This window comes from Bombina bombina, chromosome 3, assembly GCF_027579735.1.
Source record: "Bombina bombina isolate aBomBom1 chromosome 3, aBomBom1.pri, whole genome shotgun sequence".
NCBI classification, from domain to species: domain Eukaryota; kingdom Metazoa; phylum Chordata; class Amphibia; order Anura; family Bombinatoridae; genus Bombina; species Bombina bombina.
This window is the reverse complement of record NC_069501.1, coordinates 540784077-541072434: the sequence shown is the minus strand read 5'-3', so window position 1 is coordinate 541072434 and position 288358 is coordinate 540784077. Positions and strand designations below refer to the sequence as shown.

Sequence of the window (288358 nt, the reverse complement as noted above, 5' to 3'; positions counted from 1 at the left end):
CATATACCAGACAGACAAGTTCTCCCACAGTGAATGGAATTGTACGCACCATGATCGTTTTTATTTTCTCCTCTGAGTAAAACTATTATCTGCGACAGTACTGACACAAGTTTTGATCAATCGGATTGGTTATTTAGAGTAGAAAATATCTGATTTGCTGATTTTATTAATCATGTGATCATGACCATTTCTATGGCAACCATATTGTAAGTAATGTTAAACATATCATAAAATGCGTCACCAATGATGGCCAAATGAAAACGGTATTCTGTACGTAAATCATACCTTCGTCAATAATGCGCCAAGTATAAAGGATTGATTAAAATACTTCCATTACATTAATTATGTAAGATTATACAAAGTGCATGCTTATTTTCTGACAATATTCTCAGCGTCACCAATGACGCACAAATTATTTGCTTAATTTATATCTGCCTCTTCAACTCTCCAAGTATAGAGTAATATGATTGGTGATTGTTTAAAATACTAATATGACATCCCGATTTACTGATTTAAATGATCACATGATTGATTATTTGCCAATAAAAATTGATTGAAAATGCACTAGATTGTGGATATATACATATCTATCTATCTATCTATCTATCTATCTATCTATCTATCTATCTATATATATATATATATTATATGATGGTGTCTTCTGAGTCTGGTAAGACAAAATCTGGCCGCAATATACAATTTAATTTACATTAGAACTAGGTTCTTGTAACTCTGGTTCTGCAGCATTACGATTTTTTTGTATGGTGCTAAAGCCCAGAAGACCACTTCGTCCAGGAAGAACGAAATCTGGAGACAAATTGCTGACAATCACCTAGATTACGAGTTTTGCGGTAACAGGGGTGCGGTGATAACGCACAGTTTTTTCTCACTGCTCACTTAAGACAACACTGGTATTACAGGTTTTTTTAAAGCCGGAAAATAGTGAGCGTAGAGCATAATTTAGCTCCACATCTCACTGTAATACCAGCGCTGCTTACGTTAGCGGTAAGCAGGTAAAACGTGCTCGTGCACGATTTCTTCATAGGAATCAATGGGGCAGATTCGGCTGAAAAAAACCTAACACCTGCCAAATAGCAGCGTTCAGCTCCTAACGCAGCCTCATTAATTCCTATGGGGAAATGAAATTTATGTCTACACCTAACACGAACCCCGAGTCTAAACACCCCTAATCTTACACTTAACCCCTAATCTGCCGCCCCTGCATTATATTATTAACCCCTAATCTGCCGCTCTGGACACCACCGCTACCTACATTATATTATTAACCCCTAATCTGCCGCTCCGGACACAGCCGCCACCTACATTATACTTATGAACCCCTAATCTGATGCCCCCAACATTGCCGACACCTGCATTATATTATTATTAATTTTTTTTTATATATATTATTTTTATTGAAATTTTGTTTAAATACAATAGCAACAAGGCCACAAACAGGTCCATTTTCCTGAATAGGAAAAGAAAAGATAAGTTTTACAATACCATAATATATAAAACATTGATCCAGAGTCTTTTCCATGGTGCCTCAGGCTTAAAGTCTCTTCACAAAATCGCTGTATCTTTGGGAGGCTCAAAGTCTCTAAATTAGATTGTGGAACACTAGAGCTTTCCCAATTTTTAATAAAGGGAGGACATCAGGTGCCTACTTCTCAGTGAGTTTATGTTGTGGACCTGATATGGTTCATCCAATCAATGGTATTTTGTCATTTGCCGTATAAAAGGAGATTTATTAAGAAGAGGGAAAGGAAAGAGAAAAGAAAAGGGGACAAGAAAACAGTTATGAATGGCGTGGTTCAATATCTCTTTTGTTAATTTTTGTTGTCTCAGGAGTATGTTATATGTTCTGTTCGTTATTTTTGAAAGATTCCCACAGAAACACCATATCCAAGTATAATGACAGTTGGCCTAGTTTTAGGTAATATAGCCTTTCTAGTAATAGGTTTTTGTTAACTAGGTCTATCCATTCTGCTATGTTAGGTACCACCGTTGATTTCCATTTTCTCTGTATTATCTGGTTGGTTGCATTTAGCAAATGTGGTATACGTGTTTTCTTATTTTACATGTGATTGTCGGAGGTTGGCTTAGCAATATTAGTTTTGGATTAGGTGATATTTTAATATTTAAGGTTTTATTAATATTTGTGAAGATAGTAGACCAATATGGTTTAATATGGTCACATTCCCACCAAATGTGGGACAAGTGACCTTCTTTGGAGCAACCCCTCCAGCATGAACCTGATGTTTGTTTATATATATATTTAATTCTAGCTGGTGTTAGATACCACCTCATTATCATTAGTTTGATGTTAGTTTCTTTTGCATGGGCCGAATGTCCTGAATGTAAGGTTAGAGAATCTGTGTAGCCATCTCTCTGCTGATGTATTTAGGTGTAACTCGCTATCCCTTTGTCTAGTGTAGGCTTGTATAGCTTGGAAATTACTCCCTTTACTTCCTCTTTAGATATGCATAACAGTTCAAATGTTGTGAGTGGGCGTGTTAGTTCATTTCTCCTGCATTATATTATTAACCCCTAATCTGCCGCTCCAGACACCGCCGCCACCTACATTATATTATTAACCCCTAATCTGCCACTCCGGCCACCGCCACCACCTACATTATACTTATGGACCCCTAATCTGATGCCCCAACATCGCCGACACCTACATTATATTTATTAACCCCTAATCTGCCGTCCCCAATGTCGTCTCAACCTAACTACATTTATTAACCCCTAATCTGCCGCCCCAACGTCGCCGCCACTATAATAAATATATTAACCCCTAAACCTAAGTCTAACCCTAACCCTAACACCCCCCCCTAACTTAAATATACTTTAAAATAATATAAATAATATTACTATTATTAACTAAATAATTCCTATTTAAAACTAAATACTTACCTATAAAATAAACCCTAAGCTAGCTACAATATAACTAATAGTTAGATTGTAGCTATCTTAGGGTTTATTTTTATTTTACAGGCAAGTTTGTATTTATTTTAACTAGGTACGATAGTTATTAAATAGTTAATAACTATTTAATATCTACATAGTTAAAATAAATTCAAATTTACCTGTAAAATAAATCCTAACCTAAGTTACAATTACACCTAACACTACACTATAATTAAATTGATTACCTAAACTAACTACAATTAAATACAATTGAACAAAAATATCTAAAGTACGAAAAAAAAAACCCCACTAAATTACAGAAAATCATAAAATAATTACAATTTTTTTAAACTAATTACACCTAATCTAATCCCCCTAATAAAATAAAAAGCCCCCCAAAATAATAAAAAGCCCTACCCTATACTAAATTACAAATAGCCCTTAAAAGGGCCTTTTGCGGGGCATTGCCCCAAAGTAATCAGCTTTATTACCTGTAAAAAAAAATACAATAACCCGAACATTAAAACTCACCACCCACACACCCAACCCTACTCTAAAACCCACCAAATTCCCCCTTAATAAAACCTAACACTAACCCCTTGAAGATCACCCTACCTTGAGACGTCTTCACCCAGCTTCTCACTTTTAGGAAGACTCGTAATACCGGCGTTATGCAAGTCCCATTGAAAAGACAGATAAATACGCAATTTACGTAAGTGGATTTGCAGTATGCTCGAGTCACAGAAAAAAAGTGAGCGGTACACCTGTACCTGCCAGACTCGTAATACCAGCGGGCGTTAAAAAGCAGCGTTGGGACCTCTCAACGCTGCTTTTTAACCCTAACGCAAAACTCATAATCTAGGTGAATGTTTCTGCTGAGGGAAACCATGCAAAATCTGTGGAGCATTGGAAAAAACACTTCTCAGATATAACGAGGATTTTGAAGTCAAAGTTGGCCATGGAGAAGAAGTCTTCACGTGGTACAGGCGGTGGCACTGCATATGTCGCTGAGCTTTCCTTCTATGTAAATATGCTGATGGAGAGGTTGGGGGACAATCTTGTGCAGGGTCTGGACGAAGTCGAACATGATACCGATGCAATGGCAGGTATTAATTGTATATTACATGTGTTAATCATGACGCAGATATTTTGAAGTGTAATTTTTTTTTTATTACATTATTATATTGTTACATTACTTTTTCTCTTTAAACATATATGTATTACAGCATCTACTAGTGCTGCTGCTTCTGCTGCTGCCACACAGGCATTACCTGCAATAGTTGATCCTGTAATGCTAGTGACCGAGTCCAGTTACAGCTTCTCCTCAGCAGCAACACAGCCTGATATAATGTGTAGCACCCCTGAAGCAGGTGTTGGCCAAACATCAGGTATGTCAGTTAATGTTAGATGTTGTTTCATAAAAATACTATTATCCATATGATTTATATTTGATTTTTAATATTCATATTTAATTTAATATACCTTTTTATTTTAGTGGAAGTCACAAGGGCTATGGAGCCACCTCCAACCTCTTCCATATCCTCCTCAGGTAAAAAAATTAAGACCACACCTGAATGTTCTAAATGTGCTCCCTTAAAGGGACAGTGAATGCCATAATCATTCATTTGTCTTTCTCAAGAAAATCACAGTATTAACCAACACTGTTAAATTACATTTATTTGAGAATGTGTGATTGAATAGTAGCTTAAACTCTTCAAACATCCATGTTCTCAAAGATATATTTCTGTATTAATATTAACATTTTTGTTATGGGAATATGTTTAATGCTTAGTCAATGCTTTTAGATACCTTTTAATAAAACATCAAAAATTAGACTTGTCTGTCATGACAGCATACATGTAACATAAGATTTTGAGATTACTAAGAGGAGAAAACAATAGCAGCCACAGGCTAAGGCACTGTGGCTGAGCTCTGTAGCAACCCAAGGGTTGCTGGTTCAATCCCCGGCGAGGTCCACTCAGCCTTTTCATCCTTCCGAGGTCGATAAAATGAGCAGCGCCTTGAGACCCTTACGGGTGATTAGCTGCGCTTTACAAGTACACAATACATACATACAGATGTGACATAGTTAATCTTGGTTAATCAGTCTTAGGGCACAATGAAAGTGCTGTGTTTAAAATGCTGGTGCACAGTGCATATTTCTATACACGTTTGAAACAGTTATGTTTTTTATTAGAAGCATTTTTGCTAATACATGTATATTACAAAAATGGTTTTTAATTTTGGCTGGAATATCCCTTTAAAGGTACATATAACACATAGGATTTCTTGAACTATTTTGATTAGGGATAATATTTCAAAAAAATAAATACAGAATTCTATTATCAATTGTGCTTAAAGGTACATGTAACACAAAATGTTTCTTTCATGATTCAGATGGAGAATACAATTTTAAACAACATTAAAATGTACTTCTATGATCTTTTTGATTTAGATTTTAGAGTTCTTTTGTTGGATAAATAATAATGCACATGGGTGAGACAATCACACGAGGCATCTGTGTGCAGACACCAATCAACAGATTTTAATACTACCTAGTTATGCTTTTCAACTATTGCTATCAAGAGACTGAAGCAAAATAGATTTTTGAAGTAAATTTGAAAAATGATTAATATTGCATTCTCTTTATATATCAGAAAATAAGTGTGTGTTTAATGTCCCTTTATTAATAATCATTAACTTGTCATCCTTGGATGAATGAAAAGGATTGCAATACTGGTAGATAGCTGTACACTTTTACAATAGGTACAGAACGGTGTCATCAACTTTCTAAGGAGCTGACCATAGCGGTGAGAGAGACAGGAAAGTCTCTTTGAGGGAACAGAGGAATTCATTGGAGACATCCTGTATTAGGAAGCTGGTGAGCAGGGAAGCTCTCAGGAATCTTTAGCTCCATCTGCTCTTGGCCCTGCTGGCCATGACCTTGCTGCTCCTGCACCTGCTGCTCATGCCCCAGCTGCTGCCCCTGAACATCTGATTGTACCAGAGAAAGCAGCAATGCAGGAGATGGTCAATTTGGGGAGGCAGTACAGGGCTGATCAACAGGCGTTGATTGGGGCATTGGGAGTATATATACAGCAACAGGGGCATCATGTGGAGATGGCCATAGAATTAGATAGGGAGAGATTACGATTAGAAAGGGAGAGGGTAGCTATTGATGGTCGCAGGGTAGCCATAGAGCAGAGGGAGTTGGAGCGAAGGGAGAGGGCTGATGAGGAAATTAGAAATTTTAATAGAAATCTATTTCTATTGATCCAGGGAACCCTGAGTGAACTGAGGTCTGCAAGGGAGAGATCACCTCTGCAATCTCCCCCTGCCTCTAAAACAATAGTTCTTTTCTATTTTTATTATTTTCTTTTCTTGTAAATATATATATCTATAATATATATTTATTTATTTTGTATTATGCATGAAGAAATGCTTATATTTTCCTTTATTTTCATCATTTCATGAATTAAATGATTTTCTTGATTGATTGATTTTTTTTTGTTTTTATTTTATTTACATAATCCATTGTTTTAAAATGGTTTTTCAAATAGAATGCATTGGCCTGACAAACTTTGATTAGTTTATTAAAGACAATATACACCAGAGTCTTTTATTTTGAACAAAATAGATAATCCCCTTATTACACATGACCAGTTATGCATAACCAAAACAATTATATTAAAGGGACATAAATCCAAAATATTTAATTTCTAGATTAGAAAATAGCGTGCGATTTTAAAATATTTTATAATTTACTTCAATTATTTAATTTGTTTCATTCTCTTGTTCTCCTTTGATGAAAGCTTTATGTATGTAAGCTCAGGAGCAGCTAATAACCTATGTTATGGATGATTATTGGTGGCTGCATATACAGTAGATATATATATATATTTAAAAAATAAATACAATTATATATATATATATCTACTGTATATACAGTATATATATATATATATATATATATATACCGTATATACACACACCAAATTTAATTGGATTAAAGGGACAGTTTACTCAAAAATGTTCTCCCCTTTAATTTGTTCCCAATGATCCGCTTTACCTGCTGGAGTGTATTAAATTGTTTACAAGTATTTCCATTACTCTTATATTGGCATTTGAAATAGTTTATTCAGCCTGTGGTATCCCCACCCATCCTGAAAGTTGTTGGCCTCGAGGCCATGCTGTGTAAACCAGTGTTAATTTCGTCGACTAAAACTAGACTAAAATGACTATAAAACTAAAGAAATTCTGATGACTAAAATACGACTAAAACTAGACTAAAATGACTATAAAACTAAAGAAATTCTGATGACTAAAATACGACTAAAACTAAAATGGCATTTTAGTCAAAAGACTATGACTAAAACTAAATCAAAATAACATTTTAGTCAAAAGACTATGACTAAAACTAAATCAAAATTTGCTGACAAAAACATTTTATGCAAGGTGTTATAATCAATCCATATCCAATTACTGCTCTTTTGTAAAATTTACGAAACTTAATTTTATTAAATTTTAAGATAAATAAAGAGATGTTATATACCACAACAGTTAAATCTGTATTGCATGTTTAAACCTTAATACCATAAATAAAAACAGGTTAATAAACCTTTACTCCAGGAATATATAATGAGTTTGGAAGTTCTAGAGCAGTGCTAATATCGTAGCCAAATTTTTTTCGAATCTGTAAACAATCAATTGATTCTTCCTATAGAAATAAGCAAAATCTATGAATATGGGTTTAAGTTATGCTGTGCCTGTGCTAGCTGCAGAAACTTTTTGTTGTGTTGAGTTACTTGATACTTGTTTTAATTATTAACAGAGAACTGTTAAAGTTTTTATATTGTTTAAATAATGCATTACACTTTAACTACACCCCTTAGATTTTAGTCAACTAAAATCTACTGGAGATTTAGTCGACTAAAACTAGACTAAAACTAAAACAATTCAGATGACTAAAATACGACTAAAACTAAAATGGCATTTTAGTCAAAAGACTAAAACTAAGACTAAATTGAAACTTGCCGTCAAAATTAACACTGGTGTAAACACAGCCAGTAGAAGAAATTACACTCCCAGTGGGTTATAGAAAAGATAAGGTAATAAAATGTTAATTTTCTATTGTTCTCTCCAAGTATTGGTGATTGGTTTACAGACAGATATAAGATAAAGAAGCAGGTTTATGTACACAATGTGATAAAGTAATGAGATCTGATTATATCTACAAGATCAACCCATTTTATTAAGTTGTTGCTTCAAAAACACAAAATCAGCTAATTCTTATAAACAAATTAGCCTTAAAAAGCAAATCTCATACATTTTATACTCTGCAGCTGTAAAAAAAAGTAATTGGAAACACATTAAGGGAAATACAATTTTATAGTATACTGTCCCTTTAAGCATGTGTTCATTTAGAAAACAGTAGAGAATGAGGAAGAGTTGATAGTATAATAAAATATCAAAGTTGTTTAATATTTCACCTTCTACCTAAATCATGAAAGAACATGTTTGTGTTTCATGTCCCTTTAATAGACTTTTTAACTCTCATTACCTTGTATCTAAGCATTTTCTGAGAGCACTGTTATAAAATGAAATATCATTTATAATCTATTGACTATCAAATACACAATTTAGAATAAAAAAAAGAGTCAAGTGTGAAATGTGAAACATTTATTTTAATACATATTTTTAAAGATATTTAAAAAAAAAGTAAATAATAGTAAGACACCCGAAATAATTTTTGGATGAAATAAATAAATATATGATGAAATAAATGAACATATGTACAATATATTTACATGGTTAGTGGCCAAATACTGCATGAATATAATCTGATCTTGCTTGTACTTCTCTAGCATCAATTTGCTCTAAGGGTGCAACATTATCATCATACTCAACATCCAAGTTAGAAATAGCTACATCTGGCATGGTTTAGGCTATGTTGTGAAGCATGCAACATATAAGGAAAATCTGTGACACTTTTTTTTGGTACTCCACCAGAGCTTTCCAGACATCTGAATCGGCTCTTCAAAACCCCAAATGTGCACTCTATCACACATCTAGTAGATATGTGAGCCTCATTATATCGCACTTGTTCATGAGTTGTGGAGTTAATTACAGGTGTAAAAAGCCATGGGAGACATGAATAGCCTGATCCTCCTGTGTGCAAGAAATAGACAATATATTTTAGCAATATTAATTAAAAAATATTATAATATACATATATGAATAATTGTAATAGACATTTACCTAGTAGAATTCCCTCTGGCATTTGTCCATCATGAAAGTGGTCATAGATGGCCGAATTCCTCAGGATAAATGAGTCATGGGTGGAACCTGGGAATCCAGACCGGATGCTCATAATCCTTAATTTGGCATCACAGATCACCTGTATATTCAAAGAGTGATTCTATTTACAGTCACAATATGGCTCATCTCTTCCCTTGGGAGGCTACACTGATATATGAGTGCTATCAATTGCTCCTTATATGTTTGGTATCCTAGCAACCAAGTAGAACTCTATGTTTACACGATGTCAATCCTCTGGTGTTTGGGGAAAATGCACATGATGCACTAGCCTTTGGTGCAAGGCATTTAGAACAACTGACTCATTCCAACAGCTAGACTGGTTACTGCTTGAAATGATCTTGTTGCCAGGAAATAGAGGACAGACAGCACTTTTAGCATACCAGGGATTGCCCTTGTCCTCCCTGTTATCGGTTCCAGGGAGTCTTTTATTTCCAGATAGAGCTTCTCTATTGAAACCCTATTTAACCTGAATCTGTGGATAACCTACTTATCACTCAGGGCACGCAGGCCTATCCTGGGTAAGAATAACCTGGGTACTCTTCTGCGTCTTTCCTGACGCTCAGCTAGGTACAACAACCTCCTTCTCCTGCATCATCTCCATCTCACAAACCAAAATGCATACACCAACCTTTCTGTGTTGTTAGACACTCCCTTTTATAATGCAAGTAACATCCCTTTCTATAGTCAAGAATGAGGTTCACCAGCTGGAAATGCAGGTGGAAGCACCATTTTGATTGCTGCAATTAAAGTAATTACTTCAGCGTTAGAAATTACAATTAAAGTATAGAGATTTTATATACTTTTTATTATACTTCATGATTCTGATAGTTCATTAATATGGTCCTTCACTGACAAAAAAGTTGCGCTAATTTAAATTATTCAGTATGTTCATTGTTAACTGTCTGCGACGACAAAAAGCATTAGTGCAAAACTGTTTTCAGACTCCCATTGATCCCTATGGCATTCGCGGCCTCAGAGGTGGCGGTTTGAACGATAGGTACGCTGCGTCAGAATAGACGCAAGCGTACCTGTTGGATTTTTTATAAATTTGCAAGAGGTTCAAATAGAGTCGAATGTGAAGTCGGATCATCAGTATTATGCTTCAATAGAGGGGAATATGAAAGTGGATCATCAGTATTCCGCTGGAAGACCTCAAGCATCGATATGCGTCGGATTGATCTCATGGGAGTGCATATTACGTTGAACATTGCAACATTTGACAATGTTGAAGATTTCTTAAATACTGCTGATCAACTTTGTGTATAATTTGACGCAAAATTGAAGTGTATTATCAGTTGAAGCATTGATAAATAGATCCCCTTGCCTTTAAGGGAGCAGTTAGTTTGGGAATGCCACCACCTCTTGCGGTTTTGAGGTATCGCGTCTTCTGAATTGGATATATTGAGGAGGGGGAAGTTAACCCCCAACTATTAATTTGGTAAAAGCCAGCACTTAACTAGAAACAGACTAGAAACCAGACTTCTAACCCTTGTGCATTAGAAATAGAAAAAATATATAATATATTTCACTACTACCAGTTTAACGTTTATGGAAGCAGAGCCTCCAGCCTCCCTCCAAAATGTTCCAAGAGTGAGCATCTGGACAGATAACATCACTGGTCGTGTATGTCTATTACCATCACCAATGGGAAGACTCAAGGACTACAGTGGAAGTGCTGCGGTGCCCCGCCTGACCAGAGGCTCAAAAGCTGGAGTGTGGGATGCAACCCCCTCTGAAACACTACTTCAAAAGTACAGAAAGTCCCAGCACCCGAGAGCTGCTATGCAGTAATATCACAAGATGACATCTCACAAAGAGAGGCACTGGGTGTTTGGACCACAGAAAGGTGAATCAGTGAACTGGAACATTTCAGTGTGGTGGCTCTCAGAGCAAACCTCAGTTAAAGCTACCACACCTATGAAATAAAAAGTTAATGAACAAATTAGGAAATAAAATAGAAAAAGAGAATAAAAGAAAGTAAGAAAGAAAAAACTTACACAGTAGAGAATTTGTACTTCACCTGCTGTCTGGAAGGAAACAAAGAAGTGAGGATGTTGGGAACAGTTCCTGTCCTGATATAATGTTGACTTTGTTTTCAATGATTAATGTTTATAAAAAAAGTTGTTTTTTTTGTTGCTGTTTAAAAGACAGTAAAGGTTTGATGCAAAATATGAAGCCTCCTGCCTTGTTGTAGAATCAGTATAAACTTGCAGATTTCAAATCCTGAGTGATTACACAGGGAAACAGACCTCAAATAGTGTGCAACATTACCCCATAGTGTGACTTGGAACACTTATTTACTTTTTATAATCTAATATTCCATGTTCTGTACACAGGGCTGCCCGGTACTACTAATCAGAAATAGAAGAATGTACAGAATCGTCTAAAGCAGATATGTGTTTGAGGGCACATATTATTTGTGAAATCACCATACAAAAGTGGGTTGAAGAGTCCACCATTCCTGTGCGGTTAGCTTGCTGGCACCTTGTTTGCTTTTGAAGCAGCCTGTCCTGGCCTGTTTGCTCTCTATAGCCTTTCATCTTTATGACTGTAGCCCAGCTTTTCAACTTTATGACTGTAGCCCAATGTTCTGGTTTGCATACTCACCTCTGTGTAGATGCCGGTGTAAATACAGGATCAAGACAACTGTCCAGAACAAAATAACAATCTATTGGGGGCAGAGCTAGCTGTTGAACCAAGTTGACGTGCGGTCTGGCAGCTCCTTCAATTTTTGGTTGTTAAATTACTGACGGCCTGTTTCACAGAACTAAGGGGACTTCTGAAATCACTGTGATGTGTCCGATGCCTTAGTTGTGGAAGCTTGTGTCCTGGTCTCCCTTTCATATCTGGGCTAATAGCAAGCTGCATAGGAAGGCCAAGCGCTATCAGTTGTTGGGGTGCAGGGCACATCTCAGCTGAGCGGTACTGATCATGCTGTTTCTTCTGAGTTTCCTAGAGCTGGAAATCATCACGGCAGCTGTTACCCAAGTAATGTGTGACTCACAGGAGGAAATAAGGTGAGCTGTGTGTCTTCCCTTTTTATCTGGGAATTTAATTCTACATCCATTCTGGAGTTTTTTCATGCTCTTTTGCATGACCTTAGTTCTCAGGCCACTATTATAGGGATATGAAAACCATTTTTTTTTCTTTTATGATTCAGATAGAGCATGCAATTTTCAGCAACTTTCTAATTTACTCCTATTATCGATTACCTATTACCAAGTGCTACCCAGGTGCTGAACCAAAACCGGACTGGTTACATTCCTTCTTTTGAATAAAGATACCAAGAGAATGCAGAAAAATGAATAATAGGAGTGAATTAGAAAGTTGTTTAAAATGGCATGCTCTATCTGAATCAAGAAAAACTTTAGGTTTCATATCCCTGTAATGATTTGAGGCATTGGTTTGCTTGTTGTTGGAGAGCATGTCTGCTCCCTAGATACCCAGGCTAACAGGACACAAGACCCACTAATTTGAGGATTTTATACCTGTTGTTTGTGATACTTGCTCTGCGGCCTTAATTTTGAATATGGAGAGATAAGGTAATCAGTGGTTGTCTCTCACTGGTGGGAGCATCTTGTTTGTGATGTCTAGCCTACCAAATGTATTCCTCTCATATACTTATGGACTTTGAATCACACTGATGAGCAATTACTGCTGTAAGAGAGCTATACTTTTTGTCCTTTCCCTGTGGGCTTAGCTATCGTAATTTGATATACTAGCATTCTTAGTTCTACTGGAGATCAAACATGTTGCAGAATTCAAAGAAAAAAATGAAAAACAAATTGAAATGCTAAGCGGACTGTTATTGATCTTTTCCAGCCACATCCAGGGTCTGATGAGGAGAGGCCTGGCTCCCCAGCTCTGAATGGTAAGGGTCACAGCCCATGCCTCTGGTCATCTGATCAATATAGGGATGACTATTCTGTCCTCTCAAATAATAGTTGAAAAGTTAATACTATCAAACAGCTCTTTAATAAGCAACACAACTTCTTAAACAAAAAATTTGATATACTGGAGAGTTTGCAGACTTAAATATAGACATTTCATCTATTTGTGAATACACAAACACCCTGGAAAAGAAACAGTAAGATTTATCTGTTGATCATGCCAACTATACAAAAAATCTAACAGATCAGGTGGCTGTTTTGGAAGCTAAACAAGCTGATGTTGAACACTGCTCTCGGCAGAAAAACATTTGCATTTGGGGTATTCCTGCATTGGTCCCCCACAAGAATTAGAAAAAATTGCACTTTCACTTTTTCAGGCTCTTTTTGTCCAGCAACATGGAGATGAAGGCTGCATAGATAGCATCCACAGAATCACCAGACCTAGATATCTACCACCAGATAGACCAAGAAATTATTTTGCTTGCTTGCATTATTATTCCTAAAAAAGAGAAGCTTCTCCAAGAATAAATGTAAACCCAAGCCTTACAGGGAGAATTTGCAGATCTACAGCTGTCTCCAGACTTTTCTACCTATACTCTTATTCAGAGGAGATCCTTCACAGAAATTACTACTGAACTGAGGAACCTGGGCATCAGTTACCACTGGGGTTTCCCGACAAAACTACTCATTACAAAAGATGGGGCCAACATATTATTTCAAGCCCACAAAAGGATAGAGATCTTCTTCAGCAATGGCGCAGACCTTCCTCTCCATCTGCACCCGAAATGCCTCCCCTAAATCACCTGGAGGTCTTCGAGCTGCTGCTCCGGACTGGAACCCCAGCGGATCTCTTTCCAGTCCTGCTACAAGTTGATTTCTGCTGCTGCATTGCAGTACTATTTCTTTATTTTACAGGTCCCCTTCTTCTAATACTTTTATCATGACTACCCTGGAACTCTGGTGTATGATGCAGGACTTTGATTTGGTAATGTATGTTTTCTAGTGACCATAATTGCATTTCTTGTTACTATGAGATATTGTTTTCTATTGGATTGTCTCTGATTTGGATTTCCTTTGATTATTTAACTAAGCTGTGTTATAACATTATATATTAATAGTTAATGTTAACATTTTCACTGTGTTTGATTATCTCTGCAAAATCAATATTATTAGTATGTTGAACAATATATATATACAGTATATATTATTTTTTCGTATGCTCCCTTTCCCCTCAATTCTCTCTCCTCCCCACCTCTCCCCCTCTTTTTTTCACTAGGTTTTTATGAGCTCACATAAATACATACTTTGCACTTAAACTTATCCTAGGCTTCACCTTTAGTTGTATTACTTGATGCTACATAATGTTCCCATTGGTGGTGGGGCCATGCCTCTAGTCATCTCTTCCCCCATTACCAAATTTATCCCAATCAGCGCTAGAGTTTGCTGGCTCCCACCCAGTGCTACACTGCTTATTTGACCTTGGATACTAATCTTTATCAAGAAGGCGGAGTTTTGGCGAGGGTTTCTATTCACGGCTTCTATTTTTTCTTATCAAGTTCAACCTTTCTTCTTCTTTTTTTTCTCCTCTCCAATCCTCACAGGTGTTTGCTATGAGAGTTTGTACTTTAAATGCCCAGGGCTTGAATACACCCATCAAAAGAAGCTTATTGTATAGATATTTGATTTCCCACAGGGGTCGATCTAGCATTTTTTCCAGAGACTCATTTGTAAGAGGGCCTCCTGACCTCCTTATAGTCCCGCCAATTTCCAATATGTCAAGCATCATCCTTTTAGAGGAAAGTGAGAGCAGCATCTATAGTGATACACAAAAAAATAGCCTATGACCCAATATATACTGAGATTGACCGCTTAGGTTGTTAAGTTATTTGCGTTTGCCGTTTCAATCACATTATTTATACAGTGGTATCAATATATTCCTGAAATACCAATCAAGCTAATTTGTTTTAAAGAAACTGTTCATCCGTAACAAAAGTGAGAGAAGGACATTTACCATCTGGCAATGATTTCAATGCAGTGAGGGACCCCTCTGTGGATAAGAGGTCCCCAAAGTATATGATTTCATGGTATGGTCATCACTAAAAGCTTATCTGAAAGGTAACTTTTTGAAAGAGGCAGCAAAACTTAAACACCAGAAAGGTGCGTTTCTGGTACAGCTCTATAGTGAACTCGGATCTCTGAACTAAAAGTTGAAAGATTCGCATTCACCGACTCTTAACAGACAGTTAGTTGAGCTGAAAGCTAAAATTCCAGACACAGTTGGTATTTTACTTTCCTCTCGTTGCACCTTTCAACAAATACAGCCTTTCTCTTCCCTCACATTTTCTTCATTTGAAGCACACATTATTTGTTTATTCTCTCCCCTGTCTATACGTGTTGCAGTCATATATCGCCCCCCGGCTCCTCAACTCAATTTTTAGATCACTTTGCTGTCTGACTTCCTTATTTCCTTTCCTCAGACACCCCTGCCCTCATTCTTGGTGACTTCAACATCCCTCTTGACAATCCCTCCTCTGCAAAACAACTTCTGCAACTCACTTCGTCTTTCGGCCTGTCACAATGGACTGACTCTCCCACTCACAAAGATGGTCACTCCCTCGATCTGATTTTCAGCTATTGATGCACTATCTCAAATTTCACAAACCCCCTTTTTCCTCTTTCTGACCATCATTTCCTCACTTGCAACATAACATCCCTCCCTACAACTCCCCCTCCAGCTTCCCCTCACACCAAACTTCACAGAAGCACTAAGTCATTAGATCAACAACAGCTCGCTAGCTTTCTCGAACCTCTCCTCTCTTCCATCCGAACCTTTTCCTGCCCTGACCATTCTATCTGCCACTATAACTCCACCCTTACATCAGTCATTGACAATCTGGCCCCACCTACCATAGTTCATAAACCCTGCTCTCATGCTCTCATCCTCAGCTCTGGCATACTCCTCTGACACGGTACCTACACAGATGTTCCCATACTGCTGAGCGACACTGGAGAAAATCTCAGGGCTCAGCTGACTTTCTTCACTACAAGTTCATCTTGAACTCCTACTATTCTGCCCTTAATCTTTATAAGCAACAATACTTCTCTACTCTTTCCTCTAACCCAAAACGTCTGTTTTCCACGTTCAACACTCTTCTTCACCCCCACCCCACCTTCTAATACAACTTCTCTCTCAGCTCAAGATTTTGCCAGCCACTTCAGTAACAAAATTGACTCCATCAGATATGAAATCAGCTCTCAACATACTACCAATCTCCCATCCATTCAAAAGCTCACAATCATCCAAAACCCAAATAGCCATAAATTTAGCTCTTTTGCAGCTGTTACAGAGGAAGACGTTTCTACCCTTATAATGTCCTCTCACCTCACTACCTGTCCCCTCGACCCCATCCCCTCACAGCTACTACCCTCCCTATCTTCTACCCTTACCCCTATACTCACAAACATCTTCAACCTCTCCCTCAGCACTGGTATATTTCCCTTATCTCTAAAACATGCACTGGTCACACCTATCCTCAAAAAAACCTTCTCTCGATCCAACCTCCCCATCCAACTACCGTCCTTTTCCCCTACTCCCTCTTGCCTCAAAGCTCATTGAAAAGCTAGTATATGCACATCTAGTCCATTTCCTTAAACTAAATTCTCTTCTTGACCCACTTCAATCTGAATTTCATCCCCATCACTCCACAGAGACAGTAATGGTCAAGGTTACCAATGACCTACTTACAGCAAAATCCAAAGGTCACTTCTCTCTGCTTATCCTCCTTGATTTGTCTGCAGCCTTTGATACTGTTGACCACCCTCTTTTGCTCCAAACCCTCCAATCCTTTGGCATCAGCGACACTGCTCTCATGGTTCTCTTCCTATCTATCTAACCATACCTTTAGTGCAGCCTTCTCTGGAGCATCTTCTGCCCAGTTACCACTTTTTGTTGGGGTACCTCAAGGCTCTGTCTTCGGTCCCCTTCTCTTTTCAATCTACATATCATCATTAGGTTCCTTAATAAAGTCCCACAGGTTTCAATACCATTTGTATGCCGATGACACCCAAATCTATCTCTCTGCACCAGACCTACCTCCTTCCTTACTAACCGTGTCACTAACTGCCTTTCTCATATCTCATCTTGGATGTCCTCTCACTACCTTAAGCTAAATCTCTCCAAAACTGAACTCCTTATTTTTCCCCCTTCCTCCAAAATCTCCACCCCCCAATTTTATCTAACTGTTGATAATTCCATCATTACCCCTACACCGCACGCCCAATGTCTTGGAGTCACACTTGACTTAGACCTTTCTTTCACTCCTCACATTCAGTCATTGGCTAAAGCCTGCTGCTTCCACCTTAAAAACGTATCTAAAATTAAACATTTCCTTACACAAGACACAACTAAGATTTAAATCCACTCTCTCATCAGAAGCGTAACTAGAAACAACAGGGCCCAGGTGCAAGAATCTAAGAAGGGCCCCCCCACCGCCCCCCCCATTTTACATTTAACACAGAAAAGAAATGTGAATCAGATTACATGTCTGCAAAAGGAGGTACCCTGTGCCCACAGTCTGTGAGATGGTCTTACCCCCTATTACTGTATATAGTGACAATGTTTAACCCACCAGTACTGTATATAGTGAGTCAGTGACACAGTCTGTAATCTGCCGGTCAGATGGCTGGCCTGACCCTACTCGCCCAGTACTTTATAAAGTGACCACAGTAGTCTGTGACATAGTGCAGCCCCCCGTACTGTATATAGTGGTACTGTATAGACTGACACTGTTTACCCCCCGCCCCCCATGCTGTAGTAACAAGGTCTGTAATTTGCTGGTTCCACAAACATACACATACACATACGTCCATAAATACACACACAGTCACATACATACATACATGCATAAATACACACACACAGTCACATACATACATACACACACACACACACACACACACACACACACACACATGCATAAATACACACACAGTCACATACATACATACACACATAAACACCAATGGGTTAAACAGAAACACTAACCCCTGTAGCCAGAGACACTAGTGAAGCATCATGTCACACTCACATGATATCAGTGCAGGCAGTGGCAGGTCAACTTTTTTATTGTAAAAAAAAACAATAAAAAAAACAAATTGCACCCCCTGTAGTTTTGCCCCTGTCTCTCATCCTTTCCCGCCTTGATTACTGCAACTCCGTCCCCTCTGATCTCTATTAGCTGCCACTTAGCTCCTTTACAATCCATAATGAATGCCTCTGCCAGGCTCATCTTCCTTACACGTCGCTCTTCATCTGCTGCACCTCTCTGCCAATCCCACTAACTGGCTTCCTCTTGCCTCCAGGATTAAACACAAAATCCTCACTCTGACAGAGCCCTCAACTGCACTGCTCCCACGTACATTTCAGACCTTGTCTCCAGGTACTCTCCCTCCCGTCCCCTTCGCTCTGCTCACGATCTCCTACTCTCCCCCTCTCTTGCTACTTCCTCACATTCCCGTTTACAGTACTTTTCCAGGCTGGCTCCTATCTTGTGGAACTCCCTGCCTTGCTCCACAAGACTCTCCCATAGTTTTAACAGCTTCAAGCGCTCCCTAAAGACTCTACTATTCAGGGATGCATACAACCTACACTAACCTTTCCTAATTCCATTGCTTTCCCCTTGAACCCCTTAGAATGTAAGCCTATGAGCCCAGCTGTTTGTAGATCACCTTCATAAGAGCCGACTACAACAGTGCAACTCTCGGCAGGGCCCTCTACCCATTTGATCCCTGTAAATGGTATCTTCTATACAGCCTATGCTTATAGCGCTGCAGAATCTGTTGGCGCTCTACAAATACCTCATTATAATAATAATCATAATAATAATACAACCTAATTCTGAAAAAGTTGGGACAGTATTGAAAATGCTAAAAAATAAACAAAAATAGTCATTTGAAAATTCAATTCACTCTATACTATATTGAAAACACATTCGGCTAGATTACGAGTTTTGCGTTAAGCTGAAAAATCAGCGTTAACAGGTCCTAACGCTGCTTTTTCACTACCGCTGCTATTACAAGTCTTGCCGGTTTAGGGGCACCGCACACTTCTTTTACCTTACCGCAAACCGACTTACGTAAACTTCGTAAACCCTTTTTTCTATGGGACTTCCATAGTGCTGGTATTACGAGTCTGTCCTGGAAGGCCAAAAAGTGAGTGGTACACCCTCTACCTCCAAGATTCGTAACGCATTCTAAAGTCTGTAGTTATGAGTTTTACACTATAACGCTGTAGCATAAAACTCATAACTAAAGTGCTAAAAAGTACACTAACACCCATAAACTACCTATTAACCCCTAAACCGAGGCCCTTCAGCATCGCAAACACTATAATAAAAATATTAACCCCTAATCTGCCGCTCTGGACATCGCCACCACTAGAATAACCATATTAACCCCTAAACCGCCGCACTCCCGCCTCGCAAACACTAGTTAAATATTATTAACCCCTAATCTGCCGCCCCTAACATTGCCGCCACCTACATTATACTTATTAACCCCTAATCTGCCGTCCCCAACGTTGCCGCCACTATATTAAATGTATGAACCCCTAAATCTAAGTCTAACCCTAACCCTAACAGCCCCTAACTTAAATATAATTTAAATAAATCTAAAGAAAATTACTATAATTAACTAAATTATTCCTATTTAAAACTAAATACTTACCTATAAAATAAACCCTAAGCTAGCTACAATATAACTAATAGTTACAGTGTATCTAGCTTAGGGTTTATTTTACAGGCAAGTTTGTATTTATTTTAACTAGGTAGAATAGTTATTAAATAGTTCTTAACTATTTAATAACTACCTAGCTAAAATAAATACAAACTGACCTGTAAAAAAACCCTAACCTACGTTACAATAACACCTAACACTACACTACAATTAAATAAATTAACTAAATTAAATACAATTAAATAAATTAAATTAAATTAGCTAAATCACAAAATACAAACAAACACTAAATTACAGAAAATAAAAAACAAATTACATATCTTTAAACTAAAAAAGGGCCATTTGCGGGGCATTGCCCCAAAGTAATCAGTTCTTTTACCTGTAAAAAAAAATACAAACAACCCCCCAACAGTAAAACCCACCACCCATATAACCAACCCCCCAAATAAAAGCCTAACTAAAAAAAACCTAAGCTCCCCATTGCCCTGTAAAGGGCATTTGGATGGGCATTGCCCTTAAAAGGGCATTTAGCTCTATTGCAGGCACAAAGCCCTAACCTAAAAAATAAACTCACCCAATACACCCTTAAAAAAATCCTAACACTATCCCCCGAAGATTCACTTACCAGGAGAAGTCTTCATCCAAGTGGCAAGATGTCCTCAAGGAAGCCGGCAGAAGTGGTCCTCCAGATGGGCAGAAGTGGTCCTCCAGATGGGCAGAAGTCTTCATCTTCTATCTTCATCCTTCCAACATGGAGCGCTCCTTCTTCAAGACATCCAGCGCGGAGCATCCTCTTCAAACAACGGCTTCTTTTGAATGAATATCACTTTAAGTGACGTCATCCAAGATGGCATTCCTTAGATTCTGATTGGCTGATAGAATTCTATCAGCCAATCGGAATTAAGGTAGAAAAAATCCTATTGGCTGATGCAATCAGCCAATTGGATTGAGCTGGCATTCTATTGGCTGTTCCAATCAGCCAATAGAATGCGAGCTCAATCCTATTGGCTGATTGGATCAGCAAATAGGATTGAAGTTCAATCCTATTGGCTGATTGCAACCGCCAATAGGATTTTTTCAACCTTAATTCCGATTGGCTGATAGAATTCTATCAGCCAATCGGAATTTAGGGACGCCATCTAGGATGACGTCACTTAAAGTGATATTCATTCCGAAGAAGCCATCGTTTGAAGAGGATGCTCCACGCCAGATGTCTTGAAGATGTAGCCGCTCCGCGTCGGAAGGATGAAGATAGAAGATGCCATCTGGATGAAGACTTCTGCCCGTCTGGAGGACCACTTCTGCCCCTCTGGAGGACCACTTCTGCCGGCTTCATTGAGGACATCTTGCTACATGGATGAAGACTTCTCTCGGTAAGTGAATCTTCGGGGGTTAGTGTTAGGATTTTTTTAAGGGTGTATTGAGTGGTTTTTTTTTTTTAAAGTTAGGGCTTTGGGCCTGCAATAGAGATAAATGCCCTTTTAAGGGCAATGCCCATCCAAATTCCCTTTTCAGGGCAATGGGGAGCTTAGGTTTTTTTAGTTAGGCTTTTATTTGGGGGGTTGGTTGTGTGGGTGGTGGGTTTTACTGTTGGGGGGGGTTGTTTGTATTTTTTTTTTTAAAGGGAAAAGAGCTGATTACTTTCGGGCAATTCCCCTGCAAAAGGCCCTTTTAAGGGCTATTGATAGTTTATTTTAGGCTAGTTTTTTTTATTTTGGGGGGGCTTTTTTATTTTAATAGGGCTATTAGATTAGGTGTAATTAGTTTAAGGATCTGTAATTTGTTTTTTATTTTCTGTAATTTAGTGTGTGTTTGTTTTTTGATTTAGCTAATTTCATTTCATTTATTTAATTGTATTTAATGTAGGTAATTTATTTAATTGTAGTGTAGTAGTCAGGATCAGACTGATTTGCTCAGGAAAGTTCTTCTCTGTAAAAGGCACATGTTGAGCAAAAAGAGGCTGCTTCTTGGGTGGTAACTAGCCATAGAACAAGCTATTATGCTATTATTCGTTCCCAGGTTGAGCGCTTCTCTCTTTTTATTTATGCAAATTATGACACTTAGGGAATTCTCCCTAAGTGTGATGCGGGAATCCAGACGTGGACCCGTTGCTCAGTGTGCCTAGAGGGATATGGCTGCCCCTCACTGACGAGGCCCACAATAGGCTGAAACATATGTCTGGGGTTTTGCTGTTTCTCTCGTTCAGAGAGGGATTGCCTGGTATTTCGGGGCTGGATTGTACTGTACTGTGAAGTCAGGATCAGACTGATATGCTCAGGAAAGTTCTTCTCTGTAAAAAGCACATGTTGAGCAAAAAGAGGCTGCTTCTTGGGTGGTAACTAGCCATAGAACAAGCTATTATGCTATTGTTTGTTCCCAGGTTGAGGGCTTCTCTCTTTTTATTTATGCAAATGATGACACTTAGGGAAGTCTCCCTAAGTGTGATGCGGGAATCCAGATGTGGACCCGTTGCTCAGTGTGCCTAGAGGGATATGGCTGCACCTCACTGACGAGGCCCACAATAGGCCGAAACATACGTCTGGGGTTTTGCTGTTTCTCTCGTTCAGAGAGGGATTGCCTGGTATTTCGCGGCTGGACTGTACTGTGAAGTCAGGATCAGACTGATATGCTCAGGAAAGTTCTTCTCTGTAAAAGGGACATGTTGAGCAGAAAGAGGCTGCTTCTTGGGTGGTAACTAGCCATAGAACAAGCTATTATGCTATTGTTCGTTCCCAGGTTGAGCGCTTCTCTCTTTTTATTTATGCAAATGATGACACTTAGGGAAGTCTCCCTAAGTGTGATGCGGGAATCCAGACGTGGACACGTTGCTCAGTGTGCCTAGAGGGATATGGCTGCACCTCACTGACGAGGCCCACAATAGGCCGAAACATACGTCTGGGGTTTTGCTGTTTCTCTCGTTCAGAGAGGGATTGCCTGTTATTTCGTGGCTGGACTGTACTGTGAAGTCAGGATCAGACTGATATACTCAGGAAAGTTCTTCTCTGTAAAAGGCACATGTTGAGCATAAAGAGGCTGCTTCTTGGGTGGTAACTAGCCATAGAACAAGCTATTATGCTATTGTTCGTTCCCAGGTTGAGCGCTTCTCTCTTTTTATTTATGCAAATTATGACACTTAGGGAAGTCTCCCTAAGTCAGATGTGGGAATCCAGACGTGGACCCGTTGCTCAGTGTGCCTAGAGGGATATGGCTGCACCTCACTGACGAGGCCCACAATAGGCCGAAACATACGTCTGGGGTTTTGCTGTTTCTCTCGTTCAGAGAGGGATTGCCTGGTATTTCGGGGCTGGACTGTGAAGTCAGGATCAGACTGATATGCTCAGGAAAGTTCTTCTCTGTAAAAGGCACATGTTGAGCATAAAGAGGCTGCTTCTTGGGTGGTAACTAGCCATAGAACAAGCTATTATGCTATTGTTCGTTCCCAGGTTGAGCGCTTCTCTCTTTTTATTTAGGCAAATTATGACACTTATAGGGAAGTCTCCCTAAGTGTGATGCGGGATTCCAGACGTGGACCCCTTGCTCAGTGCGCCTAGAGGGATATGGCTGCACCTCACTGACGAAGCCCACAATAAGCCGAAACGTACGTCTGGGGTTTTGCTGTTTCTCTCGTTCAGAGAGGGATTGCCTGGTATTTAGGTGCTGAACTGTACTGTGAAGTCAGGATCAGACTGATATGCTCAGGAAATTTCTTCTCTGTAAAAGGCACATGTTGAGCAAAAAAAGGCTGCTTCTAGGGTGGTAACTAGCCATAGAACAAGCTATTATGCTATTGTTCTTCCCAGGTTGAGCGCTTCTCTCTTTTTATTTATGCAAAGTCTCCCTAAGTGTGATTCGGGAATCCAGACGTGGACTCGTTGCTCAGTGTACCTAGAGGGATATGGCTGCACCTCAATGATGAGGCCCACAATAGGCCGAAACATACGTCTGGGGTTTTGCTGTTTTTCTCATTCAGAGAGGGATTGCCTGGTATTTTGGGGCTGGACTGTACTGTGAAGTCAGAATCAGACTGATATGCTCAGGAAAGTTCTTCTCTGTAAAAGGCACATGTTGAGCAAAAAGAGGCTGCTTCTTGGGTGGTAACTAGCCATAGAACAAGCTATTATGCTGTTGTTCGTTCCCAGGTTGAGCGCTTCTCTCTTTTTATTTATGCAAATTATGACACTTAGGGAAGTCTCCCTAAGTGTGATGCGGGAATCCAGACGTGGACCCGTTGCTCAATGTGCCTAGAGGGATATGGATGCACCTCACTGACGAGGCCCACAATAGGCTGAAATGTACGTCTGGGGTTTTGCTGTTTCTCTCGTTCAGAGAGGGATTGCCTGGTATTTCGGGTCTGGACTGTACTGTGAAGTCAGGATCAGACTGACATGCTCAGGAAAGTTCTTCTCTGTAAAAGGCACATGTTGAGCAAAAAGAGGCTGCTTCTTGGGTGGTAACTAGCCATAGAACAAGCTATTATGCTATTGTTTGTTCCCAGGTTGAGCGCTTCTCTCTTTTTATTTAATTGTAGTGTAGTGTTATGTGTTAGTGTAACTTAGGTTAGGTTTTATTTTACAGGTCAATTTGTCTTTATTTTAGCTAGGTAGTTATTAAATAGTTAATAACTATTTAATAACTATTCTACCTAGTTAAATTAAATACAAACTTGCCTGTAAAATAAAAATAAACCCTAAGATAGATACAATGTAACTATTAGTTATATTGTAGCTAGCTTAGGGTTTATTTTACAGGTAAGTATTTAGTTTTAAATAGGAATTATTTAGTTAATGATAGTAATTTTATTTAGATTTATTTAAATTATATTTAAGTTAGGGGGTGTTAGGGTTAGACGTAGATTTAGGGGTTAATACATTTAATATAGTGGCGGCAACGTTGGGGGCAGCAGATTAGGGGTTAATAAGTGTAGATAGGTTGCAGCGACATTGGGGGCGGCAGATTAGGGGTTAATAAATATAATGTAGGTGACGGCGATGTTGGGGGCAGCAGATTAAGGGTTAATAAGTATAATGTAGGTTGCGGCGGTGTCCGGAGCGGCAGATTAGGGGTTAATAAGATCAATGTCGTGTTGGCGATGTCGGGGGTAGCAGACTAGGGGTTAATAAGTGTACAATTAAGGGTGTTTAGACTCGGGGTTCATGTTAGGGTGTTAGGTGTAAACATAAAATGTGTTTCCCCGTAGGAATCAATGGGGCTGCGTTACTGAGATTTACGCTGCTTTTTTGCAGGTGTTAGACTTTTTCTCAGCCGGCTCTACCCATTGATGTCTATGGGGAAATCGTGCACGAGCACGTACAACCAGCTCACCACTGACTTAAGCTCTATGCTCACTTCTTGCCTATTAACGCCGGGTTTAGGAAAACCTGTAATACCAGCACTGTAGGTAAGTGAGCGGTGAGAAAAAACTGCTCGTTAGCACCGCACCGCTCATAACGCAAAACTCGTAATCTGGCCGATTATTAACACATTATTTGATGTTTTACTTTGTGAATTTAATGTATTTTTTTTTTAAATATACACTCATTTCAAATTTGATGACTACAACACCCTCCAAAAAAGTTTGGACAGTCGACTGTTTACCACTGTCTAACATCACCTTTTCTTTTAAAGGGACAGTCAAGTCAAAATTAAACTTTCATGATTCAGATAGAGTATCAATTTTAAATAACTTTCCAATTTACATTAACAAAATGTGCACACTCTTTTTATATTTACACTTTTGGTGTCACCAGCTCCTACTGAGCATGTGCAAGAATTCACAGAATATACGTATATGCATTTGTGATTGGCTGATGGCTGTCACATTGCTTATTTGAAGTAAAGACTAAAGAAGTGCTATTGTATTTTCTTGTTATCATGTACTCGTTAATTACGCAAATCTACTGTATTTACTGGTCCTTTAATAACAATTGTTAAGTGTTGGGCACTGAAGACACCAGTTGGTTAAGTTTAGCAAGCAGAATTTTCCCCCATTAATCCATTATGCATGTCTTCAGCTGTGCAATTGTACAGGGCCTTCATTGTCTTATTTTGCGCTTCATAATGCGCCACACATTCTCAATCAGAGAGAGGTAAGGACTGCAGGCAGACCATGCTAGAACCTGCACTCTCTGCTTAAGCAACCATGCGCTTGTAATCTGGGCAGAATGTGGTTTGGCGTTGTCCTGCTGAAAAATGCAGGGACGTCCCTGGAAAAGATAACGTCTGGGTGGCAGCATATGTTGCTTCAAAATGTATACATATCTTTCTGCATTAATGGTATCTTTACAGATGTGCAAGTTACACATGCAATGGGCACGGACACCCCCCATACCATGACAGACGCTAGCTTTTGGACCTGATGCTGATAACATCTTGGCCCAGAGAACTCGACGACTGTTTTTTCTAAAAACTATTTAAAATGTTGACTTGTCGGTCAAAAAACACAATTCCACTGTGCTACTGTCCATCTCAGATGAGACCGAGCCAAGAGAAGTCAGCGGGGCTTATGGACAGTGTTGATGTATGTCTTCTGCTTTGCATAGTAAAGCCTTAACTTGCATCTGGGCATGCAGCGGTGAAATGGTGTTGACTGACAAAGGTTTACCAAGGTATTCCCAAGCCCATATCAGGATATCCATTACAGACTAATGACGGTTTTTGAGACAGTGACATTTAATGGATCGGAGAGAAGTGGTTTTCAACCTTGCCCTTTACGCACAGAGATTTGACCAGATCACTTTAATCGTTTAATAATATTGTGCACTGTAGAATGTGAAATGCCCAAAATCTTACTGATTTATCTTTGGGGAATGTTGTTCTCAAAGTGTTGAATTATTCGCTGACATATCTGTTGGCAGATTGGTGAGCCTCGACCCATCCATTCTCTTGAAGGACTAGGCCTTTTTTGGAGGCTCCTTATATACTATGATTAAACGATTGCCTCACCTGTTTCATATCACCTTCTTATTTCAACTTGACATATCGCTATTAGTACTAAATTGCCCCTGTCCCAACTTTTTTGGAACATGTTGCAGTCATCAGATTTGAAATGAGTGTATATTTTCAAAAATACATTAAATTCACAAAGTAAAACATCAAATAATGTGTTAATAATGGGTTTTCAATATAGTACAGAGTTAATTGAATTTTCAAATGACTCTTTTTGTTTGTTTTTTGCATTTCCATACTGTCCCAACTTTTTTGGAATTGGGGTTGTAGAACAAATACAGAAAACCTCCAATACCTGAATCCAAAGTTTTACCAAAAAGGTAATAAATCTTATAGGCTCCTAGCTGTGAAACTTTGACAGACAGCATATGCAGCTTAATTGAATAGGATCAATTAAAGAGAATGGTCAAGTCATCCACTCACCCAAGGACACAGGAACAGCCTTTGTCAGGTATAACTCTATGGTACCCATGAACCAGGACAAAATACTTCCATCAAATAGGTTTAAGCTCCCAGAGTGCTGTTTTTCTCATTCTCCTTACTAATTCATGTTTTGTAGTTGTTGAGAGACAACTAGAGAACACAGCATACCTATCCCTCAGCGCATAGCACGTTCTTCCTCAAAATACTTCTGTTACAGACAATAGGCCATATCTTCATTTGTTACACCTTCAAGATATTCTGAGTAAATTTACAGAGCTATTAACTACTCCTATACAACTAGAGGAAGTATTGGACAAAATTAAGAACTTAAAATTACATACATTCCCAAGGCCCTGATGAGTATTCAGCCTTGTTTTATAAGAAATTTGCACCGCTTCTTGGAGGCTCTTTAAACAAAGTGTATAATTTGGTATACATGGTAATTTCCTGAAAGAATATCTAGAAGCTACAATCATTACTATTCCTAAGCAGAGGAAGCATCCAACTCTTTATGCCAGCTACTGTCTCATAACATTAATCAATCTAGACATGAAGATTTATGCAAAGATCCCAGCGAATAGGTTGACGACAATCCTCCCCAAGATGGACTTTATGCCCAAGAGGCAGAGGTCAGACAACACCAGACAACTGCTCAATATTTTCTCAGAATCTGCGACTTATCAACCTGTCTTTGAATGCAGAGAAGGATTTCAACAGGGTGCGGTGGGACTATATGTGGAAAGCTCTGAGAGCCATTGGCTTCCCAGAAAGCTTTTTTTTTATGGCAGTCTCTGCCTTATATTCTAGTGCTTTTTCAATGGTAAGGGGTGTGGGATTTGCCTAAGAACCGTTATGTATAAAGAACAGTACAAGACAGGGTTGCCCCTCTCCCTCTTGTTGTTCACAATAGTTATTGAACCCTTGGCTGAATGAATCAGGCAAAATAAGGATATCCAAGGGCTACTACTTCATGATACCCACCCCAAACCCGCACTTTTTGCAGACAACTTGACAGCATTCCTAACAGAACCTTGGCACGCTTTGCCGGCACTGTTCAAAACTTTGAAGGTGTTTGGAGGGTTATCCGGTCATACAATTAATTATACTAAAACTGAGGCATATGCTGTAAGTCCATAGAAGTTGGAGAACTTCCTAAACTTTACCCTCTTAAGTGGTCCACTATAGGTCTGAAGGACTTAGGAGTATTCCTTGTGACATTGGAGTTACTTGCACCGCAAATTTTGATCTGTTATTAAAGGAATTCAGAACCCTAGTGTCAAAATGGAATTTTTCAGAAATTTCTTGGTATGGCAGAGTAATGGTGGTTAAAATAATGTTGTTACCCAAGCTCACTTACCTATTACATTGTCTGCCACTTGTGATCCCAGCTCTCTATCTTTATTAGTTTCAAATCATTTTAACAACATACATCTGTACACATTAACCTCTCAGAGCTTCTTTGGGACTCCAATAATTATCATTACGGTTGGGGGACTATCATTCACAAATGCTCACTACTATTATAAGGCAGCTATGCTTTGACACAAAGCTATTTGGGAATTTTAGAGACCTCTCAAAATGAAAACAAATTGAACAGAGGTTGCTTCCTGCTGGTGTCAAATTGGCTGACTTAATCTAAATCCTTAACCATGCACAAGTCTTTCTAGATGTTACTAATAAAATTATCTGGGCTTGCTTATGTTGTTGCAAAAATCTTAGACATAATAAACAATTGTTGTACAGCTTACTTCCCCGGCTTATAATATCTGAGCCCTCCTATTCTGATTGCCGGACTCTCCTGAAATGTTGGGAGGATTGTGGCTTCCTTCACATAAGAGAATTATATCATAAGTGGAGGCTAATGACATTACCGTAGGTGGTGAAAAAAACATCCACTTCCTAAAAGGACATGCTTTGAATATTTGTGGTTCTTGTTGCTAGTTAGATCCTGGTGGTTCCCTCTTCAAGATATTAGTAAACTGACACTATGAGAACAGTGATGGCTGGCTGGCCATCAGTCATGCAAGGTACTCTATTTCATTACAAAATAATTCTTAATTGCCCAGTTTTTGTTAAATCTAAACTAAATTTGAGGATCCTGAATGGGGCTTTGCTATTACATTCACTAAATCTGCTATCCCTTGTGCAACACTTTATGATCTCTGTTTAATGTTCCTCATTAGGTGGCATATGGTCCCCACCAACAGGGCCGCCATCAGGGGGTGACAGGGGTGACTCCAGTCAGGGGCCCAATGGGCCAGGGGGGCCCAATGAGGCAAGAACTAAAAAAAAATATAATAATAATAATAATTTTGGCAGCCACCAGTGGGTACTACAGCAGAGTGCTAATTGAGCATGGGCAATGTTATTACAAGGAGTAAAGTATTAGCATTTGAGAGGATTTCTGAGTCTGCACTAAACCACTATGCACAGTGTGAGACAGACTTGGCACTTTGTTTGTACAGTGTGTGCCTGAGTCAGACGGCAGATCATTTTCATTTGCAAAGGAGGTAGGACTTACTTAGCAAATGTTTTTTTATTTCTTTGTGCAATTTCGGATTGTAACTTCAGTGTGGTAGTAGTTGTATGGTGGGGCCAGGGGTCCATAAAAACAATTTTTTTAGCAGCAGTGTATTTATGATTATTTGACAATGCTGTAGAAATTCTATATTTAAAACCATGCAGAAATGTTTCCTCCTCAATACACAAATGGTAGGTGCCCTTTTGGGAGATATGCATTTTATATATATATATATATATATATATATATATATATATATATATATATATATATATATATATATATATATATATATATATATATATATATATATATATAACATTCCAGTTTACTGTCCCTTTATGCAAGGACTTTCCAGATGCAAGGAGGCATTTTATCTAAGATTTCTATATCTGCATAACATGTTATACTCAGACTAAGATTGCTCAGTGTTTGAAATGAGACAGGTTAACTTAAAACTGTTCAGTTTGCACTACAGCTGACTTAATTTTGAAATACATACCAACAAGCCTAAATCCTGCATTTAACCAGATCTAATGGTATGAGTACCACAGCTTATGGTTCCACCAAGACCATATAGAGTACAGCATTTTCAAAACCCATAAGTACAGCTGACAGATGGGAACATTTGTACACTATATTTGAAGTGGTGCTCTTGGTTGGGGAAAATGGGGAAAATCAAACAAACATATGTCAACCTTTAAAAGTAATTTTCTTCCTCTAGCCATCTACCCAGATCATTAATGTACAATTTTGAATTCACAGAATTATTTTTGTTTGAACATTTACAAATATGATTCTTTAAAAAGTGATCTCTTAATTTCTGCAATTTTTTATCATGTCACACACTGTTGATTTAGTGGATGCAATGTGCAGAAATGTTAACTCCTGTGAGTGTTTCTGTGGGTGTCTGTGTTTATGTCTTTGTGCTTTTGTTGGTGTCTCTATGAGTGTGAATGTATTTTTTTTCTGTGGGTCTCTCTGTGAGGGTGGGTGTGTATGTCTGTGCATTTTCTGTGGATGTCTGTGAGGGTGTGTGCATATGTCTTTTTTAGTGGTGTGTGTATGTTTGTCTTGTGTGTGTATTTTCTCTGGATGCCTCTGTGAGGGTGGGTGTGTATGTCTGTGTTTTCTGTGGATGTCTCTGTGAGGGTGTGTGTGTGTGTGTGTGTGTATGTATGTATGTCTGTGTTTTCTGTGGATGTCTCTGTGAGGGTGTGTGTTTTCTGTGGGTGTCTCTGTGAGGGTGTGTGTATGTCTTTGTGTGTTTTCTGTGGGTGTCTCTGTGTGTGTGTGTCTTTGTGTGTTTTCTGAGGCTGTCTCTGTCGGTGTTTCCTTGGGTGTATGTGCAAGTTTGAGTTTGTGTGTGTGTGTCCATTGTCTGTTCCTTTTTAGGACATTTTGACCTTACTACTGATTATTCACATCTTTCTACAGACTTTGAGACTAATAAGACCTTTCCGGAAGTCGCCAATCTACCATTTAACCTTTAAATTATTGTTTAGGCAGTTCAGGGCCCATCCTTTCAGCCACTGCATGCTGTTGTCATCATTTAGTTGGCATCTTCCTTTACAAAAAGATAATCAGAACTCCATATTTTGTTTTCTAAATCTCCTTTTTTTTTAAAACTGTAGTTTACCTCATTACTTGTCAGGTCAATGTAAACAAGTACTGAGTGTCTGTTTGGGTGTCTGTGTCTGAGTGTGTTTCTTTGCGTGTCTGCTAGAGTGTCTATATGTGAATCCTTATGTGTGAGTGTGTGTGTTTGTTTCAGTGTATGAGTGTGTCTGTGTGTGTGTTTGTATGTTACTACCTTTACAACATTTCCAAGTTTAAATAGACACTTAAGAATAAAGTGCATATACGTTTTAGTCACTTGGTCAAAAATTGCACGTCAAAGGAGGGGGGGGGGGCATGATCAATGGTTAAATCTGCACCAAAGACTGATACTGTATATTGGGTATATTGATACAGATCTTCATCAAAAACAATTTCCCTTTCCCACCAGCCCATAGATGGGTGCACATGATGAACCCATTGGAGTGCCCTGGGTCTGTAGTTTAAGTATCATTAAACACGAAAAAATATTGCTTTAACATGAAATTGAGTAGGGATAATATAAACTCATTTCATTTTTGTTTTCTTTGGCCTCCATATTGAGAAATTATTGTACTGCTCCACATCCCTTATCATGTTTAATTGATGTATATAGGGATTCTACATCACAAGTTATAAGTATAGCATCATCTTCCACCGATACATCATTCATTTTACTTAGAATGTCCATGGTGTCTCTAATAAAAGATGGTAAAGACCAAACTATATCACGTAAATATAGATCAAGAAATCTGCTCGCCTGCTCACATAAACTTCCAATACTTGAGACAATTGGTCTCCCAGGAGGTTTATTTTTATTTTTGTGAACTTTAGGTAGAAGATATAATGTGGACACTTTAGGACTTTTAACTTGTAAAAATTGCCACTATTTTTGACTTATGAGACCTTCAAGTTTCGCGTTGTTAATCATGGTGTTGTATTTCACCAAGTACTGAGAACTGGGATTGGAAAAAAGGGGTTTGTAGCATTTGTTATCCATCAATTGTCTTTTTGCTTCCAAAATGTATTGTTCATTCGCCAAGATTACAATATTCCCCCCCTTGTCCGATGGTTTGACCAGAACATCATCCCAATAATTAATTTAAATCAAGGCATCAGTATCATCTTTACTCATATTGGATACTTTGCTTTCCTTAATCTTTAAGAATTCTTCCATTATTGAGTTGTGGCATTTTTCTACAAAATAAATGTAGATCTTTTATTAGCTCAAATTTGTCCAAATGGGGGGTGGGGGAGAAAGACAGGCCTTTAGATAAAATATCGAGATGTTTAGGAGTGAGGGTTCTTTCTGAAAGATTGATAACTTGTAGTCTATTATCATTTATTACCACTTGTGTCTTTTCCCCCAATCTTCCCTCCTGTATCGATTGTCTGTCCTGTATCCCCACTTGGACCTGTCCCGCAGAACTTTTATTCCAAAACGACCTTGTATGTTTTTTTATTAGATATTCCAATGATTTAATGGTATTGAATTCTTAGTGGGGTTTAATTGAAAAACCTTTTTCCCTAACCATATTTAGTTTTGACTGTTTATGACAGCATTTCCTTGGGACACATTATACATATATATTCATTATGGCAATTTCTAGCCTATCACTAGATTTTAAAAACCGGCAAGATCAACGTTTGAAAGATATTGACAAAACTTTTGCATCCGTTTGTGACACTGACTCCTTATCAAACGAAGAAATAGATGATTGGGAGGAGGGTCTAAAATGATTGGGATATCTATTAAAAAAACATACAAGGTCGTTTTGGAATAAAAGTTCTTACGATAAATACTTAGCAAAACACATTATACCTAGAGGTTTACGAGTAAGATTATTCCCTACTTTCACTTTTCATATAGACTCCTGTAAAGACAGATGGGAACAAGCACTGATCAACTGCTCAGAGATCTTGGTCGCGATACTATCTGACTATGAAACTGAGGTTATGACAGAGCTAGATAAAGAGATAGCAGATTTTAACATCAAATTACAGAAATTTGAAAACTTAGAGAAATTTAAACAAGCTTACAAAGATCTGAGACAGGAGTTAGATAATAAAGAGAAAGAAATCATACAGACCAAATGTACAAAAATTAAACAAGGCTTATTGAAGATATTGATTCTGAAAATAGTAATAACAATCCAACAGGGAGCAATTTTTTAGGCAGAAGTTCAAACCAATTAAACAAGGATACAAAAGACCAACAAGAAGGGGTAAAGGGGGGGAGACCGGACTCTGCAGGACAGGTCCAAGTGGGGATACAGGACAGACAATCGATACAGGAGGGAAGATTGGGGGAAAGGACCCAAGTGGTAATAAATGATAATAGACTACAAGTTATCAATCTTTCAGAGAGAACCCTCAATCCTAAACATCTCGATATTTTATCTAAAGGCCTGTCTTTTTCCCCCATCCCCCATTTGGACGAATTTGAGCTAATAAAAGATCTACATTTATTTTGTAGAAAATTGGCACTTAAAAAGATATACAGTACACATGGGGACATTGCCACTGATGAATTGAAAATTCTTGATACTTTGAGTAGTGGAACGAAAGTAAGGAATGTGATTCCCCTAAGACTGAAATCATTTTAGATAAGAAACTTAAAATGAAATCTAAGTTCATGCCACAACTCAATAAAATTCCTCAATTAGAAGTTTTCCTTAAGATGGTAATGGAAGAATTCTTAAAGATTAATGAAAGCAAAGTATCCAATATGAGTAAAGATGATACTGATGCCTTGATTTAAATTAATTCTTGGGATGATATTCTGGTCAAACCATCGGACAAGGGGGGGGGGAATATTGTAATCTGGGAGAAAGAACAACACATTTTGGAAGCAAAAATACAATTGATGGATGACAAATGCTACAAACTTTTTTCCAATCCCACTTCTCAGTACTTGGTGAAATACAACACCATGATTAACAACGTGAAACTTGAAGGTCTCATAAGTCAAAAAGAGTGGCAATTTTTACAAGTTAAAAGTCCTAAAGTGTCCACAATATATCTTCTACCTAAAGTTCACAAAAATAAAAATAAACCTCCTGGGAGACCAATTGTCTCAAGTATTGGAAGTTTATGTGATTAGGCGAGCAGATTTCTCGACCTGTATTTACATGATATAGTTTGGTCTTTACCATCTTTTATTAGAGACACCATGGACATTCTAAGTAAAATGAATGATGTATCGGTGGAAGATGATGCTATACTTATAACTTGTGATGTAGAATCCCTATATACATCAATTAAACATGATAAGGAATGTGGAGCAGTACAATACTTTCTCAATATGGAGGCCACAGAAAAACAAAAAACAAAATGAGTTTATATTATCCCTACTCAATTTCATTTTAAAGCATAATTATTTCTTGTTTAATTATACTTTTTATCTACAGACCCAGGGCACTGCAATGGGTTCATCATGTGCCCCCACATATGCCAATATTTACCTGGGCTGGTGGGAATGGGAAATTGTTTTTGACGAAGATCTGTATCAATATACCCAATATATCAGTCTTTGGTGCAGATATATAGATAATCGTTTCATTATTTGGACAGGTAGTGAAACTTTGTTCAAAGAATTCATGACCATACTTAACACAAATTATATGAATTTGAGGCTTACATACAATAAAAGTACTGAAAAGGCTGAATTTTTGGACCTGAAAAAATATAAAGATGCCCTAAACAAACTGAAAACTGACTTATACAGAAAAGACACAGCTACCAATTCAATATTAAAGTTTGACAGCTGCCATATTAGGCAAACAAAAAGAGCAATCCCCATGGGGGAATTCCTAAGAATCAGGAGGAATTGTACAGATGATGCTGTCTTTTACGAAAGAGCTAAAGAACTTAAACTACATCTGAAGGAGAGAGGCTATACACGCCAAATAATTTGTAAAGCCTTTCAAAGAGCGAAAAGAACACCAAGGGACCAATTGTTGATTCCTAAAAAGAAAATCAACAATATTGATGAAAAAGTGAGATTTGTCAGTACGTTTTAAGCAGAGCATCAGATTATAAGTGAAATACTAAATTGTCATACTGGTATTCTTAAGTCTGAAAAGGACCTATCCCAATTTGTGGAAGATAAGATCTATACCAATTAGGGAAGAACTCCTATGATCGGTAATAAACTGGTTAGGAGTCATTTTGTCAGGAGAAAAAACAGTAACAGAAATGTTTGTGGTACGTATCCTTGAAAACTTGACTCCTGTGGCCAGACACTATCTTAAATCACATGGAATAAAACCAGATTTGAAAGTATCTGTCTTACAAGTTATCAGACCTAGAATAAGGGGTGAAAATATAGAATCCATGCTACTACAAGCAGAATGCAGGTGGATTTTTTAGTTAAAGGGACATGAAACCCACATTTTTTTCTTTCATGATTTAGAAAGAAAAGGCATTTTTAAACATCTTTCTAATTTAATTCTATTATCTTATTTGTTTTATTCTCTTGATATTCTTTGATGAAAGCATATCTAGATATGCTCACTAGCTGCTGATTGGTTGCTGCACATAGAAGCCTCATGTGATTGGCTCACCCATGTGCATTGCTTTTTCTTCAAATAAGGATATCTAAAAAATTAAGCAAAATAAATAATAGAAGTAAATTGTAATGTTGTTTAAATTTGTATTCTCTATCTGAATCATGAAAGAAAGATTTTGGGTTTAGTGGCCCTTTAAACACCCTTACACCAGCAGGTCTAAATGAATAGGATGGATATGGCTCTTTTCTATAATTGATTACACTATTTATTTACTACCAATAAGTAGACATGTTGGAATGTCCGGTCAAATCAATAACTTTAAGCTAACTGATTGAGAGCTGTATGGTTCTCATGCTATAATATTGGGTTATATATTATAACTGAAGAATACATTAGGTTCTCTGTGTGAAATATGCTTTACCATATGGTTATATTGTATAGGGTGTCACTACTGTTCTCATTTTGGTATATCCATCTGTATGGTTTATCTATTAATCATAATTCTTTGTTGTCCCCAATACACCTATTTTAGTAATATCAATTTGATATCTGTTCTTGTTACCATCTCAGCACTTCACATATGAATATGAATTTGTATTTCACTTATTGGAAGTGTATATCGTTGTTGTCTCCCATGCAATCCCAATGTATGGGAGATACATAGATATGCTGAAATATCCGGTCAAATGTATAGCCCTAAGTTCCCGGATTGTGAGAAACATGGCTGTTATGCCACAATACTGTGTCAAATATAAGCTTTAATTCTGGTAGATTAATTGATTTGGTTTATCTTCCAAGCGTTTTCTTATAGTCCCCAATATATTATCTCCAGTAACATCAATTGGATTTTGGTACTAGTTACCATTACAGAGCTAAATATCGGTTTGCACCTTTAATAAGTGTATATCTTTATTATCTCCCATCTTAATGTTCTATTCATATTAGTTAACACTAAGCGCTTTATTTATATATACCTTTCTATATATCAATGTTGTAACATGGATTGATATTGGCATTAGATTCTCTGATCTGGAATTATATTAGTATCTCGCACACTAAGCATCTCCCACTGAGGGGCAACCCTAACTTCCTCCCAGGCATGACTACGCGAATATTCGCCCAGTGGGAGTAGAAGGGACTAGGTGCAATCTCACATCTAATAAACCCACTCACCAACACAATATTTCCTTTGGCGCATCTACGAGATAAATTTGACCTCCCCAGACACAGTACATTTGCATACCTCCAAGCCGCTCACTACACACGTAAACTCCTCACTGAGGGTCTAGACGTCACGACGAGCTCCCCAATAGACTCCATTTGCTCTCTGACTAAGCAAGGATCACACTCTATTTCCTACATCTATAGCTTAATTATTGAAGGCAAATCTACTGAGATCATGCAACAGCTGAGTTCCAAATGGTCCTGCTGCACAGGCCTCGACATTAGTGAAGACACTATATCAAACAGCTTTAAGCTGCTTACTACTAGCACATTAGCAATGAGATATAGAGAGATGCACCTTAAATTCATTCACTTCAGCTACATCACCGCCCACCTTAGAGCCAAATGGGTTCCGGGCGCGGTAGATTCATGTCCTAAATGCTCCTTACCTGGTCCGGATATCATACATCTGTTCTGGGGCTGCCCTAAAATAACTCAATACTGGAATAAGATACAATTCTGGTTGAACAGGATACATAGCGAGACATTAGTCTTAACAATTCATGACGTCTTCTTTCTCAGGGGACACACACGGAGCGTCCCACAGGAACGCTTCATAAACACCGCCATCCTAATAGCTAGGAAACTAATCCTACGACACTGGGTTTCTAGTAAACCGCCACATATCACACATTTTACTAGCCTCTTGCATGCACAGCTTTTAATTGAACAGGCGGACGTTAAGGGAGACCTAGAGAGGAGAATTAAGACCTTTTACAGAAAATGGGAACCCTACCTATTGACCTTACCCGACAGCATCTACACACAGATAATATCACCTTTTGCCAATAGTATATTTATGATGACAGAGAGACTGAGAAGCCAGGACATATAGGAAGGCTAAATACCTCTTAAAAACACTAACCCCCCTCTCCCTCCCTCCCTCCCCCTCTCCTCTCCTCTTCTTTCTTTCCTCTCCCCTGCTCCTTCCTTCCTTTTCTTACTCCCTTCACTTTTCCGACTATCCTTACCTCTCCAATGAGACCCTGAAGCGTTGGAGCTAACCTGTGTAGGAAACCGCGACATATCGGGCGGGGCGGACCGGGTGCCTCCTCCCCAGCAAAACCCAGCGGACTTGGGGCTTTCGCCTCCTCTCACGGAACACAAAACTGAACCCTGCTGCTCTGGTGGAGGACTCTGTTGTTGTTGATGTTTTGACTATTTACGTTAACTGGAAATGTTTTGTCCCCCCCCCTCCCCGGAGACCACTTGTATTAGCACTAACCTCCCCGGGAACCTATTTAACTTGCACTGGCCATGAGATGTAAATGTAAATCTCCTCATATATATTAAGTTTTTATTATGTAAATTGGATTTTCGCCTTGCCAGGGTTACTGCTTTTCCATATGATGCCACCCGATCCAGGTTTTGTTATTTACATGGGAAACTTTGTTGTTGTTATTGTTGTTTTGTTGGTTTCCCTATCCCCCTCCCCTCCTCTCACCCTCCCCCTTTCCCCTTCCAATAGGCTTAACCCCTCTCCCCATCCCTCGCCTTTCCTTTCCCCTCTCCCTGTTGACCCTACCCCTTTCCCACCTCCCCTCCCTCCCCATCCTTCCCCCCCTCCCCTCCTCCTCCTCCCCCCCCCCCCTTTTTCCTTTCTTCCCGGTTTTAGGCAAAAATTTAAAATGCCAGGTTGGGTGACAATCGCTTCAAGATTGTTTCAGACCAATACATATACCATGAAGTGACGTGTCTGCTATGATGCCATTTTTGTGAATAATTGAGTTTCGCCTCTTCATGTATTTTACTACTACTTGTTGTATTGCGCCCCCTGGGGTTTTTTCACTAAATAAAGAAATATAAAATATTAGTATCTCGCCTGATGTAAATAGTTACGATCCTGCTAATAGCAGTTTTCACTATGATGTTTTTAGCAGCATCTGATTGGCTGATTCCTCCGTTCTCAATCACATGATGTTTTCTGCCACCCAGTAATATTGTGGTTAACGTGATAGGGGTGTGTTGCGATACTCACCCCTGATTGGCCATTCGATGATTTTTAGGTAGGGGGGGCTTTCCCAACTCTGGTTAGCCTTTGACAAAGCCGTGTAGTGGCGAAATGCGCATAAGGCGTATCTCCTGAGTCCAGTGGTCACACTTATTTTATTATAATTCTGTTTGTCATACAGCTCCTTATGAGCTACTTTATTCGTTGCTGCCAGCTGTGGTTATTACTCAGACCTTTGCTTACTTGCTCTTGTGACTGCATTTAAACAGTATAATATGTTGTGAGGTCAATCCTCTTTTTTAGACATTGATTCTCTATGCAGCACATTAGTGTGTTTGTTTGTATTGGTCTGTGTGGTGCCCTTTTTTGATCATTATTCTTATCAAGTTCTTTGTGATTACTGGTACTTAATACCTTTATTTTAATCTAAGTTTTAATACACACACTGGTTGATACACAATTTTTAATAATGACTATTAAATGTTAAGTTTTATATTTTTTCTCCATAGTTGGTGGTTTCCCCGCCATCATATTTTGCATGTATTATATATTCCTTTAAGTGCTCTAGATTTGTCCACCTTTCTTCTCTTTTCTTGTTTGCTTAGTTTAGGTAACTAACAGGTTAACACAGGCTTTGGAGCCATCAGGCTTGCCGGTAACAGCAGTTATTAAGTCCGCAGCCTCTGAGGCTGCAGTCTGCAATCCGCCCGATCCTATACAATCGGGCTAATTGACACCGCCTGCTAGTTGCCGTTTGTCCGCGAATCTGCAGGGGGCAGCATTGCACAATCATTTCTGGTGAACTGTTTGTGCAATGTTAAATGCCGACAGCATATGCTGTCGGCATTCAGCGATGTCTGTCGGACATGATACGCTACAGTGTATCATGTCGGACAGACATTGATAAATTGGCCCCTTTGACTGAATAGCTTGATACAGGTTAAATGCAGTGTTAAACACTTAAGGTTTTTTCAGGCAGCTTAGGCAAGTAGTAGGTTAACATTGGCTTTGACTGAATAGCTTGATACAGGTTAAATGGAGAGTTAAACACTTCAGATGTTTCAGGCAGCTTAAGCAAGTAGCAAGTTAACACAGGCTTTGACTGAATAGCTCGATACAGGTTAAATGCAGAGTTAAACACTTCAGGTAATTCAGGCAGTTTTAGGTAAGTAGCAGGTTAACACAGGCTTTGATTGAATAGCTTGATACAGGTTAAATGCAGAGTTAAACACTTCAGGTATTTCAGGCAGTTTTAGGTAAGTAGCAGGTTAACACAGACTTTGAATAGCTTGACACAGGTTAAATGCAGAGTTTAAACAGTTTGGGCATTTCAGGTAGCTTAGGCAAATAGCGTACTCACGATCAGATAGAGAGGTTAACAAGTAGCCACAAAGTTGAAAGCAACCACGAACAGGCACCAGAAATTCTACAGCTCAGGGCTAAATAGGTGTATGATGTCATCAGGAGGCCGACAGTTAAAGAGACACTAAACCCAAAAATGTTCTTTCATGATTCAGGTAGAGAATACAATTTGAAACAACATTCCAATTTACTTCTATTATCTAATTTTGCTTCATTTTATAGATATCCTTGGTTGAAGAAATAGCAATGCACATGGGTGAGCCAATCACATGAGGCACCTATGTGCAGCCACCAATCAGCAGCTACTTAGCCTATCTAGATATGCTTTTCAGCAAAGAATATCAAGAGAATGTAGCAAATTAATTTTTTAATTTTCACGCTTCATTGAAATCTATAGGGGAATATGTTAACACGTGTTTTTGCGTGCATCGGGTTAGCGGTTGTGCGAAAACTTTTTAGTTTCAACTTGTAATACACGCGCTACCTGATGTGTGCAAAAAGTTTACTTCTAGCAGAGTTAACATCTGATTCATGTTATCTTTCTATTTGCTATTATTCTCTTAGCTGGCATCAGTTTGCTTTGTTATTTTCAAAAAATTTTTTTTTATAACATTGGATATACCAATATTACATTATTATGGTTGTTTCCAATTTTGTTTAACTGTATTAAAGAATACATTAAACATTGTGACTCTATTGGGTTGCAAGTACTTTATTTTGAATGCTTGTAGTGCATATACATGCCTCAGCCAAGTTAATTCAGTCCTTTTTTCATTCTTCGTGCCTACTAATTGGGACTCATATAATGGCGTCTGAATAAAAGGCTATGATGGTCATTTCACAAGAGCTTTCAATATGATCTTTTGTTAAGTAACATATTTACTTGTCTCTTTGTAAGCTTATTTGTGAAATTAATGTAAAAAATAAATCAAAATAAATAAATAAATAACCATCTATCTATAGTATATATAGTTGCAAACCCATAAAATGTACTGTATATATTTGTATACTGTATTTACTAAGTGATAGTCTAATGAATTTTCTGGACTAAAAAATGAAGAAAAACATTTACATAATATTTATGTAGTAATTGTTAGAACCCATACAGGTTACAGTATTCATATTTGTATATTTACTAAGTAATAGTCTATTTTATATACTGGGCTCAGAGGGAAAAAAAACTTTCTATTTACCTACCAAACCAATGCCAAAGCCAATGTTGCAAATTAAATGTATGCATTTATTTAATGGACCTCCAATGAAGTTCTTAGGAAAATGATCAATAATGGTAAAAGAAAATAGTTTAAATGTTTGGCTACAGGTATTGTAGATGGCATGTTCTTTGATACTATCTATACTTGATATGTGTATCTACCTACATATTATCCCAGACTCAATAAAACTTATTTGTAAATCTTAAGTTTCATTTGTAACCCTGCAACATCACAATTCAAAAACGGAGAAATGAATAAAGATTTGCACCTGTTCCTCATCACATATGTGAGTTGTGATGGAGTAATATAAAAATTAACAGAGCAGCATTTATCGTGTAACAATGTACCTCTTGGTACGTAGAACAAGCTTCACTGTGAAGGGTACTGCCATTACAAAAATGCCTTTGGAACAAACAAATGAAAATGAAAAACCTCCCTTGATAAAACAATTTATACTAATAAAAAAATAAAAAAAAATAGAAAATAGTGAAAGAAAAAAGTCTAGTAATCATTTCTGATTTGTAAGCAACTCTGGTTTAAGGATAATCGGATGAACCATTAAACTTGTCAGAGGCAATCTCAGACCGGAGGAGATACTTCTAGATGGAGAAATAGCAGAAGTAGAATATGATGTAGATGTAGTAGTTCTAGGAATAATCTCTAAAGAGACTGCAGACAATTCAGCAAGATGATCCAATTTTGTGTCCAGGAGATGAGCAGCACGAGTTCCCAATAATTGACCCTGGTGGGCCACAGCCGTTACTGCTTTTTCCGGGTCCATGTGGCTCATTTGAAATGTCAACTTTGGCTACGTAGTAAGTGTATGTGCAGGTTGGGACTGGAGGTAGAGTAGTGGATATAGGCACACTTACCAGAAATAGTGGATAGAGTCCAGAAATCGACCCACTAATGGAATAGAATAATGATATGTTGTGTAGTCAGACAGGATAGGTCAGTGACAGATCTTGCAAAGACAATACTGAGAAAGATCCAGTAGAATAGTCAAGCAAGCAGAACTGGCAATAGATAAGGGAAAGACACTATAGGAGATAGACCAGGAGACTCATCAAAAGCCAGTCAAATGGTCAAGACACTATCAGAAAAGTCCAGGAGAATTAGCATCCAGAAGAGTTGTCTAAGAAAGTAAAATCAGCAATGATGATCCAGCAGCAAACAAACAGAAGTTCACCCTAGAAAGCTAGTCCAAGAAACAGGCGAAGATGGCAGTGACTTGCATGAATTTGTGGTGCCAGTGGCAGTAAACTGACTTACAAATAATGCAGCACCCAAGAATAATGCAAAAAGCAATGCAGGGTGGAGAAATTATGCAAAGTAAATAAAAGCTACCAGAAAATCCACAATGTGAAAACTAGTTATACCTATTCAAACTACAGCTCTACTTATGAATTGGAATGGCTTGTAAAAGAAGCAAAAATGAATGCAATCTTTTGTGCACAGGAATGCTGATGGACTGGAATTAGGGCCAAAGAGTATTAACTTATATACAATTATCACCAAAATGTTGTCCCAACATTTAGTTTTTATGCCCTATTCTCACTCTTATCCCATATAAATATTACCTATGTATAAACAGTATTCTATTGTCAGCCACAAGGTTATAAATATTTATAAAATCAATTGTTATGAAAAAATGTAATATAGAAAGTGCATTTTAATTTCCGACCACTAGATGGTGCTCCGTATATTCTGCTACTTGGGAATTAATTCTGTCTCTAATTCCATTGACTTTCTGGCATGCAAGGCAGATGTAGCTATAAACAGAATTTGGCAGCAGATGACAACCACATGGCATATCTAGTATGTGGTTATTCTGCAGCTCTGAGTGTGACCTCTTTTTCTGGCATTGGTTTCCTTAGAAATATGCTTCCCATTAAAGGACACTATCCTCAATCTATCATTTACACACTCTAGACAGATAATAGGCATTAAAACTGTAAAAAAGAGATACTTACCATAAGCTGCAAATATTATAATAAGAAATGTTTATCAGCTTATGTCAACAGTGTTATGTAATTTGGTGTGACAACTATATTGCATTACATATTTTTCACTTTCTTCTGTGACAACCATCTCATTCTAGAAAAATATATGGCAACTATTAATACATTGACCCTAATTATCAACTGTCCCTATTTTGTATATATATATTAAATTCATTGGACAGTTCAATCTTAAACCCATGTTTCAGGTGATTAGAATTTTGGATTCAGTAGCGGACATACTTAACAGAGGGCCCTTGTGCAAAAAAAAGTCCCCCCGAAGATAATGATTTTGAGTATATATATATATATATATATATATATATATATATATATATTTTAAAATCCTCCACTAAATACAAAATGTAGAGAAAATAACTAATTGTGTAAACCATTTACAAGTCTAGACAAGTCAGAAGACTTGCTTTTCCCACAGAAACTCTCCGATTACACTGTTTCCAATGCAGCAAAGGATTCTGGGTAAGGCATGCAAATGAGGTTCACAATGACTCACCTTTTTACTTTTAGCCTGCTTTTTAAGACAGACTTCCCTTTATGCCATAGCATCGCCGCATTACACAGCTTTTACGCTTAACTAGGGTTAGCACAGTGATTCAGAACCAATCCCAGGACAGTTGTTTCGTGGTTATTGCCACTCATCATCATGCTGCATTGGAAACAGTGTAATCGGAGGGGAGGAAACTCTGCTCTTTTTGCTTTCTCAGCCCCTTTCAGTGGGTGCACCAGCCTAACCTCATCAACAGTGCTAAATTGGGAGCTTCTAAGTAAGTTTTAAAAGGTTTTATATTGGATTTTAGATCAGTATCTGTGCATATTCTTCTTTATAGCATTGACCACTATAGGCAGTTATATGGAAATTGGTGTAGACTTTCCTTCAAAGAAAAACTGTTGCAGCTATTTTCATAAATTGTCATTTTGAAGATATAGGGTGTAGGAAATTGTTGTATTTTGCTGCATATAGTTAAAACATTGCTCAGTAAACAATTAATTGCTGTTGCAGTCATATTTCACTAGTACATTTTGGAATATTAGAAATGTCGGGCAGAGCTCACCTTCAAGCTGTGATAGCACAGGACAGTGGAGCATTTTTGAGAAAATAAAGGATTTTTTTATGTATATTTAAAGTGACAGACTCACACAGACTTTAAACAGACAAGTCACACTATACATACAGTACACAGCTTAAAAAAGAACAGCTCACCTCACACTCAGGGTTTTATGATCTAAAGGTCTCCTCTCTAGCGAGATGATTTAAAGGGACATTAAACACTAAATAAATGCTAGATAGAATGATACCTTCAAAGAAAAGATTAGTCTGAGAATAACATTTAGATCTATTTTTTAAAGTTTCATTAGTTTAGATAGTGACAAAATAAGTGTAAAGTTTTAGTGTCTATAAAACAATGGGTAACTTAGGTTACCTTCTCTGCTGTGGCCAATTAGAGAGAGTTATAAATAGGTCACTAGGTGTGCAGCCAATAGCCGTGTGGTATATAACAGTGTTCTGCACTTTCATTTCTAACAGGAACTGAAAAGCTCACAATATCTGAATGGAATTACAGGAAAAGGGGACACAATAAAATAATGAAAGTATATTGCAAAGATTTTTTTATATATACGATTTATATTACCATCTCAAAGTGTTTAGTGTCCCTTTAAGAAGTCTCATCAGAGAGACGGGGGGCGGAGCTGATAGCTGTTGCGGCAGGACGAGTTGGAAGAGAGCTCCTGAACTTACTTGATCCCATTATAGTTATTTTCCAACTTTATTTTATTTTTTTGTGATTTAATACTACCTTAAGTCAATTAAGTGGAGTCTGGGACTTTCTGACAGACAGCGGACCTGCCTATGTTCCTCAGCTAACTTCATAGTGTTTTGCCACAAGGTCAAGAGGCCTATTCAGTGATACTGCACATGTTGTTGAGGCTGCCGTGTATATACCCCCCCCCCCCGGGATCTATGATTCTGGGTTAACGAACCAGAGGGATTATCTCTGGCCATATCATTCACCTGCATATTATCCCATGTAAGATTATACCGTGCAGCAATTGCCTTACTTGGCAGAATAAGAGACGGATAAGTGCCTTTCCCGCTGTACAAGCACTTTCTAAAGATGGCGCCTATTGTTAACTTTCTGCTTGAAGCAGTGACAAACTTACTGATGGAACATCACGAGAAATTATTACAATCCTGGTCAGCTGAGTGGGGTAGCGTTTCTGAGCTAGCAAAACAAGTTGGTTCCCGATACTCAATGCCAAGAGCCCCTGTGGCGATGTCAGACACGGACCCGAGTGCCCAGATCTCCACCCTGAGCTCATCGGACACTTTGCCTCAAGCTCAAGTTCTGGCTGAGACTGACCGGATCTGTCACCTAAGGGGCCGGGAGAGCTCCACTGGGGATATGCACATCTCTTTAGACAGACTCATGGACCCCAGAGAGCAAAGGACCTTGTTCACTGAGAGACAACAATATGTAAAGGAGGCGACTAGGGCTACAACAACGTGTACCTTGCCTATCACATCGATGAGCGCACACCATTTCCAGGCCGTTGGTGTCTTGGTGAAGCCACCTCCAGTGTTGTTGGAGCACCGGGAATTAGAGGAGATAAACTGGGAGGAGCAGTTGCGAGCAAAACCGGCTCACCGTGTGGAACACACTCTCCACTCTGTTCATCAGTGTCACATTTTGCGCAGCATGAAATCGGCTGACAGAGACTTGGTTTTTATTGACCCAGAAGGTAACCGGTGCCAACTTTTTGATCCGGGAGGCCCAAGCCGGAGACAGGGGCGATCAGATCCCGGTACATAGATCTGAGGTAACTGCCCCACAGTTCTGGCTCACGGAACTGCAGCTGAGACTTTTTACCGGGACATTGTGTACAGTGTTAACTCCAAGATGCTTGCTACACTAATACCCCTTTTATTTTACCATATATGTGACTCTCACATCAGCTATCTTCCAATTGTGTTTTACTAGTTTGTAGGGCTATGGACAATGTGTGACAATAGGTGTGGTTGTATGTGGGGTTTTGTGTGACGCCCAGACCTGCAGATGTGAAACTGTACAAATCATTTTGGGATGAGATTGTATACAATTCATATATTTCTGCCATTACGGTCTGCCTAATTATAAGATGCAAAGATAAGCATTGGTTGATACATACCTAGGTGTCATAACTCTTCTAGGTACCTATCCTATATTACAAGGGAAGTATTAATTCATATTGTTAGCTTATGTCCCATAGAAGATTACCACTGCATTACTATCATAAAAATTATATAACTCCCCACCATTAGTCATATAGGTTATTTTCAAGCCATAAGGGTCTACATTTATATTTTGACATACACCTGCCTAATTTACTCTAACTGGGGCATTAGATGGCTCCAGGCCACATAATTGTGGTGAGACCGGTATTTTAGTTCCCCCGTAGAGTCTTATAGTCTAAGATGAGCAATCAAATGGCACCTTAATACTAGATTGGATTGTCTACCCCCTAACACAGAGCTTATCACTTGTGTTATCTATGTCCTAGTTTAGCCCTTATTTTGGAGCAACCTGGAAGTATTAATTGAGGTTTTAAAAGGTTATTCCTTGATAGCCAATCCTTAGACTCCATCTCAACTTATTTGCCCTAGCATAAGGCGGGAATAGGCACCTTAATACAGGTCTAGAAAGGCTTATAAAATTAATTGAGATAATGTTAAGAATGCTGTCACGGTTAAATATTCATTCTGTTCTTATAGTTAATTTATAATCCATATGGTTGATAAGATATTATGTTACTCCTCTCCTTAGGTCCAAGAGTGGCCTATTTATTATTTTGCTTTTCCCTGTGGGTAGTTTTCCCCTACATGCCCCCAGATATCTTCCTCTCTATAGTTTCAGCAGTCCAAGAGAGGCTGCTAGAGTTTAACTGGGGTAATATGGGTTACACTTTATGCAATTATGAGGGGAACCTCTCTATACAAAAAAAATGGGGCTCAGTTATCTAGCATTTGTTATATTTGTTTATAGTCTAATCTTTGCGACTTGCTGTTTGACTGTTATGATTATGATGTACTCACTTATGTATACAGTACATAGCGGTCATGATATTGTGTATTCTTTATTTTCCTTGACTATGGTTATTATTTTGTTCCTGAAGCAAATTATGCTTTCAATTGTATTTTCTTTATGCCTCAATAAAAAAATATTAAAAAAATAAAAAATAAAAAATAAAAGAAGTCTCATCAGAACTGTGATGTTTCTTTGAAATTTTTATAAAACCTTAAATTGAAAGCACACCAGCACACACACACACAGCCTTAAGAGGACAGGCACACTAATACAAGGAACAGAATCTTAAAGTACACACGGCATGTTCTAAGTGTAAGATCACAGTATGCTCAAACATACATAAAGCCTTAAAGGGACATCTAACATTACATTCACACAGTCTTAAAAGTGCAGGCACTTAGATAACACAAACAACATTTAAAGAGACATATCATTCCACATGCACACCCAAACATAAGCTTAAGGTGACATATGACAGTTCAAATAAACACACACAATGTGCACAGCCTTAAAGGGACAAGGACAGCTCACACCACATGCATAGAAAACACACAACACACAGACTTGAAAGGGACACTTCACAGCACATGCATAAAACCTTAAAGGGACAGTTCATTTTATACTCAAACATTCTCAAAGGTATAGGTACAAACACAGTACACACAGCCATTCCACATTCCCTTTTAAAAGGGACAACTCACACCACACTTACACAGTCTTAAAGGAACAGTTTATCCAAAATCTTTCTCTCCTTTAATTTGTTCCTGATGATCCATTTTACCTGCTGGAGTGTATTCAATTGTTTACATTAGGTCCTTAGCCTTTATATTGGCATGTGAAAAAGCTTATTTAGCCTTTAGTATGCCTACCTATACTGAAAGTTTCTATACCTAGGTATATGCTATTGAGAAACTATGTAAACAGAGCAGCAGAAGAAGAAATTACACACAGTGGGAAGAGGAAGAGATAAAGCTCTAAAATATACATGTTCAATTGCTCTTTCTATGTATTGTACAGAGACAGAGAAGCATTTGAGTGATAATATAACAAGATCTAATCACACTGCAAGCTTAGCATATAATGCTGGGCTGTGGTTTCAAAGAGCAAATCCAGTTATTTATTTTGCAAAAAGAAACATAAATGAGCAATTTCTCATACATTTTATACACTGCAGCTGGCATAACAAGTCATAGGGAACACATTCAGGAAAAAACAATTTTACAGTGAACTGTCCCTTTAATGGTACAGATGCACGCACACACAAACAATGCTCTAAGCTTTAAAGGAACAACTCACACAATGAGCACATAACCTTAAAGTGGCAGTCGCACTCACACAAAACACACAGCCTTAAAGGGACAGTCAACACCAGAATTTTTGTTGTTTAAAAAGAAAGATAATCCCTTTATTACCCATTCACCAGTTTTGCATAACCAACACAGTTATAATAATACACATTTTACCTCTGTAATTACCTTGTATCTAAGCTTCTGCTGACTGCTCCCTTATTTCAGTTCTTTTGACAGACATGCAGTTTAGCCAATCAGTGCTCACTCCTAGGTCACTTTTCGTGCATGAGCTCAATGTTATCTATATGAAACATGTGAACTAATGCCCTCTAGTGGTCAAAATGTATTCAGATTAGAGGCAGTCTTCAAGGTCTAAGAAATTAGCATATGAACCTCCTAGGTTTAGCTTTCAACTAAGAATACCAAGAGAACAAAGCATAATTGGTGATAAAAGTAAATTGGGAAGTTGTTTAAAATTGCATGTTCTATTTAAATCATGAAAGAAATTTTTGGACTTGACTGTCCCTTTAAAGGAACACTGAATCCAATTTTTTTCTTGTGTGATTCAGATAGAGCATGCAATTTTAACCAACTTTCTAACTGACTCCTATTATCAAATGTTCTTCATTCTCTTGGTATCTTTATTTGAAATGCAAGTATGTAAGTTTAGATGCCGGCCCATTTTTGGTGAACAAACTCAGTTGTTCTTGCTGATTGGTAGATAAATTCACCCACCAATAAACAAGTGCTTTCCATGGTTCTGAACCAAAAAAATAGCTTAGATGCATTCTTTTTCCAATAAAGAAAGCAAGAGAACGAAGAAAAATTGATAATAGGTGTAAATTAGAAAGTTGCTTAAAATTGCATGCTCTTTCTGAATCACGAAATAAATCTTGATGGGACAGATCATAGCACAAACACACACAGCCTTAAAGTAAAAGCACACCCAATATGCACACAGCCTTAAAGGGGCAAACACACTAATACAAGAAACACGGCCTTAAAGTACACACAAAAAGTCTTAAAGGAACAAATCACAATATGTACACTCACCCTACACTCACACAATCTTAAAGGGACAGACACATACATAATGCACACAGGCTTAAGTGAACAACTCAGAACACAGACAGGCACACGGATAACACAAACACAAGCTTAAAGGGACAGATCACACTACAAACAAACACACAATATACACAGCATTAAAGGGACGAGTGTAGCTCACACCACATGCTAAGGTAAGACACAAAACTGATGCATTATATGGAGTGCACAACATAACTTTCACCTGCTCTCACTCCAGGGACTAGTTTGCTGCCAAGGTAACCTAGGCTGTGAAGGAATTGTAATCAACTACAGATAATCAGGGCTATCTATCAGTATCTGCTTCATATTTTGGGCTAGATTACAAGTTGCATTCCAGCTGTTGCATGCCAGCGATATTGTGTTTATCGCGCATGTTTGCGCACGTCAGAGGTATCGTGTGTATTACAAGGGCAACTGAATTTAACGAGTGTCGTGTTAGTGAGACTTCAGAGCTCTGGTTAACTGTTACTAATACAAAGTTGTACAAAATACATCAAAAATACATTTACAAGTACAGTTGCACTCATAATAACACCATCTAATACAATTGTTAACAACAAAAAATTGCTATCAAAAGTTATAAGGGCTGAAAGATATGAGGTCTCAGGTGTTAGAAATAAAAGGAAAAAAGGGACTGCAAAGAGCTTTAACAAAGAGATGCATACGTATACATGTCTGTATGTATGTATATTCACATACATATGTACACACCTATAAATATATATACATATATATGTATATATGTTTATATGTGTGTACATATATATTTTTGCATTTATATGTGTGTATATGTATTTACAGAGATATATACACATATAAACACATATATATATATATATATATATATATATATATATATATATATATATGTGCATTAGAGCCCTTTGTAGTCATGTAGCTTAACATTTTTAAAAAACATATTTATGTAATATTCATATTTAATAAAGTGTTTAACTGTATTTACTGTAAATATTTCAAATTCAAATGTTCTTCACATAAGGAAAAAATTTTCATTGTATTTATAAATAAATATTCCTATATATATCTATAAATAGGTATAGATATATATTTCACCAAAATACCATCAGATATATATATCTAGAATTGTGTATTTGTGAATAAATGGGAAGAACATTGGAATGCAAAATATTCATATTTTCATGTCAGGTTAGTACACTTGAGAAAATAGGATCAGCTATGCGTGCAAGTAGGGTATTTTTCCCACTTTTTGTGCCCCATTGACTTCTATGGGGGAATACGTTAACATGATTGCAATATTGTAACTACGGCTTTTTGTATGTGTCAGGTTAGCGCTCGAGGAAAAACTTTTTAATTTCAACTTGTAATATTCGCAGTATCCGATGCACGCAAAACACTAAAGTTGAGCATACGCATGAGCATGCGCATGAGCAGGAGCAATAAATAGCACTCCTCGTAATCTAACCCGTTGTGTCCCTACACTTTATGCCTGCTAATGTAAGCAGAAAACTTTGTACAGAATTAACTATGACAGCCAGTGGTGCCGAATAGCTGAGTAGGTGGCTCTATAGATGTAATACAGCTGTCTAAAGAGCAGAGGAATTAAAAAAATCACAATAGTCCAGCACACACTGCAATAGTATTGGGTGCACGCTATAGCTGGGCACTGCACAACCCAGCAGAAATATCCGAAAATGTAAAAAAGAATAGCAGCACTCCAATGGATAATTACCAAATTTTATTTGTGGCCAAGAGCACAAAAAGACAGCAACGTTTTGGACTACATGTCCTTCATCATGCCATGCCAAGAGAGAGAGAGAGCAAAAGAGAAGGGGGAGAGAGAGAAAGAGAGAGCAAAAGAGAGGGGGAGAGCGCAAAAGAGAGGGGGAGAGAGAGAAAGCAAAACAGAGGGGGGAGAGAGAGCAAAAGAGAGGGGGGAGAGAGCGAGCAAAAGAGAGGTTGGAGTCTGGAGAGATAGCAAAAGAGAGGTGGGAGAGATAGAGCAAAAGAGAAAGGGGAAAGAGAGAGCGCAAAACAGAGGGGGAAGAGAGAGCAAAAGAGAGGGGGGAGAGAGAGAGAGAGAGCAAAAAGAGAGGGGGTCGAGAGAGAGAGCAAAAGAGGGGGAGAGAGAAAGCAAAAGAGAGGGTCGAGAGAGCGAGCAAAAGAGAGGGTCGAGAGAGCGAGCAAAAGAGAGGGTCGAGAGAGCAAGCAAAAGAGAGGGAGAGAATGCAAAAGAGAGGGGGGAGAGGGAGCAAAAACGAGAGAGAGCAAAATAGAGGAGGAGAGAGAGAGCAAGGGCTGGGACTGCTGTACTGCAAAAAATGGCCTGTGTACACGGGCTTTAGGACTAGTATCTAATATTCAATTAATTCTTTCAACTAGATATTGGAAAATATTGGTATTCAACATCCATTTAGTAATGGCAGCAGGAAACAGCATACATCTTTTTTTGGCTCCAGATTTATTTGTGTTACAGTGTAACATAAAAAATATCTGTGCAAATCCAAATATTTGTGTGCTGCACTTTAGCATGAACAAATCTGGAGCCAAAAATAGGTAAATGACACTGCCTAAAATCATATGTGAAGTTTGTTTAGTAAACGAATGGCGTATATGAATATTTGCCCATACCTACTTTCAACACTAAAGTCGGTCTCTCTCAGTCCCCTTGATAATAATGTCCAAAAGAAATTCCACAGCACCAAAGGTTATCTTCAAATATTATTCTTTTATTTTACCATACATCATGCAATGTTTTGGGCCCACTGGCCTTAATCATGCATGATTAAGGCCAGTGGGGCCGAAACATTGCATGATGTATGGTAAAATTAAATAATTATATTTGAAGATAACCTTTGGTGCTGTGGAATTTCTTTTGGACATTTGTATCATTAAGGGGTAAACAGTAAACCCTTCCTCTGCATTTTTTTATAGTAGGAATCTTATGGAATACTTAATACAGTGCTGAGCCCAGTTTGTGTATTGTGAGTCCCCTTGATAATAGTAGACTGGGCCTGAACTTGATTTCCTCAATTTTATTAATTTTTTAAGAGAATCCAGATTATGGGCTACATTACAAGTGAGGCGCTATCTTAACGTGTGCCCGTAAAGTGGCATATTTGCCCATTTATGGACGCACGTTAAATAACCAGCCATTACAAGTGGCTGCTTAATGCTACCACAAGCTTGCAGTTTAACTTTACGCTAAGCACAATTAACCAGAGGTCAGACCTCTGGTTAAAGATAAAAAGTTGCCCTAATTGCCCTCAAAATAAAGTGGACAATTCTACATAATAATATATAAATATCAGCATTTTTTTTTTTAAATTTAAAACAAATCTGCACGAAGGGGTTAAAATGAGGAGATGTGTTTGAACAAAAAAAAAAGGCACCTAAAGAACCTTTACATGGAGGTGAATGGGGGACTGTGTTTTCACTATAAATATATATATATATATGTATATACTTATATACATATATTTATGTGTATATACACAAATATTCATATATAAATATATTTATCTATCACTGCCCAATGCTGCGCAATTTGCCCCCTGCGCTGCTCTAGGTGGTTTGCCGTGGGTGTAGGCATTAAAACGGGGCTCCTGTTGGATCCTATGGAAGCGTGCTCTCGTAAATGTTTGGCTTCCGGGCAATGCGCTCGTAAGCGCAATATTGCGCTCCACTTGTAATCTAGCCCTAAATTAAGTATTTATTTTATTTACTTTATTTGGAATTTATAATAGATATTCAAATATTTTATTGATTTCCCCAGTATAAATATTAGACTTAAAGGGATACTGAACCCAATTTTCTTTTTATTTCATGATTCAGATAGAGCATAGAATTTTAAGCAACTTTCTAATTTACTCCTATTATCAATTTTTTTCGTTATCTTTTTTTCGTTATCTTGGTATCTTTATTTGAAGAAAGCAGAAGTGTAAAACATTTAGCCACCAACCAGCAAGCGCTACCCAGGTTCTGAACCAAAGATAGGCCGTCTCGTAAGCTTCACATTAGTGCTTTTCAAACAAGGATACCAAGAGAACGAAGAAAATTGATAATTGGAGTAGATTAGAGAGTTGCTTAAAATTGCATTCTCTATCTGAATCATAAAAAAAAATTGGGTTCAGTGTCCCTTTACAGCAAATAGTTATGAAAGTTGGAATTGAATGAATTTCTAGTTTTCTAATGTGGTAGATCCATTCAGTAAATAACCCATTAAGGGTCAGATTATGAGTGGCACACTAACAGTTACACAAGAGCAATATTGGGTTTATCACAGCTGTAGCGCTTGTATTACAAGTTAAAAGTAAACATGATCGATTGAGCGTATCATGACCTCAGAGCTCTGGTTAACCGTTTCACAAAACAAAAAAGTGTCACAAAACACATAAAAAATCCAATGAAAAGTACAGTTACACTATCTAATAAAAGATTATTTATTAAAATTCTAGCACAAAAAAGTTATAAGGGTTAAGATATGAGGTCTCAGGTGTTAGAGAAAAAAGGCTGCAAAGGGCTTTAACAGAGATACATACATATACATGTCTAAATATGTATATGTATGTATATATGTGTGTACATATGTATTTATATGTATATATAAATATATATATATATATATATATATATATATATATATATATATATATATATATATATATATATATATATTTATAGACATATGTACACATATAAAGACATATATATATATAAATATCAAAGAGAGAGGCTACGCAGACACTATCCTGGATAAAGCACAGGGGCAGGTTGCCAGGATAGATAGGAAGACATTACTCAATACAAGAAAGAGATCAGATAATATCAACCCAGTGAAAAAGAGTGAGTCTTACTTTGTCACTGAGTACAGCGCCCAATACAGACGCATCTGTAGAATAGTGAAGAAACATTTTAAAATGCTGGCAGCAGACGATGGTTTAGCAGAGCGTGTGGACAGAGGCCTAAAATGTTCATATAGGAAATGTAGGACTTTGGGTAATATTCTGTCCCCCTCTTGTTTACCAAAACCTAATAGAAAGTCTGAGAGCTCATGGATACAACACAAAGGGTTATATAAGTGTGGTAAACGTAAATGCAGACCTTGTGAATATGCAATATTCTCTGATAGCTTCCATTCTACTAGCACAGGAGAAACATTTAAGATCGAATCATGCCTCAACTGTACTACTACATATGTTATTTATCTAATAACATGTATAGAGTGTTCTGTACAGTATGTAGGATTAACCTCAAATGATGCCAACACAAGAATTAGGAATCATTTATCCACAATCAGTTCAGGCACAGCGACAACCCCTCTTGTCCAGCACTTTGCAAAAAGGCATAATAAGGCTTTAACCACCTTTCGCTGGCAAGCTATTGAAAGGGTGGCTACCCCCCCTAGGGGAGGGGATAGAGACAAATTGCTGGGTAAGAGGGAGATGTTCTGGATATTTAGACTGGGTACCAAAGTGCCCTTAGGTTTGAACTCTGAGTTCGACTTAATTAATTATTGGAAATAGATTTTTTCCAATTTCTCTGAATTTGTGCTACTGTAATGAATGTGGATTGGGTATAGTATACATTTAAATAAAGATAGGAAAAATCTAGAATGAATGAATTTGATTATATTTGGTCAATTCATTAGCTATATACCAAATCCATATTCGTTGCTGTATTGGGTGTTAGAAAACACTCTACATTTTTTCATAGAATTTTTCATACATTCTTTATCAGCATATTTGGATGCAGTTAGTTTTTTCTTTTCACTATTAATAATGGAAGAATTGTATGGTTACAGCTTTTTCTACTATCTATAAAGTTCTCTTTTAATATAAAAGATATTATAACTGCTGCTATCCATTTTATATATGAATTAATATATCTATTTAAAATTTATTATTGTAAGATCAGTCTGGCAAAGTAAATTTGAATTTTAATCCAATATAATAGACATAATTTTGTAAATATTATGTTCCTCTAGTTAGGAGTTCTACCCTATTATATTTATTCAAGATTGAATTGCAAGTAACAAATAAACAATAGGGAGGAGTGACAATTTCAACATGATTTTACTGCAACCAATGAGAATTTAGAGAAGGGTACTAAAGGTTTAATGCAGGTGTGCCCATTAGCTATGATTACGGCTGTGTGCCGAAACATGTCAGCTATTTGTTCTCATGTTTGATTTTTGTTGTTTTTCTTTATATTTTTATGCTGGTACCCCCATGTTTTAATGAGTGTGACTACACTTGAATAAAGTTTATGTTTTTACCGCTATTTTGCACTTTTTGCTGAAAAACTTTGGGCTTGTGTGTATATATATATATATATATATATATATATATATATATATATATATATATATATATATATATAAGTGCATTGGAGCCCTTTGCAGCTAAGTAGATTAAAACATGAAAAAAAAGTGTTATACTGTGTATTTACTGTAAATATTTCACATCCCAATGTTCTGCACTGTCAGGGTTTCTCCCTGATTTCAATGTTATTTGCTACTTTTTATCTTGTCTTCCATTTTAACTCACCTGTTCTCCTTGCCTGTAAGCAAATTGTGTAACGCTGCTCACTACTCCCAGGCTCCCTCTTATGGCCAAACTGGAGAACATCATCAGAGAGGGACAGGTTGCAGTCCATGAATGATGATGTCATCCCTTCCTATTTAACTGCTTTAGTACTGTTTGCCATTGCCCTTGCGTTGTCACTGATCTCTCTGTGAGTTCCTTGTTTTGTGTATACCTGGCTTGTTTGTCATTTCTATCTGGTTCCTGATCCCTGGCTAGTTCCTAACTTTGCTGATCTTCATATTCTTGGCCCTGGCTCGTCTGACTACTTACTTTGGTTCCTGATTCGGCTTGTCTGACTATCTGCTCTGGCTTTGACTCCTAGCTGGCATTTGGCTTTTGGACTCATTATTTTTTGTTAATTTTAAAAAAAAATGTGTGATCAATTTAGCATTTTATGTCTCAGTCTGGTTCCCTGACATGCACATAGCAGAATATGTACTACGTATTTATAAATATATATATGTGTGTGTGTGTGTGTGTGTGTGTGTATATATCTATATATAATCATGTATACTGTATATATATATATATATATATATATATATATATATATATATATATACATGAATAAATATATATTGTAACAAAATAGCATCAAATACATGTCGAAATATGTATTTATGAATAAATATTTTGCTATGTGAAGAACATTGGAATGGGAAATATTCATATTTTCATGTCGAGTTGAGAATATGCAATTTGGTTTGTGGTTGGAGTTAGCGCAGGAGGTGGGGCATTAAATACCACTAAACTTGTAATCTGAGCCAAAAACATTTGTGTGAAAAAAACCTGTGACATGACTGTGCAGTTGTTCCTCCAACCACCACCTTTGTGCTGCTTTTTCAATTTGGTTATGCCAATCAGAATGGAACCAATCGCCCATTCTGCCTCAAGTCTGCAAGCTCACTGAGATACATTGTCCTGGTGCGCGTGAGCAAGAGCTTCAGTTCATTGGTCAGGACACAAGAGTGTAAACAGTGGATTTTTTTTTCTGCAGCTCCTAAAGCAAGAAAACATTTAACCTCTCAGATAATAACAAGCACTTTGAAAATCTTTTAAATAAGGTAATTAATTTGGGCGCAATTAGAAAAGTGTTCTATAAATCTTATAGTTGGTCTAAGGAGGCACTATAAACTATACATACTGCATTTAAAAGCATCTCCCATGACAGGCTGAGCTGAGCAGTATGTAGTCATCAACACAAATGCATGTTCCTGAGCCTACCTAAGTATGCTCTTCAACAAAAGATAGCAAGAGAAAATGTTAATTTAATGATAAAAGTAAATTGAAAAATTGTTTAAAATTGCATTTTATATTTGTGTCATGAGAGTTTCATTTTGACATTATACTTCCATGTCCCTTCAAGCACTACATTGCAAAACATGCCTCAGTTCTAGTCCCAATATGTACTTTTTCTTTTTTAAATTGTAATAAAATAAAAAAAAATCTATGTTATAAAGTTTGCAACAATGGGTGTAGAAATGCTCAACATACCTGCGCAGTGTTGGGCCTACTTTAGTATGATTTCAGTTTCAACAAAGTATACCCAGAGAAAGAGGTAAATTTGATGATTTTTAAATTACTCGTTCTGTATGACTCATGAAACCTAAATTTTTATTCCCATGTTCCTTTAATTTCCCTATTAAACCAGTCAAGTTTCACTACTATCCATAACATGTAAAACGTGAGCAGCTGTGCATGGTTCTGTTCCCTAAGGAGGTCATTTTGAAACTAACATCTGAACCCAATGATGAAACCTCAATATATCCTAAAATATCCCTCTTTTGCCCTCTCTCTGACCTCGAACCTGTCTAATTCTATTATTGGTGGCCATTTTCTATTTCAGCCCTGAAGGGCTCTATTAAGCATTTTTAATAAGCAAACTATATAAAATAAATAAATGAAAGTCTTATGTTTAATATAATATATTTTATATATATCTATATATCTATATATCTATATCTATATCTATATCTATATATATATATACATATATATATATAGCCGATAATTTAGAGGTATATTTTGGAATTTTATATAAAAACATGCATGACAGCTTTCTTGATAAAAAAAAGAAAAGAAAAAAAATATATACTTTTATAACAGATTTGTAAAATGCCAGATATTTCCTTATTTTCCCAAGTGTAAAATATTAATAACATTTTGTACATATTTATTAAGAGTTTTGAAAGCACGTCTGGATTGAGTTCATTTTTATTTATTTTATTTTTGTTTTATATTTTTTAATTGAGGTTTAAAACAATCATTACAGATGTTGCAGTAAACTGTTATCAAAAATAACTTTTGTTCCCAAGGCTTGGGATCTCTTAGGTTTCTGTTTGGGAATCCCCAAGATCTAAGATGTGAACAAAAGTGGAAGGCTTCAAATCTGAGGTTAGGTGGTAGTTGGAAGTTAAAACAAAGTCTGGGGTGTGAAATCCATTTCTTACGTTCATAGAAGTCAGAGATATAGAGAGCTTTTGTTTTTTTGCCATAGGAGAGTATGTGCATCAGGGAGGCAATGGATAGAGCTTGCTACTGTCTGGGCAGGGGAAGGGTGAGAGGCAATCTCGTTGGCATGCCTGATCTGATCCCAAAACTGTAGTATGCCTAATATTATAGGATGGGTGATCTCAAGATCCTTTCTATAGTGTATGGGTATCCATGGTAGCTCAGTTAGTTTGAGGCCTTTTGGTAGGGATGATCCCTCGATTTCACGCCAGCACAAATAATGATCTGTACAACACCAGCTCATTAAATGGGATAGGATAATGTTAGGCGAAGCTAGGCCACCTTTAGCGACTGTTCTTTGGATGGTCTGTCTGGAGGTTTTAGGTTTTTTACCTCTCCAGATATAAGTAGAGACAATACCTTGTAATTTATTGAGGATTGGTATAGGTATGTTAAATGGAATACATCGAAACAAATAAGTCAGTTTGGGAAGGAGAGACATTTTAATGGCAGCTATCCTTCCTGTCTAAGATACCTCTCTAAATTTCCATGACTCGAGAAGTTTTCTAAATTCCGGGAGTCTAACTAAAATTTTTTTAGATATTGTCAGCGAGATGTCTGCACTAATGTAAATCCCTAACAATTTGAATGATTGCGCCGACCAAAGAAAATAGTATGTTTTCTGTAATTCGGATAGATCACTAGTAGAAATGTTAATATAAAAGGCTAAACTAAAGTTTTAGTTAGGTTTAATTTATAGTAACTGAGGGTGCCGAAATATGCGTGTAATTGAAAAACTGCAGGGAGAGATGTGGATGGGGAGATTAAAAGGAAAGTGATGTCGCCTGCATAAAGTGAGATTTTATGTTGGGAGTCTTTAACGTGATAACCAGAGATTTCTGGTTGTAATCTAATTGCCTGTGCCAGGGGTTCTATTACAAAAGGTTAACTACACTGTCTGCAGTGAAAACTGCAGACAGGTAATCACACACTGCTGCGCTATCTGACCAGATGGCTTAATGTATGCAGTAACAAAAAACCTTATACGTATAGTTTAAAAAGATATATATCTAGATAAAATTTAATAACATTTATATTCAAACTCTATTGGCAATGCATTGCAAAAATATATAAAAAAACACACAACAGGTTAAAAAAATTACACTTCAAAATAGCACAAATACAAATGTAAATATACCATATAGCAGCAGCAAATGAATTAAAAAGCACAGTAATGCGGTGGCACAATAATATAGTCTTTCTACTTGAAAGTCTGTATAGTGAATAAAGTCTTTTGTTTAAAAAGCAATTTGATGAGTTGATGAGTTAGAAGCAGAAAGTTCGTCAAGCAAGCTTCAGTTAGTAACAAGCACAAAGCTAGATGATAGGGCGAGAAGAAAGATATAACGATCCTTTAAACAATATGAAAATTCAAATGGAAAAGGTGTACACTTTTACTTACACCAGATATCGATGCAAGATCCCAGGTACCCCTTCCAGGAAAAAACACACAGCCGCTTGTCTTCCTGGCGTGTTACAGGCGTGTCACAGGCATCTCAGAGGAACAGATAGTTCAGCAGCGTAATACAGCCTCCAAAGTTCGCACGCCAACAAGATCTTCAGGCTACGAAGCCTAAGAGGGACACAGTACTAAGCAACGCATTTCGGCTGTCACACAGCCTTTCTCAAGCTTCAATAATGTGAAGTGCTTACCAATGATATTTATGTGCTCTTCTTAAAGTGGTACTTAGCTGAATATATCAACAATTTGCAACAGATAGAGTAATTCATACAAACTTTTGACAATTCATACAGAATAAGAATACTTATCAATACATATTAATTTATTTTAACCTGTTGTGTGTTTTTTTGATATATTTTTGCAATGCATTGCCAATAGAGTTTGATTATAAATGTTATTAAATTTTATCTAGATATATATTTTTTTAAACTATACGTATAAGGTTTTTTGTTACTGCACACATTAAGCCATCTGGTCAGATAGCGCAGCAGTGTCTGATTACCTGTCTGCAGTTTTCACTGCAGACAGTGTAGTTAACCTTTTGTAGTACTATTTATAGTAAGGAGTAAGGGATTCCTTATATATACACTGCTACATTTGTGGTTTTAATTCCAGCGCTGAGGTCAACCCCTTTTTTCTGCCAGGGGTTCTATTGCAAGTGTGAATAAGAGAGGCGATAAAGGGCAACTCTGTCTGGTTCCATTTGTTATTTCTAATGGATGGACTGAAAACCCACTCCTCTTATTTTTGCTGAGGGGCAGGAGTACAGTGCCTAAACAGCTAATATGAACTCTTTCAGGAGGTGAAATGCTTTCATGGTCTTCCATAAGTATTCCCACCTTACTCTGTTGAAGGCTTTCTCAGTGTCTAAAGACAGAGCAAGAAGGGGTACTTTCTCTTTCGAGGCCTTAGTAAGAATATTAAATATATGCCTTGTAGCATCTGGCCCTTCTCTCATAGGGATAAAGTCCACTTGATCAGGGTGGACTAGTAGAGGAATTATTTTAGACAGTCTATTGGCTATGATTTTGGCGTAAAGTTTAGTGTCTAGATTAAGGAGAGGGATAGGGTGGTAGTTGCTACATTCTTTAGGGTTTTTCCCAGGCTTTAGTATAGTAGTTATTGTAGCTTATAGAAATTATTTGCTGAAACAACCCTTGCGCACTATTTCATTAAACATTCTGCATAGAATGGGGGTGACCAGAGGTTGAAAAGTTTTGTAGAAGCGAGCTGTATAGCCATCATGTCCCGGAGATTTACCCAGTTTAAGCTCTTTAATGCTATTCTGAACCTCTTCTATGGTGATAGGGGTAGTAAGGTTTTGAAAGTTTTCTCCTGGAAATTGAGGTAAAAGGGTATTTAAAAATAAGCAGACTTCAGTTACAGGGGAGATATGTGTGGATGTGTTTTGGTCTAAATTGTATAGAGTATGATAGTATGATCTGAAGGTGGCGCCAATCTCCCTGGGAGAGGTAATTAATGTATTGTGTTTTCTAATGGAGGGAATCTTGGACTGTGAAGTGTGGTTACGTAGTTTTATGGCAAGTAGGGAGGTGGCTTTATTGCTTTTGTAGTAAAATAACTGCTTGAGTCTCTCTAAGTTAGTATGCATTTTCTGGTATTCTATGGCTTTGATCTGCTGTATGACATCAGAGATTTTATCACTTAGGGTGATGGAGTAGGATGTGCAAATTAGTTTTTTTCAGGGATCTGAGTTGACAAGTTAAGGTAGCAAGTGATGCACCTTGTATTTTTCTTATTTGGGCAGCCTTTTTAATTAAATGCCCTCTAAGGAAGGCTTTTAGTGAGGCCCATAGTATCTCTGCTGAGGTCTGTGAGGTATCATTAAATCTTAGGTATTCAGTGATGATATCTAAGGTTTTTGCTTTTCAGATAGGGTTAGTAATTAGCCAGTCTTTGAGGCGCCATGTGGGTGGTTTTAAAGTATTTTAGTGTGGACCAATGGAGATTAAGAGAGAGTCATGGTCTGACCAGGAAACAGGGGATATCCTAGTATAAGAGATATGGTCTAATGCACGGGAGCTCATGAAAGATAGTCAATGCGGGTGTAAGATTTATGGGGATGAGAATAGAATGTGAACTCTTTTTCTGAGAGATGAAGGGCTGACCATACATCATAGAGGTCATATTGGCGGAAAAGTTTTTTAAATTCTTCAGAAAGGGAGTGGGTAGATCGTTCTGAGGTGGAGATCTTAGGACCAAGTCTATCTATTATTGGGTCCCAGATTAAGTTTAGGTCACCTCTCAAAATTAGTTCAACCAGTTTCACTGCTGATACTGACTCCAGAAGCTTTCTCAAAAACTTGATTTGCTTAGAGTTCGGGGCATATCCATTTACTAAAGTGACAAGTTTGTCATCTAATTTGCATATGAGGATAATGTAGCGTGCTTGGGGATCACATTTAATGTATATGGGTTCATAGTTAATGTTGACGCTTATAAAGATAGATACTACTCTAGATTTGGTCTTATAAGAGGCTTCTATAATTACTGGGAATCTTGTATAAATATGGGGAGTATTGGCATGAGATAGCCAGTGGGTTTCCTGTAAGAATGCTACATCAACTCTAGAACATTGGAGGAGATTTATCAGGAGGCTATGTTTTGTCTGGGAATTAAGGCCTTTAGCATTAAGCGTCATAATGCAAAGGTCTGTCATGATGTGGGGAAAAGGAGAGAGAGGAGAAGAAAAAAAAGGGGGGGAGGGGTTTTCTGTAACTAAGCCAGTAATGTATTAGCCAAAGAACCGTTGTCTAAAAGGAAGGTTCGCCGGTATGTGAGCTAGTAAAAGTAAGGGTGATTAATAGGTATTCTTAGGTAAGTGTGGGGGATATTTAGCAGACAAGAGCTGCTCTGAAGTTGTAGGGGTTTATAAGGGGGGGGGGGGGGGAGCTGTTGGTATAGATAAAAGATAAGAAGTATGTGAGCATGGACAATATTTAAGTTAATAAGGTAGTCAAAGCTCTGTGTGTTGGTAACAAAAAGGCAGTGGTAGGAAATCTATATGGAAAGGTGGGGTGAGAGATAAGATCTTGTTGTTGGTGAATAGTATTTATCTAGGTTACAGGGAGGGGGTGCCAGGGTCCCTCTACTAGGGGGTGGATTGTAGGGATGCCAAGGGATTAGAGATTAATGAATATGGAGGAAACGTACAAACAACCAGAGGCGGAATTTACATAGGAACAAGGGCTGACCGAGTCAAGAAGAGTATTATGGTCAGCATTGACATGAGTTAAATTATATAACAAAAATACATACAAATCTGTAAAATATATAAATTTGAGTTATTATGTATGATATCAGCAAACTAATGAATAAATAAATAACAGGACCCTGTAAATGTTAAAGGCTAGTATTATCTATATTATACAGAGAGTTTGCTTACAGACAGGGCTTTTTTTCTGCCGGTATGCAATGGTACGCCGTACCGGCACCTCTGCACCCAGTACCGGCACCTCTTCAAAGGGATTATATTATTTTTATGATTGGCTGCGCCGGCTGCAACTTTCTTGGGTGGGTGGGATTTGAGTGCTTACATTTGTGTGGTGGAGGGCTGGGGGTGTGAGCACTATGTCGGCTAATGCTGCAAACAAGTCAGTTAAGTCATGGGAAGGAGCCGAAGGTAAGTCCTGGGCTGGTAGGCAGCATACAGAGCAGCTCCTGCAATATATGGACCGAGTGTGGTTGACTCCGGTCCACATATTACCATGATCTCTTCTAGGCTCCAGCTCCACCCACCCAGCCCAGGTGCTGTGCATGGAAGGAATACAGTTTTTACTGCGCAGTGTGCAGCCAGTTACTAACATCAAAAGCGGCACGGCAACAGGCAGAATAGCATGTGGTGAGGTGAGGGACTGAGGGAGCAGATGTAAGGTAAAGGTAGACTGCTTAAAGATAAATATAAAAGATAATATGCTCCTAAGTTTGAGGCCGGAGCCGAGTAGCTAAGTTGACAGTTGCTTAGACTATAGAGATGTGGGCTGTGGCACAAATATACCCTTACTAACTAATTGTCCCATGATTGGATCAATAGTAGCAATTTTAGGCACACTTCTCTCCTAGTAATGGAACCGGTAATTATTTGCCTCATTTAACTAAAGACCATGAGGTCTGTGGTACCTATAGACTTATACTATATATAACATATTGGCTGAGAATGGTGTTGATAGATTTTTTAGATATATACCTGTAACCAGTCTATGTACCTCTCCCTATAGTATTCTATTAGCTTAAAAATAATATACTACATGTCCATTAAAGTGTAGTTTTGTATTATATAAATTAAGTTTAAAATAACTTAGCTCTTGCTATCAAAATGTGCCCTCTTTTCTTGACCTTAGATCCATAGGCCCCTATTTAACAAAGGTCACAAGAGCTGCTGGTGGAACGCCGCCCCCTGCAGACTCGCGGCCAATCGGCCACCAGCAGGGGGTGTCAATCAACCCGATCGTACTCGATCAGGTTGAATTGTTGCGATTCCTGTCCGCCTGCTAAGAGCAGGCGGACAGAGTTATGGAGCAGCGGTCTTTGTAACCGCTGCTTCATAACTGCTGTTTCTGGCGAGTCTGAAGACTCGCCAGAAACACGGGCCGTCAAGCTCCTTTTGGAGCTTGATAGATAGGCCCCCTAGGGTCTTAATAAGATGCGCTTTTGTTCCCCAGAAATTACTGCACTGATAGTCCCTAGTCTGTATAGATTAAGTCTAATACAATACTGCTACAAATTTCCCTGCCTCCTAGATAATAGTAAATGTTAGTTATATTTGCTTACTTAGGAAGAATTTGGAGCCATTATATGTGAGGCACCTCATGACCAGTGTACCTGTTGGGGTGTATTAAGTTGTTTTACAAATACATCCTTTAATTTTATTTTGGCATTTTAAATATGTATAACTAACCAGATGAACTCTGCCCATTAAACTGGTATTGCTCTGAGAAAAATCCTGATTTCTTCTAAAATGTAAGTACATTTTGTAATGTATGTAAATTTACATTATAAATACTGTGAGCACAATATAACAATGTATTATACATCAATAAGTAGACATGGACATTCAGATGCTTAGTTAGCATCTAAAGTGTATTGCACTCTCACAAGAAGATAACCAGCTCCAAAAAGATCCAAATGCTGCAAGCGGCCACCTTCTTCCGTGTTTATTTTCTAATGAGGCATTTGAATGCCCATGCCTCTCAAAGAGTACCGGAACTTTTTTCCCCCAAAAAAAGCCCTGCTTACAGATATAGGCCAGGTAGTGGTAGGATATGTGGTTTAGTGTTCTGTAAGCTAGTGAGTCCATGTAGGGTAAAGTTTGGACCATATTTTGTAGTGGTTTAGTGAGTATATAGTAATATTGACATGGATAACCTCTCCTATCTCCGTCAAGTTGAAAATTACATGAAATGTACGTGTAATTTATGTTTACTAGTGTTAGAAACTAGACCTATTGTGAAATGTGTATACTAACAAGTGTAAGGATATAACAGTGAAGTATATGTAGTATGGAGCTGGTGGTGTAGTGTTAAAGAGTGAAAGGTCTCAAGCAGTATCCTATTATGGGAAATGTTTGTTAAGAATAATAAGTGGGATCTCTGTTACCTGAGGAAGATGTGACTAGCATCAAAAGTAAAAATTCAAGGTTAGATAAAAATTCAATACAAAGCTATATCTTAAAACTAAAACAGTTTTTAAACATTTGGAAACTTTCAAAAAGGATACTTGGTGTCCAAGATGTGGCCTAGGAGCCATTGATTAAGGTAAATGCAAGAGGTAAATTGTCCTCCTTAAGTATAGTTCTAAGTTGGAGATAAATTCAACGGTAAAGTAAAGATGAAGCTAGAAACATTTTATGAACTTCTGAGAACTCCACTAACTCAACAGTTACCCTCATCTCCCCACTAATATCATTTCCACCTTTGCAGTCCCCACCTCCTGTTTCCCATCCTCCTACCCATCTAGATTGTAAGTTCCCACGGGAATAGGGCCGTTAATTCCCCCTGTATCTGTCTGTAAAATTTTGTCTTTTATTATATTGTTTCTCCGTTGTACTTCTATCCTTGTACCCATGGGCAGTGTTGCACAATCTGTTGGTGCTTTATAAATAAAGAATAATAATAATAATAATAGTTAGGTTTGCTGGTTTAAGTGTTTTTGAAAGAGAAGCAAAATGTCTAAGGTAAGTTCAAGAGTCCTGTTTAGTAAGATAAAACGAAAGGTTAGGAATCCTCATGGTGAGAGGTCAGTTCCTTGTTCCTGTGTTGGCGGTTATACCTGCTCTAGGTGTCCTTGTTAGTGATATCCCGAACTGTTCGCCTGCGAACGGTTCACAGCGAACATAGCTTGTTCGCGTTCGCGTTTGTTGGCGAACACATGGCGATGTTCGATCCGCCCCTATGTGTCATCATTGAGGAAACTTTGACCCTGTATGTCACAGCCGTCTGACACATTAGAGCCAATCAACATCAGACACTCCCTCACAGACCCTCCCAGCTACTCGGAATCCGCCATTTTAGACTCATAACGACCTTGCTTTCTTAATGAGAGGACGTGTTGTGTTTTTGCTCCTGACATTAATAGGAAAAACATAGCTAGGCTAGTGTATTTAGTGTCCACTACAGTCCAGAAGGACTCCACTCATCTCTGCTGCAAGCACAGCACCCCAAAAAGCCCTTTTTAGGGCTATATTTCGTTTTTTTTGTTTTGTTTTGTTTTTTCCGTATTTTTTTTATTAGCATTTGCCTGGCTTTCAGCCTGTGTGTTTAAGGCTCACAGCATATGCTGTGATTACTACCACCACTGATATCTCCCTAACAACATTAGTTTAAATTTAACTAACCAAAAATTTTAATTATTTTGCTAGTGTAATTTTTTTTCATTTTCTATCAGGCCTGTGTCACACAGCATATACTCTGGTTCATTGCTCTGTGCCAGCCACCAGTGTTAATATCCGTTTATAACATTATTTTAAATTTAAAAAAAAATTAAAATATATATTTTGCTAGTGTAATCTAATTACATTTACTATCAGGCATGTGTCTGTCAGGCTCACTCAGCATTAATATACCTCATTTTTTTTCAGTCTTTTGGTTAATTGGTCTGTGCCAGGCAGCCACCCACCACTCATATCTTCTTCACCTTAATTTAAATATAAAAAAAAAAAGTTTAAATTTGTTTGATAGTGTAATCTAATATAATTTTCTATCAGGCCTGTGTGTTTTGCTGACATACAGAGCCTACTGTGTTTACTTGCTGCCCTCCCTAGTCTATGAGCCACGACTCATATGTGTTTAACCTTTTTTTAATTCCCCCCCCAAAAAATAATTTAAATCATTTTTCTAGTGTAATCTAATAGTATTTTCAATCAGGCGTGTGTGTATCTGACTTACAGAGCCTACTGTTTTTAATAGCTGCCCTTCCAAGGCTATCAGCCACGACTCATATGTATTTGCTTAACCTTTTTCTTAAAATTCCCAAAAAAAAGTATTTAAATCATTATGCTAGTGTAATCTAATTGTATTTTCTATCAGGCCTGTGTCTAACTGTCTATCTGACTTACACAGCATACTGTTGTTAATTGCTGCCCTACGTAGCAGCCAGCCAGTGCGACCACTCATATGTACAAAATATGTTAGAATGTTAACAAACAATATCTATGTACACAGGTTAAAATACTCCCCTCTGTATGTACCGCTGCCGTCTATCAGTCTCTCCCAAAATGAGACTGTAGTAATTGTAGTGGTGTGTGGTATAGCGGCGCAGGTGTTTTCTTATTCTGTGCTCCAAAATTGCCTGGGAATGAAAGGACTTTATTTCTATGTGTGTAGATCAACACCATATAATTGTGCAGTATACTTACTCTGAAAAAATTCAGAGTCCAGCTTCCTCTCAAGAGTCTAGTCTGAATGGTATTTTACTATTGGGTATTCCCCCAATCCACTGTAGCTGTGAATATAGGATAACGTACTTTAAAATGCAGTATACAACTGGTGCAAAATGTGCAGTATACTTACTCCAATAAAATCAAAATCCGGCTCCTTGTGCAGCACTCCCGCTGGTGTAATTGAAAGAAATCCAAAAAGGCAGCAAGCAAAAGTTCATAAAATTACAAATTTATTTAAAAATGTCACTATGGACAGATAGATAAAAGCTCATAGTCACAAAGCTCTACGCGTTTCAACGAGTGTTTCGTCTTTCTCAAGAGCAGTAAAAGGTAAGATGCTGCCTTTGGATTTACACAGGTGCTTTTATACAGAAATAATTAATGTTCCTTTTCCGGTCTGACCGGAGCCAGACTCACAAAATTTACAATATTTACAAAAATTGAGATGTTAATAGTGTCAGCCGGTTTCTGTTTAGATCATTATTAGTTTGCAAAAATGCAGAGATCTAATTATAATTATATAAATCGGATGACAGTATGTAAATTTCACCTTGTTTTTAGGACCAATCAAAATCAGTTAAACAGTAGTTCCCTTTTGAGTTCATATTGAACATAAGTTCTTAATCAGGTCCGCTTCTGACTTGTGATCACGTGTTCAACGGAAGAGCCAATCCTGGATGTTTTTCGGCAACCTTTTGTTTCCATTCCATTTTTGTCAGATGTGAAAGAGTTCCTTATCGGCTTGTCCATAATCTTTATTAAAAGTCCAGTACTTATGTGCAACGATCTAAAAATGATAGTGCAGATCACTAAAGATTCAATTGACAAAGAAAAACCAAACAACAATGGAACTTTACATTTTTATAAAAAAAATTACTTTTCAAAAATCGCTATGTTGTTCTTAACCAGATATGTATAACATCTTTAAATAATATTAAAGAAAAATAATATTAAAAATATAAAACTAAAATAAAAATGTATATGAATGAATTTTTCAATTAGATACCGCTACTCCAATACATATGAATAAATTGCAATTCATTTGTTACAAATATTATACTCTTAGATAAAGGCCGCTACTCTAATATCTTTATTTAATCCGTAATGGCCATAGGTCTTTAGCGTGTGTATCCACCAAAGTTCTCTTCTATTTAGTGATTTTTCTATCTCACCTCCTCTCCAATGTAGGGAGACTTTTTCAATACCTATCCAGAATAGATGATTTTTGTTTTTGTAACATTGGCAGTTGTTAAAATGGATGGGGACACCATGATCGTCCTTTTTTTCTATTTTATATAAATGTTCAAGTATTCTGGTTTTTATAAATCTTGAGGTTTGACCTAAATATTGTATTTTACATTCACATTGTAATAAATATATTAAATTTTTTGTTTTGCAACTAATGAAATCTCTAATTGGATATGTTTTACCTGTTACTGTTCAGCTGAAAGTTTTATATGTCTTTTTTGTGTGGTCGCATGCTTTGCAATGCCCACAAGTATAAAAACCTGTCAAATTAGAAATCTAAATAGGTTTAGGAGGATTCATTCCTTTAATGAGAGATGGTGCTAACTTTTGTTTAAAGTTTGTGCCTTTTCTAAAAGTGATAGATGGTCTATTTGGAATGATGGTTTTTAAATATTCATCATTTTTTAAAACTTTCCAGTGTTTATTTATAATGTGTTTTATTTGTCTGTGACCACAATTGAAAGTGGTAGTGAATCTTGGAAAATGAGTCTTAAAAATTTCTTGTTTTTGGGTGGTTTTTGATATTAATGTTACAAAGAAAAAGAAAGGTGTGTGTATGCGCTAAACAGCTATGGGGATGATAATTAATCTATAAATATATAATAGTATATTTAAAGATTATGAAGATATATATTATGAAATCACTTTGTGTGGCATAAAAATATAGTGTAGGTGTTACAGAGTATACCTGAGCGAATGTTATAAATCAAATATCAAAGCAACTGAAATAAATCAAATATCAAAGCAATATGTATATCAAAATAAAATTTATTTATCTTATTTAAAATAACATGGAAATATTGTCTACTGATAATATGATAATATGACCGGTCATATATAGTTACAAACACTATGCTAAAAAATGTAAAATAAACTAAAAATAGTTAAAAAATAGCTGAATAGTGGTGCAACTAGGTCTAAAAAGATATTGGGATGGTTGCCCTATATAAAAGAGTAAATCCACCTATGGAATCTTGGCTCATATGAGATTAAGTAACAGTGAAAGTTCCGTTTGGAAAGAGGTAGATATAAAACTTTCTACCTAGGGATGAAGTAATGTTATGGCTCCGTTATAGGAGTAAACAGGTGTTAAACCCCGTATGGAGATATTGGTAGTTCCGTTATTAGCAGTTTCTGTGATAATAAGTTGATACCTTCTTTTAGGAATAAACTCTGACAACCACGCTGCAGGGCCGCTACACCTCTACGGCCCTGCAGCGTGGTTGTCAGAGTTTATTCCTAAAAGAAGGTATCAACTTATTATCACAGAAACTGCTAATAACGGAACTACCAATATCTCCATACGGGGTTTTAACACCTGTTTACTCCTATAACATTTTTTAGCATAGTGTTGGTAACTATATATGACCGGTCATATTATCATATTATCAGTAGACAATATTTCCATGTTATTTTAAATAAGATAAATAAATTTTATTTTGATATACATATTGCTTTGATATTTGATTTATTTCAGTTGCTTTGATATTTGATTTATAACAGTCGCTCAGGTATACTCTGTAACACCTACACTATATTTTTATGCCACACAAAGTGATTTCATAATATATATCTTCATAATCTTTAAATATACTATTATATATTTATAGATTAATTATCATCCCCATAGCTGTTTAGCGCATACACACACCTCTCTTTTTCTTTGTACCAGTTCTTTTATTATCTGCTTTATGGGAGCAGATTAGTGTGTATTGCAAGGGGCAGATTTGCGCACCATATACTCACCACTTTTCCTTTGATATTAATGTTGTTCTATCTCTATTGGCCACTTCTGTCCTGATCTTTTCTAATTGATTTGTTTCATATCCCTTTGCTTCAAATCTTTCTTTAATAATTTTTGATTGTATATCAAAGTCAGTTATAGTATCACAATTTCATCTCATTCGAAGAAATTGTCCTTTAGGGACTGCTTTCAACCATGTTGGATGTTGGTCACTATCCTTCCTAATATATGTATTAGTGTCACATTTTTTGAAATAGGTTTTTGTGTGTATATTACCTTCTAATATATATATGGTTAAATCTAAAAAAGTGATTTCTGTTTTACTAGTTTCAGGTGTCAGAACAATATTCATATTGTTATTATTCAAATGAGAGACAAACGTATTAATTTCGCTCTCACTATCATTCCATATGCACAAAATATCATCTATGTATCTTTTCCAGGACACCAGGCCCGCCCCAAGAGCACCATTGGACCACACATAAGTGTGTTCAAAGTGGTCCATATAAATATTGGTGTAACTTGCGGCGAACCTGGCGCCCATGGCAGTACCACATACTTGTAAATAATAATTTCCATTGAACCAAAAGAAATTATGTTTTAAAATGAAATCAATCGATATAATTATAAATTCCAAGAGTGCTGATGATAAATCTGGGTCTTGTTTTAATCTGCATTCTACGGCTTCTACGCCCTTTTTATGGTCAATGATAGAATATAGGGAGGTTACGTCCATTGTCAACCAGGAATAACTAGATTCCCATTTTAAATCTTGTAATAAATTAAGTACTTGTTTAGTATCTTTGAGGTATGATTTTGCTGTTTGTGCATATGGTTGTAATAGATGATCTATGAAAGCTGAGAGATTACAGGTTGAAGAGTCTATCCCACTAATGATTGGTCTATCGGGTGGTCTTGTTGAAAGTAAAAAATAGGTGTTTTGGAATCTGTTTTGTATAGAAAAGCATATTCATCTTGAGAAATAATTTCTCTATCTAAAGCTTGCAATAATATTTGATTTAATTCTGTTGTATATGCTTTTTTTGGGGTTTCTCTTAGTGTTGTATAGGTGTTGGTATCTGATAGTATTCTATTTGATTCCTCCATATAATAACTGCGATCCATAATTACAATACTTCCCCCCTTATCTGCCTCCTTCATGATTATATCTTGTCGTTTGTTAAGATTTTGATAGATTTCATATTCTTCCTTAGTTAGATTTGAATATTTGGGTTTTAAGTGTAATTCTTCTAAGTCTTGTAGTAGTAGTTTACTAAAAACTTCTATATTAGGACCTTTGAAATGACTTGGATAGAAAGTAGATGTATTTTTGAAATAAGTTCTTGGTTCTTTATTTTGTATTGTAACAAGCTGGTTCTGATTCAATGTTTCTTTCCTTGCAAACAATTTTTCACTGTGAGATTTCTAATAAATTTTTGTGCATCGATAAAAAGTTGAAATGTGTTTACACTTTGTGTTGGAATAAATTTTAGACCCTTTGAAAGCACTTGTTGTTCTTTATTAGTGAGAGTAAATGAAGAGATGTTATGTATGCCTAGTCTCTCTGGCACCTCCTTCTGTGTCTTTGTTCTTCCTCCTCTTCCCCCCCCCCTGTATGATCTGGTGTTCTCTCTCTTTTTCTTTGATTTGTTCTGTCTAAATGTAGTGGGGAGTAACAGTTGGGATGGACCCACTCCTGATGGTGGGAGTTGTGGTGTGTCTCTGATTTGTGTCTCTCCTTGTGTGTGTTTTTTTGAAAAGGGTGAGTAGAACCTGATCCATAGTGGTGAAATTTAGTGTCCTCTATATTAGTACCATGGTCATTGTGAGATCTTGTGTTTTCTTTTCTATGTGTATTATTCCTGTGATCTTGGTTATCATTTCCATTTCTATGGTCTTGATTATCGTTTCTGTGATTCCATGAATTATCACGTCTATAATTATAATACCCTCTTTCATTATCCCTTCTCCCTTGGTAATTAGAACTTTGGTTTCGTGAATCTTTTTTACCATAAAAATCTTCTCTTTCATCATTTCTAGAGTGTTCCCTTCGTGAAGTGAAATTATTTCTGTGATCAAAGGAGACTTCTCTCCTATTGTGATTCGTGTTGTTCCTAAAATTCAAATGTTCCTTATTCCTATAATTATTGTTTGTGTGTGTGTGAAAATTCCTACTTTGTGAGTTTCCTCCTCCAGAGTGATCTAATTGTGAATTATTTCTTCTATGTGAAAGTGAGTGTTGTTTCAACTGTACATATTGTGTACCATTTTTAAAATCTTCACTGTCTCTTAAATATGGAATGGAAACAAAAGGTTGCCGAAAAACATCCAGGATTAGCTCTTCCCTTGAACACGTGATCACAAGTCAGAAGCGGACCTGATTTAGAACTTATGTTCAATATGAACTCGAAAGGGAACTACTGTTTAACTGATTTTGATTGGTCCTAAAAACAAGGTGAAATTTACATTCTGTCATCCGATTTATATAATTATAATTATATCTCTGCATTTTTGCAAACTAATAATGATCTAAACAGAAACCGGCTGACACTATTGACATCTCAATTTTTGTAAATATTGTAAATTTTGTGAGTCTGGCTCCGGTCAGACCGGAAAAGGAACATTAATTATTTCTGTATAAAAGCACCAGTGTAAATCCAAAGGCAGCATCTTACCTTTTACTGCTCTTGAGAAAGACAAAACACTCGTTAAAACGCGTAGAGCTTTGTGACTATGAGCTTTTATCTATCTGTCCATAGTGACATTTTTAAATAAATTTGTAATTTTATGAACTTTTGCTTGCTGCCTTTTTGGATTTCTTTCAATTACACCAGCGGGAGTGCTGCACAAGGAGCCGGATTCCAATTTTATCTGAGTAAGTATACTGCACATTTTGCACCAGTTGTATACTGCATTTTAAAGTACGTTATCCTATATTCACAGCTACAGTGGATTGGGGGAATACCCAATAGTAAAATACCATTCAGACTAGACTCTTGAGAGGAAGCTGGACTCTGAATTTTTTCAGAGTAAGTATACTGCACAATTATATGGTGTTGATCTACACACATAGAAATAAAGTCCTTTCATTCCCAGGCAATTTTGGAGCACAGAATAAGAAAACACCTGCGCCGCTATACCACACACCACTACAATTACTACAGTCTCATTTTGGGAGAGACTGATAGACGGCAGCGGTACATACAGAGGGGAGTATTTTAACCTGTGTACATAGATATTGTTTGTTAACATTCTAACATATTTTGTACATTCTGTTTTGTTTATCTTTATTGTATTTTTCCCATTATGGCTAAAAATACCCTCTCAGATTGGAGAACTGCACGACAAATTAAATATGATAGTGCCTTTAAATCAACAGATAATGAAAATCCCAATTGGGAAATAATTACAAATAAATTACATAAACTATATATTAAAGAAACTAAAAAATGGTGGGAGATTACTTTTCTCAGCAGATATTTAAATGAAGAAATAGTACCGAGAGGTTTGAGGGTCTCTAAAGTCCCTGCATTTGGTACAGAGAACCCCATTTTTATGAAAAAATGGAATACAGTCTTACACAAATGCTCCACAGATCTAGTAAGTTTATTATATGAACATCAGGATTTAGCTTTAAAAAATATTGAAAAGGAAATATGTACATTAGAAACGGAGCTTACCCCTTTTTTAACTAACAAAATATGCAACAATAAATTTGAAACTGTAAAAACAAAAATTAAAGAACTAGATGATCAGATTGGGGAGAACAAATATAATAAATATTTAAGAGACAGTGAAGATTTTAAAAATGGTACACAATATGTACAGTTGAAACAACACTCACTTTCACATAGAAGAAATAATTCACAATTAGATTACTCTGGAGGATGAAACTCACAAAGTAGGAATTTTCACACACACACAAACAATAATTATAGGAATAAGGAACATTTGAATTTTAGGAACAACACAAATCACAATAGGAGAGAAGTCTCCTTTGATCACAGAAATAATTTCACTTCACGAAGGGAACACTCTAGAAATGATGAAAGAGAAGATTTTTATGGTAAAAAAGATTCACGGAACCAAAGTTCTAATTACCAAGGGAGAAGGGATAATGAAAGAGGGTATTATAATTATAGACGTGATAATTCATGGAATCACAGAAACGATAATCAAGACCATAGAAATGGAAATGATAACCAAGATCACAGGAATAATACACATAGAAAAGAAAACACAAGATCTCACAATGACCATGGTACTAATATAGAGGACACTAAATTTCACCACTCTGGATCAGGTTCTACTCACCCTTTTCAAAAAAACACACACAAGGAGAGACACAAATCAGAGACACACCACAACTCCCACCATCAGGAGTGGGTCCATCCCAACCGTTACTCCCCACTACATTTAGACAGAACAAATCAAAGAAAAAGAGAGAGAACACCAGATCATACAGGGGGGGGGGGGGAGAGGAGGAAGAACAAAGACACAGAAGGAGGTGCCAGAGAGACTAGGCATACATAACATCTCTTCATTTACTCTCACTAATAAAGAACAACAAGTGCTTTCAAAGGGTCTAAAATTTATTCCAACACAAAGTGTAAACACATTTCAACTTTTTATCGATGCACAAAAATTTACTAGAAATCTCACAGTGAAAAGATTTTTTGCAAGGAAAGAAACATTGAATCAGAACCAGCTCGTTACAATACAAAATAAAGAACCAAGAACTTATTTCAAAAATACATCTACTTTCTATCCAAGTCATTGCAAAGATCCTAATATAGAAGTTTTTAGTAAACTACTACTACAAGACTTAGAAGAATTACACTTAAAACCCAAATATTCGAATCTAACTAAGGAAGAATATGAAATCTATCAAAATCTTAACAAACGACAAGATATAATCATGAAGGAGGCAGATAAGGGGGGAAGTATTGTAATTATGGATCGCAGTTATTATATGGAGGAATCAAATAGAATACTATCAGATACCAACACCTATACAACACTAAGAGAAACCCCAAAAAAAGCATATACAACAGAATTAAATCAAATATTATTGCAAGCTTTAGATAGAGAAATTATTTCTCAAGATGAATATGCTTTTCTATACAAAACAGATTCCAAAACACCTATTTTTTACTTTCTCCCGAAAGTTCACAAACATTCAACGAGACCACCCGGTAGACCAATCATTAGTGGGATAGACTCTTTAACCTGTAATCTCTCAGCTTTCATAGATCATCTATTACAACCATATGCACAAACAGCAAAATCATACCTTAAAGATACTAAACAAGTACTTAATTTATTACAAGATTTAAAATGGGAATCTAGTTATTCCTGGTTGACAATGGACGTAACCTCCCTATATTCTATCATTGACCATAAAAAGGGCGTAGAAGCCGTTGAATGGAGATTAAAACAAGACCCAGATTTATCATCAGCACTCTTGGAATTTATAATTATATCGATTGATTTCATTTTAAAACATAATTTCTTTTGGTTCAATGGAAATAATTATTTACAAGTATGTGGTACTGCCATGGGCAACAGGTTCGCCCCAAGTTACGACAATATTTATATGGACCACTTTGAACACACTTATGTGTGGTCCAATGGCGCTCTTGGGGCGGGCCTGGTGTCCTGGAAAAGATACATAGATGATATTTTGTGCATATGGAATGATAGTGAGGGCGAAATTAATACTTTTGTCTCTCATTTGAATAATAACAATATGAATATTGTTCTGACACCTGAAACTAGTAAAACAGAAATCACTTTTTTAGATTTAACCATATATATATTAGAAGGTAATATACACACAAAAACCTATTTCAAAAAATGTGACACTAATACATATATTAGGAAGGATAGTGACCATCATCCAACATGGTTGAAAGCAGTCCCTAAAGGACAATTTCTTCGAATGAGAAGAAATTGTGATACTATAACTGACTTTGATATACAATCAAAAATTATTAAAGAAAGATTTGAAGCAAAGGGATATGAAACAAATCAATTAGAAAAGATCAGGACAGAAGTGGCCAATAGAGATAGAACAACATTAATATAAAAAACCACCCAAAAACAAGAAATTTTTAAGACTCATTTTCCAAGATTCACTACCACTTTCAATTGTGGTCACATACAAATAAAACACATTATAAATAAACACTGGAAAGTTTTAAAAAATGATGAATATTTAAAAACCATCATTCCAAATAGACCATCTATCACTTTTAGAAAAGGCACAAACTTTAAACAAAAGTTAGCACCATCTCTCATTAAAGGAATGAATCCTCCTAAACCTATTCAGATTTCTAATTTGACAGGTTTTTATACTTGTGGGCATTGCAAAGCATGCGACCACACAAAAAAGACATATAAAACTTTCAGCTCAACAGTAACAGGTAAAACATATCCAATTAGAGATTTCATTAGTTGCAAAACAAAAAAATTAATATATTTATTACAATGTGAATGTAAAATACAATATTTAGGTCAAACCTCAAGATTTATAAAAACCAGAATATTTGAACATTTATATAAAATAGGAAAAAAGAAGGACGATCATGGTGTCCCCATCCATTTTAACAACTGCCAATGTTACAAAAACAAAAATCATCTATTCTGGATAGGTATTGAAAAAGTCTCCCTACATTGGAGAGGAGGTGAGATAGAAAAATCACTAAATAGGAGAGAACTTTGGTGGATACACACGCTAAAGACCTATGGCCATTACGGATTAAATAAAGATATTAGAGTAGCGGCCTTTATCTAAGAGTATAATATTTGTAACAAATGAATTGCAATTTATTCATATGTATTGGAGTAGCGGTATCTAATTGAAAAATTCATTCATATACATTTTTGTATGTATATTTTTTATTTTATTTTTATATTTTTAATATTATTTTTCTTTAATATTATTTAAAGATGTTATACATATCTGGTTAAGAACAACATAGTGATTTTTGAAAAGTAATTTTTTTATAAAAATGTAAAGTTCCATTGTTGTTTGGTTTTTCTTTGTCAATTGAATCTTTAGTGATCTGCACTATCATTTTTAGATTGTTGCACATAAGTACTGGACTTTTAATAAAGATTATGGATAAGCCGATAAGGAACTCTTTCACATCTGACGAAAATGGAATGGAAACAAAAGGTTGCCGAAAAACATCCAGGATTGGCTCTTCCGTTGAACACGTGATCACAAGTCAGAAGCGGACCTGATTTAGAACTTATGTTCAATCTGAACTCGAAAGGGAACTACTGTTTAACTGATTTTGATTGGTCCTAAAAACAAGGTGAAATTTACATACTGTCATCCGATTTATATAATTATAATTAGATCTCTGCATTTTTGCAAACTAATAATGATCTAAACAGAAACCGGCTGACACTATTGACATCTCAATTTTTGTAAATATTGTAAATTTTGTGAGTCTGGCTCCGGTCAGACCGGAAAAGGAACATTAATTATTTCTGTATAAAAGCACCTGTGTAAATCCAAAGGCAGCATCTTACCTTTTACTGCTCTTGAGAAAGACAAAACACTCGTTGAAACGCGTAGAGATTTGTGACTATGAGCTTTTATCTATCTGTCCATAGTGACATTTTTAAATAAATTTGTAATTTTATGAACTTTTGCTTGCTGCCATTTTGGATTTCTTTCAATTACACCAGCGGGAGTGCTGCACAAGGAGCCGGATTCCGATTTTATCTGAGTAAGTATACTGCACATTTTGCACCAGTTGTATACTGCATTTTAAAGTACGTTATCCTATATTCACAGCTACAGTGGATTGGGGGAATACCCAATAGCAAAATACCATTCAGACTAGACTCTTGAGAGGAAGCTGGAAGTATACTGCACAATTATATGGTGTTGATCTACACACATAGAAATAAAGTCCTTTCATTCCCAGGCAATTTTGGAGCACAGAATAAGAAAACACCTGCGCCTCTATACCACACACGACCACTCATATGTGCATTGCACTTCTTAACATAATTTTAATATTAAAATCTAAAATTTTAAAATATTTTGCTAGTGTAATCTAACTTAATTTTCTATCAGGCCTGTGTTTTTGTCACTTACACAGCATACTGTGTTAAATTGCTGCCCTACCTACCATCCACGACTCATATCTGCCAGCCTGTGTGCCAGGCCAAACTAGCCAATTAGTGGCACCAATCATAATTCTTGTAACAGTATCAAAAAAATTAAAAATCATAATTTTTTGGACTGCAAATATTCAGTCTACTAGTGCCATTGAATTGCAGTTTCCTCCTGCCTGGCAGCCTGTGTGCCAGGCACAAACTAGCCAATTAGTGCCACCAATCCTAGTTGCTGTAAAAGTATTGTTAATCTTTAAAATTCCAAATTGATCGCTTGTGATTCCTCAGTTTGCTCGTGCCATTGAATTGCACTTTCCGCCTGCCTGCCAGCGTGTTTTCCAGGCCCAACTAGCCAATTAGTGGAACCAATCATAATTCTTGTAACAGTATATAAAAAAATAAAAATCATAATTTTTTGGACTGCAAATATTCAGTCTCCTAGTGCCATTGAATTGCATTTACCTCCTGCCTGCCAGCCTGTGTGCCAGGCCGTCTTGCCAACTATTTACACCAATCATAATTGTTGTCACAGTATTGTTACTAATTAAAATTAAAAAATGTTTTATTGTTGATCTTAATCCTCAGTTTGCTCGTGCCATTGAATTTCACTTTTCTACTGCCTTCCAAGCCTGTGTGCCAGGCCTACTTTCAAAATATTTACACCAATCATATTTGTTGTCACAGTATTCTTAATAATTAAAAATTAAAATTTTTGGTAATTGTTGTTCTGAATCCTCAGTTTGCTCCTGCCATTGAATTGCACTTTCCTCCTGCCTTGCAGCCTGTGTGCCAGGCCCACCTAGCCAATTATTCCCAGCAATCATATTTCTTTTAACAGTATTGCAAAAATTGTCAATCATCACTGTTTTGACTGTCAGTATTCAGTCTCCTAGTGTCCTTGAATTGCATTTACCTCCTGCCTGCCAGCCTTTTGTGCCAGGCCGTCTTGACAACTATTCACACCAATCATAATTGTTGTCACAGTATAGTTACTAATTAAAATTAAAAGTTTTTTGATTGTTGATCTTAATCCTCAGTTTGCTCGTGCCATTGAATTGCACTTTTCTACTGCCTGCCAGCCTGTGTGCCAGGCCTACTTTCAAAATATTTACACCAATCATATTTGTTGTCACAGTATTCTTAATAATTAAAAATTAAAATTTTTGGTAATAGTTGTCCTTGAATTTCATTTACCTCCTGCCTGCCAGCCTTTTGTGCCAGGCCGTCTTGCCAACTATTCACACCAATCATAATTGTTACCATGGGTCGCAGACCAAGAGCAGATGTCTTGTTATTATATTTTGTATGGGTAATCATCCAGGCCGTATAGACCTCACCAAATAGGGGTAGTTACAGAGATTAAAGTGCTAAGAATGGTAGTACTTAAAACACAACCTAGTTAAAATGGGTACCAGACCGCATGTCTTATTATTATATTTTTTCAGGGTAATCAGGCAGGCCATATAGACCACCCCCGATAGGGGGGGGGGGTAACAGGGATTAAAGTGCTAAGAAAAGTACTAATTAACACAAGCTAGTTATCATGGGTCCAACACCGTGTGTCTTGATGTTATACTTTGTCAGGGTAATCATGCAGGCCATATAGACCTCCCTTGATAGGGGGAGTAACAGGGATTACAGTTATAAGAATAGTACTACTTAAACACAACCTAATTACCATGGGTCCAAGACCAGATGTTTTCTTATTATACTTTGTCAGGCTAATCATGCAGGCCATATAGAGCTCCAACAAAAGGGGGGGGGGGTAAGAGGGATTCAAGTGATAAGAAAAGTTTTACTTAACACAACAAAATTACCATGGGTCACAGACCGCGTGTCTTGTTGTTATACTTTGTCAGGGTAATCATAACCGCCATATAGACCTCCACCAATAGGGGGAGTTACAGGGCTGAAAGTGTGAAGAATAGTACTACTTAACACAACCTAGTTGGGTCCAAGACTGCATGTTTAATTATTAGACTTTATCAGGGTAATTATATATCTAACAAATCTATCTATTTCTCTTCTATCGATTCTATCTAACTATCAATCTATGTATATCTATCTATCCTATCTATCAATCTATCTTCTGTCCGGGATGTTTTGAGACAGCCACTTGTGTTTCTGACAAATTTGAAGTAGGAGGACAGAAAAATCATCTTCTTCTATCTCCCGGTTCCACAAATGAAGGCCATATAGACCTCATCTGATAGGGGGAGTAACAGGTTGTAGTAAAATGTTAAGAATATTACTACTTAACACACCACGGGTCACAGACCACATGTCTTATTGTCATACTCTGTCAGGGAAATTATATATATTTCAAATCAATTTATTTATATATCAAATCGATCGAACTATCAAACATATCGATCAAATGTAGATTGCATCTATTGATCGATGTAATTCGTATCTATAAAATGTATATTACATATTTTGGTTGATGTCATTCGTATCTATAAAATGTATATTGCATCTTTGATTCGATAACATTCGTATCTATCAAATGTATATTGCATCTATTGATCAATGTAATTCGTATCGATCGAATGTATATTGCATCTATTGAGCTATGTACAGTGTATCGATCATATGTATATTGCATCGATTGAGCTATGTGATCTACAGGGAGTGCAGAATTATTAGGCAAATGAGTATTTTGACCACATTATCCTCTTTATGCATGTTGTCTCACTCCAAGCTGTATAGGCTCGAAAGCCTACTACCAATTAAGCATATTAGGTGATGTGCATCTCTGTAATGAGAAGGGGTGTGGTCTAATGACATCAACACCCTACATCAGGTGTGCATAATTATTAGGCAACTTCCTTTCCTTTGGCAAAATGGGTCAAAAGAAGGACTTGACAGGCTCAGAAAAGTCAAAAATAGTGAGATATCTTGCAGAGGGATGCAGCACTCTTAAAATTGCAAAGCTTCTGAAGCGTGATCATCGAACAATCAAGCGTTTCATTCAAAATAGTCAACAGGGTCGCAAGAAGCGTGTAGAAAAACCAAGGCGCAAAATAACTGCCCATGAACTGAGAAAAGTCAAGCGTGCAGCTGCCAAGATGCCACTTGCCACCAGTTTGGCCATATTTCAGAGCTGCAACATCACTGGAGTGCCAAAAAGCACAAGGTGTGCAATACTCAGAGACATGGCCAAGGTAAGAAAGGCTGAAAGACGACCACCACTGAACAAGACACACAAGCTGAAACGTCAAGACTGGGCCAAGAAATATCTCAAGACTGATTTTTCTAAGGTTTTATGGACTGATAAAATGAGAGTGAGTCTTGATGGGCCAGATGGATGGGCCCGTGGCTGGATTGGTAAAGGGCAGAGAGCTCCAGTCCGACTCAGACGCCAGCAAGGTGGAGGTGGAGTACTGGTTTGGGCTGGTATCATCAAAGATGAGCTTGTGGGGCCTTTTCGGGTTGAGGATGGAGTCAAGCTCAACTCCCAGTCCTACTGCCAGTTTCTGGAAGACACCTTCTTCAAGCAGTGGTACAGGAAGAAGTCTGCATCCTTCAAGAAAAACATGATTTTCATGCAGGACAATGCTCCATCACACGCGTCCAAGTACTCCACAGCGTGGCTGGCAAGAAAGGGTATAAAAGAAGAAAATCTAATGACATGGCCTCCTTGTTCACCTGATCTGAACCCCATTGAGAACCTGTGGTCCATCATCAAATGTGAGATTTACAAGGAGGGAAAACAGTACACCTCTCTGAACAGTGTCTGGGAGGCTGTGGTTGCTGCTGCACGCAATGTTGATGGTGAACAGATCAAAACACTGACAGAATCCATGGATGGCAGGCTTTTGAGTGTCCTTGCAAAGAAAGGTGGCTATATTGGTCACTGATTTGTTTTTGTTTTGTTTTTGAATGTCAGAAATGTATATTTGTGAATGTTGAGATGTTATATTGGTTTCACTGGTAAAAATAAATAATTGAAATGGGTATATATTTGTTTTTTTGTTAAGTTGCCTAATAATTATGCACAGTAATAGTCACCTGCACACACAGATATCCCCCTAAAATAGCTAAAACTAAAAACAAACTAAAAACTACTTCCAAAAATATTCAGCTTTGATATTAATGAGTTTTTTGGGTTCATTGAGAACATGGTTGTTGTTCAATAATAAAATTAATCCTCAAAAATACAACTTGCCTAATAATTCTGCACTCCCTGTATGTATCTATCTATCTATTAAATCTATCTATCTCGTGGTTGTGCAAGTGGACTGTTTGCGGTTGATTGCGGTGCGTAACACTTGGAGTTTGCTCTGTCACTGTGATGCGGCCGTAACCCTTACACTACCTGATAGATACGACATCATAACTGATGTTTTAAAGCACGTTATTGCAAACAATTTGGGAATGTTAGTTGATTTAGGCCCATTATGGGTTAAAAGCAGACTCTGCATAAACTATGTAATTTTCCATGGGAGTTTTGCCATGGATCCCCCTCCAGCATGCCACAGTCCAGGTGTTATCAGAATTATCTGATGGATCATTGTTGTGTCTGGGGACAGAATGAAGGCCTAATGAAAGTAAAAGTTTCATGCCTTGGTTTGGATCTGAGAAAACGTAAGAAATTGGAAAAATAATTTAACAGGAAAACCCATCTGTATTTTACGTTATGTTTTCGGAGGCATTGTGTGGTTTGTTGGAAGGTGCGCCTCTTTGCCAAGGTGTGAGAAGAGAGATCCGGAAAGATTTGTACAGTTTGATAGGTGTCTTTCAGAGTATTTTCTCCTTAAAAGTATAATAATGAGTCTGATTATGACTTCTCTAGGAGTACCTGATGTAGCATTTCTGGGTCAAAGGGCTCAATGAGCTCTGTCAATAAGTGGTTCCTGATCTTGTAGGGTTCCAAGAAGTTCTTTGAATAGGTTCATCAGGAAGCCAGGTAGATCCGCAGGTCCTACTTCCTCGGGAATGCCCCAGATCCTGATGTTATTACGGCATGACCTGTCTTCTAGGTCCGCCATTTTGGATTCTAGATCAGAGATCATGTCTGCTAGAGATTGGGTGTAAGAGAGGAGATTAGTATGATCCACATAAAGGTCTTCATGTTTCCTCTCTAGTGTTTTAGTACGGTCTCCTAGAGATGAGATGTCCCTTTTAAGCTCAGTGACTGATGTTTTAAGCTCCTGGCGGTTGAAATATTTTACTAAGATGTTGTTATAATATAGGTAAATGGCACTACAATCTTCCTTTTGGGCAGTAAAGACAACAAGAGAAGGCACCCCCTGTGTGGTAGAGTTAGCCCATCATTTCCTCTCAAGGATGTGATGTGTAAAAAATAAGATGGGGGGCTATAGCAGAGGTAATAGAATAAGTGTACTGATTAGATAATAAGAGTATGCATCTCCTAAGAGTAATTTATTGAGGTTAAGGTGGTCTGCTTAGTCTCAGTTATACCTCCTATGTGCCTGTTGCTTGATTGAAGGTCTAAGAGAGTGGAAGATTAACTGTCTTTCTCCTGGGGAAGTGCTCCTCTAGGGCGATATAGGAAAAAGGAAAATGGTATATGACCCGTGGGCAAAGTGGGCCGTTGGGAAAGGGAGGGGAGACACTAGGTACTTGAGCTTGTCAATTAGCGTAATGTGAGGAAGATGAAGTTAGGTTAGGAGGACTGTAGATCCCAGAGATGAGGTGGAATTTTTTTTATTAGACTATGGTTGATTTGGGCCTGTCAGTCTGAGAGTCTAAAATGTGCCAAAATAGCCACGTGGAGAAGGGTCTATAAAATAAGCTGGCTGTTCTGGTGACTCAGGAGCCTGTATTAGTTTGCGAATGAACTCCTATATAGAGTCAGCCAAGGTATTATAGAGTTACCCTATATTCTTAGAGTTGGTGTACAGCCTGCTCAGGTAGGATATTAAGGTGGCACAGTAAAACAAACTTCTTATGGTTCGCTTAGACTGTAATACCTTGTATAATTTTGGTATTAGTCCAATAGAATATGTAGGTATACCGGGAGAAAGGGTGACGGAAAGGTATATTGTTGTACTATACACTCATCCAGTATTGATATCTGTGCGGTGAATAGTAGATGCAGAGTTAGTAAGAAACTGCAGATCTGCTTCAATCTTCCTCCGGGTGTGATGAAGGGGGTTGTGGATTGGGAGCGTTTCCAAAAGCTTACACTAAATACCCCATTTTTAGCTTGGGTTGGCGGCCTCTTTAGGAGCACTATGCTGCTATACTGTCCTTGTTATGTTGTGGACGTATCACCGGAGTCTGCTGTCCAGCTGCGCACTGTGTCATTCAGGATGTAGGCCACTGACACGTCGAGTCTCTAAGGAACCGCTAAGACCGTTAGACAGTGTAGTATCTCGGATACCTGTGTCTGACTGTGTCTTGCTCTGCAATCCGTCCAAAGAGGTATGAGGCAGAGTAGTGAGGTCTCGCTCTTCACTGTATATCTGCTCAGTCGGGTCGTCTGATAGAGGGTGCCGTATTTTGACGTGGATCTTTAGTTTGGCGCCAATTCCACCGGGCTATATCGGCAAGTATTTTAATTTAAGAGGATCATATCTTGGCTATTAGTCCATCCGAGGTTCCAGTGGGTGGTAGATGTGAGATGGGAGTCGGGTAGAGAAGATAGAGTTGTAAGATGCCCTTTAAACATAAATAGTTGGGGGCGGAGCTAGAGATCAGTGTGAGCAGATGTGTTTGAGTTAAGCTCTGCAGCATTTTTTATATAAAAAGATCAAATATATGAATTAAAATATTTAAAAATTGCCCAAAAGCACTGGGACCATAGCTTGAGACTGCAGCTGAGGCCAGAGAAATATAATTTTGTTGACCGGACGGCTGTATGCCCGCAGCAGGCTAGATAGCAGTGGTAACAAATTGAGGCCTACACGTTCAGCCGCGACTGATACTATCCGGGACCCACACCTCCGAACTGTAAGTGCTGGCATGTAGTCTGCATGGCAGAGCCACAAGGGGGAGTCCGCCTAGCAAACCAATAAGCAGAACAAACTGAACCCTTCCAACCTATGGGATAATAACACCCGCTCTCACAATATGTGACCACAACAGGGGAGACAAGGGTCATTTTGATACCATAATAACCACTAACTACTGTTTCTCCTGCCATCGCCACGTGCATAGGACCAACCGACTACGATACTAACCAAGTTCTCTCACAGGTGGGACCTTAACATATAATACAAAGGGATTGTACATACCCCTTGCCAATAAAATGGCCTCTAGGAGAGTAGTGAAAGGGGATAAGTCAGGTACTAAACCTTCCACAGTGTCCTCCTTCTTTAAGTCTTCGCAATCTACCTGATAGATACGACATCATAACTGATGTTTTAAAGCACGTTATTGCAAACAATTTGGGAATGTTAGTTGATTTAGGCCCATTATGGGTTAAAAGCAGACTCTGCATAAACTATGTAATTTTCCATGGGAGTTTTGCCATGGATCCCCCTCCAGCATGCCACAGTCCAGGTGTTAGTACCCTTGAAACAACTTTTCCATCACTGTTGTGGCCAGAAAGAGTCCTTGTAGGTTTTAAAGTTCGCCTGCCTATTGAAGTCAATGGCGGTTTGCGAACAATACCGGAAGTTTGAGTCCGCAGTTCGCGAACCGAAAATTTTAGGTTTGCGACATCACTAGACTCCTCTTTGCAGGCTTTGAATTCTTTCCTTTAGGATTGTTGCTAAGGTCGTTTTGGTGGTGGTCACCATTCTGGTGCTGTGGCATTCAGAGTATCAGAATTATCTGATGGATCATTGTTGTGTCTGGGGACAGAATGAAGGCCTAATGAAAGTAAAAGTTTCATGCCTTGGTTTGGATCTGAGAAAACGTAAGAAATTGGAAAAATAATTTAACAGGAAAACCCATCTGTATTTTACGTTATGTTTTCGGAGGCATTGTGTGGTTTGTTGGAAGGTGCGCCTCTTTGCCAAGGTGTGAGAAGAGAGATCCGGAAAGATTTGTACAGTTTGATAGGTGTCTTTCAGAGTATTTTCTCCTTAAAAGTATAATAATGAGTCTGATTATGACGTCTCTAGGAGTACCTGATGTAGCATTTCTGGGTCAAAGGGCTCAATGAGCTCTGTCAATAAGTGGTTCCTGATCTTGTAGGGTTCCAAGAAGTTCTTTGAATAGGTTCATCAGGAAGCCAGGTAGATCCGCAGGTCCTACTTCCTCAGGAATGCCCCAGATCCTGATGTTATTACGGCATGACCTGTCTTCTAGGTCCGCCATTTTGGATTCTAGATCAGAGATCATGTCTGCTAGAGATTGGGTGTAAGAGAGGAGATTAGTATGATCTACATAAAGGTCTTCATGTTTCCTCTCTAGTGTTTTAGTACGGTCTCCTAGAGATGAGATGTCCCTTTTAAGCTCAGTGACTGATGTTTTAAACTCCTGCTTATGAGAAGAATAGTAAAAGTCAATTTTGTCAGATAGGACCTTGATAGAATCTAGGATAGAGGAGTGTCCTGTAAAAGATCTGTCAGAGTGGTGGGTATCAGATCTATGCGTACCTTTAGTTGACATGGTAGATTCCCTTGAGTCTTCATCAGATATGTCCTCATCACATTGAATTTTGCTGTTGAAATTGTCTGCTAAGGTGATTTTTGGAACATCAGACTGCTTTTGTTTTTTCTTTTGAGAATGAGCCATGGTGGCGGTTGAAATATTTTACTAAGATGTTGTTATAATATAGGTAAATGGCACTACAATCTTCCTTTTGGGCAGTAAAGACAACAAGAGAAGGCACCCCCTGTGTGGTAGAGTTAGCCCATCATTTCCTCTCAAGGATGTGATGTGTAAAAAATAAGGTGGGGGGCTATAGCAGAGGTAATAGAATAAGTGTACTGATTAGATAATAAGAGTATGCATCTCCTAAGAGTAATTTATTGAGGTTAAGGTGGTCTGCTTAGTCTCAGTTATACCTCCTATGTGCCTGTTGCTTGATTGAAGGTCTAAGAGAGTGGAAGATTAACTGTCTTTCTCCTGGGGAAGTGCTCCTCTAGGGCGATATAGGAAAAAGGAAAATGGTATATGACCCGTGGGCAAAGTGGGCCGTTGGGAAAGGGAGGGGAGACACTAGGTACTTGAGCTTGTCAATTAGCGTAATGTGAGGAAGATGAAGTTAGGTTAGGAGGACTGTAGATCCCAGAGATGAGGTGGAATTTTTTTTATTAGACTATGGTTGATTTGGGCCTGTCAGTCTGAGAGTCTAAAATGTGCCAAAATAGCCACGTGGAGAAGGGTCTATAAAATAAGCTGGCTGTTCTGGTGACTCAGGAGCCTGTATTAGTTTGCGAATGAACTCCTATATAGAGTCAGCCAAGGTATTATAGAGTTACCCTATATTCTTAGAGTTGGTGTACAGCCTGCTCAGGTAGGATATTAAGGTGGCACAGTAAAACAAACTTCTTATGGTTCGCTTAGACTGTAATACCTTGTATAATTTTGGTATTAGTCCAATAGAATATGTAGGTATACCGGGAGAAAGGGTGACGGAAAGGTATATTGTTGTACTATACACTCATCCAGTATTGATATCTGTGCGGTGAATAGTAGATGCAGAGTTAGTAAGAAACTGCAGATCTGCTTCAATCTTCCTCCGGGTGTGATGAAGGGGGTTGTGGATTGGGAGCGTTTCCAAAAGCTTCCACTAAATACCTCGTTTTTAGCTTGGGTTGGCGGCCTCTTTAGGAGCACTATGCTGCTATACTGTCCTTGTTATGTTGTGGACGTATCACCGGAGTCTGCTGTCCAGCTGCGCACTGTGTCATTCAGGATGTAGGCCACTGACACATCGAGTCTCTAAGGAACCGCTAAGACCGTTAGACAGTGTAGTATCTCGGATACCTGTGTCTGACTGTGTCTTGCTCTGCAATCCGTCCAAAGAGGTATGAGGCAGAGTAGTGAGGTCTCGCTCTTCACTGTATATCTGCTCAGTCGGGTCGTCTGATAGAGGGTGCCGTATTTTGACGTGGATCTTTAGTTTGGCGCCAATTCCACCGGGCTATATCGGCAAGTATTTTAATTTAAGAGGATCATATCTTGGCTATTAGTCCATCCGAGGTTCCAGTGGGTGGTAGATGTGAGATGGGAGTCGGGTAGAGAAGATAGAGTTGTAAGATGCCCTTTAAACATAAATAGTTGGGGGCGGAGCTAGAGATCAGTGTGAGCAGATGTGTTTGAGTTAAGCTCTGCAGCATTTTTTATATAAAAAGAGCAAATATATGAATTAAAATATTTAAAAATTGCCCAAAAGCACTGGGACCATAGCTTGAGACTGCAGCTGAGGCCAGAGAAATATAATTTTGTTGACCGGACGGCTGTATGCCCGCAGCAGGCTAGATAGCAGTGGTAACAAATTGAGGCCTACACGTTCAGCCGCGACTGATACTATCCGGGACCCACACCTCCGAACTGTAAGTGCTGGCATGTAGTCTGCATGGCAGAGCCACAAGGGGGAGTCCGCCTAGCAAACCAATAAGCAGAACAAACTGAACCCTTCCAACCTATGGGATAATAACACCCGCTCTCACAATATGTGACCACAACAGGGGAGACAAGGGTCATTTTGATACCATAATAACCACTAACTACTGTTTCTCCTGCCATCGCCACGTGCATAGGACCAACCGACTACGATACTAACCAAGTTCTCTCACAGGTGGGACCTTAACATATAATACAAAGGGATTGTACATACCCCTTGCCAATAAAATGGCCTCTAGGAGAGTAGTGAAAGGGGATAAGTCAGGTACTAAACCTTCCACAGTGTCCTCCTTCTTTAAGTCTTCGCAATCTAACAAAGCCAACAAAGACATGGAGGTGGAGGGGAATTCGGATCACGACTCTACAATACAAACAGAAAATAACACTCCACTAACTAAAGCCGACTTGCGGACTCTGGTCTCAAAACAAGACATTGCCGACAACTTTGAAAAATGGGAGAAAATTGATTCCATTCATTCATCAGTTACCAGTAGCCTGTCCGAGATTAAATCTGATTTGACAGATATGGGGAATAGGATAGATATACTTGAGGACCAGAAAGATGCCATGGTGGAGAATGTGGATGAAATATTGCAAGTGGTCTCAACACAACAACAACAACTACTGGAATTCCAGGATAAGCTACATGACCTGAAGAATAGGAGTAGGAGGAACAATCTCAGGTTGAAAGGAGTTCCAGAGGAAATAACCACTGTGGAGCTACCAACATATCTAGTGCAACTTTTTACCCAGATCACAAGCTCGCCTCCAGATTACACCTTCCATGTTGAGAGGGCTCATAGAGAGCTAAAAGCCAAACCAAAGGCGGGCCTCCCACCAAGAGATATAGTGATTAAAATGACTTTATTTCCAGACAAAGAGAAGATCCTCCAGGCTGCTAGAAAACAACCCACTTTCAAATTTCAAGGCAACGTGATCCAATTCTACCAAGACTTGAGCCTCCGGATACTGCAGAGGCGAAGTGCCCTGCGACCCCTTACCTCTTTGCTGAGGAAACAGCAGATACAATACAGATGGGGTTTCCCTTTCGCACTCATTATAACAAAAGATACTAAAGTCATAACTATCAAGGAACCAAAGGATATTCCCGAAGTGTGTGAGGTGTTGGGTTTGAAGACCCCCCCCCCCGCTACCTGAGAGAGAACCAACTCCAGCACATAGGCCGACATCTACACGTACAGAGGACCAATCAAAGTGGCACATATCAAGACACAAGAAGCTGAAGACAAAAGAGCCCAGAGATAAAGAACTTTAACTAAAGACTTCTCCTTACCCCCCTGGAACTCAGGGGAAAGAGACTTTTCCAAATGGGCTCTAATACCGGGACACCTAAGTGGAAGAACAAGCTGAAAGGAGTGAACCAGGCTCTGTATAACTCACAATTGACATTGTAGAGACATAGACAAATTATTATACAGATGTTTACTTTGAACTCCATAGACAAGGTTTATGTTTACGTTATTGTTATATGACTAATGTTTTCTACTGCTTTTTTATCAAGCTAATGTTGATATGTCTAGACGGGCTCTCCCAGCTATTTTTCTCAAATGTATTATCAAATGTATTATCCCAATGTTAGGGATAAAGTTTTGGTTATTGTTCCCACTAGAGGGACATGTTTCCCCCCCCCCACATGTTTTTTTTTCTTCCCAGTGACATCTCCACGGTGCACTCCTGTGAAACCCAGGCTCCGAAGACTAGCAACATAATGAGTAAGACTTATCATCTTAAAGGGACAGTTCACCCAAAAACTTTCTCCCCTTTAAATTATTCCCAATGATCCTTTTTACCTGCTAGAGTGTATTAAATTTGTTGCAAGTAGCTCCTTTACTCATATTTCAGCATTTGAAATAGCTGATTTAGCTTGCGGTTTTCCAACCTATACTGAAAGTTTTGATACTGGCGTATACGCTATTGACAAGCCTAAGTAAACACAGCCAGCAGAAAAGATTACACCCTCAGTGGGGGGCATGATAGTTAAGTAATAAAATGATAATTTCCATTGTTCTCTCTGTGTATTGAGCTTTGGTGTTCAAGACTAATATAAGATAAGGAAGCAAGTCTGTGTACATAAAAGTGATAACATAATGAGATCTGATATTACCTGAGGCTCAACCCATTGTAATAGGCTGTGGTTTCAAAGCACAAAACCAGCTACTTCAGATACACAAATAAACCCGAAAATGCAATTTCTCAAATATTTTATACTCTGCAGTTGGTATAACAAGTCATTTAAAATACATTTATGGAAAAACAATTTTACAGTGTACTGTCCCTTTAAGGTAAATACTGACACATATAACACACCCAGAGCAAAGACAAGAGAAAGAGAAAACAATAATACCTACTAACATACACGTAGTATCACATAATGTCAGGGGACTCAACACTGATACCAAACGGAGGGTAGCTATGTCCCAATACACACTTCTTAACGCCAATGTTCTGTTCTTGCAGGAGACACACCTCCTTAAAACTAGCATTCCAAAATACTGGGCCAAACATTTTTGTACACACTATCATGCCACCACGGACACAAAAAAAGAGGGGTCTCAATTCTAATACATTCCTCCATTAACTTTAACCATGAACACACCTTAGCGGACCCGGAAGGCCGATACCTAATAGTCAGAGGGCGGATGCTGGATACTGAGGTTACCTTATGTAACATCTACGCCCCCAATGAAAATCAACATGATTTCTTCAGACACAATTCTCATCTTTTAACTCAGTGGTCTCAAACTAAAATTATACTAGCAGGAGACTTTAATATAACTATGGCCTCATATACAGTGGTTAACAATGGTTTCTTATCCAGTAAACAACATAGACATAACCGGTTAGTCAAGTCTATATAAGACTCTCTGGCGCCACATGCCATGATTGAAACCTGGCACACGTTGTACGGGGCGACGAATGACACTACGTTTTATTCTGCAGCACATAAAAATTACACACGGTTGGACTATATTTATGTTAGCCAGGCTCTCCATCTGTTGCTGCAGAGTTCCACTATACACACTTGTGTGTGGTCAGACCACTCTATTTTATCACTAAAGTTGAGTGGGATGCAAGATACTAAACAAAATAGGACGTGGACTTTTGATTCAACTCTTGTGAAAAACCCACAGAGATACGATAAAATTTTGCGGTCATTGGTGGAGTTCTGGGGGATAAATGTGGATACTACAACCAATCCTATAAACACCTGGGCAGTACATAAGGTGGTAATACGGGGATGGCTCATCCAAGAGAAAGCCAGACTAAATCGACAACACAGACTTCTATTAGGACAGTTACATGAAGAGATAGAAAAACTAGAGAGACAACACAAGTTAACAGGGAAAGGGGCAATACTACAGACCCTTCTGACTAAGAAAACCATGCTAGCAAAAATACTAAATTCTCAAGCCGCAAGAGCAATCCAAAAAGTGAAGGCACACTATTTCATTTACGCTAATAAGCCAGGAGAGATGTAAGGCCTCATCTATTCCTCTTATCGAAACAGAACAAGGGACACTGACGTCTGACCCACAAACCATAGTGGACACATTTGCTACCTTTTATAGAAAATTATACGATGGTCAAAAAGTCACACATAGTACGGAGACAGACAAATGCACTAAAGAATTCCTTGCAAACTGCCCATTAAAATTACTTACTAAAGACCAAACTGATAGCCTTAATGCCCCAATCACTAACCTAGAGGTGTTGAGAGCAGTGAGGGACCTTAAACCCGGTAAAGCAGCAGGCCCTGACGGCTTTTCGGGAGAATACTATAAATTGTTTCATGACACCTTAATCCCACTGTTACAGAAGCATTAGTTATGTTGTTGTGAAGAGCTTATTTCCCAGCAGCAATGCCTGAACCAGCAAGCCAGCGCCTAAGAAGGGCTCCAAGAAAACTGTAACAAGTTTCATTTCATAAAGAGTTAACTCTTTTTTTTCAGCTTTTAGAAACTATTGTCTAATCACCTCTGGAGCCAGACTGCTGATTGATAAGATGAACTTGTGGACTTGTTATCTTAAGTACTGTAATCCTATTGTGGCCTGTCAAAGGACAGTGCTCTCTATCTAAATGTGTGATGGGGGATTTTGTGCTTCCCCCCCTCTCCCCCTGGGAGTGCCCTGTGTGCATGTAACCTAAATAAAAAGCAGGCTGGGCATCCCAGTTCTCAGTTCTTGGTTGTCCCTCAATCGCAGCGTTGACTCGTTTTTGTGGGCAGAAGGGTATCCTAGCTGTACTACAGCTAAGGGGGATTATTCTACATTTGCGAGACTCATATAGAATACTATGGAAAGCAGTTTCTCCCCTCTTCAGCAATAGGAATCCAGGCTACTAAGCGGTCCATCTCTCAGCGAGACTAAGGGTAACCGTAACATTTGGCGGCAGCGGCGGGATTTTCCTGGATTTCCTAGGAGAGGTACAGAACGGAAAAATTGAAGCGTACAACCCTAAAGGATTTACTTGAAAGCAGAGGGGGGTACGCCAGCAACCGGCCGAGGAGAGAGCTGATCGCAGAATTGACCGAACTGGATCAGAGCTTCACAATGGCGGAAACACCGACCACGATTAGTGACGAAAAAACCAGGATTGTTCGGGAAAGGCTCTCATTATACGGGCCGAACCCCTCCATGGAATTGGTACAGCAGTTGATGGCGGAGGCGGACGAGGATATACGAGAGACTCGAGCCCACGAACTCAACCTAGCGAACGCACACCGCAATGCTGAAGCCCCGCAGGTAATCATCCCTGTCGAAAATGCTGGGAGGCCCAAGATACCCTATGCGGCATTTCGACCCTTCCTAGAGAGCGAGACAGGGATTGATGAATATTTGGCGGACTTCGAAAGGCAATGTGCCCTGCACCAGATTCCCAACAGAGAGTGGCCCACGATATTGTCTGGGAAACTATCCGGGCGAGCCCTGGAAGCCTTTCGTACTCTGGGTGCTGAGGAAGTGACACAGTATGAGCTAGTTAAGGAGACACTGTTGCGACGGTACGCTGTAACTCCGGACACGTATCGCCGACAGTTTCGGGGCACGGAAAAGAAGCCTAACGATACCCATATGGAATGGGCGCACCGAATGCGGAGAGCGGCAAATCACTGGCTGAGCGGAAGTAAAGCGGTGACTGGGGAGGAAATTTTACAATTGTTTCTCTTAGAACATTTTTATAATGGCATGGAACAGCAAGGGAAGGAATGGCTGCGAGACAGGCGGCCTTCTACCTTAGAAGAAGCAGCCAAATTGGCCGATGAACATTATGACTCCCGTCTTCACGAACCCATGAACTACCGAGCTCCAGCACGGGTCGAACCCAGAGAGGTTTACCGTGCACCCCCTCGTGCTGAATTCCGAGCCCTGGTGCCCACAGGGCCCGTCCGACACTCAGGACCACCCAATAACAGCTCTGAGCGTCCCAGACCGACTTGCCACCGATGCAAGCAACCAGGGCATTTCATGGCTAGCTGCCCCCTTAATACGCACCAGACACCCAGGAATTACAATTACCCCTCTGGGTCCTATCGTCCGGCCCGGGCCCTCTGTGTTAACCAAGAGGCCCCTATGGAGGGATATGTGGGGCCGCTTCACGAGGCAGACCCTGTATATGCTGCCTCAGATAACCGCCAGCACCATCGGCAGAGGGTATGGCTCGAGGGGCGATCTACCGAGGGATTGCGAGACACAGGGGCTACTATCACGCTGGTACAGAGTCATTTGGTGCCAGAGCACAAGCGATCCGGACAGACTGTGGCCGTTAGAGTGGCGGGGGGGGATGTGTACAAAATTCCAACAGCTAAAGTGCATCTTGATTGGGGAGCGGGAAAGGGGGCTGTGAACGTGGGCCTAATGGATAATTTACCTGCCGAAGTACTACTGGGCAACGATTTGGGCCCCATGACTTCTGCCTATGCTCCAGTATGCAACAACGAGGCGGACCCAGTGACTACACGGGCCCAAGCCCGGACGGAGCGAGAGCTCTCACCAGTGCGGGAGACACAGGTAAGACCTACCCCGACCTTGCCTGACAGGTTAGGCCCCATACCCTGGGACACCCCAGATGCCTTCGAGGCAGAGTCTAAGACTGACCCGACCTTACAAAAGTACCGGGAACGAGCAGAGACCGGAGGGGGCGGGGCAGATAACGAAACATTCTTATGGGAAAAAGGGAAACTATACCGCTGGACAGAGAAAAGGGGACAGCGTAGGCGACAGCTGGTAGTGCCCCACAAATACCGTCAAGAAATCCTCAAAATAGGCCACGACATCCCCTTAGCAGGCCACCTAGCCGTTACCCGTACCCTACACCGCATTACTCACACGTTCTTTTGGCCAGGGGTGCACGCTGACGTTAGAACTTACTGTAACACCTGCGATGTGTGTCAACGAGTAGGAAGGCGAGGCGATCACCCTAAAGCCCAGCTAGTAAATATGCCCATTGTAGAGGAACCCTTCAGCCGGGTTGCTATTGACCTAGTGGGACCACTGGCTACCCCTAGTCCCTCCGGTAAGCGATACATTCTTACCGTAGTGGACTACGCTACCAGGTACCCAGAGGCTGTCGCCCTATCCAACATACAAGCGGATACGGTAGCGAATGCACTAGTACAGGTGTTCTCCCGGGTAGGATTTCCAAAAGAAATCCTATCCGACCGAGGCACCCAATTTACGGCTGAATTGACCCAACAACTCTGGCAGGTTTGCAAAATTAAGTCCCTCCTAAGCTCCCCATACCACCCCCAGACGAACGGGCTGTGTGAGAGGTTCAATGGGACCCTCAAGCAAATGCTCAAGACGTTCACTCAGGAATACCGAGACTGGGAACGCTTCCTGCCGCACCTCCTATTTGCTTATCGGGAGGTGCCCCAGGAAACGACAGGGTTCTCTCCCTTCGAGTTGCTCTACGGAAGAAAGGTACGGGGACCCCTAAACCTGATCCGGGAGCACTGGGAGGGAGAGATGGAGGCTGACGGTGTCCCAATTGTGCCATACGTGCTGGAACTCAGGGACCGAATGGAGCAATTAGCCAAATCCGTGCGGGCTAATCTCCAGTTGGCCCAGAGAAGACAGAAAGTATGGTACGATCGGGGGGCCCGAAAGAGAATCTTCACCATAGGACAAAAGGTGTTAGTACTTAAGCCAGTGAAGACAGACAAATTGCAGGCGTCCTGGCAGGGTCCCTACCAGATCGTAGAGAAAAGGGGAGACACCACTTATGTGATAGCTAGCTGCCACGACAACAATCTTAGAAAGACATTCCATGTAAACATGCTCAAGGAATATTTTGAGCGACCAGAGAACGTGACGGCCGTATGTTGTTCCCCTCAGGAAGACCCCGACAGTTTACCCATTCCAGACCTATTAGAAAAGAGCCTCCCCACAGGTATAGTGGCGCAGGTTCAGATAGGGGACCGACTTAGCCCCACTGAAAGGGAGCAGCTCAACCAACTCCTCCAGTCCAAACACCTCACCTTCTCCCCGAAGCCAGGGTACACTACTTTAACCACCCACCAGGTAGATACTCCGGGACAAGCTCCCTTGCGCCAGGCTCCGTACCGAATCCCCGAAGCAGTTAGGACAGGAATGAAGAAGGAGATCGATGAGATGCTCCAGCTCAGGGTAATTGAGCCCTCCGATAGTCCCTGGGCCTCCCCAGTTGTCTTGGTGCCCAAGAAAGATGGGACCACCCGGTTCTGCGTAGACTATCGGAGGCTCAATGAAAATACCGTGACGGACGCTTACCCTATGCCCAGGGTAGACGAGCTACTCGATCGTATAGCCAGGGGAAATTACCTGACCACTATTGACCTCTGCAAAGGTTACTGGCAGATTCCCCTGGCCCCGGAGGCTATCCCCAAGTCGGCATTCGTCACCCCATTCGGCTTATATCAGTTTAGGGTAATGCCGTTTGGGATGAAGAATGCCCCAGCTACATTCCAGCGCTTGGTGGATAGGCTCCTGGATGGCTTCCAGAGTTTTGCTTGCGCCTACCTGGACGACATAGCGATCCACAGTGAGTCCTGGGAGGACCACTTAGCTCATGTGGGAATGGTTCTGGATCAGATCCGGGCTGCTGGCCTGACTCTGAAGCCAGAAAAATGCCACTTTGGGATGGCCGAGGTACAGTACCTGGGTCACCGGGTGGGGTGTGGAAAGCAGCGACCAGAGCCGGCCAAAATAGAAGCTGTCGCCAATTGGCCCACCCCCATCACTAAGACTCAGGTCCTAGCCTTCCTGGGCACGGCAGGGTACTATAGACGGTTCGTACCAGACTACAGCACACTTGCCAAACCCCTGACTGACTTGACCAAGAAGAACTTACCTCGACAGGTCCTGTGGTCTCCCCACTGTGAAACGGCTTTCCAGGCTCTCAAAAATGCTCTAATTAACGCTCCTGTCTTGGCGGCCCCAGCCCTTAACAAACGTTTTATCGTCCATACCGATGCTTCCATGTTCGGGCTGGGAGCCGTCCTCAGCCAAGTAGGCGAAGATGGAGGGGAGCATCCAGTTGCCTACATCAGCCGGAAGCTCCTGCCCCGCGAAGTCAGCTATGCAGCGGTCGAAAAGGAGTGTTTGGCTTTGGTGTGGGCATTAAAGAAATTGACTCCCTATTTATATGGTCAGGAGTTCACTCTGGTCACCGACCATAACCCGTTGGTGTGGCTGAACCGGGTCTCTGGAGATAACGGCAGGCTATTACGTTGGAGCTTATCGTTGCAAACCTTCAATTTCACCATTACTTACAGACCTGGGAAACAGAATGGCAACGCCGACGGGTTGTCCAGACAAACCGACCTCAGCCCCGCATAACCAGCGGTCTGGACAGCCTTAGTCTGCCCCGAAAAGGGGTCAGACCGTGTCTGCCAGAGTGTTCCACAGAAAGGGAGCAATGTTACAGAAGCATTAGTTATGTTGTTGTGAAGAGCTTATTTCCCAGCAGCAATGCCTGAACCAGCAAGCCAGCGCCTAAGAAGGGCTCCAAGAAAACTGTAACAAGTTTCATTTCATAAAGAGTTAACTCTTTTTTTTCAGCTTTTAGAAACTATTGTCTAATCACCTCTGGAGCCAGACTGCTGATTGATAAGATGAACTTGTGGACTTGTTATCTTAAGTACTGTAATCCTATTGTGGCCTGTCAAAGGACAGTGCTCTCTATCTAAATGTGTGATGGGGGATTTTGTGCTTCCCCCCCTCTCCCCCTGGGAGTGCCCTGTGTGCATGTAACCTAAATAAAAAGCAGGCTGGGCATCCCAGTTCTCAGTTCTTGGTTGTCCCTCAATCGCAGCGTTGACTCGTTTTTGTGGGCAGAAGGGTATCCTAGCTGTACTACAGCTAAGGGGGATTATTCTACATTTGCGAGACTCATATAGAATACTATGGAAAGCAGTTTCTCCCCTCTTCAGCAATAGGAATCCAGGCTACTAAGCGGTCCATCTCTCAGCGAGACTAAGGGTAACCGTAACACCCACATCTGACCAAATTCTGCAATTATATCCTGGAAGGGAATCCTATCCCGAGAGAGCTGCTATTAGCAAAAATAGTGGTGATCCCCAAACCCGAAAGAGATCATAAAAGATGTAAAAATTTCAGACCAATTTCGTTAATAAACCAGGATTTGAAACTCTTTACTAAGATATTAGCAAACAGACTTAAGGAAATTCTACCTAGTTTGATACATCCGGATCAGGTGGGATTTATTAAAGACAGGGAAGCCCCAGATAATATACGTAGAATCACTAACCTTATTCACCATTTAGAAAGACAGAGGACGCCTTCTCTGTTATTATCGCTAGATGCGGAGAAGGAGTTCGATAGAATTGACTGGAGATACATGACCATGGCTTTTGCAGAGGATGGGCTTTGACGGTTCCTTTATGACAGCTATTCATGCAATCTACTCGCGGCCCCAAGCTCAGGTGACTGCAGGAGGCTATAAGTCGGCCACCTTCCCTATACTCAATGGCACGAGGCAAGGATGCCCCCTGTCGCCTCTATTATTTGCGCTATGTATTAAGCCACTAGCAGCTAGAATAAGAACACACCCAGACATAGAAGGAGTTAAAATAGCACACTCAGAATACAAATTGGCCCTGTTCGCAGATGATATTCTACTAACAATTACAAAACCTCTCATATCCTTACCCAATTTATATGCGGTGCTAGCATCTTTCTCGAACATCTCAGGCTACAAAATTAATTTGGATAAATGTGAAGTTCTTCCCATTTCCATTCCCTATCAAACTCAGAAACTATTGGAGTTAAACTTTGACTTTCAAGTGGGTCAAACATACACTTAAATACCTGGGGATTCACCTTCCACAACAAGTACAACACCTATACAAATACAATTATCCACCTCTATTCCGTAAAATTAGACAAGACATCACAAAGTGGAGTAAATACAACTTCTCTGGGTTAGGAAGACTGGCAGCAGTCAAAATTACTATTTTACCCCCATTACTTTACTTATTCAGAGCATTGCCAATAAAGATTGTCAAGGCAGATATAGAAAGGCTTCAGACAAATCTCTCTGCTTTTATCAGAGGGACAAAATCAGCAAGGATCTCTAAATCCTTAGTACACCGACATAGATCATTGGGAGGGGTAGGGGGTCCTAATTTGATGGACTATTATAAAGCAGCTAGAACAGCACAGGATGCGATGGTACTGAAGAGAGAGGGAGAAACCATTTGGATTACCTTAGAGGCAAAACTAGAAGGGAGGGTATGCCCGGACTCCATTTTGTGGAACACACAACAGATTAAAGTTAATGACCGTCACTCAGAAACGCACACAAGAGACCTTACAATTAATTTATGGTCAAAAATAAGGAAGAGAGATGATATTATTCCCAAAAACTTCTTGTTGATGCCAATTAGGTACCTCTTACAGGGGGACACACGTAACCATGTACAGAAATGGGAAAACAAGGGCCTCTATAGAGTGGCAGACATTTTAGAAAAAGGAGCAATATTGTCATTTTCTTACTTACAAGAGAGGATTGCACCCCTCAAGTTACACTGGTTTATATACTTACAACTGCAGTCCTCTCTTCGAGAATTCCTCAAAAATGCTCCAGGTAGGGTGGCCACGGCGTTAGAAATCTCCAGCATCAGCCCACACAGGCCCAAACACTCTATATCCAGGCTATATATGGCAATTCAATCCCCTCCAAATGCGTCTAAAACTCACATAATGTTAGCATGGGAAAGGGATCTAGTAATAGTAAAAGATAGACAAGAATGGGAAACAATATTCCAATCGGGAGATAAAGGCTTATTAAGCGTTGATTTGAAGGAAAACACAATGAAAACAGCCTTTCGATGGTACTTAACCCCGTTTAGGACCTCTCATATGAGCCCTCAGGGAAGCAACTTGTGCTACAGAGGCTGTGGAGAGAGAGGTACATACAAGCACATGTGGTGGGATTGTGTGGTTATCCAAGAGGTGTGGAGGAGGCTCTCTTCATTTATAGGACAGTTGATGGATGAGGAGTTCACCCTCACCATACAGCAGGCATTGTTACACGAACCCATAGAAATCTACCATAGACATCTGAACACCTTTATTAGAATTTTATGGACAGTCACTAGAATATGTATCGCAAGATACTGGAAAATAGGGGCTCCAACATGGACGGAGATATACAATAAAATACAACTCACATATACCATGTATGAAGAAGCAGTGGGAATTCTAAACAATAGGGAGACAATGCAAAAGGTATGGTTCTATTGGATAGATAGACAGGAACAATCAGATAAGGTCTCAACTTAACATGAGCCGATGCCGGGTCTACTTATCAGGTATTGTGCTATCTACAAAAAGAGTCACTGTTATATATGAGGGAGAGGGAAGGGGGTTTCCTTCCCCCCCCCCCCTTTTTTTTTTTTTCTTTCTTTCTTTTTCTGCATTTTCGTTCACAAAACTTGAGGTCTGTTCTTTTCAGTTAATAATTCATTTTGTTTAATATGATTGCAACTCATTTCACAATTATGTTGTTTTTTGGTGTGTAACGTCTGTTAAAATTGAATGGAAATTACACTAAGAGGTATCAGATCCACACTGAAAACAATGGATATTCTAGAGGGTTTACATGCAGGAGTATCATCTATTGATATTACTTAAATGCCTGTATTTCAGAAGAATTGAGTATGTAACAATGATAAATTCACTTTATATCTACATGGTAAAAAAATGCTTCAATAAAAATTATTTAAATTAAACATAAATAGTTGAACTTGGACTACGGAGCTCAGATGAAATGCTGGTTATCCATTTTGTGGCTAGCTCCACGCCCACAATACGTTTTTAAATATAAACATACAGTTCCCTTGTAATCATTGCAATGAAGATATAGCTTACTAACACATATAAAAAGCATATTGCTACAAATAAAGCTGTGTCCAAATAACAGGAACATGCCAGAAACATTGTAAATATATTTTATTAAAGAGACACTAAAGTTTTAAGAGACTTTCCAATTTACTTACATTATTACATTTTGCTCAGTCTTTTGTATGCACACTTTCTGAGGCGCCAGCTAGTAATGAGCATGTGCACAAGTTTACAATGTATATATATACTAGTCCATGATTGGCTGATATCTGTCACATGATATGGGGAACTAAATACATACAGAGAGAAGTGCACTCACAGGAACTAACAACTGGCTCAATACCATTGTTAGCCTTTTCTATGGCTATTTACCACCTGGGTGCAGCTTTTTAGCCCAGTAATGCTTTTCACAGAGTAGAACTTTCCTGTAGTATATCAGTCTGATCTCGCCTATTACAGTCAGTCCAGCGCCGAAATACCAGGCAATTCCTTTCTGAACAAGGAACACAGCAACCCCAGACGATCGTTTACACCTTTATTGGGCCTCGTCAGTGAGGTGTAGCCATGTTCCTCTAAGCACACTGAGCAAGGAGTCCACGTCTGGTTTCCCCTTTTTCCCATAGGGAGACAAAATACACACAGAGAGAAGCACACTCACAGGAACGAACAACTGGCTCAATACTATTGTTAGCCTGTTCTCTGGTGATTTACCACCTGGGTGCAGCTTTTTAGCCCAGTAATGCTTTTCACAGAGTAGAACTTTTCTGTAGTATATCAGTCTGATCTCGCCTATAACAGTCAGTCCAGCGCCGAAATACCAGGCAATTCCTCTCTGAACAAGGAACACAGCAACCCCAGATGATCGTTTCGGCCTTCATTGGGCCTCATCAGTGAGATGTAGCAGTATTCCTCTAAGCACACTGAGCAAGGAGTCCACATCTGGTTTCCCCTTTTTCCCATAGGGAGACTAAATACATACAGAGAGAAGTGCAGTCACAGGAATGAACAACTGGCTTAATACTATTGTTAGCCTATTCTATGGCGATTTACCACCTGGGTGCAGCTTTTTAGCCCAGTAATGCTTTTCACAGAGTAGAACTTTCCTGTAGTATATCAGTCTGATCCTGCCTATTACGGTCAGTCCAGCGCCGAAATACCAGGCAATTCCTCTCTGAACAAGGAACACAGCAACCCCAGACGATCATTTCAGCCTCGTCAGTAAGGTGTAGCCACATTCCTCTAAGCACACTGAGCAAGGAGTCCACGTCTGGATTCCCCTTTTTCCCATGATATGGGGGGCCGGCAAATAAAGAAAAAATATACTGCTTCTTTGAAATTCAGAGTAAGTGTAATTGCATTGTCGTTTTACTACACTCTTGTTAACAATTCTACTGTATGTAGTGGTCCTTTAAACAAGGGATATCTAAGAATCAGAGCATATACTTGCATATACTTGAAATGAATATGCAGGAATAAAATACAATAAAATGCATGCCCTACTTATGTGTAAAAATATACCCTATAAATGACTAGCGACCCTGCTGTAAAAGTACTGCCCTGGAACAACAGAGCAATGTAAACTGTCACTGCACCGCTGTGCGTTTAAGCAGGGAAACAAATTAGAGCGAGTCATATTTTGACTATAATGGCTCTTAAATATAATATATGGATATGGAAATAAAAGAGTAAACAAGATCATACACTTTTCCCTTACACCTCTTAATAATATTAACAGCTAGTTAGGAACATTCAATAAAGGTAGAGTAGAAATTATACTAAAAGAGCACCAACAATCATCAAACTTTATTGTTCATACCCACTGATAAACTATAATACTACTATAATATAATACTAATATCTTCTTTAACTCTCCTCAATATTATAAAATATGTACAAAACATGTCATGGTAGCTAAATGGCTGTGAGTCCTTTACTTGCATGATATTGGCAAGATTCATTTGATGAGCTAATATTATACACTGCAACTGCATTTAAAATAGACCATCTTATTAATGGAAAGATAGCATTTTCTTTTATTAAAAGGGCTGTCAACAGATGAAAATACATATAAATCGTGTACTGTCCTCATTAACTGATAACTAGACAGCTAGTTAACAAACCAGACAGAAATAGCTTTGTGTTTATTCCAAACTGATTTTACTTCTGAATAGTTATTTTTGTAAAACTGCAATACAATAAGAAAAGTTGAAATTACAATATGTAGTTACACGTGGTGCTTGCAATACATACAATAATACATGTTTCTAACACAGAGAGCTTACATTTAAACCTTACAGCAAATAGCAATGCAATTCAAATGTACAATGAACTCTTAGCAAACAACAAGGCATATGTAAGTTTATAGGCAAATGTGAAGAGCTGATTTCCATGCTTCTAGAAGCTAAGATGGCTGCTGAGAAACTGAAAGTAAACTTTTTATTAACAAACTTTATTAACACTTCCTGTTTTATTCTTTAGAGGAACTAAGCTGTAATTGCAACATGAAACCACCAGATGTCATCAACATGAACATAATAAGCATATAATAGACAGAACACTCCCCGCCTGGTATAAAAATATACCACTATTACATTATCTATAAATTATTATATACTTTAGCAGTCTCTTGTTTAATGATTTTGACCTCTACCATCACCACTAGGAATGGCTTTTACAATAAGACTCATTGTCCATCCATTGCACTTTACTTGAGAGTCTTTCAACAATACAAGATCTCCTTCTTGAACGTTTTGTTTCTCTTTCCATTTTCTATATTTCCATGTTTGAATACATTTGATAGTCACTGTTTCAGCTTGCAAGGAATCTAATGAATGGCATAACCCTTTGCAGCAATGCCAGCCTGTACACGACTCCTTTTGAGTGTTGCTGGAAAATGACTTAGCAATGTGAATAAGTGTTGCTATACCTCTCACAAGGGACTTCCACTTTGAGAATCTGAGAAATCTATGTGAGTCTAACTGGCATTCATACACTTCAGTTATTAAAGCTGTCACTTCAGGTCTGATCTCACTGTCAGAATCTGGTTCAATGAGGTCAAATACTTTAGCTTCAGATTGATCAGTTGTATCTGCCTGATGTAAGAAATCTGGGCCTGAGAACCAGTTGGTATGTTTTAGGTGAGCTGCCTGAATTGGTCTAGTACCATGATCTGCTGGATTCTGACTGGCGTTAATATAATGCCACTGATCTGGATTAGTAGATTTTCTAATATGAATTATTCTGTTTGAGACATATACATGAAATCTCCTACAAGTATTGTGAATATAATCTAACACAATTTTGCTATCAGTGTAATACTTAACTGCATAAAGTTCAATGTCCATTTCTTCAGTAATAAGTTCAGCTAGCTCAACTGACAAAACAGCTGCACATAATTCGAGACGTGGCACTGTATGGGCTGGTCTTGGAGCTAGTTTAGATTTGCCCATAATAAAGCCTACATGACATTGGCCGCTACTGTCTATGACTCTGAGATATGCCACAGCTGCTATCACTACAGTAGAAACATCAGAAAAAACACATACCTCCTTTCTTACTGTGACACTGGCACATAGGGTCTGGCAATACTGAGATCTTCAAGATGGATCAGGTCTTCTGTCCATGCTCTCCATTGAGCTTCTCTATCTGGTAAGAGTGGGGAATCCCAGTCACATTGGTCTGTTAAGAGTTCTCTGACTAAAGATTTACCTTGCATAGTGATTGGAGATGCAAACCCAAGTGGGTCATAAAGACTGTTTACTGTAGCCAGGATACCGCTCCGTGTGAAAGGTTTTACCTCTTTAGACACTTGAAAGGTGAAACTGTCGGTCTGTAAGTTCCAACTTACCCCTAAGCTCCTTTGGAGGGGTAAAGGATCGACACCTAGAACAAGGTCCTTTAGATCTTTAGCTCTGTCATCTGCGGGAAATGCTTCCATTATTGGACTTCTGTTGGATGCCACTTTGTGTAGCTTGAGATTCGATCCTGCGAGCATGTCCTTAGCCCTCTGCAGAAGACTGATTGCTTCAGCTTCAGTAGGCACAGATGCGAGTCCATCATCTACATAGAAATTCCTCAAGATAAACTGTTCTACATCTTTGCCATACTCACTATTTCCTTGCATTGCTATTTGTCTTAGACCATAAATGGCTATGGCTGGGGAAGGGCTGTTCCCAAAGACATGTACCTTCATCCTGAACTGTGTAATTTCTTTGTTAAGGTCATTGTCACGAAACCAAAGAAATCTCAAATAGTTACAGTGATCTTGTCTAACCATGAAACGGTAAAACATTTGTTGTACATCAGTGGTAATTGCAACTTGCTCTTTGCGGAAACGTAAAAGGACACCTAATAGTGTATTATTTAAATCAGGCCCACTGAGGAGTGTGTCATTCAGTGAGATGCCTTCAAACTGAGCACTTGAGTCAAAAACTACTCTGATCTGTCCTGGCTTCTGAGGGTGATAGACACCAAAGATTGGTAGGTACCAACACTACTCACCTGCTTCCAATGGTGGGGCAGGTTCTGCTTGGTCATGGTCAAAGATCTTTTGCATAAAGTTAACAAAATGTTCTTTCATTTCAGTTTTTTCACAAAAGAACGCTGTAGAGCAAGTAGTCTTTTCTGGGCTTGCTCTAAGTTGTTTGGTAGTCTAAGATGAGGTGAGCGAAATGGTAGGGGTGCTACCCAGTAATTTGCTTCATCAATAAACATCTCTTTTTCAACTACATCAAGGAACATACCATCTTGAATAGACATAGCAGGTTTGTCATCGTTTGGAGTAGTAACAAACACATTATCATCTAAACTGCCCACATTGTGAATTGCAGTTCCTAAATAACACAATGAGGGGGTGTATGACTGTTGTTTACAAGCATTAAAAGTCTCTTTTACCTGTATATAGCTAGTGCATGGGCTGAACAGAGAAGTGCGCCCACTAGGCAGCACATTTGTCTTGAAAGAGTTCACATCTGCTGGTCTATGAGCTCCTCCTAAGCATACTTCCCCAACTATGACCCAACCTAAGTCTAAATGTTGTGCATAAGGACTGTTGTGAGGCCCATTAATCTGTTCACGTACTTTGTGCACCTTCAGAATGTCTCTTCCTAACAAGAGAAGTATTTGTGCGTTAGGGTCAAGTGCTGGGATCTTGTCTGTTAAGGATTTCAGATGAGGGAAATGCTGTGTAATCTCAGGTGTTGGAATTTCTTACCTGTCATCAGGTATCATGTCACATTCAATGAGTGTGGGGAGTTTTATGTGTGTTTTCCCATCAATAGACTGAACAGTGAAGTTGGATACCCTACGCCCTGTTTTCTCTGTAATGCCTGAGCATGTTGTTAGAGTGTAGGGAAATGTTTCACCACTAATGTTAAACACATCAAAAAACTCTGAATTGGCTAAAGAACGGTTACTTTGATCATCTAACACTGCATACATCTTTACAGAACAGTCAGGTTTATTAGAGGGATATACAGTCACTAAACAAATCTTGGAACATGATCTGGGCCTTGTCCCTTTCCCGCATACCTCTGTACACTTGGATACAATAGTGGGTGGAGTAGCTTCCTCTTGCTCCCCGCCTTGCTCTCCCTTTGGTAAAGGAGTCCCTACTGCCCAGGGAGCTGGACCTGGATGCAAAGCTGAAGTATGCTGGTCACTGTTGCATTCTCTGCATCTTATGTTATTTTTGCAGTCTTTGGCACTGTGTCTGGTGGATGCACAACATCTAAAGCAGATAGAATTCTCCTTCAGGTAAGCTTTACATTCATCAATGTGCTTGCTTCTGAACCCACGACACTTTGACAGTGGGTGTGGTTTATTATGAATTGGACATGGACTGTCTGGTTCCATGGATTTCCACGAAGGGCTTTTCACTTGTGGAGTTGCATTAGTAGCTGACACTTCTGTCTTTCTTACTGACACCGTTGGTCTGTTGCTGTACCTTGTTCCTGTCTTCTCTGTATTTACTGGAAATTGGTTGCTGCATGTTGATAATATGAAGCTTGGATCATTTCTGGACTTTGCTTGGTTGACAATAAATCTGGTGAAGAAACTGAATGGTGGAAAGGAGACATGATGGCCTTCTTTGTACTTGGAACCTTGAAAAATCCATTTTTCTTGCAGGCTATATGGCAGTTTTTCAATAATTGGTTTGATGCCACGAGCTGTGTCTAGGTATGCCAGTCCTGGCAAAAAGCCTCCTGTCTTAGCTGCATTCACCTCCAACAACATGTCACCAAGTTCTCTTAACTTTATGTTGTCTTTGTTTGAGATTTTGGGGAAGTTTTCTAGCTTATTTAACAGTGCATTCTCAATAGCTTCAGGGCTGCCATAACATTCTTCTAGTCTCTGCCATACCATTTTAACTCCATCAATTGGGTTATGAACATGCACTGACCTGAGTCTCTTAGCCTGTTGAGATGATTCTGGTCCAAGCCACTTAGTCAAAAGATCTAGCTCTTCTCTGGCTGTAAGATTAAGATCTCTGGTGACACCTTGGAATGATGTCTTCCATGCCCAGTAGTTCTCTGGTCGATCATCAAATGTTAGTAGCCCTGTACTCACTAACTCTCGACGAATCAGGTGCTTTGCTAGGTCAGTAGTCTCTGAAGTTCCTAATGTACTATTTCTGAGAGGGGATATGTGAGAGTCCATATAATGTGATGGATATTGTGGATCAGCGTAACCTCTGCTTTCTTGAAAGCGCACTCTTGGTGTAGAGACATTTGCAGTGTCAGTCTGGGAAGGAGGGTGCAAGTCAGGAATACTTGGAGTAGACTGTAAATATGTTGAGTCAGGAAACTGTGGCATTATGCTGGACATATGTTGGATAGGAGCATGCTCTGTTTTATCTTGGTCTAGAGCATGGTTCTGTACCTTTGTACTGAATCATGGGTAGTTATTTCTGCAAAATCTTGAAGTGGTTCCTCTTCTAGTTCAGCTGCTGCTTCATAGACTGCTGCTTCAGCAGATGCTGCAACTGCTGCCCTTTGAATCTTTAGCACATGCATATTAGCTTCTAACTCTGCCTTGCGTTGCGTTGCGCTGCCTCTGCTTCTATTGATGCCTTCTGCTTTATCATGTCTGCTTCTTTTTCAGCATAAGAAATTTGTGCCTGGGCTGCTTGCGCTTTAGCACGGGCTCTGAGTCCTGCAGAACTGACTGATGATCTGCTGGAGCGCATGGAATATTTAGAGCCAGAGGCATAGGATCTGGTCTCTAAAGTTTGCTGCATCATATCAACACTCTTATCTTGGTTCATAGTGATCAGGTTAAAGTAGCACAATATTTTAAATGCAGTTATTGTGCAAATTATTTTTACAGCCTTTCACTTTAAATTGTAGGTCTTGTATGTTTGCTTGTTATTTGCTGCTTTTTACTTTAAAATGCAGCCTGTGTATCTTGCTTGTTATTTCTTCTCACTTTTCAATGCAGCTCCTATATCTTCCCTTGATATAGCATGCTTTTTACTTTACAATGCAGCTCTGTATCTTCCCCTGATATAGCCTGCCTTTTTACTTTAAAATGCAGCCCTTGTATCTTGCCTTGATATAGCCTGCCTTTTTACTGTACTGTCCTCATTAACTGATAACTAGACAGCTAGTTAACAAACCAGACAGAAATAGCTTTGTGTTTATTCCAAACTGATTTTACTTCTGAATAGTTATTTTTTGTAAAACTGCAATACAATAAGAAAAGTTGAAATTACAATATGTAGTTACACGTGGTGCTTGCAATACATACAATAATACATGTTTCTAACACAGAGAGCTTACATTTAAACCTTACAGCAAATAGCAATGCAATTCAAATGTACAATGAACTCTTAGCAAACAACAAATAACTTACAGGCATATGTATGTTTATAGACAAATGTGAAGAGCTGATTTCCATGCTTCTAGAAGCTAAGATGGCTGCTGAGAAACTGAAAGTAAACTTTTTATTAACAAACTTTATTAACACTTCCTGTTTTATTCTTTAGAGGAACTAAGCTGTAATTGCAACATGAAACCACCAGATGTCATCAACATGAACATAATAAGCATATAATAGACAGAACAAATCGCAATACTAGAAATATATAACCACAAGCGGGGAAAAGAAGATTATTTATTTTTCTTATGTTAAGCTATGTAACCCAATAAAGGGCTGGATTACAAGTGGTGCATTACATTTATCGCTCACACGAAATAGCAATATCAAGCCCGTGCTAATTTGCATGCATTTTACAAGTAGAAAGTAAACTCGTTCTGTTAAACTTAGCACAAGTGAAGACCGCGCGTAAAGGGTTACACTCATATATAAAGCATAAAAGGTAGCAATCCCAGTATAGCCCACTACTATCATCTACCAAAGATTCACAAACATTTAACAAATCCGCCAGGGAGTTATTTACAACACAACTAGTGGGACTTCCGGGGCGGTGCTCACAGAGCTAGGCAGGTTACAGGCCGGCTCCTCAACTGAGCGTTCCATAATAAGCCGCAGTGCCATTATCCTAGCCGGTAAGACGGACCACTACCGAGCGGATATCTGTGCCGGGTTCCGGCTCAAAGGTTCTGAAGTCCCCAAGTGGCATGAGGCCGATTTGCCACGGCCACGGCTCAAGTGCTGGAGACCTTCGGGTCCAACGGACATATCCCGACGAAGGATCCACTGCGTCTAAAAGTCACTGGACAGACGCTACTCTGAAGCGAGCCTAACTATCGCATCTACAGAAACTGTACCTCCTACAGAGCCAAGCTAAGTACTTACAGTGAACCTGACCGCTGTGTGTCTTTGCTGGGGCGGCCGCGTCGCCAGAATTTTTTTCATCCAGTAAGTGAAGCGGTGAAGGGTACCCTGCCGAGCTGCCCTCTAACGAAGGAGGAAATTATCTCCCATCCGGCATAATCCAGTGCAAGATCCATATCGGGCAGGAGAGGTGGCTGGTTTACCACGGCTATTGCTTGTTGCCACTACGACGGAAAGACCGCTGAAATCCCCAAAGAGGCGGTGGAAGCTACTCTGCTATTCTTCTTATTTAACGGAAAAGAAAGTCTATCCACCAGCGGATCTACACTCAGCGTCAAAAGCTGTCATTTCTCTGAATCCATCAGACTACGGAATATACAGCAGCCGCTGGACTCTCTATCTTAGTAACTGTGGGACATCTCTGAAAGAAGGCCATAATCCACTGTGAACACCCAGATTTTTCTGGTCAGATCTGAAGCAGTGGTAGCCTTGTCTCTCTCAGTCGGTTAGCTATATAAGAACATAGGTTATCTGGCTGGACTTTTGTGATTTCTCTGAGTGGACTCACTTCAATCTCTAAAGAAGGTGTTCCCTTATCCATCCTGGGTCACGCAAGTATCTGGGCCAGCCTGGCTTCTTATTACCCTTCTTGTGCTGGCTACTAACTCTGCATATTCAATATTAACCAATTGACCTCAGTTTCTGCCCTCTTTTTCCCCCCTGCCTTGGGACTGCATTTATCCATATGCTCATTTCTGTTTTTTTGTTTTGATTTGTCTTAATCTGTCTTAAAGTGCCTCTGAAATTGTACATATAGTATTAAGGCTTTTACAAGGGTATATACTGGAGTAAAAAGGTCTTATATGTCAATCTAAAATATCTTGTACAGAATATTTCTAGGCATACAGCAATTTTTACGGGGAAACTTACTCTTGTTAAAATTTAAGCTGAATGTGTTAGATTTTATTCCCCCTGCTTGATTACTCTGTTTTGGAATTGTTGTCTTTGTATCTCAATTTCAACTGTGATAGATATTCTCAAGAAACTGTTTAAGATGTATTGCTAGTTGCATATACAGGGAGTGCAGAATTATTAGGCAAATGAGTATTTTGACCACATCATCCTCTTTATGCATGCTGTCTTACTCCAAGCTGTATAGGCTCGAAAGCCTACTACCAATTAAGCATATTAGGTGATGTGCATCTCTGTAATGAGAAGGGGTGTGGTCTAATGACATCAACACCCTATATCAGGTGTGCATAATTATTAGGCAACTTCCTTTCCTTTGGCAAAATGGGTCAAAAGAAGGACTTGACAGGCTCAGAAAAGTAAAAAATAGTGAGATATCTTGCAGAGGGATGCAGCACTCTTAAAATTGCAAAGCTTCTGAAGCGTGATCATCGAACAATCAAGCGGTTAATTCAAAATAGTCAACAGGGTCGCAAGAAGCGTGTGGAAAAACCAAGGCGCAAAATAACTGCCCATGAACTGAGAAAAGTCAAGCGTGCAGCTGCCAAGATGCCACTTGCCACCAGTTTGGCCATATTTCAGAGCTGCAACATCACTGGAGTGCCCAAAAGCACAAGGTGTGCAATACTCAGAGACATGGCCAAGGTAAGAAAGGTTGAAAGACAACCACCACTGAACAAGACACACAAGCTGAAACGTCAAGACTGGGCCAAGAAATATCTCAAGACTGATTTTTCTAAGGTTTTATGGACTGATGAAATGAGAGTGAGTCTTGATGGGCCAGATGGATGGGCCCGTGGCTGGATTGGTAAAGGGCAGAGAGCTCCAGTCCGACTCAGACACCAGCAAGGTGGAGGTGGAGTACTGGTTTGGGCTGGTATCATCAAAGATGAGCTTGTGGGGCCTTTTCGGGTTGAGGATAGAGTCAAGCTCAACTCCCAGTCTTACTGCCAGTTTCTGGAAGACACCTTCTTCAAGCAGTGGTACAGGAAGAAGTCTGCATCCCTCAAGAAAAACATGATTTTCATGCAGGACAATGCTCCATCACACGCGTCCAAGTACTCCACAACGTGGCTGGCAAGAAAGGGTATAAAAGAAGAAAATCTAATGACACGGCCTCCTTGTTCACCTGATCTGAACCCCATTGAGAACCTGTGGTCCATCATCAAATGTGAGATTTACAAGGAGGGAAAACAGTACACCTCTCTGAACAGTGTCTGGGAGGCTGTGGTTGCTGCTGCGTGCAATGTTGATGGTGAACAGATCAAAACACTGACAGAATCCATGGATGGCAGGCTTTTGAGTGTCCTTGCAAAGAAAGGTGGCTATATTGGTCACTGATTTGTTTTTGTTTTGTTTTTGAATGTCAGAAATGTATATTTGTGAATGTTGAGATGTTATATTGGTTTCACTGGTAAAAATAAATAATTGAAATGGGTATATATTTGTTTTTTGTTAAGTTGCCTAATAATTATGCACAGTAATAGTCACCTGCACACACAGATATCCCCCTAAAATAGCTAAAACTAAAAACAAACTAAAAACTACTTCCAAAAATATTCAGCTTTGATATTAATGAGTTTTTTGGGTTCATTGAGAACATGGTTGTTGTTCAATAATAAAATTAATCCTCAAAAATACAACTTGCCTAATAATTCTGCACTCCCTGTATATCCTCTATAATATCACTAGATATATTAAAATACTCCGTTAGGTACTATTTACATTTCTTATATGTCACAAGCAAATGGTTGAGCAGGTTCAAAATCATCTATGGTTGTGGTGATTTTTTTATTTTTAGACAAGCTATATATACGCCCTAACTGGACAAGCTATATAACAAAAAGCCACTATAGCCAACAGTTATACCAGCTCTTATAGGGTTACAGTGACCCCCTTTCTTCGTTTTATATTTCTTGTCAGAAGTAATTTTAAAATTAATTGACTTAAATCGAGATCTGTTGACTTCAGGATTTAATTTTGTGTAGTCTGTTAGGATAGATTGTCACGTTCTGATTAGGCCAAGTTGATACTCTATCTTGTTGCTCTAATCTTTAATAATATAAGCAGGCTCTAGATACACTAGGATTACTTAAAAAAAAAAAAAATACGAACACACATGCTTTTTTTTTTATTTATTTTTTATATTTTTCTTTTTCTTCTCTCACAGGGTCTTGCATGACTCTTTGTTTGTTTTCTGCACAATAATTGTTATCACAATATTTAGAACTATTTACAATTTTGTACTTTGTTAGCTATACTCACTTAATGGAAAGATTTGTCACCCAGGTGAAACAAAACTCACCCATAATGCCTGCTAAAACTAAAGACAAAAAAAGTAAACTAATTGAGGCTAGTTTAGACTTTATATCAGAAGCTCTGGCCAACCCCCCTGACTCACAAACATTATTAATGCAGCTAAGTCAGTTGTTTATACCCCAATTTGACTCTATTAAAAAGGATTTGTCAAACATTACATCCAGGTTAGACCTGATCTCATCAGAGGTTAAACAGTTTGCTACTAGAATCTCGGATGCAGAAACTAGAATTTCAGATCTAGAAGATTTAGTTAATACACATGAAAATACCTTGCAAAAACAAGGGGATAAAATCTGTAACTTACAAAATCGCCTGGAGGACTTAGAAGATCGCTCCAGGCGTAACAACATTAGAATTGTTGGCCTGCCCGATACTCCAGAATATGATGATTTATTACATTTTACATCTACTGTCCTTCCACAAGTGTTAGGGTTTCCTGCGCACTTACTCCCTCTATCAATAGAGAGAGCTCATCGAATAGGCCCTAGGAGGCTCAATCAAGATGGTACAGTCAGAAATAGAATATGTATATTCAAACTTCTCAGATTTCAAGACAAAGTTCAAATCCTCAAACTTTTTAAGAAAGCTGAAACCCTCATTATAGCGAGCAAAAAAATCTTATTGTTTCAGGATTTTTCAAACGAAACTGCCCTTAAAAGAAAAAACATGGCTCCTTTCTGTACTCAATTGATTAATAAGGGGGAAAATGCCTGTATGCTCTATCCTGCAAGAATTATAATAATGAAGGAAGGCAACAGGATATCTCTTAGTTCTGTAGAAGAAGTGCAGAAGTATATATCTGATGGCTCTTAATGTTATTTTTAGTTTTTCTTTGTTTTTTTTTTGTTTTTGTTTTTTTTTCCCTCCCTCTCCCTTCTCCTCTCTCCTTTTGTCCCCGGGTGCCGGTAATCACAGCCCTTTCTATCAAATATTAAAATGTATGTTGAATACCTAAATATTTCTATTTTAAATAGTTAAAGGATTACTTTCTGTTATAATTTTTAAGCTAAACAACTAACATATTAAAGTTAATAAACATTAATTAAAACCTACTGATCTATATTTTCTCCAAAACGAAGTTTCATAACGATCTAAAAGTTATATCTTTTATTCGCCGATGATGTCACGTTATCCTGCCCACTATTTTCAGCACTGCATGTTCAAAATACTTAAACCAATAACTTTGTGTTTAAAGCGCCATTTTGAAACCTAGGTATTGTAAACGGATTGGTACAGAGCAAAGGATACCCACGGAGTGGGTTTGGAAAACAATTAAATTTGCAGATAAGATTTCTGATATACGGTAGAGATATGTTAATGAAATGCTATTGATAAAAAGCGTATTTGGGGTAGTTAGTAACAGGCATAGAAAATATTTACTTACAGTGGCCCTTTAATTCTATAGGATTAAGTTTAGCTGAAGAGTTTAAACTCCTTTCCTGGAATGTAGGAGGGATAACTTCACCAATAAAATGTAAATCAGTTATTCAAAGATTAGGGAAATTAAACCCAACCATTGTTTTTCTCCAAGAAACCCATCTTAAAGATACCGAAATACCCAAACTACAGTCTAAATGGGTAGGAGAAGTCATAGCTACCCCTTGTACTACCAGAAAAAGTGGAGTTGCAATCCTAATTAATAAAAATCTTACATATAAGATTTTGAATATAGAGAAGGATTCGGAAGCCAGATTTATATTATTACAAATTCAAATTCAAGACTCTAAATTGCTTTTATGTAATATATATGCCCCTAATAAGTTTTCCCCTAAGTTTTGGAAGATAATCCAGTCTAAATGATTCCCCTATATTAACCAGAACGTTATAGTTGGGGGTGATTTTAATATGTCTTTATGTACCGAACTCGACAGATTCGATACTAGAAACAAAAAAGAATATGATCGACAAGCTAAGTATTTCAGATCTTTTTGCTATAAGATGAAATTTATTGATATTTGGAGAATTAAGAACCCTGACTCTCGGATTTTTACGTGTGAATCTAAAACATATAAAACATTTTCTAGAATCGATTATATTCTAATATCGGAATCATTATCTATCCTTAAGCTAGTCCCTCAGGTGAATGACATTGTTTTATCAGACCGTGCTAGTATCTCTATATTGTTTCCCTCTCTGACTCAAAATAAGAGTAATAACCAAATTTTGTATTTTCCCAGATATCTTTACAACAATTCTAGATTTTCCTTATGGCTGAGGTAAATATGGAGAGACTATTGCGTCAATAATATATTTTATTTCAACAAAATAGAAATATTTTGGGAAACTGCAAAGGCAGTCTTAAGAGGAAAGATAAAGGCTTATATGTGTGTTAAAAAAAAAGAAAGCTGCCGCTCAAGAAATTCTTTTAGCTAATCAAGTCAAAATTGCTTATAAAAGATATAATAATCTGCGTAATGATCACAACTGGAAAAATATATAGAAGCTAGACAGGAAAGAGATGTTTCAATAAAGCAAAAAATTCAAGAGGAAGAAATAAAAAATAATCTCTATTATAAAAGCTTCCATGGCTGTTCTGCTAAATTTTTAGCTAAGCTAACTAGAAATAGAAAAAAACTATATATTGTCCATAAGGGAAGGTAATAAAAGATATTTAGACCCTCAATAAATTAGTAACTTTTTCCATTCATACTATCAGCAATTGTATACCAGAACAGAAATTGATACAATACAGGAAGAAATGTTTTGGTCAAAGATCAACCCTCCGAAAATGCTAGATACAGACTTAACTATACTGAATGCTCCTACAACTCAAGATGAAATAAGAAAAGCTATAGTAAAAACTAAACTAAATAAGGCGGCAGGTCCTGATGGCCTTCCAGCCGAATTCTTCAAGATCTTGTCGGGAGAGATTATAGAGACATTAGAAAAACTTTTTAATAGTTATTTTAACAGTGATCAACAAATCTCGAAAAACTTTACCGCAGCAAATATCTCTTTAATTCTTAAAAAAGAAAAAGACCCGGAAGATCCTGCGTCTTATAGACCTATATCTGTTCTCAATACAGACTACAAGATTTTAACTTCAATTATAGCATCTAGGCTTTCGATCTCCTTTGATAAGATAATTCATCCTGATCAAACGGGCTTTATGTGCACTAGGAACTTGGCAAAAAACATATGCAAAGTCTTAACATGCATAGATTATATCTATAATAACGATCAAACCCAACAGATTCAATCTAAGCAAGATGCAGCTTTAATTAGTCTTGATGCTGAAAAAGCGTTTGATGCAATCACATGGAATCATTTATTTAGAGCGCTTGAGGAATTTGGCTTTAGGAATCAATTTATTCGATTCATACTTAACATTTATAGGAATCCTATTTCATATTTGTTAGTCAATTCTAATGTCTCTCCACCCCTGTCATTAGGCAGAGGTACAAGACAAGGCTGCCCATTGTCGCCTTTTTTATTCAATATTGCTTTAGAACCGTTAGCGATCTGGCTTAGGGACATAATTAATGGTATCAGATTTGGTTCGCAAAATCTAAAACTCCTTATCTATGCGGATGATCTATTGATATTCTTAGGAAACCCTGTTCAGGAAATTCCTGTTGTCTTAAATAGTCTCAATATTTTTAGCTCTTTCTCCGGCTACAAAATTAATTCAAAGAAAAGTGAGTTAATGTGGATTAAAAAGGATAGTCGTACAAAGCCCAACTTTCCTTTTAAAATATCGGAAACATTTAAATATCTAGGTATTCATATTCACGCTAATCCAAAGTTATGGTATAAGTTAAATATTCCTCCTCTTGTTCAGAAAATCGAAATTGATTTAGAAAACTGGACTTCATTACCCATTTCATTATCAGCCCGTGTCAGTATTATCAAGACAATCATATTTCCACGTCTATTATATCCTTTACAGAATTTACCATTATTTATCTCTATGATGGATCAACGTAAATTATATTCTATCTTTTCCAGATTTATCTGGAAAAACAAAAAACCTCGCATTGCGCTTAGAAAATTAATGCATTCTCGCGATTCAGCTGGACTTGCTTTACCGAATATCCAACTTTATAACATTGCTTGCTTAGCCAAAATTGCTATAGATTGGTTAGCAGACACAAACATTTTTTCTTGTTCGATTATGGAAAACTATATGCTATCCCCCTTTTCTACCAAAGCTAGTCTACACTATACTTCCAAGGATTTACCTTATAATATCAGGGGACTGATAACTATAAAAAATATTATTAAAGCCTGGCAAAAATTTTGCACTCTTATAGGAGTCGATCACTCTTTCTCTGAATTTCTTCCAATAATTGGCACAATAGATTTCTCTCCAGGTTATTCTCAGGCAGTATTTAAGAAATGGGCTGATAAAGGACTAATTAATATGTACCAAATTTTTCATGACGATGGCTACATTCGCTCATTTGAGTCTCTTGTTACACAATTTGGTCTCCCTAGACAGGACATGTTTGCTTATTTCCAGTTAAGGCACTATCTCAATAGCCATACCTGGGAGCCTAATCAGTGTCTAGCATGGTCTGATATCAAAAAATGTATTCTGAAATTTAGAGCAGGGCTATCCTCAATTTCTCTCATGTATGATATTATGCTCAATAAACAGAATCTACTTAGCCTCAATAATATTTTTACTTTATGGTCACGGGATTGCCCAAATTTGGAAGATGGAGAAATAAAATCTAGTTGTATCCTAGTAAATAAATGTCGAATTCCATCGAGTTGGAAAGAATCGCATTTTAAAATTATAAATAGGTCTTATATAACGCCATTAAGATTATCAAAGATGTACATCTCCCAATCTTCTAATTGCCCTCGTTATTCCTATCCCAAAGCAGATATACTACATATGTTTTATTATTGCTCTAGATTAAGACAACTATGGAATAAATTATCCTTCTGGTTAAAAAAGTTTTATGGTATCAATATATTATTTAGCCCAGAAAATATATTTTTTTTTAATATTCACCTTACTGAGTCCTCTTTAAGACTGAAAACTCTGGTTTCTATTATTCTGTCAATCAGACATCTTATAGCAAATAATTGGAAATCGAAATCTGTTCCCTCCTTCTCTAAGGTTATTCAGGAAGTACAAAATCAAATAATTTTTGAATCTTTTCATCTCAAATCCGCTAAAGAAAAAAAAAATTTTTTTTATTTCAGATTGGCTACCTATAATCAAGTCCTATACGCCTCATATTCAAAAATGTATTTTGTCTCCATTTCTAAGTTCAGATAGTTTTGCAGAATTTGTACTATATAATGAATTCCCAGCATCTTGGGTCTCTTGCTATAGGGAGTAGGGAGCTCTATGAATATAGGTTAGGATTGCTGGTTTTGATAGGGGCTGGAGATTGGAGATAGGGATGAGGGGGGCTTCCCTTTTTTTTTTCTTTTTTGTCTTTTATTGTTTAGTTGGAAAAATTAGAGAAGAGCAAAGGGAAAAAGAAAAATTAAGCTAACTTTATGTTTAAGATACTAACCAAGTACGGTTGAAAGATTTAAGTCTGTTAAGTTAAGGCTGGTATCTTTGTACCATAAATGATTATTATTTTCTTTGCTGTTCTGTTTGAAAATATAAGAGAAGAGTAAGGGGAAGGGGGAGAGGGGAAGATAGGAGAAGGAAAGAAAAAGGAAAAATTCTAAGTCAACTACATGTTTAAGATACTAACTACTTATGCATATAAGATTTAAGTTTGTTAAGTTAAGATTGGTATCCTTGTATTATAAATGATTATTTTGGTCAAATCTGTCATTTTGCCCTGTGTGGCATATATTATTTGAGTTGTGATTCTTATGTTTGTTGGCTTATTCAAATAAAAAGAAATATGAAAAAAGAAAAAAAAAAAAAATCCACCAGGACGCCCCATTATTGCTAGCATTGACAATTTAACCTATAACCTATCATACTACATTGATGTATTTTTACAAAAAATACGTTTTAGGCTTACCATCACACATTAGAGACAGCTCTGATCTTTTAAACCAGCTAAAAAAAAATTAATAACACAGGTGATTTAATTTGGACTTTTTTCAAAAAAGTTGATAGCAACAGTTATCTCAATTTCAACAGCAACCTTTACAAAAGTTGGAAATCCAATATACCGTATAGTCAATTCGAAAGATTTAGACGCAATTGCACACACATAGAAACCTTTGATCAACAGAGTCATATTATCTACGACAGATTTATTGAAAAAGGATACCCTAAAGACTTATTAGATCAGTGTCTAAATAAAGCAAGACTCCTAGATAGGAACCAACTTCTAGACAAAACCACAATCAATAGGAAAAACAATGACAACCAAACTTCCATAGATCCGATGTTCATTACACAATATAATAGCAATTACAAACAAATACATCACATATTAAACAAACATTGGCATATCATCCAGAAAGATCCAATTCTAAAATCCCTAGTCAAAGATCACCCTAGGATAGTGTACACTAGAGTTCCTATCCTTAGGAGTAAGCTAGCTCCCAGTAAAAAAGTCAAGCACAAAAATTCCAACTTTTTTAAGCCACTCAGGGGTGTTTAAATGTTGCAAAAAGGGATGCAACACCTGCAAACATATTACATCTGGCAAAAAAACTTTTAAATCAAATTCCACAGGGGAAAGCTTTGATATTAGCAGATTTTTTAACTGTAACTCCAGCTTTATCGTTTATGTTTTGGAGTGTATTTGTGGGGTCCAATACGTGGGGTGCACCTCTAGAAAAGCGAGGGTCCGTTGGGGAGAACACTGGCGCAATTGCAAAAAGAAAAACATTAAACACAGTCTACCCGAACACTGTCTTCACAAACACGATGGTAATTATCATATCTTCCATTTTTACCCAATAGATTAAGTCCCTCCATCTACAGATTACAATCGAATTATTAGATTTAGACAACGTGAGACCTTTTGGATACACAAATTGAACACTTTGTTTCCATCAGGTCTCAACTCCAATATTGATTTAGCTGCCTTTAACTAAATCACTGAATATACCACCAACCTTTTAATTTTTATCTATATCTATCTTCATTATACTTATCGACATATTCTCTTTTTATCTTAGATTTTTTAACCCAACATTTTTTTTTAACCCTCTTTTTTTTTAAATATTTACACATTATTCCATCATTCTCTTTAGCATTCAAGCGCTGTACTGTCATATCCTTACACGTCTTTCAGTTTTGTTCTTGAAAATGGCTTTTAAATTATATGGTAACTGCAAAGCATGATTATTTTACATCGTTACTCATTTTATAGTGATTCACCCTTAACACTATCAACCATTATTTTATGCATTTTATTTTGTTATGATTATTCTACAAGTCAACATTAGATCAGTTTTCATAATGTAGAAGCAGAGTGCAAATGTATATCATTTTGTTTTTACATTTAGCCTAATAACTATATACAATCATTGTATCCATTTTATTATATTATTTTTTCTTTTTGTCCTAATTTTAGATCAGTAACTATATTGTGTACAGATTATGTATCAACTTTTATGATTGGCCTATACTATGTCCAATCGCATCCAATGTATGTCTTTTTAAGCCCCATGGAGGGCATGTTTTATATCCAACCTGACGAAACGGCCAGGAGCTTAACGGCCGAGAAACGCGTTGTATTGCTCATTAAAATCTTGTTTTTATTTTACTACATGCGGAAGTTTCTAATCCTTTTTTGACTACATCGGCAAATTGTCAATAACATCACGCCCTATTGTGGGTCCAGCCGCCAGTCTAAAAATCCCCTGTACTTGAGACGGCTTCCGGAGGCTCCACTTTGCACTCTCATTCCCTTTCAGCTGAGACGATACCCGTGTGGGTAGACATTTTGTGACATTCCATGATTCTAGCACCTCCTCCTTAAAAGTAATGGCACTAGACAAGGGAATTACCAATAGAAGGGGAGGTAACAATGATATAGCCCTTTTGCAAAAAGAATCCTGTTGGATTTTTACCTTAAAAACAAAACACCCTAGGGGGTTAAATGAAAATTTTTAATGTTTAATGTTCAGAGTTAAAGTGAATGTAAATTTTGATGCTAAAGTGCCCGGTTTTTAAAACTTTGATTAAAAACAGGGGCACTTTAATTCATCAATATTTTCATTTCACTCCTGTTGTGAAAATAAACTTACCTTTTAATCTTCACAGCAGCTCCAGCTTCCTCCACCTGTTTCAAAGCCTCTTCCTGGGTCTAAAATGAGGTATCTGGCTTCCTCCAATCACAGCAGTGAATCAGACACTGCATCCCCGGGGGGGAATCTGTGATTGGAGGATGACCTATCAATCATTTCTGACATCAGAAATGGCTTGTGAGACCGGAGGAAGCAGCAGCTGCTGTGAAGTTTAAAAGGTAAGTTTTTTGTCACAACAGGAGTGAAATGTAAATTTTGATGAATTAAAGTGCCCCTGTTTTTAATCAAAGTTTTAAAAACCGGGCACTTAAACATCAAAATTTACATTCACTTTAATCTTTGATGAAAACTGTGACAGCAATATAATGCATTTGGAGGTATCCCAAAAGGTTAATTTGGTGTTCAGCTGAAAGTTTAAAACTTTGAAATATCTCCATTTGTACTTAATCGGACAGAGTGTGTGCTGAGTATGTGCACGCATTTGTATAAAGCATTGAATAGTTGAAGGGACACTGAACCCACATTTTTTTCACTTTTAATTTGTGATAGAGCATGCAATTTTAAGCAACTTTCACATTTACTCCTATTATCAATTTTTCTTCGTTCTCTTGCTATCTTTATTTAAAAAAGAATGCATCTAAGCTAAGGAGCCAGACACTTTTTGGTTCAGACCATGGACAGCACTTGATTATTGGTGGGTGAATTTATCCACCAATCAGCAAGAACAACCCAGGTTGTTCACCAAAAATGGGCCGGCATCTTAACTTACATTCTTTCTTTTCAAATAAAGATACCAAGAGAATGAAGAAAATTTGATAATAGGAGTAAATTAGAAAGTTGCTTAAAATTGCATGCTCTATCTGAATCACTGTAGAATTTTTTTGCTTCAGTGTCCCTTTAATATCCTGTTGTTGTGTTTTTTGGTTTTTATACATAATGATTGCAATACAAGTGTATATTTGAATTGTTGGAAGGAATAATGTCAGAATGTAGGTGGGGCTTACAGGTATAAGTGAGCACACCTGTGTCATACAAACCAGCCCTGATGAAGCCCCTATGTGTGGGAGCAAATGGGGGAGAAACGTGCGTTGGCAAGTCCCATTTTATAATTAATGTACAAAATTGCACTATAGCACTTTACTAGAGCAACAGATAAAGGCACCAAATGCATTGGATCAAGAAAGTATACTTGCTGCTGTCCAGTCTGGCATATCATATATGGACACTGACTTAACGGCTAAGGAGAAATCCTAACTCCATGTATGCTGACCTGGGCATAACCTAACTGATCATAAGTGTATCCAGGAAGGAGAACTGTGACACCGGGGGTGATCACATCTGACTGGAGGAGCGACTGTAGGAGGAAATGCAGGCAGCTGAGGACAACCTTTGAAACGCCAAAGGTGTATGCCTGTCACACTGACTGCAGCAGAGATACTGCTATATAAGCTAACTGCCCCCTAGAAGTGCTTATTTATAGAGACTATGAATAAGCACCTCTAGGGGGCACGAAACGCGTTATCTAGAACTCTAGAATGGAGAAGTTGAGTCAGGGGAGAAGGCGCTTGACACAAACATCTTTTGCCCCAGGGATCTAGTTAGGATGCATTCTAGGGTTGATGTATGTTTGACAGCTCATTTTATTATGCATCTCTTGTAAATCATCTGACAATGTTGCTCCCTTAACTTTAGTGAATGTATCCTGCACTGTGTCTTCCCGTATAGTCTGCCATCTGTCTATTGTGCAGTCAGTTTTGTTATATCACATCTGTGAATTATGGACAAGCAGAAAATGTACATTTGTGATAAATTATGGCTAATCTTTACTTTCTTAGACTGAATGTTTATGTTCAAACATTCCTAATGTATAATGCTATTAATGTATTGTAAAAAACTGTGCATTTTCTGTACCTAAATTAATTAATAAAAACAGCATATAGGAAACATGGCATGAGAAGTTAAGGGAGACATCCATGATTGGACATATTTACACAAAGCTTTTCTCTAGGAAGCCAGATTTTTTGGGATGCATATTTGAGCCTTCTGATGTCCAACAACATGTTATGTGCCCCCTCTGGTTTATTTTGTGTCCCCTAATATGTGCTAGATAACAACTATTTAGCACTTTTGTTCGCAGGCGAAGACCAACAGAAGTAAACCTTTAACACCCGTGGGTTAGAGTGCATAAGTTCAATGGAAAAAGTTTGGCTCAAGCGAAAGCTGACACACGCTATCTTTAGAACTTCATGACTGTGCTAACTTCTCCCCATAGACTTCAATGAAGAGTGCAAATAAAAAAAAAACTAACACTTCATTCATGCGCTAACCCGACTAGAGTTAAACCTATAGCGCTAACCTGAAGGTAGTTATAAATATTTTACATTACAATGTTCTTTACATAGAAGAATATTTTCTATTTATTTTTAAACAGATATTTATTTTTATATACTGTGTGTATATATATATATATATATATATATATATATATACTGTATATATATATATATATATATATATATATATATATATATATATATATATATATATATATATATATATATATATATATATATATATATATGAGTTAAAAAAGAAAGAATAAATCCTGGAAAAAATATATACCTGGATTAAAGACAGGGAATTCAGCACTCTTTTAAAAAGTTTTTATTATTGAGCTCATGAAAATATTCTCATGGTGTATCCAAAATTTGAAGCTTTGGTAGCTACAAGAGAAGGTCATCTCTGGCACCTACTAACTAAATCTCTGAATGAGTATAATGATAGGTAAATGCACAAGAAAAAAAACATAATTGTATATATAATCACTTTGAAAAATACGTTGAAATTACAACATACAAACCTGACCGGTCAGGGGATAGTGTTCATGCATGAACAGAAAAAGTCAACATGTTAAATGGTTAGTTGATTTGACAATTTAGCAGCAGATAAAGTAACCTACTGTTAGAAACCTCTTATATCTTAACATAGCAAACATTAACATCTCAATATACAAACTTAAATGCAATTGAGGTATTTCTGTGGGGAACCTTAATCAGACTACTACACCCTGCTGCGTACGGCACCTTAGTATGTAAGGCTTAATGCCGGGCAGGTATAAAAATGGGATCTAAGTAGTTTCTGATAGTGTGCCCCAAAGTACATGTAAATATATGGTACAGATTAGGCATTGGCATATCAGTGTACATACATGTTTATGTTTAAGATATATTGGTGGGGAACAGTTACCAAACTACTACACCCTGCTGCGTACGGCACCTTAATGTGTAAGGCTTAATGCCGGGCAGGTGTTGTGATGGGATCTAAGTAGTTTCCGATAATGTGCCCCAGAATATGTACATATGTCTTACAATTAGCAAGCAAAAACATTAGGCAGTGTCAGAGTTAAAGTAACTCAGCGAGATTGATGAGCAAGTAGTCGCATTAATACTGTAGGTCGTTGTGTAGTATGTTAAAGTCCCTTTTAAATAGTCATGCATGCATGAAATGTATGAGCTATGCTTTTATGAAGCAAGGAAAAGCATGATGCAAAATGCAGGGATGAAAATCAATGAAAGTCAATGATGCGTGATTTTAGTATGCCTCAAGCGTTAATCAAAGATAGCAATCTCCTTTCATAGATAAGGACTTTTAACTTGACCCCCTCTGCAGGGTAGCGGTATCCAGATCGATAATGTATATGCCTATCAATCAGGCAGAAGATGTGACAATATACGACCTGTCTCCTGAGTTATCTTCAAGCTGATGCTTAGTTAGTAGTCCTTAATGACTTCCAAGGGACATCGTTTAGGAATCCCTCAAGCGTGTTTGCTTGCAGCGTATCTGTTCAGTGGCATTAGCATAGACCACATGTTCCGGTTAGGCTTGTCCAATGCCGACGCGCGTTTCACCCGCTGGGTGTGTCGGGCTTCGTCAGGGCGTAATGACGTAGGGAGCATCTCATCTCCCTTTTAAACTTGCTGGGTTTCACGCCCCTACTGAGAAATTCCTAAATCTAATAATACCTCAATGAGAAAGATGATTAAAAAAGGGGACAAACTCCCTAGAGCATACCTGAGCCGATGCATTATAATAATGAAGACAATTAAAATCTGGCTTATATGCTTAGATAAAGAGATATATATATACCTATAGAGATTTAAACAGGGTTTTAATCATATGTATAAATTTTAGTAAAGACAGTAAGGTTAGAAACAAAAATGTACCTATAAACCTTAAAGCCCTAGTTTTTATTGTTCTAGTTTGAGTACTCTAGTATATAAATAATTTATATTATTATAGGATAGATACATGTCTGGTCCTAGATGGATAAGTAAAGGATAACTGTTAATGGTAATAACCATATCTTATAAGAAACAGGCCATATCTATTCTTTCATTTAACCCTTTAGGTATCTGGGTTTGTAGGATCGTAATCCACCTACATTCTTTCTGTAGGAGGGCTTTATCATTATCACCCCCTCTATTGTTAGTGATGCCTCTGTCAATACCAATGAATGAAAGAGAGTCAGAGTTACAGGCATGAGAATCTTCAAAGTGCTTAGCCACATTGCTTTTGGGATTTTTATATTTAATGTCATCCCTATGCTCAGTTATCCGGTCCTTTATAGCTCTCCTGGTTTTACCCACGTAAAAACGTGGGCAGCTACAGGAGAGGAGATAAATGACACCTTCGGTACTGCATGTAATGTGATGCTTCAATTTGTATATTTTTCCTGTGTGGGTAGAAAAGACTTTGGTTTTCACCATGTATTTACACGCCACACATCTACCACATGGATGATTTCCAGTGGATCTATGTTTGGTAAGCCAGTCTGTTTGTTTTTTGGGTGACACATATTGACTTCTCACAAATTTGTCTCTGAGGTTGGGTGCCCTTCTGGCAGTGATATTAGGGTGGTCTCCCACCTCCTTAGATACCCCTTCATCACTCATTAAGACATGCCAGTTTTTTTCAAGTATCATTCTCAGGGCTGTCCAATGACAATTATAGTCTGCAATCAATCTGATTGGACCTTGTACAGCATTTTCCTTGGGCATTAGAAGTTGCTCACAGTTCAAGCGAGCTGCTTCATTAAGGGCCCTTTTAACGACTCTTTTTGAGTACCCCCTGTCTAAAAAGCGTTTTTGCATTTTAGTAGCATGCTCATAGTATTTTGTTTTGGTTGAGCAATTCCGACGTAATCTAAGGAACTGTCCCTTAGGTATCCCCTTTTTAAGATGGTCAGCATGATGGCTTGTTGCAAGAAGCAAGCTATTTGTTGCTGTGGTTTTACGGAAATTCTCAGTCTCGATAGAACCCTGATTGAGATTAATCTTGATATCCAAAAAGGATATTTCCTCCCTACTGCTCTGCAGTGTGAGAAAGATATTTTTATCATTTTTATTTTTTATAACAGACTGGCTTACCAAACATAGATCCACTGGAAATCATCCATGTGGTAGATGTGTGGCGTGTAAATACATGGTGAAAACCAAAGTCTTTTCTACCCACACAGGAAAAATATACAAATTGAAGTATCACATTACATGCAGTACCGAAGGTGTCATTTATCTCCTCTCCTGTAGCTGCCCACGTTTTTACGTGGGTAAAACCAGGAGAGCTATAAAGGACCGGATAACTGAGCATAGGGATGACATAAAATATAAAAATCCCAAAAGCAATGTGGCTAAGCACTTTGAAGATGCTCATGCCTGTAACTCTGACTCTCTTTCATTCATTGGTATTGACAGAGGCATCACTAACAATAGAGGGGGTGATAATGATAAAGCCCTCCTACAGAAAGAATGTAGGTGGATTACGATCCTACAAACCCAGATACCTAAAGGGTTAAATGAAAGAATAGATATGGCCTGTTTCTTATAAGATATGGCTATTACCATTAACAGTTATCCTTTACTTATCCATCTAGGACCAGACATGTATCTATCCTATAATAATATAAATTATTTATATACTAGAGTACTCAAACTAGAACAATAAAAACTAGGGCTTTAAGGTTTATAGGTAAATTTTTGTTTCTAACCTTACTGTCTTTACTAAAATGTATACATATGATTAAAACCCTGTTTAAATCTCTATAGGTATATATATATATCTTCATCTAAGCATATAAGCCAGATTTTAATTGTCTTCATTATTATAATGCATCGGCTCAGGTATGCTCTAGGGAGTTTGTCCCCTTTTTTAATCATCTTTCTCATTGAGGTATTATTAGATTTTGGAATTTCTCAGTAGGGGCGTGAAACCCAGCAAGTTTAAAAGGGAGATGAGATGCTCCCTACGTCATTACGCCCTGACGAAGCCCGACACACCCAGCGGGTGAAACGCGCGTCGGCATTGGACAAGCCGAACCGGAACATGTGGTCTGTGCTAATGCCACTGAACAGATACGCTGCAAGCAAACACGCTTGAGGGATTCCTAAACGATGTCCCTTGGAAGTCATTAAGGACTACTAACTAAGCATCAGCTTGAAGATAACTCAGGAGACAGGTCGTATATTGTCACATCTTCTGCCTGATTGATAGGCATATACATTATCGATCTGGATACCGCTACCCTGCAGAGGGGGTCAAGTTAAAAGTCCTTATCTATGAAAGGAGATTGCTATCTTTGATTAACGCTTGAGGCATACTAAAATCACGCATCATTGACTTTCATTGATTTTCATCCCTGCATTTTGCATCATGCTTTTCCTTGCTTCATGGCTCATACATTTCATGCATGCATGACTATTTAAAAGGGACTTTAACATACTACACAACGACCTACAGTATTAATGCGACTACTTGCTCATCAATCTCGCTGAGTTACTTTAACTCTGACACTGCCTAATGTTTTTGCTTGCTAATTGTAAGACATATGTACATATTCTGGGGCACATTATCGGAAACTACTTAGATCCCATCACAACACCTGCCCGGCATTAAGCCTTACACATTAAGGTGCCGTACGCAGCAGGGTGTAGTAGTTTGGTAACTGTTCCCCACCAATATATCTTAAACATAAACATGTATGTACACTGATATGCCAATGCCTAATCTGTACCATATATTTACATGTACTTTGGGGCACACTATCAGAAACTACTTAGATCCCATTTTTATACCTGCCCGGCATTAAGCCTTACATACTAAGGTGCCGTACGCAGCAGGGTGTAGTAGTCTGATTAAGGTTCCCCACAGAAATACCTCAATTGCATTTAAGTTTGTATATTGAGATGTTAATGTTTGCTATGTTAAGATATAAGAGGTTTCTAACAGTAGGTTACTTTATCTGCTGCTAAATTGTCAAATCAACTAACCATTTAACATGTTGACTTTTTCTGTTCATGCATGAACACTATCCCCTGATCGGTCAGGTTTGTATGTTGTAATTTCAACATATTTTTTAAAGTGATTATATATACTATTTTGTTTTTTTTCTTGTGCATTTACCTATCATTATACTCATTCAGAGATTTAGTTAGTAGGTGCCAGAGATGACCTTCTCTTGTAGCTACCAAAGCTTCAAATTTTGGATACATCATGAGAATATTTTCATGAGCTCAATAATAAAAACTTTTTAAAAGAGTGCTGAATTCCCTGTCTTTAATCCAGGTATATATTTTTTCCAGGATTTATTCTTTCTTTTTTAACTCATGTATTCTATTTAAAGGGTCTGCACCATATATCTGATATATACATGACCAAACCAGTATTTGTTTAGGAACTGGCTGGTTGTTTTCTACAGCTCATAGCAGCTGCGTCCCCTCCGTAATCTCTCTCTCTCTCTCTCTCTCTCTCTCTCTCTCTCTCTCTCTCTCTCTCTCTCTCTCTATATATATATATATATATATATATATATAATGTATTTTGTGTAAAATATGTATCTATACCTATATATATAAATTTATATATATATATATATACGTATATATATATATTTATAAATATATATAGGTATAGGGTTATACAGATATACAGTATATATGAATATATATTTAAAAATCCATAAAACATGTTCCCCTATGTGAAAAACATCTGACTGCTATATTTACAAGACACTTTGACTAAACAATATGGGCTCAATTTATCAAACACTGGCGAACAGGGGTGTACAAATTCACCCCTGTCTTCCCAGCTTCTCCTCTGGCAGGCAGCAATTCGTTGCCCAAATTTACTATTGCAGATGAATGCTCCTGTGCAGTCACATGCAAACCCACCCCCTGCCTGCACACAGCCAATCACGCGCGGGTTTGTGGAGAACAGGGCAGAGAAGCAGTGGTCTGAAGCTGCTTCATAAAAAAGCTGCTTCATAAATCCTGACTGCAGGATTTGCTTTTGAGGACCTGCTAAGTGGAGAAAAGTGCTTGATAAATCGAGCCCTATGAAATGGAAACTAGAAGTAAATATAAATTAAAACCAAAATGTTACTATTTTTGCAGCCATGCATACCACCATGTTAGATGTTGCAGTGCCCACAAGCAGCCAACTTACAGAATGCTGCATTACTACTATGTGAAGTCACTCAGGGCCCAATTCTCTATAGCTCCCTTGTCTGTGGAATTTATCTACGAAGTCTCATTCGTAGGGTTGCCAGCTGTCCTTCGCAAAAATACTAGACAATCTGTCTGTATCTTGGTGCAATGGTAGGTTATGTCACACAAGGCCCATCAAATGCTCTACCTTAGACCGACTCTTGATCCCATGATGTATAAAAACTAAGCGGTAATGTTACCCCTTGGTTGCCAGTAACATACAAATCAATAACTTTACCTTTGGCTGCCAAAGGTAAACAGAAGTGATTTTACCCCATTGATTGCCCCTCACTTTTTTTAATACATTAGGCATAGGAGGCCTTTTATATTTAGCTAACACTCAGGGACTTAAATGTCCATTTTTAAAAAAATGTCCATTAATATCTTCACGAAAATACCGAACAAAGTGAAAAAATACTGGACTGTCAAGTTGAATACTGGACACCTGACAACCGTACTCATCTGTATCCTTAAATAATTTTAAAAACACAAATTTTATCTTGATTGCTGCTTATGTCCCTATGCAGAACTGGATGTGAAAAAGTGACACCTACATTATCAAATGAGTTCTAAAAAAACCTAAACATTGTGTTTGATTTGTTATCATTCTGATGAGTTTTTGATCAACGGGTCCTTATATAGAACTTTATGTTGAGCCTCTTTTCTTATAATTCTGTATGGTAAATGAATGTGAGCTGCTAGCTGAAAGAGTACTTTTCTTCTTCTTTTTTATATATGTCATTTGTTTATGGGAGAAGGAAAGAGATATTATGTTGAACATATACTGTTGTGCAGCTGTCCAGATTAGATATGATGTGCCCAGACAGTAGAGCAATATATGAACCAGACATATCTTTGGTAATTCAAACTCTTATGCTATGAATACCTAAATATTATATTCTGTCTCTGCTGCACTCAGTATATCTTGTGGCATTAAAAATTATTGTTTTATTCCTATATAAATAAATAAATGTATAAAGTACATAAACAAAAGTATCTGCTGTAGTTATGTTTACTATGAACAGCTGCTTTGGGCCAGAGGAACATGATGTATCTGCTTTGGGCCAGAGGAACATGATGTGTCCATTCTTAATGTTGTTGATACAATCAAGCTAGTGAGGTTACCCAGCTGTCCCAAGTGAATGGATTAAGAATTATTGAATTAACAACTAGACTGCATGAAGCAGTAATGGAATAACAACTATTTAACTGTCAGAAAATGATTGGGATAGATGGAGGGAAGTTAAAGGGACATTAAACCCACATTTTTTCTTTCATTATTCAGATAGAGAATACCATTTTAAACAACTTTCTAATGTACTTCTATTATCTAATTTGCTTCATCCTCTTGATATTCTTTCCTGAAAAGCATATCTAGATAGGCTCAGTAGCTTCTGGTTGGTGGCTGCACATAGATGCCTCATCTGATTGGCTCACCTGTGTGCATTGCTATTTCTTTAACTAAGGATATCTAAAGAATAAAGCAAATTAGATAATAGAAGTAAATTGGAATGTTGTTTAAAATTGTATTCTCTGTCTGAATTACGAAAGAACATTTTTGGGTTTAATGTCCCTTTAAATGTTTAGATGTGATACAAGAAAAGGTATTGCAATGACCTTGTCACTCAAACATAGGCCTCTATTTATCAAGGTCTGGCGGACCTGATCCGACAGTGCGGATCAGGTCCGCCAGACCTCGCTGAATACGGAGAGCAATACACTCTCCGTATTCAGCATTGCACCAGCAGCTCACAAGAGCTGCTGGTGCAACGCCGCCCCCTGCAGAATCGCAGCCAATCGGCCACCAGCAGGGGGTGTCAATCAACCCGATGGTACTCGATCGGGTTGAATTGTGGCGATGTCTGTCCGCCTGCTCAGAGCAGACGGACAGGTTAGGGAGCAGCAGTCTTTAGACCGCTGCTTCATAACTTGTGTTTCTGGCGAGTCTGAAGACTCGCCAGAAACACGGGCCCACAAGCTCCGTACGGAGCTTGATAAATGGGCCCCACTATGTGCTAAAAGTCGTCACTCAACTATAGGTGCCAGATATAAAATATTGGTACTAGTATTTTTCCAATATTGAGGGGAACTCTGATATCTCTAGACCTCCCTTTGCTCCAATAACGTCAACCATTAGCCCTAATCACACTGGGCTGCCAGTCCTGCAGTTAATCCCCTTCCTGGATCCTCTGCACAGCAAAAAAATCCTTTGGCTAATTCCTAAAACATTAACCGTTTACTTCTCTAACTGCACCACCAACTTTATCTGTGAACCAACCCACAATGTATCAGAGAATAACTTCAATTACAATTGAATTACACTGGGAGCAAAGCATGTTTATTACATTTGGTCCACAAGACCCCACTGTTGGTTTTACTTAATTATGGTATGGCTTATGCTGACACCCACAGGGCAGAGACATTAATAATTGTCATAGTTCCTCATGGGATACTATACTTACTAATGTTCTTATTCCTGCAGGTTGTTGTGCACTCCTCTTTGTCTTTAAAAGTTGTTGACAGTTTACACGTTGTTTGGTGTTACTGTGTTCCTGTGGAATTCAGCTCACAACATTTAAGATCAGCATTTGCATCTGTTATAACACTACCAATAAAAAGTGACCACCTGAAACAGTGAAATAAACACAAAACAGACAAATACTACAACAACAAAAACGTGTGAATATATAATCACTGTGTACGTATGACAATGAGAAAATCTTCTTTAAATCCCCTTTAAAGTGGAAGATAAATAACGTCAAAGAAAAACAGACTATTGACAGTGAAGTTCTGTTATGCTGGATTGCACATTACAACAGGACCACTATTCACATTCCAAAGAGCTATAACTCAGCTCTTAGTTTAAAAAAATGTTGCACAATCTTCCAGAGCCCCCCATTACAACAGGACCACTATTCACATTCCAAAGAGCTATAACTCAGCTCTTAGTTTAAAAAATTGTTGCACAATCTTCCAGAGCCCCCCATTCGGTCCAGTAACAATTTATTCAAATATAAAACAGTAGGGGGGCGAAGCCAGCATCAGATGCGATAGGATGCAGCTTAATGAAGCTCCTGAATTTATCTTAAAAACTTTATAATTATGAGGATAGTTGCCATAAAGATAATATACTGTATATGTAAGCAGAAAACCTTCATACAGTACCAGCAACATATAGGAGCTGATATTTGGCCTGCATCCTTTGCCTATGTTTGTCAAAGAATACCACTCAGATTTGGGAGCCATCTTATGAATCTAACCTGTCTCCCTGTATGGACTTACCATGTGTGCCTGACGGTTCATGTGTCTCAACCTACCGCACTGTTTTACCCTCAGAAAACTGAGTTAAGGAGTATTGCAATACTCTTTGTTATTTTTGATAACACATTATACAATCAGAAGCAAATGGAGATTGCCGCTTACTTACTGGAAGAAATTAGCTCTATGCTGAACGAACATCAACTGACCTTTATGGACACATTGAGATCTGCTTTTGGTTGTTCCTGTGGTGGCAGTTCTTTAGTAACAAGAAAAGGAAAGTTCAATCCCGCAGATCCAAAAAAATCAGCTTTATTATACCATCAAGTTAAAAATGGACACGGTACACACAATGTAGAAAAAGGTGGTTTTACGCGTTTCGGCGTTAGCTGTACTCATAAACCTAAGAGAAACACAGGTGAGTGCCACTTAAAAAGCAATTGCTAGACAGGTCATTGGTTAGTGTGAAACCACACCCGTTTTAACCTGTTACTGACTGAATCAACACAATTTTAGTTAAAATGGTAAGGGCAATCAAGTAGGGGCGAAATTCATATACAGTGGTAGCAAAGAATTATGCTAGATAAGCTAGTTTACAAAAGAATATGAAAATGGAATTTGCAAAAAAGTAAGAATACTTATAAATAATGCAATGTGTTATATAACATTGCAAAACATGAGGGGAGTCATAAATACAAGATGACAAAAAAGAGAGAAGTTCACTGTTAATACACAAAATTAATAAAAATAATATAAACAGTACATATGAAGAATAAGATTTCAAACAAACTACAAGATAAATACATATTGTGCAAGTAAGAATAAATATGTTGCACAAGTATAAATAAATAAATAAATAAATAAATAAATAAATTGGGGAATATGTTTGGTATTATTAGATATCCAAAATGCCTTAATAAAGAATAATGCATATATATATATGTACATATGAATACGCACATACATACAAATATGAGTAGATAGCAATCAACCAATGTTGACTTATAGTTCTAAGTATTCTCAATACCCATGCAAGAGACTTATCCTAAAACTTATTATGAAATAAGGGGCTCTAATATGGACCTATAAACTGCACATCCGTTAACCAACAGTCTCCTGTTAAGCCTGGAGATAATAGATCAATGGTTAGATCAAATATATAGAATGTTGAATGTAGAAACGAAATGAGGTAGTGTTAAGGCAAGGCAGGTAAAATACTGGAAGTCACAAAGGACATTATAAAGTAATTTAAATAATCACTTCCAATGATTTATAATTTTGAATTCCGAATTGAAACCATAGGGAATTTGAGTATGTAATTTCATGATCCAGTAGATTTCCTGCCTTGGCAACAATTGATCTCTATTTCCTCCCCTAGGGGGTAATCTTACAGTCTCAATCGCTCTCCACTTGAAGGACCTTGTGTCCTTCTTGTGTACCTCCAGAAAGTGCCTCAATAAAGCTGAGCATGGTTTATCATTGTTTATATAGCTTAGATGCTCACGGATGCGAGTCCTGACATCTCTGCTTGCCTTTTATGTTCAACGCACTCTATGAGGTGCACAACATAAGTGGTAGAGCAATTAACACACCCTTTGTGAGGTATTACATGAGTAGAATTCCTTGCCCTCGTCAATATAATCGCATGCTTTGCACCTACGGCTCCCACATTTATAGGTGCCATTAACATGTAACCATGATCCGGCATGTTTCTTTTGTGGTAATTGACTGGGGGCAAGGATATTACCCAAAGTGAGATTTTTTTTAATAGACACATTTGAAACCCTTCTCTACTGTTGATTTCAGCTGTGGGTTCCCAAGAAGAATGGGTAAATACTTTCTGACTATATCACAAACCATTGAAAAATTAGATGAATATTGTGTTATGAAGATCAAAGACCTGTCATCAACATATTCTTTCCATTTAGTTTGTGTCTGGAACGGCTGTCTGGCGTCTGTAAGTGTCTTTCTAGCTAGATGATCTAGGTATCTTAGGGGGTAACCTCGCTGTTTTAGTCTCTGCTTAATGTTGTTACTTTCATCAATGAAATCCTTCTCTTTACTGCATATCCTTCTCGCCCTAAGAAACTGGCTCTTGGCAATTCCCTTAAAAACGCGAGAGGGATGTGCACTTTTGTTGTGTAAAATAGTGTTCACTGTGATAGGTTTTCTATACAATTTTGAGTGAATTTTATGTTCTGCAACATCACCAATCAAGGTGATATCCAGAAAATTAACACATTACTTGTGCCATTCATGAGTGAAAATTTAATCCATTGTGGCCATTGTTTAAATGTTGAACAAATTGGGCAGCTTGTGTCTCTGTGGATGACCAAATAAAAATAAGGTTGTCTATAAATCTACGTTAGAACACTACTTCTGATCTGAAGGGGCTATCCACACTATATAAGGTTTGTTTTAACTAGCCCATAAACAGATTTGCATAAGAGGGGGCGAATTTCGCCCCCATGGCTGTACTTTGTCACTGTAGGAAGAACACCCCTTCAAAACAGAAGTAGTTATGCTCTAATAAGAACAAAGTGATGCCTAGAAGGTAGAGTATAGTTTCCGTGCTCATTTCAGAGCTCATTGTAAGGAAATATTTAATGGCTTCTAAACCCATATTGTGTGGTATGCTGGAATACAGGGAAACCACATTGATGGTGAGCCAGCTATACTCATCCAACCACACTGTATCCTCCAGCATTCGCAGCATGTGTGAAGTGTCCCTGATATAACTGGGTAGGGAGAGAACAAAAGGTTGGAGTATCCTGTCCAGCCAATCACAGAGAGGCTCCAGCAAAGAGCCTATCCCTGATACGATAGGGTGATCCTTTATGTGGGTAAGGCTTTTATGAACTTTGGGCAGGTGGTGGAAGATGGGGATGACAGGGTGGTCTACATATAGGGCAGTCGCAGTGTGCTGATCTAGGTTGCCCATGCAAACCCCATCATCCAAAATCTGGTCAAGTTCATGTTGGAATCTAGAAGAAGGATTCCTATTTAGGACGGAATACGTGTTCCGATCATTTAACTGGTGCAAAGCCTCATCCACATAATCTGTGTGGTTTATCACAACAACACTTCCTCCCTTGTCAGATTGTCGTATGACAATGGAGTCATTATTAAGCAGCGAGGCAATAGCTTAATTTTCTGACACTGAGAGGTTGTGCGTGGTGTGAGTAGCAGTGTGATTCAACTTATGTAAGTCCTCCACAACTCTTTTGTGGAACACTTCCAAGGATTTGCCTCTATTGTGAATGACATGTGCCTAGGGCGACAGATTGGTGCGGCGCACTATCTGTAGGCTCTGTGGGGAGGGGTGGGTGACTGGCTTTGAATTGAGCAACTATTGGGGAAAACATAGGTCGGGCTGGTTGGTATGCACTGGCACTCACATCAAGAAGCCGAGTCTGCCTACCTCCACTCCCTCCCTAAAGGTAGGACCCGCATCTGCACTGCTCTTTGCCTTCAAAAGTTGACAGTATACTGATTGTCACATTATTTGATGTTACTGTGATCTTTTGGAATTCAGCTCACAACATTTAAGTTCAGCTCTTGCGTCTGTTATGGTTATTTTGCTTCAACACCTGTGTGGAAGGCTCTACACTCTGCCTGTATTTTGTATCCTACCTATTTGTTTGTTGTATTCTTACCCTGATTTCCTGATAAACCTTTTATTCTGCTTGTTTCTACCTGCAAAAATGTTCCTGTTGGCCATTGCTGCATTCATTCCTGCTGGCCAATACTGGTATACTCTCTTCCTGCATGTCAATATCTACAAACTGTGTTCCTGTAGGATAATAATATGTTATTGTTTTCTTGTACCTGTCCTGTGCACCCTTTGGACTGTTCTTACACAGGACCTGATATTCAAAAGCTCTCCGCTCAGGCGAAATGATCTCCTCAGTATGGAGAAGTCCATAAAAAAATGTTAAAAACACAAAAAAAAATTTGAAAGTTTTTTATTTCACTATGAAGGGTTCCTTAATGTGAAGGAGAGACACCTACATTACAAAATAAGGTCTAAATAAAATCTCAAATATTTTGCATGATTTCTCTCCATGACGGCAAGATTTTGAATATCAGGCCCGTGTGTTGTGCTCCTGTGACCTGTACTGGGCTGCTGGCTTGTTTCTGATCTATTTAATGTTTTTTACATTGAATGTTTTTAAGACGTTGGAAATAAAGAATTTAGTATTTTTAGAAATTTAGTGAGCCTCCATGTTTTTTCATCAGCTTCTCTTGTCTTTATATATTCGCTGTGATCACAGAGAAATATTAATGATACTTGTGTATTTTTCATTCACCTTACTTACTTGATCTGTCAGCTCATTCCTGATAATTTTCAACAACCCACAGAAAGTCAATCATTACACTGAACCATGGACTGTGAGCAGAAGTTATGACCACTGAGGAATCAAAGAATTCACAAACAAAACTTTATATAGTAAATAAAACATAAACCTCTTTCTCCAATGGTAGTTAAATCAGGGTCTTGTCTATTGGTACAATGGCTTTATTTTTCATTCTTAGAAAAAAACAATTCACAATAAACAAATCACAGAGAGATTGTTTTATTGAAAAGAGTATAGAATTTATAATTGGTAACTAGAGGAGTAGGTGCAGTGGTAAACTTAAAGGGATACTAAACCCAAAATGTGTCTTTTATGATTAAGATAGCACATGCAATTTTAAGCAACTTTCTAATTTACTCTTATTATCAATTTTTCTTCGTTCTCTTGCTATTTTTATTTGAAAAAAACAGGAATCTAAGATAAGGAGCCAGCTTATTTTTGGTTCAGAACCCTGGATAGTGCTTGCTGATTGGTGGGTACATTTAGCCACCAATCAGCAAGCGCAACCCAGGTGGGTTGGCTCCTTAGTTCAGATTCCTGCTTTTTCAGTTAAACATAGCAAGAGAATGAAGAAATATTGATGATAGGAGTAAATTAGAAAGTTGCTTAAAATTGCCTGCTCTATCTGAACCATGAAAGAAAAAAATTGGGTTTAGTAACCCTTTAACTGGCATATTCCTGCCCCATTCTTAGCAATTTGTGATCAATTACAATCTCTTTCTCTTATGTTACTTTGAAAAATTCTTTTTAGCTACAAAATAGATGCAATCTGTAAAGAAGACAATATTGTAATAACAGTGGAAATATGCTCATCACAACTTTTGGAAGAATAGTAATTTACTATACTTAGTACTGCTGCTTGTTGGGTAAAAGCACTGCCAATGCTCACCTGCTAACAGATCAGTGATGGCAAACCTTGGCACTCCAGATGTTTCAGAACTCCATTTCCCATGATACCCGATTCAACTTCAGACTGCCTAAGCATCATGGGAAATGTAGTTCTACACATCTGGAGTGCGAAGGTTCACAGTCACTGTAATAGATACTTTCTGCTAATTCTCTTTGGCTAATACGTACTTCATACTCATTGGCTGATCTGTACAAATGTTTATTGACAGGAAATACAAAACTGATATGGCTATATTCATTTTAGATTAAAGGATTAAGAAACTCAAAATGTGATTCCCCATAAGATAGTTATTATGCATAATTACAAATTGTAGCTTTTCAACTCTCCCCAAAGAGGCTATAGTGTATTCCGTGGAATGCAGAACCCTGACATTCCTACATGCTGCACAGTGATTGGTTGATACAGGAGCTAATTTATATCTGTCCCTAATTGGCCACAAAAGCAAAGGAAGTTGAACAAATATTCAAAAGGTTTTTCAAGGGGTGTAAAAAAATACAAATTTTAATTATTTTAAAATATTTATGCAGCAAACAGATCTTTTGCAATGCAAATAGTGAATAATCTCTAATGCATACATAAAAAAGTCCCTTTAAATGTAAACAGCTTTCACTTAACAATTGTTTTCAGGTGAAAATATGTACATGTTTAAATACTGTTCTTTCATATGGGTGATAGAAAATGTTTGAATACAATGTCATCATATAAAAAGGACTCTGTGGTATGATTGCGTCTCTACATTAAGAATATGCTCCCTCGAAAACTGCCCAAGATTACTCTGCAAAAAACATATTAAAAAAATCAGATTTTGATAGGATATTAGAATATTACATTATATATATATAATATTTTAGAAGATAGTCTCAGTATTCAATATATTCAATTTTACTTCATAAGGCAAATGGTTTTATATATGTAAACAAAAGTAACATTTGTTTTCAAATTACTTTAAAAAGCTATAAGGAATTTGTGACTATTATTTATTTATTTAAAGGTAACCAAGCAATATAAGCACATAAATCAGGGCCGCTCAAACTGTGGCCCAAAGTACCACTGGGCAGAAATCAGTCAAAACTGTTGCCAAAAAAACAAGTCCACACTTTTTATTAGGTAAGTAAAGGGACACTAAATTAAAAATTAAACTTTCATGATTCAGATAGAGGGGCATATTTAACAATGTGCGAGCAGACATTATATGAAGTAACGTATCATGTCCGCTGCCCATCGATAAATGCCTATGCTGTCGGCATTTATCATTGTACCAGCAATTCTTGTGAGCTGCTGGTGCAATGCTACCCCCTGCAGATTCGCGGCCAGTCGGCCGCTAGCAGGGGGTGTCAATTAACCCGATCAAATTTGATCTGGTTGATTTCTGTCCGCCGCCTCAGAGTAGGCGGACAAGTTATGGAGCAGCGGTCTTTAAAACGCCACTTCATAACTTCTTGATAACTTCTGTTTCAAGGGAGCTTGATAAATATGCCACAGAGTATGACGTTTTCCAATTTACTTTACTTATCAAATTGTGCACAGTCTTTTTTTATGCACCATATTGAGCATCTATAAGAGTTCCCAGTGTATATGTATACAAGTCTGAGATTGGCTGATGACTGTCACATGACACAGGGGGTGGCAAATTGAAATACATTTTTAAGTTTGTTAGAAAAAATCTACTGCTTATTTAAAATTCAGAGTAAGCGCATTGTCTTTTTATTATGCACTTTTTGATTATGCAATTCTACTAATTTAATGGTCCTTTAACCCCTTAAGGACCACCAATGTACCCTATACGTCGCTGGTCTTTCTATGGAGCTTACATTTTTTAAAGCGCATGGCCTGCTGGAAAGAGTAGGGCCATAATAGCGTGCCGCTGGTGGCAAGACCCAAGCTATTATGGCCTAAGAAGGGGTTAAGCGTATTTATTTGTACCAAATGTTCTAAAATTGAGTAGTATATACAGTTCAATTAATTAATTAATACTAATTCATTTCCTATGTAATATTTAACAATTATCCTAAACAACAATTATAAACATAAGTGGTTTATAGATTTTTTTTAAACTTCCATGCTTGACAACCCTGGTCTTCATAGCTGTTTTTTTTAAAGAATTTATTATGAAATGTCCAAGAAAAAGACTGACTATGGGAAGAAAACGGGTTACACAGCTGCTCAGCAGCTTCACATGCACATAACAATTTTGAAGGAATGGAGAAAGTGTGGAAGAAAAACTCAGTTCTTATGGATCCCTTGGGAATCGCAGCTAAAATGTAGCCTCCAGCACCAGGTTTTAACACTGTCCTTTGAGAATATTCAGTATGGGTCATAATAAGTCAACATATCTCATTGGGATGGATTAAATATACTTGGTTGTGTGATATACAGGAAGGATGTGACCAATAGTTATAACTTTAGGTCCATAGAGAGACAAATTGTGACCCTACACAGGATCTTTTTTGTTGCACTCCATCTGCAAGTCTACAGATGCACAGACATTTCTGAATTGGTTTAAAAAAAAAAAGTTACAAGATGTTGACCTCGTCTTCTCCTTTTAATACAAGGAATTCATATTGCAAGAATGTTAGTCCAATAAAACCATGCTGAAGGGAGCTGATTACAAATAAGCAAGATGGCTACCATTAAATACGTTTAATTGGTATATAAATCATACTGTGTCTGAGTGACATTGAATTTTAATTCATCCATAAGTGAATGAAACTTTAGTTTAATGGGTGATGGTTCCACAGATTCATGTCTTAATGTGTAAAATTCAGACTCAAGCTAGGTAGAACTTCAAATGCATATTGAGTTCCAGTATCTGCGGTTGCTTACACTGAAGAAAGCTTCCCATGGCAACTACTTTAGTTGTAAGCAGTTGAGGACTATGTGTTGGGGCTGAATCTTCATTTTGTTGACCTAAGTGCCCAAAAAGCTAGAGAGAGATGTCAATGCCTGACACAGGTCTGTTGCTTGGTCAGGCATGTTTAAAATACCCAAGTCATGAACTTCACATGTCCAAATGTAGTCTCTTAGCAATATTAAAAGTCTGTGGGGCGGATCATCATAGTGACTGATTTTATGCCATGGCTTGGCCCCTTCCAGTAGTGCCATTTAATTCCATTATACTTTGCTGTACTGGGACCACCTGGGTAGTAGATGCCATTCAGATTAGAAGGACCACAGGCATCGAACCACCAGCCTATAGAAGAAAGAGTGTGTTTTTAGTACAGCCATATAGTTCTAGGATATTTAAGCACCCCCTGCCATGCAGAAAGCCCACTACTACAATGCATAGTCCTTAGAAACTGCTCACTTAGAGTAACAAAAGTTTGGCACCATTACACATATTGAAGGGACATAAAACCCCCAAATTTTCCTTCATGATTAAGATAGAGCATATATTTTAAACAACTTTCCAATTACTTCTATTAACAAATTTCCTTTATTCTCTTGGTATTCTTTGTTTGAGGAGCAGCAATGCGCTTTTGAGAATGGAAGTATATTGCAAAAATGCTTCTACTTAAAATTGTGTTTATGTACATTTGTTTGACCTAAATTTTTAGTACTGATTAATTTTTTTTTAATGTAAAAAGTTTGAATAAACCTATATTTAAAAAAATAAAAAATAAAGGTATTATTTAGAGATGTGCCCAAATTGTAGATCATGTTCTACCAATAGGTCCATTAGTGCTGACCGTAAGATTACAAAATTGTTGCGTGATTTCCCATTCCCCTCTCAGTTGTAAAGCATTACAACTAGCACTTCAAAAAATCTCTCATCAGCTTCTATTTAAAGGGATACTAAACCCAATTTTTTCTTTCACGATGGAGATAGAGCATGCAATTTTAAGCAGGAATGTTAGCTTATTTTTGGTTCAGTACCTGGGTAGCGCTTGCTGATTGGTGGCTAAATGTAGCCACTAATAAGAAAGCTCTACCCAGGTGCTGAACCACAAATGGGCCGGCTCATAAGCTTTACACTCCTGATTTTTCAAATAAAGATACCAAGAGAACAACAAAAATTTGATAATAGGAGTAAATTATAAAGTTGCTTAAAATTGCATGCTCTATCTGAATCATGAAAGAAAAAAAATTGGGTTGAGTATCCCTTTAACACACAGTATACAGACTTCAGCATTGCATTTTACCAGCATGCAAAAAAGTCAGCAGGTAGGAACCATGATCCATTGCGTTTTATGTGTAATTCTAAGCTACTTTGTAGTTTTTACAAGGAAAAGGGCCACTTTTGTTAATGTCAACATGAAAACAAGAATGATACAGCACAAGAACATCCGTCCCTATGTTAAACCAAGATCAATTTCATGTGCAAACTCATATTTTCTTATGCTTAGCTCATGCATATGCGGATCACATAGACTCACTTAACAAAGACCGTGGGGCCGACGACAAGTTACGGAGCTTCTTAAAGGAACACTGAACCCAGTTTTTTTTCTTTCGTGATTCAGATAGACCAGGCGATTTTAAGCAATTTTCTAATTTACTCCTATTATCAATTTTTCTTCATTCTCTTGCTATCTTTATTTGAAAAAGAAGGCATCTAAGCTAAGGAGCCAGCCAATTTTTGGTTCAGAACCCTGGACAGCACTTGTTTATTGGTGGGTGAATTTATCCACCAATCAGCAAGAACAACCCAGGTTGTTCACCAAAAATGGGCCAGCATCTAAACTTACATTCTTGCTTTTCAAATAAAGATACCAAGAGAACGAAGAAAATTTGATAATAGGAGTAAATGAGAAAGTTGCTTAAAATTGCATGCTCTATCTGAAAAACAAAAGAAAAAAAATTGGGTTCAGTGTCCCTTTAACGTCCATTTCAGGCATCCGCTGCTTCATAAATGGAGCCCCAAGTCTCACTAAAGTATGGCCACCCCTGATTTAGAGTGTAGATGGAATTTAGTGCTGGACAAATCAGCTTTCTACTTGTCTCCAACCTTTTGGTAACCACACATAAAAGCTGGTAAATGTACAACAAAGTGAATAAATACACAAAAATATTTTTTTTTCCACTGAAAATACAGATTGATATAAAATAAAACTCATGGTTACCTCCCGTGGCCATCTGAGCACACCTGCAGCTGCACCTGTCATTATCTACATCCTTGGTGCTAAAATCTGTCCCCGTGGGGCTGAAACTGCTCGTCCTCCCTGCTGTCCCACTGTATCCTTTGAGCTGCAACCTAAGAGAGATTACACAATGAGAAGACGGCACAAATGAGTACAACGGGATAAGTGTAAATATTGTTATCAGAAGAAGAATGTTACACTGTGTGTAATGTCTTTTACCGGAACGGCTTCCATTTTTTAAATGTGCAATCTCCAGGCTGCAGATGAAGAGAACTCTGCAATATAAAAAGCCAGTGTCCCAGAATGCCTTGCACATTTGATAAGTTGATCCAACAATAAGGAATCATCATACATATGCACACATACACATATATGCGCACCTACACACACATATATACAACATAAACACACATGAATACACATACCATACACACATACACCACACAAATAACATAAACACACATACACAATAAACATACACACATGCACCACATGCATAAAATATACAAACACGCACATGCATACACAAAGTACATACACACTCACACTATACACATAACACACACAAACACAAGCATACACATAGTACAGACACACATACTATACACATAACATACACAACACACATATACAGATACACACTAGATATAACACTATACATATAACATGCATAAAAACACACATTAAACACAAAAAAGCATTTCCATATTTATACAGAACTGAGGAACTTATAGGGTTGTAGCACTCACATATTCTCAAAGGTGTCAACTGAAATACATTTTCACAGATTTCTGGTTCATTCACACATAGCCATACACACACATAGTCACACACACACACACACATAGCCATACACACACAGTCACACACTCACACAGTGATACACTCACAGTCACACACACGCACACATAGCCATACACACACATAGTCACACACACACACACATAGCCATACACACGCATAGTCACACACACAGCCATACACACACAGTCACACACACACACACACACATAGCCATACACACATATAGTCACACACACACACAGCCATACACACAGCCATACACACACATAGTCACACACACACACACAGCCATACACACACACACACAGCCATACACACATATAGTCACACACAGCCATAAACACACTTAGTCACACACAGCCATACACACACATAGTCACACACACACAGCCATACACACATATAGTCACACACACACACAGCCATACACACACATAGTCACACACACACACACACAGCCATACATACATATAGTCACACACACACACACAGCCATACAAACAGCCATACACACACATAGTCACACACACACAGCCATACACACACATAGTCACGAACACACACATCCATGCACACACATAGTCACACACACACAGCCATACACACATAGTCACACACACATAGTCACACACACACAGCCATAGACATAGTCACACACACACACATAGTCACACACACACAGCCATACACACACATAGTCACACACAGCCATACACACATATAGTAACACACACACACAGCCATACACACACATAGTCACGCACACACAGCCATACACACAGTCACACACACACACATAGTCACACACACTCAGCCATACACACAGTCACACACACACACACACACAGCCATACACACATATAGTCACACACAGCCATACACACACAGTCACATACTTACAGCCATACACACACATCAGTGGCGTATTTAGGTTTTGTGCTGCCATAGGCACTCAAAATTAGGCCTTTTTCCCCTTTAATATTTTTTGGGGTCAGTGTGTAAAATGTTTTTTTTTCATAACAATTCAAAAGAAAATGGGCTAGCAAAACACTTGCATACAGGTGGGTTGAATTGCATGCATCTCATACCATTTTCTCCCTGAGAGAAGGGAGAGAAAAGAAGGGAAGGGGAGAAAAGGGAGAGAAAGGAAGAAGGAAGGGAGGGAGAGAGAGAGAAAAGTGTGGAGGGAGAGGAGAAAAGGGGGGAGGAAAGAAGGGAGGGAAAGAAGGGTGCAAGGGAGGGAGGGAAAGAAGGGAGTGAGTTGAGGAAGATAGAAGAGGCCGCATGGATGAAGACTTCGCCGGCTGGATGCCTCTTCCATCCTGAAGACATCCGACGAGGAGCTCCTCTTCAATACGGTCTCCACCATAAACTGGATCTTGAATGCAAGTGATGGCATCCAAGATGGCGTCCCTTGCATTCCTATTGGCTGAAAGGTTCCAATCAGCCAATAGGATTAGAGCCGCTAAAATCCTATTGGCTGTGCCAATCAGCCAATAGGATTTGAGCAGCTCTCATCCTATTGGCTGTTCCAATCAGCCAATAGGATTGAGCTCTCATCCTATTGTGGGTGGGGGGTTTTACTGTTGGGGGGTATTTGTGGGGTTTTTTTACAGGTAAAAGAGCTGATTTCTTTGGGGCAATGCACCGCAAAAGGTCCTTTTAAGGGCCATTGGTAGCTTATTGTAGGCTAGGGTTTTTATTTTGGGGGGGCTTTTTTATTTTGATAGGGCTATTAGATTAGGTGTAAATCTTTTTTTATTTTTGATACTGTGGTTTTTTATTTTTTGTAACTTAGTGTTTTTTAATTTTTGTAACTTAGCGTTTATTTTTTTGTAATTTAATTGTAGATTTAAATAATTTGAGTAGGGTTAGGTTTTTTTAATATGTAATATAGTTAATTTAATTGGTAGTTTAATGTATTTTTAGTATAATAGGGTAGGTTAATTAATAGTTTAATATAGTTTAATTTAATTCTACAGGTAAGTTTATTTATTGTATTTTATTTATATTTATTTATTTATATATATTTTTTATTATAAGATAGGGATGTTGTAATTTTAATGTAAAGTTAGCGGGTTGTTAGGTTAAGGGGTTAATAGGTTTATGGTGATGCGGGGGCTGGCAGTTTAGGGGTCAATAGGTTTATTAAGTAGTAGTGATGTGGGAGGCCAGGGGTTTAGGGGTTAATACATGGTTGTGGTGGGGTCCGGGAGCGGCGGAATAGGGGTTAATACTTTTATTTAGTTGCGGTGGGGTCCGGGGGCGGCGGTATAGGGGTTAATACTTTTATTTAGTTGCGGTGGGGTCCGGGAGCCTTGGGATAGGGGTTAATAACATTATGTAGGTGGCGGCGATGTCGGGCAGCAGATAAGGGGTGTTTAGACTCGAGGCTTATGTTAGGGTGTTAGGTGTAAACGTAACTAGTTTTCTACCATAGAAATCAATGGGATATCTGGCAGCATCGAACATAAGCTTTTGCTGCTTTCAGACTCCCATTGATTCCTATGGCATCTGCGGCCTCCAGGGTGGCGGATTGAAAACCAGGTACGCTGGGCCAGAATAGCTGCAAGCGTACTGGTTAACTATTTGATAACTTTGAAAAGTGTCAAATAGTCGGAACATCTGTAATGACGTAATCATCGATCTCTTTCAGATTGAGACTCGCGGATCGTATGCTACGTCACAGATTTCAACTTTTGCCGGTCTGTAGGCTTTGATAACTAGGTTGAATCAAGCTTGCCACAAGTACGCTGCAGAATTCCAGCGTATTTCAGGTTGATGGCTTGATAAATATCCCCCCATGGGTTCATGAATGCAGAGAAAGCTAGTTATTAGTAGCTAACATACATTAGCACTGAGAGTTTATGATTAGACATCACAAGCTGATCTTAGCAGTGCACTGCGCTCGCAGAACCACCACAGCTAACAAGGGGAGGCAGCATATCGGCACAAGGTCTTTTCCTCCAGCCTCACCTTGTAACCATATCCCGGGCAAGTTTCTCACCAAGAATGCTTCCACTGCAAAAATGCCAGCGGCTCTAAATGAAGCAACAGTTTAAAGGAGCACTGCCTGTGAAGAGTGACCTTATTAAGTGCACGTGCCTTGTCTTCTCTGTAAAAGCCTGCACTTTATTGCTCACTGTACTGTGTGCTGGTTTTAAGAGAGAGGATAGGGCAGATGTGCTGCCCCTCCCAATCTGTTGCCATAGGCACGGTCCTTGTTGGCCTAGGCCATAATACGCCCCTGACACACATAGTCACACACACATAGTCATACACATATATAGTCACACACACACAGCCATACACACACATAGTCACACACACACGTACAGCAATACACACACATAGTCACACACACAGCCATACACACATAGTCACACACACAACCATACACACACATAGTCACACACACACACACAGCAATACACACACATAATTAAACACACACACAGCCATACACACATAGTCACACACACAGCCATACACACACATAGTCACACACAGCCATACACACACATAATCACACACACACAGACATAATCACACACACGCAGCCAGTCACACACACACACACACACACACACACAACCATACACACACATAGTCACACACACACACACAGCAATACACACACATAATTAAACACACACACAGCCATACACACATAGTCACACACACAGCCATACACACACATAGTCACACACAGCCATACACACACATAATCACACACACACAGACATAATCACACACACGCAGCCAGTCACACACACACACAGCCATACACACATAGTCACACACAAACAGCCATACACACACATAGTCAGTGTCACACACACACATAGTCACACACACACAGCCATACACACATAGTGACACACACACAACCATACACACACAAAGTCACACACACACATAGTCAAACATGCACACATGGCCGTACACACACATAGCCACACACACATCCATGGCATGCTGTAAAATATTTCGGTATATTATTTATTTACAAACCATCAGACACAAAATATGAATCCATGACCCTCAGATTTTAATCTTCCTTATTAATTTTAAGCAATTATTTTACACTAAAACAGATGAAAGTTAAGAAAACATCCATAACATGAATAGTTCAATAAAGACTGAAAATAAAATACTGAAAGGATAAATGTGGAAAGTTATAAAAACAATGATCTCCATTAGATATTGTTGCAAATATTTTCGCTTTCCAGAAACAGGTAGAATCAAAATGTCAGTACTGTTATGTTCAGTGAGTACAACACAAGTTCTCTTCCTTTGGGACGCAAAATCAAAGCCTGCAGTACATTTTGAGGACAAATGTCACATCTGGAGGTGCCAAGCTAAACACCCTCTGACGTTCACATCTGTTTGCTTTAAAGGGATGTTTGTCTGAGAATTAAGACAAAAGCAGGCAGAACTTTTATAAAACATGTTGCCTTCCAACCCATACAGATACATGTCCTGTTTGTCTTCCATTAAGACAAACAAATGCCTGTACTGCATTGTTATATTAGAAGTGCACAAGCACAGCAAGCTGCTAAAGAGACACATTTTCTTTTAACCCCCCCCCCCCCCCCAAATAACAGAAAAAGTGGAACAAACTAGATAAGGGGTTATGGACCAAAAGTGTGGAGCTAAAACTTCTTAAAGGGACATTAAACACTAAATAAATACTGAAAAGAATGGTATATTTAAATAAAAGATTAGTCTGAGAATAACATTTAGATGTATTTTTTAAAGTTTCATTAGCTGTTTAAAAAGTGACAAAATAAATGCAAAGTTTTATTGTCTATAAAACAATGGGAGCTGCCATGTTGTAACTTAGGTTACCTTCTCTGCTGTGGCCAATTAGGGACAGTTATACCTAAGATGCTAGAGTGTGCAGCCAATTTGCTGTGTGGAATGTAACAGTGTTCTGCACTTTCATTTCTAACAGGAACTGAAAAGCTCACAATTTCAGAGTGGAATTACAGGAAAAGGGAGCAAAATGAATAATGAAAGTATATTGCTAAGTTTTTTTTATATATGCAATTTATCATTTTATATTACCATCTCAAAGTGTTTAATGTCCCTTTAAGGAGCATTGGGAACATTGGGGTAGAATCAATGAGTGTAATGGTATAAAACTAAAGGACATTTGAATAAACCGTTAGGCTATATATAAAAGAAAGCTAACATCAAATATTCCAAGATGTTTTGAAGCAGATGGGAAAATGGGCAAACTATGCAGTTTTAATCTATTAGTGTCTACATTTTTATGTCTTGTTTAGAGTCCAGTTCATAAATTATCGTTGATGTCTACTCAAAAGCCAAAAATATATTTCCATGCAGATTGCAAAAAACGTATGTGTTGTGGAGAAATGAGGATTTATTTCAAAAATTAGATTTTACTATCTGCAAATGATTGTGCGGTTTCATGAAACACAACCGTCTGATAATTATCACTAGAAAGCAGAATGTTTGGTCAAATCTGAAAGGAATATAAACAGTTCATTAAGAGTTAAAATTATTATGCTGTAAAATACCAACACAATATGCACTGATGGACGATAACAGCCCACACGTTACATTGTTTATTAATATAAATATACATAACACGCTACAATGCAAAAATATCAGGTGCAGATTCCATAAGTTGGAGTTGATCGACAGGAATAGGACCCTTTACAAAACACAGATTACAATTAAAATAAAAGAATAACCTGGGATGTATGAAAGGAGTTATAGGCATTGGGTGTACATAGTTGTTGGATGTGAATCTTATGAGGGTGGTAGGAAGATTTAAAGGGACACTACACACCTTGTGATTACAAGAACAAGGGGTCATGATTTCAAGTTGAAGGGTAGTAGGTTCAGGAGTAATTTGATTAACCACTTTTTCACAGAAAGGGGGACTGATTAATGGAATAAACTTCCATTTGACATTGGGGGACACTGCTTTGGATAGGCATAAGGCTAATTCATCCTTACCCTTTAAAGGAAATGTGGACAGACTTGTTGGGCCTATGGCTCTTATCTGCTGTCAACCAGTAGTGGCCCTACTCAAGATAGGGCCCTGGTGCAAAATGTATTCTGGGCCCCCAAAAGGTAACTCAGTAGTAAGCAACAGTAGTAATATACATGCTGCTCTATATAATGATTTTGAGGATAGATGGTCCTGCAACTTACACTAATAAAAGGTTCCCTTGCATTATGATTGTACACATTTTGCACATACCTTTGTATAGAATGGTTAATATGGGCCCCTCCAAGCACTTGGGCCCTGGTGCCACTGCAACTGCTGCATCAATGCTAGTTCCGTTCCTGCTGTCAACATTTATTGTTCTATGTTTCTAAGATTTTTCTACAGTCTATGGGGCCGATTTATCATATATTAGGTGGACATTATCCGCTGAGCAGATCATGTCCGCCCAACATCGCTGAATGCCGACAGCATTTCTGGTGAAATGCTTGTGCAATGCCGCCCCCTGCAGATGCCGCCCCGTATTCGATCGGGCTGATTGCTGTTCGCCGCCTCAGAGGCAGCGGACCAGTTAAGGAGCAGCGTCTTAAGACCACTGCTTCTTAATTACTATTTCCGGTGAGCCTGATCACTCGAGCGGAAACAGCTGCATTGGGGCCGATTGACCACTTGTTAAATCGGCCCCTATGTGTTAACATACTAGATGAGTTTGAACATGTTTGAATACATTAACCCCTTGCTTGATATAATAGTTTTACAAGCTGACAAACTCCCTGACTTATTTAGCTAAACCAGCTCAGACTTGTTACTGGGGGAGATACAGCTCGCCACAATAATTATGGTAGCAACATTTCCATTGCTTTTGCAGTTCCTTGTCGGATAATCTTTGCTGAAACCATTTAGTGACATGGTAAGGTGAAGCGGGTATATCATGCACTTGTCAGAATTGGAAAACCCACAATTTTAATTTACAGGAAAAGCAAGTATATTGCACAGATGCTTTACTACACATAATTCAACATTATTTTACTGTCTCTTCAAGGTCGTGAAGGGGTTAATTAAGAAACAAGGAGGGGTATATTTATTAAAGGTCGAGCGGACATTATTCGCTGTATCGAATCATGTCCCCTTGACCTCGGCATACGCTGTCGGCATTTATCATTGCACAAGCCTTTCTAGTGAGATGCTTGTGCAATGCCGTCCCCTGCTCACCGGCAGCCAATTGGCCGCTAGCAGGGGGTGTTAATCCGCCCGATCGTGTAGGATCAGGCGGATTGAAGACCGCAGCCTTAGAGGCAGCGGACAAGAGCTTGATAATTTGGCCCCATAGTGTGAACCAATAGCAGTTTTAGGTTGTATATTTCAATGTTAACTTTTGCTCTTGATTTATAGTCTCTTATTAAAGCACAAGCCAAAACACATCAGATTGTTTCTTTCTTTATTTCCTGAAGACTGTAAATAGGATTTTCATGTTTTTCATTTTTGGCTCAAAATAAAAGAACGTTTTCAGTCAAGCAGTGTTTTCTTTTTATCTTTATTATAGAGGCTTATCTACACTGTCAGCCTAGTCTGTAAATAAATAAAGAAGGTGATAAACCCGCATGCACCATGAACATGCCTTAGCCTTGCACAGCCAAAGCATTCATCTTCTAAAGGTTGAGGGCTAGATTACAAGTGGCGTGCTAAAGTTTGCGCACAAGTGATATTAGAAGTTGAAAGTTAACGTGCGTCGGTTAAGGGTGACTAAAAACTTCATGTAAAGGTAAAAAGTAAAGTAAAAAAAAAGTAAAAGTAAAAGTTAGGGCTAAAATAAAAGATGCATCTAACACAACATAAATACATTAGGAGTACACTCACGTCAAAATTAAACTTTCATGAGTCAGATAGAGCAGCCATTTTAAACAACTTTCCAATTTACTTCCCTTAACAAAATGAGCAGTCTTTTTATAGTTACACTTTTCTAACTGAGCATGTGCAAGAATTTGCAGAATATGCGTATATGCAGATGTGATTGGCTGATGGCTGTCACACGATACAGGGTGAGTGGAAATAAACAAAACTTTGAAATTTGTCAGAATTTTTTTTACTTCTCATTTGAAGTTCAGACTAAGGGGCACATTTATCAAGTTCCGTATGGAGCTTGATGCCCCTTGTTTTCGGCGAGCCTTCAGACTCGCCCGAAACTGAAGTTATGAAGCAGCGGTCTAAAGAACGCTGCTCCATAACTTGTCCACCTGCTCTGAGGCAGCGGACAGAAATCAACCCGATCGAATACGATCGGGTTGATTGACACCCCCTGCTAGCGGACAATTGACAGTGAATCTGCAGGGGGCGGCATTGCACCAGCAGTTCACAAGAAATCCTGGTGCAATGATAAATGCCGACAGCGTATGCTGTCGACATTTATCGATATGCAGCGGACATGATACGCTACTTCGTATCATGTCCGCTCGCACATTGTTAAATATGACCCTTTGTGCTATTGCATTTTCTTTTTATCATGTATTTGTTGATTATGCAAATTTACTGGTCCTTTAAAATAAACTATTACACTCATATGAACACTATCTGATCAAAATAATTCATATAAATATTCATATTTTTTTTTATTTATAAGGGTTCATAGGAATATGGTCTATGGCTATGTATTTGACTGCAAAGGGCTATAATATATATATATTTCTAAATAATAATTCTTTTTTTAAAACTTTTATTGAGAAAAAAGCGCCATGTTACAAAGCTGAAATTAAACAAATACATTTTCATTAATTGTACATTGGTGTTTTATAAACTATATTCCATGTTGATCAGAAGCGTTCGTGGATCAAATAGGGTTATTGTGAAATGTAATGAGTTAATGCATACCAACATATACCAGCTTCATATATGTAATGGTCAAATTCTACAAGGAAAGCTGATCGACTGTTGTCCCAGATCGATTCAAGTACATGGAACAGATATCAATATTATTTCACTTGGACTGTATCCAAGTGCTTGTGATTGGAAGAGAAATCCGTGAATGACATGTACAGTATATGTCTGTTATTGGCACAATCACATATACATGTTTAATTAAACAATAATAACAAACAAATGTTTCCTGAGTGTCTTTGGAGAAGAAAAGGGTAAAAAGAGAGGGGGTTTTAGAGGGGAGAGATGGGATGAAAAACAAAGAGGGGAGAAGGGGAAGTATATAATAATAAAAAAAACCTTAGGGGGTAGGTGGCAAAAAAATAATTATTTAATAATGTGTTTTACTGTGTATTTAGTGTAAATATTTCACATTCCAATGTTCTTCACATACAGGAAAATGTTATTTTTATATATATGTATATTCCTATACCTATAAAGCTATTCCTATAGGTATAGATATATATTTTACAATACTTATCAGATATACATAGAAATATATATTTAATAATTAAAAATAATTCTATGTGAAAAACATTGGAAGGTAAAATATGCGTAATGCGCTTTGGGTTTCAAGCTTTAGATCTAACGCAGTGTCAGGTTTGCTCACATGATAAATTAATTATATTATTGTGCATTATGTAAATATTAAAAAATATTAATAATAATTAGTATAGATACTGTAACATATATATATATATATATATATATATATATATATATTCTATAACATATTTAGAACATTTTAGTACAGCTATAACAATTATTTACATTATTTTTTTAATATTTTATAATTTTTTAATAATATGATAAATATATAACTCATCTTAATGCAACTCATGTGGGTTAGTGCACAAGGAATTAGTGTACTTCTCTAAGGTTTAAAAAAACAAGACAGGAGTACACCAAGGGGCCTAATTATCAAAGCAACAACTGAAAATATGCTGGAATTCCGCGTCATAATTGTCGCAAGATTGATCCGCCATATTTATCAAAGCGTCAAGATTGGCAAATGTTGAAATTTATGACGTAAAATTCGATCCTGCAATCTCAAACCGACACAGATCGGTGCAAGTTGAAAACAGTTGAATTTGAGCAGAATCGTGTTTATTCGCCCTCCTAATCAACACTATTTGAAGCTCTCACAAAGTTATCAAAAATTCTACAGTTACACTTGAGTCTTTTCCGACTCAGCGTACCTAGTTTTCAATCCGCCATCCTTGAGGTTGCGGATGCCATAGAACTCAATGGGAGTCGGAAAACACAGAAAGCTTATATTCGATGCTGCAAGAGAATGAAGCATATTACATAATAAAAGAGAATTATTAAAACTGTATACCCTTTCTAAATCAAACAATATTATTGCTCCACATTTGGTGCACTAGTAGATATAGGGATGAAAATGAAAAATACATTACTACTGATGGATTATGCTACAACTTTGTCTCTCATTACAAAGCAAGGGGACAATATTATTTCTATATTTGGTGCAAAGTTTTGCCCCAAACTTGTTGCACTAATAGATATAGAGATACAAATGAAATAAATACACAGCATAATATAGCTAACTTCCTTTTTATTTTTTGGAAAAATCTATGTGCACCATGTTTAAGCCATGTAATACAAGTCACACTCTCCACTTCGTGCCATATTTGAGTCAAACTTTTCGCACCAATGATAATGCAAACTCCTAAATAACCCACACATTAGTTCATTTTTCCACCACTTTTGATTTGACTATGCATAATCACATGATTTATGATATCAGCCAATCTGATTCAAATACACATTATAAACTATCACTAACGAATCAAATTGCTCGATACTTGTGTCATTGATCACTCATCAGAATTTGTAAGTGCCATTTGTTACATTGTGTATTATACTTTGAAAGTATGTATATGTGAAATTAGTATTAAATATAAACATTGATGCTGACATTAGGACACACAGTGTAATATTTTAGACAAGGTGTTTAAAATTCAAATTTATGTTTGATTCAATAGAATCTTAAGCTGATAGCTCAAAGGGATAGCCCACCTAACTTTAAACGATTCAGATACAGCAGAAATTAAAATCACCTCTTTACTGGCATGCTATTTTCAAGTGTATTTATTCCTTCTCTTGAATTTATTTTTCAGTAATAAATGTCATCTTATATGCCAGCCCATTTTATAACACCTGTGAAGGGGTGGTTTTCAAAAATAGATTGCAATCAGGAGGGGTTAGACAGGTGCAGAGAGAAACCTGGCACGGCTCTTAAATTGACAGGAAACCCCAAAATATTCTTTCATGATTTGGATAGAACATACAATTCTAAACAACTTTCAAATTCACTTCTACAATCAAACCCACTTCATTCTCTTGTTATCCTTTGCTGAAGGAACAGCATTGCACTACTGGCAGCTAGCTGAACACATCTATGTAGCCAATCAAAAGAGACAAATGTGTGCAGGCACCAATTAGCAGCTAGCTCCCACTAGTGTAGGATATGTTCGTATTCTTTTCCAACAAGGGATATCAAGAAAGAAAGCACACTTGAAAATAGAAGTGAATTTCAAAGTGCTTCAAAATGACATGCTTTATCTAAATCATGCAACATATATTTGTATATTGTAAATAATACATTTACAATATATACATATAGTGGTATAAATAAACACAGAGATATGACAGACAACATTGTTTAGAACAAAAAAAGGAACTTAGGGACATGTAAATATGTTTGCAAAATATTTCTGACATAACACACACACACACATATATCTATATATACATATGTGCAAGGATATATGTACAAATTCTAGCATTAATAATAATTTAAAAAATAAATAAAAATATGAATCCTAGAAATACAAATACACATTAATTTATGGGAAAGTATCATATAACAAATTAATATAAAAATAACTTTCTATGAGATATTGTTTGTTGAGGTATAAATCAATCTATTTCTTGGACATTAACAGATGCAAAATAAAAGATTAGCTTTAGAGAAATGTGCTTGTTCATGGACAGTAATGAAATGGTATAAATAAAGTTGTGAAAAACATGAATAACCGCGACATCGATGATTGTTAGTTAACACCAGTCCGATGCTCTTCGCACCGTACTTGACGCACATTTTTTTGACGGCTTTTTTGATAGATAAAGAGATCGTATTCAGGTCCGCAGCAGCGATGTCTGGCGAGCATATTGACGCCGGCGAATGCAACATAGTTGACGCTTTGATAAATAGGCCCCTAATTCTTCATGTGCGCTAACCCGACATGAGTTATATTAAGGTGCGTTATGTATTAAATATAAAATATTGAAAAATATTAATGTAAATAATTATTATAGATGTACTAAACAAATTCTAAATAATACATATAAAAAATATATATATATATATATATATAAAACACGGAAGGGGACTGCACTCTCAGACTGTACTTGGTGGTACACATTACATGACCCTGTAAAATGCTCAGGCCTGGGTGCTCACTGGCACTCACAGGAAGCTGTGCTGTCACCAGAGTCACAGGCAGTTAACCCCAGACAGGTCTAGGTGCAAGAACCATAGGGAAAATGACAAAACAAATTATTACAACAAACAGAGAAAGTTCAGCACTCAATTACAAGCTCACAGCTAAGATTAAAAGCAAAAATGGAAGGGTTAGTTACCGCATTTGGCCAAATGGGACAAGCCCAGGTACCAAGTCAAGGTCCCTTTCAAAACCTGGGAGCCTAAAACAGCCACACAATGCAAGCTCTCAACAACAAACTGGGAACATCCCTTCCATTTTTGCTTTTAATCTTAGCTGTGAGTTTGTGAGTGCTAAACTTTCTCTATGTGTTGTAATAATTTGTTTTGTAATTTTCCCTATGGTTCTTGCACCCAGACCTGTCTGGGGTTAACTGCCTGTGACTCTGGTGACAGCACAGCTTCCTGTGAGTGCCAATGAGCACCCAGGGCTGAGCATGTTGCAGGGTCATGGGATGTGTACCCAGTCCAGTCTGAGAGTGCAGTCCCCTTCCATGTTTTGTATATGTCTAGGGTGATTACATAAGCCTGTGCACCCTTCACTTGTTCCCAGTTTGTTGGATTGAGAGCTTGCGTTGTGTGGATGTTTTAGGCTCTCAGGTTTTGGATGGGACCTTGATGTGATACCTGGGCTTGTCCCATTTGGCCAAATGCGGTAACTAACTCTTCCATTTTTGTTTTTAATCTTAGCTGTGAGCTTGTAAGTGAGAGCTGGACTTTCTCTGTGTTTATATATATATATATATATATATATATATATATACACAAATATATATATATATATATATATATATATATATATATATATAAAACATTATCTATAATAATTATTATTAATATTTTTATAATATTTGAAACCCAAAGTGCATTACGCATATTTTACATCCCAACATTGTTCAAAAAGAAAAATGTTTTATTTGTGTGTATATATCTATATCTATATATACAGTATATATATATATATATATAATAATGTTAATGTAATATATATATATACCTATATATCTATATAGCTAAAATATATATGCAGCCATAAAATGAATTTTATGGAGTGAGTTAGAGCTGTATAATTCAGACAGTTAAAAGAAAGGGTTAATGGCGAGGCACTGCAGTATAAATTTGCAGGTAAAATAATTAAAGTACATATTATTATATTTTGTCTCTATCCCAACTTGTTTTATATCCCTTTAAGCAGGAATTATGGACTGGAGAATAGTACGTGTAGTCTTTCGCAGTAGAAAGAAGAGACCACCACATATCTAATAAACTGAATTAAGCTACTGAAGAATATAATTTTCTGGAAACCACTGTGCTGTAATTTATTTCGAAACATTCTCTTTTAGGGTGAACAGTGGACATTTTGGAGTATCAAGTCTCTTGAACTCATTTGACATGATATGCATGCTCTTACCATGGTCAAACTAACTAAAAAAATGCAAACAATACACAAAACAAATACATAAATGAAATAATATCAACAAATCAGTCTACACAGGCACTGCAACAATAGCATTATTTTTTGTTTACATAAATCAACTTTCTTGGGACTCCCTACATTTATATGTACTCACAAAAGGCAGGGCTCCAAAGCAAACAAAACAAAATGTGGCTAAAAGCTGTTACCAAGAAATGTTATGCAGTTATTACTCTGATTTTCACATGACATTATCATTACTTTGGTGAACACATGCATGCAAAAAAAGGCATGTAATTCTTATTCAAAATAAGGGATTTTCACTTTTGAATGAAGAGTCTCATGCTTTCCTAAATATGTCAGGATGTGAGACAGGAAGTTTGCAACAGTGCACCACACTCTCCATAAAAAATGCATAGGTGCTCAGTGGTTTAGGTGCCCACCATGATTACCTGCATTCTAGACAGTCAAGTGAGTCTTTATTTAAATGGGGGGGCTTTTCTGCTTGGAAACACAGGGGGAGACAATAGGGGCTCTGTTAAAGCCTTCTGCCCCACACCAGTATGCTGGTTATATTGTATAAATATACAGCATATTCACATTGCAAGTCATTTTCTAGAATCTGCTGTATTTTGTTCCTTATGTAGATCAGGAGTACCATGTCCAGCTTGTGATACTGATCTACAGTTGTGCAAACTGCTGATTTATTACTGGAGCTAAGTATCTCTTTCTTTAAAACCTGTCATTATTTCATAGAAAACAAATTATATTATAGCGATAACAGAGTGTGAGAAAGGTAATTTGTCCTACACCAGTAGTGGTCAATTACCAGCCCTCCAGATGTTATGGACTTCATCTCCCATGATGCTTTGCCTGCATTATGGCTGAAAGAGCATTATGGGAGATGTAGTCCATAACATCTGGAGTGCCGATAGCTGTCCACCCCCGTCCTACACCTTCCACAATCCAAGGCACACTCAGGAGATGATGTCACCAAGGCATCATCAATATCCAAGAATGAAACAGTATTTTTCATTAAAATATTAGGTTCAAGGACTATTAAATACAATAGAAATGCATAATAAAAATTCTGAATTTCAAATGAATATTAGACACATTTCAAAGTTACTTCCATTTTGCCCACCCCTTGGATCAAGCCATCAGCACATTTTATATACATACATATATGAGGCACTTTAACACAAAAAAATAAAATAGAGCTAGCAAACCCTTTATTCAAACAGCTTGGGACCGCAAAAGTTTTGTAATAGTTTGGATTTTGGAACATTTGCATATGTAAAATGGGACCAAGTGTACACTACAATATCATGTCATTTATGTAATATACAGCTTAAATGTGCAAACTAAAGGTAGTTAAACATATTTTTTTATTACTTTTGTATACCTAGTACCATCATAAAGATATTACAGTACTGTAATCAGCAAGGTAACATTATTAGCATTATATAACAAAAAACATACTAAAGATTCAGGCAGAGACGTTTGTGACATACTTCTGGTGAAAAAATTTAATTTTTAATAATTAAAAAAAAATATGAATAAAAAAGTTTGGATTTTGGGGATTTGTACCTGTACTTTAATGTTTTTCAGATACAGCTATAAAATGGTACATTTAATTCATACTGCAGTTTGTGGGATGATCTTGATTTGAGATCTCTTTCCTTTCTTCTTCTTTGAACACCTTAACACTTAGCCCTGAACCACTCAGAATCCAACTCTTGACTACCCAAACCTGACTGTAGGCTAAGTGTTCTGATTTCCTGGACCACCTCCTCTCATGTTACAATATCAAAATAATGAGTGGCATATCACAGTGATGCATTAATTAACATTATGAATCAAGCAATAATCTATGTAATTAAATGGAGACAAAAATGTATATCACAAGAAAGATTGTGGCCTAGTTTCCATTGCTGTTGAGTGAAAATTGTGTAAACTGGTGGTAACAAGTATGTCCATTAAAGTCAATGAAGATTTTTTTTTAGTTTTTCTTATAATACAATAGATTGATACAGATTATAGCAATGCAATAAAAAAAACATAATTTATGTAAGAACTTACCTGATAAATTCATTTCTTTCATATTAGCAAGAGTCCATGAGCTAGTGACGTATGGGATATACATTCCTACCAGGAGGGGCAAAGTTTCCCAAACCTCAAAATGCCTATAAATACACCCCTCACCACACCCACAATTCAGTTTAACGAATAGCCAAGAAGTGGGGTGATAAAAAAGTGCGAAAGCATATAAAATAAGGAATTGGAATAATTGTGCTTTATACAAAATCATAACCACCACAAAAAAAGGGCGGGCCTCATGGACTCTTGCTAATATGAAAGAAATGAATTTATCAGGTAAGTTCTTACATAAATTATGTTTTCTTTCATGTAATTAGCAAGAGTCCATGAGCTAGTGACGTATGGGATAATGACTACCCAAGATGTGGATCTTTCCACACAAGAGTCACTAGAGAGGGAGGGATAAAATAAAGACAGCCAATTCCTGCTGAAAATAATCCACACCCAAAATAAAGTTTAACGAAAAACAGAAGCAGAAGATTCAAACTGAAACCGCTGCCTGAAGAACTTTTCTACCAAAAACTGCTTCAGAAGAAGAAAATACATCAAAATGGTAGAATTTAGTAAAAGTATGCAAAGAGGACCAAGTTGCTGCTTTGCAGATCTGGTCAACCGAAGCTTCATTCCTAAACGCCCAGGAAGTAGATACTGACCTAGTAGAATGAGCTGTAATTCTCTGAGGCGGAATTTTACCCGACTCAACATAGGCAAGATGAATTAAAGATTTCAACCAAGATGCCAAAGAAATGGCAGAAGCTTTGTGGCCTTTCCTAGAACCGGAAAAGATAACAAATAGACTAGAAGTCTTACGGAAAGATTTCGTAGCTTCAACATAATATTTCAAAGCTCTAACAACATCCAAAGAATGCAACGATTTCTCCTTAGAATTCTTAGGATTAGGACATAATGAAGGAACCACAATTTCTCTACTAATGTTGTTGGAATTCACAACTTTAGGTAAAAATTCAAAAGAAGTTCGCAACACCGCCTTATCCTGATGAAAAATCAGAAAAGGAGACTCACAAGAAAGAGCAGATAATTCAGAAACTCTTCTAGCAGAAGAGATGGCCAAAAGGAACAAAACTTTCCAAGAAAGTAATTTAATGTCCAATGAATGCATAGGTTCAAACGGAGGAGCTTGAAGAGCTCCCAGAACCAAATTCAAACTCCAAGGAGGAGAAATTGACTTAATGACAGGTTTTATACGAACCAAAGCTTGTACAAAACAATGAATATCAGGAAGAATAGCAATCTTTCTGTGAAAAAGAACAGAAAGAGCAGAGATTTGTCCTTTCAAAGAACTTGCGGACAAACCCTTATCTAAACCATCCTGAAGAAACTGTAAAATTCTCGGTATTCTAAAAGAATGCCAAGAAAAATGATGAGAAAGACACCAAGAAATATAAGTCTTCCAGACTCTATAATATATCTCTCGAGATACAGATTTACGAGCCTGTAACATAGTATTAATCACGGAGTCAGAGAAACCTCTTTGACCAAGAATCAAGCGTTCAATCTCCATACCTTTAAATTTAAGGATTTCAGATCCTGATGGAAAAAAGGGCCTTGTGACAGAAGGTCTGGTCTTAACGGAAGAGTCCACGGTTGGCAAGAGGCCATCCGGACAAGATCCGCATACCAAAACCTGTGAGGCCATGCCGGAGCTACCAGCAGAACAAACGAACATTCCTTCAGAATCTTGGAGATTACTCTTGGAAGAAGAACTAGAGGCGGAAAGATATAGGCAGGATGATACTTCCAAGGAAGTGATAATGCATCCACTGCCTCCGCCTGAGGATCCCGGGATCTGGACAGATACCTGGGAAGTTTCTTGTTTAGATGGGACGCCATCAGATCTATTTCTGGAAGTTCCCACATTTGAACAATCTGAAGAAATAACCTCTGGGTGAAGAGACCATTCGCCCGGATGCAACGTTTGGCGACTGAGATAATCCGCTTCCCAATTGTCTACACCTGGGATATGAACCGCAGAGATTAGACAGGAGCTGGATTCCGCCCAAACCAAAATTCGAGATACTTCTTTCATAGCCAGAGGACTGTGAGTCCCTCCTTGATGATTGATGTATGCCACAGTTGTGACATTGTCTGTCTGAAAACAAATGAACGATTCTCTCTTCAGAAGAGGCCAAAACTGAAGAGCTCTGAAAATTGCACGGAGTTCCAAAATATTGATCGGTAATCTCACCTCCTGAGATTCCCAAACTCCTTGTGCCGTCAGAGATCCCCACACAGCTCCCCAACCTGTGAGACTTGCATCTGTTGAAATTACAGTCCAGGTCGGAAGCACAAAAGAAGCCCCCTGAATTAAACTATGGTGATCTGTCCACCATGTTAGAGAGTGTCGAACAATCGGTTTTAAAGATATTAATTGAGATATCTTCGTGTAATCCTTGCACCATTGCTTCAGCATACAGAGCTGAAGAGGTCGCATGTGAAAACGAGCAAAGGGGATCGCGTCCGATGCAGCAGTCATAAGACCTAGAATTTCCATGCATAAGGCTACCGAAGGGAATGATTGTGACTGAAGGTTTCGACAAGCTGTAATCAACTTTAGACGTCTCTTGTCTGTTAAAGACAGAGTCATGGACACTGAATCCATCTGGAAACCCAGAAAGGTTACCCTTGTCTGAGGAATCAAAGAACTTTTTGGTAAATTGATCCTCCAACCATGATCTTGAAGAAACAACACAAGTTGATTCGTATGAGATTCTGCTAAATGTAAAGACTGAGCAAGTACCAAGATATCGTCCAAATAAGGAAATACCACAATACCCTGTTCTCTGATTACAGACAGCAGGGCACCGAGAACCTTTGTAAAAATTCTTGGAGCTGTAGCTAGGCCAAACGGCAGAGCCACAAATTGGTAATGCTTGTCCAGAAACGAGAATCTCAGGAACTGATAATGATCTGGATGAATCGGAATATGCAGATATGCATCCTGTAAATCTATCGTGGACATATAATTCCCTTGCTGAACAAAAGGTAAGATAGTCCTTACAGTTACCATCTTGAACGTTGGTATCCTTACATAACGATTCAATATTTTTAGATCCAGAACTGGTCTGAAAGAATTCTCCTTCTTTGGTACAATGAAGAGATTTGAATAAAACCCCATCCCCTGTTCCGGAACTGGAACTGGCATAATTACTCCAGTCAACTCTAGATCTGAAACACATTTCAGAAATGCTTGAGCTTTTACTGGATTTACTGGGACACGGGAAAGAAAAAATCTCTTTGCAGGAGGTCTCAACTTGAAACCAATTCTGTACCCTTCTGAAACAATGCTCTGAATCCAAAGATTGTGAACAGAATTGATCCAAATTTCCTTGAAAAAACGTAACCTGCCCCCTACCAGCTGAGCTGGAATGAGGGCCGCACCTTCATGTGGACTTAGAAGCAGGCTTTGCCTTTCTAGCTGGCTTGGATTTATTCCAGACTGGAGATGGTCTCCAAACTGAAACTGCTCCTGAGGATGAAGGATCAGGCTTTTGTTCTTTGTTGAAACGAAAGGAACGAAAACGATTATTAGCCCTGTTTTTACCTTTAGATTTTTTATCCTGTGGTAAAAAAGTTCCTTTCCCACCAGTAACAGTTGAAATAATGGAATCCAACTGAGAACCAAATAATTTGTTACCCTGGAAAGAAATGGAAAGTAAAGTTGATTTAGAAGCCACATCAGCATTCCAAGTTTTAAGCCATAAAGCTCTTCTAGCTAAAATAGCTAGAGACATAAACCTGACATCAACTCTGATAATATCAAAAATGGCATCACAGATAAAATTATTAGCATGCTGAAGAAGAATAATAATATCATGAGAATCACGATGTGTTACTTGTTGCGCTAAAGTTTCCAACCAAAAAGTTGAAGCTGCAGCAACATCAGCCAAAGATATAGCAGGTCTAAGAAGATTACCTGAACACAGATAAGCTTTTCTTAGAAAGGACTCAATTTTCCTATCTAGAGGATCCTTAAACGAAGTACCATCTGACGTAGGAATAGTAGTACGTTTAGCAAGGGTAGAAATAGCCCCATCAACTTTAGGGATCTTGTCCCAAAATTCTAATCTGTCAGACGGCACAGGATATAATTGCTTAAAACGTTTAGAAGGAGTAAATGAATTACCCAAATTATCCCATTCTTTGGAAATTACTGCAGAAATAGCATTAGGAACAGGAAAAACTTCTGGAATAACCACAGGAGCTTTAAATACCTTATCTAAACGTTTAGAATTAGTATCAAGAGGACCAGAATCCTCTATTTCTAAAGCAATTAGAACTTCTTTAAGTAAAGAACGAATAAATTCCATTTTAAATAAATATGAAGATTTATCAGCATCAACCTCAGAGACAGAATCCTCTGAACCAGAGGAGTCATCAGAATCAGAATGATGATGTTCATTTAAAAATTCATCTGTAGGGAGAGAAGTTTTAAAAGATTTTTTACGTTTACTAGAAGGAGAAATAACAGACATAGCCTTCTTTATGGATTCAGAAACAAAATCTCTTATATTATCAGGAACATTCTGCACCTTAGATGTTGAGGGAACTGCAACAGGCAATGGTACTTTACTAAAGGAAATATTATCTGCTTTAACAAGTTTGTCATGACAATCAATACAAACAACAGCTGGAGAAATAGCTACCAAAAGTTTACAGCAGATACACTTAGCTTTGGTAGATTCAGCACTTGACAGCGATTTTCCTGTAGTATCTTCTGGCTCAGATGCAACGTGAGACATCTTGCAATATGTAAGAGAAAAAACAACATATAAAGCAAAATTGATCAAATTCCTTAAATGACAGTTTCAGGAATGGGAAAGAATGCCAAAGAACAAGCTTCTAGCAACCAGAAGCAATAAAAAATGAGACTTAAATAATGTGGAGACAAAAGTGACGCCCATATTTTTTCGCGCCAAATAAGACGCCCACATTATTTGGCGCCTAAATGCTTTTTGGCGCCAAAAATGACGCCACATCCGGAACGCCGACATTTTTGGCGCGAAATAACGTCAAAGAATGACGCAACTTCCGGCGACACGTATGACGCCGGAAACGGAAATAGAATTTTTGCGCCAAAAAAGTCCGCGCCAAGAATGACGCAATAAAATGAAGCATTTTCAGCCCCCGCGAGCCTAACAGCCCACAGGGAAAAAGTCAAATTTTAAGGTAAGAAAAAATGGTCAAATCAAAATGCATTATCCCAAATATGAAACTGACTGTCTGAAAATAAGGAAAGTTGAACATTCTTAATATAATATTAATATTTAACAGAAAACAAGCGTTAAAGGGTCAGTAAACTTTTTGTTATGTAATCGCAGATATCAACGCTATTTTATCATTAAATTCAGTCAATAAATATATATTATTAATGGAATAATAATTTTAATTTACTTATAATACTGTAGCAGAACAATTCGAAATGCTTCAGAAGTCTATCCCCCTAAGCCGAACCTTACTAGGGAGTGTTCAAAGAGTAACTATTCCGCCTACTGTAATACTTCATCCCACCTTTGCTCACTCAAGCTAAAGGCTTGACTACCAGTCTGCACAGTTTATTTAGTATACGCATGCATTATTCTTCTCTTACACAGTGTGGCACGACAGATAACACGAGCATGCGCAATATGTAATTACAGCCAAGAGTATTAGGTCTAACCTGATGTCAGGTTAGCGCACATGAGGAATTAGTTATGTAAATATTAAATATAAAATATTAAGAATTATATAAAATTATTATAGATACTGTAAATATTCTAAATAATCCATAGAATATATATATATATATATATATATATATATATATATATATATATATATATATATATATATATATATATATATATATACTGCATATATAATTTAAAATAATTTTTATTAATATTTTTTAATATTTAATATTTCAAGAACGTGCTTTAAGATAACTAATTCTTCATGTGCGCTAACCCAACACCGCGTTAGATCCAAAGCACATTTAGACCCAAAGCATATTTTACATTCCTATGTTCTTCACATAGAAAAATAGGTACAGTATATGTGTATATATATATATATATATATATATATATATATATATTTACAATAAAAACATAATTTATTCTTATCTGATACTTATTTCTTGTTTTTGAGAATCCACAAATCCAAAACCTTACTTTTGGGAATTGCTTCACCTGGCCACCAGGAGGAGGCAAAGCTACCCCACGCCAGAGTTTTAAGTATCCCTCCCCCCCCAACTTCCCTCTCTCTCCTAGTAGTATGTATAGCTGATACAAGAGAGACAGATAGAGAAAAGAAGGATAAATGGGGTAAAGAAGTGCAAGTAGAAATGCTGCCACAGCTTAAAAATGGGCGGGATCATGGACTCACAACCAAGAAATAAATACATTTATCAGGTAAAAATACATTATGTTTTCTTTCTAATGGTGACTCCATAACCAAAATAATAAGGAGACAGAGGTAGCCTTCTGTCCCCTTCATTTCCCTGAGTACACAACAAAGAGACTAGAAGATTGCCGAAAATTCTTTAATGCTTGTAGATAGAATTGCAAAGCTCTCACAACATCTAAATTATGGAAAAGCCTCTCCTTAGATGACTTGGGATTAGAACATATAGAAGGGACAACAATCTCCTGAATAAAGGATAGTCGCACAACAAAGCTGACAATTCTGAGACCTTCTAGCTGAAGAGATGGCTAGGAAAAGGATCTTCAAAGACATGAGTCAAGAGTATGCATTTGCTCAAAAGGTGGCACCTGAAGAACCCTCAGGACCAAATTTAGGTTCCAAGGAGGTAATAAAGACCAGATAGACAGTCTAATTCTAATAAGTGCCTGAATAAAGAATTGAATATCAGGAAGCCAAGCTAATTTCCTATGTAACAAAACCAAAAGGGCAGAAGCTTGCCCCTTGATGGAACTGGTAAATAAACCTTTCCTGAAGAAATTGTAGAATATGAGGAATCTGTACCAAAAGCGTTAAGTGTTTTTTCTTCTGCGATCTCCATTAGTCTATGGGGAGAATAAGTTAATGTGGTCGGAATCTAACTGTACCCACTCTTTGTTACATACGTTGACACACCAGTCCACTACTCTTACCAGGTGTGATGCATTCTTTTAGAAATTAATATTGGGGATACCTAGTCCCCCATCCTTTTGTCGATAAGTGGATGCTTTCGCTATTCTAGGGTTCCGGTATTTTCAGATGTAGGAATTAATGATATTTTGAATCCTACCGATATAACTTTCAGAGGGGTATGGATGATGTTTGTAATACATATAATATTCATGGGGTCTATGGAGATGTTTTATGTTACCACCAGTTTATAACATCAATGGAAACTAGGTCTTTATTTTAAACAAAATAATTATTACAATGTTTCATCAGCTTTAATGCTTTTTAAAAACAAAACAACTTTACAAAACTATGATTACCTAGTCACTACCCAGAATCCTTAACTATAGAGGATTCATTCACAGTCATATATTGCCTCTCCAAACTCTCCTGTTCCATGTATGTCTTAGGTATCCATACATTAAAGAAAGGAGAGGTATGTGAACTTTAGTAAATAACTTTCTTAGAATAGCATTAGAATTAGAGATGCTTGAAAGCTCAGAGGAGATTGAGACAAAGCTTACTAACTTTACCCCACTGTGCACTGACTGATTTATTGTTATGGGATATGGGATAAGTGTACTACACCCTCTTACCTGTAGTTAAGTTCCTCGCTGCCTAGAGAGAAGTAGTCATACAGGGAGTATGCTTCATTTCCATCCCAATCTCTTAGTTGAATACGCAGGTTATAAGAGCCTTGAGATGTAAGTTGGTGTACAAACTCATTTCCCAACCAGTACTCGGTGGTAGTAGATCCAAAACCCTAAAAAAATACAGAAGATATTATAAATGTATATAAGTAATAGCTCTGTGTTTATTTTTCAGTATTTTTCTTTTAAACACATTTTGAAATATATATATATATATATATATATATATATATATATATATATATATATATATATATATAGTAGTAGACAATTTCCAGTTCAGCCCACCAATAGCCAACTCACCTGGGTGCAATGATATACCATCAAATAGAAAACAAGAGAATGCACTCTCAGGACTTTTTCACAAAAACCAATTTAATGGAACGTTTTCGGGGTTCACAACCCCTTCATCAGCATACAAAACAAACAAATTTCAACTCATTTATAGTGTTACATACAAATTAAATCACACCAACCTTAGTGTCTCTCCAAAAAAGTGCGCCAATTTTTCGAGCTTGGAACGCATCTTGCGTTCCACAGTGCTATCCGAAACCGGAAGTTACATTACCTCACTTCCGGTTTACGGATTCTATAAACAAACGTAGATTTAATAATGAAGTTGTGCAATCTACAAGTTTAAACGTATTTAAGTGACATACTAGTGTAGAGGACTTCATATGGCCAAACATGTGCAGCATTATCATAAGTGCCTGGAAATTGTGATAAATACCTATTGACAAATGTTACTGCATCCGGTCGGCATGGAGACAGTAACCATGGTAATCATATACAATCCAGATTACCCAAAAGTGCCATTACCTGTGTGAAATTTACAACAATATACCAGCTGAATGGGACAACAATTTTCTTAGTGTCAGAAACAGCGTACATTCAAGCTGAATACGGTCATACCGTAAATGTAAAAATAATCATTAAAATAATAATTGGACCATATATCAGTACGTGTGATTGGAATGGCAAGTTATAACTGAGGAGCAAGTATAATGCTGCAAATATGGGTACAGTAAGTTACAATGTATTGCCAATATGACATATAGGCCTAGATTTGGAGTTCGGCGGTAGCCGTCAAAACCAGCGTTAGAGGCTCCTAACGCTGGTTTTGGGCGCCCGCTGGTATTTGGAGTCAGTGATTAAAGGGTCTAACGCTCACTTTTCATCCGCGACTTTTCCATACCGCAGATCCCCCTACGCCATTTGCGTAGCCTATCTTTTCAATGGGATCTTTCTAACGCTGGTATTTAGAGTCGTTTCTGAAGTGAGCGTTAGAGCTCTAACGACAAGATTCCAGCCGCCTGAAAATAGCAGGAGTTAAGAGCTTTCTGGCTAACGCCGGTTTATAAAGCTCTTAACTACTGTACCCTAAAGTACACTAACACCCATAAACTACCTATGTACCCCTAAACCGAGGTCCCCCCACACCGCCGCCACTCGATTAAAATTTTTAACCCCTAATCTGCCGACCGCCACCTACGTTATACTTATGTACCCCTAATCTGCTGCCCCTAACCCCGCCGACCCCTGTATTATATTTATTAACCCCTAACCTGCCCCCCACAACATCGCCGCCAGCTACTTAAAATAATTAACCCCTAATCTTCCGACCGCAAAGCGCCGCCACCTACGTTATCCCTATGTACCCCTAATCTGCTACCCCTAACACCGCCGACCCCTATATTATATTTATTAACCCCTAATCTGCCCCCCTCAACGTCGCCGACACCTGCCTACACTTATTAACCCCTAATCTGCAGAGCGGACCTGAGCGCTACTATAATAAAGTTATTAACCCCTAATCCGCCTCACTAACCCTATCATAAATAGTATTAACCCCTAATCTGCCCTCCCTAACATCGCCGACACCTAACTTCAATTATTAACCCCTAATCTGCCGACCGGAGCTCACCGCTATTCTAATAAATGTATTAACCCCTAAAGCTAAGTCTAACCCTAACACTAACACCCCCCTAAATTAAATATAATTTAAATCTAACGAAATTAATTAACTCTTATTAAATAAATGATTCCTATTTAAAGCTAAATACTTACCTGTAAAATAAACCCTAATATAGCTACAATATAAATTATAATTATATTATAGATATTTTAGGATTAATATTTATTTTACAGGCAACTTTGTAATTATTTTAACCAGGTACAATAGCTATTAAATAGTTAAGAACTATTTAATAGCTAAAATAGTTAAAATAATTACAAATTTACCTGTAAAATAAATCCTAACCTAAGATATAATTAAACCTAACACTACCCTATCAATAAATTAATTAAATAAACTACCTACAATTACCTACAATTAACCTAACACTACACTATCAATAAATTAATTAAACACAATTCCTACAAATAAATACAATTAAATAAACTAGCTAAAGTACAAAAAATAAAAAAGAACTAAGTTACAGAAAATAAAAAAATATTTACAAACATAAGAAAAATATTACAACAATTTTAAACTAATTACACCTACTCTAAGCCCCCTAATAAAATAACAAAGCCCCCCAAAATAAAAAATTCCCTACCCTATTCTAAATTAAAAAAGTTACAAGCTCTTTTACCTTACCAGCCCTGAACAGGGCCCTTTGCGGGGCATGCCCCAAGAAGTTCAGCTCTTTTGCCTGTAAAAAAAAACATACAATACCCCCCCCCCCAACATTACAACCCACCACCCACATACCCCTAATCTAACCCAAACCCCCCTTAAATAAACCTAACACTAATCCCCTGAAGATCTTCCTACCTTGTCTTCACCATCCAGGTATCACCGATCCGTCCTGGCTCCAAGATCTTCATCCAACCCAAGCGGGGGTTGGCGATCCATAATCCGGTGCTGAAGAGGTCCAGAAGAGGCTCCAAAGTCTTCCTCCTATCCAGCAAGAAGAGGACATCCGGACCGGCAAACATCTTCTCCAAGCGGCATCTTCGATCTTCTTCCATCCGGAGCGAAGCGGCAGGATCCTGAAGACCTCCAGCGCGGAACATCCATCCGGACCGACGACTGAACGACGAATGACTGTTCCTTTAAGGGACGTCATACAAGATGGCGTCCCTCGAATTCCGATTGGCTGATAGGATTCTATCAGCCAATCGGAATTAAGGTAGGAATTTTCTGATTGGCTGATGGAATCAGCCAATCAGAATCTAGTTCAATCCGATTGGCCGATCCAATCAGCCAATCAGATTGAGCTCGCATTCTATTGGCTGATCGGAACAGCCAATAGAATGCGAGCTCAATCTGATTGGCTGATTGGATCAGCCAATCGGATTGAACTTGATTCTGATTGGCTGATTCCATCAGCCAATCAGAAAATTCCTACCTTAATTCCGATTGGCTGATAGAATCCTATCAGCCAATCGGAATTCGAGGGACGCCATCTTGGATGACGTCCCTTAAAGGAACAGTCATTCGTCGTTCAGTCGTCGGTCCGGATGGATGTTCCGCGCTGGAGGTCTTCAGGATCCTGCCGCTTCGATCCGGATGGAAGAAGATCGAAGATGCCGCTTGGAGAAGATGTTTGCCGGTCCGGATGTCCTCTTCTTGCCGGATAGGAGGAAGACTTTGGAGCCTCTTCTGGACCTCTTCAGCACCGGATTATGGATCGCCAACCCCCGCTTGGGTTGGATGAAGATCTTGGAGCCAGGACGGATCGGTGATACCTGGATGGTGAAGACAAGGTAGGAAGATCTTCAGGGGATTAGTGTTAGGTTTATTTAAGGGGGGTTTGGGTTAGATTAGGGGTATGTGGGTGGTGGGTTGTAATGTTGGGGGGGGGTATTGTATGTTTTTTTTTACAGGCAAAAGAGCTGATTTTCTTGGGGCATGCCCCGCAAAGGGCCCTGTTCAGGGCTGGTAAGGTAAAAGAGCTTGTAACTTTTTTAATTTAGAATAGGGTAGGGAATTTTTTATTTTGGGGGGCTTTGTTATTTTATTAGGGGGCTTAGAGTAGGTGTAATTAGTTTAAAATTGTTGTAATATTTTTCTTATGTTTGTAAATATTTTTTTATTTTCTGTAACTTAGTTCTTTTTTATTTTTTGTACTTTAGCTAGTTTATTTAATTGTATTTATTTGTAGGAATTGTGTTTAATTAATTTATTGATAGTGTAGTGTTAGGTTAATTGTAGGTAATTGTAGGTAGTTTATTTAATTATTTTATTGATAGGGTAGTGTTAGGTTTAATTATATCTTAGGTTAGGATTTATTTGTTATTATTTTAACTAGGTAACTATTAAATAGTTCTTAACTATTTAATAGCTATTGTACCTGGTTAAAATAATTACAAAGTTGCCTGTAAAATAAATATTAATCCTAAAATAGCTATAATATAATTATAATTTATATTGTAGCTATATTAGGGTTTATTTTACAGGTAAGTATTTAGCTTTAAATAGGAATAATTTATTTAATAAGAGTTAATTTATTTCGTTAGATAAAAATTATATTTAACTTAGGGGGGTGTTAGTGTTAGGGTTAGACTTAGCTTTAGGGGTTAATCCATTTATTAGAATAGCGGTGAGCTCCGATCGGAAGATTAGGGGTTAATAATTGAAGGTAGGTGTCGGCGATGTTAGGGAGGGCAGATTAGGGGTTAATACTATTTATGATAGGGTTAGTGAGGCGGATTAGGGGTTAATAACTTTATTATAGTAGCGCTCAGGTCCGCTCTGCAGATTAGGGGTTAATAAGTGTAGGCAGGTGTCGGCGACGTTGAGGGGGGCAGATTAGGGGTTAATAAATATAATATAGGGGTCGGCGATGTTAGGGCAGCAGATTAGGGGTACATAGGGATAACGTAGGTTGCGGCGGTTTACGGAGCGGCAGATTAGGGGTTAAAAAAATATGCAGGGGTCAGCGATAGCGGGGGCGGCAGATTAGGGGTTAATAAGTGTAAGGTTAGGGGTGTTTAGACTCGGGGTACATGTTAGAGTGTTAGGTGCAGACGTAGGAAGTGTTTCCCCATAGGAAACAATGGGGCTGCGTTAGGAGCTGAACGCTGCTTTTTTGCAGGTGTTAGGTTTATTTTCAGCTCAAACAGCCCCATTGTTTCCTATGGGGGAATCGTGCACGAGCACGTTTTTGAGGCCGGCCGCGTCCGTAAGCAACTCTGGTATCGAGAGTTGCATTTGCGGTAAAAATGCTCTACGCTCCTTTTTTGGAGCCTAACGCAGCATTTGATTAAACTCTCGATACCAGAGTTAAATTTATGGTGCGGCCAGAAAAAAGCCCGCGGAGCGTTAACAGCCCTTTTACCGCCGAACTCCAAATCTAGGCCATAGTGTGCTTAAACGAAATGACATTTGGCATGTGCGTTGCTACAATGAATATGCAAACAAATAGATACATCGAATGGGAGCAATATGTGGTGAAAGGAGTATATATAATATTGTAGGGCTGTGCTATTAAGCTGCTATACCGCTGGGGCACCATATTCATATGAATTAAATTTGGCCATTAAAGGGTTATAGCTTACATCAGCCCAAATATGGATGCAAATGGCTATGAAAAGAAATTATATAAGGAAGGAAACCTTATGTTGAAATTCTAGCCTCAAGCATGATTGCAAAACAACCGGTATCAACGGGAAGAGGGAATAATAGTAATAATCATGAGGACATGTAGCTCATATGGATATTATCCACCTCGGAGATTTCTCCAAGTGGGTATGGTAATTTTTATGTCCGTTTTTAGGACTGGTGGTACATGTTAAGGCAGTGGGTAATAGCTCAAGACGGACCAGGCTTCCACGGAGAAGATGGAGACAAGTGTCCCCCCTAGTCCATGCTGTTAGGCGCACAGCATCTTCCTCTACAACTAGGGGAAAATGGAATGTGTGCCCAAACGGAGCCACGATGTCCACCTGACATACCCCAAGTATGTAGCACCCCAGTTATTGATCACATAATGCTCTTAAAGTCCGGCATGGTGTTCAAGCCACCTGGTTGTATTGTGCTCAGTCTGAACATCCACTGGGCCTCTCGTTTCAGGAGTTGCTTGTTCCGGTTGCCCCCCCGATCCAATGGGGGTATGTGGTCGATTAGAATGTAGCGGATGGAAGACACTGAGTGTCCCTTGTTAGCGCAATGTCGCGCTACTGGCTGCTCGGAATCACCATTTTTAAGTGCTGTCCTTATGGCGTGGCGATGATTGGCCATACGCTCACGAAGTATGCCAGAGGTCTTCCCTATGTAGAAACAGGAACATGGACAAAACCATAAATATATAACGTGAGTAGTGGTACACGTTATGGAATGCCGGATAGAAAATGTTCGGTTTGTGTGTGGGTGATGGAAAACTTTGGTACCCACTAGGCCATTACAAGTTGTACAGCCCAAACAGCGATAGGAACCCTTTATATTCCTTTTGTTCCCAGTCGAGTAACACTGTTTGGGGTCCGTTTTCACCAAGAGATCCTTGAGATTAGTTCCCCTCTTGAACCCAACCATAGGGTGTAAATTGTGAGTAAATGTGAGATTTGGGTCTGAAGACATAATTGGCCAGTGCTGTCGAAGAATCTGGCCAATATTTTTTGTCGCTGGAGTGAAAGTGGTGGACATAATGAGCTTGTCACTAGTGTCCCTTTTGGGTTTGGGTATAATCAATTCCGTCTGTGTTAGCGTTGAAACGGATTCCATAGCGTCCTGTATTACCGGGATCTTGTAGCCCCTGTTCTGGAACCTCTCGCCCACTCCTTTCAATTGGGAGACCCCAGTTTCAGCATTAGAATTGTTGCGCATTGTTCTTATGCATTGTGATTTTACTATGCCTTTTAGTAGGGCTGGGGGATGGCAACTATCTGCCCTTAGTATAGAGTTGTGGTCAGTGGGTTTATGATATAATGTGGTACCTAAATTTTTGGAATCCTTGAAAACTGTCAAGTCCAAGAAGTGAATGGATTGGGCATCCACTGTCATCTTAAACTTGACGTTATTGGTAGTGTTGTTAAACACATCAAACCATTTGTGGAGTTCCTCCAGGCCCCCTCGCCACACCAAGAAAATGTCATCTATGTATCTGTAATAACAAATGATGGATACATTCAGCGTGTTCCACAGATACATGTTTTCAAATTGTGACATGTAAATGTTGGCGTACGAGGGGGCCATGGAGGAACCCATGGCTGTGCCAGCAGTTTGCAAGTAAAATCTATTTTCAAACCGAAAATAGTTTTTAAACAGACAGAATTCAATAAGGGACAATAAGAATTCTACTGGGGGACCCTCATAGAGGGGGTTACCCGTGAGATGTTCTTGTATGGCTTTAAGTCCATCAAGATGAGGTATAATGGTATACAGACTGTTGACATCCAGAGTGACGAGCAAATCGTCTGGCTTGATGTCAACAGTCCGTATTTTACGAATGAAATCATTCGTATCCATAACATAAGACCGTGTTTCCTTCACCACTGGCTGTAAGAGTACATCCACATATTGTGCTACAGGCTGGGTAAGTGACTCCCTAGCTGACACAATAGGACGGCCCGGTGGGTGGTCTAATGTTTTATGGATTTTGGGGATTGAATACAAAATGGGTATCTTAGGGTATGTAGTGGTGCAGAAATCACGAATGTGCTCGGTTATGTACAATTGTTCCAGGATGTCATCTCTATAATCACTGTAATCTAAAAGAACAATGGCCCCGCCCTTATCGGCGGGCCTTATGACTATAGAGGAATCATTCTGGAGGGTTTGAATAGCCTTTAATTCGTCTCTGGAGAGATTATGTTTCCATAATGTATCTGTTCTTGCTGTGTCCAAGTCCTGGGTTATCAGCCTCAAAAATGTTTTAGTACTTGGACTGCTGTTACTGGGTTCAAAAGAGCTGGGTACTTTGCATTTAAGTTCAATGTGAGACTTTTGTAAAGGCGAATCTTTGTTTTGAAAAAATTCTTTAATCTTAAGGGATCTGTTCAGTTTATAAAGGTCTAGCTTAAGGTCAAATTCGGAGACTGAAGTGCTCGGCACAAAAGATAAACCTTTGTTAAGTACTTTGCGCTCACTGTCAGTCAAGGTGTGTGTACTCAAATTAACAATTATGTCCTCTGTCGTGGTCGTCTGGGGGGTCTGTGTCTGATACCCCGCCCGCCTGATATGGGGTCTGTAATGCCTCCCCCTCCCCGAGAACGTGTTGTTACCCCTAAAAAATGACTAGGGGTTGAGTGTGATCTGGGTTCATGTGAGGAGAATTGATCCTGGTGTCTATGTTGACCAGGTGGAGTAAACGCAGTGCCAGAGGGGTTCCTATCGGTATCAGTGGAGTCTTCCCCACTCGTGTCTACCGTATCAAAGTGTACCCGTCTGGTTCTGTGTCTCCTCCTGGTCTGATTCCCCTGTGTGTTGGTCAGCCATTTGTACACTTTTCCCTGCGTGTAATCACTATTGACAGTCTCCAGTTTTTTGTTTTTAAATGTAATTAAATCACTCTGGTACTTGTCAATTTGCAATTTAATTTTTGATAACCAATTTTCTTGGGTGTCGTTGGTGAGTGTGATGTTATGTAAAGATTCAAACGTTTGGATTTCTATCCTAACCTTACTTAGGATTACAGTGACCTCCTCTATAACCAGCGGTATAGCAGCTTAATAGCACAGCCCTACAATATTATATATACTCCTTTCACCACATATTGCTCCCATTCGATGTATCTATTTGTTCGCATATTCATTGTAGCAACACACATGCCAAATGTCATTTCGTTTAAGCACACTATATGTCATATTGGCGATACATTGTAACTTACTGTACCCATATTTGCAGCATTATACTTGCTCCTCAGTTATAACTTGCCATTCCAATCACACGTACTGATATATGGTCCAATTATTATTTTAATGATTATTTTTACATTTACGGTATGACCATATTCAGCTTGAATGTACGCTGTTTCTGACACTAAGAAAATTGTTGTCCCATTCAGCTGGTATATTGTTGTAAATTTCACACAGGTAATGGCACTTTTGGGTAATCTGGATTGTATATGATTACCATGGTTACTGTCTCCATGCCGACCGGATGCAGTAACATTTGTCAATAGGTATTTATCACAATTTCCAGGCACTTATGATAATGCTGCACATGTTTGGCCATATGAAGTCCTCTACACTAGTATGTCACTTAAATACGTTTAAACTTGTAGATTGCACAACTTCATTATTAAATCCACGTTTGTTTATAGAATCCGTAAACCGGAAGTGACGTAATGTAACTTCCGGTTTCGGATAGCACTGTGGAACGCAAGATGCGTTCCAAGCTCGAAAAATTGGCGCACTTTTTTGGAGAGACACTAAGGTTGGTGTGATTTAATTTGTATGTAACACTATAAATGAGATGAAATTTGTTTGTTTTGTATGCTGATGAAGGGGTTGTGAACCCCGAAAACGTTCCATTAAATTGTTTTTTGTGAAAAAGTCCTGAGAGTGCATTCTCTTGTTTTCTATTTGATGGTATATCATTGCACCCAGGCGAGTTGGCTATTGGTGGGCTGAACTGGAAATTGTCTACTACTTATCTTCTGACCGGTGAACCCCCTTGTTTAACCTCATTTATTTACATCTCCAGCGCTTTCACAATTGGACTGCACAATTCCTTCTGTGCTTTCAGTACTGTTTGCATTTGGATTTTGGCTGCTGTGAATTGACTCTCTAGATATTTTTTCCACTTGTATATCACTTCATGCTCCCCTCCAGCATGACATCACAACTGAGAACAGAGGACATCAACATCCCAGATCTCAATACCCAGGTGGAAGACCTGACTTGCCAAGCCGTGGCAGCACAGACAGGCACTGTATCCTATACTTCAGATGATGCTGACCGGATTCTTTTCGCACCCATCTCCAAAACTATTGGTGAGACCCCAGTCAATTTGTATTATTCTTTACTTAAATTAAAAAAAAAGAGAGGTTGATCTAGCGTTACATGGCAGCTATCTGTCTGATTATTATAGAACAGGACACATCCCCCGTGGATTTAGAGTCCATAATGTACCCACTATTGGACGTGATAACCCAGAATTTAGAAAGAAATGGTGTTTTATTTTAAACAAGTGCTCTTTAGACCTAATACTATTGGTTATAGAGGAGGTCACTGTAATCCTAAGTAAGGTTAGGATAGAAATCCAAACGTTTGAATCTTTACATAACATCACACTCACCAACGACACCCAAGAAAATTGGTTATCAAAAATTAAATTACAAATTGACAAGTACCAGAGGAATTTAATTACATTTAAAAACAAAAAAACTGGAGACTGTCAATAGTGATTACACGCAGGGAAAAGTGTACAAATGGCTGACCAACACACAGGGGAATCATACCAGGAGGAGACACAGAACCAGACGGGTACACTTTGATACGGTAGACACGAGTGGGGAAGACTCCACTGATACCGATAGGAACCCCTCTGGCACTGCGTTTACTCCACCTGGTCAACATAGACACCAGGATCAATTCTCCTCACATGAACCCAGATCACACTCAACCCCTAGTCATTTTTTAGGGGTAACAGATCCCTTAAGATTAAAGATTTTTTTTCAAAACAAAGATTCGCCTTTACAAAAGTCTCACATTGAACTTAAATGCAAAGTACCCAGCTCTTTTGAACCCAGTAACAGCAGTCCAAGTACTAAAACATTTTTGAGGCTGATAACCCAGGACTTGGACACAGCAAGAACAGATACATTATGGAAACATAATCTCTCCAGAGACGAATTAAAGGCTATTCAAACCCTCCAGAATGATTCCTCTATAGTCATAAGGCCCGCCGATAAGGGCGGGGCCATTGTTCTTTTAGATTACAGTGATTATAGAGATGACATCCTGGAACAATTGTCAGACACCCTGACATATAAACTGTTAACCTCTGACCCTACTACACTATTTAAAATACAACTTGACAAACTGATTGAATTGGGATTTGAACATGGGTACATAACCGAGCACATTCGTGATTTCTGCACCACTACATACCCTAAGATACCCATTTTGTATTCAATCCCCAAAATCCATAAAACATTAGACCACCCACCGGGCCGTCCTATTGTGTCAGCTAGGGAGTCACTTACCCAGCCTGTAGCACAATATGTGGATGTACTCTTACAGCCAGTGGTGAAGGAAACACGGTCTTATGTTATGGATACGAATGATTTCATTCGTAAAATATGGACTGTTGACATCCAGCCAGACGATTTGCTCGTCACTCTGGATGTCAACAGTCTGTATACCATTATACCTCATCTTGATGGACTTAAAGCCATACAAGAACATCTCACGGGTAACCCCCTCTATGAGGGTCCCCCAGTAGAATTCTTATTGTCCCTTATTGAATTCTGTCTGTTTAAAAACTATTTTCGGTTTGAAAATAGATTTTACTTGCAAACTGCTGGCACAGCCATGGGTTCCTCCATGGCCCCCTCGTACGCCAACATTTACATGTCACAATTTGAAAACATGTATCTGTGGAACACGCTGAATGTATCCATCATTTGTTATTACAGATACATAGATGACATTTTCTTGGTGTGGCGAGGGGGCCTGGAGGAACTCCACAAATGGTTTGATGTGTTTAACAACACTACCAATAACGTCAAGTTTAAGATGACAGTGGATGCCCAATCCATTCACTTCTTGGACTTGACAGTTTTCAAGGATTCCAAAAATTTAGGTACCACATTATATCATAAACCCACTGACCGCAACGCTATACTAAGGGCAGATAGTTGCCATCCCCCAGCCCTACTAAAAGGCATAGTAAAATCACAATGCATAAGAACAATGCGCAACAATTCTAATGCTGAAACTGGGGTCTCCCAATTGAAAGGAGTGGGCGAGAGGTTCCAGAACAGGGGCTACAAGATCCCGGTAATACAGGACGCTATGGAATCCGTTTCAACGCTAACACAGACGGAATTGATTATACCCAAACCCAAAAGGGACACTAGTGACAAGCTCATTATGTCCACCACTTTCACTCCAGCGACAAAAAATATTGGCCAGATTCTTCGACAGCACTGGCCAATTATGTCTTCAGACCCAAAACTCACATTTACTCACAATTTACACCCTATGGTTGGGTTCAAGAGGGGAACTAATCTCAAGGATCTCTTGGTGAAAACGGACCCCAAACAGTGTTACTCGACTGGGAACAAAAGGAATATAAAGGGTTCCTATCGCTGTTTGGGCTGTACAACTTGTAATGGCCTAGTGGGTACCAAAGTTTTCCATCACCCACACACAAACCGAACATTTTCTATCCGGCATTCCATAACGTGTACCACTACTCACGTTATATATTTATTGTTTTGTCCATGTTCCTGTTTCTACATAGGGAAGACCTCTGGCACACTTTGTGAGCGTATGGCCAATCATCGCCACGCCATAAGGACAGCACTTAAAAATGGTGATTCCGAGCAGCCAGTAGCGCGACATTGCGCTAACAAGGGACACTCAGTGTCTTCCATCCGCTACATTCTAATCGACCACATACCCCCATTGGATCGGGGTGGCGACCGGAACAAGCAACTCCTGAAACGAGAGGCCCAGTGGATGTTCAGACTGGGCACAATACAACCAGGTGGCTTGAACACCATGCCGGACTTTAAGAGCATTATGTGATCAATAACTGGGGTGCTACATACTTAGGGTATGTCAGGTGGACATCGTGGCTCCGTTTGGGCACACATTCCATTTTCCCCTAGTTGTAGAGGAAGATGCTGTGCGCCTAACGGCATGGACTAGGGGGGACACTTGTCTCCATCTTCTCCGTGGAAGCCTGGTCCGCCTTGAGCTATTACCCACTGCCTTAACATGTACCACCAGTCCTAAAAACGGACATAAAAATTACCATACCCACTTGGAGAAATCTCCGAGGTGGATAATATCCATATGAGCTACATGTCCTCATGATTATTACTATTATTCCCTCTTCCCGTTGATACCGGTTGTTTTGCAATCATGCTTGAGGCTAGAATTTCAACATAAGGTTTCCTTCCTTATATAATTTCTTTTCATAGCCATTTGCATCCATATTTGGGCTGATGTAAGCTATAACCCTTTAATGGCCAAATTTAATTCATATGAATATGGTGCCCCAGCGGTATAGCAGCTTAATAGCACAGCCCTACAATATTATATATACTCCTTTCACCACATATTGCTCCCATTCGATGTATCTATTTGTTCGCATATTCATTGTAGCAACACACATGCCAAATGTCATTTCGTTTAAGCACACTATATGTCATATTGGCGATACATTGTAACTTACTGTACCCATATTTGCAGCATTATACTTGCTCCTCAGTTATAACTTGCCATTCCAATCACACGTACTGATATATGGTCCAATTATTATTTTAATGATTATTTTTACATTTACGGTATGACCGTATTCAGCTTGAATGTACGCTGTTTCTGACACTAAGAAAATTGTTGTCCCATTCAGCTGGTATATTGTTGTAAATTTCACACAGGTAATGGCACTTTTGGGTAATCTGGATTGTATATGATTACCATGGTTACTGTCTCCATGCCGACCGGATGCAGTAACATTTGTCAATAGGTATTTATCACAATTTCCAGGCACTTATGATAATGCTGCACATGTTTGGCCATATGAAGTCCTCTACACTAGTATGTCACTTAAATACGTTTAAACTTGTAGATTGCACAACTTCATTATTAAATCTACGTTTGTTTATAGAATCCGTAAACCGGAAGTGAGGTAATGTAACTTCCGGTTTCGGATAGCACTGTGGAACGCAAGATGCGTTCCAAGCTCGAAAAATTGGCGCACTTTTTTGGAGAGACACTAAGGTTGGTGTGATTTAATTTGTATGTAACACTATAAATGAGTTGAAATTTGTTTGTTTTGTATGCTGATGAAGGGGTTGTGAACCCCGAAAACGTTCCATTAAATTGTTTTTTGTGAAAAAGTCCTGAGAGTGCATTCTCTTGTTTTCTATTTGATGGTATATCATTGCACCCAGGCGAGTTGGCTATTGGTGGGCTGAACTGGAAATTGTCTACTACTTATCTTCTGACCGGTGAACCCCCTTGTTTAACCTCATTTATTTACATCTCCAGCGCTTTCACAATTGGACTGCACAATTCCTTCTGTGCTTTCAGTACTGTTTGCATTTGGATTTTGGCTGCTGTGAATTGACTCTCTAGATATTTTTTCCACTTGTATATCACTTCATGCTCCCCTCCAGCATGACATCACAACTGAGAACAGAGGACATCAACATCCCAGATCCCAATACCCAGGTGGAAGACCTGACTTGCCAAGCCGTGGCAGCACAGACAGGCACTGTATCCTATACTTCAGATGATGCTGACCGGATTCTTTTCGCACCCATCTCCAAAACTATTGGTGAGACCCCAGTCAATTTGTATTATTCTTTACTTAAATTAAAAAAAAGAGAGGTTGATCTAGCGTTACATGGCAGCTATCTGTCTGATTATTATAGAACAGGACACATCCCCCGTGGATTTAGAGTCCATAATGTACCCACTATTGGACGTGATAACCCAGAATTTAGAAAGAAATGGTGTTTTATTTTAAATAAGTGCTCTTTAGACCTAATACTATTGGTTATAGAGGAGGTCACTGTAATCCTAAATAAGGTTAGGATAGAAATACAAACGTTTGAATCTTTACATAACATCACACTCACCAACGACACCCAAGAAAATTGGTTATTAAAAATTAAATTACAAATTGACAAGTACCAGAGTGATTTAATTACATTTAAAAACAAAAAACTGGAGACTGTCAATAGTGATTACACGCAGGGAAAAGTGTACAAATGGCTGACCAACACACAGGGGAATCAGACCAGGAGGAGACACAGAACCAGACGGGTACACTTTGATACGGTAGACACGAGTGGGGAAGACTCCACTGATACCGATAGGAACCCCTCTGGCACTGCGTTTACTCCACCTGGTCAACATAGACACCAGGATCAATTCTCCTCACATGAACCCAGATCACACTCAACCCCTAGTCATTTTTTAGGGGTAACAACACGTTCTCGGGGAGGGGGAGGCATTACAGACCCCATATCAGGCGGGCGGGGTATCAGACACAGACCCCCCAGACGACCACGACAGAGGACATAATTGTTAATTTGAGTACACACACCTTGACTGACAGTGAGCGCAAAGTACTTAACAAAGGTTTATCTTTTGTGCCGAGCACTTCAGTCTCCGAATTTGACCTTAAGCTAGACCTTTATAAACTGAACAGATCCCTTAAGATTAAAGAATTTTTTCAAAACAAAGATTCGCCTTTACAAAAGTCTCACATTGAACTTAAATGCAAAGTACCCAGCTCTTTTGAACCCAGTAACAGCAGTCCAAGTACTAAAACATTTTTGAGGCTGATAACCCAGGACTTGGACACAGCAAGAACAGATACATTATGGAAACATAATCTCTCCAGAGACGAATTAAAGGCTATTCAAACCCTCCAGAATGATTCCTCTATAGTCATAAGGCCCGCCGATAAGGGCGGGGCCATTGTTCTTTTAGATTACAGTGATTATAGAGATGACATCCTGGAACAATTGTACATAACCGAGCACATTCGTGATTTCTGCACCACTACATACCCTAAGATACCCATTTTGTATTCAATCCCCAAAATCCATAAAACATTAGACCACCCACCGGGCCGTCCTATTGTGTCAGCTAGGGAGTCACTTACCCAACCGTAAATGTAAAAATAATCATTAAAATAATAATTGGACCATATATCAGTACGTGTGATTGGAATGGCAAGTTATAACTGAGGAGCAAGTATAATGCTGCAAATATGGGTACAGTAAGTTACAATGTATCGCCAATATGACATATATGTGATCTGGGTTCATGTGAGGAGAATTGATCCTGGTGTCTATGTTGACCAGGTGGAGTAAACGCAGTGCCAGAGGGGTTCCTATCGGTATCAGTGGAGTCTTCCCCACTCGTGTCTACCGTATCAAAGTGTACCCGTCTGGTTCTGTGTCTCCTCCTGGTCTGATTCCCCTGTGTGTTGGTCAGCCATTTGTACACTTTTCCCTGCGTGTAATCACTATTGACAGTCTCCAGTTTTTTGTTTTTAAATGTAATTAAATCACTTTGGTACTTGTCAATTTGCAATTTAATTTTTGATAACCAATTTTCTTGGGTGTCGTTGGTGAGTGTGATGTTATGTAAAGATTCAAACGTTTGGATTTCTATCCTAACCTTACTTAGGATTACAGTGACCTCCTCTATAACCAGCGGTATAGCAGCTTAATAGCACAGCCCTACAATATTATATATACTCCTTTCACCACATATTGCTCCCATTCGATGTATCTATTTGTTTGCATATTCATTGTAGCAACACACATGCCAAATGTCATTTCGTTTAAGCACACTATATGTCATATTGGCGATACATTGTAACTTACTGTACCCATATTTGCAGCATTATACTTGCTCCTCAGTTATAACTTGCCATTCCAATCACACGTACTGATATATGGTCCAATTATTATTTTAATGATTATTTTTACATTTACGGTATGACCGTATTCAGCTTGAATGTACGCTGTTTCTGACACTAAGAAAATTGTTGTCCCATTCAGCTGGTATATTGTTGTAAATTTCACACAGGTAATGGCACTTTTGGGTAATCTGGATTGTATATGATTACCATGGTTACTGTCTCCATGCCGACCGGATGCAGTAACATTTGTCAATAGGTATTTATCACAATTTCCAGGCACTTATGATAATGCTGCACATGTTTGGCCATATGAAGTCCTCTACACTAGTATGTCACTTAAATACGTTTAAACTTGTAGATTGCACAACTTCATTATTAAATCCACGTTTGTTTATAGAATCCGTAAACCGGAAGTGAGGTAATGTAACTTCCGGTTTCGGATAGCACTGTGGAACGCAAGATGCGTTCCAAGCTCGAAAAATTGGCGCACTTTTTTGGAGGGACACTAAGGTTGGTGTGATTTAATTTGTATGTAACACTATAAATGAGTTGAAATTTGTTTGTTTTGTATGCTGATGAAGGGGTTGTGAACCCCGAAAACGTTCCATTAAATTGGTTTTTGTGAAAAAGTCCTGAGAGTGCATTCTCTTGTTTTCTATATATATATATATATATATTCCTCATATAAGACAGCATACATTTCAAGTTGTAGTCCAGAGTTTCTTTTCATTAATATTTTCCAATCAAAACTCAGGAATCATATAATTTATTGGAAATGTTTTGGCCCTCACATGGGCCTTTCTCAAGGTAACCTTGTCTTATATATATATATATATATATATATATATATATATATATATATATATATATATATATATATATATACATACACACCAGTGTTAATTTTGACGGCAAGTTTCAATTTAGTCTTAGTTTTAGTCTTTTGACTAAAATGCCATTTTAGTTTTAGTCATATTTTAGTCATCTGAATTGTTTTAGTTTTAGTCTAGTTTTAGTCGACTGAATCTCCAATACATTTTAGTCGACTAAATCTCCAGTAGATTTTAGTCAACTAAAATCTAAGGGGTTTAGTTAAAGTGTAATGCATTATTTAAGCATTTCTCTATAATTTGCAAACTGATTACGTAATTTACATACTCCAGGAGTAAACATAACACCTGTTAATATTTATGGTATTAAGGTTTAAACATGCAATACAGACACAGATTTAGCCGTTGTGATATGTAACATCTTTATTAAACTTAAAATTAAATAAAACCAAGTTTCATAAACAAACAGAAGTGCAACTTTAAAATAGAAAAAAAACAAACTGTATTGGCTGTATTGCACATATTACCCAATATAAAAACTTTAACAGTTCTCTGTTAATAATTAAAACAAGTATCAAGTAACTCAACACAACAAAAAGTTTCTGCAGCTAGCACAGGCACAGCATAACAAACCCATATTCGTGGTTTATGCTTATTTCTATAGGAATTGATTGTTCGCAGATTCAAAAACGTTTCGGCAACAATATTAGCACTGCTCTAGAACTTCCAAACTTATTATAAACTCCTGGAGTAAAGGTTTATTAACCTGTTTTCTTTTATGGTATTAAGATTTGAACATGCAATACAGATTTAACAGATTTAACTGTTGTGGTATATAACATGTCTTTATCTTAAAATTTAATAAAATTAAGTTTCGTAAATTTTACAAAAGAGCAGTAATTGAATATGGATTGATTATAACACCTTGCATAAAATGTTTTTGTCAGCAAATTTTGATTTAGTTTTAGTCATAGTCTTTTGACTAAAATGTCATTTTGATTTAGTTTTAGTCATAGTCTTTTGACTAAAATGTCATTTTAGTTTTAGTCGTATTTTAGTCATTAGAATTTCTTTAGTTTTATAGTCATTTTAGTCTAGTTTTAGTCGACGAAATTACACTGATACACACACACTGTGGTAAGGCCACTGCAAACAAGGTCAGGACAGCTGTGCAACTGTAGTTTATGTGCAATTTTATTTTATTAGAAAAAAGTCTCTCTCACACTTCCCCTTTAAATGAGAATGGTTTCTGCACCAACCAAAAATACATAAACAAAAAGGCCTACTCCTTTTAGGAGTCTAACTAGCAGTAGTTTTCCTTCACTGTAGTTACTGGTCCAGCTTTAGGAAGTAGCAAAAAAGATTTGTTCCAGCCACCAATAGTTAAAAAACCTTTATTTCTTCATATAGGGTCTTTTGACAAACATACAACGTTTCAGACCTGCTATAGGTCCTTAGTCATGACTAAGATACATGACTAAGGACCTATAGCAGGTCTGAAACGTTGTATGTTTGTCAAAAGACCCTATATGAAGAAATAAAGGTTTTTTAACTATTGGTGGCTGGAACAAATCTTTTTTGCTACTTGAAGTATTTGCAGGATAAGGCAGATCCTGGGTTCCGTGCCCCACAAGCCACATATCTGTTGGTGCTGTTTTCCACACTTTGCTTCCAGCTTTAGGAAGGTCAGTGAAGGGAGCAGCCAAAAAGGCTCTGACTTGCTTCGTCTTCAGTGGCTTGGGCCAGTTCTGTACAGCTTCTACTATGTCAAGTTGGGGCTTTACCATTATTCTACTGGCCACATAAGCCAAGTATTTAGTATCAGCCCTACCTTTCTAAATGTGTCTAACATTGCCTGCACTTTTTTAGATTGGAATCTCAATCTGGGCTATGAATGATCATATCATCCAGATATGCAGCAGCATATGTGGCATGAGCAATTTGTTCTTCAGCCTTTGAAAGATTTATGGGGCTCCCTCGAGACCAAAAGGCTTTATTCTGTACTGAAATAGGGCATCAGGAGTAGCAAAATGTAGTTTTCTCTCAGGTGTTCTCCATTACTGGTATTTGCTAATAACCCTTTGTCAGATTAAATACAGAGAGAAACTTGGCCTTTGCTAGTCTCTCTACTAATTGTTGACACAAGCATGGGATATGCATCAAACTTAAGGATCTAGTTACTTTGATATTCCTCTATCACTCCTAACTTTCTTAACTCTGGCCCTTACAGCTTCCCTTTTTGCTTCATGAATATGGTATAATTTATCCCTAAGAGTAACTTCTGGCTCTGTGAAAATGTAATGTGAAATCTTTTGGGTTCTGCCAGGTATTAGGGTGAAGACATCCCTATTCCTCTCAACCAAGCTTCTTCTGCATGCTTAGGTGTCAGTGCTGTTAAAATTGACACTGTCTGCTCTAGGGTCAGAGAATCAGCTTGTTTGTCACCCACTGCAACTGTAAATGACTCTCTATCTGTCCATGGCTTAAGGAGGTTTTACATGAAGCACTGCCTCCTTATGGTGATCTGGCTCACTAACCCTATAATTCAATGGGTTTATCTTTTCTATGGTGCTTGTCAACATGCCAGAAGCCACCTTTCAGTGGTTGGGACTAGAACCATTACCAGGCCGCCCCTTTGGAACTGTCTCTCTGTAGCCCTCAGGTCATATTGGAGTTTTTGGATACCCTGAGCCTGTTCCATGTGCTGGCGAACAACAGGATTTGTTTCACATGTTGTACCATATTAGTTTCCAGGACACCCTGTTCCTCTCAAATTTCTTTCAGTGTGTCCAGAATACCGTGAGGGTGCCTCCAGTATAGTAGCTTAAATGAGGAGAAGCCCATGGAGCTTTGGGGAATCTCACGGGCGAAAAATAACAAGTAGGAAAGCAGTAGGTCCAGTCTTTCGCATCCTTGCTAACAACTTTTCTTACACTCCCTTTCAGAGTACAGTTAAACCTCTCTACTAGTCCATCTGTTAAGGGGTGGTAGTTTTCAGAGTATGTATGTTTAACAGCTGACATAACACCTTCATAATCTGGGAGACAAATGGTGTACCTTTCCTTTAGTGAGAATACCTGAACCAATTCCTTTTTTTTTTTAACAATAGTTTTGATTTTGGATCAAACTGAACGAACCCAATGGGTTCACGTTACATACAATAAGTGTCATTAATATCCAGTAAATTATTTACAATAAATGGAGAAACAGAGTTTGGAAGTTTTCTTATGACATGGCATGTAGCAATAGGATAACTAGTAAAACACCATTTTGATTCAGTTAGAGATTGTAAAGAGACTCTGGTTGGTGATAGTTCAGCAGTTCATGGCATGGGTGCCAAGGCTTAGTAGATGGCTGATGTATTTGCTGAGTCACAATGTCCAGAAAAGGCTGGAGAGTCCATTGTACAAAAGTCATGTATATATCCTCTACTAATATAAATCACTACAAATTGTTGTGTATTCAAAAAAGTCCAAGGGATGGACTCAGGGAGGTAGAAAATCGAGAGAAGAAAAAAGGAGAAAGGAAAGTATAAGAGTAAAACGAACAAAGAAAGAACTGCAGGTATTAAGTACGAGGTTGTGTTTTAGGGTTTATACTCAGAGAGGGAAGTTTTGGAGGAGATGGATGGGGGAGGTAAAAGGTGTGTGAGCTGGGATAAGGTTGCAGTATATGTTTTTTAATTTGTCAATGGTGTGGAGGATATTATGTTGGTGGTGGTTGGGCTGGGTGGTGGATAGTCTCCCAATAAAACGTAATATCCGTGAAAAATTATATTTTACTTCTTCTATAATATCCATACTCTGTTTTAGATCATCTGTTTTTTGTAGCCAAAGGTCTAACATTGGTAATTGGGGAGATTTCCAGTGTAGGGATATAAGTAATTTTGCGCTGTTCAAACCTATTCATAGTAGGGTGGATCTGATTTTGCATCAAAGTGGTGGTTGCTCATTTAGCAGGACTACAGTGGGGGTTAGTGTAAATTCTGGTCCTAATAGGGTCTAAAAAGTTTGCTTGACTTGTTTCCAGAAGGGAGTTAATTTGTTGCAGAGCCACCACATATGTAACATGTTGCCATGTAAATTGCAGCCTCTCCAACACAGTGGTGAGGAGGTTGAGTAGATTCTCTTCAATATTGCTGGTGTAAGAAACCAGAGCATGAGGATTTTGTAATTCAATTCAATTATTCGGGATGAGGTGGAGGACTTACGGGTGTTGTGAAAGATTCTTAGCCAATTTTTATGGTCAATATTGGTGTGTAATTCGAGGTACCATTGTGTGGCATATATAGGGAGGGTAGCGGATTGGGCTAAGTGCAACAAATATTTTGCCAATGAGAGGGAGCCTTTAGAAATCTTTGCAGATAAACATATTTGTTCGAGGGTAGTAGGGGATCTAAGGAGATCCTGTTTGTATTGGGCGCGATTAGTTTTGGACTGTTGATAAATAAGTCATCGATGTTGCGGATATCCTTATTTTTAAAATTATCTACCCTGAATGTCCATCGAATGAAGAAAGTTTTTTCTTTTTTCTCCAACTTTATTTATACCATTTAATTACTGTCCATAAACAAGCACATTTTTCTAAAGCTAATCTTTTTTTTTCCATCTGTTAATGTCCAAGAAATAGCTAGATTTATACCTGAACAAACAATATCTCATAGAAAGTTATTTTTCTATTTATTTTTTTATACAAAAAAATCTGATATATGATATTTTCACATAAATGTATGTGTATTTGTATTTCTAAAAATCATGATATGCTTATCTCATGTTTTTTTTTTTTTTTTTTAAATGATTATCAGTGCTAGAATTTGTACATATATCTTTGCACATACTTGTGTGTGTATATATATAAATATATATATATGTGTATGTCATAACTATTTTGCAAACATATTTACATGTCCCTAAATTATTATTTTTTGTTCTAAACAATGTTGTCTTTCATATCTCTGTGTTTATTTATACCACTATATGTATATAGTGTAAATATATTATTAATCTGAGCAAGAATAATTGTGAATATAACATGTAATCAGGGTATCATATGTATTTATTTGCAAACAATGGATATTTTAAGAGCTGGGCCAGTTTTCTTTCTGCACCTGTGTATCACTTCCTAATTGGAGTCTAGTTTTAAGCACCACTCCTATACAGGGCTGGCATTTAAGATGACATTTCTTAATGAAAATTAAATTCAAGAGAAGGAAGAAAAGAGGATGACATTAAAGAGTTAATTTTAATTTCTGCTGTATCTTATTCATGACAGTTTAATGTTATGTAGACTATCCCTTTGAGCTGTCAGTTTAAGATTACACTGAATCAAACATCATTTGATTATTAAAATCATTGTCAAAAATATTACACTGTGTGTCCTAATGTCATCATCAATGTTTATCTTTAATACTAATTTCACATATACATACTTTCAAAGTATAATACACAATGTAACAAATGGCACATACAAGTTCTGATGAGTGATCAATGACACAAGTATAGAGCAATTTGATTAGTTAGTGATAGTATAAAATGTATATTTAAATCAGATTGGCTGATTTCATTAATCACGTGATTATGCATTTCCCAATAAAAAGTGGTTGAAAATTTTACTAGTTTGTGGGTTGTTTAGGAGTTTGAGTATTGCGTCAAAATTGGTGCAAAGTATTGCTTCAAATTTAGTGAGAAGTATTGCATCAAATTTGGTGCAAAGTATTGCTTCAAATTTGGTGAGAAGTATTGCGTCAAATTTGGTGCGAAGTGGAGAGTGGGACTTGTATTACATGCGTTAAACATGGTGCAAATAGATTTATCAAAAAAAGGAAGTTAGCTATATTTTGTAATGTATTTATTTCATTTTTATGCTTATATATACTAGTGCTGCTGCCAGACAGGCATTACCTGTCATTATCAATGCATTTGTTGACGCACATCTACTTGTGCAGCCTGTTGCTGGTTTATTAATCTCCTCCTTCTGCATCTGAAAGGTCAGGGACTGTGTTCCTTTCTTTCATTCCTGTATAAATAATTTGTCCCCTTTCTTTGTAACTCTACAACAGAGACATGAAACATAACCCATAAGTAGGGTAAGATCTCCCTACTTGATTTTATTTAGTAATAAGAGCAGATCCTAATATATTTTGTTATTTCAAAAGGTTAAAGGGACATGAAACATTTTTATTATACTTCATGATTCAGATGGTTCATTAATATCCTCCTTCCGCGTCTTAAAAGTATCACAAATTTAAAAATATTCTGCATGTTCATTTTTAACTGTCTGCGATGACAAACAGCATAGAAAAAAACCTTTTCAGACTCCCATTGATTTCTATGGCATTCGCGGCCTCAGATGTGGCGGTTTGAAGGATAAGTACGCTGCATCAGAATAGACGCGAGCGTACCTGTTGAATGTTTGATAAATTGGTAAGAGGGTCAAATAGAGTCGAATGTGAAGGTGGCTCATCAGTAATACACTCAAATAGAGTTTAATGTGAAGGCGAATGATCTGTATTACGCTCGAATAACACAAGCAACGTTTTGCATCTGATTGATCTCACGGGAGCGTATATTATGTCGAACATTTCAACATAGACACTGTGTTAACTTGGGGGCGGATCAACTTTGTGTCTAATTTGACGCAGACTTCCAGTGCATTTATAAATCGGCCCCTCTATCTGAATCATTAAAAGAAAAATTTTGGATTTAGTATTGCTTTAACTGTTTTGCTAAACAAAAAAGGTTGGACAAAACAGATAAAAAATACATTACAAAGTACAGTTACACCATTTAATAAAAATTCTTAAAAAAAAATATTGCACTGTAAAGTAAGAGACGGCCTTCTAATTACCAAAAAGAAATGTAAAAACAATATATATATACCAAAAAGCAATGTCAAAGCCATATATGTCTGCTATTTCTGAACAAAGAGGATCCCAGAGACACTTTTACAAACATTTGTGCCATGATTGCACAAGCAGTATGTAAATAATTTCTGCGAGAAACCCAAAGTTTGTGAAAAAAAATAAAAAATTTTTTTTATTTGATGGAATTTGGCAGTGAAATTGTGGCATGAAAGATACCAAAATGGGCCTAAATCAATACCTGGGGTTATCTACTTAAAAAAAAAAATATAGATTTGATAGGTAAATAAAAAAACAAGGCTCTATTTCTGTTTAAATGGAGTGATAGCAAAAATGCTAAAATGCTCTGGTATTTTGAGCAAGTTTTGTCTGGAAGTCCCGGTAGTGAAAGGGTTAAAATGTAAAATCTAGAGAGGAAAGGAAACAGTAAGAGACTTGGTATTTAACCTGAAAGAATGTATTTTTCAACAAAGATCACACAAATGTGGAGTCATCGCAAATGTACATCAGTTAAATCTAGATACCTGTATTAAATAACTGTATTTTAGTATATACAGTATACTTAATATATACTTGAAGTCTCAGTAATGTAAATGTATTTATTTAACCTGCATGTTACTTCCTGGTCTCTCTTAATAAAAATAAATAAAGTAAAAAATAAAATAAAAAAATATTTATATATATATATATATATATATATATATATATATATATATATATATATATATATATATATATATATATATATATATATTTTACACAAAATTTATAAAGGCTCAAATATATGAGTTCTCAGGTGTTAGAAATAAAGTCTGGCAAAGGGCTTTAACACTGAGATATATACATATACATGTCTAATATAAATGTATATGTCTATATGTGTGTACATTTGTATTTATGCATTTCTACGTGTATACAGGTGGCCCTCGTTTTACAACGGTTCAATTTACACCGTTTCAGAAAAACAACCTTTTTTTCCAGTCATGTGACTACTATTGAAAAGCATTGAGAAGCAGTGCCTTTATTAAAATAGCCAGTAGGTGGAGCTGTCCGCTTGTGTTGCAGCAAAGCCAAGGAAGCTACAATTAATCAGTTTAACCAGACCTGAGCTATCGAGCAGATTTCAAAGGAACAAGATCTTCCTGTCTATAAATCAGTCCAGATTGGATTGCATAGAAAGAACTGTTTGCAGAAAAATGCAAGTGAAGTCTGTGTTGTGTGATTATTTTATTAGGTTTATAATGCTGTTTAGCAAATGTTTTTGTTCATTTAACTTAGTTTAATTATATATTCTGTGTTGTGTGATTATTTTATTAGGTTTATAATGCTGTTTAGCATTTAAGGTCTTCATTTCAAAGCTTTAAAAATAATGTATTAGGTGTTAGTTATGACAATTTTGAGAGGGGCCTGAAACCTATCTCCCTCACTTCCCATTGACTTACATTATAAACTTTCAATTTACAATCATTCCTTCTGGAACCCAACCCCGGCGTAAGCTGAGGGCTACCTGTATATATTGTTACAGACATATATACACATATAAAAACATAAACACATATGTACACATATATAGACCTATATATAACTGCATTGGAGACCTTTGCAGTTAAGTAGATGAAAACATGTAAAATTATATTTATCCAATATTTATATTTATTTTAAATATGTTCTAAGTATTTATAAATAGATATTCCTATATACGTATATCTGTATATATCTATACCTATTTATAATTATATATATATATACACTGTATATTATTATTATTATTATTATTCTTTATTTATAAAGCGCCAACAGATTCCGCAGCGCTGCCCATGGGTACAAGGATAACAGTACAGTGGAGAAACAATACGATAAGACACAAAATTTTACAGACAAATACAGGGGGAGTTGAGGGCCCTGTTCCCGTGGGAACTTACAATCTAGATGGGTAGGAGGATTGGAAACAGGAGGTGGGGACTGCAGAGGTGAGAATGATATTAGTGAGGAGATAGAGGGCAACTGTTAGTTAGTTGGTTAGTTTGTTAATAAGTCGGGTGATAAGCTTCCCTGAACAGAAAGGTCTTTAGGGAACGTTTAAAGGAGGAGAGGTTAGGGGCAAGTCTGACATCTCGAGGAAGTGCGTTCCAGAGGGTTGGTGCCGCACGAGAGAAGTCCTGTAGTCTAGAATGAGAGGAGGTGATGGTAGAGGATGCAAGAAGCAGGTCGTTGTTGGATCTTAGGGGACGGGCAGGGGTATATTTGTTGATGAGCGAGGACAGGTAGGGTGGGGCAGCATTGGTGAGGGCTTTGTAGGTCAGGGTGAGAATTTTGAATTTAACTCTGTTGTGAATGGGGAGCCAGTGAAGGGACTCACAGAGAGGCGCAGCAGAAACAGAGCGTCGAGAGAGGTGGATTAGTCTGGCGGATGCATTTAGGACGGATTGGAGGGGAGAGAGGCGGGAGAGAGGGAGGCCAGTTAGTAAGTTGTTACAGTAGTCAAGTCGGGAAATTACCAGGGAGTGGATGAGCTGTTTGGTAGTTTCAGCACTCAGAAACGGGCGAATTTTGGAGATATTGCGTAGGTGGTTGCGGCAGGATGAAGAGAGCAGTTGGATGTGGGGAATGAAGGACAGATTTGAGTCAAGCGTGACTCCGAGGCAGCGGACTTGGGGTGATGGGGAGATAGTGGTGCCGCCAACAGTGATAGAGAAATTAGAGACGGGAGTGGAGCTAGAGGGGGGAATTAGAAGTTTGGTCTTGGACATATTTATTTTTAGGTGGTGAGAGGCCATCCAGGAAGAAATGCCAGATAAGCAGTCGCTGATGTGAGAGTTGACAGAAGGAGAGAGTGCAGGGGTGGAAAGGTAGATCTGGGTATCATCAGCATAGAGGTGATAGCTGAAGCCATAGCTGTTGACAAGTTTACCCAGTGAAGAAGTGTAAATAGAGAAGAGTAGAGGACCCAGGACAGAGCCTTGAGGTACTCCAACAGACAGGGGCAATAGAGAGGAGGAGTCACCAGCAAAAGAGACTGAGAAGGATCTGTTAGAGAGATAAGAGTGAATCCAGGAGAGGGCAGTGTCACAGAGACCAAGAGAACTGAGAGACTGTAGGAGAAGGGGATGGTCAACAGTGTCAAAGGCAGCAGATAGGTCAAGTAAGATGAGTATAGAGTAGTAGCCTTTGTTTTTAGCAGAAAGGAGATCGTTAGTAACCTTGGTGAGAGCAGTTTCAGTTGAGTGTTGGGGACGGAAGCCAGATTGCAGGGGGTCAAGCAATGAGTTGGACGACAGGAAGTGGGTTAGGCGATTGAAAACTAGTTTTTCGAGGAGTTTTGAAGCTAGTGGGAGCAGTGATATGGGGCGGTAGTTTGCAGGGGAGTTAGGGTCGAGGGAGGGTTTTTTGAGGATGGGGGTGACCTTCGCATGTTTGAAGGAGGCAGGGAATGAGCCGGTAGAAAGGGATAGGTTAAATATGTGAGTAAGAGCCGGAGTGAGGGTGGTAGACAGAGGAGGAATTAGATGTGAAGGAATAGGGTCAAGTGGGCAGGTAGTGAGGTGTGAGGAAGACAAAAGGGAAGCCACTTCACTCTCGTTGGTTGGGAGGAGGGTGCAGAGAGTGGCAGAGGGGGTGACTGGGAGCGGAGTTGGGAGATTGCAGGTTTGTGTTGGGATGTTTCCTCGGATTGCAAGTGTTTTATTGAGAAAATAGTCAGCGAGGTCTTGAGCACTGAATGCAGATGAGGGGGGTGGTGCAGGTTGGTAGAGGAGAGAGTTGAAAATAGAGAAGAGTCTTTTAGGGTTTGAGGAGTGAGTGGATATAAGAGAGGAGAAGTAGGTTTGCTTAGCTAAGCGAAGGGCAGAGGTGTAAGAGTAGAGAATAAACTTATAGTGCATGAAATCATGTTCAGAGCGGGATTTCCTCCAGGCACGCTCAGCAGTGCGGGAGCATTTTTGTAGGTGACGCGTTTGTTGGGAGTGCCAGGGTTGGAGCTGACGACGTGGGGCTTTGCGAGGTTGGGGTGGAGCGAGAGTGTCAAGTGCAGCAGAGAGAGTATTGTTATAGTGGGTTATAGCAAGGTCAGGGCAGGATATCGTGGAAGTGTGGGGGAGGCGTAGTTGAATAAGATTGGAGAGTTGGGGAGCGTCCACAGTGTGCAGATTTCTGCTGGTGCGGGGGCGAGAGGGGGAAGTAGGTTTAGTATCTATATTAGGATTAAAGGTGAGCAGATGGTGGTCTGAGATGGGAAATGGGCGACATCCAACATTAGAGAGAGAGCAGAGATAGGAGAATACCAGATCAATTGAGTGTCCTTCGCGGTGGGTAGGGAATAGGGTGGATTGTGACAGGCTGAAGGAGTTAGTGAGTGAGAAGTTTAGAGGCAGCAGGGGCAGATGGGTTGTCAATGGGGATGTTGAAGTCCCCTAGAATTAGAGCAGGTGTATTTGTGGAGAGAAAGGAAGGAAGCCAGGCAGCAAAGTTGTCAAGGAATTGGGAAGTTGGTCCAGGGGGGCGATAGATAACTGCCACTCTGAGAGAGAGAGGGGAGAACAGGCGAATGCAGTGCACTTCAAAGGAAGAAAAGGAGAGAGATGGAAATGGGGATAGGTACTGATAGGAGCAGGAGGGGGAGAGTAAGATGCCAACACCGCCACCGTGTCTCTCATCTGGCCTAGGTGTGTGGCTAAAGTGAAGACCACCATGTGTGAGAGCAGCAATGGAAGCAGTGTCAGAGGAAGATAGCCAGGTTTCAGTAATAGCTAAGAGGTTGAAAGCGTTGGAAACAAACAGGTCGTGAACAGTTGTAAGCTTGTTACAGACGGAGCGAGCATTCCAGAGGGCACAAGAAAAGGGAGGGGTTAGGCGCTGTGTGTTAATTGAGATGAGATTGTTGGTATTGCGTGACCTAGGATTTTTGCAGTGGGAGATGGAGCGAGAGTGTAAAAGTGTGGCGATTGTTGCAGGGCCAGGGTTAGGAGAGACATCACCAGCAGCAAGCAGTAGTAGCAGTGAGAGAAACAGAAGGTGAGAGTGAGATTTGTAGGAGCAGGAATGGTTAGACACAGGAGAGTTAGAGGGGGAAGAGTTTCTAAGGAAACAAAGTAGTTCATGAGAGGACAGCATAGGGGATGAGAGAAGGGAGGGGCAGATATGGATAGTGTGGGGATTGTTGTTATAGGGACATGCAGTGATTTTTAGGAGAAGGGAAGACAGAGAGAGCAGAAAAGGCATAGAAAGCATTGTGTAGAAGTATAGATATTAAGTTTACCTGTTAGTTGGTCTGCAGTTTCAACCTCCAGTTTCTAACTCCAGTGTGCTAACTCTTGCTACTTGTAACATAGAGCTACTTAGAACAGAGAGCCATCGGCCCAAAATGAGCCTTAAGCCTTCTCCATATGTAGGAATGAGAAGTGATGAAATGATTCTAGGCAGCTGTTACAGGCAGTTTTAGCTAGCAGGAATTACACACTTGCAAATTAGAGAGGGGGTGGGGTTAAAGGCTGAATAAGTTTAGATAATATAAGATAAAATGATTACAGGTAGACAAAATGGAGACAGAGAAAATGGTTACCAGAGGAGTCTAGCACAGTTTAAAGGGGGGTTTAAAAGCAGTCAGTTAGGCAGAAGCAGGAAGACATACCAGAGGAGTCTAGCACAGTTTAAAGGGGCGTTTAAAAGCAGTCAGTTAGGCAGAAGCAGGAAGACATACCAGAGGAGTCTAGCACAGTTTAAAGGGGCGTTTAAAAGCAGTCAGTTAGGCAGAAGCAGGAAGATATATATATATATATATATATATATATATATATATATATATATATACTGTAGGTATAGATATCCAGTATATTGTACCAAAATACCATCAGATATATGTAGAAATGTTTATTTATGAATAAATAAATAGAACATATTCTTCTATGTGAAGAACATTGGAATGTGAAATATTCATATTTTCATGTCGGGTTAGCACACATGAGAATATGTGACCGGGTTTGAGCCAGAGTCGGGTGTTTTTTTTCTCCATTGACTTCTATGGGGGAATACGTGAACACCTACGTGATATTCTATGTTTATCTTTTTGCACTCGTCAGGTTAGTGTGCAAGCAAAAATAGTTTACTTTCATAATATGAGCGCACCCAGACGCACACAAAAAGCTTACTTCTAGCGCAATTAACGATTAAATGTCTGTAGCATCTTCTTCTGTGATCAATGTCAGAATCTTATGTTTAGTTAATATATTCTTCTTCATCATGGTTTTAAACAATATCTCTATAGTACCCCACTTGTAATCTATCCCTAAATGCCATTCCACGATGTTACTAAATCTGTTCTTATGCAAATAATTCTGGTTCCCACAAGAGACAGAAAAAATAGGCTTATTAAAAAAGGCTCTGCTGCTTGGAATTCTAAAGATTTATGATTTGTCATAGAAAACTGCCATTAAAACGTTATGCAACCATCTCTCAGTTAAAGTTTTAGTTCCACTGTAATTATTTTTCAAAACGTTAAAGGAATACACTTTGAAATGGTAGTCTGTCTGTGTCCATATCATCTGATAACAACCCAAGGACAACTTTCTAAAGTGTATTACAGCATAATTAACATTTTACAATTCATTTGCAATGCGTAAAAAGTCTTAAAATGTCTTTAAAATGTAACATTGTTAAAAAATTAATGTTTTCTAAAGGCTCAAATGCTTAATTAGCTCTCATTAAATATATTTCTTGTATTTACTGAAAGTTTAAAAGCCACTGCTGCCTCCAGTACTTTCCAGTGAACTCCATAATGTAGTGACATATTTCTGTATTGGGTCTGAAATGACTATTGAAATGTAAAGATTCAGAGGCAGTAGTGACTTTGGAGCTTTCTAATGGAATGAGCATTTAAGTAGGCACTTTACTCCAGGGATTTAACTCCTGGCCACTTGGAGGAGGCAAACATTCCCAAAGTTCTAAGAGCACTTAATCCCTCTCACCTCTCTAGTATTTCAGTCTTTTATTTGCCTCCCAGGAGGAAGGTGAAGAATTTAGGTCCTACAGATTCTTCATTGAGAGGGATTCTCAGACTCATTTGAGGCCCAGTTCCCCCTTAGAGAGCTGCTACTTAGGAAAGAGTGAGGGGGTGGGATCATTGGGTAGTAACATAATCACTCCCAGTGAGGAGATATGGGCCGATTCATCAAGTGTCTGGCGGACATGATCACACGATAAATGCCGACAGCGTTTCACAAGCAGTTCTGTTGAACTGCTTGTGCAATGCTGCCCCCTGCAGATTCGCGGGCCAATCTTCCGTTAGCAGGTGGTGTCAATCAACCTGATCGTGTTAGATCGGGGTGATTTCCTGCGATGTCTGTCCGCCTCCTCAGAGCAGGCGAACAGGTTATGGAGCAGCGGTCTTTAGACCGCTGCTTCACAACTGGTGTTTCTGGCAAATCTGAAGGCTCGCCAGAAACACGGCCCTACAAGATCCATACGCAGCTTGATAAATAGGCCCCATAGCCTCTGTTATATACATAGTAAAGGGGATTCAATTGTTTGGGTTAGTAACTGGGCTATTTCCTTCTCTTTTTTGAAATTCCTCAACTGCTCCTTCATTTCTGAGTGCAACAAGCATTTTTCAAATGTTTTATTATTGAAGTGTAAGTGTAAGATTTTTATGTAGTGCATTTTTATTATTTACTTTCAATACACAAGGAGGTTTTCCCTTTAATATTTATTGTCCAAGGTTGTCTGTCTCATATTCTTTTTTTGTATTCTACATTTTGTTTACTGTTTTTACAGTTGTGTGATTCTCCCGGGCTGAAGCTAAAGTTATCTATCCACAATATTCAATAAGAAGAATAATGCCCATACCTCTTCTCAGAAAACATATTCAGTATCCTTGTGGATACATTTTAGATGCTGATTAAACAAGGATTAAAGTAATTCCAAGCTTGGCAGGATATGGATAAGTGGCAAAGGGGTACCTCGGAAATGCCAGATATTTGAACTGAGGTATGGGGTTATTTTTTGGTAATTTAGTAATGTAAAATATTATGCCATCATTTTGCATTCAGGGGCAAATGAAAAGGCCGAAGTGGGTTTACATATTTTCAATTTCTGTCATTCACCCAGTAAACGGGCTCAGTGTAACTTGAGCAGTAAGTTATTACCCCCTTGGAGGAAGGTCATGTGACCTGGGATGTGTATAAACGTGTGTGTTGCTGGAACAGAATAAGACTTTATTTTCATTGGGGCAGACTAGCTGAGCCTATGGCGCCCATTTAACAAGCTCCGTAGTGAGCTTGTGGGCCCGTGTTTCTGGCGAGTCTTCAGACTCGCCAGAAACAGCAGTTATGAAGCAGCGGTCACAAAGACCGCTGCTCCATAACCCTGTCCGCCTGCTCTAAGCAGGCGGACAGGAATCACCACAATTCAACCCGATCGCGTACGATCGGGTTGATTGACACCTCCCTGCTGGCAGCCGATTGGCCTTGAGTCTGCAGGGGGCGGCGTTGCACCAGCAGCTCTTGTGAGCTGCTGGTGCAATGCTGAATACGGAGAGCGTATTGCTCTCCGCATTCAGCGAGGTCTGGCGGACCTGATCCGCACTGTCGGATCAGGTCCGCCAGACTTTGTTAAATAGAGGCCTATGGCTCTTATCTGCCATCAATATCTATATTTCTATGTATTTACAGTAAAGTAAAAAAAAGGTGGATGTCTTAATTTATTTTATTTGTCTGTGTATTCTTTAATGGAGCATATTATGTCTGTCTGTGTATTTCATGGAGCATACTGCCTTACATTATTCTTTAGCGGGTAGATCCAATGATAATAATTTTATTTTCTATGTTGAAGGATTGTTACCAGTTCAGCTTTGCAATTCCTGAATGGATCACATCAGGCATTCTAACAAGCTAATACTGCTCTTGCCTATAAAGGAATCTTTCCTTCTTCTGTTTCCTCAATACAAGCGAAAGGTTCAGATTTTGCTTCATGATTTAAAAGGTTTGTGTGCCCTGTAGTTGTGCCGGCTATGCCTCCTCCAAGTATGCGCAAAAGTTCTATGTCTGAAAGTCATCCTAAAGTTACATTATCAGGTACTTCTGCATCATCAGAACACCTTAACTTAAAGCAGAGGTTTTCAAAGTGGTATTAAAAGTTAGGCACAATGTGAAGGTGACCTCGCGTTCACATTGCATGGAAGCATTGCGCTCACAAGAGTGCACTTCCATTGGCTAATGGGATCCTCGTTCTCATGCCGTGTGATACAGCTGAGAACCTAGCGCAGCGAAGGGAGTAAGTGGTGCAGTAATGGACAGCAAATGTTAAATATATATGTTGTAATATTTGTATATACACATATTAACACATAAATATATATGTATATAAGCATATACATATATATTTATAGGGAACACACAGTTTTAAATAGACCGCAATGTAAAGACAGTTTTCAGTGCTGGTTTTGCTGGGGGTGTTTTTAACACCCCACACCTACCACTTTTAACCCCTAAAAACTGCTTCATTCAGTTGTTTTTTATTTTAAATAAAAAACTACAAGACTCTTAAATTTGGGGGCAAATGGGGGAAATTTAGAAAATAAACCAGATATCTGATCTATGTTTAATTTTCTGAGCGCTAGATGCTAGCGTGAGCTCACGGAAGCAATAACTAGGCACTTGTAATGGCTGGTTATTTATCGCATGCCCGTAAAGGGGCGAATTTGCCATTTATGGGCACGCGATAAATGAGCCCGCCATTTGTAATCTTGCCCTTTAGAAGCATAGTATTAAGTTATGATAACCGCTGCTTCTTAACTCTCAGTTGCGCGATCGCTCATGCAAGCCTGCAGCCGGATCCTTTGATAACCTGGACCCAGGTAAACCATAAAGCACCCAAAAAAGGTGGCTAAAGGATATAACATATTTTTCTTGTTTCATCTAACAAGGAATTTTAAAATGTTTAGGTTGAGAATGAGCACTGCAACATGCAATTTTTCTTATGGCTTCCTCAGTTTTGTTTTAACAAAATTTCAAACATTTCTTTACGTTTCCTGTGACAAATTCTCAAATACTTGTAACCTCTGTTTTAAAGGAAGAAGTGAAAATTCTTCATTAATGAAGTACAGCACTCTATAAATACCAAAGGTTTCTTCAAATATATCAGGGATATAAATCAGGATTTGCTACACATTTCTCTAAATAAGAACAGATCTCTCATACATATTGTAAAATTCTTTTGTGAGTCAGTAGAGCAGAACAGTTATAGGATGTAAACAGACATGCTTAGTTTTTGTCTCTAATGCAGAAAGCAAATAGCCAGCAGTGGGTCAGGCATGAAGGAATCCAGCACACGTATATTATAGCAGATAAATCTCTGGGTCCCCACAGAAGAACTAACATATACACACATAACAATTAAAATAATGCTATTCTAAGAAAACATATCAGAGTACATTTATAGTCAGTGATTTCAATCTATAAAAGTATCAATATTTTAAACTGATTTTTAAATTGCCTATAACAATTGTAATTGTGATATTAGTTGTAAAATTCCACTTACCTAGATTAAAGGGACATACTTTTAATACTGTGCCCTATAATTTTAGTGTGTGTCATATGCTTAATACTATGCCCTATACTTTTAGTGTGTGTCGTATGCCTAATATAATGCCCTATACTTTTAGTGTTGTATACTTAATATTATGCCCTATACTTTTAGTGTGCCCTATACTTAATAATATGCCCTATACTTTTAGTGTGACCTATACATTTAATACTATGCCCTATACTATTAGTGTGCACTATACTTAATAATATGCCCTATACTTTTAATACTATGCCCTATACTATTAGTGTGCATTATACTTAATAATATGCCCTATACTTTTAGTGTGCCCTATACTTAATAATATGCCCTATACTTCTAGTGTGCCATATACTTGTTTTACAAGTGGTGAGTTAAGTGTTGTGCTCACTTGTAATCTTAAATACCACTGTAAAATTTAAGACCTGAAGTAAACCATTATTTTTGACAGTATAGCACAGAACTGCATTAAGAACTCCGCCAGGGCCGCCACTAGAAATTTTGGGGCCCCTGACTTAACCATTGATCTGGGCCCCCCCCCCCCCCCTCCTTTGACATGTGCAATTTTTGACCATGTGACTAAAACGTATATGCACTTTATTCTTGTGTCTATTTAAACTTGGAAATGTTGTAAAGGTAGTAACATACACTGAAACACACACACACACTCACACATAAGGATTCACATATAGACACTCTAGCAAACACGCAAAGAAACTCAGACACAGACACCCAAACAGACACTTAGCACTTGTTTACATTGACCTGACAAGTAATGAGGTAAACTACAGTTTTGTAAAAAAAAGGAGATTTAGAAAACAAAATATGGAGTTCTGGTTATCTTTTTGTAAAGGAAGATGCCAACTAAATGATGACAACAGCATGCAGTGGCTGAAAGGAAGGGCCCTGAACTGCCTAAACAATAATTTAAAGGTTAAATGGTAGATTGGTGACTTCCGGAAAGGTCTCATTAGTCTCAGTCCGTAGAAAGATGTGAATAATCAGTAGTAAGGTCAAAATGTCCTAAAAAGGAACAGACAATGGACACACACACAAACTCAAACTTGCACATACACCCAAGGAAACACCAACAGAGACCGCCTCAAAAAACACACAAAGACATACACACACACACAAAGACACCCACAGAAAATACAGAAAGACATACATACACACACCTCACTGAGACATCCACAGAAAACACACAAAGACATACAAACCCCCTCACAGGAACACCCACAGAAAATACACACCCTCACAGAGACATCCACAGAAAACACAGACATACACACTCACCCTCACAGAGGCATCCAGAGAAAATACACAAAGACAAACACACGCCCACCCTCCCAGAGACACCGATAGAAAAAGCTCAAAGACATATGCACACACCCTCACAGACATCCACAGAAAATGCACAAATACATACACACCCACCCTCACAGAGATACCAACAGAAAAAAATACATACACACTCATAGACACAAACCAAAGCACAAAGACATAAACACAGACACCCACAGAAACACTCACAGGAGGAAACATTGATGCACCTTGCATCCCCTAAATCAACAGTGTGTAACATGCATGATAAAAAAATATGTAGAAATTAAGAGATCACTTTTTAAAGAATCATATTTGTAAATGTGCAAACAAAAATAATTCTGTGAATTCAAAATTGTATATTAATGATCTGGGTAGATGGCTAGATGAAGAAAAGTACTTTTAAAAGGTTGACATATGTTTGTTTGATATTTTCCCCATTTTCCCCAACCAAGAGCACCACTTCAAATATGCAGGCCCATTTATCAAGCTCCGTATGGAGCTTGAAGGGCCGTGTTTCTGGCGAGTCTTCAGACTCGCCAGAAACACAAGTTATGAAGCAGCGATCTAAAGACCGCTGCTTCATAACCCTGTCCGCCTGCTCTGAGCAGGCGGACAGGAACCGCCGGAAATCAACCCGATCGAATACGATCGGGTTGATTGACAGCTCCCTGCTGGCGGCCGATTGGCCGCGAGTCAGCAGGGGGCGGCGTTGCACCAGCAGCTCTTGTGAGCTGCTGGTGCAATGTTAAATGTGGAGAGCGTATTGCTCTCCGCATTTAGCGAGGTCTTGCGGACCTGATCCGCAGTGTCGGATCAGGTCCGCAAGCCCTTTGATAAATGGGCCCCATAGTGTACAAATGTTCCCACCTGTCAGCTGTATTTGTGGATTTTGAAAATGCTGTACTCTATATGGTCTTGGTGGAACCATAAGCTGTGGTACTCATTCCATTAGATCTGGTTAAATGCAGGATTTAAGCTTGTTGGTATGCATTTCAAAATTAAGTCAGCTGTAGAGTAAACTGAACAGTTTTAAGTGAACCTGTCTAATTTCCAACACTGAACAATCTTAGTCTGAGAGTATAACATGTTATGCAGATGTAAAAATCTTGGATAAAATGCCTCCTTGTATCTGGAAAGTCCTTGCATAAAGGGGCAGTAATATATATCATTTGTGTATTGAGGAGGAAACATTTCTGCATGGCTTTAAATATAGAATTTCTACAGCATTGTCAAATAATCATAAATACACTGCTGCTAAAAAAAAATTGTTTTTATGGACCCCTGGCCCCACCATACAACTACTACCACACTGAAGTTACAATCTTAAATTGCACAAAGAAATAAAAAACATTTGCTAAGTAATTCCTACCTCCTCTGCAAATGAAAGTGATCAGCCGTCTGACTCAGGCACACACTCTACAAACAAAGTGCCAAGTCTGTCTAACACTGTGCATAGTGGTTTAGTGCACACTCAGAAATCCTCTCAAATGCTAATACTTTACTCCTTGTAATAACATTGCCCATGCTCAATTAGCACTGGTGGCTGCCAAAATTTAAAAACAATTTTTTTTTTAGTTCTTACTTCATGGGGCCCCCCTAGCCCATTGGGCCCCTGACAGGAGTCACCCCTGTCACCCCCTGATGGCGGCCCTGAACTCTGCTACTTGTGCACCATCAACTAAGAGCGATATCCCATATGCATTTTACTGAGAACCCCCATAAAAGTCTATTATTTGAGGGATTTAGCACACCCGTGCTATCAGACATGCATATGGTAGCACATCCTAGACTTTTGTTTAAATTCGAACAACAAACAATTACTTTCAACTTGCAAGATGAGCACAAAAATAGAATCGCTATTGATTTAACACAAGCAATGTTAAAGCACAATTAATGTTTGCTCTCGGGTATCTGAATCCTAAAAGTTTTATTTTGACTACAATATACCTGTCAGCTGCCATTGCAGACCTTGCGATTTTGAGATGGGTGTAATGTATCAGTTTCCCTTCAGCAAACAATGACTTATTATACATAACTTTTTTTAAAACTTGAAATATAATTTTTATTTAATTTTAATGTGTTATAATGTGTTTTACTGTGTTATGGATATAAATATTTTATATTCTACACTTTGTATTTTTAAATAGATTTTATATATATATATAAATATAAAGAAAAAGAAAATGGAATATTGGAATGTAAAATATTCATAACTACAGTTGTTCTAATGCAGTTGTTTTTTTTTTAACAGTGCGCTCCATATGGAAGAAGTTAATGTGGCCGCGATATCTGAAGTCCTGAAGTTAGCGCACATTGGACTTTCGCTTTTGCAGTAACTTTCTACTTTCAACTTGTAATACGCATGCTACCCTAATCATGTTGGAATTGAACTTAGCACACGCAATAAAAAATGTTGTAATTTGGCCCTGGGTGCTTATAAAGTAGCATCTACAATGCATGGATTATATTATTAAAAACATCTCAATTATTTTTTATTGATATATTTGATTAATTGGCATAAAGTAAGTTAGAGAGAATTATCAAGCTGATACTAACAGCAATTCAATTACACAAGACTGGGATTTCTCATTTTCTACAACCATAAACATCAGTTTCACTTTATATCTGGTGTTATTTGTATCATGTGGTGTTGTCCACCTTAGCTACTACTAAGTTTGTCAAACTGAATCACCACTGCAGCAGGACCTCTTGTTCTGAATCTTCTCTTTGTCTATCATCCTAGTTTAGGGTTCATTAAAATCTCCATTCACTAATTAGATTGATTTACTGGGATTAATTTACCAAGTGCCAGCCGGACATGATTTGCTGTAGCATTTAACATTGCACAACCATTTCTAATTAAATGCTTGCGCAATGCCGCCCCCTGATCACCGGCGGCCAATCGGGGGCCAAAACAGGGGGTGTCAATCATCCCGATCGTATACCGTCTTATGACCGCTGCTTCTTAACTTCCGCTGGGCGAAGAAAGCAGAATCCGCTGCTTAATAAATCTACCCCACTGCCTAAAACTAATCACAGTGAAAAAAATGTAAGCCCTGAAAATATCAGGAGTGGCACTGGCAATGCTTTACTGTCATGTTTATAAAAATGATTACTATTATTACTATAATATTCAGTAGCATTGAGTATATGAGCAAGGAGTACACAATATCAATAATGTTTATGTCACCAAGTACACAAAATATCACCAGATTCTTGACCATATTAACTGATGCAGGAGGATAAATACATTGCTGTGGAGAGCTTATTCCTAGGGGCATATTTATCAAGCTCCATACGGAGCTTGATGCCCCGTGCTGGTGCAATGATAAAGGCCGAGAGCGTATGCTTTCGGCATTTAGCGATGTGCAGCAGACATGAGCCGCTATATCGGATCATGTCCACTCGCACCATAGTAAATAGGCCCCCTAGTCTGTTTAACCTCTTGGATGCCAAATAGGGATACAACATATGGCATAATTACCTCTTTTTTTCTCAACTGTAATTCTGCAGCCTTCTCCTGCCAAGATTATTCCATTTAGTTAGTGTCATTGCTATTCCAGATTATGTGCATACCCAGGGAGTGTCTAACAGATTAATAAATGACCATGACCCACCTCTTTGTACTCCTTCCAGAGCCGGTGGAAATCCACAGATCCATCTTTACGATGTTGTATAACAGTCCAGCCTCCTCCACTGGTCTCCATATCACAAAGCGCCTATGTAAAACAGTTTAAAACAACACACTCAATATCTGTTTGGCACAAGTGTAATTAGGCAAAGTGGGCAGATAACTATGGATGCCTGGCTGGCCAAGCAAAAGCAAGTTTATAGTTGAACCCATGATATTTTTTTCAATAGGCTGCTGAAAATTTGCATGCTTAGCATCGCTATACAAAGTGTATAATGAAGCCAATATAGCCTGTAAAGCAAAGTATATTTATAGCGAGTGCACGACAGTAATGATTATTGAGTACAGGTAGGTGAAAAAGGCATGGAAACAAAGTAATATCTTGTGCACACTGTTCTAGAGATGTGAATCTGAACATCTCGCCATTAAAGGGACAGTGTATTGTAAAACCGGTTTACCCGGTTTTTATACCAGGTGCAGAGTTATAAATGTATGGGAAATTGCTCATTTAGGGTTATTTTTGTATATGAAATAGCTGCAGCTGCCAATTTAAACTACAACCCAATGAAAAAGGCTGAGCTTGCAAGGAGAGCAGACCCCATTAGCCTATCTCTTTATATTTATAAAAAAATTCACAGTGAGACCAATACTTAGGCCCTGATGATCAATACATGATCATAATAAAAAAAGTGGTCTGTCCCTCTCTGTTCCGACGAGTGGCGATTTGTTTTCTATAGGAAATAATAGGAATCACAGCTTCAGCAAAAGTCTGCCAACATCGCCTCTCATCTACGATCTCGGTGAGGAGGGGTTCTGTATATGAAGTGTTTTTACACCACATTGACTGTGCATTTGCTTAAAGGGACACTAAACCCACATTTTAATTTGCTCCTATTATCAATTTTTCTTCGTTCTCTTGCTATCTTTATTTAAAAAGAAGGAATGTAAAGCTTAGGAGTCAGCCCATTTTAGGTTCAGCACCCTGGATAGCGCTTGTTTATTGGTGTCTACATTTAGTCCACCAATAAGCAAGCATAACCCAGGTTCTAGTTCATTCCAGGGATATAGGACACATTGCAACTCCACACTCCTACAGCTAACACATATGTTATGAGATAATTTGCAAGGTGTCCTGGCTGTATATACCCTAAGTATCATGATGTATGCATCACAGAGCCGCCGAGGAAGAAGGACTGGACACACGTTTTTTCTCGAAGCCCTAACTGGACTGTTTTTTACACACACTGCTCTGTATCTGTGTGTGTAATAGTGAAAGCTGGTGTTGTGGTAGGGAAACATTACAGAACACTGGCCGAGATTGAAGAGGGATGAGTGCTGGCCTGCTGGGTAACAGTTAGAGCACGTTAGGGTGGAGGAGGAGCTTATACCGGCGGCACTGCTTAAAGTTATTAGATAGTGGCGTGCTAGCCATGCTGACTCTGAGTTTCACTTTCAGAGGATATGGTGCTGCTGGGCCCTACCAAGTGGCGGATTTCTAGGGCCCAGTGGCCACAAATGGATTATGCGACATTTGGGACCCTGGAAGTTCCGCCACTGCTAAAATGTAAAAAAAAAAAAAAAATCACTGCTCCAATTTTGCGCCCCATTGCAAGCGCCGGGCCTGGCTGTGCACTGTAGAAGGTGAAATGCCCAAAATCCTACCGATTTGTCTTTGAGGAATGTTATTCTCAAAGTATTGGATTATTCACTGACGCATCTGTTGGCAGATTGACGAGCCTCGACCCATCCTTGCTCTTGAAGGACTAGGCCTGTTTTGGAGGCTCCTTATATACTATGATTACATGATTGCCTCACCTGTTTCACATCATCTTCTTTTTTCAACTTGTCACATCGCTATTAGTCCTAAATTGCCCCTGTCCCAACTTTTGGAACGTATTACAGTTTTTTTCTATACTGTCCCAACTTTTTTTGAATTAGGGTTTTATATATATATATATATATATATATATATATATATATATATATATATATATATATATAGGTATAGATATATACTGTATTGTACCAAAATACCATCAGATATATGTAGAAATATTTATTTATGAATAAATAGAACATATTCTGCTATGTGCAAAACATTGGAATTTTAAATATTCATATTTACATGTAGGGCTAGCACACATGAGCATATGCGATCGGGTTTGCGTGCGAGTTGGGTGTTAGTTTATTTTTCCACTTTTTTTGCTCTAAGTTCCTTACTTTCAACTCGTAATACTAGTGCAACCCGACACACGCAAAACGCTTACTTCTAGCACAATTAGTACTCTAGCAAAAGCACTAAATAACGCTCCACTCTTTATCTAACCCTATATATGTATAGATTAAAAGATATAACATACACATTGAGCCTGATTCAAAGGTGCTGTTGAAGTGTAAAAGAGGCCTTATTGTAAAGGTGAGATTGCATTGAATTCACTGAGTATCGCTTCACCTGCCCTTTCCAACATTTTGTAAGTGGGTGTTCCCGCTATTAACATCTATAGTTGCATGAGGTACCAATACATGATCTCACGCAAATCAAACAAAAACCAAGAACAACTTGGGAAAAAAATAATTAAACCTGCAACACTTATAAAACAAAAAAACGGTTTATGTAAATGTCAGTAATTTAACAATGTATACATGTTTGTTATGCTATGGTAAGTAGTCTCGCGTCGCTGGGTAGAACAGAAGGTATCTGTAAGGTGGCTGTGGGCGTTCTAGAGAGGTGGTCGGGATTTTTCACCAGCACTACTGCCCAGCATGTGTACATCATAAAGATATTGCCCCTATATTGTCTTGCGGTTGTGTCTCGCTATTTCAAAGCTGACAAGGTTACCGTGTGTTTCTTTTTCAAAGTTTAATTATGTGCATATGTTCAGTCAAATGTTTTATAGAGTTTTTTTTCTGTTTTAATTCATTTGTTCTGTAATGTTTTGGAGACATTTGTATGAATCTGGTATGTTTAACTCACAACTCATTGCTGTGATGAAAGGCTGGTATAAATCTCTTTGAATTGCACAATTTTTAAGTCGTAATGTGTTGCGTTGAGTTTTTTTTCTGCAAAATATTAGTTTCTCAAACAGTTTTGAATATGTCTAAGCCAATATAATACTGTATCAGAAAGATTATTATGCCCAGGAAGTATAGGATAGGGCAGGTTATATATGGAAATAATGCATTAGTTGTATTTTATGGAGCAATATGTAGGTATGTAGGTTATATATACAGTATCAGTATTGTGCCAGTGAAGATTTCATGGTGTTTTATACACGTAATGAACATAGATAAAAAGTACATAAAACTGTAAACATTTCATTTATGCACATGAAAGAGCAATATTGAAGCATGTTAACAATATCTGCCTAAACAACAAGGTTGTAATAAAGCTTTTTGTTTTGAATTTGAAGCTAAGCTAAGGAACTGCATGTCTGTGTACAACTGGACCATTTAAACTGTCCTCCTCTAAATGCATCAAAGAAATAAAATACATTTCTGTCCATTTAATTGAAGACTTTTCAGTACAACTATTGACTGAGGGCCTCATGACTGTAAAAACGTACCACCATGTGTTCCTCTTGCTGGGAACTGCTGTTTGACTGTAAACTTTTGGTACAGGTGACTCCTATTGTCTAGGGCTGGAATTCTTTGCACATGTGGAATGTATATTACATGCAGGCTAATCAGTTAGCAATATCTGACTATTATTAAGGTGAGCAGCCTTATTCACTCAAAGTAAACCATACTGCATTCATATGACGTGACCAGTAATTGCATTTCCTTTCCCAAAGAAGTTTTCGGTCATAATAGTTATGGGTTTATTAAAACATCCTGCATGAAAAAATAAATGCAGCAGAGGACAAAGATGCTCAAATGTTATTGACCTACAAAACTAACTAACTTAACCTAAAATCTCTAGCTATATAACTAAACATCTTACTCGAATTTACAACAATTTTGCTGTATTTTTTTCCAATCTTCCAATTACTTAAAATGATACTAAACTTTACATCTTTTAAAGTCAGGTCCGGAATCTGAGCAATATTTTACATGGACTTTAAATGATCACTTCTAATGATGATGCACGGTAACTTACTTTTTAATCTAGCTGTGCCATTCTAATAACACTCGCTCCCTCCATCCACTTCAAAAGTAATTTTTTTTGGGTGAGCAAATGGTTTGCACTGTTCTCCAATCGGTGCTCTAGCCTTATGGCACTTTTTTGTAGCTAGAGGGAAGAATGGAGATCAGTTCAAACTGTTAGCCCACAAAAAATATGAGTTTTAAAGTGGGTGGCCAGAGAGCGGGGTATTACAATAGCATGGCTAGATTAAAAACTAAGATACATTGCATCTTTACTAGTGATAACCTCAATAATATGCTTATAAATTAAAGACACATGTTATATTACATTTATGATTTAATACCTACTGCTTTTCTTGCAAAAGTATTAGTTTTATCATGTGACCATAATGTTTTCTCTATAACTACCATTTGAGCATTACTTATAATTAGTCAAAACGAATTAGGATTTGTATTTACATTTATTTAGTTTATTTACTGATTTATTTGTACTTATTTTGGAGTCCATCACAATTCTTTAAAAAAAAACTTTTCCAATTATTAAAGTGAAAGTAAATCTTAGCATTTTACAAACGCAAGGATTTACTATTGAAACAAATAAAGGGGACTTTCATTCATGAAGTATAAGATACTTCATGTAGAAAGCTCCTTTATTTGATTCAATCGATCGCCGTTTTTAGCTGCTACAGCAGCCCACGGCTAAAAAAAAGTTTGGCTAAGAGGTGACATTTTCACCTCTTAGCCAATAGCCGTGCGGTAAATCCGGCTTGCCGCCCATGGGAGCCGGATTTACCGCACTGCTAAAAAATTTTTTTAGCCGTGCTCTGCTGTAGGAGCTAAGAGCGGCGATCGATTGAATCAAATAAAGGAGCTTTCTACATGAAGTATCTTATACTTCATGAATGAAAGTGCCCTTTATTTGTTTCAATAGTAAATCCTAGCGTTTGTAAAACGCTAGGATTTACTTTCACTTTAATCTACAAAAATGCCCTTACATTGATTAAGATGGATTAGGTAAGTTTTTCTAAATGATTGTGATTAACCGATTTCTATTTTAATCCTACAGACCAGTGATGGCTTACCTTGCCTCCCCACAAATTTTGAAACTACATTTCCCATAATCCTTAGTCACTCTGCAATCTAGTTGAGCACCATGGGAAATGTAGTTCAGAAACATCAGGGGTGCCAAGTTTAGCCATCACTGCTATAGACTATAAAATGTTTAATATTTACCAGAGTGAAATTGGCCTTGGTATTTTCTTTTGCTGCATAATACACGATGCAAGTTATGGGTATTGTAGTGTTTAGCCATAAACAATTAGGACACAATACTGTAAAAATCTATTCCACTAATAGAAGTTAAACCCACAATCATGTTTAAAGGTGCATTGCTAGGAGGTCAAAATATAATTATCTTGTCAGATGAAGACTATATAAAAACACCTGTGTTATTTTACAAGTGAATTTTAAGACCACAATGAAGTGAAACCTGAATATTTTTTTTATTGGATGCGACCATTTATTTGCACAAATGAAAAACTTAAAATTAACGACTATTATCTAACCAAACATACAAAGTCAGGTGTTATGTGGATACCAATTCAAATGGCTGTGCTATAAAATTAGTTTATATTACTAAAACTATAGAAGGAATAGTTTCATAAAATAAAATTTTTTGTTAGAAGTGAAATGTGGTATTTTACACGTATAATGTAGTATTTGGTAATTGTATGTATTTTTATTATGCAGTGATTCATTTAAAGAATTGATCAATTTATAAAGTGTTACGAGATGGCCTGCATTCCGACTGACTGGATAACATGGGCCTATTTTATTTAACAACAGATGAGTAGAGAGTTTAGCCGTGAGATAGGTGTGCTGCAAATGAGTTAACATTATTAAAACTATAGAACAAATATTTATTTAATAAAAAAAAGTATTGCAATATATAAAATGTGGTATTTTAAATGGATAGCCCCCTCCCATTTAAGAAGATCCGTGCAGACAAGGATCTCATCCGGAGAACCTGTATGCATACATTTGGGGCCTCTGGATCAGCATCCGCAGCCGGCATTTATGATTGCAATGCACACACAATTTCCTGTTTGCGGGCAGGGCTTGTCAGTCATCTCAGGTGGAAAAGTCCGGGCTGTCTGATGATCACAACCTCAGAGGTTGTGAACATATTAAGAAGCATCGATCGTACACTCGATGAGTGAGCCTACACCGAAACGGCCCCAAAGCTATTCAGGCAGTTTCATAAATGGGGGCCATAATGTAATATTTGGTAATTGTATGTCTTTATATAATGCAGTAATTTATTTATAGTAACTGGTCAACTATATGTTTAGTAACTACTAACATATAATTTAATTTTATTATATGTAAGCCTTTTACTGCCCACATAATCATTATTTCATGAACAAAGTTCCTATACAAAGCTAACATATGAGATAGATTTTTATTAGTTTTTAAAAGTATTGAAAACAGCAGATACAAACTTACTTTGATGGTGTTTGTAGAATTGTAGAAGTGCAATGTATAGACTCCAGAAGAAGTTAGGCCGGCTTTATAAGCAGCTGCACAGTCTCTGAAGGTCAGTTGCTCTTCTTTAGGAATTACAGGAATATCTAGGAAAAGCAGACAATCCAGATTACAAAGTTTTTCACCCTTTATAGATAAATTGTCCCTCCAAAAGAGGTGTTGTAAGATAGTAGTATAACATCTGACTGAAGTTTTGGCATCTTTCTATCTCAGGGCCTGATGATCAAAAACCCGCTTGTATAGCGAGAAATTACGCAAAATCTTTCGGGGCTTTGAGTATTATATTTGAATGCAGGTGTCTCTGCTTCACATCCAGAACCCTGTATAGTGTGACATTTTTTAGGAACCTCGCAGTACTGAAGAGTCTTCTTAGATATTCTCGCCATAGTGCAATAATCTCGACCTATGATAAATGGAGCCCATTGTGTATATATTCAATACACTTGCTTGCCTGAACATCTCTATGTAAAAAAGAAAGATTTTTTAAGCTCACAATTTCCTCAGCTCACCAGAGGAAGAAATGAACAGCAGCCAATAAGGTCATGAACTGTTTTACTGTGATCTCATGAGATTTCATAGTAAACTTCCTTAAACTGAATAGGGAAATATCAGGAGTGGGCATGAGGCACGCTCCCTTGCAGGTCACGGGACAGGCATACTGATTGGCTGCTTAAAGTACTTAGGACATTTTGAGGTAAAATATCTTTCATTTTTACATAGAGATGTTCAGGTGATATTTTCTAGTGACCTTTCAAGTGTTTCAACATTTGGGTATCATGTCCCTTTAAGCTTGTGCATGGAGCATACACACCAGTCAGTGGCTCTATATGTAGAAGGTGCAAATCATAGGGAAGGTTATAGCAGCCTTTATTTACAAGCAGATATTTTGCAAATTATATTACAATTTCATTTTAATATGACTTTAAAATATTACAACTAATAGTATTAATAATGATAATGAAGATTTACAGCTGCAAACTCTTTGCCTTTCCTTTTGAAGCTGACATAGCTTGTGACTTGAACCTTGTTTTGTTCCATGAAAAAAATAGGGTGATGAAATGCTACAGAAAATTATAGACTCTGCCAGACATTTAAATTAGGGTGATTTTTTTTTTAAATATTACATTCTAAAATTAATGTAAGAGTATCAGAAACCTAGTCCGTTTGGCTTCAATTTTTCAAAGTTTAAAGTGGTCAGTCTCAATTTAAAGGTACATGAAAAGGTACATAAAAGGGCACTATTGCTTGCATTTGACTATGTTTTTAATCCCATTTCCGGATCTAAACACATAGTTAAAGTCAGCTCCAGAAGCACAATGCACTAGTAGGTGCTATATCTAACACATCTGGTGAGCCAAAGAGAAGAGTTAAATGTGCATAACCACCAATCACAAGCTAGCTCACAGTAGCGTATTTCTACACCTGAGCCTACCTAGGTATGCTTTTCAACACCAAGAGTATGAAGTAAATTGATAAATCATTTTGAATTTCACGTCTCTTTTAGCTACATATTTCCATATTCTGTAAGCGGATAATGACCCCACCTCTTGTAACCTATTGAATCTTTGCTGCCCCTCATACTATTATTCTATACTTAGCAGTTGATACTGACCATTGTACTGTGAAACCAGGCTGACCAATTGGCTGACAGTCTCCATAATGAAGGCTTGCTGCCTCTGTAACATGCTGTTGTTTACAGTTGCCGTGGTGAGCTGCATCCCTAGATCATCAATGATCCTACTCTGCTTTGAAAGTAGCTCGTCAACTTGCAATTTCTCAGATTTGATTCCTTCTATTTCCTCCCTGTGTTTTTCTTCCATCGCCTGGACTTTACCCTCTAGGAGGCTGAAAGACAGAGAAAATGATAATGTGAAATGAAAAAAGATTGTAAGTTTTTATTCTTTATTTCTTCAGATCTATGTTTGGGATATAAAACATATAAAGTGTTCTCCCCAGGACTTATTTGAGGGGAATACCACCCGGCTGATTTTACTGACCACCTGGCTAAAGTGTAAGTCAATATTAAACATTAAATCATTTTAGTTTAAATTATGCAAGTCATTTGTGCTTTGGATAGCTTAAAGGGACATGAAACCCAAAAAAGTTATTTCATTATTCAGATAGAGAATACAATTTTAAACAACTTTCTAATTTACTTCTATTATTTAATTGGTTTTATTCTCTTGGTATCATTTGTTGAAGGAGCAGCAATGCACCATTGTTTTCTAAATGAACACATGGGTGAGCCAATGGCAATCGGTATTTATATGCAGCAACCAATCAGCAGCTAGAACCTAGGTTCTCTGCTGCTCCTGAGCTTTCATAGATAAATATTTTAGCAAAGAATAAAAGGAGAATGAAGCAAATTAAATATTAGAAGTAAATTGGAAAGTTGTTTAAAATTGTATTCTCTATCTGAATCATGAAAGAAAAATGTTGGGTTTCATGTCCCTTTAAGTAACCCCTATAAACAACAGAAAATCTTATAATATGCTTTTTTAAAGCTGGTATAAAAACTGTTACCATGAACAGTAAACGTCCAAACCAGCACTATAAAGTGTCCGTAAACCCACCATAATAACCCCTCACCATTAAAACCATCAAATCCCTTATAGCCACCAGTACCCCAAGGCAATAAACCTCTCACTGCTAACAACTCCCTAATGGCTATTAAACCCTAAAATGCCAACCCCCCCCCCCCCCCCAATGCAATTAAAGCCCTAATTGCCATATAGCCATACATCAAAATAAACCCTTCACTGGTAAAACCCCTATCTACTATTAACCACTGCCAGACCCCAATGCAATTAACCCCCTAATAATATATTCCCCTACCACAATAAACCCCCACAGCTAAAGCCCCCTAAATATTAATAACCCCTAAACTGCCACAACCCCAGCTCAATAACTTCTGGCACTAAAACCTTTAACTCCATCAAGCCCCTAAACCTTCACTACCCCAATGCAATAAACCACTTAATAACCTTATACACCCATTGCAACAAACGGCCTACACAATCACTATAGCAATAAACCCTCTAACACCAAACCCCCTAACAACTATTAACCCCTAAACTGCCAGAACCTCAAAACCATAACCCTTAGCTGCCATATTCCTATAGCAATAAACTTACCATGACTAAAACTTAATAACCCTTATTAATTCATAAACCAACAGACCCGTCTATGCAATGCTTTTCAAAAGATCATTAACAATCATTTTAATCAGTTACAAAATAGCTACTACTGTACCACAGTTATAAGTGGAGCAAAACTATTTACTGTTAACTTGGATTGGATCGAGGGTAGTATGAATTTTGTTAGACCTGTGACCAGAGTGGTTAATTTAAGTGAGACACAATTCAGGGAAGTAAACAGGGATTATTTGTCGCCTGACTGGGTGGGTAAAATGGCAGTTGTGGGCAAAATATGTCATATTTGACTACCAGTATTTTAAAATTTAAAACTGAACTCTCAGGGGACGATTTAACAACCCCTGTATTGCGGCAAATGTAACTTTTTCTGAGGTGTTAAAAAGCAATGGTCTTAAAACAGCAATCCGACAGACAGCAATCCGCCCAATCACATATGACCAAGTTGATTGACACCCCCTGCTAGTAGCCGATCTGCAGGGGGCAGCATTGCACAAGCAGTTCACCAGAATTGCTTGTGCAATGATAAATGCCGACAGCGTATGCTGTCGGCATTTATCGACGTGCAGCGGACATGATCGCTATAGCGGATCATGTCCATTCGCACAATGGTAAATCTACCCCTCAATGTTGCATATTTTGTTTCCTATACAAGTAAAAAATATAAAGTATATTACTATTGTTATTTTACTTTCTAGACTGCTCCCACTGTTTCCAAAATCAGAAATTTCCTGTGGAGACAGATGGTTAAAGAACATTATGATGTCAAGGTAGAAATTTATTTTTACAATTTTGAGATTAGTTCTTAGACTTTATAGGAGGCCGGAAGGAACGTGTATGGTTTCGAGTGTGTCTGTTTGTTGAAACCTTGTAGCAATCTCGTGTAATGTATAACAATAGTGATATCTATTGATTTGATTGATTTGAATGAGACTAGCTAACAATCTGAAGCTTCACTTGGTATTCTTACTCTAGAATCTAGAGTCCAAACACTTGGCTAAATGTATGTTTTTGATAATATTCTGAACTAGGGAAACAGCTAGAAATCGTCTGACTGTGTTAAATCACAGCAGCACGCAGGCAGGAGGTCACCTTTGAGCGCATAGATAGATCGGCTAACGTGGAAGTTGATTCCCTATGTTCCTTGAATCTATATCCATCACTCCTTTCGGTCCTTTGAGCCCTAATTTTTAACTTTAAGATGGACTCCAGATTTATAAATATATAGATGGATGCAATTTAACCCACTCTTATCTGAGTCTCTAGTTGTATTTTTAACTGTGTGTTGCATATATGTTAATAAAGTGTGATTTTTTAACTCTATTAATTGACTTAAGTAGTGTGCAATTCAGCACTGGGCTTTAAAGCCCCAAATCCTTTTCTGGATCCCTAATCCGTATTATACTTTATAGGACCCACTTAAAGAGAACTATTATTAAAGTAATCAGTCAAGTAATTTTGGTTAAATGTTTAGTTATGAGTTTCATGAGTGGATTGGATGTAAAAGGTATGTAATTTTACTTTGATTTACTTTATTTTAAAAAACACTTTTATTGTTTTATTTTTGAATTGAGATTATTATTTCATTTATGTAATATGTTTTTCAGAATAAAAAACAAACCCCCCCCCCCATAAACCTTCACAACACCCGGGTCACTGCAATAACCACTTACCAGTAAAACCCACTAACTGCTATTAACCCCTAAACCTTCATATCCCCCAATTGCAATTGAGCGCTAACCGCTGTAACCCTATCACAATAAGCCTCCACTCTTAAAACATGATATTAACAGCCTAAACCACCATGATCCCTCATTTCAATTAATTTTCCAACACTAAAACCCCTAACCATTTTTTTTTAAACTGTTTGGTAAAATAAAATAAGGTGCAGATTAAAGGATATTATTAAGTGTAAGCATAGGCAAATGTTGTGGAAAGTAATGCCAGTTTCAAATGCTATATGGCAGTATACGCCTCACATCCATAATTCCTACCTATTTTTTTCTCTCAGTTTGCTTATTTCATGGGTCTGCATCAGCAACTCCTTTTCCAGTTTGTTAGTGGATAGAGAATTCTCCAGAAGTTGAATTTCCAGCCTTGTTGTCTGGTTTAGGACCTAGCAAAGAAATAAATAATATGAAAAAATAAATAATAATAATGAAAATGAATGACATTCATGTTCTGAATACAATCTTTTATACTGAAAATACCTTTAACTACATAGCCTCCAAAATGTGACAGATAACCTTCTGCACAAATTATATACAGTATATTGCAGTCACAGTTCTTAAAGGGAAAATATATTCATGGGCAATATGCATAGTATAAAATGTACTGCAATACTAATATTTATATATATATATATATATATATATATATATATACACAGACAAGTATGTATATATATATATATATATATATATATATATATATATATATATATATATATATATATATATATATATAGGAGTAAGTAAAATGTGTCTCCTCAGTGAACTGAGTTGATACAAGTGATACTCTGTAGTAGGCGCTAGTCAAAAAATGAATAGGAAATAGTGGCAGCTATATAGGACAAGTACTGGGAGGGATGTGAAGCCCTAGACAGTAAGAGTAAATGTATATTTAAGGATTGATACAGCGCCTATATGTCCAATAAACTGTTGGGGTATGTAAGGAATATAAAATAAATAAAATATATGAAAGTCCAGCTAAAAATTACATATAAAATATATGAACTATGAAACAATGTTCATATGAGTCCTAAAAATGTATATAGTCCGTAATGAATCTCCAGATGTAGTTGATATACAGTTATAGATGGTATATAATACCCTTACCAGATATTACCTCAATCGAATGAGGTAAGTATGCCGCACTGGGGGTATATATAGATGATTGGATTTCCTCCTTGTATCCAGCTGCAGTGCCTCTTTTAGTATTCGTTAGCCTCCTGGAGTATGCAGGGATGTGTTTCTGATGGTGAATAGATCCCTTACACTTCCTGTGGGTTGGTGGTTGGCCTCTTGGAGTGCTTTTTCTGTCTTGGTATTAACTTTTATCTCTAGCTTTCTGGAACGGCTTCTTGAATGAACATTAATGACTGCTGATACAAAAACACTGCTCCTTTTTGGATGTCTTGTCCGGCTGTTCCCCACCGGCTCAGGTACTCTGTGCTTAGTGCGTCTCAGGACACAGGGTTTCTTTAGTAACAATCTTCACTTGCGCAAGTCTTGGTCTGGTTACTGTTTACCTCCCAGCCATCAGGAAAGCCTTAGGCCTCTGCACATAAGTACTAAGTACACAGAGTCCGTGTGTTTAGAATAAACTCCAATTCTTAAGTTTCACAGAGAGTATGCTTATTACCTTCAACGTTTCACCCCTAAGGTGTGGGGCTTTATCAAAAATCATTTTTAGGACTCATATGAACATTGTTTCATAGTTCATATATTTTATATGTAATTTTTAGCTGGACTTTCATTTATTTTATTTATTTTATATTCCTTACATACCCCAACAGTTTATTGGACATATAGGCGCTGTATCAATCCTTAAATATATATATATATATATATAGCAATATCCGTTCAACCCCTAAAGGTAGAGAAACGCTTCACTCTCCGGTCTATTCAAAAAATCCTTTATTAGGTATCCAGCATCAAATGACAAATCTCCCAAACGTTTCGATACCGGTTGGTATATTTATCAATGGGTAATAAGAACATATCTATCCCAAAAGAAGGAACCTTCTTTTGGGATAGATATGTTCTGATTACCCATTGATAAAGATACCAACCGGTATCGAAACGTTTGGGAGATTTGTCATTTGATGCTGGATACCTAATAAAGGATTTTTTGAATAGACCGGAGAGTGAAGCGTTTCTCTACCTTTAGGGGTTGAACGGATATTGCTATATGTTTTCTACGCAGCACCCCGGCGGATGCCTTATGTCACAGTGAGTGCACCTGTTTGGATACTTATATATATACTGTATAAATACACAACACAGACGAGTATGTGTATACCAGACCATCACATCTATATAAACTTTGTTCCAGTGTGTGTGCTTCTCTCTGTGTGTATTTAGTCTCCCTATGGGAAAAAGGGGAATCCAGACGTGGACTCCTTGCTCAGTGTGCTTAGAGGAATATGGCTACACCTCACTGGCGAGGCCCAATGAAGGCTGAAACGATCGTCTGGGGTTGCTGTGTTCCTTGTTCAGAGAGGAATTTTGGCGCTGGACTGACCGTAATAGGCGGGATCAGACTGATATACTACAGGAAAGTTCTACTCTGTGAAAAGCATTACCGGGCTAAAAGAAGCTGCACCCAGGTGGTAAATCGCCAAAGAACAGACTAACAATGGTATTGAGCCGGTTGTTCGTTTCTGTGAGTGTGCTTCTCTCTGTGTGTATTTAGTCTCCCTATGGGAAAAAGGGGAATCCAGACATGGACACTTTGCTCAGTGTGCTTAGAGGAATATGGCTACACCTCACTTACGAGGCCCAATGAAGGCTGAAACGATCGTCTGGGGTTGCTGGGGTTGTTAGCCTGTTCTATGGCGATATATATATATATATATAAATACACAACACAGACAAGTATGTGTAAACCAGACCATCACATCTATGCAAACTTGACATCCCATTCCAAAACCATGGCCATTAATATGGAGTTTCCCCCCACCACACGTTGTGGCTAAAACAGCCACAATTATTTTAAAGGATTTCCTCAAAAGTGTGTCTGAGGGAATTTAGTCAGGCACTGATGTTGAAAGAGATGGCCACTTTACGCCAAACTGGTCAGACCATGTCTTCATGGACCTTGCTTTGATACCCCAACTTTTTCTTGTGCGATTCAGATAGAGCATGCCATTTTAAACAACTTTGCAATTTGCTTCATTCTCTTGGTATCCTTTGCTGAAGGTGCATATACTGTATGTGCTAGCTCCCAGTAGTACATTGCTGCTGCTGAGTCTACCTAGGTTTGCTTTTCAACAAAGAATATGAAGTGAATGAAGCACATTGCATAAAAAAAGTAAGTTGGAAAGTTGTTTAAAATTGCATGCTATATTGGAATCATGAAAGTTTAATTTTGACTTTACTGTCTCTTTAATATGGAGTAGCCCCCCCCCCTTTTGGTGGCTATAAAAGCCAAATTTTTCTGGGAAAGCTTTCCACATGATTTTGGAATGTGTCTGTGGGAATTTGTGCCCATTCAGCAAAAGAATATTTGTGAGATCAGGCACTGATGTTGGATAAGAAGGTCTGGCTCACAATCCACATTTCAATTAATTCCAAAGATGTTCAATGGGGTCAGGGCTCTGTGCAGGCCACTTGAGTACCACCACACCAAACTCATCAAACCGTGTTTTAATGGAACGCACTTTGCGAAAAGGCACACAGTGATGCTGGAACAGGAAACAACATTCTCCAAACTGTTGCTGCAAAGTTGGAAGCACCCAAATTCCTAAAATGTATTTGTTTCCTAAGGGGCTTAGTCCAAACCCTGAAAAACGGCCCTGGACCATTATCCACCCCCCTCCTAACTTTAAAGTTGACACTATTCCAAATCTATAGCAAAAATAGCTACACTAATATTCATGAATTTTGGGGTGCAGTCTAGTGGGCACTTTTCATTTGGTGAAAACAGTAAAAGTTTAAAATCTCTTTTTTATAGATAGCAGTGATGCAAACAGCAAATAAATAGGTGTAGGTTAGTAGCAGGCCCCTGGTTGAAAAGACGCTACCATTTGTCCATGTTTTGATTTTCACTTTATCTTTTCGATCATTGTTTACTCAAAATGTATTCCATACTTTTTACGGGGCAATTGTGGCAGCTTGAAATGCAAGATCCCTAGAATTTGAATTTCAGCCACTAAAGCTTTCTTATATTTCACAATGTTCCACACTCAGTTTTTCTAAATGACCTAACTAGACGCAAAGATGTTCTTTGTTATTGATTCAAGGCCTCTGCTTTTTCCTACACTGCCTATTGCTGCACTCCAATTTTCTCTCCCATAGACTTCTTCACTAAATGCATTTTCTCTGACACATAATTAAAAAAATCTGAATCTCCGTTTTTCATAACCCTATAATCAATGTCCTGGTCTTAATTTTCATCACCTCTTTAATGGACACTTCTTTCTTGTTAATCTCATGTAGATTGGAGAGATGCATGCCAGCAGAGATCACTCTCATTCATGTAAATACCTGACTTGAAACAAACTCCAAAAGAAAACTCTATGGTCACTGCCATGTCATAACTGTAGACCTCTGTTTGTTTGTATGGTTCCTAGTTGAAACACTGCCAATATCTACCACACCAGTGTATAAGCTACACTGTCACATGTTTGCAGAAGCCTATTTCCACAAGGAAACCAGAGATGGTCTAGGCAAAGAAGGGAATATGACACCAGAGTTCCAGCTTGTGACTTGATAATCAAATTTAGTTTAGTTCTTATGGTAAAATAAAAGGAAATGATTTTGGTGGGATCACTCCTTTTCTTTTACTTCCTCACGAGTCTGAGTTTGAGATCTCATCTTTCCCTGGAACAGCATTTTCAGCCAAACGTCACTGGAACACTTCCAGCAGAGGCTGATCTATTTATACGTTTCTCATGCCTCCCTTTATTCATATTTTAGCTCCACCAACTCGTGGGTCAACTTGTCATCATTGTGGCAGGTTTCATAATATGAATTTGCAACAGATTTGTTCACCAATTGCATATAGATTAAATACATTTCATAATGACTTGGTTTGAACTATATACAACTAAAATGATTGAAATGTGTTACTACTAAAATAATTTTAAAAGTTTTAAAATAATTACCAAAATGAAAGTGCCAAAACAAATGCATCTAGCATAACATGTTTTATATAGCTCTCTTTAAATTTATAATGAATTCTCTACAGTTAAACAATATATGGAAAGTAAATTATCCGGACAAAAAAGACTACTTTGATGACCCAAAAAAATACACCAGAATATATTTATTTTAATCTCAAATAAGTGAGTGAATGACATTTTAAATCTATTGACCATGCAAAGATATCTAATTTATTATTATCATGGATTATGGCCGTATTTACCAAATATTTTCAACAGTTTATTCCGAATCAATAAACTATGTCATATATGGCATCAAAACAAGGTTCCACAATTTGATTGAGCATAAATGCAATAGTAAATGTAGCTGTTCCAAGTTATAATATATATATTTTATATTATCAGCAAGGTCTTATATTGACTGACATAATATGGGGTGTGTGGGTGACTACATTCCTTGCCTCTCTCTGAAAGGGAAATGGCCTGAAACCTGACCGCAGCAATAAATGTATTTAAAGGGACATAATACCCATATGCTAAATCACTTAAACGTGCTGCAGCATAACTGTAAAAAGCTGACAAGAAAATATTACATGAACATCTCTATGTAAAAAAGGAAGATAGTTTACAAAAAAAGACATCCAATCAGCTTCATCAGTGCTGAGGTCATACTTTGCTGTACTGATGAGTCCTGGGACTAGCATCCTGATTGGCTGATAAAAAATCCCTTTATAATAAGGTGTGGCTACTGAGGAAATTTTGAGGTAAAATATCTTCCTTTTTTACATAAAGATGTTCAGGTGATATTTTTTATACAGCTTTTTACAGCTATGCTGTCAAATGTGCCTTTAATGTTTAAACTGACTTAAAGTTGGTCATTCACTTGGTATGTATAAATGGACATTTATGTTTTCCAATCTCCCTTGGGACAGAAATTATGCTTGTAAATTATTATGTTTTTTTTCTTTCTCCTTTTTTATTTTAATCTGTTTGCTTAATCTGTTATTGTGTTTGTTAATACTGACCACATCTTTAGAATGCCCCATAGCTCATGGTCAGCCCATAGAGACATATTTTCTTCCATGCAGTTTGACTACTTTACCTCAACAAAACATTTATGTTTCCTACATGTTGTGGCTATAGCTATTGCTTTTCTATGTTGCCAGCAGTTCTTGTTTGTTGTGCAAAATATAATTTATTGGGCACCTCACACAGCTAGAGATGTCAATGGCAGGAACAACCACTACTAATAAAATAGGTAAAGCTATGCTCAATTCATTTCTCACCTTTACAAAATGGCCCAATAGCAACATAACAAGTGTATAGCAGTCTAGGCCACTATCTGCCAGCTACTTTTTCCTTTTTCTCATCAATTAACATTGTGAAATAAATCCTTGAATTGTTTTTGGATTGCTGCAAAAAAGTGATTACCCTAACAAGTACTTTAATTATGCCAACTAATTCCAAATGTCAAATTCCTATTTAGCCAACCGGCAACAATTTAAAAAAATGATGCAAAGTGTAATTGTTCCAAGAATGAATAAAAAGATGGGAGAGGTAATGGCAACATGGACGACTGAAGTTAACATAAGTAGGCACTTTGTACTTTATATTCTATATGAGTGTAAAAAAGTAATTAAAAGGGCATTAAAATTAAACTTCCATGATTCAGATATAGCACGCAGTTTAAAGAGACTTTCCAATTTACTAGCATTATCAAATTGTGCACAGTCTTTTTATATGCACACTATGAGGCGCCAGCTACTACTGAGCATGTGCAAAATTTCACAGCGTTTACGTGTCTGTCTGTAATTGGCTGATAGCTGTCACATGATACAAGGGGCTGGCAATTTTTGAAAATTTTGGAAAGTGCCATTACAGAGTCTTTTTTTTATGTACTTTTTTATTTTGCAATTCTATCGTATTTAATGGTCATTTAACTCTCTATGAAACATACCATATATACACTTATAAACATATTTATTGATCATAAATACAACTATAGTTGAAGAAATTTGATGGCTGGAGCTGAGAACCCTTTATTTAAACTGAAAGTTTTGTAGCCACCAATAATCTTAGAAGGATGAATATTTTATAGACCAAATTAAAATGTTATTGAAGATTGTATCTGTAAGCTAATAAAGCACCAGGGACGCAGCATTCTGTACCTGTGTTTCCACGTCAGTCAACTTCCTTGTCTGCTCTGCTGTTTGTGTTAATAGATTGGTTCCAATTTCCAACATTGTGACAGTCTGATTCTGTACAGCTAAATTCTGCACATCTCCTGGTTCTGCTCTCACACTGTCCTGAATGTAGTTTTCCAGCTGTCAAAAAAAAACAAAAACAAAAAAAAACTGAATGTAGAGTGGAAGAAAAGTGTTAGCCCAATTTATAACAATAACAAACAGAATTTTGATTGGCTTTTTAAGTACACACATTGTAATGTTACCCCCCCCCACCCCCATTTCCACACACCTTGCTCATCAGATCTGTAGCTCTTAGATAACTTAATTTTGATATAGAAGTGGGATCGGCAGGTGGTCAGTATTTAACCAGACAGTTCATTATTTTGAATAGCTGTTCGGTAAAATATATGTAGAAAACAAATACGCACCTTACTAACTGGGTCTTATATGAGATCTGATCTATACATATAACTGACAGGGGCTTCAGGAACATGAGTCTGATCTGAGGTCTAATGTAAGCATATAGTTTACATGGGCTCTAGGAACATGTGTCTGGTCTGTAGTCCCCTAAGAAAATATAACTAACGGACTGTAGGCACCGCCATCTGATCCAGGAATAATGTGGACATTTACCTTAAAGGGTTTTCAGGGCTAGGGTTTGATCTGAGGTTTGATATGGTTTGATTTGGGAATATAGCTGAAAAAAAGACCTGCTGGTCATCAAGTATTTTTGTGGAGGAAATCTGGCAACCCTATATAAAAGGAATCATGTGAATTCAAACTAGCCAGAACTATCGCGTTGCATCTGTCAACCAACATTGCAAAAGCTAGTTATGTCACTCGGTGCATGCACTGACTAATTTGTGTGCATGTGCACTTACTGCTATATACACTTGGTGAGAGATATGACCTAAAGCAGGGGCAAGAAAGGGCCAGATTACAAGTAGAGCAGTATTTAGCGCTCTCACTTGCTCGCTAACTCCACTAGAAGTAAGCTTTTTGTGTGCCTCGGATAGCGCTTGTATTACAAGTTGAAAGTAAAAGGTTTTCGCTTGGGAGCTAACTTGATGGGCGCAAAAAGCTGAACTTCGAATACCATGACCACAAACAAAAAGTGGAAAAAATCTCAAGTGCACTATCTCGACATGAAAATATTAATGTTTCACATTCCAATGTTCTTCACATAGTAGAATATGTTCCATTTATTCATAAATACATATCTCAACATATGTCTGATAGTATTTTGGTACAATATATATCTATACCTATAGGAATATCTATTTACAAATACTTATTTTATATTTGAATAACATTTTCCCTTATGTGAAGAACAGTGAAATGTGAAATATTTACAGTAAATACACAGTATAACACTTTATTTTTGATAAATACATTTATTTTGTATAACACCTAAGACCTTATAACCTTTTTGTGCAATAGACAGTGTTATTATAAGTATAACAATACTTTTACATTTTTGATGTGTTTTGTGATCTTTTGTTTCGCAAAATAGTTAACCAGAGCTCTGAGGTAGCTCTATCCCGGCGCATGTATAATTAAATAGTGCTCAAGCGATCACGTTTACTTTCAACTTGTAACACGAGTGCTAATCCGATGTGCACAAACAACCACGATAAACCTGATATCGCTCTCTCATTACTGTTAGCACTTTACTTATAATCTAGCCCAAAGTTGGTAATTTCAAAGATTTTCTAAGGACTTTAACTTTAAAACAGAGCACAATTTGTTAATGACACTATATCTCCTGTAGATTTGGTACCAACGTTTTAGGTATTGCAATACCAATTTAACATTATCTCATCTCTGCAGTTATCTGTGAAATTGAATACAAATCACTGCTTTTTAAAAATTGCATAAATGTGCAAACATCTTGGAATGTACTTTAGACAATTCCCAGAAGACGGATAATGAATCTAGTCCTGAAAGATATGGTACTTTTTTTCTACAAGATTGGATTGCTTAATCAGATATTTATAGACTAGACAACCTGGACTTACAGCATCTGTTCATGAGTGTACTCATCCATATATTCAGCACATTTCTGGGAACTGTCTAGAGTAATTTCTAATCCCTGTGTGCATATATACAATCCCTGTGTGACTATATCCAATCCATGTGTGACTATGTGCAATTTTACATATTCCTTTTACATCTGACACAGTAGTTTTAGCAATAATTGCAATATCCAATAATTTAACATTTACTCATCTCTGCAATTGAATACAAACTGCTGCTTTTAAAGGGTTGGACATCTTATAATTCACTCTAGACAATCCCCAGGATATGATTTGGAAGTTATGATGCAATTTGTAGCACATGTTAAATTTGCTGAATCAGATATTTACAAACCAGGCTGAATTTGCATCTGAAGAACAACAATCGAAGCAAAGGAGCGGTCTCATCAGAAAAGAAAGCCAGGAGAGTGGTGCATAATTAAAAATCCAATATTTATTTCATATAATATAAAAACGAAAAAGGACACAGTGAGCAGAAGACACAGCTGACGCGTTTCATGCCTCAATTGCAGTTCATCAGGTTACACGGACTACATCAAGTCTACACTTTACACTGCTACTGGAGTGGTAAGCCCGTTCCATTTACTTATTAACTTGGAGATTGATTATTTCAATATTGTTTATTGTGATAACCGCAACAGTGGGACTCTAACTAGAGTAGTATCACACGCTCATTATCTATCTACAACGATGATTTCACACACATGTAAATTGCATATTGGACTGTGAATTTGCATCTGTTCATGAGTGACTACTCATCCCAAATTTGTCTCTCATTACAAAGCAAGGGGACAATATTTCTACAAATTTGTTGAAGTTTTTCCCCAAACTTGTTGCACAAATAGATATAGAGATAAAAATGAAATACACAACATAATATAGCTAACTTACTCTCCACTTCGCACAAATTTTGACGCAACACTTTTTGCACAAATTATGATGCAAACTCCTAAACAACCCACACACTAGTAAATTTTTCAACCACTTTTGATTGGAATATGCATAATCACATGATTTATGACATCAGCCAATCTGATTCAAATATATATTTTAAACTATCACTAACAAATCAAAATGCTTGATACTTGTGTCATTGATCACTCATCCGAACTTGTAAGTGCCATTTGTTACATTGTGTATTATACTTTGAAAGTATGTATATGTGAATTTAGAATTAAAGATAAACATTGATGCTAAATTAGGACACACAGTGTAATATTTTAGACAAGCAATTTAAAATTCGAATTGATGTTTGATTCGATATAATCTTAAACTGATAGCTCAAAGGGATAGCCCACCTAACATTAAACTGTCATGATTCAGATACAGAAGAAATTAAGATCACCTCTTTAATGTCATGCTATTTTCAGTGTATTTATACCTTCTCTTGAATTTCTTTTTCAGTAAGAAATGTCATCTTATATGCCAGCCCATTTTATAAAACCTGTGAAGGGGTGGTTTTTAAAACTAGATTGCAATCAGGAGGGGTTACAGAGCTACAGAGAGAAAACTGTCCCAGCTCTTAAATTATCCATTGATTGCAAATAAATACATATGATACCCTGATTACATGTTATATTTGCAATTATTCCTGCTCAGAATAATAATAAATTTACACTATATACATATAGTGGTATTCATAAACACAGAGATATGAAAGACAACATTGTTTAGAACAAAAAAAGGAATTAAGGGACATTTAAATATGTTTGCAAAATATTTCTGACATAACACACACACAAACATATATATATATATATATATATATATATATATATATATATATATATATATATATATATATATATATATATATATATATATATATATATACACACACACACAAGTATGTGCAAAGATATATGTACAAATTCTAGCATTAGTAATCATTAAAAGCATATCATGACTTCTAGAAATACAAATACACATTAATTTAAGTAAAAGTATCATATAAAAGTTTTTTTTGTATAACAAATAAATATAAAAATAACTTTCTATGAGATATTGTTGTTGAGGTATAAATGTAGCTATTTCTTGGACATTAACAGTTGAAAAATAAAAGATTAGCTTTAGAGAAATGTGCTTGTTCATGGGCAGTAATGAAATGGTATAAATACCCGAATAACTGCGACATCAATGACTGTTAGTTAACAACAGTCCGATGCGCTTCGCACCATACTTAATGCGTGTGTTTCTGATGGCTTTTTTGATAAATAATGGTATTGTATTTAGATCCGCATCAGCGATGTCTGGCGAGCGTATTGATGCCGGCGAATGCACTGAAATTGATGCTTTGATAAATTGACCCCTTGGAGTTTGTCAGAATATGTGTGGGGGTTTGTTCACCCGCCTCTTGAGGATTGACGACAAGTTCTCAATGGGATTAAGGTCTGGGGAGTTTCCTGGCCATGGACCCAAAATGTCGATGTTTTGTTCCCCAAGCCACTTAGTTAGCACTTTTGCCTTATGGCAAGGTGCTCCATAAAAGCTGGAAAAGGCATTGCTCATCACCAAACTGTTCTTGGATGGTTGGGAGAAGTTGCTCTTGGAGGATGTTCTTTTACAATTCTTTATTCATTGTTGTGTTCTTAGGCAACATTGTGAGTGAGCCCACTGTCTTGGCTGAGAAGCAACCCCACACATGAATGGTCTCATGATGCTTTACTGTTGGCATGACACAGGACTTATGGTAACACTCACCTCAAGTTTTTTTCCAGATGCCCCAAACAATGGCAAAGGGGATTCATCAGAGAAAATGACTTTACCCCAGTCCTCAGCAGTCCAATCGCTGTACCTCTTGCAGAATATCAGTTTGTCCCTGATGTTTTTCTTGGAGAGAAGTGGCTTCGTTGCTGCCTTTCTTGACACCAGGCTATCCTCCAAAAGTATATACAACAAAAGTGGCGCTTACCGGTCCGGGGTCTCTTCACCGTGTTCTCGAGCGGCGTGTCTTCAGCGTTGGCTCAGCTCAGCTTCTCCGTATTGTCTCCTCACTGTCAGGAGCCCAGCAATAGCGCCTACGTCTCAGGCGCAGACTCAGGATCCAATCACCACACACTTCCGGGCGTCACTCACTTGCAGGGAGAGGAGGAATCAGCAGACATGAAAAACTCCCAAGCTCAAAAGGTAAAAACAGCTTTATTGGTGACAAGGTTTTTAAAAACAAAATAGAGCCTTAGCTCATAATCGCAATCCGGGGTCACAGAACAGCAATGGCAGACATGTTTCGTGTGGTTCCTCCACACTTGATCACTGCTGATTTTTGCTAGTTCTGTGACCTGTTTTAAAAGCACAAGACATTTGCCAATTAGTCAATTAGTGAGAAAGTTAAAAACAATGAAGTTAACCCCTTCTTGCCCTAATGTGATTATATATATTTTTACTCCTTGACAGGCTAATACATACACCTGACCTGAACAGTTTACTGATATTTTAAATGGGCATATAGTAATTATTTATTAGTGATAGACTAAGCTTACTCTACATTTTAATAATAATAACCAACAGAGGCAGAGGTGACATATAGTATTAAACCTCATTTAAAATGTTACATATAGCAAGCCAGTTATGTATATTTATATGTTTATGTGATTCCTTTATTGTATATATATAATTATTAAATTCTTTCTAGATGATTTTAGGATGCACATTTTATTATATATATTGATACATATGTGCCTAAGTGGTTTTAGATAAATTTTAAATAAACAGATTCACATCACTCTCTTTGTTAATACCCAGATGTGATCTAGTATTCAACAGAAAGATCCATTGTGCCTCCTTATAATCAAGTTTGTAAATTCTGTCACCTCCTCTTTTGTGTGGAGGGACATGATCAATAGCCTGGATAGACAAAAGTGAGGCATCCCCTGCATGTGTTGATTTAAAATGTCTGGATACATGTGTGTCCGTGTCAGGGTCCTCGATATCCCGGATATGTTCTAGTGCCCTGTCCTTCAGGTGGCGTTTTGTTTTGCCTACATATTGAATCTGGCACCCCCTACAGGTGAGGAGGTAGATGACTTGCAGTTTAATCTAAACCTGATGTCATATGTGCATCTAGTTGTTGTTGAGGTAAAGGTAGTACCCTCTATTACATGATTACATGTTTTACAACGCTGTGCTTTACATTTGTAGAACCCTACCCTATGGGGTAACTATGTTCTACTCTTCTCTATTGGTAAATCTGAGGGTGCCACAATGTTGCCAATGGTCTTATTTTTCCTTGCAACAAATTTGCAATTTTGTGTGATGTTTTCTAAATTATAGTCAGTGGTCAAAATGGGAAGACTTTCTCTTATGATGTCACATATTTTTCGATATTCTAGACTGTACGGGGTACTAAACACAATTTTATTCTCCCCTTTTGGCCTTTGCTGGACACTTTGTTTCTTGTATTTTAATAAACTATCTCGAGGTATTAAATCCACTTCTCTCTTTGTGTCTTTTAATAGGCTCTCCGGGTATCCTCTACTGAGTAGTCTCTCCTCTAATACCTCACATTGTTCCTCGTATATTTTGGTGTTAGAACAAACCCTTTTGGTTCTAATGTGTGGTGTGGGATGGCGATGAGGAAAACACCATTAACACCAATGATAAAAATCTAAACTTCACCTATGTACAAAGTGACAAAAATACAGTATTCCTAGATCTGGCCCTCCAAGTAGATACAACTACAAAGACTGTCAGTACTACCCTCTATAGGAAGCCTACAGGGGGGAATACAATTTTGAATTACAAGTCAAGCCATCCATGGCATGTCAAAAGAGCTATCCCCAAAGGACAATACATTAGAACCAAAAGGGTTTGTTCTAACACCAAAATATACGAGGAACAATGTGAGGTATTAGAGGAGAGACTACTCAGTGATTTCAAGAACCGCCCTCCTTTTAAAGGTTCCAGTTTGTTATTCTAACTCAATCAGCATGACAGAGTGGTCTCCAGCTTTGTCCTCGTGAACACTGACACCTGTGTTAATGAGAGAATCACTGACATAATGTCAGCTGGTCCATTTGTGGAAGGGCTGAAATGCAGTGGAAATGTTTTTTTGTGAGTAAGTTAATTTTCATGGCAAAGAGGGACTTTGCAATTAATTGCAATTGATCTGATCACTCTTCATAATATTCTGGATTATATGCAAATTGCCATCATAAAAACTGAGGCAGCAGACTTTTTTGAAAATTAATATTTGTCTCTCTAAGTTAAAGCCCTTTGCAGTCCTTTTTTCCCCCTAACACCAGAGACCTCATACTTTTTAGCTCTTTTTCAAAAAAATAATTGTTATTAAAATGTATTTTTGAGGTGTTTTGTCCAACTTTTTTGTCTCACGTAACAGTTAACCAGAGCTCTGAGGTCGCGCTATCCAGACTTGCATTAAATTCAATTGCACTGAAGTGAATTCATTTACTTTCAACTAGTAATACCTTGCTACTTCTGATGCGCGCAAACCCCTTTTGGCTTGCGCACAACAGTTAGCACCCCACTCATAATCTAGCGTGAAGTGAGTTGTGAATATTTTACATTCCAATGTTCTTCACATAGAAGAACATTTTTAATTTAAAATATAGGTTAATAGGACAAGTGCACTCTCACGAACAGTATCACGATTTGCCAGGGTGCATGAATGTGGGTAATAATAGCAAAAGATAGAAGACAGCACTCTCTGGTCTTAAATACAAAGGTTGTTTTAATAGTAGTGACGTTTCGGGGAAAGCTTCCCCAGGGTCTGAGGAAGGGGAAGCTTTCCCAGAAACGTCACTACTATTAAAACAATCTTTGTATTTAAGACCAGAGAGTGCTGTCTTCTATCTTTTGCTAATTTAAAATATATATATATATATATATATATATATATATATATATATATATATATATATATATTGCATATACAGATATACAGTACATATATAATTAGAAATATCTATTTTAAAATAAAAATAAAAAACATTTCTAGGTGAAGAACATTGGAATGTAAATTTCTTTTGAAAACACATTAAAAATGAATAAAAATGATATAGCATGTTTCAAGGTATTTGACTCGTAAGGGCTCAAAAGTGTATATATATATATATATATATATGAAAAAAATGGAGAGCGCCATTAATACTATACACAACAATTCTGTATAAATGTGTATAATTTGTGTAAATTTGTGTATAAGCAGCTGTTATAAAAATAAATAACAAGTGGTAACAGCGCTGCAAATAATTGTACAAAACAACCTTGTAATGTTGATACTAATGTTTATTTCAAATATATAAAACACAGTATGCAAAATATGCAAACATAGTTGCAACCTCTATACAGAGTGAACAATCACAGCTTTAGTAGTAATTTAAATATTTGAGAATGTATTGCAAGTAAGTACAGGTGGCCCTCGGTTTACAACGGTTCAATTTGCACTGTTTCAGAATAACAACCTTTTTTTCCAGTCATGTGACTGCTATTGAAAAGCATTGAGGGGGGCGTGTCCGGGCCAGGGTCCAAGATGGCCACTAAACTGGGAGCTCTGCAAATAAGAATTACAATCCGCCTGTAATCTGAATAATAAATAACCATCCAGCGAGCAATTATATATCAGGATATAGAGGACACTTTGCTGTGTGGAATAATGTAAAAATATGTGTACATAGAGCAACAGGACTTCCCAGACTGGACAGCTGAGTGTCTTTGGCGGCCTCTGAGAAGAGAGAGCTCAGCTCCCCCCCCCCTCGGGGAACCGGGTAAACAGAGATTATCGACACTCTCTGCCTAATTGCCTATACTGAACATGGGGGATTTATGTGCAAGTATGCAAGAACTGATGACCTCTTTTGAGTGCAAAATGTGCGCTAGATTAGACCGTTTTTTGTCCCTCATGGAGCATACACATTTGGGAGAGGCGGCACCTATACTTGAAACACAGACGGATGTAGAGCCAGAAGCCGTGGCCACAGGAAAGCTACTGCATTTGTACGTACCTCCCGAGCTGGGAGGCCAAATCTCCATACGGCCCAACATAAGTGTGAGTACCCTGCCTTCTATTGTGTCTCTGGGGGAAGCGGCCGGCCCTCTGGGGGAAGATAAGAAGGAGGAAGTTGCTGTGACTGTTGAGGTGGAGAGTGGGGTGCTTACGGACGGTGACAGAGCTGAAGTGATGCTTGCCTCTACTACAGGGATGTATGACTACTCTCCCACAACCCCTCCGCATATCTCAGGATTGAGGTCACTTACCCGACTGTACCTTGTTAGTGGCAGACCCACATTGAAGTATCAGCGATCCGGGGAGCGCACGGTTGTTTCTGGTATACAGGTGGGCATGTGGTTTCCCCTCGGAAGGTCTGGTTCCCAGTCCGGTCCTGCTCCATATTGGTGTCTGCCACAAAACAGATTGACAGGGAGTCCGGTCCACGTTGCAGCCTGCCTCTTGGAGGGACCGAGTTTTCACAATATTTCCAGGGTTGGGGTTGGTTAGGGGAGGAGGCCTGTTTAAAAAAGCAGGCCCCGGTAGGGGCTTGTATGTAACTTTCATGCCGCTATAAGGTTCCAGCATTCTGGCTAACGCCCGCTATAAGTCTTTCCACAACCATAAGAGACATACTCATGTGCATGAATGGCAGCACATTTAACTGTACAGATGGGCGCTATTCACCCAAGAGGGATTAATGTGATGTGATACAAGTCAAAGTTCCACATTAGTGTTAGCCCATGCAGGACTGGTATCGAATGCATAGGACTTTACAATCATACTATGGATGAAGGCTTTTTAGTTGGATATAATTATAGTATGATCTGCAAAAAGTGGATGCTTCATTGGGACAGTGAGACAGATACAGTTATATGCAATGCGGTTTATGTTGTTTTTCTTTCTATTATATGATATGCTATGAAGGATTATAATGTTTATTTTTCATAACCATGCATGTAATTCACTGCTTATTTAGATATGGGCCCTAAAGGCATAGTTACCTATATTGGGGCCAAAGATTTGATGCCTCCACATGGCTATATAGCAATATATCCTCAGACTCAAGCTTGGGGTCTATACAGGGTATGCCAAGGTCTCATGGAGTTCTCTAAGATGACAATAAACATAGCACTTACATTTTGCCAAGATCCATATAGGGTCCTGTAAATAGCCCTCCCCCATAATACCCCTCCACTAGTGCATTATTATATCTAGCAGCTCAAGCGAGGCTGATATCTATTTCTAGGAGGTTAATATGTTCAGTGTTCCATGGGTGGTTACTAACTGTTTGGGGGTTTTGTATATACTTTTTCCTGCGTTGCAGTGCTCCAAGTTGTTTACTGCAGCTGGTAGTACACTGAATATATGGTCCTTGAGTTCAGTCAAGCAGGGGTCTCCTATATATAAATGTACATAACAGATTAGGGGGTTATATCAACATGTGTGGGCTGAGAACCCTCTGACATTCAGACTGAACTTCGCAAAGTATTGTACCTCTTGTCTCAGATACAACTCTTTGTCAGATTTATGTAGAGAGGAGGGCACCCCCTATTCCTTACTCCTAAAAGAACTAGCCTAGATAAGAAATAAGATACATAGTCATTTAATTGTCGGACCCTTGTGTTCCCACCTTAAGGACAGCATAGCTTGGTTTAAAATATTCTTCTGCTTATTATGTATAATTGTATGTGGAAAACTGCCTTTCTTTATTTTATTCAGTGCTGGAGTGAGTGTAGTATGTGTGATAAATGTGATTTCCAAAATGGTCATTGCACTGCATGTATGAGAATTATTTAGATAAGTGCTTACCCTCACAAATGATTTCTATCATAACATATCTTGCACACTTTGCAGCAAACACTTGCAATCTAACCTCTTTTGATATTAATACTGTGACCTATGAGAGAGGAGGCTCAGGTTTGAGAGCCCCTTTTAATCAGTTAAGCATATGAGGCTATTATGGCTAAATACCCTCATGGATCTACTAAATACAGGTGGTTTAGGGCTTGTTATGTTTCTTTAGCTGTATAGTGGTACAGGTTAGCAGTTTATGCATACTTAGTTGCGTGCATGCCCCTGAAAATTGTTTAGAAGATTAATACTCTTTGTACATATATGTTCTGGTGTGAATGATATGAACACCCAAAGGCCTACTTTTTACTTAGTACCCTACAAGGAAGTTAGGCCGTTTGACTACTACTTGTTAATTTACATAATGGTGTCCAAGTTAACATGTACTTATATTAAAAAATAAGAGGTGCCACTCATGGCTTGTTGTATTTTCCTACTGGTTAGGATCTAATGTTGTTTACGGTCACTAGGACATGCCTTCTGTATAGGATACATGAGATTCAATGTATGTTGATAGGCGTGTTGCCATGACAAATGTAAGAGTTTGTTTTTGTATGCCATTGCTACCTCAATAAAAATTATTTAAAAAAAAAAAGAAAAGCATTGAGAAGCAGTGCATTGATTAAAATAGCCAGTAGGTGGAGCTGTCCGCTTGTGTTGCAAGCAAGCTGAAATTAATCAGTTTAACCAGACCTGAGCTATCGAGCAGATTTCAAAGGAACACGATCTTCCTGTCTATAAATCAGTCCATATTGGAATGCATAGAAAGAACTGTTTGCAGAAAAATGCAAGTGAAGTCTGTGTTGTGTGATTATTTTATTAGGTGTATAATGCTGTTTAACAAATGTTTTTGTTCATTTAACTTAGTTTAATTATATATTTTGTGTTGTGTGATTATTTTATTAGGTTTATAATGCTGTTTAGCAGTTAAAGTCTTCATTTCAAAGCTTTAAAAATAATGTATTAGGTGTTACTTATGACAATTTTGAGAGGGGCCTGGAACCTAACTCCCTCACTTCCCATTGACTTACATTATAAACTGGGTTTCAATTTACAATGGTTTCGATTTACAACCATTCCTTCTGGAACCTAACCCCGGCGTAAACTGAGGGCTACCTGTATATTGTTTGAGTAGTCTGGCCAGACCAGTAGGTTGCAACTTGCTTGTAGTTAACCTTCTCAGGATCGAACCCTGGTCTCCACATTCCAAACCTATAGTCATACTGCTGTGCTACAACAGGATTCAATTTAAAATGTAATACAGATTTCCTCTTACATTGACTCCTGTAGTAGTACAGCAGTAAGACTATAGGTTTGGATACACTCACTTTAGAATCTTTGGAAGGTTCCTAAATATCAGAGGCATTTAAAGGTTTCTTTAACTTTAGTTACACGAGGACTTTATGTGCACAGTTTATTTTCACTTTTTTTTTTCATTTTAATTATATTATTTTTATAGAATAATCAGCTAATAGGATTTATGTAGCTCTTATCCTATTGGCTGATTTAAAATTTTCATCCAATAGGAATGCAAGGTACCCCAATATAAAGCGGGTACCTTGCATTCAATCTTCAGTGTACGTCAGACGATCGCATGAAGAGGAGCCTCTACGTTGGATGTCTGTGAGGCTGCCGCGCCACCGGGAAGAAGATGGTATTATTAGATTTTTTATTTTCATGTGAGCTTAGTTTTTTTTTTTTTTTACTGTAATGTTAGGATTTTTTATTTTAATGTTATGTTAGTTTTTTTTTAATTGTGTTATTTTTAATTAATTTTTTAGAGAGATAGTCTTTTATTTTATTTAATTGGGGTTAATTGGGGTTAACTTAGGGGGTGTTAGGTTCGGGGGCTAGTTTTCTATAACAGTTAGTCAAAGCAATGTCAAATATGACTATCCACACACCAGTTAAGCAATATCATTTAAAGTTTCAAAATCCATTAACTTCCCCCTAGGGGCACAGTATAAATATTTAAGAATCCTCATTATGGGCTAGATTGCAAGTGGAGAACTAAATTATTGCACACCTGCAAACAGGCAAATGTTCCTATTTGCTGGCTTGCCATAAAAAGGCCAGCCATTACAAGTGGCTGGTTATTGCTACGGCAAGCTTAAAGTAGCAATTAGCGCTCAGAAAATTAATTAGAGGTAAGACCTCTCGTTAATTTTATAAATGTCCCCCTACTGTCCCCAAACTTAAGTGTAAGTTTTCTTTAAAAATAAAATAAAAAAATAGCATTTTTAAAAAAAAGAAAATTTGAAACTGCACTTAGCGGTTTTTGGGAGCTAAAGTCAGCAACTGTGGGATGAAAGAAAAAAAAATGGAACTGAAAAGTGCCTTTACATTGTGGTCTATGGGAACTTTGTGTTCCTTGTAAATATATGTGTATATGCTTATATACATATATATTTATGTGTTAATATGTGTATAATATATATATACGCATATTAACACATAAATATATACTGTATGTATATAAGCATATACACATATAATTGCATTCGCTGCCAATTGCTGCTTGACTTACCCTCTTCGCTGCACTAGTTCTCAGGTCGTGTCTCACTGCATGAGAATGAGGCTCCCATTGGAGCGAGCTCTTGTGAGCGCAATGTTTCCGTGCAATGCGAACGTAAGGTTGCGTTCGCATTGCACCTAACATTTGTGTGCGCTGGTATTACAAAGTGGAGCGCAAATATTGCTTTTAATCTGGCCCTATATAAGTAGATATGCCCCACTGCCTCGGCCGTATGCAGGAGGACAAGAGTATTCTCTAAAAGCCCATTAATTGGATATCATGTTTTAAACAGGCACCAACACCACAGATATAAACTTGGGGGGGTAGTTATCAAGCCGTCAACCTCAAATACGCTGGAATTCTGCAGCGTATTTGTGGCGAAGCTGATTCGCTGTAGTTATCAAGCACTACAGCCCGGCAAAAGTAGAATTTAGTGACGTAAGCTTCTTTTGCTAGTTATCAAAAAACTAGCAGGTACGCTCGGCACTTTTCCGGCCCAGCGTACCTGGTTTTCAATCCGCCGCCCTGGAGGCGGCGGATCCCATAGGAATCAATGGGAGTCTGACCATAGCGAAAGTACGCTGCTGCCAGACATCCCATTGATTTCTATGGGAGATGTCTACACCTAACACCCTAACATATACCCCGAGTCTAAACACCCCTAATCTGCCCCCCTACACCGTCGCAACTAAATAAATTTATTACCCCCTAAATCGCCGCTCCCGGAGCCCACCGCCACTCTAATAAACTGATTAACCCCTAAACCGCCACTCCCGGAGCCCACCGCAAGCTACAATAAACTGATTAACCCCTAAACCGCCGCTCCCGGAGCCCACCGCAAGCTACTCTATACATATTAACCCCTAAACCGCCGCTCCCTGACCCCGCCGCAACTATAATAAATGTATTAACCCCTAAACCGCCGCTTCCGGACACCGCCGCAACCTACATTATACCTAGTAACCCCTATCCTGCCCCCCCTATACCGCCGCCCTCTATAATAAAGTTATTAACCCCTATCCTGCCGATCCCGGACCTCGCTGCAACTAAATAAATTGTTTAACCCCTAAACCGCCGCTCCCGGACCCCGCCGCAACCTATATTAAACTTATTAACCTCTAATCTTCCCCCCCTACACCTATGATACATTTATTAACCCCTACCCTGCCCCCCTTACACCGCCGCCACTGTAATAAATTTATTAACCCCTAAACCTAAGTCTAACCCTAACCCTAACACCCCCCAACTTAAATATTAATTAAATAAATCTAAATAATATTTCTATTATTAACTAAATTAATCCTATTTAAAACTAAATACTTACCTTTAAAATAAACCCTAATATAGCTACAATATAAATAATAATTATATTGTAGCTATTTTAGGATTTATTTTTATTTTAAAGGCAAATTTCAATTTATTTTAACTAGGTACAATAGCTATTAAATAGTTATTAACTATTTAATAGCTTACCTAGCTAAAATAAACTGAAATTTACCTGTAAAATAAATCCTAACCTAAGTTACAATTAAACCTAACACTACACTATCATTACATTAATAAAATAAATTAACTACAAATAACTGCAATTAAATACAATTACATAAACTAACTAAAGTACAAAAAATAAAAAAAGCTAAGTTACAAAAAATAAAAAAAATAAGTTACAAACATTTAAAAAAATATTACAACAATTTTAAGCTAATTACACCTAATCTAAGCCCCCTAATAAAATAACAAAGCCCCCCAAAATAAAAAAAATCCCTACCCTATTCTACATTAAAAAAGTTCAAAGCTCTTTTACCTTACCAGCCCTTAAAAGGATGACGTCCCTTAAAGGAGCCTTCATTCGTCGGTAGTCCGTCGGGAAAGAAGGATGTTCCACGTCGGCGGGATGAAGATGGATGCTGAAGAAAGAAGATTGAAGACCCCGCTTGGAAGATGACATTGCCCGGATGGAAGACTTCTTCAGCGCCGCTTGGAAGATGACATTGCCCGGATGGAAGACTTCTTCAGCGCCCCTTGGAGGATCACTTCTGCCGCTCCAGATCTCCTCTTCGGTTCCATCGGTGGCTCGGCTGAGTGAAGACGACTCAAGGTAGGATGATCTTCAGGGGGGTAGTGTTAGGTTTTTTTAAGGGGGGTTTGGGTTAGATTAGGGGTATGTGGGTGGTGGGTTTTAATGTTGGGGGGGGGTTTGTATTTTTCTTTTACAGGCAAAAGAGCAGTTTTCTTTGGGGCATGCCCCACAAATGGCCCTTTTAAGGGCTGGTAAGGTAAAAGAGCTTTGAACTTTTTTAATGTAGAATAGGGTAGGGAATTTTTTTATTTTGGGGGGCTTTGTTATCTTATTAGGGGGCTTAGATTAGGTGTAATTAGCTTAAAATTGTTGTAATTGTTTTTAAATGTTTGTAACTTATTTTTTTATTTTTTATAACTTAGCTTTTTTTATTTTTTGTACTTTAGTTAGTTTATGTAATTGTATTTAATTGTAGTTATTTGTAGTTAATTTATTTTATTAATGTAATGATAGTGTAGTGTTAGGTTTAATTGTAACTTAGGTTAGGATTTATTTTACAGGTAATTTTGTATTTCTTTTAGCTAGGTAGTTATTAAATAGTTAATAACTATTTAATAACTATTCTAACTAGCTAAAATAAATACAACGTTACCTGTAAAATAAATATAAGTCCTAAAATAGCTACAATGTAATTATTAATTATATTGTAGCTATCTTAGGGTTTATTTTACAGGTAAGTATTTAGTTTTAAATAGGATTAATTTATTAAAGTATAGTGTAGTGTTAGGTGTAATTGTAACTTAGGTTAGGATTTATTTTACAGGTAAATTTCAGTTTATTTTAGCTAGGTAAGCTATTAAATAGTTAATAACTATTTAATAGCTATTATACCTAGTTAAAATAAATTGAAAGTTACCTGTAAAATAAAAATAAATCCTAAGATAGCTACAATATAATTATTATTTATATTGTAGCTATATTAGGGTTTATTTTAAAGGTAAATATTTAGTTTTAAATAGGATTAATTTAGTTAATAATAGAAATATTATTTAGATTTATTTAATTAATATTTAAGTTAGGGGGGGTGTTAGAGTTAGTGTTAGACTTAGGTTTAGGGGTTAATAAATTTATTACAGTGGCGGCGGTGTAGGGGGGGCAGGATAGGGGTTAATAAATGTATTATAGGAAGCAACGGTGTAGGGGGGGCAGATTAGGGGTTAATAAGTTTAATATAGGTTGCGGCGGTGTCCGGGAGCGGCAGTTTAGGGGTTAAACTATTTATTTAGTTGCGGCGAGGTCCGGGATCAGCAGGATAGGGGTTAATAACTTTATTATAGAGGGCGGCGGTATAGGGGGGGGCAGGATAGGGGTTACTAGGTATAATGTAGGTTGCAGCGGTGTCCGGGAGCGGCGGTTTAGGGGTTAATACATTTATAAGAGTTGCGGCGGGGTCTAGGAGTGGCGGTTTAGGGGTTACTAACTTTATTTAGTTGCGGGGGGCTCCGGTATAGGGGGTAGAACAGTGTAGTTAGTGTGGGTGCTTAGTGACAGGCTAGCAATAAAGCTGTAAAAAAGCCGAAAAGCAGCGAGATCGGATGAGTGATAACTCTCACAGTCCGCTGCTCATCGCCCCGTACTTGGTGCGCGGCTTTTTGACAGAATTATTGATAACTTAGGCGAATTTTTTCAGGTCTGCGGCGGCGAAGGTAGGCGAGCTTAGGCGGGCATATTGAACCGGCGAAGGCAGGAAAGTTGACACGTTAATAACTACCCCCCTTGGTGTCAGCCTGCAATACCTGCACAAAGAGTGTTAAGATATTATACAATCCTGGAGAGGATAGTCATAAAACAATGCATAATAGCTGTTCACATCATACCCTGAAGAATCAAATAAAGAATATTAAAACATGAAACTGTTGGTTAAGTAGTACTTCCAGAATGTAGCTGTGTACTATACTGTAGATAGTGTTTCTGTTTCAATTAATAACACCTTACAACCTACTGAGTACTATACAGTCCTGGCCAAAAGTTTTGAGAATGACACAAATATTCATTTTCACAAAGTCTGCTACCTCAGTTTTTATGATGGCAATTTGCATATACTCCAGAATGTTATGAAGAGTGATCAGATCAATTGCAATTAATTGCAAAGTTCCTATTTGCCATGAAAATGAACTTAATCCCCAAAAAAACATTTCTACTGCATTTAAGCCCTGCCACAAAAGGACCGGCTGACATCATGTCAGTGATTCTCTCGTTAACACAGGTGTCAGTGTTGACAAGGATAAAGCTGGAGACCACTCTTCCATGCTGATTGAGTTAGAATAACAGACTGGAAGCTTTAAAAGGAGGGTGGTGCTTGAAATCATTGTTCTTCCTGTTAACCATGGCTACATACAAGGAAACACGTGCAGTCATCATTGCTTTGCACAAAAAAGGATTCACAGGCAAGGATATTGCTGCTACTAAGATTGCACCTAAATAAACCATTTATCAGATAATTAAGAACTTCAAGGAGAGAGGTTCAATTGTTGTGAAGAAGTCTTCAGCGTGCCCAAGAAAGTCCAGCAAGCACCAGGACCATCTTCTAAAGTTGATTTAGCTGCGGGATAGGGGCACCACCAGTGCAGAGCTTGCTCAGGAATGGCAGCAAGCAGGCGTGAGTGCATCTGCACACACACAGTGAGGTGAAGACTTTTGGAGGATGGCCTGGTGTCAAGAAGGGCAGCAAAGGAGCCACTTCTCTCCAGGAAAAACACCAGGGACAGACTGATATTCTGCAAAAGGTACAGGGATTGGACTGCTGAGGACTTGGGTAAAGTAATTTTCTCTGATGAATCCCCTTTGCGATTGTTTGGGGCATCCTGAAAAAAACCTTGTCCGGAGAAGAAAAGGTGAGTGCTACCATCAGTCCTGTGTCATGCCAACAGTAAAACATCCAGAGATGATTCCTGTGTCGGGTTGCTTCTCAGCCAAGGGAGTGGGCTCACTCTCAATCTTGCCTAAGAACACAGCCATAAATAAAGAATGGTACAAAAACATCCTCCAAGAGCAACTTCTCCCAACCATCCAAGAACAGTTTGGTGATGAACAATACCTTTTTCCAGTATAATGGAGGACCTTAAAAGGTGAAAACTAAGTTGCTTGGGGAACAAAACATCGAAATTTTGGGTCCATGGTCAGGAAACACCCCAGACCTTAATCCCATTGAGAACTTTTTGTCAATCCTCAAGAGGCGGGTGAACAAAAAAACTCCCACATATCCTGACAAACTCTAAGCATTGATTATGCAAGAATGGGCTTCCATCAGTCAGGATGTGGCCCAGAAGTTGATTGACAGCATGCCAGGGTGAATTGCTGTGATCTTGAAAAAGAAGGGTCAACACTGCAAATATTGCCTCTCTGCATAAACTTATTGTAATTGTCAATAAAAGCCTTTGCACTTATGAAATGCTTGAAATTATACTTTGGTATACCATTGTAACATCAGACAAAACGATCTAAAAATACTGAAGCAGCAGACTTTGAGAAAATTAATATTTGTGTCATTTTTAAAACTTTTGGCCAGGACTGTACATTCCCAAAGGTAGCGGGAAGAGGTCCCATTTCCAAACCTACTCCAACTATTGGGATAGAACGGGAGCTGTGAGGTAAGTCAATTGCAGAAAAAAATGGGTTCCTGGTTCTGCTAGTGTTCCCACATAGAAAAATGTCCATCTTTTAGAGACATCCAGAAGAAACAGGTGTTCATGGCTCCACCACCAAACACCGGTTTACGGCAGAGACCCAAAGGTACTCTGTCAGGGGGGAAAGATAGAGGCCATGGTGTCTATGTTTGCTCTGGAGTGCACAGATAAATTGCAGATTAGATTAAAATTGCGTGCAGCACTGTGGCCAGACATGGTTGCTGCCCAGAAATTCCCCAAATAGAGCAAATCATTGGCTTACTGATATAGGGCTTTCAGCTCTGCTAAGATTATCTAAGACATGTAATAGAGAATTTCAATAGAATATAATGGAATACAAAGATAGAGTCTATGACAAAAGCCAACTTTAGGTGAGTGTTTAGATTGAGAGTTGAAAAAATATATGCAGAAACATTTATATTTTTCAAGGTTATCCTTAATGAAAGTGGCCCACCATCTAAAGGATTAAGTTTAAATTGGTATTAGTTTCTCCAACAAAAATTGTATGGGTGGGTAAGGCCACCAGATGTAACTAGAATCACCAACAGCCCCACATAATCTCCAACAAGAAGATAAATGGATAGATAATATTTTATTGATTTTAATTGGACCATATGCCACTGGAGTAGAATCTTTCATTATTTTTCAAATAGTATAACACACTGAATGCCAGACTTGGTATAAAGTGTAGCAGTCTCCTGTCTGAGAATCTCACTTCTTGATCGAGATTGCAAAAGGAGAAAATGTTGTAATGCTAAAGGCTTGGCAACCAATTCCACTGCTCTCCATTTTTTATGAGGAAAATTACAAGTCTAGAATACTACAAACTTAAAAAAAGCTAAATGGAATAATTTGAGAAGCTTAGATATAGCAGACAGTTGTGAAAAATAACCTAATGTAGAGATTACACACTCCTTGGCACATCTAAGAATTAGAATCTACTAAGCCAAATAGTAAGCCTTGAAGAAAGTGAATTGGGGATAGATGTAGAGTGATGTCTGTTAACCTTTAAAGATTTCCCCATGATCTTAAACATGCTAAAATATTGAAAGATTCCCTAATATAAACCAGATACAGAAGGGATGATTTGTGAAACTCAATCTCGGTAGTATGCAAGTAGTCCTGTTGGGGGGGGGGGGGGGGGGACTCCAGGCAAAAATATAGTATGGCATATCAACACCTTATAGGGGTTTTTAAATGAGCTAAGGCTTTTTCCCCAATTTCGATGGGTTTTGGCAAAATCGGTTATGGCCTACCCTTATTAAATAATAGAATTATCTTTGAAACTGGGTAAGAAGGGATCCAGAGAGCCCTATAGATAGAACGGTAAAAAGGTACCGTAAGTTAATTCTGCTAGCAGTATCATTTGAAGCTTTGCAACTTAATGAAAACTCTATTCCTGTCCTCAAGTAGACAGTGGAAGTTATGAGAGATAATATATTTCAGATTATGTGATAAAAACACTCCTAAGAACTTAAATTGATGTTAAAGTCAAAGGGGCATATGTATCAAGCTCCGAATGGAGCTTGATGCCCCGTGTTTCTGGCAAGCCTGCAGGCTTGCCAGAAACAGCAGTTATGAAGCAGCGGTCACAAAGACCGCTGCTCCATAACCTGTCTGCCTGCTCTGAGCAGGCGGACAGACATCGCCGGAAATCAACCCGATCGAGTACGATCGGGTTGATTGACAGCCCCCTGCTGGCGGCCTATTGGCCGCGAGTCTGCAGATGGCGGCGTTGCACCAGCAGCTCACAATGGTGCAATGCTGAATACGGTGAGCGTATTGCTCGCCGTATTCAGCGAGGTCTGTTGGACCTGATCCGCACTGTCGGATCAGGACCGCCAGACCTTGATAACTAGAGGCCATTATGTTTACAAATGTATAGTATATATAAGCCCTGCATTGCAAAATCCTGCATATAAAAACATTAACATTATAATGCAGACCAAGAAAATGCTAATTGAATATCCTAAAAAGTTAAATTACGATAATAACAGGAAACAAATAACTAGAATGCACCTACCTTGCAATGCATTTTATAAAAATGTAAAGTGTAAATTTTAGGGATTTTTTAAAAATTGAAATTATGATTTGAATCAAGTTTTATATCTCAAATGAGATTATTACATTTTTTTTAATGTATCTATTTAATTGAAACCAGCAAGGATATAAATTTACATCAAGTCCAATTCTGGTTAACAGCATTCAAAACATACATTTTTTTAAACATAAAAAATCTAAATATGACCCTCATGTTACCTTACCAATCCTATCTCTTATAATCAGATAAATGAACTGTGGTATTTGAGAAACATTCTAATTTCTATATCATATGTAGACAGAGGGAAAATAATGTAAAACTATCTAGTAAGAAACTAAGGTCACATTTTTATTTACTGAAATAGTCTGTCTCCTTAAAGGGACACTCAAGTCTCAAAATAAACTTTTATGATTTAGCAAGAGCATGCAGTTTTAAGACACTTCCTAATTTACTTCCAATATCAAATTATTATCAAATATTCACACTTTCTGGGGAACAATTATTTTGGAAAGTTCTCTAGCTACTTCCGACCACAAAAGTGTAATTTGGGGCATTGCCACCAAATATGTGCCATATGTCCTGTAAGCCCCCCCCCCCCCCCCCCCCATCTCCAACACTTTTCCTGATATACGTAGCTTATAAATTTGTTTTACATCTGGCATAGGTTAAGTACCATCTTAGAACTAAATATAAACATTTTGCAAACAGTGGACCAGATATAGTTTATTTAGCAATTGCTGCAAATATGTGATAGAAGTCAGTATATATTAATGCTATATTTAATTCAGTGCCCCATTTATCTATATACAGTAATATGGAGTATATCCTAGAGTAGCTTGTAGTAGTGCGTATGCAAGAGATAAAGCGTGTCTAGTTGAAGTGATCGTATCATGTTTTTCTTGTTAACATGGTTTGATATATATGAGTAACACTGACGGTATACTAGCCAGTTTTTAAAACCTGGTAATCCCGCCTCTATCAGCTCCTCTGTTGATGATAACTTATTTTCATCACCCAGTTAACAAATCAAGAGCATTCTACTGGGTAGTAAACACATTTTCTATAATCTACTAAACCAGGTATAAATTCTCTATTATCTGTGAGCGGCATAAAGGGAGACGTTTTGAGGAAATATGGGGGTATTCCACTATGATTGGATCCCAGGTGAGGAACTCCCGCTATATCATGTTCCAAGTGAACCCAGATATTTTTTTTCGTAATTTGTGAACCAATCATTAATTCTTTGCAAATGAACAACCTGTCTATATTTTAGTAAATTTGGGATCCCCAGAATCCACATAAGTTTCTTATTGATCCTGGCACTTTTATTATTCCAAATGAACTCCAATATTTTGGATTGTAATGAAGGTAAAACGTTTCTTGGTAATGGGATTGGAAGGAGTTGTAAAAGATATAATATTCAAGGAAAAAAAGTTGATTTTAAATATATTAATCCTACCCAACTATTAAGGTATTATTCTTCCTCCACAATGACAGGTCTGAAATAAAAGAAGATTGAAGCATTTTATAGTTAGCTAAGAACATTTTCTCTGCATAAAGGGCTAAGTGTATTCCTAGGTTTTTAAGATTCTTACTTTGCCAATGAAATGGACATATTAGTCTTACCTGTTGTTCTTCTTCTTCTGGAAGGCTGATATTCTGAATTTCTGTTTTTTTTTTTTCATTAATAAGGAAGTTAGAGACCTTTCCAAAGTCATGTAGATCTAATATTTACGGTAGTTATCGGTTTTGTTATGCAGAAAAGAACATCATCTGTATACATCATAATTTTGTGGTGAGTGTCTACAATTTTTAATCCCTTTATTTCTGATTTTCAATGCTAAGGGCTCTTTTGCACAAGCAAACAGTAAAAGGGATAATGGGCATCCCTGCTTTTGTGATAGAGAAAGGTGTAGATAAGAAACCGTTCATTCTCACTTTAGCTGATGGGGAAATATACATTGTGAAGATCTTTGCTATAAAGTCCTGCCCTAGCCCCAACCTATACAGTACTGCTCTTAAAAATTGCCAAAAGACATGTCAAATGTTTTTTTCCGTGTTTTCCATGTATAGCTCTCACTGTATTTTCCATTGCCTCTGTAGATTGTATGAACCCCATCTGATCTCATGAATAAGGTCCAGGAGAAGGTCATTAATTCTATTTGCAAGTAACTGCAAAGGAGTCCAATGCACTTATATATATGTCTATATATGTATACAGGTGGCCCTCGTTTTACAACGGTTCAATTTACACCGTTTCAGAATAACAACCTTTTTTTCCAGTCATGTGACTGCTATTGAAAAGCATTGAGAAGCAGTGCATTTATTAAAATATTTAGTAGGTGGAGCTGTCCGCTTGTGTTGCAGCAAAGCCAAGCAAGCTGAAATTAAACAGTTTAACCAGACCTGAGCTATCAAGCAGATTTCAAAGGAACAAGATCTTCCTGTCTATAAATCAGTCCATATTGGAATGCATAGAAATAACTGTTTGCAGAAAAATGCAAGCAAAGTCTGTGTTGTGTGAATGTTTAATTAGGTGTATAATGCTGTTTAGCAAATGTTTTTGTTCATTTAACCTAGTTTAATTATATATTCTGTGTTGTGTGATTATTTTATTAGGTTTATAATGTTGTTTAGCATTTAAAGTCTTCATTTCAAAGCTTTAAAAATAATGTATTAGGTGTTACTTATGACAATTTTGAGAGGGGCCTGGAACCTATCTCCCTCACTTCCCATTGACTTACATTATAAACTGGGTTTCAATTTACAACGGTTTCGATTTACAGCCATTCCTTCTGGAACCTAACCCCAGCGTAAACTGAGGGCTACCTGTACATTATTATTATTGGTTATATGTAGAGCACCAACAGATTCTGCAGCGCTATACATATGTTTTTATGAGTTTATATGTGTAAATATGTCTCTAAATACATATATACACATATAAATACATAAATACATATGTACACACACACACACACATATATATATATATATATATAAAAACACACATATATATTTAGACATGTGCATGTATGTATTTCTATGTTAAAGCCTTTTTTACACGAGTCCTCATATTATTTAGCATTTATAACTTTTTTATGCAATCTTTTTAAAATAATTTTTATTAGACCGTTTTATTATGAGTGTAACTGTACTTTTAAATGTAATTTTGATGTGTTTTGTGCAACGTTTTTGAATCGTATAACAGTTAACCTGAACTCTGAAGTTGTGCTATCCTGACGCAAGTTAAATTCAATTACGCTCAAGTGAACACGTTTACTTTCAACTTGTAATATGTGCGCTACTTCCGACACGCACAAAGAGCCACGATAAACCCCTTATCGCTTATGCGCAACTGTTAGTGCGCCACTCGTAATCTAGCCCAAAGTGAATAATACGCATCTGTATAAGGTTGTAATATTTAAGAGCAGAACAGTAACTTGCTCTGCTACATAACACAACTGTCAGGGAAATTCTAGTTACTTTTGTTTAACAAATGTCCCAGGAAACACATTCCAGAAGATTTGTGTCAAAAGAGAACCAGTAAAGTGTGTTAATGCAGAAATAATTCAACCTCCCACTGACATTATTAGATAACTTTGAATAATAATAATAAAAAAAAAAATTACTTTATTGTGGTGGTTATGGATGGTTAAAACTTTTTATTAGCAATATATAAGCTTTATGAAAGCACATGCACTAAAGTAGTTACCCCGGATTCTCAAAGGAGAAAAAAAAGATGAAACCATGAAAAAGCATATTTATGCAATATTCATATTTAATAAAGTGTTATACTGTGTATTACTGTAAATATTTTACATTCCTATATATATATCTGTATATATCTATACCTATAAATAATCATGTATATATATATATATATATATATATATATATACCTATAAATAATCATGTATATATATATATATATATATATATATATATATATATACCTATAAATAATCATGTGTGTATATATATATATATATATCTATAAATAATCATGTATATATATATATATATATATATATATATATATATACCTATAAATAATCATGTGTATATATATATATATACCTATAAATAATCATGTATATATCTATACCTATAAATAATCATGTATATATATATATATATATATATATATACCTATAAATAATCATGTATATATATATATATACCTATAAATAATCATGTATATATATATATATATATATATATATATATATATATATACCTATAAATAATCATGTATATATACAGTATATACCTATAAATAATCCTGTATATATATATATATATATATATACCTATAAATAATCACGTATATATATATATATACACCTATAAATAATCATGTATATATATATATATATATATATACCTATAAATAATCATGTATATATATATATATATATATATACCTATAAATAATGTTACTTCTAGTAGAGTTAGCGCGAAAGCCAGAGAGTTAAATCTGACTTTAAGTTGTTTAAAATTGCATGCTCTATCTCAGTGATTTTCAACCTTTTTTTTTGCCGTGGCACACCTTTTTACATTTAAAAATCCTGCGGTACACCACCATCCCAAAATTTTACAAAATCACTCATTGTAGCCTAATACAGCATATATATATATATATATATATATATATATATATATATATATATATATATATATACACACACACACTGTACTGTCATGCCATGCCTCCTACAAACTATACGTGACATATTGACATTCATTCACAAACAATCATAAATGATTGTCTGTGAATGAATGTCAATATGTCATGGTTGTAAATGATGCCTGCCTGTCTGCCTGATGAGCCTGTCACATACCTCCCAATATTTCAAAATTTGAAAGAGGGACAATTTCTGTCCGAGGACTGGATTCTGATTTGCTTATCAGTTGAAGAAGAAGGCAGCTACGTAATGGTGGGGGGAGTCCGGCATCCATATTTACCGGGTATTAGAATAGTTAGCGCCGCTGATTAGGACAGAAGCAAGGCGGCAAGGCAGGAGGGGTATAGTGTAGGCGGACCTCCGTTTTGTTATTTTCAATATCAAAACATGTTAAAGTAAGTGTTGACTGTCCCTTTAATTCTTTTTTTTAATGAACACTCATTTCATAACACTGACCTTATTATACCTTTGTTGAATCATATACTAGGGGCACATAATGACTGATAACATTGACAGGCAGGTAGTAAGTAGGGATGGGCGAATGTTTCGCAACATTCGAAAAATGAAACGAATTTTAACACATTCGTTCGTTCGAATCGAATTTAGAATGTATACATAACAGTCTAACATTCGATTTTCGAATGTTCGGTTTCGAATTTTATGATTACATTCGAAAATATTCGTTTAGAAAAATTAGAATTTATATATTTGTAATAGTATTTATAATGCTTTCTTTAAATGTAATATTCGAATTATGCAATATTTGATCAAAATAGAAACATTCAAATTGATATATTTGTATCTATTATGTATCAGTTTACTAGATTCCCTACCACATGAACTATTGAACTTCTGAATAGTATTTGTTAAATAGAATGTTAAATTAAAAATTTCGAATGTGGACATTTGATCTAATTATAAACATTCAAATTAGAAAGTGACATTCGAAAACTGTATATAGTATTCGATTATAGAATTTTTAAGAATATTCATTCGTATAAACATTCGGATTTGTAATTTGAATTTCGGTAATAACATTTGTTCTAACATTCGAAATCGTAAATTTACACATTCGCCCATCCCTAAGAGTAAGGTCTCTTACTGATAAGGCAGATACAAGACATAAACATTAATAGAAGAATAGAGGTAAATACTGAAGATCACATTTATAGTGAGAGACAAACTAGAGACATACATACTGAAGGCCAATGATAGATACAAACTCTGAGGAACCATATAGACAGTACATATTAAAGATACATACGGTTACACAGATACTGAGAACATATGCTGAAGAGCAAAAAGGTGCATACTGAGGGGCAAATCCTACAGATTTATAATAAGGGAAGATATTAAGATTGAATACAGACTGGTACTAATGAAATATCTGGGGTAGATTCTGTGGTCATATACTACGAGGAAGTAAGTGTGGATCACTTTTTAGGATGGTATATATAAAGGTCATATACTGAAGGGTTCACATACTGTGGGGTTGACATTGTGTTCCTATACACAGACGTAGTTACTAAGGTCAGGCACTTAGTGGTAGAAACTAGAGTCATATACTGAGTAGGTAGAACCTAGTGCCATATACATTTGGCAGTAACATACTGTGTAGGTACTAGGGTCATATTTTGAGAGGGGTAACTACTATGAACACAAACCAAGGGACAGACATTGGAATCACCTACTGATAGATATAAATTGTAAAAAATAAATATATATATATATATATATATATATATATATATATCAAATTTGAGATGTACTAGAATTGAATTAAAATTTGATTATTTTTTTTCTATTTCATCTCTCCATTCTTTAGTCAAATAACTGCAAACATAATAAAAATAAATTTTCATGATTCAGATAGAGCATGCAATTTTAAGCAACTTTCTAATTTACTCCTATTATCAATTCTTCTTTGTTCTCTTGGTATCTTTATTTAAAAAAGCTCAAATGTAAGCTTAGAAGCCGGCCCTTTTTTGGTTCAGGACCTGGGTAGCGCTGGCTAATTGGATGGCTACATTTAGACACCAATCAGCAAGCGCTACCCAGGTGCTGAACCAAAAATGGGCCGGCTTCTAAGCTTACATTCCAGCTTTTTAAAATAAAGATACCAAGAGATTGAAGAAAAAATTATAATAGGAGTAAATTAGAAAGTTGCTTATAATTGCATGCTCAATCTGAATCATGAACGTTTAATTTTGACTATACTATCCCTTTAAGTATTTTATGACAAAAAACGAGTTTATTGAGCTTTAAAGGATTACTAACTTTTTTTTTTGTAATGTAAAACGGAACAAACATTTTGCATATAAACTATAATAGCAATGTAATTTACCTTCTTATAGTTTCAAACGAAGCTCCGTTTTTCAATAAAATTATATTTTATTTTAGTACGATGACATCACGTCATCCAGCCCACAAATGTGGGCCGTCTAAGGGCTAACAAAACCGCCAATTGTATCTCTTGTTTTTGCATATCATTTAAATTAATTATCTGTATTAAACGCATGCGCAATACCTTCTAATTCCTATCGCATGCGCATATTGCGGCAATCAAGCTGACATCATAGCGAACCTGAAAAAAAAACGCATGCGCATTTACAATTTCCATCGATTCGATCGGTATTCAAGCCAATCTACTATACAATATATTGCAATGCTAGCGGTCCTCTTTTGCATCGCTAAAGGCAACATCGGCTTGCAAACATTGAGACATGATCTATACAGTGATTCAGACATGTTAACTTATTTTGGTATTTAAATGTAATAAAAGCATTTTACTTTACATTTTCTTAAAAAAAAAAAATAATAAAGTTTTTCAAAATGATTATTTTAATAATAGAATCGTTCTAAAATTAATACATTTAAATTATTGCACTCTAAAATATCGTTTTTTGATCAATTGTGAACATCTCTATTATTTCATAGAAATATTTTTGAAATATCGTAAAAACTATAACATTAATTATTTATATTATGGGTTTTATATATTTATTCAATAAAAGTATTGTGCTTTTGATAAATATGAATTAATTATATACATCCATATCTTATTTGATTACCTTTATTGTCTTTTGATTATAATTAATTTATTTCGTTTTATGAATTTGTAATTTTGCTCGTTTTTTTCTAGGGAGATTGTATTTTCTATAAGATACTGAAAATTATAATATCACAAAATTAAAGTATTGTCTAATGTTGCAAAGTATATATTGTTTGCTTGTTTATTCTAGGGCGATTCTCGAAGCGTTCACACGATAAGTACTTATGTTTTCTGCGCAGCTAACTCTACTGCTGCAGTATCGATTGCCCTTGTCTTCTTCCACATAAGATGGTGACGTATCCTGTGACGTTGCGCTAACTCGCGCATGCGCAATGCGTCTAAATGTCGCCATCTTACAACTGCAGTTGTCAGCACGGATTGGGAATCCGTAACGGCTGACAAAGGAGTGGGTTTGGAAAAATTAATTATTTTAAACATAGATATTTAATAAACGGTACATATTTAATACAGAATCCACATTAGAAAATGCTTGATTTATATGTATACTCCTGTGTGATTGCCATTTCATTTCTGACTACAGTGTCCCTTTAATGAAGATTTTGCTGCTGAAAACAGTCTTAAAAATCATGCAAGAGCAATAATAAATGTTCTACTATGTTAGAGCATTTTGATTGTACTGTTGCTTTTGCATAACTTTGTATTTAACCACTGCAAATGGATTAAATACATAGGTACATTCAGTACAGGCAGCAATGCACCTCTGGGAGCTAGCTGAACACATCTGGTGAGTCAATGACAAGAGACAAATGTGTGTAACCCATCAATCACCAGCTAGCTCCAGTACTGTAATTGCTGCTGCTGAGCATATGAATACATTTTCAACAAAGAAGGTAAATCTGATAACAGATGAGAATTAAAAAGTGTCAACTCTGAATTAACAAGTAATACTGAAGTAATACTGACCAGTCACTTTTGGCTATGCACATATGACATTCTGACTGGATCAGCTACTGGGCCAGTACAGCACTGATGGACAATAACTGACTTTGTGAGGGTTTAGGAAATGCTTTTTGTGGTTTGTCAGTGAGAGCTGCGCGTGCTTGTGCTAAACCATAAACAAATCTGCAAGCATTGCATTAAGAATGTTCTAATACTTCTGCAATGAATCAAGACATTCCCATGCAAAATATGTTTTTTTCTTAAGACATTGTTTTAGATGGAGAGTACAATTATGCCAAACAAATTCCTACATTTCTTTAATAAGTCTATACTATCAGTACTAGCTGAGACAATGTTGAAAAATCACAAAACAATCTTCAAATCTTCTGGTCAGCATTGGATGCTAAAAGGTGTGCTTATCTGGGCATATACAAGCCATCCTGGACTAGGTGTATAGAAGATGAATAGAAGCAAAAAGTCACTGAGGCACTGGCAATGAGAATCAACAAAATAGCATTCAGATGTCACCTTCCCTGTTTAGTGATTATATTATAAAGTCTTTGAAAATAGGGTCAGTGTAATGCAGAAGTACAAGTTTCTTCTGTTGGTTGTTTACTATGCACTGCTCCTATATCTGTTATAACCCTCCCTGGCACCAAAAGAGGTTAACCATTGGCAAACCATAACCCTAACCTTGGCCTGCATTCTCCTTTTAACCTCAGATGGTTCCAATTCATTGCTTTACAACAAGTTGTGGTCCTCTCTAAAAGCTGTATAGCTGTATGCTAACCCATAGTTCCCAACTTTTAAAAAGTAAGGAGGTTACAGGGATACTGACCACGCCTACTGGTGGCTTCTGTAGCTCCTGCCCTTATACTCTTCCAAAAAATCCTAAGGTACACTGAATACAGTATGCATAAAATATAAAATATTGCATTATTCTGCTGTTCTAATGCAAAGTGCAGGAAACATTGATTTTAAAGGGACATTAAACCCCATTTTTTTCTTTCATGATTCAGTTACAGCATGCAATTTTAAATAACATTCCAATTTATTTCTATTATCTAATAGTTTTGTTCTCTTTGCATCCTTTGTTAAAAAAGTATACCTAGGTAGGCTCAGAAGCTGTTACTTGGTGGTTGCACATATATACCTCTTGCCATTGGCTTTCAGCTAGCTCCCAGTAAGGAAGTGGTGTTCCTTCAACAAAGGATACCAAGAGGATGAAGCACATTAGATAACAGAAGTCAATTGGAAAGTGGTTTAAAATGTTATGGTATTTCTGAATAATGAAAGAACATTTTTGTGTTTCATGTCCCTTTAATGTAAACATATGATCAACAATGACCTCATCTGTGATTTGTTTCCGCAGTTATACCCACGCTTCAGGGCAGATTTTTGCCACGTGGGACAGACTAAGGGTAATGATACAATGAAACAGAAGGACAGAAACTTGAACTGTCCAGGGAGAATCAGGACAGCTTGCAAGTATGGGCTAACAATAAACTTTAGCACAATATTACCTCACTGGAATTCTATATATTTACCATGTTGTAACAATATTTACATAAAGCCAACATCACTATGAATCAGGGTTATAAAGCATTGCAAGTTAAACATTTGTGTATGCCATTCTAATTGTAATAGGTCTCTGAAACATTGTGCCAATATTCGTTTAGTATGGTCAAAGCTAGTACCTTCCTTTTTTTCTACAAATGTGCTTGCTGTCATCTTAAAACACAGGAATGCATAGCAAGTCTGACATAAGCAAGTCTGCATAGTGCTTCCAAATACAAAGTGATAAAGAAAGTAAAAGCAGGTATGTCCAGCCTTTTCAAAGGAGGGTCCATTTGGATTTTTTACTTCCAGGGCTACTAAACAAACTATAGAAATCAGTGTAATTAAAACCAAGCAACATACTTTTATGCAAAAGTCAATATAGCAATTCTTTATCAATTTTGATAAAAAGACAGCAGAAGAAGTGAAGTACCCAATATGAGAAGAGGTGTAGGGCTAGATAAGCACTTGAGAGGTATACTTTGACCTTTGGATTTTAAAGGGTCAAATTTAATTCTATTATTATTTTTTATTATTATCGGTAATTTGTAGAGCGCCAACAGATTCCGCAGCGCTAATTCTATTATCTAATTTGCTTCATTCTCTTGGTATCCTTTGCTGAAAAGCATATTTAGATAGGCTCAAGATCTTGGGAGCTAGCAGCTGATTGGTGACTGAACTTGTTTGCCCATTTTCATTGGCTTACAAATGTGTTCAGCTAGCTCCCAGGAGTGCATTGCTGCCTCTTCAATAAAACATACCAAGAGAATGAAACAAATTGATAGCAGAAGTAAATTGGAAGGTTGTTTATAAATGTATAATCTATCTGAATTATGAAAGAAAAAATGTGGGTTTTATGTCCCTTTAAGGCTGATTAACTGGCATAGACTAATATGCAATGGGATATCACTGTGTGTATATTTAAATCTCTCACAGAGCCCTCTATATTATTACACATCATTTCTAACACACAGCATGTATATCAAACACAAATGTCTAGAATTTAAAACAGCTTGTATTCCCTATAATGTTACACACATATATTTGCACTGCATTTATAGTACTAACACATAACACAAATAAATTCTACTGATTGTGCTTGTGAGATTACAATACACAGGTGAGTGCACCACCTTTGCTTTTCTATATCTCTCACCTTTTGAAGCCATTGGGTATTGTTCTCTATTACGCTCTCCAGCTGCTGCAGCCTTTTGCTGGGCCACTGAGTCTCATGCTGCGGGGGAGAATCCCTCTGCAGGGAGTTGGAGACCTGGAAGTCAGAAGGAGGTGGGTGGCAATTGTCAATCTCTGGTAATAGAAATGTATAGCTACAGTGTCCATGCTGGACCTTGTGGTGATGCTTCTCTGGAATCTTCATCTCCTTGAGGTGGGATCCCATAGCTACTTGGAACATGGTCAGAAAGAGCCAGGGCTCAGACAAGAGCCGGATCATACTCATCATTATTCTATAATATTGTCAGGTTATTCCCTTACAATGACCTTATTTCTCTTCCAATTTCTTTAAAGCTTGTCCTTGGCAGCGTGTGTGGTGCAGAGCTAAGGAGTTCCCCTGCAGAGCTCACACACCTATCATGACCACTCAGTGACTGGAACAACTTCACTTAGCTTACTGTATCTCATGCACGTTGTTCTGACAGCTCCAGGAAGTTTTCCTTGTAAGCAGCCCCCCTTTGGCTGCCACAATCCCTCCTTCTCTCCCCTCCCACTGTTTGTACAACTAAAGCTGGAACAACTCCCATGCCATACTTGCAAGGATGCCTTATCACTTCACAGTTGAGCTTTGACAGCCCATTGCTTCATTTCACTGAATGTATAATTTACATATTCTATCTTCAGATGGCATTTAATGTGGATTCTTTTTCTGATGATTGGTCTTGCCAAGGTCTATTTATGAACTATGTATTTTCTGATATCATATGGTGCATTTTATTCAATATCATACCTAGTGTGTTACTCAAAATACAATCTGTCTGAGATGCTGGTTTAAAAAACTTTCATGTGTTTTACCAAAATATACTTGTGTATGTAAATATTGTATAATAAATTTAGTGTAAAACCAGTGACTGCATATTTATAATCAGAAACATGTTAAAACTGCTCCTCAGTAGGATATACAGGTAGCCCTCAGTTTACGCCGGGGTTAGGTTCCAGAAGGAATGGTTGTAAATCGAAACGGTTATAAATTGAAACCCAGTTTATAATGTAAGACAATGGGAAGTAAGGGAGATAGGTTCCAGACCCCTCTCAAAATTGTCATAATAACACCTAATACATTATTTTTAAAGCTTTGAAATGAAGACTTTAAATGCTAAACAGCACTATAAACCTAATAAAATAATCACACAACAGAATATATAATTAAACTAAGTTAAATGAACAAAAACATTTGCTAAACAGCATTATAAACCTAATAAAATAATCACACAACACAGACTTCACTTGCATTTTTCTGCAAACAGTTCTTTCTATGCATTCTAATCTGGACTGATTTATAGACAGGAAGATCTTGTTCCTTTGAAATCTGCTCGATAGCTCAGGTATGGTTAAACTGATTAATTTCAGCTTGCTTGGCTTTGCGGCAACACAAGCGGACAGCTCCACCTACTGGCTATTTTAATAAATGCACTGCTTCTCAATGCTTTTCAATAGCAGTCACATGACTGGAAAAAAAGGTTGTCATTCTGAAACGGTGTAAATAGAACCGTTGTAAAACGAGGGCCACCTGTATATTGAAAATATTTTGGATATGACTATAAGGAATAAAATGCTAAATTGATAGTGACTCTTAAATCCTCAGTTTTACTATATGGAACAAAACATAAAATTCTAACATTAGCAATGGTATTGTGCACAGATGTGACATTACAAATGAGCATGTTTTCCCATAAAAAAGGAGATGTACTAACAAATTTGTTAAAGGGACACTGAACCCAATATTTTTCTTTCGTGATTCAGATAGAGCATGAAAATTTAAGCAACTTTCTAATTTACTCCTACTATCAAATTTTCTTTATTCTCTTGGTATCTTTGTTTGAAATGCAAGAATGTAAGTTTAGATGCCGGCCCATTTTTGGTGAACAACCTGGGTTGTCCAAAGTTCTGAACAAAAAAAAACTTTAGATGCCTTCTTTTTCAAATAAAGATAGCAAGAGAACGAAGAAAATTTCATAATAGGAGTAAATTAGAAAGTTGCTTAAAATTGCATGCTCTGTCTAAATCACACACACACACACAAAAAAAATTATTGGGTTCAGTGTCCCTTTAAGTTACACCGTGAGACTGTACAGCATGATTAGCAAAATCACACTACCTCACAAATCCAATTGTTGCATTAAAATGTCCCTTTATTTGTAAGAGTTATTTGCCAATAATAATAATAATAATAATAATAAAAATGTATTCTGATATAGTATAAAATGATCACTGATCATTTTGTTCTTAAAAAAAATGAGTAACAGTTTAGAACCAATATTGTAAAAATTTCCCCTTAGACCCATATGCAAATGGAAAAGAACTAGTTAATTTATCATAGTAGATTTATTTCCATTGCTGTACTTTCTGTGACATCATCAAATATGCAAATTGGCATAAACAATTAAATCGTTTCTAAGCTGGTAATTCTGTATTAAAGGGACAGTAAACACCTTGTAATTATATTACAAGACATTTCTGTTGTGTTGCTACAGAGTAACATATCAGCCAAGTCTTAACATTTGTAAAACAAACTAACATCCTTTTTACTGCAATTATTTTCCATTAGCCGAACTACACCCGCCATATTCCTTATTTGGAGAAGCATATCCTTCAATCACAGCATGGCCTCAAGCAATGACCACCCTGGGGGGAAAGCCGTGATCGGAGAAAGCCGGATTAGTCATTGCTGACGTGTGAAGAGAGGATTTCCAGGAGTAGGAAGCTGCTCTGGCTGTGCAAAGAAGAGGTAAGTTTTTAATCAAAATGGCTGCTTTGTAAACTTTGATGAATGAAAGTGCCCCTGTTTTTAATAGTATTTTTAAAAAACGAGCTTTCATTGACCAAAGTTTACCTTCACTTTAAGCCTACAGACAGCAAGGCTAACCACTGTCATACATTTAATATAAAGTACATTGTTTTGTAGTTGTTACCTGATTATGCCAATTTGGGACATTTATAGCAGCGTTAGCCTTAAAAGTCATCAGGTTGCAATTCATTTTTCAGAGCTAAATTGCATGAAAAGGGTGCAAAATAAACCATGGAAATATATTGCAAAGTTGTTTCATTATGCATAGCTAAACATTTTATATAAAAATCTCAAAGTGTTTACTATCCTTTTAAAGGGACAGGAAACACGAACATTTTCTGAATAGAACACACAATTCAACTTCTTCATTCTCTTGTTTACTGAAGGAACAGCATTGCACTACTGGCAGCTAGCTGAACACATCTAGTTAGCCAATCACAAGAGACAAATGTGTGCAGGAACCAATCAATAACTAGCTCCCACTAGTGTAGGATATGTGCATATTCTTTTTCAAGGGATACCAAGAGAACAAAATACATTTGAAAACAGAAGTGAAATCTACACTGCAATAGTTGCATGTAGGTCCTTCTGTAAATTTAATATATTTTTATATTTTTAAAGGAGATAATTTTCCTTAGAAATAATTTTTTTATTTTTATATTATGGATTTGTATACACCTGATCCCAAACTGATTAGGGAGCTGGGGAGAGCAGTCACGGACCTAATCATCTTCTTTCTCTCAAAACAATTATTTATTAATTATTGCCAGCAGAATGTTAAAGGGACACTAAACCCAAATTTTTCTTTCATGATTCAGATAGAGCATGACATTTTAAGCAACTTTCTAATTTACTCCTATTATCATGTTTTCTTCGTTCTCTTGCTATCTTTATTAGAAAAGCAGGAATGTGATGCATAGGAGTCAGCCCATTTTTGGTTAAGAACCCGGGTTATGCTTGCTTATTGGTGGGTAAAAGTAAGCCTCTAATAAGCAAGCGCTATCCAATGGTGCTGAACCTAAAATGGGCTGGCTGCTAAGATTTACATTCCTGCTTTATAAATAAAGATAGCAAGAGAACGAAGAAAAATTGATAATAGGAGTAAATTAGAAAGTTGCTTAAAATGTCATGCTCTATCTGAATCATGAAAGAAAAAAAATGTGGGTTCAGTGTCCCTTTAAGGTCTAATATACAGCTTATGAAGACTAGGGAGCCCATTTATCAAGCTCCGTATGGATCTTGTAGGGCCGTGTTTCTGGCGAGCCTTCAGACTCGCCAGAAACACCAGTTGTGAAGCAGTGGTCTAAAGACCGCTGCTCCATAACCTGTTCGCCTGCTCTGAGGAGGCAGACAGAGATTGCGTGAAATCAACCTGATCGAATACGATCGGGGTGATTGACACCCCCTGCTAGTGGCTAATTGGCTGCGAATCTGCAGGGGGAGGCGTTGCACCAGCAGTTCGCAAGAGCTGCTGGTGCAATGCTGAATGCGTAGAGCGTATTGCTCTCCGCATTCAGCGATGTCTGTCGGACATGAAACGCTGATCGGATCATGTCGGACAGACATTTCATAAATAGGCCCCTAGATCACTACCAGCCTAACCATTGTAAATCCCTGCCTGATAAATCCCACACAGCTACACTGCTTGCTGCTCCTGTGCAAAAAGATTGCAAAGTGATGTGTGAAGCATCAAAGCCCACTAAACTTGCTGCCCATGACAGAACACTTGTAAACTGATACCGCAATTACTTCAAGCCGGCATCCTCCTAAATCAGAAACGAAACCACACCTGTAGCATTAACTCTTTGCACACTCAGTTATGATCTGTTTTAGATTTTGGTATAAAGAGCAGGGTCACTTCTGATGAGAGGCAAACACAATGGTGACACAGGATAGGAAATCTCCTGCACAAGAAATGTACTAGTATAATCTGAGACACCCAGAAATTTACTGAAACATAACACTGCTATCAACCTGCTGTTTTTTTTAATTTTAAGGTATTTAAGATTTTTTTAGTTAATTTATGGGTATTTTACTTTGGGTTAAGTTAGGCGATGTTAGTTTAGGGGGTTTAGATGATATTTTATTACTTTGCGTTGTGGGGGGATGGTGGTTTAGGGGTTAATATTTTATGTAGGTAGTTTGTAATGTGGGGGAATGGTGGTTTAGGGGTTAATAGATTATTTAGATCATTTGCAATGTGGGGGATGGCGGTTTAGGGGTTAATACTTTTAATTTGTGTTTGCAATGTGGGGGGAGGGCGGATTAGGGGTTATTAGGCTAGGGTCTTAGGTTTTTTTTCACTTTTTTTCCATTTTTGTGAGTAGGGTGTTAGTTTTTTTTCAACTTTTTTTCTGTCCATTGATTTCTATAGGGGAACACATGCGAAAACTCCGCTAGTGATTTTTGGGCTACCACTAGCACAAAATAATGAATTTCTTAACTTGTAATACGAGCGGATCCTTAGAAGCGCAAAATGCATTACGCTAGCGAAGAATTTAGATTTACCACAGGCACTTGTAATCTAACCCATAGTTAAAAGCTTACACAAACATATGCCACTTTTTCAACCAAAAGAAATGTATTTAAAGGGACCCTCGAGTCCAAATTAAACTTTCATGATTCAGACAGAGCATGCAATTTTCAACAACTTTCCAATTTACTTCCATTAACAAAATGTGCAAAGTCTTTTTATATTTACACTTTTTGAGTCACCAGATCCTACTGAGCATGTGCAATAATTCACAGAATATACCTATATGCATTTGTGATTGGCTGATGGCTGTCACATGATACAGGAGTGGAAAAAGACATAACTTTGAAATTTGTCAGAAAAAAATCTACTACTTATTTGAAATTCAGACAAAGTGCTATTGCATTGTCTTTTTATCATGCATTTGTTTGTTATGCAAATTTACTGTATTTACTTTAAATATTAAGACTGGATTTAATTTGTGTATAAGTTGCATAGTTTAAAAGTGTGATTTGAGCTATAATGTTTTAACTTTTTATTAAACACTTTTGTTTTCAGATTTGAGCATATGCATGCTATTTAACATTGAAAATAGAAGGTTGTGCAAACGTCCAAAAATGTAATAATATTTTAAAAAGTTCTAAGGTGTAGAATTTGAAAAAGTCCAAAAATCCAGGGTAAAGCTATTGGAAAAGTGTTTTCTCATGATCTGGAATACCTATGTGAAATTGACGCCTTGCAAAGTATAGGGGATGTTATTGCATCACAAATAATTAATGGTTATAGTGGAGCAATATTTTGCATGAAATTACTAGTGTAAATTGCTCTTGAGCGATTTTTATTTATTTATTTAGCTTCTTTTTGCTGAAAAAGTGTGCTTGTCCCAGGTTCACTAGTAGTATGATGTAAAATGCTGACAATTGCCTGAACCAGCTACATACTACAAAGTGAATGCTTACAGCAGTGCACAAACCAATTCAAAGCTAGTCATAATGGGTCACAATAAAGAGATAAGATAAACATATTTACCAGGGTTTTCAAGTAGTCTGTTAGCACAATGTACAAAGAGATTTGTAAATCACCCATAACATTTTAATTCTTTAAACCATTTATTTTCTATGAAGGTCTTTTGCAATTCAGTACTAAAATTGTAACTATAATATAGTGCAAAATTTATCAGCCCCGAAAAAATGCGCCTAAAAAGTCACGATTATTTCCGCAATAGATCGCAAAGTGTGAAGTAAAAAATGTCGCCAGTATTTATCAAAATTCTAGAAACATTTTTGGTGCAAAACTTTTTTGCATGTCAAGTGAATGGCTGATCTAGTTTTCTTGCAAACATATAATTTTCACTTTATTTATCAATCTTAACTTTAGCTACCGGTAAATGGTTTTATTGTTTTTATCCTATTATAACAGAATCAATTATTCAAATGATCGTTTGTAAGAATGTTATTTCTTATATATTAACAAGTTATTTTTATTTCGCCCCTCCTGGCGCTCTTTCATCGAGGAAGATTGACGTTTTTTGGAGCTTATCTTTGTTCTTTTTAGTACACTTATTTCAATTGCACTTTAAATTATTTAACTTTTTATAAATCTGCATATACCTTTTTGTTATTTAATTATTATTCTTTAAGTTCTGCGCCTTGTTTTGTAGGCGATTTCTAACCCTAGATACAACAATTACGGCAAGAAAATGACATTTTACTATTTTTCCTCCAGACAAAAAACAATATCGCTCTTTATTTTTAACTACCTCGCAACCTACAAATTGGTAAAATTAAAAACAGTAAATATTGCATGCACTACTTTTCATAAAAATATGAGAACTGCGAATATATACAGGCAATTTAAAATGCCAATAGAGATTAATACAAGAATTAGGCATTTCCAAACAACTTATTCGCATATATCAACGACTTGGTGAATGGTCATGAGTCAAATTGTTCGCACATATGAAAAGTTGCGACTTTATTGGCGCATAACCTTTTATAAATATGGTGATTTCATTTGTGAGAGTATTTTGTTACCACAAACGTGAGAATATTCTTATTCTCACTTTGATAAATTTTGCCCACAGTATGCTTAGATATGAAACAAAAATACCCTTATTTCCTAGCCTTATATCAGTGACACAATTTGAAGCCAAGTAACTGTTATTCTGTTAGGGTGTAATTTTTTTTAAAAGAAAAAACCCAGTATTTTTATATTGTGTTCTCTGTTAAATACAATCAAGCTCATGCCAGATTTGTTTATTTAAGCAAGTTTATGTTTATGACAGGCATTCTTAAAATCCCTCTCTATTCATCGCTGCATGGAAATCAAATATTCTACCAATGATGTCCAGCTTGTATTTACAATATGTAGCACTTTGGCAAATTTCTCATGTTATGTTGACTCATTCTACTGTAATTGTGTTTTCTGTGTAAGTGAAAGATCTGGACAATAAATAAAGTTTTAAAAGAAAAATCCCTCTCTATATTTGTCCCTCCGGCTATCATGAAAGATTAATTCACATATTTATACATTTTCTATGTAGCAAATCAGACACATTAATTTGAAGTGTAGCCTATTTGATGCATGAAACTTTTTTTCACCACAGGGCACCCATTTATATGAAGAAGAAGAAAAAAAAAGAATTAAAAGCTTTTTAGATACTAGAAAATAGATTACTTAAATGCCATTTTAATAGGCTGACCATATTGCCGCTTTAAAAAGGGACAGATATGAAAAATACATATGTCAGGGTTGTTTAAAGAAATGGTTTGGAATAATGTTCCATTATGAGAACCCTGACTTATGTATTTTTCATATCCCTTTTTAAAGCGGCAATATGGTCAGCCTACATTTTAAACTATAGCTGTGCAAATGAGTGTACACATACATAAACAGATCCCTCAGTTTATATAGTATAGATAAACTGCAGCTTCTAGCACAGGGATATATTCCAATGCAACAGAATTTGCTGTTCAATATCAATTTTTCTCCACTTGCTTGACCTCTTAAAGGGACATGAAAGTCAAAACTAAACTTTTATACTTCAGAGAGGGGAATTTTATGTTTAAATCATTTTTTTATTAAAGAGAAACAAACGTACATATTACATCTTTGCTAGACGGGTTGTACATATTTATGGGAACAATACATGACTTAGTCTGATAAATGTACATGACATAAAAACCATCTAGTTTTATGATGATTTATCCCTTCCTTTCTTCACTCCACATGTCTGTATGAATTCTACATAGAAGCAGTCCGAATGTGGGTGATCATATATCTCTGTAGTTGGACAAAAACATTATAACAACTTGTGTGAAGTTTTAATAATTATTATTGAACAAAAATATAAACTCATATTAACATGTTAAATATTTGGATGCCAGAGAGTGGTTTTATTGGTTCTGCGATTGTATACTACCCTGGGAGTCTCGTTGTGCTCTGTCCCTTACCCCTGCATACATTTATAACCCGTCCTGTCGCTGATCTATAGCTGGTGCTCTTAGTTGGAGTGGTCAAAACCGTTCCTATAGGTCCAGTAGAACCATATTTCATTGTTCGCATCTTTAGTGCCCAACGACCATGCTGCTTGATCATACATATTATATACATGCTGTATTTTACACTTAACTTCTTGCCAAGCCGGTGTACCCACCTTCCAATATTGTGCAATGCATGTTCTCACTACCGTGCATAGTATTCTAATAAAAATGTTTATTGGTCTATTGTATCTTGTATCTCGTTCATGTAGCAGTGCTTGTGAAATGCTAATCTGTATCTGTTCATCTAGGAGGTAGCTAAGCAGGGATGAAAGTGACTTCCATAAGTCTTGTACCTTTGCACAGTCCCAGAACATATGTCTGTAGGTGCCTAGCTCTCCACATCCCCTGTAGCATAGTCCCGAGTCGTTATGTGATAAATGCGCAGTTCTAAGGGGTATTAGGTACCATCTAAACAGTGTCTTTAATGTGTTTTCTCTAAGGTCCGCACTTAGCAAGCCTCTAGTTGCTGTTGCAAAGGTCTCATACCATTGGTCAGGTTCTAAATTAATGTCTAGGTCAGTTTCCCATTTATGCATGAGTGTCGTTTTGGTACTAGTCTTTGGCTTTTGGATTTCTAGATAGAGTCTAGAGATTGAGTGTTTTGGTCTCGAGAGTGGGCCACACAAAGCCTCTAAGGTGGTTTGACCTCTGGGTTGTATTGTCTGCATAAAGGTGTGCAAGGACGATGACAGTTGGAGGTATGAATACCAGTGTATTTTGATAGGGGATACCTTTTCTGTTAGTTGGGTATAAGTCATGACTTTATTCTGTATCAAAAAGTCTGCCACCCGATATAATCCCTTATTTTCCCATTTACTGATTTCTCTCCGAGCATCCTCATGTATTAGGTATCTGATGGGTTGCAGTAGTGATCTCATAGGGCACATCCCTTTTTTGTGTGCCATTTCTGACCAAGTGTGTTGTGTAGTTTCGCTTGTTATGGGGTTATGTTGTTTCGTCTCTCGTGTGTTATGTTTGTGTTCCCATATGACTGAGTCTATTCTGTTATTTTTTCCTATATCTGCCTCTAATTGTATCCAGAGTGCTTCTTCTTTGGCTCTAAGTATTAAAGCGTCCTGGGCCAATCTGGCTGCTTTATAGTAATCGGATAGGTTAGGTATTCCCAACCCTCCCAGGCTTCTATGCTTGGTCATAGTTTTCCCTGCTATTCTGGCCATCCTCTTACCCCTTATGAAGGCCAAAACTTCCGATTGAATTCTGCCAATGTCAGGATATACAACTCGTATGGGAAGGGTTCTGAAGAGATAAAGCAATCGGGGCAAGATGGTCATCTTTACTGCTGACATCCTTCCCACCCAGGAGAAACCATGATTTCTCCAGGTTTGAAGATCTTTTCTTATGGATTTATATAGTGGTAAATAGTTAGCTTTGTATAGATGTTGTGTCTGAGCTGTCAGGTGTACCCCTAGATATTTTAAAGAATGCTTTGTCTCTTTTAGTTCAAAATTCACCTCTAATAATTTCTTCGTATGTGGGGGGATCTCTATTGGTAGCATCTCGCATTTGTCTATATTGATACGGTAGCCTGAAATCAAAGAAAAATCGCCCAGTACCTCGTATAAGTTGGGTAAAGACAGCATAGGTCTGGTCAGGGTGAGCAGTATATCATCTGCAAAGAGGCTCAATTTATATTCAGTGTTTCCCACCCTGACTCCCGAGATGTCTGGGTTAGCCCTTATTTTAGCCGCTAAGGGTTCGATGCATAACGCGAACAGCAGGGGGGACAGTGGGCAACCCTGCCGAGTCCCATTTAAAATTGGGAATGAGCTGGATCTGTAACCGTTAGAGGATACATATGCCGTAGGGCCAGTATAGATGGCCCGTATCGCGTCTACAAAAGGGCCCTCAAAATTAATCTGTGCTAAGGTCTTCATCATGTATCCCCAGTCTATTCTGTCGAACGCCTTCTCTGCATCCAGCGAGAGGAGCAGAGAAGGCGTTCTTGTCTCGCAGAGATGATGAATAATATTTATGAGACGTCTAATATTGTCCGGGGCTTCCCTATCCTTAACAAATCCCACCTGATCTTTGTGTATTAATTTAGGTAATATTTGTGTCAATCTATTGGCCAAAATTTTGCTAAAAATTTTCAAGTCTTGATTAATCAGGGATATGGGGCGGTAACTAGGGCATTTTTTTGGGTCTTTTCCTGGCTTAGGTATTACAATAATTTTCGCTTGCAACAACTCAGGGGGAATCGGGTGTCCTTTCATAATATAGTTACAAAATTTAGTTAAGTGGGGGATAAGTTCTTTCCTGAATAGCTTATAATATTCCCCTGGAAAACCATCTGGTCCCGCTGCCCTTCCCGGTTTTAGTCCTCTAATCGCTAGGACTACTTCTAAAGATGATATGGGTTCGTTAAGTGTTTTCCTATCTTCTTCTGTTAGCTTTTCTAGTGTGGTTGTTTCTAGAAAATTGTGTGTGAGCTCCTCTACTCCCAAATTATGTGTTACCTTGTGGCCGTCGTATAGTTCTGCATAAAACTCCCCAAAAGTATTTACTATCTCTTGAGGGTGGGTAGTGGTAGTGCCATCTTGTTTTTCGATAAGTGGGATGTTAGCTGCCTTAAATTTTTCTCTAAGTTTGTGGGCTAAAAACTTGTCCGGTTTGTTGGCATATATGAAATATTGTGACTTCAATTTCAGTATGGCTCTATTGGCTTGGGAGTTCAATATTTTGGCTAACGAGTCTCTTTTGTTCTGCAGTGTGCGCAGTGTGATGGGGTTCCCGGTTAGTCTGTGTTGGCTTTCTAGATGTGCTATATCCTCGTGCATCTGCCTCATTTCCTTTCTCACTTTTTTGTTGTGTGTAGCTTTTTCTTTCATAAGCATGCCCCTAATCACTGACTTATGGGCTGCCCATACATGTGTGGGATTGCTAGTGGAGTCTATGTTTATATCCCAATACTCGACTAGATGCTGTAAAGTGGAGGAGTGTATCGATGGGTTTTTATGTAATACAGAGTCATAGGTCCATGACCTTATCCGGTTGAGGTCCGTCAGTCCACTTATACTAATTGTCACTATCGAATGGTCCGACCATACGCATGGGCATATGTTTGAGGAGCGTAAAGTCGGCTGTAAAATTTGGCTAGCGTATATATAATCGAGTCGAGAGTACGTATTATGTGCTGTTGAGTAGAATGTGGTGTCAGTGGTTTTACCATTTAGTGCGACCCATGTATCGACCAAAGAATGTGAACTGAGCATGGACTGAATGTTTTTAGTTATACTATTGCGTCTTAGCTGCTTGTTCGTCTTTGCGGTCAACGTCTGGTTGCCTAGCAATGTCATGGGGATGTTAAAGTCACCCGCCAGGATTGTTCTGTATTGTGACCATTGTGTCAAGAGCTGTGATATGTTTGCAAAGAAAGTATGTTGTTTTTCATTAGGTGCGTAGACATTGCACAGTATAGTGTCTATGTTATCTATCTGGCCCTTTAAAATTAGGTATCTACCCTCTGCGTCCGCGACCGTATATTCATGTATGTAATTAACTGAGGAGTGGATCAAAATTGAAACACCTCTTTTTTTTGTCTCTGCTGTCGCATGAAAATGGGTGGGGTATTTTTTAGTCCAGTAGTACGGGAGTTGTGGGGTGACAAAGTGTGTTTCCTGCAGGAATAAAATATTGGCTTTAAGTGTGGAGTATTGTTTAAAAGCCATTCTCCTTTTGATATCGGTGTTTAGACCCCTTACATTATGTGTGATAATGTTTAATTCACCTATCATATTTAAAATGGTTATAGCTTATTAGCTTACCTTGTCTCAAGCAGTCTCCCCTGAGCATACCTCCCAACAGAATTCTGTCCCAACCCAGTAAGCGCTTCATATTTGTGATTCTGAGGAGCACCACTAGCAATGATATCCCAGTCTCGGCATCCTTAAACATACAATAAAATAGGTAACAATTGAACAATATAAAATAACACATGGTCCAATGGTCTGGATCCATAACATTCTCCCTTGAAAGAGGAGAAAAGGAAAGAAGAAGAGAAAGAAAACAAGAAAAAGAAGAGAAAGAAAAAGTACAAAGCCAAAAAGAATTGAGTATAGTAAAATTGGGGGTTTCGCGTCAGCAACACTGAGCTTAATGTAGATAGTCTAGTAGTCCCATATTACAGATTTAGGTTTTTAAATTCAGACCTTGTTTTGTGGCCCTGCATGATCCCATGGCAAGGGGGCCGTACCTTCAGAGGATTGTAAGTTAAACCTCTTAACTACAGCAAAGATCTCCCCCAAGGCAACAGTTGAAGCTTTGGTTTGTTAAGAGGCAATAAGTCTAGAATTAAAGGTCATGCATATGTCTGTTTTATGAACAGTGACGAGAATCCATTAGGTTCTTTGCTGAGCCATAGAGAGGAGACTTCATGTCTTCTGCTTTTTCCTGGTCGATTTGGTCCATTGTGGCGTGGAGATCTGTTCCGCTGGTTTTAGAGAGCGTGTCGGGAGGGTGGAGGGTGACATCCGTGGTGTTTCCAATCCCAGCATCTGACAAACTTCTGGGATATCTGTAGATTCTTTGAGAGTGATTGTCTTGGAGTCCTTAGTAATGTGAAGGGCGAAGGGGAAACCCCACTTGTATGGTATTTGGTGTTTCCTTAACAGCTGCGTCAATGGTCTTAGGGAACCCCTGCGCTGTAGTGTACGGACACTGAGGTCTTGATAAAATTGTATCACGTTCCCGTGGAACTTCAGTGTGGGGTTTTTCCTTGCAGCCTGCATAATTTTATCTTTGTCTTGGAATAGCGCCATTTTAATAATTATATCTCTAGGGGGCATACCTTCTTTGGGCTTGGGTTTGAGGGCTCTGTGTGCTCTTTCGATCCCCATGTTGAAGTCCCCGGTCTCTGCCGTCACCTGGTGGAAGAGCTGGGCTATATAGGAGAGGAGGTCTTTATGAAGGATGGTTTCTGGTACTCCTTTCAGTCTGATATTATTTCTCCTACTCCTATTTTCCAGGTCCTCGAGTTTCTCGCGGATCTCTTCAAGCTCCTGGTGGTGGGATGCTACTGATTGGGTTACATTAGTAATGTCTTCAACAAGAGTGTCTGTGTGTTCCTCTAGTGAGTCTATGCGACCTCCAAGGCTTGTTAGGTCTGTTTTAATTTCTGATAGGCTGTTGGTCATTGCAGTATGCATGTTATCTATTTTGTTCCAAAGTTTTTCGAAACTTACTGTTATGTCCTGCTTGGAGACCAGGCCCTTCAGGTCTGCTTTGGTTACTGGAGTTGACTCTTCGCTTATGTCAGCTTGTTCCACATCTGACTCCTCCTGGTCTCTCCCCCCCGGCTCTCCTGTTGTGCTCATTCTGTGAATTGACGCTGATTTAAAGAAAGTATTGACAGAAGTTGGTTTGGGCGGCTTATCTCCTTTTGTTAACCTTCTAGAGGACATTGTCAAAATGGCCCGGCTGTTGTTCTTTGTTGCAGCTTCTGCAATGAGCCTCTTTAATAGAGGGGTTATATCTTGAGTGTCTCTGTGTGTGAGAGATTTCTGCTAGGTTCCTAGCTGGGTGGCTGTAAATGTATTTGTGTTTATATTGCCAATGAGGCTATGTTTTCAAGATTCCCTTCTGGTATTGCTGACTATAGTATCTATTGCCTGCTTAAGGGGTTAATTTTCCTGAGTGTGCATTAGCCTCTACCAAGCTGCAATTCACAGCCCTTTATAATCTCCACATTTAGGTCGCTCACCGCGCCATAATCAATTGTCCCTTCTTTTATTTATGCCCAGGACATATGTATATACAGTCTCCTCCCCACCTCAGCCTTTTTTTAAATAAAACAGTAAAAATGCAGCTGCCGTTTGTTTTTTAGGGCAATGGGTTATTTTCCATTCCGTCCGTGAGTCTCATCTCTCTAACCGTCTGTAGATTGTCTTTAGTGCAGCAGAGCCTGTCCTGTAAGTAGCGCAGCTCTCAAGCTTTACATGTGGTCGGCGCCATCTTGGAATCGCTCCAGCTCGTGTGCGGTTGCGGAGAGATTGGGATTCCCCTAAGTTTAGCAAGTGTCGCCTCTCACCAGCTTTTCCTTCTCTCCAACTGTGTCGGCTTTTCTTGCCAAGTCTCGCCCTACTGGTAGAGGGGTCAGGAAGCTGTCCGGGTTACTATGCTGCTGTCGGGTCGGATGCCGCCTTCTCTGCTGGTGTCAACTTGGCTCAGACTGTGCAGCGGTGATGGTAGCCCCAAAGTGAGAGGGGTTTCTACATTAATTTTATTTAAGTCTTGCTGTTAATAGGGACCTTGTCTGGATATCATGTACAGTGTACTGAGCGGAGCTCTGTGACTAAGCGTCCATCTCCTAGCTCGGTCAGGCCACGCCCCAGAGAGGGGAATTTTAAAGGGACATGAAACCCAATTTTTTTCTATCATGATTTAGGTAGAACATACAATTTTAAACAACTTTCCAGTTTAATTCTAAAATTTGCTTCATTCTCTTGGTATGCTTTGTTGAAGGAGCAGCAATGCACTACTAGTTTCTAACTGAACACATGGGTGAGCCAATGACAATCAGTATATATATGCAGCCACCAATTAGCAGCTAGAACCTAGGTTCTTTGGTGCTCCTGAGCTTTATTAGATAAACCTTTCAGCAAAGGATAACAAGAGAAGGAAACAAATTAAATAATAGAAGCAAAATGGAACTTTGCTTAAAATTTTATTCTCTGTCTGAATCACAAAAGAAAATGTTTGGGTTTCATGTCCCTTTAAGCGACTTTTCAATTTATTTCTGTTATCAAATTTACTTTGTTTTCCTGGTATCTGTTGTTGAAAAGCATATCATAGCCTTTCAAAGTGCTTGAGCCTACATTACTAAACTCTCAGTTATATATGTTCGTTCAAAATTATAAGTTCACTAATGTAGGCCCAAGCATTTTGAAAACCACTCTGGTGAGTTTGCATGGAGGTGAGTCCCCTAAAAAACCCGTTCATGAAGGGGCAATCTTGTTTAAGGATCTCTTAGGAAGATAAAAAGTAGCAAGGCAGTGAGGTCAAAATTTACAATCCAATAAAAAAGATATTATGGGGGGTAGTTATCAAGCCGTCAACCTCAAATACGCTGGAATTCCGCAGCGTATTTGTGGCAAGGCTGATTCACCTTAGTTATCAAGCCCTAGATACCGGCACAGATCGACACAGATCGATTCTTACGTCACTCCAGATGTTCCGCACACAAGTGCGGCACAATCTGACTACTTTTGCTAGTTATCAAAAAACTACCAGGTACGCTCTGCACTTTTCCGGCCCAGCGTACCTGGTTTTCAATCCGCCACCCTGAAGGCGGCGGATCCCATAGGAATCAATGGGAGTCTGACCATAGCGAAAGTTCATGTTCGCTGCTGCCAGACATCCCATTGATTCCTGTGGGAGCTGTCTACACCTAACACCCTAACATGTACCCCGAGTCTAAACGCCCCTAATCTGTCCCCCCTACACCGCCGCAACTAAATAAATGTATTACCCCCTAAACCGCCGCTCCCGAAGCCCACTGCCACTCTAATAAACTGATTAACCCCTAAACCGCCACTCCCGGAGCCCACCGCAAGCTATAATAAATATGTTAACCCCTAAACCGCCGATCCCGGTCCCCGCCGCAACTATAATATATGTAATAACCCCTAAACCGCCGCTCCCGGTCCCTGCCGCAACTATAATATATGTATTAACCCCTAAACCGCCGCTCCCGGACCCCGCCGCAACCTATATTAAACTTATTAACCCCTAATCTGCCCCCCCTACATCGTCGCCACCTATAATAAATGTATTAACCCCTATCCTGCCCCCCCTACGCCGCCGCCACTGTAATAAAATTATTAACCCCTAAACCTAAGTCTAACACTAACCCTAAAACCCCCCTAACTTAAATATTAATTAAATAAATCTAAATAATATTTCTCTTATTAAATAAATTAATCCTATTTAAAACTAAATACTTACCTTTAAAATAAACCCTAATATAGCTACAATATAAATAATAATTATATTGTAGCTATCTTACGCCTAGATTTAGAGTTTGGCGTTAGCCATCAAAACCAGCGTTAGGGGCTCCTAACGCTAGTTTTGGCCGCCCGCTGGTATTTAGAGTCAGTCAGGAAAGGGTCTAACGCTCACTTTGCAGCCGCGACTTTTCCATACCGCAGATCCCCCTACGCCATTTGCGTATCCTATCTTTTCAATGGGATCTTTCTAACGCCGGTATTTAGAGTCTTGGCTGAAGTGAGCGTTAGAAATCTAACGACAAGACTCCAGCCGCAGAGAAAAGCCAGGAGTTAAGAGCTTTCTGGGCTAATGCCGGTTCATAAAGCTCTTAACTACTGTGCTCTAAAGTACACTAACACCCATAAACTACCTATGTACCCCTAAACCGAGGCCCCCCCACATCGCCACCACTCTAATAATTTTTTTTAACCCCTAATCTGCCGAACGCACACTGCCGCAACCTACATTATCCTTATGTACCCCTAATCTGCTGCCCCTAACACAGCCAACCCCTATATTATATTTATTAACCCCTAATCTGCTGCCCCCAACGTCGCCGCTACCTACCTACAATTATTAACCCCTAATCTGCCAACCGGACCTCGCCGCTACTATAATTAATAATGACATTGTAGCTATTTTAGGATTTATATTTATTTTACAGGTAACTTGGTATTTATTTTAGCTAGTTAGAATAGTTATTAAATAGTTATTAACTATTTAATAACTACCTAGCTAAAAGAAATACAAAATTACCTGTAAAACAAATCCTAACCTAAGTTACAATTAAACCTAACACTACACTATCATTACATTAATTAAATAAATTAGCTACAAATAACTACAATTAAATTAAATTAAATAAACTAACTAAAGTACAAAAAATAAAAAAAGCTAAGTTACAAAAAATAAAAAACATAAGTTACAAACATTTAAAACATATTACAAAAATTTTAAGCTACTTACACCTAATCTAAGCCCCCTAATAAAATAACAAAGCCCCCCAAAATAAAAAAATGCCCTACCCTATTCTAAATTAAAAAAGTTCAAAGCTCTTTTACCTTACCAGCCCTTAAAAGGGCCTTTTGCGGGGCATGCCCCAAAGAATTCAGCTCTTTTGGCTGTAAAAGAAAAATACAACCCCCCCCAACATTAAAACCCACCACCCACATACCCCTAATCTAACCCAAACCCCCCTTAAATAAACCTAACACTAATCCCCTGAAGATCATCCTACCTTGAGTCGTCTTCACTCAGCCGAGCAGCGATGGAACCGAAGTGGACATCCGGAGCGGAAGAAGTTAATCCTCCAAGCGGTGCTGAAGAAATCTTCCATCCGATGAAGTCATCATCCAGGCGGCGCTGAAGAAGTCTTCGATCCGGGCGATGACATCTTCCAAGAGGCGCTGAAGAGGTCTTCTATCCGGGCGATGTCATCTTCCAAGCCGGGTCTTGAATCTTCCTCACGCCGACGCGGAACATCCTTCTTCACCGACGGACTACGACGAATGAAGGCTCCTTTAAGGGACGTCATCCAAGATGGCGTCCCCTCAATTCCGATTGGCTGATAGGATTCTATCAGCCAATCGGAATTAAGGTAGAAAAAATCTGATTGGCTGATGGAATCAGCCAATCAGATTGAGCTCGCATTCTATTGGCTGTTCCGATCAGCCAATAGAATGCGAGCTCAATCTGATTGGCTGATTCCATCAGCCAATCAGATTTTTCCTACCTTAATTTGTGTGCGGAACATCTGGAGTGACGTAAGAATCGATCTGTGTCGGACTGAGTCCGGCGGATCGAAGTTTACGTCATAAAATTCTACTTTTGCCGGTCTCGAGCCTTTGATAACTAAGGCGAATCAGCCTCGCCACAAATACGCTGTGGAATTCCAGCGTATTTGAGGTTGACGGCTTGATAACTACCCCCCTATATCTTCTATCCTATGCTATGCTTGTTATACCCTTATTAGAATGTATACATCAAAGGATATATTATGTGTATCGGTTTCTCTTCTTCCACATATAATCATATCTGGAACCACCCCTTTCTGCTCTATCCCCAATACACCTAAAGAGCTATAACCCACCACCTGTATTCACCTAAAGTATTGTATAACTATATAAAGCTTGACATCTTTAGGTTAGAGGTGGTTACTTTGCTATTCCGTGTTTACAGGAGGGTGGGGAGGAGGGAGGATTGAGATATGTTCTATTACTCCCTATGTCCGAGCTTAAAGGGTTAGTTAAATATGTTTAATTTCATCACAGCATATAGCTATCTTATATTAACTATGTTAATCCCTAGTGACATACTGCTAATTGATTACCATATACTAGTACTTAATATTTACTTTATCCTTATTTTGAGATAAGAAATCCCATCCCCACATACTCCCCCTGACATAGCCTATATAATTCATTGCAAGGCAATCTCTTGGGCTCTTTTATTTTTGTTTTCACAACTCTAACGTAATCTGAAACGTGACATATATGATTGTTCCTCATATAATATTGAATGCCACCTGCTATACTGTGTTGTACATCTGATGCTATACCCCTGTATATTTTACTATAGAGATCTATAGGTATCTATTGGAGGACTCTAACAATCTATAAGCCAGGCACCTAGGTAGGCTGACGACTTATAATTATTAGCCGGCCAGACCCCCTTTCTGTAAGTGGACTCCATTGCATATTTTACAACGCCATATTTTACAGAGCCCTTCCAGCTTTTCGATCCACAGCCACCTCTAAGATAACTAAGCATTGGATAATTTCAGTACAACCTGAAAACAGGGGTAATAGTATATATTCTTCCCTCCAATCTCCCTTTCTCATCTCACAAAACCCAACTATACTATGAATATAAGTTGTATGTATCACATAAGTTAGTTAGTATCATCTTACCCAAGGTCTCGCAGGGACAGTTGATATTTATTTTCAGTTGTCAGGTTATTTCCATCTATGACTCTCATCTGACCCCTTTCCTCCCTTTCCCGCCGGCATTTATTACCTGAGGGTCATACCCATATTTCTTTTACCCACATCGCCTATAGCTGGCATCTCCTTAGGAGAGGGGTCCATGCAGCAGTCCTCTGCTCTCCACATATACAAATATCCCCCCTTGTGCATATCCATCTCAGGGAACTACCCGTACTTGTCCTGCATACAAAAGCCCAGAGGTACAAAGCTCTGCCAGACAGCCTCCCTAATTGGCTCCGTCCCCTTCCCCTCTCCATCTTCGAGAAGCTCTTGCCCGCTGAATTTCCTTTCCCCCCAAAACAAAAAATGAGGTTTCATTCTGATATGTACCAGTCATTCATTTTTGCCATACACCACTTTACTTTCTGGTTAATCCCAATTACCATATAATTCCTGATCACAGTGTCAGACATAGTGTTATTGAATGTCTCAAGAGCCACTCTACTGCCCCTGGATATACCATTCTGTATAATAACAGTTTTCACACGTTTCTCCATACCTCCGCTGTAAGTTAAATATGGTGTTTGCAATGGCAATATTTGTATTTCAATGTCTTAGTTCTGTTATTTGATTGAGAATTGTACCATCGCTATTATTAACCTTGTTATGTGTCTGGACATGTTATCTGTTTTGTTGTTACTTTTATTACCTCAATAAAATTTATTTAAAAAAAAAAAATGTCTTCAGAAAGATTACATAGAGCATAAAAAGGAGCAGTCTGATTATAGTAGTTCAGAGATATTGATGTATAGTATTTGTGTCTATAAACAAAATTTTCTTTTAAAAGGGTTATCTTTATGATGAAAACTTAACTGTTTTCAAACAGCCAGGTACCCCTCTTTAAAATATTATTTTTCTTTAGTGACAATGTATGTGGAACAGTCTGCTCTTCATACAAAATACACTAATGCATCTACAATCTGGAGAAGGGTTAACCACTCCCTAGCTTTACAGAGGCACAATAACATTATTTCTTTGCTTTCACTTTAAGTAAGTGGTTAGTGATACAAACTTAATCCACTTGTTTCCTTTTTTTTGCACAAAGAGATATATCAATAAGATTACTAACCTTCATTTACCATTAAACTATGAGGAACATGGTGCAAGGGTTATTATTTCAATAACATTTCAAGGCCTAAACAAACATGGAGCATTCGGCTACCATGAATGTACTAACTTCCCAGACTTTTTAAAAAATCTTCCTCATTAAACAAAGACTACAAGGTTAGGAAGCAATGCACTTCTGGAAGTATCTTAATCCTATGTAAAAACAAACAAACAATGTGACACATTATAAATCTGTAAGTTTGCCCTTCACTTATGACATTTCATGGTGAAGATAGCACATGGACATCTGTGTAGGATCTGGATGGATTAGGTTATTAAATGGACCACAAAAGAAATGGCAAACATTATAATAACACTTTGTACTGGTTGGCTGAAATTGTTTGTTATCCTTGGTATAATTACAGGCTGTACATCTGGTAAATTAAAATCTCTAATGTCCCTTAAATTCTAACCAACTACCCTTCTTTTAAGGGGTCACAGGACACTCAGGGACATGAAATGTCCTTTGGCCACATTAAGCCTGGAAATAAATTTGCAACTATTTTAGATGACTTCTTTCAAATGATCATGAGCTCTTAAAGGGACAGTTTACTCAAAAATTTTCTCCCCTTTAATTTGTTCCCAATGATCCACTTTACCTGTTGGAGTGTATTAAATTGTTTACAAGTAGCTCCTTTACCCTTATATTGGCATTTGAAATTGTTAATTTAGCATGTGGTATCCCCACCTATTCTGAAAGTTTGTGGCCGCGCGTACCAGCTATAGATAAGCTTTGTAAACACAGCCAGCAGAAGAAATTACACTCCCAGTGTGATAAAGCAGAGATAAGGTAATAAAATGTTGATTTTGCATTGTTCTCTTAAAGTTTTGGTGATTGTTTTAAGGACAGATATAAGATAAAGAAGCAGGTATATGTGCACAATGTGATACAGTAATGAGATCTGATTATACCTACAAGCTCAACCTATTTTATTAAGCTGTGGCTTCAAAACACAAAATCAGAGCTTTAATATACAGAAATAAACCTTAAAAAGCTAATTTTCATACATTTTTTACTCTGCAGTTGGTAAAAAAAGCAATTGTAAACACATTAAGGGAAAAACTATTTTACAGTATACTGTCCCTTTAAAATTGGAAGATTCATTTCATTTGAGTTTGCTAACCTCATGATATTGATAGCTGAAAGTGGTAACACAATTTAGACATGAATGTTTCTAACTACTTTTATTGTTTACATTCTGAGAAAGCTACTGTGTTCTACTTATTCTTCTGGCTTCCTCTTTGACTTGTTTGACCGTGATCAGGTGAGCTTGGAGTTTCAGTTCCTCTAGTATAAGGGTTCACTTTAAAAAAATCCTCTTCCACTCATAGAATATGTCATGACATAATGTTGGAGATCATAGAAGTGAAAAATATAATACAACAAGAGACAAAGCAGGTGTGCATAACAGTGGGTAAAAATAGGCAGGGGACCACTACCCTCCTCAGTTTTACCGTGACTGTAATAAATCCTGATGGTGGTTTAAGTTTCAGAGGGATCCATTAAGTAGCCAGATATGAGGTAAAATCACCAAACTTCTGAACACATAGTTCTGGAAAGGAGAAGCACAATGGTACAGATGGTTTTCAAGATAAAAGGCACTACATTGAAAATAAGCACAGAGCATAGAGTGCAGATATTCAACACTTTTATTCAACAATAAACTGAAAACTAGATACCATTTAATAAAAGCATAAAATCCACTCACATTTTAAACAAGGTCGATGCATTTCAGAGGGATAAATAGCAATTCTAATGTACATGAAAGGAATGATGCTTGGTTGGAAAGCACGGTCACCAGAGGAGCAGGTGTAACTATTGGCATCATGAACTTTAATACTAGTGAACTCTGCAAAATAAAAGCAGGAGTGTGAAAACTGTCTTCAGGTTCTCTAAATAATAATACATTCCCACTTATCTCAGCCCACTCAGCTACGAGTGGCCTAAAATGTGCATGCACAGAGCACAATGCGATTCCATCCTCATCATTGCTAAATCATTTGAATGCCATTTGTATCTTGGCATGATAGCTCAATGGCTATATTGTCATTTTAATATTTTACAATACTTACATTATTTTTTACAATACTTACATTTAATGTGTGTAAATGCATTGTTGTAGCTTTGGTCTGATCTTAAAACAAAAACAAAATTACGGGTTTCTATTATAAGGATAATGATATCTTCTTACATTGGATTTTAATAGTACTGAAAATTTAAAGTGTGAAATAACTCCCTTGCAACATGGTATATGCATTGAAGATGTTCAAACAAGATTGCGCCTTTGTTACTAGGTTTTTATAGGGGATGCCTCTCCATGTATGTTCAAACATGTTCACAACAGAGCATTTTAAAGAACTTGCGGCTACATTATTGAATTTTTAAAAGGGTTAACGCCTTCATGAGCGTGATTTCAATGTAGATGCAATCACTTCAAAATTACACAAAAATGTTAATATTGTAAAAAAAAACACAAGTCTAGTAAAATATTAAAAGTAGCAATATAGCAATGATGACCAGTATGCTCATCATACCAAGATACACATGGCATGGTTTTGCAGTGGTGACAATGGAATCGGATTGCAATAGATTACTCTCACACATGTAAAAGAGTAGTTGCCTTCCACAGTCAACAAAGAGTTTAATTCAAAAAGAATTTACTATAACCTTAAGAGGTGTGAATGTGCTATCGTATATGTCAGTTTCAGGTGACCTTCCAGTTACTATCCCAAAAACAGGCACTTGGAAAACTGGGCAAACAGTTTGGCTGGAAAGCGAGAATTTATTTTGCAAACAAGTCAATGATAAATTGTGATCAATTACATTGAATATAACACTGTGTAGATCAGTGGTTCTCAACCCAAATGAACTCAAGGCCCGGTAAACTTTAGCGGACATGTCCAGGGCCCTGTAGAGTGTATGTATGTCTCTGTGTGTATATATATATATATATATATATATATAATTATGCACTGGTGTAAGTGTGAGAAGAAAATATATACATTCATTAATGACAGAGGGCTGGTATCAACGTGGTGCCAAGGTCCAGTCCTATCTGCTCCTTCACCCTTTTTGGGGCTCATCAGCATGGTGTAGATGTTATGTTATTTGACTTAAGCATTGATTTAAGCCTTAAAGGGACAGTTTACTCAAAAATGTTCTCCCCTTTAATTTGTTCCCAATGATCTACTTTACCTGCTGGAGTGTATTAAATTGTTTACAAGTAGCTCCTTTACCCTTATATTGGCATTTGAAATTGTTGATTTAGCATGTGGTATCCCCACCTATTCTGAAAGTTTGTGGCCGCGCGTACCAGCTATAGATAAGCTTTGTAAACACAGCCAGCAGAAGAAATTACACTCACAGTCAGATATAGCAGAGATAAGATAATACAATGTTGATTTTCCATTGTTCTCTCAAAGTACTGGTGATTGTTTTAAGGACAGATATAAGATACAGAAGCAGGTATATGTGCACAATGTGATACAGTAATGAGATCTGATTATACCTACAAGCTCAACCCATTTTATTAGGTTGTGGCTTCAAAACACAAAATAAGAGCTTTAATATACACAAATAAGCCTTAAAAAGCTAATTTTCATACATTTTTTACTCTGCAGTTGGTAAAAAAAGCAATTGTAAACACATTAAGGGAAAAACTATTTTACAGTATACTGTCCCTTTAAGGCTATTAGTTAGTTCTGTGACTGCTAAAACAATTTTTCATTCTCCCACTTTCCAGTGGTAAAATTAATACTTGAGTCAAACAACACCACCAACCATAGACACAGCCTGGTTGGCCTATTTGGGGCTCATCATCTCTCCACTGCATTAAGCAGAACAAACAACATATACACTTATCAATTTGAAAGGCAGCCCTTTAGCAAAAGAGTGAATACTCAAGTACATCAGCATCAACCATATTGATCTGAGTGAGACTGAGGCCCAATATAGCGAAACAGGCTGCATATGGTTGATGCTGTGTTACTTAACACTTAAGTATTAAACACTTTGCTAATCTGCTGCCACAGTAGCTTTAGTATTTGCAAGACATAATTCAGTGGAGAATTTATCTTACTCATTAAACTGCAATGAATTAAGATAAATATATATTTATCAGTTGTTAAGTGCCTTAACAAGTCTGCTTTAATGGACTCCGGTGGTTGAGCTGCTGCTTTGTTTTCTTTTTTTTTTCCTTTCACTTTAGGATTCCCTCACACCATCCAAGACTACCTCTTTGAAACTTCATTTGCAGGAGTCTTGTAAAATGGCCTTAGGTTGAATGGATCTTGCATACCATCCAGGACTACATGCTGGTTTGAATGAGTCTCACGCACTGGATGGTACTACACACTTGTTTGTGCTGATGGTTATGTTTTTTAAGTTTTGTGAGATGACTTCTGTTTGATTGGGTCGTGCGCACTGACTGGTACTGCACCCTGGTTTGTGCTGCTGCTTCAATTTCAGGTGACTACCCTTGGCTCCCTTAGGGGCCTTGTTGGCAGCAGTCTTGTGAGATAGCTTCCGTTTGAATGGGTCTTGCGCACTGGCCGGTATTGCACCCTGGTTTGTACTGCTGCTTTGTTTTTTTGCTTTCATTTCAGGGGCCTCCCGCACCGGCCGTGACTACCCTTGGCTCCCTTAGGGGCCTTGTTGGCAGCAGTCTTGTGAGATGGCTTCCGTTTGAATCGGTGTTGTGCACGGCCAGGATTGCATCCTGGTTTGTGCTGCTGCTTGTTTTTTTTTATTTCATTTTAGGGGCCTCCCGCATCAGCCGTGACTACCCTTGGCTCCCTTAGCGGCCTTGATGGCAGCAGTCTTGTGAGGGGGCTTCCGTTTGAATGGGTCTTGCACACCGGCTGGAACTGCACTCTGGTTTGTGCTATTGCTTCATTTTTTACTTTCATTTCAGGGGCCTCACGCACCGGCCGTGACTACCCTTGGCTCCCTTAGGGGCCTTGTTGGCAGTAGTCTTGTGAGATGGCTTCCATTTCGATGGGTCTCGCGCACCAGCCAGGACTGCAGTCTTGTGAGATGGCTTCCGTTTGAGAGGGTTTCGTGTACCGGACGGGTCTGCACCATGGTTTGTGCAACTGCTTTGTTTTTTTGCTTTCATTTCAGGGGCCTGCCGCAGCGGCCGTGACTTCCCTTGTCTACCTTAGGGGCCTTGTTGACAGCAGTCTTATGAGATGTCTTTGTTTGAAGGGGTCTCGCGCACCAGCCGGAACTGCACCCTGGTTTGTGCTGCTGCTTCGTTTTTTTGCTTTCATTTCAGGGGCCTCCCGCATCGGCCGTGACTACCCTTGGCTCCCTTAGGGGCTTTTGTTTGAATGGGTCTCGCACACCGGCCGGAACTGCACCCTGGTTTGTGCTGTTGCTTATTTTTTTACTTTTATTTCAGAGGCCTTCTGCACCTGCTGTAACTACCCTTGGCTCCCTTAGGGGCCTTGTTGGCAGCAGTCTTGTGAGATGGCTTCTGTTTCAATGGGTCTCGCACACCAGCCAGGACTGCACCCTGGTTTGTGCTGCTTTGTTTTTTTTGCTTTCATTTCAGCGGCCTCCCGCACTGGCCGTGACTACCCTAGGCTCCCTTAGGGGCCTTGTTGGCAGAAGTCTTGTGAGATGGCTTCTGTTTGAATGGGTCTCGCGCACCGGCCGGGACTGCACCCTGGGTTGTGCTGCTGCTGCTTCTTTTTTTATGTTAATTTCAGGAGCCTCCGGCACTGGCCGTGACTTCCCTTGGCTCTCTTAGGGACCTTGATGACAGCAGTCTTGTGAGATGGCTTCCGTTTGAATGGATCTCACGCACCAGCCGGGACTGCACCCTGGTTTGTGCTGCTGCTTAGTTTTTTTTCTTTCAGTTCAGGGGCCTCCCGCACCGGCCGTGACTACCCTTGACTCCCTTAGGGGCCTTGTTGGCAGCAGTCTGGTGAGAAGGCTTCTTTTTGAATGGGTCTCGCGCACTGGCTGGGACTGCACCCTGGTTTGTGCTGCTACTTCGTTGTTGGCTTTCATTTCAGGGGCCTCCCGCACCTTATGCTGCCTTTAGCTGCCTTATGGGGCCTTATTTGCAGCAGTCTTGTAAAAGGGCCTTAGGTTGAATGAGTCTCACGTACCAGCCATAATTACACCCTGGTTTGTGCGGCTGCTTAGTTTTTTGCTTTCATCTTAGGGGCCTCACTGGCTATGATTACGCTTGGCTCTCTTTGGGGCCTTATTTGCAGCAGTCTTGTGACATAGCCTTAGGTTGAATGGGTCTCACACACCGGCCAGGACTACATCCTGGTTTATGCTTCTGCTTAATAATGTTGGTTTTTGCTTTCATTTCAGGGGCCTCCCGCACTGGACGTGACTACCCTTGACTCCCTTAGGGGCCTTGTTGGCAGCAGTCTTGTGAGATGGCTTCCGTTTGAAGGGGTCTCGCACACTAGCTAGGAATGCACCCTGGTTTGTGCTGCTGCTTCATTTTTTTGCTTTCATTTCAGGGACCTCCCGCACCGGCCGTGACTACCCTTGGCTCCCTTAGGGGCCTTGTTGGCAGCAGTCTTGTGAGATGGATTCCGTTTGAAGGGATCTCGCGCACCAGGCAGGACTGCACCCTGGTTTGTGCTCCTGCTTTGTTTTTTTGCTTTCATTTCAGGGGCCTCCCGCACTGGCCGTGACTACCCTTGGCTCCCTTAGGGGACTTGTTGGCAGCACTCTTGTGAGATGGCTTCCATTTGAAGGGGTCTCATGCACTGGCCGGGACTGCACCCTGGTTTGTGCTGCTGCTTCATTTTTTTGTTTCAATTCAGGGGCCTTCCGCGCTGGCCGTAACTACCCTTGGCTCCCTCAGGAGCCTTGTTGGCAGCAGGCTTTTAAAAATGGCTTCCATTTGAATGGGTCTCGTGCACCAGCCGAGACTGCACCCTGGTTTGTGCACTGCTTCGTTTTTTTGCTTTCATTTCAGGGGCCCTGCCTCACCGGCCTTGACTACCCTTGGCTCCCTTAGGGGCGATGTTGGCAGGAGTATTGTGAGATGGCTTTCATTTGAATGGGCCCCGGTTTGTGCTGCTTCTTCATTTTTTGCTTTCATTTCAGGGGCCTTCCGCACCGGCCGTGACTGCCCTTGGCTCCCTTAGGGGCCATGTTGGCAGCAGTCTTGCGAGATGGCT

At 38.0% G+C, this 288358-nt stretch overlaps 1 protein-coding gene across 1 annotated transcript; it reads right to left on the bottom strand.

The window, feature by feature from the left end:
- Positions 1 to 139877: 139877 nt before the first annotated feature.
- On the bottom strand, positions 139878 to 260693 carry LOC128653620 (angiopoietin-2). Its single transcript, XM_053707011.1, has 9 exons — positions 260229 to 260693; positions 227763 to 227918; positions 220763 to 220884; positions 217229 to 217461; positions 215578 to 215702; positions 208976 to 209077; positions 169232 to 169398; positions 144753 to 144883; positions 139878 to 142885 (listed from the first exon to the last, which is right to left on the bottom strand). The coding sequence occupies exons 1-9, from the start codon at positions 260532 to 260534 to the stop codon at positions 142725 to 142727; spliced, it is 1503 nt and encodes a 500-aa protein (XP_053562986.1). The 5' UTR covers positions 260535 to 260693; the 3' UTR covers positions 139878 to 142724.
- Between the last annotated feature and the right edge of the window lie 27665 nt (positions 260694 to 288358).

Coding starts and splice junctions, on each gene's coding strand:
- LOC128653620 (XM_053707011.1), bottom strand. CDS start 260,534: ATGATGAGTATGATCCGGCTCTTGTCTGAGCCCTGGCTCTTTCTGACC. Junction 169,399..208,975: donor TCTGGAAGGAGTACAAAGAG/GTGGGTCATGGT, acceptor GTATTTTTTTAG/GGTTTTGGATCTACTACCAC. Junction 144,884..169,231: donor AGCGAGGAACTTAACTACAG/GTAAGAGGGTGT, acceptor AATCTCTCTTAG/GTTGCAGCTCAAAGGATACA.